We start from the raw sequence: 288,358 nt of genomic DNA, 5'->3' as shown, positions 1-288,358 counted from the left end.
TTCTTTTGGTGCAGCATTTGAACCTACTGAGATTCTGTTAAATTTTGAAAAACTCATCTTGCTAATTTTTCATATTCCATATGATATAATTACTCTATGTGCTCCAAATTCTTCATTGGAACGTGCTTCATGTTGCTTGTGGGCTCCATAAATATATACAGCAACCTGGCCAAATAAACAAAATGTCAGGTATTTGGCCAAATAAACAAAATGTCAGCTTCTGCAGCAGAATATTTTCCCCTTTCTTTGCTTCAAAGCAAACAATTCCTGTTTCTCTTCCCAGCCACACTGAAAATCATCTCATCTTGGCCTTAGAGTTCTGAATAATATCTCCTCAGAAAAACATTGCCAACCTTGACTACCTCGTTTCTGTGATCTTCAATAAATCAATTACTACAAACCATTAAAAGTAAAATAGAACAGGGTTTATTGAGCAATAGCAGACAAAATAATACACCCAGATTTAAATTAATTAACAAGTAATGAAAAAAATCTAAAAGTAAAGTAGTTAGAAAAATTTTGCTTCTTCATGTGACAAGACAATCTTAATTATACCATCCACAGTCACAGGTATCTCTTGGGCAGGACATCTACGCAGGTGATTCCTGCTTTGTTGATTTTCTGGGTACCTCCAGACATTAGATATTGACTGGACATTTGGTTACCCAAGCCATTCTGTGACGTAGATGCGTAAGGGACAACTAAATCAGAATTTTTTAATCACAGCTCTGGACTTGCTGCTTGAAGTATCTTAGATCCATTTCTTTCCCACCTAGTCATACAGCTCTGCTCAGGTAAGGTTCTACCATTTCCTGAAACATTAGCACAAACCTCTTCATACTTGTAACTGGGACAATAGTGTTCTAGACTAAATGTTTCAGTCAATATAAAGAAAAATATTTACATTAGTGAAGGATTCAAAAAAGGATTATCTAGGAAGGCCTAATACAAACACACAAAATACATTTTCTATCACATAGAAGCAGTGCAGTGAAGAGTCTGATATTTGGTCTTCTCTTGAATAGTAGTTTCTTTCTCATGTTACTTCAAAGCTAAAGCCCAGTTAAAGGACATTGATTTCCCATGCTTCAGAGTAGGTCCTACAGTTCAGGAAAAAAGTACCAGACATTGCAATTCCAGATATTTCAGTAGTTATAATTTAGTGATATACTTCATTCCTGAGACAAAATATTAATTCCCCATGGAAATAACATTTCTTTTTATTTATGTTTTTTACTGTTAGCAAACAATGCTGTAAGTTTCAGAGGCATAATATAATACAGAGTTTACAAAAAAGGTCAGATTCCAGCAGATGTCTTCCATATGCATGCAACATTCAAAATAATTAGTATACAAACTCCATCCTTTCTCTAAGTAGCAAATTTAAATTCAGCTTTGATATTATGTAAATTTTTACTCAGTTCTCAGCATTTATGACTGTTTAAAAAACCACTTGTTAAAAACAAGACCAGATATATTTTATGAGTCCAGAAAAAAAACACCCCAAAAATTAATGTAAGAAATTATGTTTTGAGCAGCCCTTCTCCTATTGGAGTTTCTGGTTGAACTTTAAAATGTTACAAAAAAATATGTATTTCAAGCTTTCTCTTTCTATTTGACATTAAAAAAGATTATTACCTTTTCAAATTGATTTGCTATTAATCAGAAAAAGACCTTTCCACACAAAGGTTCTGATAAGACTCGTATTAGTCAAGCATGCACACATTTCATGCCCATTTCTTACTCTGCAAGGATATAAAATGTGCAAAAAAGACAACTGCAAACAACTTTTGACACTCACTCCTTTTATGATTTTTTCCAGACAGCAATAATAATAAAATAGTTTGAACTAGTTATTGAAACGATGGCATGTAAATATAAATAACTGTGTATTTTTAATAAAGATCATCTGCAGGGAGGGTGGTGGATGGGCACAAACCAAGTTCTGTGCAAAATGCTGCTCACTGACAAATTACGGCTACATCTGCTCTCTGCTTTACTGTTAAATGTCTGTCAGTCCAAACAGGTGCATCAAAAGCCCCCCTTCAGTAAGGAATGCAGACTAACAATTGCCAGAAATATGTTAGTGTTAAAGGTTTTTCTTTTTTGAGAATCCTAATTTGGAATGAAAATTTGGAATGCTTTTGTTTGCCGGAGACTTGATCACCTAAAGCTAAATTACTAACAGATCTCAGAGCAGAGTTCATGTTTGGGGCTACCTGCCTTCATTCAAAAGTCATTTACATGTCAAAAAGAAAGAAAGATATTTTCCATTTTATGTGTGGTTTAAGTTCAATACAACCATACCTGATTTGAATTAAATATGTTGTATCCTAACCTGACCATGGTCAGAAGAGCAATTTTACGAAGTACAATAAATAATCTAATTTCTTTATTTCTGCAACTCATTTTATCTGACATAAAAATTTCCATTTTGAAATATTGAGTATATTTTATGTTATACTAGGCCTAATGTCACAATTTGATTTACTTCGTACTCACTTCTGTTGCTAGTAGGAAAATTTCATTGTTTAAACCCAGTGAGAATCTAAGCACCGCCAGTCACTTACTCCCCTTCCAGCTGAATGGGGGAGAGAATCGGAAGAGTAAGATTGAGAAACCTCATGGGTTGGGATAAAGACAATTTAACAGGTAAAACAAAAGCTACCAAGAAAACCAAGGACTTCTTTCACTTTTCATGAGCAGGCAGGTGGCTCCATCAAATGCAATGACACCATCACTCTGACTCTCGTGCCCTTCTTTCTTCTTCCTGCAGCTTTTTTTGTTGGGCATGACTCCACATGGCCTAGGATATCCCTGTGGCCAGCTGAGACCAGCTGTCATGGCTGTGTCTCCTCCCAGTCCCCTGTGCATCCTGTCTCCTTGCTGGTGACGTGATGAGGGAAAAGACTTTGACTCCATGGAAGCACTGCTCAGCAGTAAGAAACATCTCTGTGTTATCAACACTGTTTTCAGCACAAACCCAAAACAGAGCTCCATAATAACAACTGTGAAGAAATTAACTTTATCCCACCTCAAATCAGAACAGAAATTAATTTCTCTGGTGGGTAAATTATTCTTTGCAATCAGTAGGCCTAGAAGTAATTTTGGTTTTATTTGTTAATAGCATAAAAAATGTTTGTGAATCCATGGAAGATTTATGTGTATGTAATAGCACAATCTGTCCAGTATTTTTTAAAGTGTTTAAGGAGTTATTGGGATAAAATTAAGTACACAAGATTTATTTGTTTAGATGCTTAAGAATATGAAGTGGTTTAATACTTCTCCCAGATTCACGAGCTCACTTGATTGGAGAGTGAAAAATTAAATATCCTAAAAAATTCCAATAGTCTCTCTAATTAGCAAATGCTCCTTACAGGGATGGGAGATGACTGCTGTGCTTTAAGTATTGCTATTAATTATAATGTTAGCTGAATATTTGTAATCACTTCAAAATTAACCTTTGTATCCTCAAGAGATTCTTCTTTTTAAGAGTCACTCAGAACCTGAGAGAGAGAAACTAATTAGTCAATGACTGATAAGTGCAGAAGGAACAAAAATTAATTCTTTGTTTACTGCTTTATGGTTGGTACTGCATAACTTGTACTGAAATTAAAATTGGTTTTATATTTTAAAAAGAAAAGTGTATAATCCTTGGATAATAATATTTTAGCGATGCTGATGTTTCATTAGTGCAGTCTATTCCTTGGCAAGTTCAGAGGAAGCCTTCTGGTAGATCTTTGACAAGAAATTATCTGCATCTCTTGACAGAGTCCAGTTTTGAAACACACAAATTAGGAAGCATGGAGAAACACATTTAATATGGAATAGCTGAGTTTCAGCACAGCTTCTGACAATTCCATTTGCCAAAATGTTGTGTCCTTAACATTCACTGACTGCATCTTGATGAACAAAGTATTGACTAATGATGTCATCCTCTTAAAAAGATACCCAAGGCCATTCCATTAATCTAATAGCATGTAACAGATTCAATTAAAATCTATGAGATGGTTATCATGTGGCATAAAATAAATTTATAAAATAGATTTATACTATCTGGACTTAAAGCTCTAGGAAAACTCCCCAAGTTTCCGCTAGCTGCTATGACTCACATGTGTGTCACATGAATTAATCCTGCAACGAGTGTTGCATGGATGGAAATATAAGTGCAGGACCATCTTTGCAGATCTTAAAAGACCTCAGCTGAAATATTTTTTCTCACTTTCAGTCCTTTACCATGCATGCTATCATTCTCATGTGATGCTCTTTTATCACAGCTATTTTGAAATTTCTTAATCTATGATAATTTATTCCAAATTATCATTTTGGTGTGATTCCTGGGGTTTCCTTGCACAGGCACTTGATGATCCTGGTGGGTCCCTTCCAATTGAAGATATTCTATAATTCTAAAAAATAACATTATACTAGATCTGTTAAATCAACTTACAAAAAGATCAGTGTATCCTAGTAACTGTGCTAAATATTTTTATACTGCCTTTATTCTTCCTTCCTACACTAGCTAATGCAAATATTTGTAATCTGATTCTAATTTTCTGATAGAAAAATTACATAAGCAATTAGGTTTATGGTAGGAGGTGTAAGACTGTACATCTGCTGCCTGGACAGATAATGTTTTCACTGTGATCTTTTCTGAACAGATATTAACATATTGAGAAGTCTTTACTGCAATGAAGTTGGTGGCATAGATTTCTGCTAACTGTTCATGGGAAACTCCAGTGTTTGTTGTTGGGTGGTTTCTGATAGTTACACTGCCTTTTGCTCTCCATAGAGGAGCTCACAAGCCTACAGGTGTCCCTCAAGAATGCATATATAGGCCTCAATTGGAACCCTTGGGACCAGCAGCTGATAGTTTATCACAAGGCAAAGCATAACTCAGCTGCTAACTAACAGAATTTAACTTAACTAATAGAATTTCACCTGCCAAAAAGAACTTTCTGCAGCTCTGAAGAAGTTAACCAATTAGTGAGCATTGTGCTCATGTTTTTTCCAAGTGCTGAACCTGCTCTGCTCCTTTCAGTCTCTCAGCTCAGTCTTTGGCAGCTGCACAAGCCTTCACATTTCACGACTCAAATTCCAACACTTATGCTTTGCTTTTGCATGTCTGCTTTCACATATCATGCTTTTTTAAAATTCCACTTTCTGTCCTGGACACCAGGATTTTTCCACAGACCAATTACAAGCAGAAACACTGTGATGGCCAGCTACTCCCTCGGCTCAGGGGAACCTGGAGCTGGGAGCAGCGCTGATGCCCTTGCCAGTTGTTTCCATCCCGTGGGCACTGAGCTTGGTAGGGAGAACCAGGGACTACGAACATCCAACAATATCCCAGGCAGGGAGAGGGGTGAGCCAGGACTGGGGTCCAGCCAGGAGAGCACAGAGCAGAACAGGGTGGAGAGAGCATCCCTCTGAGGGTCCCTCCCAGGCAGGAGACCCCAGCCCATGTGCCATCAGGCAGGGTTGGTGGTCAGGGGGGCCAGCCTGGCCTGTGGCCTTTGCCTTTCCACATTTTTGATACAAAAAGCTCTTAATTACTCCTGTCTTAATTCCCAGATTATATTATCTTCAAACTAATACCTTTTAATAGCACTATGATGTTTCAGTGTGTGGGGATCATTTGCTCTTAAAAGAAACTGCCAATTTTTTTTTGTAGTTGTCCAGGACTGAGTTTCTCAAAAGTAAATGCAGAAACTTTCATTTCTCATGGGGAAAAAAACAATTTAAAATCAAAAAAACCCAGAAAACTATTTCATTTTGTTACAAATATTTTCAAATCTTCCTGACCTTATAAAATATTTAATTTCCAATGAAGTTTTATTTCTCAGTCCTTTTGAGAAAAAATTCATCAAATTAAACATTAACAAGACTTCCAGAACATAAAAATGTAACTTCAAATCAATAATCTCAGAATAGGTCCACTTCCTACTTCTGTAGCCCTGCTTTCCTTGGTCTGTAGTTCCTGACAGTTTTCTATTCATTGACACTTTACTAGCATGAAATCCAGTCTGTAAGTTAATTGTAAAAACTAGAACTTTAAGTAAACCTCCTGGATCCAAAATAGGAACATAATAGCAACAAAATTTTCAATAGTTATAATAGTAATACTTATAAACAACTTGAATCCGGTTCCAAAACATTTTTTCTTTTATCTTATTTCTGTTACTAGCATCTATTACTATTTTACTGTAAGGATCCTAGCCTTGCCATATAAATTCTCAGGTAGGTTTTGCATATGTAGGCTGCTGGGGCCACGAGTCCAGTTGTCCAGAGATGTTGCCTATTTTGAAGTAAACATTTAATGCAGAAGGTTTTGCTGAATCTCCATTCACTGAGTTTCAACTGACTGCATACCTAAAGACATTTTTACAATCACATGAAATAGATTCATAACAAATTTAATTAGCAAAACCTACAATCATTACATCCAAAAGAAAAGTGGAGAGATCAGAAATTTTTAAGTAATCATATCAGGCTTCCTGACACTCAGGGTTAGAAACGCTCCCCTTCCCAAGAGTACATCCAAAATAAATCCACTGGAGTTATTTTAGTCTGCAGCAGCAAACTGAAGAGAGTTTGACCACAAGGCCAGAGTTCAGAAACATTGTTGGAACTTTCTTATGCTTTGAGAAATCAAAGTTTAAAAATCTCTGGTAGCTACAAAACATTGACATCATCTACTCAGCATGGGAATAGGTAACATGCTGATTCATTTCCAAATTTAGTGGACTTTACTGTCATTCTCTGTTATTCTCTTGTAAGTATCTTCCTAAAATAATTTCTTTCTACCAGTCTTTATTGTGGCTCTATCCAGCTGTGGAAACTTGTGATTTTTTTTTTTTTTTTCATTCAAAGCTGCTTTCAGAATATTTTGATTTTTCTTTCTTCCCCCACATATTTGATGTTTCTAATTTGGATTGTTGTACCACGAATAAAACTAATTACTTGGTGGAATCAACTGATATTCAACTTAAAATAATTAATTGTTTTATTTTAAGGATGTCTTCTGATATCTCCTGAACCATAATTGGCCCATTGGAGACGTTATTTAAAACTTTCTGTACTAATTAAGCAAATTCCATCTATTTTTCTCTAATTTAGTAATTCTCAGTTAGATTTATTCTATTAGTTGCACTAATGTGTCTGTAGTGTTCCAAGGACTCTAAACCTTACATTGTTATTAGAAAACCGTTCTTTTACTCTCAAAACTGAAAAGACAAAAAATATAAAACTTTGGCTTAGTTTGTATTTTATGATGGTGATATTGAACTTCATTTTTCCTCTGTGTTTTTTGCAGTTTTTTACTGTTAGAACCAAGGAGTCAGTTAGAATCACAGAATCCCTTATGCTGGAAATGGCCTTTAAGTCCATCAAGTCCACCTGTGATGTAGTATCTTTCTTTCACTGGACAAAGTGTCACTGTTCCCACACATGACTTTATAGTCACCTAGTTCTTAGAACATTCCCTGTGGACCAGGGAAGTTTTGGTTCTAGGAGGATATGTTTAAACCCCTTTCCCATAAGAGCTTTACTTCCCAAATAATTGTCAAGCTTACGATGAGCATCAAAATTACTTTAGTAAGAATGAGGGCATCCTTGCCTCCCCCAAGCAAGTGGGGCAGATAAATTATTCTGACTACAGATTTGAAATGTGTTTTGGGGAATTGTAGAAAATAGCTTCTCTGTTAAGCCCCTGGGTTGAGAGATAAGCATGCACAGAGAGATTTTCACTTAATGGTGAAGCTCCATCTTATAAGTTTTTGAAACACGATAATTGCACCAGCCTTGAATACAATATTATTAGTGCAAAGCATAAATTCATTATTCTTCCTATACTACTTTTTCTACCAGAAATACCATATAATAATAATACTTAAAACTGCATTTTTTTTTTATATCATGTTAGTGGTTCAACACATTTACCAGTCAATAACATCCAGATCTTCTTGCCTGACATTTTCCAAACCTGTCCATATGACAGTTAATCTTCTACAAAGACTAGATTCAAGAAAAGACTGAGGAATCTGAAAACATCCTGCAGTGAGCCACAACTCCTGATTCCTTAGTAAACACCAGGGAGTTGATAAAATTATTAAAATGAGATCCAAAGTCCAAGACGCAAGAAATAACTGCTGAGCAAAGGGTTGTTTTTTAAAATCTGGTGGTCCTCATGCAGGAGTCCTGGGAGGTGTTGTCATCCAGCTGTAAACCACTGACCTGGAATCCCTTCCCAGGAATGATGCTTGTAACATTTTCCAAAGGAGCAACATGACATTCAGTCAGCTGAAGCCCAGCTCTGTGAGTGGTGTATGATGGTGCTCATTATTCTGAGAGCCAAGAGAGGAGGGGCTTGGGTGCATTGTCCTGCTCCTGCTGAGCAAACTCTGGTACCCACTGCTCCCCTCCCAGGAGAGTGCCCTTGCTAGCAAGACTATAATGAGGCCTAACCCAGGATCCAGCAGTTCTGTAGAACTGGGCAGCAAGGTGTTCACAGCTCCCCCAGTCAGAGGGGAAAAGCAGGTACATAAGGAAAGTAAGAACATGACATGATACAAAGCGGGAAATTAATATAGACCCTGCTGCCTGTATGGTTTCTATGCTTTACACTTAAATAAATAAATAAGCCAGTTTACTATCAATGTAAATTGCTTTTATCAGTGGGTCATAACACATATGATGAACAAGTGTTTCAGTAAAGGAATTACTGCATGGTTAATTAATGATGCTCCTTTCACAAAGTGCACAAAGATACTTAGCACAAGTAAAAAGAAGGCACCCTAGGGAATGGTAAGATCCTGCTACAAAATAATGAGGTAGTTAAAGCACTTCTGAAGCTCGAATTGTACCCACTGTGAGGTTAGAGTTATATGTTTGGACATTACCTTTCACTTGACTTCCCTAATACTGGCTTAAACTCGTATCAGGTCCTTGGTAATTTATCTTTTTCCTGTTGCTAGCATAACTCTATTTATTTCTAGTTAAAAATTGATTTCTATGGACAATGAATCAAATGTTTCTAAATCAGTAATAACATTTTAAATATTAATACAATTGTCAAAATATTGATCAAAATTGATCCATAGACAAATCCTTAAAGTCCTGGAAACTTCTCTTAAGCCTCAAATTTCATCTTTTGTCACAGCACGTTCTGCATTTGCTTCTCTTATATATATTTTACTGAGTTCCTATTCCAATTTGACTAACATTTTCCAGTGAAGACACAGATCAAACATTTTGTGGCAAACACATTTACTACCTCCCTTTATTTAAGGAATTATTTATTTTAATCAAAGAAGGATAATCTATTATTCAGACATGAGTTGTCTTTGATGAGCTAGTTGTACTACACTTTCTTTTCATGTCCATGTCATCAGTCTGCTTTCCAGAGAAAGAGTTCTCAAAAACACACACTCTCTTTTGAAAATGAACTGCTGAGTCACTCCAGCTTCCTTCTCCAGCAGATGCAGTGAGATTCACTGTTAACAAAAGTTATTCATAAGCTGATAGATTTGTTAAAAAGTTCTGACTGACCTACAATTTGATTCACTGTGTGAGCCAGAGCCTCAATTTTTCTTGCATCAAGCTTTCAGAGCTTTTCTTTTCATATGTTACTCACTTTTGTCTGTCCTTCATTCTTATTAGCTCTGTTTTCACTCCCATGCTCAAAGTCAGTAGCTGTACTGAAAACAGAAGCAGTAATTTTCTCCTATGCCTCTAACTTCCCTCCATCTTTAACCTCTGGCCTGTCATCTTTGTACTTACCTTTACACTCGTGTTTTACATGTTCAGTAGTATTAGCCTAAGAGGAATTTACTTACTAATTTTATTTCTTTGGAAATAGAACTCAACATTTCCTGATATTTTTTAATTACTATATAATCTCCAGACTCCTAAACAAGAAAAAGAGAGATTGTCATTCAGTTTCATTTTCATCCATATAGATTTCTTCCCCACTTTTAAGATAATGCTTTTGAAGAAAAACTTTTCTTTATGGTAGATAGCTTTCAAATATTATGCTTTTAAATTGTACATGGAAGAGTGTAATTTCTTCATGTATCTGAGTCAATAACTACTAAGCATTTCCCTTAAACTGTTAGACTTTAAATTTCAAGGATTTAATTCATTTTTAGAAATGTTTCTTGAGCCTCAAAACTTTGAGGTTTTTCAAGAAGTCCTGACCTATCACAAGTTGGTATCACAATTGTGCTGGTGCTCCTCTAACAGGTTTAAAAGACAGGAATATCTCAACAAATGCAAAATCTTCTATTCATTAGGTGCACTTCTTTAGGTTTCAGTACTTGATGACATGAAACTTCACTGGCCAGCAATTTTTTTAGATAGGTATTCAGGATTAACTCAGTGTGATTATTTTTTCTCTTAAGGAGAGCTATTATTTTGGTACTAGCTCAGTAACTGAAGCATTCAGTCTTTCATAGGTCAGGACCTCTGGAGCTGTGCAAAAGCATCTTGCTCTGCATAATGTCAGTCAAGGGCAATATGCTAGTTGCCACGTGCTTTTGTTTTCCATTTTGCAGTTTCAGCATGGTATCATCTGACCCTGCATTGAGCCCCAAGTGTACAAACTAAAGATTCCTCTGGACCAATCATAACCAATGGCCCAGGTCCATCTACAAGAACTAAGATGAAGTTCCATTAAGCACAAATTATATCCCAAAGTCTTTATTACGCATAAGCATATTTCAGTGCAGTCTCTAAGAAATAATTTTATTTCATTTCTGAATTCCTGAGTACTACTACTTCAAACAGGCACAAACAATATACCAGCTAAAAAAAGGAAATCTAATTTTCAGACTTATCATATTTTTGTGTTCAGCAGTATAAGGGCATCAAGGAAAAGGTTTCAAGGTCCCTGAGAAAATAATTACATTTGCTTTCTGTTCTGCAGCATTTTCCACTATGTGCCTCTTGATAGCATCATCTTGATTACCCAAAAAAGTACCATGCACACTGCCATATATTGCAAAGGTCCTCCTTCTTCATGCAACACTGCTCTCTTAGACATCTGTTGTGTTACATATGTGCACTCACAACTGTGGTCAAAGTCTTGCTGCTGAGGGCCCTACTGACTGAAAGGCATCACAGCACCACCCAGAGCAGGGGATGAGGGATTCAGAACTCCTGAGGCTCTGTGGTTTGGGATTCTGCACACAAAGGATCAGGTAATGGAGAACACAACAGGAAAAACATGCACAAATAAAGGGTGAAACCCCAAACCCACAGGCTGGGGCTTGTCCACTTCTCATTATACCTCTTTCACAATTAGTTATTAAGACAAACCCAAATTGTCTCAGTGCTACACTTGCTGCATGCTTCTACTGCAATCAGTGCATCTCCTTGGGAAGCTGCTGTCTGCCCTGTAGCTTCCTCATCTACAGCAAAAACCTTACTCACCCTGGGTTTGGTGTGCTGGGAATTTTGCAGGGGTTGTCAATGGGAAGAGACTAGGATCTATGCTCTGGACGCAGGGAAAAAAATCTAGAGTGGTTCCTTTCTTGTTTAATCCACCCCCTGATTTTTTTCTAAGGACCTACGATGCACACTGAAAGTACTGAAGATCTGCCTATTTAATTTCCTACTCTCCCCTTCTCAAACAGCCATTTTTAATATCTCTGGCTTCAAGTAGGATAATAACAAGTAGGTCAGGTGAATTAAACCAAATTTGCATAAAATATAGCACAGTTCTTGTTTTTATCTTGAACTATAAAGTGATTTAATTGATAAAACGTCTTGAAAACTTTAATTTCAGCTCTATTGGTATGCTATATACGGCAATCACATAATAAACTGCAACTTTGAGCATAAAAAGAAATAAGAGCTGTAGTAGTAATTGTGCTCCAAACATGATTTTGAAGCCACCATAAAAAGTGAATGAGCATGTATACCAATAAACTTTTAGAAGACATTCTTCATGATTGCAGGATCCTATTTTAGCTGATTTGTTGGTATTGGTTGCTTGAAACATCTTTGCAGTTCTTTTAATACATGCACAGGCAGAGATATATGCAACCTCAGTATGACCTCTGACACTAAAAATCAGTGTGCTGTAGAGAAAGAGATGAGTGGTTAATTGCCAGAAACTCAACTCAGACTCTCAGAATAAGATTTTTTCAATAGGTATGATTCTGACAGGACTTTTCCTGGTTTTAAAATGCTTCAGTACCTTATTTGACTTTTGATATGTGGAGCACCTCTCTTACAAAGATAGGATGACGAGCTGGACCTGTTCAGCCTCAAAAAGAGATGACTGAGAATGGACCTCATCAATGTCTGGGAGTATCTGAAGGGAGGGTGCCAAGAGGATGGAGCCAGGCTCTTGCAGGTGGTGCCAAGCAACGTGACAAGAGGTAGTGGGCTGAGACTGATGCACAGGAAGTTCCACCTGAGCATGAGAAAGAACTTCTTTACTGTGCTGAGTGGCTGAGCACTGGAACAGATTGCCCAGAGAGGTTGTACAGGAGATATTCTACAACTGTCTGAACACCATCCTGTGCTCAGGGATGGTCTTCCTAGTGGTTGTGCCTGAAAGGATGTGACAGGATAGAAGGAATGGATAAATTTAAAAGCCATTGTTTGCTGATATTTCTTAAGCAAAATAAAAATGTTAGGAATCTTTGAATTTCTTTGATTGGCAATTTTCTGGTCTTTCTGGCACAAAAATGAAAAATGCTACTTCAAACTGAAAAGCTACAATTGCTTAAGGTGAAAGGAGGGACAGCTGATTATATGTTAAAATACCCCTAACAGGATAATGGTTAGATAAAACTTTCAGATAAAGAGTAACAAAGGAAATAACAGTAACTACTATACATGAGATGTTTTATTTCACTGGAATTTAATTTTATTTATTTGGTTGACTCTAAGCTGACTTCTGTGTTCATATCTTTTTTGTTTTCTGCAAAAATAATTATAAAAATATGTTCCTAATCCAGACTTGGAGATGATAATTTATGATGGACTGCTTAATCATCATAAATTAAATGGAACCCTCAGTATTGTAGATAGTTGTGTTTATGCCTAGCTATACTAACACAAGTTATCCCATTATAAAAGTAACAGATAGAATGCAGGCAGCATTCAACACCTCACAATACTATTAGAGTTCTGAGGGATAGAAAAGATCACCTTGCCTTTGTGGGACTGAGTTACAAATCAGCATTATATTCCTCTGTTTACAAGTAAATACATCACATCTGTATGTGCTATCAGGAATTTCTTTAGTGAACTACATACATAATTTGAGAACTGTCAAATAAAAAGTATTTCATACTCTATTATAGAGCTCCAAAACTAAGGCTTTGTGATTTCAACGTTTTCATGTCTTTTTGTCAGCTCCATACAAATTTAATCATTTTTTCTGATGAAAAAAAAATATTTTTCCCTTGTGTGAAAAAATACTAAAAGCAATAGTTCACCAGAAATAGTGCAAACAACTTCTCACATCCTGTTTATACTAATGAAGTCAAACCTGTTCACACTATCTATGACAAACAGCTACAGAAAGAAAATTAAATATTTTTCATGTATAGAATTTTTACTAAAGCAAACCATATTTCTAATTTAAGTATGCTTAATACTGTCCCAAAATGAAATGACAACACTCAGAACCTTGGACCTAAAGGAAGAAAGGTGTCAAAATAATGCAGTTTAAAAAGGAATTTCTTTTAAAAATTGTGCAATATATATAAAGCTTAATAAAAAAAGATTCTTTGGTCAAGAAAAAAACCAAAACCAAACAGTCTGCATATGCACAAGAGTCATGATTTTAAGCTGCTCAAATCTAACTCTAATGTTTGAAAGTTCTGAATACTTGAAAAACCGTAAGAGAAATATACCTTGGGGCACGGCTGATTATAAGTTCCATAATGTAGTTCACAAATATATTATAAATTCCATAATTTCTGTGAACTAGTTCAGCATGTTTAAAGCTTTCAGAATTTCTCTCTCTGAACCTGGTATCAATAATAACATCTATAAAATAAATGTTTAGGTCAGTGATGACCTCACAGTGTAATTATATAATCTATAATAAAACAACAATTCTAGGTTAAGGAAATAATTCCTTAAATTGCATTCATCTCAGTTTTGGATCTTTCTCAATTTTTCTAATCTTTTACAAGGAGAGGACCCCAGATGTCCATCTATATTAAATGTCTTACACTTGATGTACATTGGTCAGCTTATGTTAAGCAAAGACAGTAAAGAAACTCTTTATAACACTCATTTCAGTAATTGCATGAAGCACTAACCACTGGTATAAACATCTTTGGGTTTGTCCAAGGATTGGGTTAGTTCTTACTCAGAGCACCACGCATTTTCTATGGTAGTAAATCAAATTCAGTACTGTTAACTATTATGAAGCATTGTGCAGCTCAATGTCTCTTGTAGAACTTACATACAGGGCATAAAATCTAATTACCTCGAAAGCTCAGATAGCTTTTACTTAATGATTTTTTGGAATAGTAATTATTGACTCAGTTAACAAAACTGGCTTCAGAGATGCTTTGACCAGCTGTGTAGACATGCAGTAAAAGGGTTTCAAGATGCCATAATGGGACTAAAGGAATCATTTTGGTCAATTGTGTAAATGTTTAGCCTATGTAATATTGACTTGAAATATGTCACCTCCCTGGAGACCTAAGTTCCAGGCATGGTATTGAATTTGTCAAGACATTTCAGTGTAGAAAGCAACAAAAAGTCACTGAAGATTAATAACTTTTAAAGAAAAGCATACTTGTAAAACATATAATATGCAGTGGAAACTGGAAACAATAAATTTTAACTACACATAAAAACTTCTAAGCATTCAGCATTGATTGCATACTAGAAAAATGACACTAAATATTTTTTAAAATTGATGGTTGAAAATTGCAAAGGTTATTGCTATGAAATATTTTTCTCAGTTTAGAAAAACAGGAAAAAAACAGTCCTATTTTCTTTTATATAATGAAATTAGTTCAGTGTAAATGCTCTTCCGCCTCCTGATCCTTCCTCTTTTTATTCTTCCCTTTAATTTAGTCCTCATATGTAACGACCGTAGGATCAGAGCTGTACATGAATAGGTCCTTTAGTGCCACAGGCTTTCCAGTCTAAAGAAACTGGCAAGCAGAGCACAGCACATAGCTCACATGAGAACCGAAGTGTTTTTACATTTAAAAATCTTCATAAAACAGCACTGCTTTTTAAGAAGGAAACGTACTTTGTGTTTTTTCCACTTAGTGATCCCTTAACCATATTTTATAAAACATGCACATTCCTTTCAGATCATAAATTTAGCACATTAAATAAAACCTTGCATTATCCAAAGGAGGAAAAGTGTACTTTGTCTTGGTAAACTGTTGATTTCAGGGGACCACACGAAAGGCTCTGTCTCCTTGCATATCTAAGCATGCTCAACATTGAATTCAGGTAGTTGGACTTTATAAACTGAATTTCCCAATTTCTTGAAGTGATCCAGGACTCCACTGCCCAACAGTACTGCAAATCCCAGTTACCATAATATAGATGTTGAGAATACACTTAATGTAAGAATGTCACTGCAAATATTCAGAATGCCAAGTCTTTTGAGGGAAACAGATGTAATAACACAAATCAGTATGATCTACAACAGCCTGGATTAAGTTCCTGATTATTTCTTCACGGAGGCATGATCCCCTATACAACCAGGCTCTTGTCAGACTTAGGTAATGGAGAGTGACTTCCTCACTCAAAGATAGTGGAATATGTATAATTCACTTTTGAACTTTCTCATTTTGAAAAACTTCAGTAGTCTCAGTATCAAGTGTTCACTGATCATTTGCTATGACAGCAGCCCATTGCAAGAAAGAAAAAATCAACTAGAAAATCCAAGATACAATGAAATTCACTGAGCAAGAGATTCAGCTCTCCTCTAGGTGTCTTTATATACAACCCTGAATAGAACAAGCTTAATATTAGATCTTATAACTAGTGCCCTGAATGAGGAATCTGCAATTAAAATTAAAACTAAATAATGGGTATTACAGTCTTTTTAATATTTAGATTTCAATACACTTTCTAAACTGAGAAACATTAGTACCAGCATAAAATGCAAACATGAAGTGAAATCATGAGAGAAGCTTCAATCATCCCAGGTTGCACATTACACAGATCTTGCTTACCTAAGAAGCATTTAGAATTTCCAGTACAAAGAGCTACAGGTGAGAGACAGGTAAACAAGCTGAGAAAAAAAAAAAAAAGGTGAAATATTAAGGATGAAGGCAAAACATGAGACTGAACTTGATGTAAAAGGAAATTGGGAGCCAACAAAGAAATTTAAACAAAGAGAGATGTTCAGTTAAACAGGAGAAGAGGCAATCCTGGCAGCACAGTACTTGGTAAACTAGTAAAGGAAAGTAATATGGGCTTTACAATACATTACAGTAAAGATAGCTGTGAGACAAAATGGCTATTCTGAAATGACTTGTGATAACTTAGCTGTGGACACAGATACAAATCTGGGATTTCCATGCTGCAGAGACAGATGAGAGCAACCAATGTCAACCTGTATTTTTAATGATGAAAAACGTGTCCATGCTTGAGATGATTGTTGAGAAATTTGGATCAAATACATTACCTGAGCCTCAGCACAAACTTTTGTTAAGATGCAACATGAGAAATGTAGGATCAGTTTAGTTTGAATATACTAGGACATTTTAATACTCATGCTCCTAAAATATAAAAGATAAAGTAAAGCTCTATATTTCACCATAATCAGAAGGATTTTGTTGATAATTGTACACTCTTTTAAGATGTTTCTAATAAAGATCTAACCAAGCTGTCATTAAAAATGATGCAATATACCATTTATAAATATTATCCCTGAAAACAAAACCTGCAGAAAATTAAAACTCAAAACTCTTGAATCAGAATTCCAGAACATGACACAGAATAGATAAGATTGTTTTTCTAACTAAATGTAACTAATAATATGAGCAATTAACACAGCCCATAAGAAATTCCTCATGTTTATTTTGAATGTTATATTATTTTCTTTTTATATTAATCAAATCAACAAGTTAAACAAATCAACTGTAATGTATTTAACTGACTTTTATGTGGATCTAAAGCAACAAAGCCAGATGCAGAAAATTTCTTCCTCTCTTTCACCAGCACCTCTACTGGCTTTACAATTGCTGTACCAGGATATAAGAGGGTTGCAAGACAAAAGCAGCACCATACAATGTTGTACATTAAGAGTTCATTACAATAACATGGGCAATAACTTAGGGATGGGGCTCTATGTGGTAGAGATGTGCAGGGTGTCTAGGCTTCAAAGAGAATTATGGATACAAGTCAAGGTGCAGATATAGACAAAATGTTCCCTGAAGCTAGAAGAAAAAAAACACCATGAAGGGTGAAATTTATCAATACAGTCCTCTGAAATGGTGCGCAGCAGCCTTTTCATGGGAAGTTAAAACCCTTTCATGGGAAGCTGGGTGCTCCATGGCCTGTGGCTTACTCTGTTCTGTGGAAGCTTTCATGCAGGTATACAGCACAAAGGCTGCAGTGGACGAGGCACCCTTTTGCTGATCACAAACTATAGTAATAGTTATTTCAAGACAATGACCAGTGGCAAAATCTGGACAGGCTATTGAAGCAGGGAGGACAGCATTTTTGGGACTTTTCAGTGGGTATGAGAGATCATATCCAAAAAATTAATAAAATTTAGAGGAAAAAAAATTTTATATTCACACATGACCAATTTTTAAAATTTTTACACACAATCCAGAGATAGATTGCTTTGTTTCACCGAGTTCTTCTGTATGAATAATTATAGTAGCTAGTTGTCTCTCAAAACCACCTCATGCAATTACACTACATTCTTTTTAAATTTATCATATCTACCTATTTATATACAGTACATAAATCATATAAGGCAAAGTGTTCATGGTATCAGAAATTATATAGTGACCAGTGGCTGGTAAATTTTGTTAAATATCAATCTCAGATAAATTTTTAATGAGTTACAGAAAGTGTTACTACCACATATATTTAATATCATTAACAAAATTTACTTCAATAAGTGAGCTAAAGTAATCTATTTGGTCTAGTTTTCAATTGCATGTTATTTTTTAATAAACCAACTAAACTTGATGTATAGAGACTTTTATCAACTTAGTTGATGGTCATTTTATCTCATGAGAAAGCTTTCACCTCTCTGGAGTTGTCTCATGGACATTCATACAGACTTGAAGTAAAACACTAAACAAAGGGGATCCTGTTAATTTTTGAGACACCAGCCTATATAGAGAAAAAATTGAGGAATGGTCACTTTGACAAGGAAGGAGCTGTGAAGGAGAAGTACAGCTTCCAACCACGGGACAGCTTTCATATCAAATTAAAGGAGCAGTATTTTCAGGTTCAATAGGAAAAAAAAGGAAATACAGAGTTTTCTAATAGAGATTTCATTTGTAACATTTACATCATTTATTGAAAGAAAAATAAACTTCTTATTCTTTCCATAACAGAAGAAAACCAACATAAACTTGAAAAGATGGCTTCTTCATTGGATTTAATTCATATTTTGCAGATTAAATTATTAAAAAACAACGTGGCACACTATTTAGTAAGCACTTTAGGTCTAAAGAACACCAGTTTTAAACTGTTTTTTAAATTGTTTTGTCTGCATTTCATCAGGGACAGTAAATGTGAAGAGCTCCAAGGGCATTATCTGTGCTTCCACTGTGGTCTCCACAAGAGCTGGAAGGAACTCTAGTTGCCACTACTCATGTAAGTCCTCTCCCCATGGTGCCTGTTCCGCAGACAAGGCAAAGATGAAACTAGTTGATAGTCTTTAATTGCGCTATTCAATAATGAGATTGAGCTGTAAGAGACCAAAGAGCTCCGAAACTGCTAGTGGGTGCTGAAGGACAGGAATTGTACAGGTATTTCTGACATTGTCCAAGTCCTTTCTGCATATGAGGCCTCAAGCAACCAAAAGCTGTGGAAACACTCCCAAAACCATATCTTTCAAGCAAAAATTTTTCAGGGCTCCTTGTTTCATGCTTACCTCTTCATTAGAGAAACCATGATGAACATTAAAAAATGCAGGAGCAGGAGGTTCAGCGGCCAGCAGCCTTGCACCTACTGGATGCATTAGCTGAAAGCACACACCACTACATGGGAATAGTTGTGCTTACCAAAAATTACTTCTTGAAGACCATGCCAACCAGTCTGACAGCATATCATCAAAGTAATTTTTTTTTATTGTAAAGAGAAACATCTGAAAGGCCCAGACTCATTAGGCACTAAATTTGCATGGTTATTCTCATGCACTGATAATGTGCATTTTGTCAGTGTCACAGGCTGAACGGAGGCTTCAGGCAAGGTTTATTAGAGGAGTCGTCCTGTTGAACCTTAAGATTTATTAAGGACTCCCTTGCTTTCTAAACTCTGTCTCAGGGATGAGTGTAGGTGCAACTGCATTAAATCCTAGTCCAAGACTTGGTAAACAGTTCCTATCTAAAGCATTGCATAGATGCAATTGAGTCTTTGTGCAACTTTGTCCTGCAGGACAAAGGATTGCAAACCAATATAAGAAAATTATTTATTTGAATTTATCATAATCATGATTAAACTAAAGTACCTTAATCAGAAGCATTTCTGCTCAATATAGGGAGATTACTAGTACATGGCACTATTTTTTAAGCAATATTGAAGCAACTATACTAGAGGTAAAAAAACAATTATTAAGCAAAGATTAATGTTGCTCACTCACAGCAATTACTATGGGCAGAACTCTTTTGCTCAGCTAGAGGAGTAACCTTGAGGGGTGTGCCACTCAAGAGTGGAATCTCCACACATTTGTAGAATGGGTGTGTTAGAAGTTGCTGCTGTTAAAAAGTGAGACTGTGCTTTTATAATGAATGACCATCACTCACATGTTTCCAGGCTGGCCATCCCAGTTTGGCAGCTCTAGACAAGCTGTCAGTTCTATCATTTGTTGGTTCCTTTAGGAGGAACTTTGTCTGACACATCCTCACCCTTGCAACTTTCTGCTCTTCACATCCTCAGAATTTTTGACTTTGGGATTGATGAATCAGGGTGCTCTCAGCATTCTTTAACTCCAAGAGAAGCATTACCCCCCTTTTATATGCACTGCTGATAACTTTTGTGAATTGGGTTCCCACTTTGTCAGAACACCATGCTACACTTATCCACAGTAAAGACTGACAAACTTTCAGATCATATCCACCTCAGGTATGCATTCAGAAATCTATTCTGTATTCTGAGATCTCCAGCCTATAAGTATTAATTCACAATTATAAACAGTCATTATCCATAGCTACTGGAAAGGAAAAGGCTGTTCTGAAAAAAAAAAAAAAAAAAGATAAAATAATTTTACAAAAGTGTATTCACAGTAAATTAGGGGGGCTCAGGCAAAGTTTTGATTAAAGTCAAAATACCCTTTATTTCTTTTTTTTTCAAATGATTGCATTGATATGTTCAGTTTATGCCAGGAATTGGTGCAAATAAAGCAACAGCTTCTTATCTTGTGCAAAAGTAGAACAGAAGACAAAATAAAAATAGATATGATGAATACCAAGGACGATATAGAGACCTTAGTAAATGTAAGAAGCAAAAACAGGTGTACAGAAAAAAGATGTTAAAATATAGGAAGATATAATTTAAACTACAAACAAAGAAACATGGAAATGATTAACAGAAAACATGAAACTAAAAATACAAATCTGACAATTGAGGCAATAAGGTTAAAAAGGAATAATATAGAAAAGCTTAGACAAAAAAGTCATACTAAAATCTTGCAGGAAGAGTTGTGTGCAAACACAATATTGTTCTAGAACAAACAGAATTTAGATCTGGGTTGAATTTTTTACTTCTTTCTTCACATGTTCATACCTATTTATTATATTTTTATCTTGCACTAAAAATTAAAAAGTAAAACAAACATCTGCTGTTCTATACATCATCTTCATTTTATTTTTTACCAAAAAGCATCCTAGTACCAATATCTGAGAAGAGCTGTCAAGGACTTCCTCAAGAAAGATGCTTCTGCTCATAAAATAACTCATAAATTGTTCCCCTGATCATAAAAGTAACCTGCTGTCATTTTGCCTTATCATTTTTCAGTAATGGTGATTTTTTTAATCAGAGAACTTTATTGTTTTAACTCCCAAATCAATATAATAGAGAAAATTGCATATCTGCCATACAGAAGACAGAACAGACAGAGAAGTGTAACTTTGTGAGAGAGTATAGATAGAAGTTTGGATAAAAAAATTAACAATGAAAACAAGAACTTTGGGGAAATGACAGAAAAAAAGAACAAGTCATCCAAAGGCTGTAACTCTGAAAACAGCCTCAGTTATCTCCTTAAATTTTGTGTTTATAACAAGAAAACTTTATTTTTGATTAATTGTTTCTCCTTGCCTTCAATAAAGCCCTTCACAATGGCACGTATCAAGGAATTTCTTCTGATAGTTAACTGTCAGTACAGAAATCAAGAATTTTATGTACCTCGAGGCAGTAGAGGCAATGAAGAGAAGGTAAACTTTATATTACACATTTAAAAGTTTCCCAGCTAAGACAGGATACCAGTAACTCCTTGTGCTGCATGAATGTTTCTCAGACAAACGCATTCTGATAGTGAAATTGGGGAAGAACAACTCTCACAGGACAAGCAACATGGCATCCAAATGATGAAAATAATGATCAGCAAACATATTTTGGGAACTGCAACAAAAATATCCTTAAATAAATAAAGGTCCCAGTTCCTGTTTCCCTAAAAATGCAACAAGTATATATTGCACAAATAAGAATTTGGAGTAATGGAATTTCAACACTTACCTTATAGACATGCTGTATTTTGTATTATATATATTATATTTAAGTGCAAACTAACTCAAAACCAGTTAGGTACCTTATAAAGGCTTTTTAAAGATTTTTATTCTCTTAAGATTTTTTTTAAGATTTAAATGCTTTCTACATAGATATTCATGAGCTGCCCAGACAAGCAATAACAGTACCAATTTCTAAGTCAGAATAGAAAATGCTGTGCAATCAGATACTAACCTGATAATAGGATTTTCAGCTTAGGTCCATTATATTCTGAACAGCAAATGTAAGAAAGATGTTAGGTGATGGAGGGAGTAAAGGATTTTTCCTCAACAGCCTCTATGTCAGAGCGCTGTAATAAATGAATGAAGTTGTGAATTATTATATAACCATTATATCCTATTTTGAATTATTGACAGAGGCAGCCACAGTTAGCTTTATGCACTTTTTATTTCTCTTTTTTCACATTAAATTGAAAGTAAGTAACTGCATGGATAGGGAGAAATAGAGAAGTACATTACGATGGACAGTACAGCTAGAGAGGGTAAGAAGAGTAATAGCAATTCAGGGAAACAATCTTGAAGACATAAAATGGCAATAAAATTCCTATTGTCTAATACATATGGAATTTCATAAATATATTAGAAAATATATTGGCAAGAATCATAAGTAAATATTGTGTGTCCTGAAGAATAAGAGAGAAATTTAAGGAAAAGTTTAAAGAGTTGGCTACTAAGGACAGCCAGGTGTCGACAGACCACTTCAGGGGCTATCTTCTGCCAAATAAACATCTGTCCACCTTTTAACATTTTCTATGAGGTAACCAATCTGTTGTTGGAGCTAAACAGCATCTATCTATCAAGATATTCATGGTGAAAAATCAAAATAGTTTATATTATCACTTCTATTTCCCATACTTGTTCATTTATTCTTTTGTTGGTGTTCAGTTTTGGTTGTTTTGCTTCATTTTGGTTTAGTTTGCTTATTTTTTACATAAATATCTGCATCAATTACAATAATCTAAATCATTGATGTAAATCTATATTGTTTCTAACTGAAAGGTGAAAATTAACCAAAACAAGGATGAGATAAAAACCTCAAAAATTTCTGTAGGTGTCTGTCTATAAAGTGGGATTGCTGATTCAGATTACACAGCCAGAGTACCTGACTGATGTTTATAGTGCTGACATTATAAGGCAAAAAGTATAATCTCAAATCCTCCTACCACCATAAACAGTTCCCTGTAGTATGTGTATTCAGGACATGTATCTGCTACATTTACTCCTGCAATAGTCCCTAAAATGGCTATCAAAACATTCTACTTCTGACACTCTGCAGAAGGTACTTTGGAGTGGTGATGCTTTGCAGTTTACCAAGAAATTCTTTATACCAAAGGAATGTAAATATAATTTGTAACCCAGGTGGGTCACATCTCAATTGTATCATCACCTAAATCAGCATCATGGATACTAAAGGACTGAGGTCCATAATGAGGTATTTCAGGATGTTTTATGTGAGACTATTTTTTTAGTGTGGTCCTGTGCATTGAGCTGCTCCTAGTGGCTTGGGTGCTGAAAAATGAGCTTCAACTTGATTAACCAGAAAGGCATTCAAAATTCTAATAACTTACAGTCTGCAATCTCAGTAAGAGGATTGCCTCAGAACTCCAGAATTCTGTGACATTAAGGTTTTCTTTCACAAAGAGGAGCTCTGCAACTTGGGCATCTTGAGCTTGGAGCTAGCAGCACACACAGCAGTGCTGATGCAGCAGGAGGGACACAACACAAGGCAGCCCTTAGCTTTGTGTGCTGAGGCTTGGGCTTTGAGTGCGTCCTTCTAAAGACCCAGGATCCTACACAGAGCTAGGATTCAGCAATCCTGGACTGGGGGCTTAAAGCTGTGCTCTTCAAGGTGTATAATTCCCAGATTCATGCATGCCTGTGGTAGTCTTTTTTCATGGCTGAAAAGAATAATTTTCCTTAAGAATCAGAATAAAAAATTTTTCAAGGTCTAATTTTCCTGCAATGCAGAAATTAAATTTCACCCTCTCCACAGCATTTAATTGGTAATTGCAAGCCAAAGGCACAGGTGTCTGTCCCATCCTTCACAGTAGCATTAGTACATGCATATATCTGTACCTCACACACAGACCTATCAAAGACTAATGAAGACTGCAGAAATTATCTGCGATCTTTAACACATTTTCCACAGACAGTGCAAGGACAGAGCAAGCCTAGCTTGAAAAGAACATGAAAAAACTGGGAAGCTTCACTTCTTTTTCTACCAAAATTAAAAGCTACAGAGCATGAGTAAAAGGAAGAAACAACTCACAGGGAAAGTAAGTTCATAGAAGAAATAATATAAAAAGCAATAATTTCAAGACCAACAAAGCATGTATGAGAATGTATTAAGTAGGAATGATGTTTTTCAAACTTATTTCCTGTTGACAAAAAAAAAGTTTGTCAGCAGATCAAGGGTTTCCTAGATGAATTTGTTTATTAAAATAATATTTCATACAACTATGTTCTGCCCTGTGGATTGATTACCAACATCACATTTTGAATATCTCATATCTCCACAGAGAAGGCTTAATTGGATATATCAGTCATTTGGTATATTCTTCTTTCCTGTCTAGATTATTTTTGCTTTTCAGCAGACAAGTTATAGTGAATGTGAATAAATTCAGAGAAGAGTTGAAATCAAAGTCAATGTTGAAAATGAATGAGAACAGAAAGTAATATATCTATACTAAGAAAGAGAGAGACACATACATTGATAATAATAACATTCATGCTCACAGTCCCAGATCCCTAATATTTCCTTCCTGTTGGCAGAGTCTGCTTCTTTATATTACTTTGAAACTGTCCTAAAGTACGCATGGAATTTCTATAATCAGGTGCACGGAGTCAGCCTCTCACCCTCGTACTCAGTAGCCACAAGCCATTAGATTCAAAGTAAATCAGTCTCTCAAATGCACTTATTTAAGCAGGATGGCTGGTAAGAAATTTAACAGTGTGTACCTCTGGTCAGACTGCACAGAGGACCACGAGGACTGGACCAGGAATGCAATCGGAGAGAAAGCAGTAATCTCTTATTTCCAACTATGTAGTGACTGAAGTAAACGGTGTGTTGAAAAGGATTATCCACCTATCCATCCATGTAATAAACTTCCATTTGAGAGGAAATCTGAATTCCAGGCTTAATTGTGTATTTAAGTTACACTAAAGCAAAAGCGGGTGTGCTCCACAGCCTTACATGCTTTCTTCATGACAGATCTCACCATTGCACTGGAAGAACAGTAAATCCTTCTGCTCCCCTGGCAGGCGTCTGCCTTCTAATGAAGCTCCTCTCATGGTGTAAGAAGAAATAACACTCATCTCTAGCCTTCTTTGTAAACCCTTTTTTAATCACCAGGGTTATTCTTACAGCACTTCAGTGGTAGTGGAAATCACCAGTTAATTAAGGTTCTGGAGACTCGAGGCATCTACATCCTCCTAAACATTCTTTTGCCGGGCAGTATGTAAAATGTCAGCATCCCAATTAATATTTAGTTTGTAGCTGGAATTTTAAGGTACAGTTATAAGAACGATGTAAGAGAACTATGCCAAATAATCAAGTTGCACAGACCTTAAAAATATGCTTAATGGACCTTGTTACTCTCAGCCTGCTACATCTGAACTTTGACATTCAAGTGTTATGTGCAAGCTTCCTAAGGGACTTGCATCACAGTTTGAAAGAACTTGGGCAATATTTTGTATGAAGCATAAATGAATCACCAGTAATGACAACCATAATGAAATAAACCATAATTATATATGACCATAAGGAGGTCAGCAGTAATTATGAATGCCCGTGGTGAACCCAAAGAGCAGATTGAGTCAAATCTTAACAGGTGAGTGTCATCAAGACTGTCACACAGGTCAGCTCTTGGCTTTGCTGGTGGCAGTGAAAGACAGTTTCAACTACAGTCATTAGATTTTATTAAGATTGGAACTGCAGTTATTTTCTTAGAACACCCTCATGGAAAGTGAGTAACTTCTTTTTTCAGTCTTCCAGCCATAAAATCCTTGTTGATTCATTGATGTTTTCCTGATTTACAAAGTACCGCAGAAGTTTGATCCCCTCAGAATCAATACTTCATTCACACCTCAGACAGCAAAAGTCTATTGGTCTTCCAGGAAGACAGAAGGGCTGCCATGAAAAGCCTTTAAACACCTCAGCCTGACCCTGTCTGAGGTATTTACATGGACAGAGAAAAGCATACATGACCACAGAGAAATACCTAATCCTGTGATTAAAATCTTGTTCTAAACAAAAACAACCAGCTTTGAACAATTTTTACAGTGTGATCTACTACAGGATAAACATTAAGGTGCAGATAAACTTTGCATTAGGGTGTTTATTTTCTAATCAATTAGGAGAAGTGGGAAATATTTATGCTCCCTTTTACTATCTGACAGTTGAACAGACCCAAACTCTGCAAAATGAAAATGAGGACACATTGATCAAGCTCTTTGCTTGAAAACCTGATTTTCATGCCCTAAGGTCTAAGTAGAGCCTTAGCAGATTCATTCCAGCATTGTTGCTATTGACAGTGAAGTGGATTAAGTTTTTCTGGCAACAGTCAAGGATATTTTGCTTTCCCCACTAATCAGCTACTCCTACTTTCACTGAGAAGCTCTCCCAAATCTGCAGGGTGATTTGGCACTCAGCTAACTTCTGCTAAGGGAGTTAAGAACACAGGTCCAATCCCCCACTTAAAAGCTGCTGGAGGGCTTACAGAGGCTCTGGAGTGATCCAAAGCCCAGGACTGAATTTCATTAAAGGCTGTTCACAACCAACAGGTTCCAATTTGTAGCAGATTGGGAGAAAATGCTATTCATTCTGAAAATATGTACTAAACCTTCATCCAAGTAAAATCAAATGCACATTCCCACAATATAGTTACATTTTATTGGAATTTTTCAGATATATTAAGATATTATGCTAAATTTATATATTTATATAATAACATAAAAACACATGGGTTGGTTAGCCTATATAAAATTATGATTATAGCTTCTTCATTTCAAATCTGCCGAATATTTTTAGACCTTTTGGAAATCTTAGCTAAAGACTAAGGATTTGAACTGCTTAGATGCATACTAGAGAACAAGTACCTGCAGCTGGAGTTTGGGATTTATTGTTAAGGGAATGTTGGAAAATTATGTGCACTAAACTCTTATCAAGGGATAAATAGAAGTTCAAAAATGCTAATCTATCTGCTTTAGCTCATAAATGGGATTTGCCTGTGCATGCAAAGCAGACAGACAGAATCCAGAATCACAGGTTAACCAGTATGTCAACAATTCAACCTCTTGGTTACTCCACATATACAAGATGCAAGATATTCCACTACAAAAATAAACACAATATTAGATGGAATACAGACATAGACATAGGCTTAAAAAACTTCTTTAGCAGAAAACCCTTACAGACCAAACCAGAGTCCCCCAAAGATATAAATAGGGTTGCTATGAATGTTATTTGAATATATCTCAGACAAATATAAATAAATTTAAATCCTCACAAAACTGAATTAGGATCAGTGTGTAATGTTTATCACACTGAACACATAGAGTCAATGAAAAAGAATTTTGCATCAAAATGCCTAATTTTAAAAAAGGCACCATAATCACTCTTTTTAGCATTCTGAATGATATTGTGTGCAATGACATACCCTGATGCAGAGTAATTAAAAACTTACAGACTGGTGACCTGAGGACACCATGCTGTTAGGGTCATCCTCCAAGTACCAATGATCTGTATTAGATAAGGGAGATAGAAGCCTGAAGCTCAGCAGCGATACAACCTATGAGAGTCGAAGTGTAGTATTGTTTTGGAATCACACTTTCAGTTTTTGCTCCCTCAATAGGTGATTATTGTGTCTACAACTGAGTACACCTGGAATTTCATACTCAAGCATCTCAAACATTCAGTATGGTTTAATTGGGTTCACTAGTTCTTTCTCTACCCCACTCCTCTTCTTCCTTCCCCTCTTTTTTCCCTGTCACTTCTCTCTCACACTGCAGTTAAAAAGAATAAAAAAAGAAGTTCATTTTTCAGTTTGGCTTATTACATCCTCAACCTTTAAGCGAGCTCATTGAGGCTCACATCATTATGAAGTCAATTTCTGCCACAGTGCTTGATACACACACCTACATTACCTTTCCAACATCTTGTTTAAAATTGCATCCTGCTAAAGGGTACCTTTTAAACTAGATAGTCTCTTCATTATGCCCTTTCCCATATTTCACTGATTCTTGTTCTCATAAGTGACTGTTTAAAATAATTTTGATTAACAATTCCTGATTCACTACTGTGCACATCTAATCACACTGGAAGAATGTTATATTTATGGAAAAACTAAGCATAGAATAAAGGTAAAATGTCAAATATGACAATATACAGCTTTTGTCTAGAGTTATTATTCCATAGTTAGACAGGGGGCTCTAGGGAAAATGGTGTTTATTTGCATTCTAATAGAAGAAGAATCATTTTCTGAAACCTGTCAGTATTTCATTTTAAAGTAAGACATGCCTGAATAGACTCACCTCAGACATCTTTAAATTACCATATCCATTTAATTTTCTTAACTGAAACTCCAGTAGGATAGCAACATGTAGCATGGGGTTAACACACTGGGATGTTCAGCAAAGAGGATAAGAGCAGTGTGGCATTATGGTTCCATTGCAGCACTCAGAGAGGTTTTAGCAGGCAAGATATTGCCTTATTCTTCTAGATGGTCAGACCCCAGTGAGCTGGGATAGGGCCCACTACAGCACGTTGCCCCTCTTTGGAAGAGGATAGGAAGAATGAGACAAGGCATGCTGATTACATCTGCATTCTTCTGACTGGCATATCTGAACTAAAATGAATTGACTCTGCTAAATATTTCATTTTCTGAAAAGGCTGAGTAAAGAATATTCAAATGCAAAAGTATGCAAACTGTGTAGGCAAGGTACTGTCTATATAGCAACAGTACCAGAGAGTTTAAAATTATATTCATTCCTGTGAGAAAGAAATCAGAGTATTGAAATATAGTATTGCTCCTGGGAATATCGGATCAGTAAGAATCCAAAAATGCTTACTCCAGATATTTTTTAGCGCTATTTTGTCTTCTGTGGAAAAAACCCCAAACAAACAAAAAACAAACAAAACCACCCAAAAACCCACTCACAATCCCACCCCGCACACATACAAGAGAGAGAGCTTTCCTGTTCCTCCGATTTTCAGGTGTAATTGCAATGTGCTATTAGCAGTTATTGATCTATTTCCATGTCACATGCTGCTTTTCCTCATGCCAGTAGGTAAAGCAATATTATGATAAGAAGCTACATCTCAATAGGATAGGTCCTAGGAATTATTTCATATCTAATATGTTTTTCCCAGTGCAAATCTTGCAGCATAGCAGAGTGCAATTCCAAGGAAGATTCAGAGAATTATTCAGAGAAAAAGATTTGTTGTCTGTCGCTTGCCCACAGAGCAGCAGTATGAGTTCTCACCAGGTTTTCACTCATAGGACGTCACTAACCTGAAGGGACAGCCCAGTCATGTGTGCAGGAATAAAATATTCTGAGGACATTGACAATTTAATAACCCTCTGGAGTATGACTATCAGAAGTAATTTGTAACCTGCACCATGATGTTACCAATACATAGTAAAGTTCAGCTGTTGGCTGAAACTAACACAATTTTCTCCTTAATTTTTTTAATTTAATCCCCCACCTTTCACAGATTTCCCAAAGGTTGCATTATAAAACAAACAGGGACTATTTCACACCTGAAAATTCTTAACTCTTATCAATTACAATTTATTCTGGGAACTTTTCTTGAACCAGAATCATACTCTGTTACACACTGCAAAAAAGAAACTAAAAGACAGCCACTGTCCATGCATCAACTAAATGTAAGAGAAAAATATCAACATAAACCAGCAGGGATATCACAGGAAACAATGAGGTATTATTGGTCAGGACATTAGAGGATGGTCTCAGTCTAACATCTTATAATGTCATACTTTTAAAAGTATCTTTAGGCCTTATAGGCAAAGCATTTTTTAGGGTTAGGGGTCAACCTGAAAAAGCTCAAGTGCGGAAACTGCAGAAACCAATAAATACACAGGTTTACAGAACTTAGTAGACAATGACTGAATATAGTGCTCAGTAGAAATCAGCAGGGCAATTTAGTGCTCAAACTCTATGACTGCTCACCAAAATCTCATTATATGGCTCCTTTTTTTAATTAAGGCTTTCTAATCAGAAGATATGATGAACTCTCCAGGACTTTTGACTTTTAAAATAAGTGTAAGTAGGTAGAATAGCAGGTCTAGTGAAGGCAATTAGACTGTCAAAGATTCCTTTTATTTTTTAAATCAGGATGGTATTTTGGCTAGATATATAGACACCAGTTTTTTCAAGCATCAACAAAATAAAAAGTTTACACTCACTACAAACAAGTTCTATTGACTCTGTAGCACACAGTGTTCTACTTTCTCCTGCCACATTCCTGAAAAGTAATTGCACTTTCATATACACGCAAAATTCTTTTCACCACGTTTGAGTTCCATTTATTCTGCCTCCACATCATACCTTTCTGAGCAATATTACACTCACTCTTTATCAAGTAAGAGTATAGGTCCCTTACTGAAAAAGCCTGCCCACACAGGATTGTACAATTCAGCCAATGTTATCTCATCTTCACTGATTCAGCTCTTTCATCCATTTTATCCTTTACCTAAAATTATCATCACAGAAGAAAAACAGAATTTACACATAGCACTATGTCAAAGAAAAGACTGCAGATTTGGGGAGAACTGTTCATCATGATCTTCTAGGAACTTTAACTGATGTAAGCACTAATGGAATCAGGAGTCTAAATAACAGCTTTTGAATTGACCTAGGAAGACTTAATGAACAATCTGTTTCCTGCAATAAATAACACAGAGACAAAAAGGCTTCAGAAACATCAGAAGGAGCACACATACAGCAAGGAGAGGAAACATTCACTTAGATCAAGAAAGAGAAAGACTGATTTTTTTTCATGTGACTTTATATACCTAATGTGCACTCAGAAACATTAAAAATTAGGCATTAATATGTAAAGAACACATTGAAATAAATGGGGATACACAAACACTGAAAATTTCAAATCTTTCAAAAGATTTTAAATCTTTTCTTACCTAGAATCAGAGAATGGTTTGGGTTGGAAGGGACCTTAATCATCATCTAGTTCCTATCCTCCCTGCCATGGGTAGGGACATAGGCCAGATTTGTCAAACCCCCATTCAACTCGCCCAATTGAAAAAAATTAACAAACAGGTCTTGATATGAAAGGAACCTGACTCATCACAAAACTCGTCAAGCCACAGTCCATCTTTTCCTCACAGGTCTCTGTATCTGGGCACATCTTCCCCACCCAGAGCCACACAGTGCTCCCAGCAGGGAGACGAGGAGTGCAGTGAGCACTGTGCAGAGCTAATGGGCATACAGACACCATTGCAATTCAATTCATGCCTAATTAAGTGTGAAGGACTGTGTGGAGAACAAGGCTGTGTCACTTTATAGAAGCTGATGGATACTTTTATTGACTTCTTAGGCTCTGACTCAGCACACAATCAGGTCCTGGATTTTTAACTCAAATGATGTACTCAAGAATATGTACTACTGCAGCAAGGCCTTTTCCATTAAGCCTGCACATCAGCATAACAGTGAAGCTCTCCAAAAATCTGTGATTTTTTGATGTGCATGAAAAAGCTGATATTATGAATGACCAATTTTGATGAATGGAAATATTAGCTTAATGATAGATCTCCATTACATGGTTTCAATATGTAGCAGGACTTCATTTTTAAAGGGTATATGTTTCCACTGATTTCAGATGGAAATACAGTTAAGCTTTAGTGCATCTGAGATTTGACAAGATTTGAGCAAATTAATTATAATCTTCTTCTATATTCTCTTATTTTAAGAACAATTACAAGTACAGCAAGCTACTTTCCACCTCTCCTTGTATCTGTAATACCAGGTGTATTTTGAAAGTAGGCAATTTGCATTAATATTAGGTTTTGAGAAACCAAGTATATTTATGAGTGTAATATAGCAAATATCAAGGAGGGACATACACAAAAAGTGCAGAGTGCTTGAAAATTTGTTCCTTTTATATGAATGCACAGTATCAGGGCTCAGGTCTTGTAGCTGAATACATTATCATGTATTACACTGCTCACTTGCACACTCCTAGTTTATGGCAAATGCAAAATAATTCAGCTCAGCCTTCTTTCATTGAAGACTCCTGTATTCATTGTGTTTTAAGACATGTGTACTCAGTCCTACTAGGGTCACTCAACTAGTTCTTTTGCCTCTAATGGTGAGTAAGAAACCCTGGCACAGGAATTTTTGCAGTAGCCCCTGCCTATGAAGAATGTCTATTTTCCTCTCCTCCCTCCCCTACTCTGACCACAATACAGCAAATGTCATCCCTATTCTCCTTTAGGGCCTCAGGAATCCCTGAGGAGTGTATTTAGAATTAGTCCATATTTGAAATTGCTTACAGAATGTTATACAAATCAATGAAAGGTGGTAACATGACTCATGAACAAGAATATAGATGAGTTCTCTGCAATACTATAGGTTAGATTTAAACTTCAGTTTGAAAACATCAGATTATTACTAAAATCACTGAGTAGAATTCTTCAAGAATTATTTGTATCATTCTCAATATTAACCATTACAAAAATGATCATAGAATACGGGAATAGAAAAGACAAAAAGTGAAAGGAGAACAGGGGGAAAAACAAAAGACAATGGAAGGGGAAAACTGGAATCACTTCATACAGAAAATTAGTCACTTATCTGAAAAACGAGAAAAAATAATCAATGGAAATCTCCAGTCATCTTCTTTGGTACTTAAATAGGAAAACAAATTTTTTCAGAGTCTATTGCCATGCAGATTTTAAAAGCCTGGATAGCAACTTCAGATGGATTTACAAAGGATTTTGAAATGTCATTAAAAATTTTCTCAGACTGAAAAAACAAGACTACAAAACTCCCTAAACATCACTTGCAAATTCAAACATTTATTTTGTTTTTAAAACACCAAAGACACTAAGAGAGACAGAATAACCTGGCAGCATTTTTCATGCAGCTGCTTTATGCTTAAGCATATTAAGGAGGCCGCAAAAAAAGAAAGCGTTATCAGCACTTTAGGGATTAAGTGTTAAATGTCATTCACTAGGGAAACTGGCTCGATTTTTTCCCTCCCCATCAGCCTCCAATTCAAGATTTATTTAACATGATCAGACTGAGACTGATCAAGGCAGAAGATAGAACTGCTTGCATGCACATCTGGTCCCAAATTCCAGTGACTCACAAGAGTCTCACTCAAAGTAAAATGAAATTCATTAAATGCATTTAACATATCTTTTGCCTTTCTGACCAATCTTTATCCTACAGTATTCATGCCTTTTAATATTAAGCAAAAATTATGCAAGGAGGACACCAAAAAAATCCATTTCTGCAGCTGTCCAGTCACTTTCTATAGCCAGTCGCTGAAGAGCTGTCATGGAAACTGATTATGAACAGCAACTTATTATTTATGAGCAGTAGTTCATTTCCCATGAGCCTTTCACAGGAGGGCATAGCTTTTGGTAGAACATAATAATGCAGTTCATATAGATCTCTTCCATTTGCTTTGGGTACAATCCCCAGGTGTGGGCAATGGTCTCATATTATCTCTTCCATCAAAACTCCATTAAAACATAAGTTAAGGTCTTGTTTGTGTTGAGTTCTCTGGCCGTTTCAGGTTTTTCAGTATGGCATATTTATTAATCCAAGAGTGAGTACGCTTTGATGACTGCATTGGCTCAATCACACTGTAAATTCACAAGCTGCCACTCACCTAGTTATAGTCTGAATTCAAACTCAAATTTTTAATTTAAGGCAAAAATCAAGAATTGCATCATCACTGTCTTGCAAGCTGAGACAAAACCCATTTTTAACAGCTGAATCAGCAGGGTCATTACAAAATCCAAAACTATGGCAAAGTTAAAGTGGAGTAATTAACTTAATTTCTACCCCTTGAGCTAACATTGCCATCTTCATTTTCTCATACCTGCATCCATGCCATGTATTCACAGCAGGCTCAATCTGTCACCGATGCAAAGAGAAGTGCTAATGTTACTAGAAAGAATGTCCACACCTTAGTCACAATCTATTGCACATTTTATATGCAAGAAAATCCCCAGCACCATCTATTTCTACCCTCTTCCTTAAGTCAGAAATGCTTTTTCCTTTAATTACTTTTTGAAACTTCATATGCTATTTTATGGTAGGACAGAATACACATAGTCACCTCAAGTATTAATTCAGATGAATACTCTAGTGAAAATTCACTGCTAAAGAATTTTTATTGTTGTTACAAACTTAAATTATGGGTGGGTGGGGGAGGGAGAGGGCATGGAGGAGGGAGAAGGAATTGTTTCTAAGTTGCTTTTGAGAGTAAGAACTCATGGGCAACTTCCACTTTGCAATCTCTATACACTAGAACAGACTGCTTGGAAAGTTTTCTCCCTTGAAAAAGGAATCCAGGCATACAAAGTAAATAATTTTTGTAGAACTAAAGAAAATTATGTTCTGTTTTTTACTCACCATAAATTTTCCCTTGTGAGATTTTCTCCTAGATTACTTAAACATTACAAAAATATACTTAAGTTCTTAGAGAGATTAATCACAATTGACTTAAGTTTTATTTCAAAAAATTATTAGAATTTTTACAATTTTTAATGATAATAACAAAAATGAATGTTGGATATGACTATGTTTTAATATTTAGATATGTCTACGTCTAAAGTTAGTTAATGACACTAATGGGTCTTCAAAAGTATCTTAGCAGACATGTTGTTTAACTCAACATTTTTCTAAACCCATGTCTAAGCATAATAAATTGAAAGTTAATTTTAATATCATTCCAGATTCTCAAGCTTTTAGCCAAATATTAAGTTTGAGGTAATATTCTACATGCCCCAATTGCAATTGCATATAAACAGACATTAGCAGGGGTTTTTACAAAAGAAAATTAGTTACAGATGGTTGGAGAGTTAAAAATGGCTATAAAATATTAAAATGCTAATGTGGAAAACAACCCCAAACATAGCATCAAATATCAAGATCTTCAAAACTGACCAAAGAGACTACCATCATCCTACCATCAAGTAACCCTAGCTCAAAAATGAGGGGAAAATGCTTTTAACCTTTCTGTTGAAAAAGATAAATTTATAATAATTTTCTGGAAGACCCTTTACAATATGTTAAAAAATTAGATGAACACATCATTCAGACAGTATTCTGTCTTATTAGGTACAAATAAATCTTTGCACCAAGGAAGTGATACATATTCTCTCTATTCAATGAAGTTACCTACCCCAACAAAAATGAATGGTACTACTGACAGCTTAGTATTATTGCTACTAAGAAACATCCCACTATCCTGAGACTGGTTTAACAATTCATTTGAAGTTTCTTTATTGGAAAATCTTGCCCAAAGAAGAAAAGTTCAAAGTGTTTTTTTTCTAAAAAAAGGTTTTCACCCAGAGGGTGGTTGGGCACTGGAACAGGCTCCCCAGGGAAACAGTCGCAGCCTGAGAGTTCAGGAAGCATTTTGACAATGCTCTCAGACACATAATGTGATTCTTGGTGTGCTCTGCACAGGGCCAGGAGCTGTTCTCTATGATCCTTGTGAGTCCCTTCCAGCTCAGCATATCCTGATTCTCTGATTCACTTCCTAACCAAGTCTTGTATCTCTGTTCCTACTGGTGGCTTTAACTCATTTGAGTTTAGGGACATCAATTTTATGGCTGACAAACCATTTCTATGTAAAAGATACTTCTCTGGAAAAGAAGAAACCTAGATTATGCTTCTAATCAAATATTTTTTTTTTTTTTTTTATTCCCCAGATATATGCATTAGCTCTGCGACACAAGTTTCATCTTTCCAGAGCGGTGTTACAAACACTTTCTCAAATTGCTACCACCATAATACTCTTGGTGCTTGAACTCCAGTGAAAGTTCCATCTTCTAAACAATATTACTGACTCTTAAAATTAAATAAACAAAAAGATGGTTCTTCAAAACACCATGGTCCATCAAGCAAATTTAGCAATGTTTTGAAAGTTCTGGTTAATGTGCTCTGGGAAGAGCTTGTACCATAGCTGCAGTAGAATGGGGTCCTCCGTGGGCTGCAGGGGAAGCTCTGCTCTGACACCTGCAGCACCCCATCCTTTTTCTCTGACCTTAGTGCCTACAGGGCTGTTTCTCTCACATTTTCCCTATAACAGCTGCTGCACAACTGTAATTTTTACCCTTTCCTTTCCTAAATACTATCACAGATACACAACCAGCATCACTGGTGGACTCAGCCTGTGACAACGATGAGTCCATTTTGGAACCAACCATAACTGGCTTTGTCCTACTTGGGGGCAGCTCCTAGCATCTTCCAACAGAAGGCAAAAACCCATAAAACCATCCTACTACCCAAAGTTCACCCCATAAACAAAACACACTCATTTTAATAGTGATGAAATTTGTCTTTTTTTTAAAGCAAATGGTGACCTGTTCCCTATAACTCCAAGGAGGACAGACATACCTTTTTACAGGGACATGTAGTGATAGGACAAGAGGGAATGTCTTTAAACTGAAGAAGGGTAGGTTTATATTAGCCATTTGGAAGAAATTCTTCATTGTAAGGATGGTGAGACACTGAAACAGGCTACCCAGAGTACCTGGGGACTCTCCACCCCTGGAAGTGTTCAAGGCCAAGTTGGATGAGAGTCTTAACAATTCTAGTGGAAGATGTCCCTGACCAATGCAGCAGGATTGAAAACAGATAGTCCTTAAGGTCCTTCCAACCCAAACTGTTCTGTGATTCTGTGCTTGAAAGTAGAAGCAGATCACACATGGACTTCTGTTTTAACACCTAGACTGAATGACAGAAGTAAGCATAATGCATTGTCTTTCTGCAGTCAATATTATATATGCTTCAGTGACTGGCAAAAAGTTATTTTAATTTCCCATCTCTATACAGTGAGACAGCCTTAATAGTGTTTTCTCTACAAAATTACAGAAACTTTAATTTTGCATTAACTCTTCCAAATAGTACTGTACTCTATAGGCTGGGTCATCCTCTTCCTCTCAGAGGAACCTACTGAAGTTGTGTTTCAAGTACTGCACATTTAGGTGATGAAAGTACCACAAGATACTAACCATTATTTGCTCAATACCAAGCAGATCTCTTAATGTTTTCTTGTGCATAAGGATAGCACAATTATCTCCTTAATCTTTATGTAAATATGCATCATTCTTGAATTTCCAATGCCACGCCTTCATTTAAAACTCATAAAAGACACATGATATATTTTTCTGCAATCTTCCTGAAATTACTCTTTCCATGTTTGAGAACTAGGAATAAAAATAAAATCCATTCATATAGAACTAGATTTTTTTGTATTTGATTATTTTATTATAGTTGTCACTCATAGAATCATATTTGAGAAAACCTTCCATACTTGCAAGTCCTCACAGCCCTGAGAACCATCTTTACAGCATACTGGCAAAAAAAGTGCAGAAACTACACTCTCTGCCTCCAAACAGTTTATAACCTAAAATACTGTCAACAGCAACAAAAAGTATTCAAGAACCCTGCAGAAGAAAAGAGGGGATAGCAAGCTTCTAACAAGAGAAATAAATGATGTAGGGTGGATTTTAACAAGAACAGGGTCTTAATTAGGGAGGGATTTGGAGAGAGGGAGGAAAAAAATTCTTGTACTAAGATAATTAGTGGTGGTAGTTTACATCAGCACAAATTAGGACGGGCAGTTGGCAATTAGAAAATACTGCTTCCTTGGTGGTGTCAGTCAAGTGGCACATAGCAGCTAACATTTCTAAACCCAATAAACTGCCAGATATCAGCTGGAAGCACAATCTTCTCTCTTTTTGTCACCATAGTTTTGAAACCCTGTAATAGTCCTTTATTTAAGTACTTTGAAAATTAAATTGAATATTTTGAAAACAATATACTAGATACTGCCTAAAACAGACAAGTATGAATAGGCAGAGAGGATGGTAAAAGGAACCTCTCATATTTTAATTTTGGACATCAAATGCAAACACAGCAGATGTGTTCAGATAAGAACAACTTTATACCCAGGAAGGAGTTAAGTCAGAAACAACACAGTTGAAAAACAGATTAGATTTTGCATAAAAGGCTTAATATCTTTGATCTTAGAAGAATTTAGGTAGCTCCTGCATTTTTGTCTGAGACATTTACTAACATATCTGCCAAAGAAATGAAAATATAATTTCCAACCAGCTAAGCACACCCTGCCTGTCCTCTGGCTCCCTTCTCAAATGGCTTTAGAGACTTGGAAGTTACAGCAAAGAACCTCTTTTGTAACCTGTCAGAGGCAGCAGAAATACTCACTATGGACTGAACTGTTTACTCTCTATTCTTAGCACTTGTTAAATACTTTTTTTTTCTTTTTTTTTTTTTTTTTTTTTTACAGCCTGTGCCTGTGTTTTTCTTTAATTTCTCTGACACTTGCATCACAGTGACTCTGCTTTGGATGAGTGATCTGGGTGCTCTGAGGTGTGTGCTGACTGACATACAGTGTTTTGGCAGACCTTTTTAGAAGCCAGTGCCCCGAGCATCTTGTGGTGCATCCCACACCAGCCCTACAAATGTTGTTACCAGCATTGTGTTTAGCTGCAAAAGAAGCATTTACAATTTCTTGCTCCTGATGAAAATCATACATTAGTTCTACACTGGTGGAGGAAATCTCCAAATATTAAACCAACAACTTGAATTGCTTCAGCCCTCCATTACCTGACTGCATTTCTCTGATATCTCTTGCACCACCATATCCTTCTCCCCTTTCCTCACTCTGCTGAGATTTCCCCACAGAAATTCCAGAGTGACTTTTCTCACTACCACTCATTCATCCCTCCCACCTGCAACCATGAATTCCCACAGACCATGAGTCTGGTCTGAGCAGGAAGAACTCGAGCAAGGGTCTTGCAGAACTCTTGGGCAGTGAGGACCTTCGTCTGCATGGTACCAGTTACAGCTCTTGGGTCTAAGGAAGAACTGGCATAAACACTCTCAATTATCAATGTCGTACTCCTAGTCAGGCATCTGCACAGAGTGTGAGTTGCTGATTGGCACTACATATTTTGGGGCTTTTCAAATGCTGGGATATTACAGCTGTTGGCAATGAATGAGGGCAAAAGGGGCATAGAAATCATTCCTACACTTACAGTAATGGGCTAATATGGGAAAGAAACAATCAGCAGCATAGTTTGTGTCTCTAAGTGATTAAATGGGATGGTTCAAGGGCAAAAGGACAGCCAAGGATTATAAACATCAGAGAACTTCTTGAACATTGTGTTAATTGAGTCCATCAGAGATTTTATGTGCTCGGTTGTCTGGTTTTGTGGTATAATGATCCTGAGGTAGAAAACATACTCTAAAAAAGGGCAACTAAAACTCTTGCTCCCAGAAGAGTTCTGTTTAAAAGGAATTCCATGTTAGTGAAAGCCTGTATCACACACTGAAAGGAAAGAAGGTATTCTGTTCTGGGTAGCAGTAGTTGGTCCTCCTGAAAGTAAATCATCAATTTCCTAATCACTTCTGAAATTTAGGCCACTGCCTTTAAATTACTCTTCAAAGGTAGTCAAAGATTCTGGGAGCAGCAGAAAGAATAACAAAAGAAATTTGTTTTAATCTGAAAATAGCACAAGGGTTTTATCTTAAAACCTTTTTTGTTTGCAGTTTCTATTCACAAGGGGATCTGCGGTAGTGTTTAGCATATTTGATACCAGTGGCACTGATTCCAGGAGCTGAGTCAAAGGACGTGGTGAACTGCCACCACAGCACTTTTCTGGATTGAAGAAAGCTTCTGAGACTCAAATATCTGATGGGCCTTACTTATGACAACAGTAAGTCTTTACTGTACATTAATGTTTCAAATACTCAGTCGACTAAGCTTTTGAAAACTAAGAGCACACAGAAAATCATTTATTGTGGCCTAGCAAGAAAATCTTTGAGACGCATAAATCCTCACACTCTCTTCCATTCTTATCTCCTCTCTTGAACCATGCCAAGCTTACACAAGAGGAGGGAAAAAAGGGACAAATTTCTTTAGAACTATTTTTTCTAGCAGGTAGGAAGAAGCAGCACTCACCTGCAAAGCCTGTATAGGCACATAAAAATAGTGTAAAACAAATGTGATGTTACATATCTGTTAAAATTTCCTTTCACTGTAATGACTGTTTTCAACTGTAATTACCAAAAGTTAGATTTTTTTTTTCTTAAAATTACAGTCAATTGAGTATTAGAATAGAGAAAATTTGTCTTGTTGTGGAAATAGAGGTGTCTGGGAACTTGAAAAGAGTATAATTTTATAAAAATATTGTGTTCATCAAGCCCAAAATTTCTTTTCATAAATACCTCAGTGACAAGAAATTTTCAATGCAGCAAAGGCAAGGTTTCAAGGCAACATTGTCTCTCTTCAACATCCATGTGCTACAAGGCCGAGTAATGTGGAAGTGGTGGCTTTCTGACCTTGTAATAAAAAAAAAAAGTAATAGTATAGAAAGAGCCTCAAAATTTTAGCTTAGTGAATACACGCTCTGTTCCAAGCCAGAAGGCTCTAATACCTCCTATATTACTTTGTAAAAAAAAATCAAAAAAATGCAAAATATGCAGAATACACCAGGGGCTCCTCAGACCACCAAACCTTCCTGGGAAGACAGCATGGCACTGGCCTTGATACTGAATAATCCCTCCAGTTTCCCAGAAGATAAGAGAACTTCAAAGATTTGGAGGAGTTTGAAAATTTTTTCTTATTTGCTCTAATTCAAAGTGAATACAAAACAAACAGAACAAAAGAGAATCCCATTGAAAACTAAGTATCAATCACTGCCTAACTGTGTAGGGAAAGAGATTTACAGTGCAGTGTAGCAGGCAGTGGGCATGGGGACAATGACAGAGCTCGGCAGATGCCTTGGTTACCTCGGGCCATCTCTAATGACACAGACTCTATATGTAGGCAACATATCTGTATGCTGAAATAACTCCAAATTAAAAGGTGCACATGTTAATCTCTACAGTTTTAATGTCTAAACTCCCACTTTAACAGATACAACAAGTGGAGCACTTCAGTTCATCATAAAGCTCTTACTTAGCATATGGTGACCTAATTATCTCTCCAGACTCCACTGGTGGGCTTGACTGGGTAATTGTTTGCCATGGCAGAAGTTTGGACCTCACTGACCTGTATACCCATAATTTTAAGTGTCTTAATATCTAATTTTAATCTCACACCAGTGATTAACACCTTGTCCCTTCAGAGAAGCAATTCTAATTCTTCCAGTTGAAAGCACCAGTTCACACAGATGCAGGTCTCTCCTACAACTTTTAAAGTTAGGGACCAACAGGACCCATACCAAAGGTTGACCAGAACCTGATTTATTTCTCAGTCCTCTTAAGAACATGTGGATTGGACATCCTCAGTTAATTATGATGGAAAAATTTACAGGAAATGAAAATAATCAGGGTCAGTTAGAAACAGTTTGCATAAAGCAGAAAAAAGCAGATTATGGTTCAGGTGGCATGTCAGAAACCACAGGGCAGTTTGCAGAATTAACTTGGGAGCAAAGGCAGTGTGCACATTTCAAGGTGAGCTTGTACATAACAATTTGGTGTTCAGAGAAAGATATGTCTACATGGGGGTGACAAAGATTCATGTTGAAGGGCACACTAGTCCTCTGTTACAGCTAGAGTATGTTTCATATTAAAGGTCAGCACTTCCAAATGTTCCACTTACTTTGTTACACAAACCTCATTCTGAGAAAGCAGAGAAATACTATTTTTAGCACTTTTCATATATAGAGTATACCTGTTAGTCTATTAAAAAAAAAAGGGGGGGAGGCACACAATCTAATAAATCAATCTAGTTAATCTAGTAAATAAAATCGCTCTTGCAACATAGAGGGAACTACCATGAAAACTCAGCTCACAATAAAGTCCTGTACCTGAAGCAGGCCAGCAAACATCAAATAGAGTGCCAAGCACTGTTCAACGTGAGCAAAAAAAATATTAGAATTTGAGCTACAGGAGTTGGAAAGAGCAGAAAGAGACAGAGGGAAAGAAAGAAACAGAAATCACATGTTTGAAAGCCCTTGACCTGCACCGGTATCCAAGTCTAATGTACTCAAAACCACTGAAATAAATCCTCTCACAAGAATCACCTAAGAATAATAAATTCACATTTTAATGGGGCATGTGAGTGACTCTGCTAATGAAAACTACTACTAAATTAAAAATTAAAATTTACTTTCTGGTATGCACCACTCACAATGAAAAATCCATCTTTGGAAGTCTATATGCAAATCCCTAAAAGTGCAAAGCAAACAAGCAAAGCCCTCATGTAGCAGGTCTATAAATTACTCTTCAGACCAATATTTGGACAGGGTAACATCATAGTTGTGCATGTGCTTTATAATTTGATTTCTTTAAAAAGTTTCCCGCCTGAATAATGTATATCTGGTTTACCTTTTCCTCCTCCACACTCCCTTTAACACCAGGTTGCTCCTGTGGTAGTTTGACCCTGGCTGGATGCCAGGTACCCATCAAAGCCACTCTATCATTCCCCTCCTCAACTGAGCAGGGGAGGGAAAATATCACAAAATTTTCATGAATTAGGGGCAGGGAGAGAACACTCACCAATTACCATCAGGGGCAAAACAATCTCCACTTAGGGAAACTGGTTCAAATTATTACCAATTAAGATCAGAGCAGGACAGTGAGAAGCAAAACAAATCCTAAAAACACCTTTGCCATACCCCTCCCTCCTTCCCAGGTTAACTCCCTACCTTTTTTCACCCTGCTGTGAGGGGAGATATGGAATGGGCACTGCAGTTTGTTCATCACACATTGTTTCTACTCCTGCTTTCTCTTCAGAGAGAGGAGTCCTTCCTCTGTTCCAGGGGCCTCTCCCACCGGAGCCAGTTCTCCCCAAACTTCTCCCATAAGTCACTCCCACAGGCTGCAGCTCTTTCAGAGTGGGTCCCTTCCCATTCCTTCAGGAACAGGCTGCTTCAGTGTGGATCCCTCACAGGGTCACAAATTCTATCAACCAATTTGCTGCACTGTGGGCTCCTCTCTCCACGGGTCCCTCACGGGAGCCTGCTTCACTGTGGGCTTCCCACAGTGCCACAGATGCCTGTCAGGCAACACCTGCTCCAGAATGGGTCTCCTCCACAGCCAGCAGGTGAATATCTGCTCCCCCACAGCCCTCAAGGGGCTGCACAGGCACAGCTGCCCCACCATGGGCTACAGAATCTCAGCTCCAGTAAATAGAGCACCTCCTTCCTCTCCTTTACTTGGTGTTTGCGGAGCTGTTGCTCTCACAAAATCTCACTCCTTTCTTGTCTGGCCACAAATGTGTATGCAAGATAACCCCAACTAACCCAAATTTTCTTCCCTTTTCTTAAATATTTTTTCACAGATGCATTTGGGTGATCCGGCTACCCAGTTTCTGCTCAGTTTTCATCAGCAGCCACCTGTGGGACTCATTAAAGTGATCTGCCCCAGTCTGACCTTGCTGACTTCAGGGTTTACTGTTTATTTTTTGTGTCTTAGAGCTGTTGGTCTGTTAAGTTTGCAAAGACATCAGAGAGCTATCTAAGGTTAGCAGCAAAATAATTGTAGGTTATCTCTATATTTGAAGTGCTACTGTAGTTTTATATAGTCACAGAAATAGTATTTCCTATTTGAGGACAATGAAAACTGCCCAGAAACAAGTTTAAAACAATTTAAATAGTGAAATTGGAAAATACACCAGACACATACACTGCAATTATCCAATTGCCAAGAGGAGATAGTAATAGTTGACTTATACAATGGCCAACAAATAATCTCAAAGCCTAAACTCTCTTTCCAAAACCATAAGTGATCCTGGAGGAACAGTGTTTGCCCATGATGCTGGCTTCATCTGAGGGGCTCCCAGCATAGATACATCAAATCAGTCAGCTAAGGTCTATGCCAGACAAATTTTGAACCACAAGGAAACCTGAAACATAGCCACAACTATATAAGTCATTAGTGGTCATGATCTCATGCTGCTCCCAAGATTGATCCAGCCCTAGCACAAGCTGCTGTCACTCAGCTTAGATCCTGTAGCCTGAGTGTCCCACTGCATCTTGTGGCAGATGCAGGCAGATGTGCCAGTGTTGTCCTCTGCAGCCTGCACAGCAGCTGCTGCAGCTCTTCTCACGGCTGATGCCCGCTGGATGCACCTAGGACTCCATTCCAGAAGACAAACAGGAGCAGCCCATCACAGATCTCAAGACTGATGCTGTCTTGAGAGCAGCATATGATTAGCTTTCTGCCTCAAGGTCAAATTGTGGATGTTCTAAACAGGGCTGTAAATGTCGGCAATCAATCCAAAAAGACCTGACCAAATGTCAAAGTATTTTGCTGGTTTTGGAGACTGAATAAATACATTCTTACACTACACAGCTTCCCCCAAGGAGTTACTCTAGCAGAGAAGACTAGCATGGGCTGGAATAAAAGGGGCTTTTTAAGAAGCCACAGAAGACTCTTGGTGTTATAGAACAGTATATACTGGTTACTTACTGTTTTGGTAGAGATCAAATTACTTGTAAAACACAGAAAGTGCTACTATAAAAGAAAGCTGAGAATTTATTTTTTTCTTTTGTGCTTATTACATTCTCTTGTTTTGACCTTGATGGAGCAACAAAGACAACTTGTGCCTTTTTTGCTCAACTGAGTTTATAAAGGTATCTATTACATGCTCTAAGAATAAAATCAGTTATATCTTTGAGTTCATACATGACTTTGGACTTAGGAGCAATGATAAGGGGGTCACATTTCAAATGGCCTATCTAAATATCTTTATCAGACCAGTCTCAATTCTCTCTGTGTTACCACCTGTCCCCTCCATGTCTGTTCTTTTAAAAACAAAGCAAAAAACCCACCCACAATGCAGAGGCACCAGCCTATGCTTCAAGAAAATGTTTTTTTAGACCATGTAAAGTAACATGCCCTTCAGTCCTGAACCTGCCCTGATGTTTGATCTCTGAGGTGAAAATGTGTCACACTTGGTCAATGCAGACTAGTGACACCAGGAAAGTAAAGGCCAAATTTTCCCGTGCTGAGAACAATAGGGGCCATTCGCAAGCCTGATTTTCTGTTATCACCAACAGCAAAGGAACTGCATGAAAAGATCTAAATTCCAGATCAGTATTTTTACACAGATTGATTTTAACAGAGATCAGACAAATGAAAGGAATCAATTGCAGTTTTCAGAACTAGATCTCTGCTGAAAAAACAGTAGAGACAAGGTGCATGATGAGAAGATGGAATAGTTTGAGACCTGTTGGTGAGGCAGGAGGAACCCTAGCATGTTTCTTTAGCCATTTCCTATACAAGCTTTATTAGGACCTAAGTCAGACCGACATTTTCACTATTATTGCAGCTTTCTGTCTGTTGTGGTCTGACCCCAGGCAGCAGGTAAGCATGCACTCAGCTATTCATGCCCCCAGCAAGACTAGGAGAAAATAGTCAGGACAAGAGCAACAAAACTTATTAGCTGAGACAAAGATAGTTTAATAAGTGAAGAAAGGAGGAAAAAAAAACAAGTGAAACAAAGGTAACTCTCGACAACCCACAAGCAGATCAATGTCCAGGCAGTTTCTGAGCAACAATTGTAAAATAAATCCCATAGTTTTTCTTCCTACCCATTTTACTGCTGAGCCTGAAATCCTACAGCAAGGAGTATCTATTCAGTAGTTGGGACCATCTGTTCCAGCTGTGTCTCCTCCCAATTTCTTGCCCACCCCCAGCTACTCATTGGGATAGGAGGGAACGAAGAGGAAAAAAGGAAAAGCCTCCAGTGCTCTGCAGGCACTGTTCAGCAGCAGCCAAACACCAGGTGGTTTAATCACAAATCCAAACCAGCACTGTATGAAGAAATTTGTCTCCATCACAGACAAGCACAGTGCATTATCTGTGTGGATTAGAGATGAAGGACTGAAATGTATTCTCCCCCTCCCCTGTGTGGAGAGAGGACTTCCACACTGGAAAAGGAGAGATTTGCTCTTCACTCTCTCATTTCTTTCACTGTTCACCAGCTACACTGTTTTTAGACTACTCTACACCAGGGTGTTATTAACCATCAAACTGCCACCCCCTTTCCAAGGTTTCAGCCCAGCAGAGGATAACTAGTCTTTACTTACTCTAATGTTGGATTGTTAAAGTACACAACTTCTGGTCCCACATTCAGTTGCCATTCATCTAGTTCACTTTAGAGTATCTCTGATCAATTGGAAAGCTTTTAGAAATATAAAATAAATTACCTTACCGTTCTTAACATCGTTACCCCATTTGCAAATAAAGTGACTATGGGGAAACCTTAAAATGACTTCTGACTATGTTGCACTGTGTGGACCCTCTTACTACATCACACCTTTAGGATTCTGTGAACTACACTGGACTTCGAATGAATTTGTAGTGAGTGAATCTTTGCCAATTTACAGCAACTGGGAACTGGACCACTGCTTTTTGTTGCTGAATACCAGAGTAACTGCTTCTGTAGGAAGAAGTTAAGCAGCAGAAATGAATGTGAAATCACCCCACCTCATATTATTTATTGTATTTCTTTATCTCTTGAAATAGAGAATAAGCTACCACACTATGTGATCCTTTTTGGAAAAGCTTTGTGATGGATCCTCCCAAGCATGCCACTAAATCTTAGGAAAGCCATTTCAATGAATTGAATTGGGAATATTTTAAAACTGCTGACAAACACTTTTAAGCTGAAATATTCATTAGCATATCCAAGTCTGTTCAAAAGGCATATCCTGTGAGATGTCTGAAGGGGAAGCTTTAGCAGAAGAGTCATGCATGTAGTTGCAGTGGCACTTGATGGTGCCTCAAAATGACCTAATTTCTTTTAATTGACTATCAGATTGTGTTTTCAATCCCACTTTAGCATTTGCAAAAATCTGTTCTTAATCCTTACCCACTAGTCCAAACAGAAATGTAATTGACATTTCTCTAATATACAAGTAATCCCTGCTTTTCATATTCTATTAAATGCTTCTATGCTTGCAAAAGCTGATGTTGAGGATGCTTTTGGAAAATAGATGGTGCTTCTGCTAAATCATCTAAAGAGAAACATACATTTTGAAAATTAAAGCTGCCATAACTTTACTCCCTAATCTCTGCAACATTGCAGCAACAAGCAACTAGACTTGAAAATGATCCAGCATCCTCCTACTATTGAATGCTGTTTTTCCACTTAAGTGCAGAAACATCTGTAGGACTGTTATCCTTATATGTGTCTTGGGTGTTAATGGACCAAGCTTCACTTCAAAAACCTAATGAGTCATAAACCTCAGACAGCAGATACTGTTCTCACTGAGTGGCACTGTTTAACTTCCCATAATCCATCTAAAATTTCACCAGTGCGAGTGTACTAATAAGAGTAGAGATGCCCAAGAACAACCTGCAGCAGACACAATTCCCCCTTTTAACATTTGATTCCACTGATGTTCTATGACTTTTATCCTCATAAATGAAGCTCTGTAAGGCATTTCAATAACAATCTTTATTGCCAACATCAATGTGACATTTGATTAAACCAATCCTTCTGGGCTTCATCTTTGAAGTTACTGGATTTTTCAGTGTTAAGAACTTAATCACTTTGTTTCTGATGTGAATCCATTTGTAGATTCAACTATCATTTTCTGTTCTCTGGATTACTTTAACTGAAAGCCTTCCCACAGCTAGTTAATGCTCATACTTTTTCATAAGCTGAACCTGCTTATGACACTGAATCTGAGAGCTAATCTTATTGCATTTTTTAAATCTCATTAATTTACTGTGAGTCTAGGTAAACTGTAGAATCCAGTGTTTGCTAGAGGTATAGTGCAATTTATACAGCATTTACTATAGCTGCTAGACTTTATGCCCATTATATAAAAAAATGGGCATTTTAAAGATAGCATCTTAGATACAGTCCAGTTTTGAATAGCACTGTGAAAAACCTTCTTGATTTTCTGTGCTAAGACTAAAAGTGCCTTGGGTAAACACAGAAACTTAGACAATATATGTGATGACCTGCATCCCTTCACAATAACAAAAACAACAACAGGCATTCAGCTCAGGAACCTTGACTGTTATCTGCAGGAGATGGCCATGATCTCAAATCTCAGCATGGGCCAGATGAATTTGGAAAAGTATTCAAAGCATTTTTTTATCAGTTTCTGTTATCTCTGATTGTCAGAAAGGCAGCAAACTCTTTACATTTATTCTTCCCCTCTAGGTTCACTGTGTGCAGCTGGCTGCTTAGGAACAGAGTCTTCTAATTTCTTATATTCTATGTCCAACAGAGAGCTTAGGCTAGCAGTTTCTCATCTTTTTTGGCACATATAATTAGTACACTAGTTTTTTTGTGAAAGAAGCGCCCAAGGGGGAAGCTTCACAGGAGAGAGTGTAAAGATGTAAAGGAAACACCCAAGAGCAGTGGTTTGTTACTGCAAGAGAACTCACAGTGCCATGGACTGCCATCACCAAGATACTCCAAAGGCACATCATACTGAGGCAACCAAAAACTGAGCTTTGTAACTGAGAAGCTGAACTACCTTCTAAGCATCCCCCTTGACTTACTTATCAAGAGAAAACTGACAATGGCAAAGTAAGTATATTGACAAATAAGGAACAGGAATACAAGATAATAGGAAGGTGGTCAATTAGCAAATCCATGAGTTACACAGTTAGCAAATGAATACCCTTTCCTATGAGCAGGTGTTGGCAGACGTGTAGAAAACTGCAGGTGCTGTGTAATCTGAGATACAGCTAATAGAAAACCAATGTTCAAAAAATACACATGAACCCAACAGTTACTGCCTAACAAACTTCACTGCAGGTTGAGAAAATGAAGTAGGTAACCTAAAAATGCCTGTGTTCCAGATATTAATTTAACTTAATCAATTCTTGCTTTATCAAAAGTCTATCATATTGGATGAAATTAGTATGTTATGGGAATACAAACGCATGGAGGCAATTTTCAACTTTGCAAAAGTTTTGCAGGTATTTTTGGGCTATCTGTTGATGTTCAACCAATCTATCCAGGGAATCAACACGTCATCATTAGAAAACCAAATGAAAAAACACAAGCAATAAAGTAACAATATAATAATAAATAGCAGTAAAATGAACTAGAGGGTTTTTTGCGAGATCTGTAAGTGTTGCATTTGTACTCTTTTAACACACCATTTTTCATCAGCATTGAAAATGAAAAAAATGTCATACATTCATCTTCATTAGCAACCAGGAAGAGGTTAAACAGCACAATAATTAAATTAGCAGATGATAATAAATTGGGAAGTGTAGTAAATGACCTTTCTACAGCAAAGGCACAGAAATGCAGTATAGAATTTCCTCAGGTTCTACTCAATATGTAGAAGATGGAGAAACTAGATGAAGTTGTTTTTCAAAACATGAGAAAAGAAATGGGACCACCAATGCTACTTCAGTACAGTAAAGTGGGAATTTCACAATAGCATATTGCTTATGAAGGACAATGTGACTTTGAGCAGCCCATACAGAACTACCTTTAATTATAGGAAAGAAAAAATATTCCATTCTACAAAGTTAGTAGAATTTAGACTAATGTATTCAATTCTAAGCACAGCCAAATAGACATTGAAAAGCTGAGGGAACCAAAAGCATGAAGGCAATAAGAGTGTGTGGAGAGAACAATTTAACAGAAAATACTTAGAGCATGAAATATCTATAGATTGATTAAGAGAAAATGCTTAAATAAGTTAAATGAGTTGAGAACTTATTGAGGTCAAACTAAGCAAAATAAGCAGGTTGCGTTGCAAGTGTTTAAAGGAATTTTTGGAAGAAATGAGACCTTTCAAGGTGGGTTTTGTTGGAAACCCTCTCTGAAGTTCAGAAAATAAATTGTTGGAGACCATCTTACTTTTGCCAAGATGTTAATTGCTTTTTACCTCATATCTAAATCCACCTACATTGAACATTTTCTCCATAGCCTTCAAAAAAAAAAAAAAAAAAAAAGCCCAAGGAAAGGCAGCCAAGCAAAAAACCCTGAGGAAAAGAAGTGGAAGTAACTGAATGTCTAGCTAAAGTACTAGATTTGCAAAGATCTAGTAATGCCCATTGAGTTCAAGGGCCTTCAGCTTACTTGCTATAAAAAGTAATTTTAGTAGCCTCTTTGGCTCCTTATATGTGTCTTGAAAATTATTACCCTAAAAAGCTGCACTGGTTTGGTTTTCTTTAAATATGAAGCTTCACCTGTTTTATCACATTTTTGTAACACTATTTCACATCAAAGTGCAGACACCCATACTGCAGACTTACAGACTGACTTGAGAAAAAGACCCCAAACTCATCGTGCTGAACCAAGATTGATCATTCAGCAGCAAAACCTTTTTTCTTTTTTTTTAATTATCCATGAGTTAACCTATTATCCAGTTCCAGAAATTCTCTTTCAATTTTTCATAATATCTTGCAATTTTAAAAGTTACAGAACATGTTTTTGTTACATTGTTTGTTTCTCATACTATGTCAGAAATGGTACTTTGAACAATAAACCTATTACATGTCTACTGCAATAAGCAAGAGCTTCAGATAAGATACTATTTAGGTACATTAAAATTATAAAAAATGCATTTTTATTATTCTTTCTAAGAGAATTATTAATTTTGTGCAATTATTGCATTTGAAGCTCAATGTAAATTTAGGTGTTTTATGTTTAGAAACCAGCAAAACCACATTTTTCTGAAAACATTCAAGGTAAAGTTGAGATATTTGCATGCATTACACTTCATGGTTGAGCCCCTTAAAATTTTAATTGCAGTTTAGGATGCAAGTTAGCAGGAATTCATTATATTATAACAAGTGAACATTCGTACTCTAAATATGGAAACATTCAAGGAAAATAAATGCAGTAAAATGCCGAAGTCAAACAAATTTCTAAGAAGTTGAGCATGTTTCAATCCTTTCTTTCTCTTCTGGCCCTCAAGTCCACCAGAAAGATGACAACTTAGCTGGTTTGTTTACAAACCCAGCAGGTGCCTGTAACAAGAGGCTCTCCATCAGCTCCATAGGCTCAGCTGACTCATTAAGCCACACTACTTCAATCAATCACCTTCAATCGTGGTCAGCTACGTTCAAATGGAGACAAGGGCTCCAAAACCAGCACAATGATTTCATATCTGTACAAAGAGGCACAAGAGAGCACAATTTGAGGAGGAACATCGCATAGTAATTTTAGGCTAATGTAAAGTCTCCATAATTTTGAAAAGATATTTAGTTTTGTTGATTTAAACTGAAGTATATGAGGGGGTTTTCCAATGGAGATTCAATAGAAGTTCATATTCCCTTTTAAAATATAATTCTATTAAAGCTTCATCTGCTTTGTATTGCTTAAGAGCCACATTTGAGAACAGCCTCACCCAGCCTACCCTGCTGGCCTGGCTGAGGCACTCTGGCTTCTGTTGCCCTCCATACACAAAGGACTGATGTGCTGGAGTGCTCCTGTCTATTTCCATCTACCAAGCCCCCATTAAATATCTTCACAATGAGGTTGGCTGGAATTATTTGATCTCCAGCTGGGGTCTTTATTTCTTTCCAATGATCCGTCAAAGGTAAAGGAGTTACCGCTGCCCAGGACTACACACTTTCTGGGGAGGAGCCCCATAGTTACACAGGTCCTCTACCAATTGGGAGCCACATTCAACAGTTTATAGCATTCCAGGATGGAGTTAGCTTACTATAAAACCCTAATAGACCAGAGTCACTACAGGCTTAATTGATTTTTGTACAGCTGACAAGCAATGGTCTTATAAAAGTCTTCCCACCCAAAAAAAGGGGATGAATTCTTACATCATATCAGACTTAATACTAGGGTAAGAATTCCTCCCCCCTCCTAGAAAAAGGACCTTTTACTGTACAATGAAAGATTTTATATTTGAGAAGAAAAGTTTCTGACCTTCATGCTTGCTAAGAAAACAGCAAACACATGGATGAACTGCCCCATTTTTTCCAGCTCTGAAATCTGAAGATGACAATTTAAAATGTCAGCATTGTTAGCTACTCTAGTGCACAAAGTTCTATAGATTCAAGGGTATTAAAGCCAACAGGCATTAATGGGCTAACATAATCTGACCTGCATAATATATGTCACTGAATTCCACCCATCCTTTCCTGCATCAAATCAGAAGCCCCAGGCAAGCTGGTTCCTGTGCCTTTACAGCTGGTACCTTTACCTTTAGAAAGATGTTGAATTTTGATCCAAAAATTTCCCATGATAAAAAAGCCATCGTATTCCAGAAAAAGTTATCCTTACAACTAAATAAAAATGAGCCCACTTGTGTTTCTATTATTTTCCTGCCCCCATACCTTAATTAGTACTTTATTTTCTGAACAGATTTAAAGTACTTCCCCTATAAAGACTTTTTCACCACCCAGCAAGCTATAGGATGTGTGTGCTCCACACAGCAGAGCTCAGTGCAAATATTCCCAAGTTAATGGATGGTCAGCAAATCCATCTGGTTCAGCTTCTTAGTAGGGCTTTTAAAATGCGGATGAAGAACCATATGAACACAGCATAAAGGCCTGAAACATTCTCTTGCCTCACAAATATTTCATGAGTCTTTGGATCTGTCAAGTCACCCTGCAGCTACAGAATTCCAGTAAAACAAGCAATTGTCTCAGTTATTACATCAATTTCCTCTATTCTTTATGAAGTTGCTGCAATAGGGGGAGAATAAAATTAAAGTGAGTTTATGTCCCATAATCCTGACAATACTATTCCTCTTTGTTCCTTCCATTAAAAACTGCAGTAATAACATCATCACAGTCTTTCTCTGCTCTGAATCCAAGTTTTCTTTCAAGAGATCCAGGGATCTCCACTTCTTGCTATCATTGCCCTAATCCTTTCACCGAGCAGTTCGAAAACCTCCTTGGAGTAAGTTCCCCAGGTTTAGCTGAATACCTGTATGTAGTTTTCCACAACTGAGCCTCCTGCTAATTAGGGGATTACAGAGTAGGAGGTTTCAGAGCAGTTAGATATGCCAGAATGCTTAGTTCTCCAATGTATTCATTCATTATTCTGCTCCCCGGTTTCAGATTAAAATAAATTAAAATCAAAGTAACCTCCCTTTCTCTCCAGTCTCATTCCAATACACACACTCTGCTATCAGCCTTTCCCACAGCAGCAGCACTGTCCCTGCCACAATAACTTGCTTTTTTCCTCTCCTTCATTTCCAATGGTCAGTTCTGAAAATTGATGGGTTTTGCTTCCATTGTTTTAATAATTTATATGGGACTTTCTGTCCAGAAATCTGTCTCTTCCAAAGTATTATTCCTCCATTGATGCAGGCTTGTTCTGTTTGTAGCTGCTGTTTCTCTCACACCTCTCTCTCCTCTGCTGTGAGTCTCCTTTGACTGATTGTTGCTATGTTTCATACACATGCAGGCTAATCAAGGAAAAGGTCTCCTAACCTAAGCTGACTCCCTAGTATGAGAATGATTTGCTGTAATTGCAGACAGAATTCAACCTATGCATGAACATATTAGCTTTATCTTCCTTTTCCAGAATCTACCTTCTAGGGATATTTTCCCTACTTTGAGTCACCATTAAGTACAAGAGATCTATTTCTAATCTCACTCTTGCTAGAAATTAAGACTAAAAAGGCAAAAACAAGGTGGGTTTTGTCTCCAAAGAAATGTTATGTTAGAATTTACCTACCAAGCTGAGATAAATAATATTATGCCACCACCAAGAGCCTGTCATTCATAGTTTAAGAGTAATGCATCTTGAACAGTGATTTACTATAAAAAGATAGTGCTGTGAATGAAGCTCAAGCCAGTGGAAAGGAAAATTAGATCAGACAACAGCAGTTCTAATAAATCTCATATTCACTGTGGTCTAAGTCTGCTTCTTTCAGCAAATCTTTTTTATAATATCCAAAAGACATTGGACCATGTGACAGGACTCCAATGGAGCCAAAGCTTAAAGATTAATTTCCTACATCATAGTAAACACACTTAGGTCTCACAAATCTCAGTCTTAAAAGATGCATTTTACTTAAACTCATATTAGAAAAATTTGACACCTAAAGTAGAACACCTGATCTGTTAAGTGACGAAAAAAAAACTAAATCCCTTTAGTCTGTTGTACTTCCTAGATCATGTTTGTTCTCAGTTCCGCTTGCAACAGCTTTCAACAACACATTGCTCCATCTCCAGTAACATGCTAGGCTGGAGAGGGCTCTGAGCAACCTGTTTTAGCTGAAGATGTCTCTGTTCACTGCAGAGGTTTGGACTAGGTGACCCTTAGAGGTCCATTCCAACCCAAAATACTATCATTCTAGGATCTTTCTCTGGTTCACGTGAAAAAAAGCAACTTTCCATCACAGCTTTGGCTACGCTTCAGTCTACTTTGCTTTTCAGTAACCTTCCAGTCTGGCTGTCACGGGAGCATCCTGCAGATTATGCCTTTCTCTCTGCCAGCTCCCTCTGCTCTCCTTCATACCCATCTGCCCAGATAAAGGCTCACATCATCTGCCTTGAAAGGACTCCACCTGACAAAGCAAAAAGGCAGCCTTCCTCTCTTCTCCTTAATCACTGCCTTAAAAGCAATGTATTCAACATTACATACAGCACATGGTGAAGGCAGATGTTTAAACACAGGATGTCACAAGGCAGGTAGACATTATCCCCTCACAACAGACCTGGAACACATCTGTTTTCAGTGCTGAAGGACTGTATGTGAAGATTTTATAGCAGTACCTCAGGGCAAATCAAGATTAATGCTCAGGCCTTGGTAACATAAGGGCATAGAAATTGCCAAACTAGGTCAGTCCTGCTTCCAATAGTAGTTTGCTTATAGATGCTTTGGGAAAGATTATATCAGGAAGAGCAGGAATAGTATCCAAGCATAACCTCCCAGCTTCCAGCAATGTGTGTTTAGGGATTTCATGAGCTGGACATTGCATCTGTCCATCACATTTAATAGCTACCAGGGGAATTGCCTTCCATGAGCTCATCTTGCCTGTTTTTGAATCCTTTTTTACTCCTGGTCTTCACAGTTTCTTGTGACAACAAATACAATAATTTCATCATGAATTATATGAAAGAAGTCAAGACAGAAACCTGTCTTCCCCAAGCTCCTTGCTTCTGTGATGAAGTTATCAGCTCCCATTCACTTTCTCTAAACCATGCATGGTTTTATAATCCTCCACAATATACCTTTTCCAAGCTGGAATGCTCCTATATTTTTCTCTTATTTAGAAGCTTTTTTGGTGGTTCTTATTAATGAATATTAGGAGTAACTACTCTGTCCAGCAACTGTGGACCAGGACTCTTCCTGCCTGACCACAGGACCCCAGCCTGGTATGCCTGTGGACCCAGGGGTTCCACCCAGGTTTTCAGGTTCAACAGGCAGTGAAGGTGAGCACATACCCCACGCACACATAGGGCACTCTCTGGAGTTACACACACACACATTTTCAGGTCTCCTGAATACCTGCAGAGATCCCCCAGCAGCCTGGTCCCCTGCCCAAACCCAGGTCCCCATGACTGCTGCCTGCTCCAGCCTGAGGTTTGCTGGCAAGTGACACAGTCACACCATGCCCATCCCAGTCTGGGGATGATGCTGACACAGGCCCCCCTAAAGCTGGCATGAGGCACATGGACTGTCCCACTCCAGCTGCCAGCACTGAGCCCCTCAGTGCCCTCATTCACAGTGGTGACCCACAGCAGGTGGGTTTTTTGGAACACATAATGGAGAGAGGCAGAGACTCTCCACCCTCTGAGGCAGCTGACACTGAGATCCCACTTGCTCCAGTAGCTGACACCACAGACCGTGGGGTATCCAGCCACAGTCTGGCTCTGGCTGGCACCAAATCTGGTCACAGTGACTGTCCCAATAATTGGCACCTACTCTGCAGAACACAAGGGGTAGAGCAAGAGATGACAAAGAGAGATTGCTAAGAAAGGATTAATAATGGTCAATTATGCGTCTGAAGAGGTGTGTGCTGCTCCTTGCCTCCCTTATTTTCATCTCTTAGGTTTGTGTCTTTTTTTATGGCTTATTCCTTTTCTTATTACTTCTTTTGTACTGAAAAAATTCCTTGACCAGATACCCTTAAGGGAGTATCCACTCTCTCATAAAAAAAGAGAAAATGAAATTTATGTATTATTTTAAGGTTTTAAATGGCATTGTTTGAGAGACCATGTATGACTGCCTAAATCAGGCAACATGATTGCATTTCCAGTGACACCATTTTCTACCAATTTGTGCTTGTTCTAATTTGATGCTTGTGGGTAGAAGTCTTAGCTATACATTTTGTGACTTAAGAAGGGCCATATGTTGATGAATGAGATACTGAGGAACTCCAGTCACATGGGCTTTTCTTACAGCTAAAACTTTTGGAGTCTGGCAAGGGAGAGACTGCTGTAGTACTAAAATTTAGTTACTTTTCCATATTTTCCATGCTAGAATTTCAAGATAACTATTTAAGCAGCATGATGGCAAACAACTAGACTAAGAAAGAGGTCAGTAGCTAATGGTGGTTTTGGTCATGCATGACAGAATTAGGAAGCAAAGCCATTATGAGATAAATTTAGGGATAGTCAGAAACATTTGTGTTATTTCTACATTAATATTAACATTATTAATTTTTATCATTAGAGAACAATGATAGTAGGTCAAAGATTTTCACAAAGAAAGATCAAGTGAAGTCCTCCCTAAAAGATCTTTTATTTCATGCAAAACCAGATGCTTCAGAGATTGGAAGGTGTGGGAAACCATATAAGCACAGAAGCCAATATGTGGATTTGCAAACACCACAAACATTTTCTGCACTGGTTTCTGGAGTGTGTTACAGACATATCAAGTCTCACACTTCCTGTGATAAGTGCAGTTGTTCACACTTACATTCTCCTATTACACACTGATATTCCATGTTTGGTACTAAGGCACAACAATATTCCACACAGCATCTGTATCTTATAGAGCAGTAGAGAAGATTTGGTGCTGCATAGCATTTGGGAAGATTTCCTAGCAGGGCTACCAGTCAAAGAAAAGCTCTGCTAAAAGATGCATTACCCATCAGCAGCTTTTTTTTCTGTCCAGAGAATTGATGAGCATATGCTGGTGCCTGTGCAGTCTGACAAGTAGTATTCCCTATACTGGGGAACAGAAGTCTTGATGCTAAAAAAAGAGATAAAGGGGGAAGGAAACGTCCCAAAGGGGAATGTTTTGTGAATGGAAAGAGAGGGAAATACCCCTGCTCTTTCTTAAGCAGGAGCGGGACAAATTACAACCAGTAGAGAAGGCTGTCCAAGGAAATTCTAGTTTAATGCAATCTGGAAAAGTACTTCACCAGCCTCATCATTTATCATCGATATAACCATATTCACAGTTTTGCAAGCTATATAAAACACTATCTATTTTTAAAAATCAGAATTTGCAAGCATAAATAATTTGGCCAATTTGCACAAAATGTTTTTTATAGAGCTGCTTTAGCAAAAAATAAAGTGAAAATAGTAAATTATTCTAAAAGTGTTGTCATTCTATTACAAGAGTTCTAGTGTCATTATATTGTAAAGGTTCCATATTGCTAGAGTTTCACGCCTCCTTGATGTTTCTTGTAAGCAGCTCCTCCAAGCACTGACTCTTTCTTCTACTCACAGTAGACAACAGACTCCAGTTCCCCTCAACCAACCAATCCACTCTTTTATAACACTCTTCTTATGGGCTATAGCTGTGGCCTGTTAACATCAGGCCTGCTCCTAATCTTTAATAATTAGCCCAGCTGCAACTCTTTAGGGTTAAGATTACTTCCTATACTATCTTTATTTAGTTATATTCTATCCCTCTACATAAAAACAAAATGGCTAAAAGCCACAACAAACTTACACGCATAATAGCAGAGTACATTCTAATTAAAGTTGTCACATTTTCATTAAACATTACGTGAAGATTATCATTCATAGAATCCCAGGTTGGAAGGGACCTCAGACATTTTCTGGTCCAATTTTTCCTGGTAAAATCCTATTCTAGATAACATTAAATTGTACCTATTACTCTTCCTCTTTTCCATATGACTCCACTTGAGTATCTATTTTCTTTATAGTCATCCTTTAAACACTGTAATATGGTGGTAAGGTCTCCCTTAAGCCTTCTTTTCTCAAGCCGAACAAACCCTGTTTTCTCAGCCTTCTCAACCTCATATGGCAGGATTTCTAGTCCATTGATCATGTTTGTGGCCCATGCCTGGACCCTCTCCAGCCAGTCCACATGTTTTTAGCATAGCAAAAACCAAAACTAAACACTGTGTGGCCTGATAGTTGCTGAGTGGAATAACACCTTTATCTCTTGGTGACATCCTCATTAATGCAGTCTGGCATCCTGTTGGGTTCTCTGCTGCAGAGCGCACTGTGCATTCATACCTTGAAGCTTGTGGTCCACAAAGGTTCCTAGGCCCCTTCTTATAGAGCTGCTGCTCAGTCAGGTAGAGCCCAATCTGTGCTTCACTCCTGGATTATGGTTCCTATATAGAAAGCCCTGGGGAAATACAGGTGGATAATGTCCATCCTCACTCAACATCAGCTGAGCAGGTTATTTGTCCTAGAAGATGATGTTTATCAAGAATGATTTGCCCTTGATGAATCCATGCTGGCTTTTCCCAGTCGTGCTCTTCATCTGAACTGTGATAGCCCTTAGGAAGATTCATCACACAACTTAATTCAATGTTAGGTAACATAAAACTAACAGGCCAGTAATGAATGTAACTGTATTAAGATTGGCTGTAAAAGTTTTGTTTCCTTCTAGAAGAGCATCTTATTTATACTTTCCTGATATTGATACTTACATAGGTGCACCTATAAAGTTGTAATATTTGTTTTCATTTTAGTAAACTCAAAGAGAAGAGCAAGACTGAAAAAACTGTCTGGTAATATATTAAAGGAGAAAATTGCTCACTCTTAATAATTATTGTTTTCCATTTCAGATAGAAATGTATTTTATTCTTTTAGAACAAATAGTTACAGAATTTCATTCTTGCTTGTAATTTAGTTAAGTTATTCTATTTACATTTTTAGAACAGTGCAGGAGAATGACAGCATCATATCTTCCCATGACATTTTTGAGCATAGCAGCATGTAATATGGTCTGTTCACTTACACAAATTGACAAAGTTTGAGTTTCATTCAAACAAGAATGCTTTTTCCACATAAAGGCAGCAAAAAACATTAAAGTGTCTGATGTCAATTGAAGTAACAAAATTCTTCTACTTGAGTTTGTAACTATTTAAGCAATATAACGTGTTGACACTCACAGAGAAATATACTCAAACAAATGATAGGTATACACCAAACAATCATTTTATTACTGTCCTGTGGGGAACAACTTTAAATAGTTTATTAATATGCCAGTCACTGGAAAACAGCAGAGTGCTGTAGACAGGCAGCAGAGGGAGTTCAGGTTTATGCCGATCTCAAAAGAACAGTAGTTGGAGTTTCACAAGGGAGGGGGAACATTAAAAGGCAGTTTCTAAATGAATTGCACTTTTCAAGAATGTTACAGCAGATTTTCAGGATTTACATTTAAAATCTTCCAGATTCTTAGCCCCTTGTGCAGGAAGATTTCCTACATGATGGTAACGCCGAAGCCGTAGTGCCGCCTGTTTTGCTCTCCTGAGGGAGCATGTGGTGGACATGTGGCTAACCACTTTCCATAGCAGAAGCCCTCCTGTCCTGGCCCACCTCATCTTCCTTTTGTTAGTCCCCTCCCCATGGTGGTAACTGTTTCACTGCCCCAGTTCAATATCTTCCAGGCTGGATCACAAATTTTTATAAATTGCCACACCTTTCACAGTGCAACTTTGGGACAAAAAAAAAAAAAAAAAACACTTCACAGTCTCTAATATGTTTCTATCTTTGATCCTGGTTTACTACAAAACATGCTAAGTCACTTTAAAAAGCACAGTATCAATAGTAAGGTCAGAGCAAACTTACCTTCATCCTGTTAAACATGGAATTTTTTGCCAACTATATCCATATTATATCCATTTGTTGAACACAGAGGCTTTTTCACAGCCTTTTTGAGTTTGATGACTTTTCAGGAGACACTGCTGCGTGGTAATTTGAAAAGCCCTCTGCTGATTTGTTACCATTTCACCTTTTTGACAAGCTATGTGTCTTTATTTCCACCAAAGGACAGAAAAGTTAATTTCAGTTCCACATCACCCCATTCATTATCTCCTTGGGTAAGCTTGGTTTCAGTTTTGACCAGCTGAGGGTAGGCACTTTGAGCCATAATCTAGGACACACTTCAATTAACTCAATTAATTTGTCTGAAGCTGTGTTGATCCTTATCTCTATATCATGTGGTTACACCTGCAGTGAAAAAAACAGGGAGAGCAATAAGCATAATTCCTCCAGCATTTCTGAACAGTGCAAGGTCTCCCCTTTCCTCTTCTTGTAGGAAACAACATCTGCATAATCTAAATATCCCTTCTCCATTTTTATTCTTCAGTTTTAGAAAATTGAGAGGAAAACCAGAGTGATACACAATTTCTTTCAAACTCAAAAGAGGGAATGTGGACCTTCTAGTCTATTTGGACAGCTTTGCCCTGTTCCTGCAACCAGTCTTCTAAAAGCAGGAAAAGGAAAGAAAATGTGGGGGGAAAGGCTCTTTCTGGAAAATTAATTCATGGGAAGAAACCAGCAGAAATTATTTTACCTGACTGTGATTAGGGTACAAAGGCCAGTGACAGCAATGAAACATGAAAGAAAGCAGTTAATATGCACACAGTTGATCAAGAAACTTAATGAGATGTCTTATTTCACCAGTTATTATCCAGTGATTACCAGTTTTTAAAAACATGAATCTGAATTCTTCAAGGACTGAGGCTCTTTCTTGGAGCTCTGAAGGAGAAGGAAGAAATTTTCTTACCTATTTTCTCACTGAAATAAGGCCTCTGCACTGGGAAGTGACAAGACATGAGCATTGCTGAATGATGAAATATGAAGTACTCAGTCATTCAGCACAGGGAGGAACAACACAGGCTGGTGGGTCACATTCCTTTCCAAAGATGTATGCACTATTATTCTGAGGCCAGTGGAGGTATATTTTTCAGAGAAGACACTGTCAGTGACTGACTCAGATTAACTTTGTCAATATCATCAGTTCAAGTGCTGCATTTGTTGTCTCCCAGTGCCCTTGCATGCCATCAGGCACTTACTGAGAACCCGACTCAGTTCAACAGAGATCACACACTGCAAGACACACCTCCATATCCAATGAAGTTTTGGTTTATGAATTAATAAAATTCCAGCAAAACCCACATGCAAGGGTGGACATCCAACCCAGCAAAGCCCAAATACAAGGTGGGCACAAGGGAGAATACCATCAGCTTCGAGTTTGAAAATTCTGAGGCTATGTAAAAGGAGAAAAGGAAAATTACTTTCCCCCCACTTCTTTTCCTTCCTGTCTTTCTTCAACTCCATTTATTCCAGTCAGTTTGTCTAAAACAATGAAAATTATGCTTCACTAGCTCACCCTTAATAACAACTTCTGCTATTCTCCTTTTCGCAGAGAACTTCTTGCTATTTCAAAACACATTCTTCTGCTTTTTCTCATTCTTTCCTACAATATCAATCTTGGTGATTTTGAAATAATGTAGCAAAGGTACCTTTTATTTTTTTTATTGATTTGTCAATTCTTCAAAGCATACACTGCGCTACTTCTACATCTAAGGAGGCAACTTTTAGAGAAAATTGTTTTAAAAGGATCAAAAATCACTGAACACAGATCTTGATATTTCATTACAAAGAAAAATATCTCCCAGGATGGTTTTCTCACTTTGGGAGATACTATAATGGTCAACAAGTTTCTCAGTGTACCACTTATTTTCCAAGAATTTTTCAAGTGGTTTTTTGCTCCTATTTTTCAGAAAAAACCTTCTTTACAGATATTTGATTTCTAATAATGGAGGATAGTAATTTATTTACTTGGTTTAAATGACTCATAGTTGTCATAATCACTGCAGTTGTATGTTCTGCAAATCCACCTGCTCAGAGGGAGGATAGTATTGGACTAATTGCATATGAAGAAGAGGCATAGGTCTTCCCTCTTTACCGTTTCCCCATAAACAAATAAAGCAATCTTGGCTGCTTCTTATCCTATGGGACTTATTTCACTAAAAAGTCCCCATCTAGATTTTGTCATAACTCTTTCCCAATTAGTCAGGACTAAGAATCTCCTCTATTTTAATCTAGGTACAAAGGCAGAATTCACAGAATACATGAGGAAAGTGTATAAAGTGTAGGAACAAAGGATAATGCTATATTTTATGTTACAAAACCAGACCAAACATGTTGTCTAATAGCTAGTAGCATAAATTCCAAGTGAGGAAACACAGAAAAGTAAATTAGCATAACATACAACATCATAAATAATAATAAAATAATAAAATATGAACTTTTTGCCTTATTATATATGTATTTGTGTTTCTATATCATATATATTATGGAAAGAAGGAGACATCTGACTCTGCTATTAAGTGTTCTCAAGTTCAACGTTCATAAGAGCAAGCACTTTCCTGGGCCAAACTCCATCATATCTATAACACAGTTGTCCAGCTCCCTTTTTCCTCATTTAAACAGTCATTGTCCATCCCAGTCAAGGTTTTGAGTATAAATTTCTTTATAACAAGAGTTACATCTTCATCTCACCACTCAGCTATGTCACCATGGTGCAATAAAATTTCAACAATTACCGAGAGACACCATCCTAGTTTAGGTCAGAAAAGGTCAAACGTTTTTATTTCGCAGTGTGAGTGGGATGTGATAAAAAGCACAGTTTTGATTTAAGCCATTAAGCCATAAGTTAACACCATTCCAAAACACGTGGTTCCTCTTTTTTTATTTTCTATTTCCAAGTTTCAAGCTATATAATGTTATTAAAAAAGAAAGGTTTCTCTTTTTTTATCCAGAAGACAATATGTATAAAAATATATACAAAAATCTTTATTAATGAGGTAGATATATCAGTTATAGAAATATTTAAACAAACACAGAAACTTAGAGTATCTGGATATCAGGAACTAAGGGCCATTGAGTACTTAAGTTGACACCATTTTGAGACATCACAGAGCAAATTCTTGGAGCTTCCTGAAGAAAATATCTTTAAGATCTGTTTCTCAGGCTGCATTATCTAAATTTTGGGGGACTCCAAATTATTACCTTGTGGAAGATCAGATCTATTGAGCCAGTTAAACTTTAATTAAGGAAAGCAAATTAAAATAGAAATCTGCATTGTCAGTATAATTGTAATCAGTCATGCTTAAGAAAAATTCACTCAAACTAGAACTGTTGCAGAGCATGATACTGTGATGATGAGAGGAAAGGAGACTTGTTTAGCCCAACAGAGTTTATAATGATATGCATTAGCAGAAATCAGGGACAACAAATTAGTACAAAGTGACTGTGATGAAATTTAGGGTGGAAAGAAAAAATAGAAAAAGTCTGTCAAAAACTACAGGGCTATAGCAGAAAATTCTAGAGTTAATTAAATCTATTACATGATGGATCACACTAGCAGTAACTTCTGAATTAATTTGCCTGCATCCAGATACAGTTCCTCCTTTTCTTTTTCCTAAAGGAAAATTCACCTGGCGCTAGAAAGCAACTCTTAAACTTTCAAATCTTCCCCAACTGGATTGCATGCATGGAAAGGGCTTTTTTGGTCATGCATATTCAAATTTTTTCTGTACTCACAGGATCAGTATCATTCCTGAACTTCCTTTGGATGATTTTGATTATGTAGGTGAATTCATATAATCCTGAGATTGAGATGCATTTCTTGGTCAAAAGAGGCAGTTGTGGGGAGTCATGGAAAAATCATGGGAGGAAATAATTTAATAAAGCCTAATTTAGTATCTGCTTCAAAACTCTTAATACTGAGCTTCCTTTATGACTCCTCTGCTACTTAAATATATTGCTTGTTACTATAAAAATGACAACATTTCAAAAAGTATTCATTTATGGCTGACTGCTTTAGTGGCTTAGTGAAAGTCAAGTGGATTATTTTTGCAATGTGTTCCCCACAATTAAACCTTCTGTCCCAATCTGACAAAAACCAAGAATGTCCCAGAAGAACTCTAAACTGTAGTTTGAGGAAACCAGTAATGCTGCTCTGCTTGTTTTTATTAACCATCTTCACTAGATAGCTACATTAGCAAAGAACTAGTTTTTGTTCTTGACTGCAATTGTGACAATTGTTTCCAGTCTGGGACAATAATTTTTGACCTGTTAAACCAGAAGGATTCCCCTGGTAGCAAAAGGGCAAGTTCAGCCTGCCATTTGTGAAGCTTCATTTAGTTCTGCCCTAAATGTTGTCCAGAAAGGAGGTGGAAAGGTCAAGAGAAACCCAGAAAACAGAGAACTGTGTTCTTCCCTCAGTTAAAACAGGTATGGTGAGTTTAAAAAGCAGCAGTAACCCTTCCTCTGCACTCTGTTTTTAATCAAGGTTTGTCGGTGATCCTGGTTTCAGTGTAGTCCAGGGTGTAACTGGCAGCTGTTAAGGAGTGAAAGTATCACCTGTGACCATCTGCTTCAGCCTCCAGGCTACCATGGATAAAGATGGTGGTAACTCTGCTAGAATTCATCCTGGCACCTACAGATAGCGCAGAGCTTGCTAAGGTATTGCAGCCTCATGAGTTAACTCACTGTACACCAATTAATGCTTCTTATTAACTCTGTGCTGATTGATAAAAGCTTTGCATGACCTGGCATGGGATACAATTCATTTATAAAAGAATTATAGTAGAAATATATAGAATTGGAAACGACAAAGTAGCTATCTTATTCTTGGATGATTTTCATGGCCAAAGGCAAAATGAGAAGTCATGAGAAACTCCTCAGTAAATTAGGATTCAGGGTTTCTCATCATATTCTCTTTAGTGAATATTTCAGAAATGTATTTTGCTGCCACCAAAAACTGCAGCATGAGCTAAAATTTTCAGCTCTATTGCTGCAGCAAGTACAGAATAAAATAGAAAATATGCTTTAAAATTGCCCATGACATGACACAATATTTACCTCTCACCCTGAGTCAGCATGTGTAGGTCTATGGCAAGCAGTCAGACTTTTTGGGGGGGTTGCCATATCCATGCATATAGCTGCTAATAACATTCTAACCTCTGACTTCTTAATTATTACCTTCTACTTACATCATTCAGCAACTCAGTGTTAAGATCCTGTTAACATATTAGCACATTAATAGATTTTTTTTATTACTAATTATATTTCAGGATTGCTTTTCACAATGCCCTCCTGCTAAGTGCATGTCATCTCCTTGATTCTGCTCTGATGTACTGACGCTGTAGTTAAAAATGGCAAATAACTCACTCGTGACATTACAGGTACATTTGGTACCTTTCTCTCCTCTGATTATAGACATATCAGCTCATTAAACACTGCTACAAGAACACTAACTGAGCCCTTCCTTTTAACAAACTTCCACTGCGAAACTAAAAGCTAAGCCCTTCTCTTTTAATGAACAAGTAGCACTGCCTCCATAACTGGGGGGGCTAGGAAGTGGTGCAAGACCACACCATATTTCAGCCAGCATTTATTGCTACAGAGGTGGTATTTTTTTCACGTCTGATTTCAAGCATATTTTTAAAGGTCTTCGTGTGCCCTTTTCAGATTGCTTCTTTTATTAAAAATGTTGATGTTCGCTGTCAGAAAGGTTACTGTATTTGTGTATGTGCCACACTGGAGAGGATTACTCCGTGCAACCATTCAGAAGCTGTATAGTACTACAGACACAATGAAAAAACTAGTATAGCTCATAAACATATGTATACTAAATAATATAAGTATGTACAACAACATATATTGTAACACTAGGTCAGACTCTAATTTGGAACCTTTAGAAGTCCCCAACAAAACCTCTTTTTTTTTTTTCTACAGAGAATAGGGAAGTATTTTGTGTGATTGCTTTAATAAATAAAGTCAGTCATTTTTTGCTCCCAGTCAAATTGCATACTAACTGTAAATTGTATCATGGCACTCACTGGTTTCCTCTCCTGAAGATTTAAAAGTATAAAAAGGCTTTACCATCATCCAGAAATGAGTCTGTAGCCTTGGGAAAGTCCTCTACCCTCACCATTGGAAACAGCCTTCTAGCTATAGACATGGAAGTCCTTCCTTTCTGGATTTATCAGTGAAGGAAAAACAGATGCAGAAATAAACACAAAGTGGAACGCTCTTTCCTTAGAAATTCTTGTCCCTTAGCTATTACAAGGACATGCAGTGATAGGACAAGGAGGAATAGCTTAAAATGAAAGGAGGGCAGGTTAGATTAGATATTAGGAAGAAGGTGAGGGTGGTGAGGCATTGGAATGGGTTGACCAGAGAAGTTCTGGACACGCCATCCCTGGAAGTGTTCAAGGCCAGGCTGGATGGGGCTTTGAGCAAACTGGTCCAGTGGAAGTTATCCCTGCCCATGGCAGAGGGATTACAACCAGATGATATTTAAGGTCCCTCCAAACCCAAATTATTCTATAATTCTGTGATACTCTCTGGTGAAATGTTCCACCCAAGACATGGATCAGGTCACAGGGCCCCTCCTCTATCTGCAGGAGCTCACAAGAAAGGAGACACCACAGACACAGTTGTACACAGTCCTCCCTAGGCACAGCAAACTCTCCCAACAGCCTATGCCCTCCCATTTTACACTTGCTAATGATTTCTGAGTTCCTTTTCCTTCCTTTCAGTCTGATTTTCATACTGGTATGTTGAGGTAGAACTCCATGATCTCATCACAGTTTGTCAATCCCTATTTTGGCAGTAGCATGCCTGCATAACTGTTCACATGGTACCTTTGAAAGGTATAAAGCACATTTCATCAGAAATATATGCTGCAGCAATATAACAGTGCCCATTGAACTCTTGACTCATTTTCATGGCCAAAGGCAAGATGAGAAGTAGTAACTAATTCTACAGAAGATGAAGATTTAAGGTTTCTCATCTTTTCTTTGCTGAATATTTAGATAAAATGCATTTTATAGCTGCCAAAAAATTAGAGCACAAAACACAATTTGCAGTTCCATTACCCAAGATAAATTAATACAGTATGACAAAGTGATTCAACAGACTTGCTCTGTTATTATTACCTGTTTCAGAACTCCCAAATAAAATCAGTCAGTTGCAATGTATGGTGTTCTTCCCAGATCTCCATTAGTTGTTTTGTACCTTAAACATGAGTAGCTGCTGGAAAGGGAAAGGTTATATTAATGACTCTAAATACTGTACCAAATAATTAAGTTGTCAAAGCAGAAATAACAAGCTTCTTTTAGGATTTTCCCAATACTAACAATTTGGTAATATTAGTAGTTAATGAGACACACATCCTAAAGGGCTACTAAATTACTTTACAAATGACAGTCCAGGAAATAACATTATTTGCATTTTAAACTGAGGAAATGGAGGAATAGAAATGCTACTAGACAAAACATAAATGGTAAATCACATTGAAGCCATAAAAAACAGAAATGGTGACAAAAATTCATTTAGCTGCATTTATCTATGTCAAACTAGGAGTACAGTCACACCACCCTCCCTTAGTTGAGATAGAGAGTAGCCCAGCAAATACATTTTTGCTGTTATTAACAAAAGGCTTTATATTGCCCTTACAGTGCAAGGGCCTGAGTACTTACCAGGGATTGTCTTGGCATGGCTTAGCCATGATATCGATTGTCTAGAAGTGAGGCAACTATTGCCAAAAGTTTGTTTTGCCATAAGTTTTATTTTATAACAACTAGTGGGTTATATAATCTAGAACTCTAGAGCAAAAATTGAAAAGTTTATCTGAGGTACCAGACTGCAAATGCCAATGACAATCAACCAGAATCCAACAGGTGGTCACTATACAAGTGCAGCCTCATGAGTAGTGTGGCACTAGTTGTAAAGAAAAAAGCAAATAGAAAAGCTGAATAATCTGAAAACCATTAAAATAACCAGCATATAAGAAGTCTGTGTGAAGAAAATATATAAAAGTAAATCCAAGCAGATGCAAGACTGAAAAAATCCATGTCACGAACATCATGCTCCATCTGACAAAGACCTCAGGAGTCTGATGACTTTTTATAGTTCCCTTTTCCATTCTATTGAAGTATTGAAGGGTCAGTCTTGGACTCAGAGGGATATTGAAAAGGTGAGGACAACAACATTGAACAAAGGGAAAAATATTAGGAAGGTTTAGTATAAATATGTTAATACTATTGATGAAGATGCTCTGTGTTGGTTTGAATTATTAGCCTGTTAAAACATTGACTGGGTGGGCAACAAATTCTTATCTCCATATATATGACATCATTTGCTCATAACAAAATTTTGAGCATAGTGAGACACAAAGCCTGGTCAGATCCCAAGGCACACAGACTAACATAAGGTACATGGGCCTTTCATTCCCAGAGTGAAGCTCTGTAAGTTCTTCAGGAGCTCATACATTCCCATCCAGCAATAATGCCCTATTTATAGACTCAGCGATGAATTCTTCCTCTATATTTAGAGGAAGTGACACTGCTTTCAACATATAATAATTATGGAAGATCCGAATGCAAAACTAGTTTTCTAATGTGAATTATAAATAAACAATATCCCTTTTCAGAAGGAGCAACTGAACTCATGGTCAGTTTCAAAGATAGTAATCAGAGGGAGAATTTCAAATAACACTTTTTCACAAAAAATATTTCATCCTTCCTGATAATGGCTCTACTCCTTTCAGTCTTATGTTACATAGTATTGTTGTATTCTGCCTGCACTGGAATGGTTGCATTTCAATAGGAGTTGAAATAACATTCTTTCTAATTCATATGCCCAAAACACACTAACATCTAAATAAAATACCATTTTTATTATTAGCTCCTTTCCAGTCCATTCTTTATAATGCAAAATTAGTACTTTTCAGCAGACTATCACATTTTGAAATATCCTCTTTCTCTCTTATATTTGGTATCACAAAATACCATGGCAGATTATTCCTGTTCAGCAACATGATGCCCCAGCAGGAACATAGGAAAAAATACCCCAGCCTTTTCAAAACCATAGTTCCTGCAACAGGAATTTTATCTTTCATTTCTTTAGAATTCATGATTTCTGAGTGGACAAAAATAAGAGTAGGAAATTATTGTTGATGAGCCTAAAACAAAACCAAACTAATAAAATCAGTATTTGGTAAAATCCTGGGCAAAGGAATAATGAGCGAAAATATTTTGGTACTGCAACCAGTGCAAAAACAAACAATATTGAAGTTAAACAATTCTGCATATGAAATGTGGTAAGACTAATTTGGGATTGCAGGGAGCTTTCTGATATGTTTCAGAATCAAGATTGTCCAAAAGTATAAATGGGAGGAAATTACTCAGGATGATTGAGAAAGCAGTACAGACGTACACACAAACAAAACAAGGAGTGATAAGTGTAAATGTGTAAAATCCAGTAATGGGTAATAAACTTGCAAATGATAGCCCAAAAAAAAACAATAGGGACAATAGATAAAAGCTGTAGAGGGCATGGCAAAATGAATTAAAATATCTTGAGCCTTGTGGAAGAAATGAGATATTAACAGATAACATATCACAGGCAGAAATGTCCCAGGATTTTTCACTTCCTTTTTCTCAAAAAGGTTAATAGTGATCAGCTGATTCATAAGATGCTGTTAACAACAAAGGGATGTGAGCATAGGCCAGAATAGAATAAAAATAAATCAAAGAATATTTAGGTATTCAGAAAATTATATATATTCAAGTCACAAGGCTTGAGAAAATTTATTGTAGAGCAAATCCATCTTTGAATTGTTAGTGATTATCTTCTAGACTTCATGGCAAATAGATGAAATCTGAAAGGGATGGAGAAGGATAAATATTGATCTTAACTTTAGGAAAAAGAAAAATAAACGCCTGGGGAATTAGAGATCAGTAAACATAACTTTATCTTTGCAGAATAATGCTGAAGTAAATGATTAAATAATCAATTTATAAGCTCCTAAAAGCAACGAAGTAGCTTTAAGCATCCACTATCCATTTCTTGAAACGGAACCTTTTCAATGACCAACCTGTTTGTCTTTACCTGGCTGTCTCTCCCTCAGAAAACAGAGTAGAAGCCCAGGCCAAACTGTGATGAAACTGGGAAATATCTTTGGCCCAGTCACTCTCAGGAGAAAATGGTGTGTCTGGTATTTTGGTTCTGGCTGAACACAGCCGCCTTGCAGGTAAAAGAGCCAGTTTTAACATAATTATCACGAGGTTGCATCACACTGTAGGATCACATTTGGTGGGAAGAAGGTAAGGCTGCACTACACATAATTCTAGTCAGTGTTTTCATGAACAATATCAATAACAGAAAAGCTCCTCATATTTGTAGATAATAGAGCTGAGGGGAGCTGCAAGCACTTTGGAGTGTAGGCTTAGAATTCAAAATAATTTTGAAAACTTGTTGAAATGGGCTCAGATCAGTACAACAAAATTCAATAGCAGCACCTGTGAAGTACTCCAGGAAACTCATGGGCAGACATAGAAGAAGGCAAACAAGTTTCTAGATGGCTACACTGCAAAAAAGGGTCTGAGATATATAAAGGCTGTCAAACTGGAAACAAGTCAACAGTGTGCTGTCCTTGCTAAGAAGGGTTATATTATTAAGAGTTTAGCATATAAGAAATAGAAAGCAACCATCCTGCTGTCCAAGGCACTAGAGTGGCAGGCACTGGAGTCCAGTTTTCAGTAGCAAACTTTCAGGAAGATATAAGTAAATAAAAGAACAGGGTATTTTTAGGTTGAAAAAATCAAAAGGAAACTCAAGATCCAATCTGTCATTGCTGCTCCATGGTCTGTCACAATCTTCATGCCTCAGCTGACTCGTCCTGTGTAGGTCTTTTCCTTGACAGTTGGTAAAAAAAAAATCAAGACTAAATTCTTTCATATTACCAGCAAAATAATAGCTGGGGAAATTAAAACTGAAACAGCCTACTTCTCCACCTAAATCCTGATTTCTTACAGCGATTCTTAATAATTCTGTGACTGTAGTATGTAAATTAATCTGCCTTTGAAAAAGCACAACTAGACATTACTGACTAGATTTAGTTCAGTGCATGACTTGTTCACTGATACATTTATGAGTATAAATCAATCTGCCACTTTTAGGACCAGATACTTGATAATATGCATAATCCTTAAAATATGCAAGACAGAGATAAAAAATATGCAAGATGCAGATAAAAAATATGCAAGATACAGATAAAAATTTCCTGTCTGTTATCAGGAAGCTATTCTAAATCATCTCTAAAGTCATATCAGTTTAAATCATACTTCTCAGCTGATTTCTGCTTTTATAGTGCTACCTCGCTCCCAGAGTACCATAAACAAGGGATGCATTCTCACAGAAGAAACTTAGCTCATCTGTGGCACTTGAGTAGAGTGAAGTTTCTTACAAGACTTCAGGTAGATGGCAATAACAGTTAGATTTTATCAGCTGGCTCAGTAAGTAGAGAATTTCAGCTGGAAGATTATACATCCTTGTTTACATTGTCAGATGAAGCTGGAGGAATAGTATCCATCACATTTGGATATGTATCCATCATATATGGATACATATATACATATATATATACATCCTGTATGTCACACACTACATGAAGTACTGAACCTTTATTTGAGTGCAGAGAATGGCAAAAGAATGTCAATTTCTTTTTCAGGTAAGAGTCAAATAAACGTTGGAAATTTTTCAGCCCACACCCCATCAGACAGAGACAACCTGCAAAGCTGACTGTTCAGTCACATAAAAGGGTGCATTTTCAGAGACTTTAGGGTAAGCTTGCATTTCCTCCTCCATTTCAGTTTTCCATTGCTGGAGACAGCATTTCCACATTTCATAGCATATTTCCATTGCAGACAAGTGTTATTTCTACTTTTTAAATTTTTTTATTATATTCTCTCCTAACATCTCACTAGGACAGAGCATGACCCACTAAAACTCATGAATAAGTATTAGAATGTTTCTTAGGAGTTTTAGCAGTGAATTTCTCTTTTCTACTATTTTTTTTTACTTTGGGCTGCAATCTGACATGACAGCACAAGGTCTAATTACTTGCTAAGGATTCACAGATAGATGGATAGATAAATATAGAGAGAAAAGCAGTAAGGTAATTGCTTCTAATGGAGGGGGCGGGAGTGGTGGCAGAGATTACAAATGCTCCTAAATCAGACTGTTTCTTTCCTTATATCAGGGCTTGATCTATTTACAGAAATAGCCCTGATATTTCTATAAGAAATATTTCTATAAGAATATCTATAATGTTTCTATAAGAAATATCAGATCTCAGAGAAAGATCTTTGAGAAATGCACAATTATCAGCTCCCAAAGTAAGCCCAGAGTAAAAGGCAATATGTCAGGAGAAATCAGGCCAGATTCAGCAGATCAAGGGCTGCGAGGATGCTGCATGAGCAAGTCCAGGTTCAGCCAGTAGCAAGACTGAGTGTGGGTCCTTAGCAGGCATTAACAGAGCACAGGTCTGAGTCGTACATTTTGTGAGACGTATGCAACATCCACAGCACTCACACAAACACATGCAGCACAACAGCCTCGTCCTGCTCCCACCTCTGACTGAGCAGAATGGAATACCAATAGTCAAAGAGTTCATATACCTCTCTATCTCAGACAGAACGGGGGAGAGAGAGAGACAGGGAGAGATATTCATGGCTCCCATGGTCCCCTGCAGGCAACCCTGTTGTGCTTTGACCCTCTGTGTTCCTTTCAGCTGCGCAGAGCATCTTTAACTGCACAGCTTAGCGAGAGCAAGGCAGTCAGCGACTGTATATTGCATTCAGAGATGGGAAGGAGGTAGTTAATTGGGAGGAGAGAAGCCCATTCAGGATTGTAAGAAGGGAAATCTACAGAAAACAGGCAAATCCTGAAATTGTGGGAGAGGGTTCTTCAATAACACTATAAGACAACAAATTAATATGTAGGGACTTGTTTGGATTCTGAAAAGTGTATCACACTGAGGGAATGAATCATAGAAAAGAAAGTTTAGGGTTGAAAAGGACCTAAAAAGTCACCTAATTCCAACTCGACTGTCATAAGCAGAGATATGTTCCAGCAGTAGACCAGATTATTCTAAGCCCATTCTAACAAGGCCTTGAACACTTCCAGGGATGGAACATCCACAGACTCTCTGGAGAATCTGTTCCTGTGTCTCACCACCCTCATAGTAAAAATGTTCATCCTCATATCTAAAAAACATCTAATAAAACATTGACAAAACACACAGTGGGCAGAAGCTCAAACTGGTGCTTGTAAGTGTCACTTATTTATCACATATTTGATTTGGATTGGCAAAACATCTTTAAGTAAAATAAAATTTTTTAACCTTGCAAAGAACCCAAAAGGCTGTGATATTGGTGCAACAGGGAAGATGTCCTACACTTCATAGCAAAGAAAGCCTGCCAGATGTTTGCCAATATATGCATGCTTCATGCCATGGCCCTTCACAGAATTCTGTATATAATAGAAGAGAAAGAATGCACAAGAGGAAGCCATACAAAAGGAAGGAGTAATAGAAATGGACATTTTCAGCAACAGAATAGGGAAAATATGTCAAGTCCATTTTGTCAGACACTTTCCCAATACTAATCTTCCCTGCACTGATACCCCTGTTTTTTTTTAATTAGATTCCTTATGAAAACACCACTGAAAGATTTATTTAAACAATTGTGCCATCTCCATCCTTGGAGATTTTTTAAATTAATCTGGATGAAGCCCTGAATAACCTGGTCTGATCTGAGACACAGCCTTGCTTTGCGTCAGAGGTTGCACTAGAAACCTCCGGAAGTTTCTTTCAGCCTGAATTTTCCTGTGATTCTGGGATCCTAAGAAACTTTGTACATCAAAAAGTTCATTTGCATATCTGAAAGCAGTCAAGGCAGTGGGCATGTTCTGATGAGTTTGTAAACATGTCATATCTGCAGATGTCTCTTTCTGCAGGCTATCAGTTTCAACTGCATATAAACACATGGCATAGAAGTTTGGTGTGGTTTTACCTCAAAAACTTTTGAGTTGAAACCAAGCATTCCATTGAGCTTGAACCCAAATCATCTTAGAATGTCATTTTGTGACATCTGTCAGTATAAATATCATCAAACTATGACACAAGAAGAGGGTGATTTTCAGGGAGGAGTCATCCACTCAGAGGAGCTGTCAGCCTCTTTAGCCTGCAGGGATGCGACAACAGATCTTGGAATTGTACCAGTAGCTCCTTTCTTGACAATTGTCTCTAAGCAGGCTCTTGATGTGCTTGGTTTTTATAGGTTGCCATAACAGAGTTGCTGCAGGATGATGTTCACATTATTCTTTTTTAAATTCATTGTGACTTTCCGAGATGGATTTTTCTGTCAGCAAAACCCACTTTCCCCTTTGCTAGCTGCATGAAGGATATAATTGATAACTGATGAGAATTATGCCTCTGCCAAGGAGTTTACATTGGAAGAAAGATGTGAAGGTGGAACTATCACCCCTCTTGGTGCCCTGTTTCATTTAATGGATAGAAAGGAAATTTCACAATTATGGTTCTGAAACAGTGCATAGTGTCAGCTGATAAATATCAACTGGAGATGTGCTTGGAAGCACAGAACCAACTCAGCAATAGAACACAAAAATTAAGTTTTAAACATCTCATTTCATCTGAATAAAGCTCAAATGTAGTTTAAGCTCTCTTCCTCCTGTCCCTGTTTATTTTAGTTAACTGCCTGTGAGCAGTTCATATTTTCATTCCAAGTTCCTTCACCTCTACCCTAAAGTTTTCTGTAAATACTGAAGAGAATGCAAAAGATACCAAATAATACAAGAATTGGGAGAAATCAAAACAATTACTGAAAAAAATGTCACTTTCATAAATTGAGTGTTAAAGGTGTTGATGTGAACAACAAGAAAGCTTAACTATGAGCAGCATTTTGATTTCCATTCAGGCGAGTAACTGGTGCCCTTTAGAAGCAGTCATTCATAACACTGGGGGAAATTCTCACTATGCTGAGCATGCAGCAACTGGTGGGATGTTCAAATGTCATGCTTGCTCTGTGAGGGCAGGAAACTATTGAAGAGTAAACATGTTCAAAGGGAAATTGTGCTAAGCAGGGTTTTATGGGTGTGGGAGATTTGTCCTGAGAGCAAGGTTGTTCTTTCCATTTAAGTTATGCCCATGGCAATTAAGAACTATGAAACATTTTTTACTGTATGGCAGACATATGTGAACCAAGAAAAGCTAAAAATACTACCTTACTTAAAAAGTCATATAAAAATTTGCATAAAATCTTCCATGCAATCTTAGTTGCCATCTCAGCAAGATGGTTAAAGTGGTAAAGAATTTTCTTGTTACGGTACAGAATGTTATTATGGTATAAACACTCATGTTTTTCTTCCAATGTTTCTTATTTCTCTTCCTCTAAGCATATTATATATTTATACACATCTTCTATTACTACAGTTTGGTTTTCAAAAACAAATACAGAATAGAGATCTAAAATATTAGAACACACACACACTGAACACTAAATACTGGTGGAAGTTGTTCATGGGTCTATTTTCTGCACTGTTTTCTGGACTTTTTTTTTCTTTTGGCTCAGATGTGCTACTAATTGTTAATACCTTTTACTAGTATTTCCATTTCTAACATATATTAGATTACATTGGCTAATTCCCTCTTGCAGACTGAGGTGATTATTGTAGGGGCAAATGAACCCACTTTGAGCCTCATTTCTTACGGTCCCATGAAGGATGAGATTAACCATCACCATGTGGTGATGTAACCATAAAATGTCCAGTTTTTTTACTGAGCATTTTAAGCAATTTTGACTTCATGTTTTTATTTATACAGCTGATTATTAACAGATCTGGAATCTAAGAAGGTCTCCCAATTCACTAAGGAGCCAAGTGAAATTAAGTGCTTGAAAAATAGTATGCATAGATTATGCTGCATACTCCTGTCCTATAATAAAGGGTCATCTTGAAAGTGAGGATTGAATACCTTGTGATCACTCTACCCTTATCCTTTTTGATAAAGCTGCCTACACAACAGGTTCAATGATGATGACTTTGAAATACAAACATTCATCCAAATAGAAATGAGCAAAAGACTGAACAGATTTGTAAGATCCACTGGGGGAAAAAATCCCCATGAAATGGAAACCACTTCCTGATTCAGCACCAAACTAAAAGGAATTAGTCTAATTTGTATTGGTTACTAGCTCTATGGTAGGATTTTCTCTGGCCCAGGAAAGGCTAATTGAAACTACATCCAGTGCACAGACAGTGAGAAAAATGCTTCTATTGCTTCCTCATAAATTTGTCTAAAAAAGCATAGCACTGAGTACCTACATTCAATTATCACTCCTGATTCTCACCAGAGTCGTGTGCAGGAATGCCTCCAGAGCCATCTCAGATTTGCCAGCAATTCATAGAACTGTACGAAGAATAGCTCCATGATGCACGGTGGGGAAGGACTCCTGTTAGTGTGACGGGGATTTTGTGTTGGCTAGCCACACCCATCAGTTCTGTGTTTCTGTTGTCAAAAGCAGGATCCAAAGCAGGAAGACCTTTCTGGAAGCTCCAGTGTTAATCATATCCAAACACCTTTCAGAGGATCTGCACCTGTTCTTAGGCACCAAAGAAGCACCTGCATCACCAAGGATAGCAATTTTTCTTGTGGAGGGGGCTTCACTTAATTCATTGTACCCCACAGCACATTCACAGCCCCTACAGTGAATCCTAGAAGCGGTACAGACCCAGCATGAATGCAGGCAAGAAAACTCTGGCACTCCTCCCAATGCTGATATCTTTGGCACATATGGTGCAATCATTGATTGCAAATGCATATATTTTAATGGAAATAACTTAAAACCTGTAGTATTGATATCAGGTTTTTTAAGAATTGTGGGTTTAATTTTTTTTTATTGCTGTGGTAAAAGGAATGCTAATTTGCACTTAGTATATTGCATCTGATAAATTTTATGGGTTTGACTCTATAAGGGTTGATTTCTTGGTCAAAGAAAGTATTAATTTAAGTGCAAGCATCTATGCCTTCTACTTCAGACACATAGAGTGCTATTTAATTGGCTTGTGTATATTGCTTGCTGATTTTTGATAGTTTAATAAAACCCTTTGGCATTGCTGTAGTTTCTCATTTCCTTACAATTAAGCAGAAAACAAGTCCTTAATAAAAATGCAGAACTTTATTAAACTTAGATTTATATACAATAAAAAAATTCCAGAGCAGTGCAGTCCAACTTGTGATTGCCAACAAGGTACGAAAATCCTTTTTTTAAATTATCAAACAATTCTTAATCTAAAAATAAATAAGAAAAAATAAAATAAAACGTTAATTAAAACTAAAGCACCAAACCACATTGTGTAAATAACATTGTAAAGCATTCTACAGGCAAATTGAATGGCACTAATCTCTATTTTCTTCCCTACACCTACCTTTTCTGTTATGCATGGTAGAGCAGCAGCACAGCTGAAAAAGTAGGGAGTATTTGTTCTGTTCTTCCCACAATTACTCCAGCTGTGCATCCCCTAATATCTGTGAATGTAGCTAGTAAATCCCACATTTGGGTACTTGCTTCTTCCCTACCTGATGGATCACCAATATCATGTTCTGTGCTCCTCTCAGCTCTTATTTTGAAACTGTGAGGAGCCCAGAGCTGCGGAAAATCCAATGCGTCTGCATTTCATGATGTCATGCAGAGAAATAGACCATAGCAGAATCTCAGTGTGAAGCAGAAATTAACAGCATTTTGTGGCATATTTCAGCTGCAGCAAACAGCATTGGTGCACATGTTTTATTCCTGAGCAGCCAGAGGAGAGAAGGTGATTGTGTGGTCCGTGCTGCTCATGGCCCTGCGCAAGATAGGTGGGCTTAAGGTTCAGATAACAGTGCCAGTCTCTCACCTGTGTTGGTCTGCTTTGCATTGTGTGTACATCTACCTCTTCAAAGTACACGCCCAGCCTTGCTACAGCCTGCACCTGAGACTGAGAACATCAGGGGCCATGTCTGGCAGAGTAGGAGCAGAAACCTTTTGTATTTTAAAGCCCACAGGATCCAGCTTTCCCTGTTCTTACTAGAGGCTCAGCTTCAACATGCAAGTTCTTCCAGAGGCCGGTTTTTTTATGTAGACACAAATGTGACACTGTATTAAGGAGAAACCTGGTACAGCTGGGAATACTTTAGCATGAACTTGCTTAACTATAAGAGGAAGTTCCCAATCCATGGAAAAGCTATTATGTACTGGCTTGTCTGTGTGGTGAGAAATGTTCTTCACTGACAGCAAGGCTGGTCACCTGTCCCTGTAGTGACTGGCTCATAATAAGGAACATGCATTCTGCTGAGATTCAACCCCAGCGCCATGCAGCTGCTCACTTACCTCCCCCGTGAATTGGGATGAGAGTCAAAAAAAAAGGTGGGTTAAGATAAGAACAGTTTAATATCTGAAACAAATAGAGATTATGGTAATGATAATAATTTCAATAATAATTTTTTTTTTTAAAAAGAGAGAGAAAAATGAAACCCAAGAGAAATCAGTGGCCCAAAATACAATTGCTTACCACCCACGCGCCAATGCTCATCCTGGTGATCACCCCTCCCAACCAAATCCCTCCAGTTTGTATACTGGGCTTGATGTTCTGTGGTATGGAATAAACCCTTTGGCTACTTAAGATCAGCTGTCCTGGCCACACTCCCTCCCAGCTCTGCACTGGCAGAGCATGGAGCATTGAAAATTCCTTGACTTATAAACCACTTATACACAAGCAAAATAGCAGTGCATTTTCCACTTTATTCTTATACTAAATACAAAACACAGCACTGTACCAGCTACTAAGAAGAAAATGAACTCTATCCCAGGACAGATGTGAACCGATGTCCTTCAAATTCTGCTGGTCTCCTTCCCTTCCTCACAGAAGAAAAAGGAGCAGAGTTTAGACTTGTTAGAACTGCAAAGCATTCGTGAGTCAGTGAAGGATTTATTGAAACGAAAATATTATTCCTCTGTTTAAAAAAAAATTTAAAACCCAAAGCAAAACACAACAAAAATAATCAAAAGCAGAAGAGAACTCAGCATAGAGGCAGATCTCAGGGTGGATTTCAAAAAAAGTGGGCTTGTACATTACGGTATTGTTGACAGAAGTACATCATCGCATGGCACTGCAACTCCCCCATCCTGTAGTCTGGACCACAAACCCCATTACACCTACTGCACTTCAAATCTCTGAAAAGTGAGGCAGCTCATGCTTCTGGGCAGATTATTGCTCCTGCTCACACCAGCTCATTGCAAGCTGGCTCAGACATCTCTTCAGTCTGCCATGGGGACGCCCCACAGTGCCGCAGATCAGCACACTCTGCACCATTACACTCCTCAGAGCAGACACTTAGGCATTCACACAGCATTTTTTTGTTGTAACTGTGAATGAAGCATGTTGAAATTCTAAGCAAGCACCATTCTACAAGCACCGATATTTCAGCCAAACCCATTTGTGCACTTACTGGTTGATCCACAGCCCACTAGAGACAATGGGAAGACTGCCATTAACGTCACATCAGGCTCATAAAAGATGAGGCAGATAACTTCCATTAATGTTAATGAGAGTCATGTGTATAAATCACCTAACCACTGACGGAAAAAGAAACCATCTTCTGTTCTGCTTTTTACACAGCTCCCACAGTCTGTGATGCTCACCCTCCACCCTTAGCTTTGTAAAGACAAAAGGTTCCTCAACAGCCACATCTTTCTGATGATTTTGCTTTCTGTCAACAGGAGTCAAGCTTCATGTAGACAGAATACATCTAATCATAAAGTCATGAAACAATTACATTTTAACATTGTAATGGACAGATTTTTATTATTACTACTATTTTTTCTAGTTACTTCTATTCGTATAAATATGTATGTAAAAATTTTTAAACAAAAATTAATTTTGTCCTTTTAAAATAGGAGGTAATAATATGAAATGGTATTTATCTCATTAATATTTAAATTAAAGAGTTTTAATAGCAATCCAGAAACTGCATTTTTCATATGCATTTCAACAGTGGATGGTTGAGATACCAGCATCAGCTATTAGGATTCTACAAAGAATTGCAATTGAATTTTTAGTTTCCAAGACTAGACTGTAGCTGCTTTGCTCCACCAGGTTTAGTTTTTCTTTGGTTGCTTATTCTTAACTCCTTAATGTGGCACATTAATTATAGCCTCTCAATGGTTCCATTCCTTCAGGTCCTCATGTCTAGAAATGCTGCCACTCAAATAGCAAAGTGCAAGCTTTCCATCATTCTAATAGTTAAATAATGGCGAGGCTATGCAATTGAAGCAGCATGAAAGGTCACCTTGACAACATTCTGACTGGTTAAAAGTAGCTTAAGGCATCACATTTCTTTATTGTGAATGAGTTGACTGAGTTTATTACTGTTCGTGATATTTGAACCATTTACAATTTTGAAATAAAGCAAGAAATACCATTTTGTAATTGCTGCAAATTATCAGATACATCAAATTCAAAGACTATTTATAAAGCATTTATTACTATATTGATCAACAAAAAAGTGAGGAGATGCAGGAGTATGAACCAACGACACAATTTTTAGAACAGCTCACATAGATAGTCAGTAAGAAATGCAAACCTCAGCAGAAGTCCATAAGAAGATTTAGTCATCAGCAAAGTTCCCAGAAAGCTCTACTTTCAGGATGCAAGATGCACAGGCATGGAACAGAGACCTCACACTGGGGTTTTGAGAAAAAAATTTTGTGCCAAATGACATTCATAAACAGCATTTGGTATGTATTTAATGGAAGGAATAAGACCAGGACTGAATTTCACATATTTCTCTGTTGGAGGTGGGACCAGAACCATAATTCCCACCATTATATAAAAATGTGATATCTGGTGAAACAGTAAAAGAAACCTAAATTTTCTGTTATCTTTATTTTATTCTTACCCAAGCCCTTGGAGTTTCACATGCCCTTAAATGTAGATCTTCAAATTAACTGCAGCTTAGTTTTTGGAACAATTTATCTAGAAAGTTAAGATTAGATTTAACTGGAGAAAAACTTCACTAAAGACAGTGGAGTTAACCCAGGCATAAACAGCCTTGAACTTGTTTTTGTGCTTCCTTTCAGAACTGCTAATTGCAGAAATCGATTGGTTTAAGGTCCTTATGTTACATGCTTTAACAAAAGGTGAGGTAAGATCCAAGCTATATGGACTTGAGCAATAAAAACATCATTAACTGAAGTACAGTGAGCACTTCTGCTGCCAGTCTTCTGCTATGTCTGTATTTCCTTCCAAGGACATAAAAATGTGGAACATACTTGCTATTTACCTTAGCCATTAGGAGCATTAGGTAAAGCCCAGGATTTAAAATGTGCTGGATACTTGATCACATACATCAATGCTTAAGGATTCATCTTTCAAGTTGCTATTAATCTTTTATATTGATATTACTACTGCCCCAATTTCTTATAATCAAATTTGAATCAAAGCAGAGGGCTGGATATTCTGAATGATGGAACACAATCTTACACAGAGGAGCTATAACTTTCTTCACTAATCAAGGTCTATTTGCCTGAAATTAATTAAATCAGTACGTCTTCAAGGCTCTTTCACTACTTCATCATCCAGTTTCTCATGCACATACTGAGAGAATGGAAAAACCACAAAATGCTGATGAAAGACTTTACCACCACCCAATGACCATTTTTCTGCAGTGATTAAAAAAGTCAGTAATAGATGACACTATTTTAAAAGGTGCCACCAGCAGCTGACAGAGAGACTAATACATATATAGCACAAATTAATTTATCATAATATGATAAATATATACGAAATTGCAAAATATATCTTTTAAGTGTGATGTTCAGACTGGTGCAAACTAAAAATTTTACATTTTCACCTAATAACAAACATTTTTCCTGCAGCTGTCAGGAAATAATCCACACATAGAGAACAATCAAGGTTGTCAGTATTAAGACAAAGCATTTGTGGTAATGCACATTTTGCTTCCTGCTGAGGCTTGTCAGAGTAACTATTTTGCTCTGAAGGGTTCAGAGCACTTGCCAATAGTGTACTGTGTGACTCTGGTTTAGAAGAACAGTATAATAACACAGTCCATTTCCAGCAGCAAAGGAGGAGGTGTGGATCTGAACTTCTGTCTCTCATAACATGACAAATCTTGGCTTCAGGAAGGCATATTGGCCAGCAAATACACACACAACTCTACTGCAGATACTATTTAAAGAGCTATGTTCCATCTTCTTTTAAAAAGGCAGTGACCTAAATGGACATCCTGTGGTCATATCAAACATTTTTAAGGTCTACAGAGCCACACTATAGAGCCAGAGATGCCCTACAGTTTCCCTGTGTCCTTCTCTATTGATTTGGGTATAACATTTGATTCAGCTCCATGTACTGAGAGACACCCTGTCAGAACTGTTCCTTTATGAGCTGGGCAGATGTGTTTCTCTGGAAGCACTTTCTACACCTTCTCCTGGTGATAGGCCGTATTTTACCAGCCATGGCAGCAAGGTCACAGACATCAGTCTGTTCCCCCACACCTGGCTGACAGGGAGCTCCTGCTAGTGCCCACCTCGACTACAGGGAGGGACACTTTATGGCACCCCAAGTGCTCCCTATTGAAATCTGTTTCATGGTCAGTCTTGAGTAAAAAATAACAGAAAATAAATTACCTTAAACCAATAAAGAGTCCTAAGTGTAATGAAAAAAAGGCATCACAAACATCTGTGTATAATACTTTGAATAAATGTATGATTAACTTATTTTTGGGGTATTTAACTGCTGTAGAGGATAAATAATTATCTAATAGTAGTCATTAAAACATCTCTGCACTGGATACAATCCTCATCCATTAGTCAGCTGAGATGGATGAAAGAAATATTAAAACTCTTTTGAGAACTAGAAACACGTTATTCATCAAAGATATTATGTTGACACTGAAATCACAACCCATAGCCAAAGGCCTGATCCTGCCAACAGATTTGTATGGGTGGAACTTCTGGTCATTCCAATTAGTAAAAAGATCTTAATTGTAGTTTAAGTAAATATTTGCTAAAATGTAGGAAATACAGAGTTGGCTTCAAATTAGCAGCAAAATTACCACTGTTAGCTGTAAAGCCAGGTTTTAATCCACCATCTAGAAGTGGATTTGAATGTACTAACAGCTCCATAAATGTCAATTTCCTTATGAAGTGGAAAGAAAGAGTTTGAACTTTCTCTGCTAAGTTTGCCTGTGCACAGAGGTCTTTTATAATATAAATTTAAATACACAATCTGTTTTATAATGTTTTCCATCAACTCTCTTCTCCATATGTTCTCCCACTAGGAATCTAATGAGTTCTACATATGAGGGATGACAAGGGAATATGCCTGAGAAATAATTCCAGCAATTATGGCATATGGAGGCATTGTTTTTGAGTCACTTTTGCCATGAATATTCCGCAGAGCATCTGGGACCAAATTATGTCTACCTGCCCATGGACATTAGCAAAATCATCATCTTCCATTTGTAAATTCTGCTGAGGTAATCTGACATACAGAGAGGACCATTTCATCAGCTTTATGATCAGGGAGCATATTGAAACACAGTCCATTTATAGTTAGAAAAAAGTGCTTCTCTTTAGAAAGAGTAGTTCAAACTGGAAGCTAAGATAAAATTATAGAAACACATCACCTTTCTCTCTTCTCTCCTGTCTTCAGTTCCAGGCCACTATTTATTAAAAAAACTTTTCTAATCCTTACCAGAGTTTTGAAAGAACTGACTGGATTGCAGGACATGAGAAAATTACCAACGAAAAATAAAAGTAACACAAAGATGCACAAACCCTCAATCAGTAATAGTAGGGATTGTATTCTCTGTGCCCAAATATGACAAGGCATCAAAATTAATCACAAGGAGGAAAAAGACTATAAAAAAACTACTGTATATGGAGAAATAGTAACTAAAGCAGTGTGCATTTTACAAGTTCTGATTTAAATACTAAGACATAAGGCTGCAGTACAGTTTTCAAGCACAGTTTCTGTAATGTTTGTTATGGCAGTGAGAAGAAAAGGGTTAAAGAGATTCAACCACTATGCTTATATGGAGTAAACTTGCAACTTTACATATTCCTCACACTCAAGAAAAATGTTTTGGCAATGTGAATAACAAAAGTATTTCTACGTGGTTTTTTCCCAGCTGCACAGTTGAAGCAGTGAAAGGCATAACTCCCAAACTGCAGTGTCCTTGGGTTACCCCAGTGTTTTAGCAGAAAAAAAGAATTTCCCTGATGTTATAAAGGATGTAAACCAAACTTTACATTTCACAGTTACGAACATAAATATAATTTGAAGAGCTGATATAGAAGTTTTACTGTTAGGGTTTACATATATGCAATAATATTTCTATTACACAAACTATTTCATTTAGTTGGGCAATAAACTGGTTTTCAGAACTGAAATCCAGATATATTTCAAGTCTTTCAGTCATAGCTAATATTGATGTGATTAGGGACATTTAATCAAGAGAATCTATTATCGAGGAATAACTGGATTTCACTTCCAGTTGCTACCTGTATACTTGCAAGGAAAGAGTGAAAATAGAGGGTAGTTCCTTTAACCCTTGACCTGAATGGAGAGAGAGATGTGGAATTTAATGAATATGTGAACTTTAATGAATTTGCTTGATCAGAATTTTCTAAACAAAATGCTAAACAATCATCTGCATCTGACGGCCTTATACAAACCACACTGAAATTACCCAGGTGCCCTGTCATTTCTGTCATCTGACTGTGCAGAAAATCCCGGAGGCAGGAGTCAAACCTTTCCTACAACCCAGAGAACAGGTCTAAGGTCCTACTGTCACCCCCACAGCCACAGGTTCAGGATGCTGACTGTACCCCTGTGCTCACAGGCTGGATCCACTTCCCCAGACCCTACATCTCTGGTGATGAAACCATGCTTCAGTTGTTTGACTCTCCCAGCATCCTACTCACAGCAGTCTGATAAAGAACTGTCACTCCCTTACACAAGAGTTTCCAGTCTCACCATCAGTGGCCCTCCTGCCAGATGGTCTTAAATTAGTTTTGGATAACAAGACATTGACAACACTTGTAATCTCAACTGTTAGCAAAGCTGTGGGAAATTCAACCTTTTCATGTACTACCTCTTCTGTAGTACAGAATGAATACAGAATGTACAAAAAACCCAGCCATACTTTTGCTAAAATATTTGCAATGACTGTCTGTGAAGTAGTGTCCAAAAGTTAAATAAGCTCTTACAGAAACAAGACCAAAGATGTAATCTGGAAACATTCACTCATTCTGTGAAAAAATAAACAAAAATGTTTTTCAGGATACAAACTTTGTTATAAAGACAAAGTGATTAGGAAATTCTTATTTTACAATTTAAGACCACTGAATTCACAAGAAATCATTTAATGGCATCAGATTATTCAGGTGTGACAGGTTTGATTCAGAGTTATACAACTTTTGGCAAAAAAAACCTAGAAATTAGGGCAACAGTTCTTTGTAAATCAAAACTGTGCTCCTTTTCTTTGCCAATAGATTGGTTAACAGATGTGTAAAATTTGAGGCATGAAGGAGGAGGCAGTAAATCAACAGAAAAGGATGCCAATCACATATTTCTGTTGTGTTGTTACAGATTTTCATGCATTACCTAGAAATTATAAAAGCCAGCTGTACAATTATAATGAGCAAAAAAATCCTTGCATATATTTTTATAAAAACTAACAAATTAAAATACTTCATATCAGATTATTTATTTTCAAAATAAATGCATCTGATGCACTCCTAAAGCATATAGACTCTTAACAAAATAGAACTGCATTTTTTTGGTGAAGTACTGAAATGCTAGACCAGAAACATTTTTAGGCAGAGCTGAAGTAGTCAAGATCTTAAAGATACAGGATGAATACAGGAATTGAAAATATATAGCACAATAGGTGTATTTATAGGTAGTAACAGTGTTACCTGCAGCAGTGCTGTTTCAAAAGGTTAACATTTTTTATGACCAATAAGCCACATACAACCAAGATCTAGACTTGAATGCTTTTCAAGCTTTATTTTAGATTTGAATCTTTTTTCATTAAGATTCATATCAGGACTTCCTTTTGTGCTTTGCTGAACTGATCCAATACATCTAACTGTGAGAGGTATCACAAAGCTGTGATTTTTCTTCCTCTCTCAATGCACTGCCACTTGGAACCGCAGAACTTCATATTCTGCAGTTCAGGATTCTTGATGATTACTTAATTCAAAGAGTAACATGGATCTGATCCTAATGCCTGATCATTTTTGCAATCAGATGAAACAATCTAGAAAATATTATATAAATGAATAAATTATTAATTGAAGCAATTAATATTCTTACATGAATGGACATAGCTGATCCTGTCACTCCATTTTTGAAGGAGCTTAAACCTGCACTATGGACACCTGAACTGGGGCTCCCAGCTTGCTTCAAGGTGCACAAGCAGATCTGAGAATCTGGCTTTCTTTTTCCTTTCCTTTTAAACAGTTCTACATATTAACCTGAAATATTACTTTTTCAGGATTGTCTACCATGTCTTGTTGCTACTTAAAACATCTAAATGACAATTTTTCAGGATTCATATTTTGTGAAGAGAAAAAATTTATTCAATCTGAACTGAAAACAACAGTACACCCACCAGAATTTCCCATAGGTATCAGTTCCTTTCAAAAAAAGACATTTCAAAGTGGTAGGAAATATAAAGTTAATAAAACCTTTGAGATTCTTATTCACCAAAAAATTATTTTGTTCCATGAGTAAACAGACCTCCAATGCACACATCCATACAGGGAACTCTATTTTATATTACAATTTTATTCACTTGCTATGAATAGTCACAACATTAATCTACTGCAGAGAATCTATTCAGTATATTTGAAAATCCATTTATTTTCATTTATTGGTATGCATGTGTTACACTTGTATATAATACAGTATTTTCAGCGCTGTTTAAGAAAAAGGAAACAAAGAAAACAAGTATTGAGAAGCATGATGTAGATTTTCGACCAAACAGAGGTCATATTTAGATTTTACAAAACAGCACATTTACACTTTGCACTGTCCCAGAAAACCTCTTTAAGATGTTCCTTCCATCCTGAACCTCTTAGCACAAATCCATATAATACTAATCCATCCTAAAATACCAAGAGACTTAGTTTCTGCTACAACCGGTTTATTCTAATTAAATTTTAATCAGAAAATAAGATCTTTTTCTGTCAACATATTTCTTATTATTTCTGAGCAAAATGATAGAATATACTTCTCAGTTTTATTCCCAACAGTCATTTATTTTATTTAAGCTCTCCTGTGCAATAATACAGCAGAGGTAATGAAATGGTTTTGGAACAGCAGGGGCTACAGCGACAGGCAGAGCTCACCAGGGTGTTCATCCATCACAGAACTTAATATATAACTAAACTACCCATGTCAATGGCTTGTAATGATTAAGCCATTTCTTTCTATTCCTTTTCTTCTTTTTTTTTTCTTTTTATTTGGTTTTTTTTCTATTTTTGGGGGTTTTGCTGTGTTTGATAACCACAGACTTAAACAAGCTTACTTCTATGTATTTTTGACTACCATTAGGTGTGTGTGGCTTTCATTTCAATTCACCAAAGCATACAGTCAGAACTCCCTCTAGTCATTGTATTTATGCAGTGTCACTAAAAGGAATTGCCAAACTTCTTTTGTATCAACATTACAGATGGTCCAATATACATTAAATGGAGTATAAAATTATACATTCTGTAATAACTTAGAAAAAAGCTCAAAGATGCTTAAGGCCTTCAAATATTGAGGATTTTTTTTCATGTAACAACACATTTCAAAGTTCAATATTTTCTAACAAAACAGATCTGAATTGGATGACTGTATGCAAGCAAAATACCCATGAAGTGTAAAACTGGGAGAGCACTAGGACTTTTTTCCTTTATGGCAAACAGACTGAGCAGACATCTACATAAGCATCCATCAGTATTTAGGTTCAAGCAAGAGATTTTATTTTTTAATAAAAAGACAAAAATTCTGAATACTTCCCATCCAATATCATAACTGCAAAACTCATTTACATCCCTGCCTATCTTTGTAAAAAATGGATGAAATAGTGTAATTGACTTCGTACCATCAATTTAAATGAATTAAAGGTTAGGAAAGTAAAGTACATATTGGGAACACCCATTTCCTTCAAACTAAATCGAAATGCATATATTAAATATATAAAATGCCTTATGATGGAAGTGGTAATTGAGTTTTGACCACTACTTTCTTTAACTGTTAAGCTGCAGTAGTTGGTTAGCCTTAGGGAAACATGTCAACCTGACTATACATTCTAATATGACTGATGTATTCAGATAACTATTACTTGTCAACAATAATTATTAACAATGGATATATAATTCCATTCCTATAACAAAGCAACTTCAAGATGTTGAAATATGTACCTTTGAGAGCTGCAAGATTAGAACACAAATAAAATGTCTAAAACTGCGCCATGCTTGAGGACAATTTCTGCAACAGAAATTTAATTAAAGCCGTGTGCAGTCCCACCAGCAATCTGAACAGTGGACCAAGGATCATTTCAGAGTGAAGGATCCAATACATTTCAGAGTTTGACTTCAAGATGAAAAGCCACTGTTCTGCAACGGAGAACCCAAAAGTTTGTTGCTTTTCTGCACCTTTAGTATATTAGCTCATGATTACAGCTGCAAATTCCTCAGCAAGTGTAATTCTACAAGTGTACACAGTTCAATCAGTTGAAATATTTGTGACACAGAAGTTCAAAATAACTTTCCAGTAGTTTTGATCTCAAGGCTCTTGCTGATTGCAAGCCAGGTTCTCATTGAAACAATTGATTCTGAAGGATACACCCCAGCAGTATAAAATTTCACTTCAAGGATTGCCTGGATGAATGAAATTCCTATGTGTTGTATTTAAAGTTATCAGCCTTGAGACTGGCTTGATTTGTCTTTAGCTATCGGGTTACCTGTAAAGAAAAAGAAAATGAGAAAATCAGAAATTGGGCATAGTGAATCTGTTTCTGAAGTACTGGAAAATGAGACTGCAGTGTAAGATCTCTGTCCAGCAAACATCTTTCTATTGTTTTTAAATAAGGGCATAAACCCCCATGATATTAAATGGCATTGCTCCCCAACTTAAATGGTGTTTTTAAGTGTTTAGTGAGGATAGGATTTGACAAGGAAAAATTGAACAGTGACCATGCTTTAAAATATAATAAAATCATGATTTGCCAACCCGCATGTTGGCATTTAATGTTTTCTGTTATTCTTTTTTTGTTGTTGTTAAAAATTATGTATGTAACTATGATTTTTAAATGTTAGCTATTGAGTATACCGTGACTGATACTGGAGCTGTATTCTTCCATTCTTTGCATGCATTTTTACAAAGTAATCATAACATCATAAAATCATTTAAGTTGGAAAAGGCAATGTCCTTTTAAAGGCTTAATGTATCTTAGCAAGCAATAATCACCTAGTGGAGAAACAGGACGAAATCATGCAGAAACTAAGTAGAGATAGAGATCCTGTTATTCACAAAGTAAAAAATTACAGAGGATTTAATTTAGAGTGGTTTCACCCAGCCTAACATGAAACAAGAAGGAAACAGAAGGACCACAAAGAAAGAGTGGGGGACAAAGCATTTCACAATAATTGGACTTTCCCTCTAACTGATTTGGATTTTAAACTTTAAAAGAAAAAATTTGTCATATCAAAGAAACATAACTTTGAGGAATATTTCTGCTGTGTCAGTAGATACAATTAATCATCACGTAATCTTTTAATATCAAACTGTGTCGGGGGAAACATTCCAAGGTTTGAAGAACAACTCATTGGAATGGTCACAACACTTTATGACATCAAGGGACATATGCTTTTCATTTTGATCACAGAGAGAAGGGTCATGCTCCTTAATGATGAAACATTCTTTTGCCCTCAGCAAAACTGTTTGCATACAGCTCTTGTCAGCTCTGCAGAGCATAACTGTACAACAAACAGAATATTAAACAGACTGTTCAAGGAGTTCATTACTTCAGTTTGCCTTTTCCGCAGAGTTGTTTCTAGGAACTGCACTTGAGGCGATAATAAAATTGTGCTTCGTGATTTTTATGATACACAGGCTTATTTATTACACTGCTTTTATTTTGCTTTGGTCTTGCTGTTGGAAACAGCCTCATGTGGTCCCTTCTAAAGTGGAAGATTGCCTGAAAAAATAATAAAGAATTAATTTAACAGTCAGGCAACATATTTCTGTGCCCTGCACCAAAGCTCAAAAGGCTGATGTACCACCTTATTATATTTATTTTTTTGCTTTATTCTAGCAAGCTGGAATTCTGCTCATAGAACCGGGTGCCACTGAGCTACACAATGTAAAATACACATCTTCTGATATTATCCGCAGGTGGAATTTTACTGGCTTCATTTGTGATACATTTCTCTATATCTATATCTATCTCTACCTATCTGTCTATCCAGTAAAGAGCCACTAAAGCAAATAAGACAGAGGAGTATCTCATATGAGGAAAGATTGAGAGTGCTGGAACTGTTCAACTTGAAAAAGAGAAAGCTTGGGGGAAACACATCAATGTATACAAATATGTGAAGAAAGGGGGGCAAGAAAAGTGACCCAGAAAGTGGTGCCCAGCAGCAGGACAAGAAACTGAGAACAAGCCAACACAGACAGTTTCCTCTCAAAAAAAAGTTTTTTACTGTGAGGGTGGCAGAGTACTAGCACATTTTGCCCAGGGAGACTGTGGGCTCCATTACTGAAGATATTTAAAAGCTGTCTTGCCCTTACAGGCTTTAGATGTCTCTAGTTGAGCCAGGGGGTGGCACTTTCAGAGTTGCATTCCAATCTCAACTATCGTGTGATGTATTATTTCTATTGCACACAGATCTATGCATGGGCTAAGGTGATAAACTTCAGATAACAAAAATGGTATTTTTGCACACACATGACTGCTCAGTTACATGGCTGTTTTGAAGTGCAAATGTGCTTTCAATCACAGAAAAGTCAGTAAAATCATAATCTGCATGCCTATCTACCCCTCCCACCTAGTACTACAACCCTGTGGTGAAAATATCCCCATGGAAGTAACATACACTGTCACATAAATTAGATAGGTGATTAAAATAAGAAAAAAAAAAAGAGCAGATAGCCATTCAGATTTCTGCTCTATATCAGGTCACTCACCTACATACACACACACATACACACACAAAAACAAACATATATATGTATATATTAGTGGTCCACATTTGCCTCTATGTCTGATTTCAATACTTCTTGTGTTCAAGCATAGATTGCACATCAACATTAATGGAAGTTATATATCCATACACCATACACGTCAGGGAGTGAATAAACCTCTTGGATATTAAAGGCAGTTTCATAAAGAAGCAATGAATTTTTAGCTAATACCTAGAGGTGGTAATCCCAGAAATGCTTAATTTTGGATATAGTGAATGCTATTTGATTCAAGTGTCTGGGAAGTAAGGTATTAAGGTATTGTGCCAAAGACCTTCATAGGAAAAGAGGGACCGATAACAATACATGTCTGATCTTTAAAATCCGTAGAGAACAGTAAAACCCTGAAGTGTGCAAATCAAGTTTTCCGTTAATAATTAATATGTATGGAAAATTAACAATACAAATTTTAAAAGTACACGAAACCTTAGCATCCTATGTGTTGATTTGAATTAATTTGTTCCTTCTTGGAATGCAATTACTCTCTTTATAATAATAAATTTTCTCACATTGTGGTTATATCATAAATACACCACATTAGATTCTCTTCATTTTCTTGTCCTAAATATGCAATTAAAGCATAATTACTCTGCAGTTGCAGACTTTTTAATTTAAATTAGTGAGTGGCTGCTGTAAATTGGCTGTAATTGTATGTGGACTCACTTGTTTTATTTTAACACAACATATAATTAAATTCACCTGAAGATTTCCACATTATTCTGCTTACTAAATGTTCAGAACAAACTGAGTCTTTGGGTAAAATCTTTTTGCCAGGATAATGCAGAATGGATCAGAGATTGAAAGATCTCATGACATCACATTAGAAAAGCTACCAGCCTCAAGAGATATTTCTGGACAACAATGGGTGAAAAATATCCTCATTTTTGAAATCCACACAGTGGATGAATACAGCAGATAATAGTGTTTATTTTGTTAGAATAGATTTTCAATAAAAACTGTGATACTTTTACTCAGGACTTTCTTCTGCCTCAGAAGAGAAAGGAAGAAACATCAAGACTGTAGGATGTAAAGAATGGTGAGAGAATATTCCCTGAATAGTAAAGCACTTCTCCCTAAAGTCAAGCACCTAAGCATCAAAGTTACAGAACCTCAATTAGGTATAGTAAAATTCTTCTGTTTCTTCACAGAAACAAATATATTACAAATCATTAGCTAGCTACAAAATAGCTTCTGCATCCAAAATTAGGCACATAATTAATTATTATATAATAGTGTTGGAATAAAAGAGATAACAATAGATGCTTTATTGAAATTAAGTGCGTGCTGGAAAATTTCATAACACAACTTGTACATTACTATTTTTTTACTGGCAGCTTTTTGAATTTTTTTCTGTGTTTATCATAAGCCATACACAGAATCCATATTGAAAACTGACTCTAAAGTTTGCAAAGTCAAGCACTTGGAATGTGGCAACTTGCCTTTCTATATCTCCCCTTGCAATTTAATTCTCTCTCTTTTCCATCATGCACAGTAAAGAAGTTAATTTAGTGTGTGAGGAGAGTTGGAGGGAAGACAGGGCTATGTATCAATGCAAATGCAGAAAAGGTAAAATATTTAGGCCAATGTTTCTTGCCTTGACAGATGATTCCACATGGAATGGATGGACCCTCTGTTCTGGGTTTTCTCCAAAGAAGCAGAAAGTACTTAATAGAGGATTTTTTCTTTTTAATTAGAACTGTTCCATCAACTATATAAGATTGTGTGTGATCATAAGTCATGTCATCTAAGCATACTCAGGCTTTTTCTTTTTTCTCTTGAGATACATAAGACACAGAAAGGAATTTTTTTTTTGTGATAGCAATTAATAGTTCACCCTGAGCTAAGCAGAATTTCATGAGATGAAGTTGACTTGGCACCCCTTCCATTTTCTTTCTATACTATTAAAAGCCTCTGGAAAACAAAAATGGTATGGGGATTTCAAGCAAAAATAAAAGGGGTCTCACAAATTTATTTAATAACCAACATGAGATATGCTAAATACCGGGAATGACAAAAGCCTAAGTAATGGCTTGAAGAAATGCCTACAATGGATTGTCTTCCAAGTGCTGGAGAAGAGACAGAGATCCCATACCAAAACAGCCCTTGTTTGTATGCAGTATATTCCTGTCCGTTTTGTGTCATTATTGTGGTATCCTTTCTTAAACTGTATGCAAAACACCACAAAAAATTTAATAAAATTATGAACTAAGTGATTCTTTAGCAAAGCGTTTCTAAAAAGGAACGAACTCAGGAGGGCTATATCAGTCTTGTTCTTTTCTAAAACATAAATAATTTGGTTGTGGTAGCAAGAACTTAATATAAATACTACAGTGTAGAAAGAGGGCCCATATAACCAGAAACAAACCTCTGCCAGTGCATTTTCTCTACTCAGGCCCTCTGAGAATGAGGTTGAGGTTGGAAATGGATCTTTTGAACAGATGGAAGCACACTATTTCCTGGAACTTTAAAATCCATGCAGTGTGTTTGCCATGCACTATCATTCATACATCGCCTGTGAAAGCAAATGACAGCTTGCATTGCCACTTGTGCTTGTTCATTCACTGAAACAGTTGAACTTTTAAGCTTGGAAAATGCTTCTGTTCTAGTACTACTATCTTGTACCAGTGATAATCCTAAGTACTTTGCAAATGTTAACAAAGGACAGGTTCACAATTTCCTCACAGATGGATAATCATGTCATTTATGTTCCAATGAATTGGGGAAAGTGGACAAAAAGATGTTAAGGACCTTTCTGGAATAGGGCTCATATATGTATAGACCCTTTACAGCAGGTAGATGTGGATTTGGGTCTTTATTGCTAGATAACTGGGTTTCTGGAGGGAGGAGGAACCATTTCAAAAGCCTGAGAAATGAAGGTGACTCAAGCATATTTCAAGGGAACTGCAAGAGAAAACCATTAATGAGGACACAGGCCCTTATTTTAGTATTACAGACAGCCCTTTGACTGGGCTAATGACAAAACGCAAAATTTGACTTACTTTTTGAGCAGTCTGGAAAAAAGATATTTAATAACTACACAGATTCACTTACCTTCAGAGAAGGTTATGTATTGGAAGACACTTTTTCAAGTCATCAAATATTTCATTCCTGTATATAAAATTTTGATCCTACCTAACTTTTTATTTAAGGACTCAGCTTCAAATTTTTCCCTTAGTTTTATTTTAGGCACTGCAGTATGAAAAGTATTAATCTAAACATGTTGCCAAGCCTGTTAAGCGATTTAGAATTCCAGATCCTCACACTTGTCCTTCAGGAGATATGAGTAGCTCATTTTATTAATTAAAAAGTGCATTTCCCAGGACATGACTCAAAAGGCTCCCAGTTCTTTGATAACCATGAGACTCTAAAACCTTATAATTCTTTCATATTTTTATTGCATAGTGACTAATCCAAACTGCACTTTTGATAGTTCTTGTGCTTATGACTTCGATTATAGAGAGACAAACATTCTGAAAACTCATTTCATGCAATGCCATTTGAAATATAGCTGTACTCCTTTATTTCCCACTGCTCTTAAGGATTTCAGCTGGAAATTTTTGGTTGTAAAGTGAAGATCTAGACAGCCAGTGTTAAAAATTTTTAAAAGTCTTTAGAAACCTTTCCCTTGTCAAGTGATCTTTCCACTTACTTCTAATAGTCTGAAAGGTAGGACTAGTAAAATAGGTAATGGAAAAATATCTCAGAGCATGGCGTATGTTCCTGTAAATGATAAAGGTCTTCAGCCTTAACACAGTTTTAAGATAGGTAAACAGCTTCTAGCCTGTCTTAGGAATGAAATGGAAATACCCAATTCTTGGGGTTTTTTATGAAATTTAAGTAATTCAGCATGTAATACTGAGCTTTCAACTACAGATGCCACACCAGACTGGATGTACTAAGATGGATTTCTCTTCCAAGTGCTGTTCTCCAGAGCATCTGCTGTTACCCATGAGAGTAACTTAAGTTTACCAACTGGGTCTATCTCTGAAAGTCAAGAGTGTGAAGATATTTTAGGGGTCCCAGAAGCATCTAAGTAATGCTCTGATGCTGCTTAGTAGCATAGTCAGAATCTCTCCAACCACCCTCCAGAAACTCTGCCCAAATGAGCCACAAGTCTTCAATGTCCACAGCAAACTAAGCAACTGCAATGAGGAGTAAGGTACAACAATTCCTTTTAATACTGTGTAAACCTGTATTTGTACACACCTGCTGCTCTGTGAGCAATAAACCGGGGCTGGAACACATTTTCTGGAGTGGTTTGACTCTTTATTCCTCAACGAACGTTCTGGCCCTTCCTTAGAATCCGACCAAGACTAGGACTCATCACAACTAGTGCTCCATCGTGGAGCCAGAATATTTTTTGAGTGTGGAAAAAACAAAAATTGTCATCAGGCACAGCAGAAACCTCCTTTCTCTACTTCTCCATTCGGACTTGAGGAGTTTTACACGTTTGCCTAAGAAACAAACACATGTCAAGTACTACACTGTTATGAAATTAGTTACAGAAAACACAACTGGGATAGTTGGAATATTTTTTTAACTTACAAGGATAAATAAAAAATGACAGGTTAAAACATTTCAGAATCAGAGAAAATTCTCTTAGGAGAAGTGCATGGTCTTTAAAATACCCAAACATACTCAAATTCAAACCAAAAAGCAATAGAAACTGATAGATTACACTCATTTCTGAAAGTAATCAGCAAAATTTAAGTATGACAAAACAGTATTTGGAAAGTTTTTTGAGAATAAGTTCATACATAGACCTGTGGTACAGAAAGGAGTCATGAAGTCAGAAGACAATTCCTTCAAAATGAAAGATTTGAGTGTGTTCTCCTCATATATGTTTAAAGCAAAAAAAAAAAGAAGGTTACAGGAAACACTATAAAACAACAGAGGACACATTTCAAAAGACAATATTCAATTCAGACAGATACTTCTTTATCTAGATATTTGAGATAGATTTTGAACCTGCCAATAATAATCGCTTCTGATGTGATACACAGCATCTTATCAGATCACCAAAATTTCTTGAAGTTTTCTTCTTTTATTTTCTTAAATATCATGCTGCAGATCATTGAAAATATACAAGATTAAACTCAAAATTTCAAAAATTTCTTGCTTAAATAAAATCTCTACATATTTGAGTACTATGAAATCAATTAATATGGTCCTGTGTTCATACTTCCTTGAACTGGATAGTTTACAAAATAAAATTAATTGGTACATCTCACTGAGATAATGATGATAGTGAATCGTTGATGAAGATATATGAGTTACATCAAGGCTAAATCCAATTCATTAGTCCTTCCTATATACTCATTATTACTGTCTTCCAACAGGTTATGCCACTGTTTTGAACATACCCTAATTTTCTCAATGTTTTCTGTAACTCGGTAGAGAATAGAGTTTATGGTAGAATTATTTTAATGTAACACAATGTTTCATTTACAGACAAGAATTTTAAATTAAAAGAAGACTTAAACAAAAACCTTATTTTACTTTCTGTAACAGATAATAACTGCAGCAATTCAGACAAGGATATATCCTCTTGAGGTTTTTATGGTGCTCACAACTCCATAGTGGGACTGCAGCATGGCGGCATAAAAGACTGCAAGACAATTAATTATAAAAAAGTAATTTTTTTCTCTTCTACACCACTTATCCTGCTTAATCATCCCAACTGGGAGATAAAAATAACCTCTTTCCTTTCAACCTATGAGGAAACTGAAGCATAAGAAAGAGTCGTGTTACCCTGTCAGGAAGTGTTAATGGAGAGATGGGAAGAGAGTCCTTCTGTCTTTGGCTTTATCTGACATCATGTACCTATGAAAAAGGCCACACTTGTTTTTTATTGGAAAGGAAAACCTATAACAAGCATTTTCCCGTGTTCACATTCTAAATACAAAAAAGCAAAATATTTTAAAAACTCAAATCCAGTCTTGTTTTAAAACTAGACTGAGGTTCTAAACTGTCTAATAGGCATAAGGAATTTTCATCTTTTAATATATTTGTCTAGAAAGGAGGTCAGAACTTCCAGTTATCCTCACTAAAAAATCAGGTTCTCCAAATTATTCAAATTTGAGATCTTTTTCTTCTTCAAATTTTATGCTCTAGGGTTTTTCCTGGTATTTTGAATGGAGAGTAACAAGCCATTTGGACAAGTTCAAAATAGAAATGTAAATTATTTCCTTACCTGTAATTTTATCTTCTCTATAAGAGTACCTGCTGTTCTGATAGTGCAGTACTGATGTGTTTTCTGCCTTTGTCCCAAGCTTCAGAGATTTCTCTGGTGATTTTTCCCCACTTCCTTACCAGCTTCCACTGCTGGCATTTTGAGGAAGTGCATTCACATTTGTCTCCAGGAATACTGCCATAGCTGAGGGAATATAAGATAACTAAAACACAAGTTAGAAAACAACAGAACCAATATCCAGGAGGAAAAAATTATTTAAAAACAATGAATCAGTCATGAACTTGAATCCCTTTGATCATTCTCCTTTCTCTTTTCATCCATTTAGAATTTCCACATGAAGAAAAGACTTTTCTGTGCTTGGAGAAATTTTGGCTTAAAAAATAGGTACTGACGGAGTAGTGGGTACCATTTCAGAGAATATAAAATTAATTTCAGGAATCCTAATTTTAACCTTCTCCTGTATGAGTACCCATCATGCCATTAGTCCAATACAGATAAGAAAGACAAGAAAAAGAAGAAAGGTGGCAGATCTGGAAGATTTCAGAAAAATCTTTGATATCTTTTCTCAAGTCCTAGTAGAACTGTGAAAAAGGAAGACATGGGTTTTCACCCAGAGGCTGAACAATAAGAAGGATTTCTCATTGCCCAGGAAAACAACACATAAAGCCTCTTTCACTAAGACATAGTCAAGATTATGGTTTCTGATTCCCAATAATTGTAGTCATCTTGGTCAAAGATGAACAGAACAAGTGCTGTCACTTTAATAAGTAAATGTTTTTTTGCTTGAGCATTATGGAGATATACAGGTGAAAGTTACAACACCTTATAACATCTCTGCACTCAGGATCATCTGGATATTATTTTTGAACTTCACAGTGAACAGAAAATAAGTATTCTGTCAAAGCTAAAAATGAATTTAATTTAAAGTGTCTTGCTTATAGAACATGTCCAGTTGTCTTCATATATGCATTTTCTCATTATCTTATCTAAATAGATTGTGACCTAAGACAAAGTATGAATGAATCAAAGTAGCTAATTGCAATTAGACTCTGGAATTCTAAAATCTCATGTAATGAAGGAAAGACCAAAAGTCTCAGAAGGGGTTGTTGCCTTCAAATTTCAGGAATGTAAGTACCAATAATGTGCTTTAAGGTTGTGAGAAAGAAAAAGGATTCTGGCAATTTCCCCATTGACCTTTGAAAAAGTGATTTGCTTTCCAAGAAATAGGCTTCAAATTTGTCAAGTTGAATTCTAGAATAAAGTCTCCTGCTCCCTTTTTATTCTTCATGAATGAGGAATAAAAATTATTAGCAAGTGGAATTGGAGTGATGCCTTGAAGACGAGAAATTTACATTTTCCAGGGTGACTCTGAAAAGGTGACAAGGAATCAGGACAGAGAGATGTCAAATTTCTAGAACAACTAATCTGATTATGGAGTGCATTTTCCTGAATTAGAAACAGCATGAGCAGAGACACAGTCCTTTGGTCTTCCTTTGGCAGGAACATGGTTCTAAGCCACAAAGTTTGAACTCAGGATGAAGAAACAAGTTCTTCTGGCTGGCATCAGTAATTTATCTTACGACATTCTTCAATCTGAAGTGACAAAACTGCAGCTCTATTAAAATTCTCAGATCTATTACTACTGAATTTGTAGATGCACGTTGATTTGACACAATGCTTTGTTTCCTTGAGAACCCATTCTTCTTCATAAACTGGAGACAAACTTTGGTTGGTCTTGCCAACATAATTTTACAGGTTTCATCATACAAATAAGCCCTGGAGGATGGGATCTTTTTTAGCTTCAGAATCTGCACTTCAGAGTTCTATGGCATTTATCATTGCAGATATGGAAGGTGATGGATGATAATCAGGACTGTAAGATCTAAGAAGGGATCATCTGTATATTTTAATAATGCAGCAGAAGAAAGCTGAGAGTCCATTTTATAGAACATGAAAAGTCCTTTGGAGTATTTTCTCTATACACAGCAGTAATGTCTTTCCTGAAATTGACTTGGTGTTCACCAGGGTGATAGAAAAGTAAACTACAAGTCATAAAAAAATGTGCAATTTTGAAATTCTCATGGAAATTAACTCTATGTTGGTTGCTTTCTTTATTAATTTAGCCATAGGCAGCAATTTTCCACTTATTCTTGTCTGAGTTTTTTCTTTGTTTAGAAGAGTTTTCACAAAGGATAAGACTATCTTCATTATTCTTAGGAAGAAATATTTAAGATTTACAACCATGCTCACTTTGCTATGCGATGGAATAATGGCTGAGTAATCTGATTTCAATTGGTTTGAGAGCTGTTCACTCCTCCAACTCTGTGACTCTGTAGGCTCAGAATGCTCTGTATGTCTGATTCCCCACTTCATAACGACTATAGTTCATTTCCTTCCCTATAAGAAGGCAGAAAAGCAGAGCTGCACCAAGGGGGTGTTTCTGATGTTTTCTATAATTAGTCCTAATGAGTAAGGAAATATCTCAAGAAAACTATGTTGTTTTGAAGAAATGAAAACATTACCTTTTGAACAATGGAGGGCCAGCCTCATACATTTCCGCAGCTTAGAAGTGATGTAGAGTTTGTGAAGCCTGAGCCAAATACCCAGGGAAAGAGGAACAAATTCTGTCTGAAGCTATTTAGGCAGCAGATCATGTGAGGTTTCAGAATATCCTGGTCTCTCTGACCAGGAATATATCATTTCTGACTTTCAGAAATTATCCAAAGAAGCCCCTACAGGCTAAAAAGGAGGGCGAGACAAGAAAGAAGCACTAGTCTTAAAGCATGCCAGCATGACTCACATGATACTGGCATTTGAATATCATCTCGTACAGTAATTTCTGAGATATTAGAACCTGACAAAAATTTTCCAAGAAAATTTAAAAGGACTACTAGATATTCAAAGAGCCCTTTTTGCACAGCTGTGAATGGCAAAGAGACTGGCAGAATGAAGCTGCAAATGGAAGTAGAAACATCTTTGATTTTGGTGTCAGGACATTGGAAAAGTGGAAATTCATGGGGTGAATGAAATGAAGAAAACCAGTCATTCACAAACGGCCTTAAGTACTTGCTCTTATTTTCCATCACAGAGGCAGAAAATTTTTTTTCAGACATGAGGTCAATATCTCAAACATGCCAGCAAAGGACAAAGCAGAAGAATAAAAAAGTAAATCACAAGTTGAATCTTCTGGGACAAAGGCAGAAAACATCTTGGCTGGACAGATTAATTGGAGAATTTGCACATGGAAAGAAGTAATGGTTGCAAAAATCACTGGTTAGTAATTAATGACATTCAGTTGAAATCTAATTGCATTTTTCTTTAAATAGTGAATAGTTTGCTTTGATTGCAGAGAAATTCTGTCAATGTTCAGGTTCTGGAGAAGCTAAAATGGTGCCTTACAATGCATTCTAGCTGCAATCTTACCTTCAGGAAAACTACTCCCTGACAAAAATGCATAAACTACAGCATATACTACTATGCAGTGGGTGTGATGAAGGGATTGCAAAACATTTCATTTTTCGTTATTTCTACAATGTGTCTACACACAAAAAAAAAATTATATTGCCTCCTATGAGTAGCTTGAGACCATACTCAGTGCATTCACAGGGAGATATAGCAAGGCAATTTATAATCAGGCTCCATCTTTTCAAAAGATCTGTACCTGTGAATATTGCCTTTAATCCATTCTCTCTTTTGATGTTACTCACTTTCATTCTTCATTTCAGTATCCATAGGACTCAAACTCAGAACAGAACTAAACAAAATTTGAAACTGAAAATGTCTTGGGATTTGAATGCTTGGGTTATCCTCACTTGCCCGACAAGCTTTACTGACCTTTCAGTCTATTACTTTGCTCATTGCATTTCACACCACAACACTTCTTCCTTTAATCCTTTATTCCATAATTGCTCTTTTGCAGATATTTCAGAGTACATTTGCTTCTGGAGAAAGGACCATGACATGTCTAGATTTCTGTGACCACAAAGGAACACGAGCAAGGCCTAGACTCCTGCCAAATGGAGACTCACAATTCTACTTAGGGTAGAACTAGGCACACCAACTTCACACTAAAGAGGCAAATTTGGTACATAAAAGCTATTTTTAGGAAAATCAGTAAATTGCATAGCCCTGAATACTGATGACTCCTTTTAACATGTGTTGGCTGGCATGATAACTATTTCCATCAAAATGTCCACGTGTCCCAAAAGATTAGTGTTTAGGTGCCCTACAAAAAATACAAAGCTTCAAAAGCAAAGAACTGCCATGCTAGATCAAAACAATAATTACTGATTAATACAAAAGTCCAGTTTGACCCTAGAAAATGTCATCCTATTTACATTACCAGCTTATTCATCCCCTAAAACTTGTATTTATTCTTAGAAAATATGTGCATACCACTTATTGCTATTTTAATGACAGATTAGATACAGTGGTCTCTGAGTTAGCAAAGAGAAACATGCTGAGACAGCTGCAAATTTCTCCTAGTGACAGATTAGCCAAAGGCATGGAAAGAGATACCATAGCAACAAAGAGGCTGTCACAAGTGCAATCACTCTTTTCCATGGGTAATATTTTGCTACAGTTTGTGCACTCACTTATATTGTAATCACATCATTTTTATGAACCTCCAGGTATTGCTGGTCACTGTATATATGTACATTATTCCAATAAATCTTCATTATAAATTAAAGTAGGCACCGAGGAGTCTATACAGAGGCTCTGAAGTGAGGCAGAGGAGCAAAGTAGTTTTACAGTGAGGTGGTTTCTTCAATGATAAAACCCCTTACATAATAGTAGAAAAAGTGCTTCCTGTACCTGACACATGGCAGATCATTCATCTATCCTACAATTATTTCACATTTCTCAGTGGTCAAATATTTTTATGTCTTGTAAGTTAGCAGCATTTTTACTCTGTAAAACATGTCATGTGAGAAATACACTGCTCTCTTAGCAGTCACTGAGCACAACTACCATACATTCTGCCTACCAGAAACATCCTGGAATAGCCTATACATTGTATTTAGATTATGAATTTCTGCTTTTTCTAACTCCATATCATTATTACTGCTGTTTCTGAAAAACCTGGAGGAGGAAGAGGAACAAAAACATGAAGGAAGAAGCTACCACATTTTTAACTTTGGCAGAAAAAACAGTAACACTTAAAGAACCTATGGATCTGTTGCTTTTCTGAACTACAGACCAACATCTAACATTGCTGCATTGCTAACTCCAGGTAAGGCTCAGTTACAAGAAAAATGCCATTCTCCTTTCATATCCAGGGACACATTTTAGCTCTCTTGTAATTATTATTATTATTATTATTATTATTATTATTATTATTATTATTATTATTATTATTATTATTATTATTATTATTATGTCTTACTCAAGCAGCACTTATGACAGCACTGATAGCAGTTGAGTCACCACTTTATGCTGCCTCTTGATACTGGGAATCTGAGTAGCCCACCAAAATGTAAAGGTACCAAACAAGCGTCCTTCCATTCCTCATGCTGAAAGGGTTATGAACAGCATACTTCATAAATTGAAACATAAATAAAATTACTGTCTCCCCTTTCATCAGCTGTAATTAGTTTAGAAACAACTCAGCATCTGCAAGTGAGAAAGAGGTGATAGAGTAAAAATGTAAGCAGTATTTATAAATAGCAACAAAACTGCATTGATTGAGAGCAGTGGGATGCATATACTGATCACAATTTGGCTTCAAATGAAGCCAGTTGGTGTGTTCAGACAGTAAATTTTCTATTTCTATTTTTCCAAGAATCTTATTCAATTTTGAGTTTCCTTTAAATTCTGGAAGCCATAATGTAAAATTAGATAAATTGGAATATTTCAAATAACTGAGTTCGGGCTCTCTCCTATAATGTTTTTGAAGGTATAGATGCTCTCAGTATGAGTATGGATTTCTCAGCATTCTGGCAATATTTCTGTTCTTTTCACACTAGTCATCTGTCTCTGCTATTGATTTGGAATGCAGATTTGGATTTGGAATGTAGATAAATATACTCACTATGGATTTATTTTTGGATCTGTAATATTTCTCTTTTATTTCTCTCTGCCCTTGTAATATTTATTTTATTTTATTGCAGTACTCTATTTCTGCTATTGGTTTGGCATATAGTTACATAGTAATATACTAGCTATTGATTTCTTTCTGTTCTGCAGTTTGCTTTCCTTCACATTCCAGTTCCTTCAGCCCTTCTTAAAAGTGTAGGTGCTCAGCTATTCCAGAAGCTGAATGCTCATTTCCAAACCACAGCCCTTTATAACCTGGCTGAAAATACTTCTTACCCTGTGTTTATAGGAAAACATTACTCACTTTCAATTTCTAGAAATTTTCAGGGGTTAATAATCAATATAGACTATGTATCTGATTTTTCCATTGTTGTTAATTTATATTAGTATTAACATTACACCAACAATTCTAAAACAGGCACTGTTGCCAATTTTTAGTGTATAGTAGATACTGGACATGTTGCTCATCATAGTATGAGTCACAAATTTAGCTCACAGCTGTGTACCTTCAGAATATGAGCATTTTTAAAACTTATATTATATTATATTATATTATATTATATTATATTATATTATATTATATTATATTATATTATATTATATTATATTATATTATATTATATTGCATTTGACAGGGGTCAAAGTCCAAATCTTCCCAAACTGACAAAGAATGAATGGGCCTTTATGGTCATTTTCCTGCTGAAGACCACATCAAAGTGACTAAATTATCTAAGCTAGCTGCTTCTTATTCAACATTAAATTTCTAAACATTAGCAGCTAAGTTAGTCATGTTAGTTTTCCTCTAGATTATTTGAGAAACATAAGCACCTCCAGAAGACAATTTATCAGACTTATAACAAAATCAACCGTCCTCTGGAACTGAACAATTCTATCTAAAAGTAAAAAGACAGTCTAGAGCTTGGGCTAGTTATCTCACTCTAGAGAGTCCTAACCCAAGCAAAGTCCAGTAAATTCTACCCCACATAATTTAACCACAGTTTAATGCTAAACTATGCCTCATTCCACAGGCAGTTCTACCAAATAAAACTAAAAGACTGAGGACAAGGTACCATTTAATTACCATGTAATGGTTTGACACTGCACCAGGAAGGGCTTGGACTGAACGCCAGGAAGTTTTTCTTGACCAAGATGATTGTCAAACATTGGAAGAGGATTCCTAGAGAGGTGTCCAAGCCTATCAGTGTTTCAGAGACATTTAGATAATGTTATGATTTACATGTTTTAATTTGGTCAGCCCTGAATTGTTAAGGTAGCCAGATGTGATGACCGGTGTATGCCCCTTTCAACTGAAATAGCTTATTTTTTCATATATTTTTTCTCATGAAATATACCATTGCATACTTTTCTATATGTTCATAAAATATCAGCCCAGGAACACTCTCCCACTGCCTGGAGCAAGTACACACTTCTTCAGTCACGTCCCACTTCCAGAATCTCAAGATGAGACCCAGGATACACCACTTTACCTTGCCCTTTTTCTCTAAATTCTGCAGGAAAGGCACACAGGTTAATGAGCTGCCCAGGAGCCATGACATCTTCCAAGCTAGTCCCAGGGTGGTTGCCTGGAGAACTGGCGACTACTGGGGCACTTTATGCAAACCCTGCCTGTATCACAAAGGTAGCAGGCAATGTACTCTTTTTAAAAGTACAAATAAAGCCTGGCATCTAGATCTGCCCAGGGAAAAGCCCTATCCAGAGAGAGACCTCTGATGTGGAATATACCCTATAACGAAGAGAAATATTTAATTGTTTCGCTTCAGCTTTTATCCGACTGCAAAATGTTAGTTCTCACTCTTTGTAAAGAGCTTGTCTGTTTGATATAAAATCAGAGAATTTTTAGAATGTCATTCTCAGTTTTATACGTAATAACAGTATATTTTTCAGCTGATGGGAAAATTACTTTTTTTAATACAGACCCTTTCCTGTATTGCAAGAAGAGAAAGGAAACACAACAAAAAGAAAGAAACAAGAAGGAGAACTTCTGGAATTAGAATAATTCTATTAGAAAGAGTATATAGAAGAAAGAGTACTGCAAATGTAAAAAAAAAAAAAGGATTTTTCACTTTTTTGAAACTCTTTTCTCATCATTTAGAGAGGGCAATGTGACAAAATTTTTTGTGTTTATGTATCAAAAATTGAGACTTGCCATGTGGGGGAAAAATGCAATAGTTTCCTTTCACAACAGTTTCTTAGCCTGGAGGAGAATGCCCAAGCGTCCCTGGTAAAATTGCAGCTATGCTCATAATCCTCTCATAATTCTCCTAATGTATTCATGAACATACTCTTTTGTTGTGGTATTATGACTGGGAACACAAGCCCATATTTCTTTATATGATGTCGAAAAATTTACTGATTTACCTAAGTTGTCAGTGTCTTTTTCTCCCTCCCTTCCTCTCCTGCAGGCTACATAGACCCAAAATAGTCAGTACTCATCTTATTCATACACATTTTTCCCCATATTCAGTTCTTTTCTATGGTTAATTTTTAATATCAACCTTTTCCCTCTAATATGTAAACAGATTAGGAAAATAATACCCAAGTTTGTATTCTAAAGGTAAATAATTTCCAAATTTGATTTCTTAACATTTGAATTCTGAGTACTTCTAATTCATTATTCTTGTATGACCTTATTAGATCTATATAACTGAACAAAATGCAAAACCTCAAGTAGACCACATTTTTAAAAATCAATTAGTTTTCTGCCATTTTTTATCTGGCCTTTTTAGCTTAGTGACTAATACCATAACTATTAGGAAGTCAGTATCATAATTTTTTACAATAGTGAGATTATATAAGCAGAGGTGGACATTCAAAATACCTCCTTCCTCCACTGTTTTTATTTCTAACATAGAGGTTAACTATAAATAACTCGTGATGTGGAAATGTAGGTGCTAGTTTTCAATTTGGTATCCTGTAGAAGACAGTACTTCAGCAGGTAATTAGGTCAGGATTTTTGCACATGAAGAAGGCAAACTTACAGAAAATGTTTGGAGGTGAAGATAAACTCTTTTTTTTTTTTGCCTTTCAGGAAAGGCTTGAGACGATTTTTCTGTAATTTACTTAAATCACCCAAGCTATTTAGTTCCCTTTGTTTCTTTACGCTTTTACATTACACATGATAATCACATATAGGTTATTTCATTTGACAATCAGAAACTTATTATTCATTACTTCTTAATATTGGCTCTCTGTACAGTTATTTTTTATTTTTCTCAAAAGAAAAGAGGGAGAATTTTGGAAAAAAAAAAGCAATTTAGAATTTTTTCCTTTTATTTATATAGACCTTGGGGAGCAGAAAGAGGAGCTACAAAAATATGGTAGTGACTACGTGTAAGGGAAAAGTACTTGCCATTTGATAATAGGCTACTCTGTTAACACAAAGAACCACACATATTTCCAATAGCAATATGTATTTTACTGGCCATCGGAATGATGTCTCTTAAAATCACAGGTCACTGATTCTGAAAGAGAGACCTCCATTCACCTGTCACTGACCTGGTTTCAATGACTTAGGTCAACTTGCAGTCAGAATTTGAATTAAAGTTTGCTATTGTCTCAGAATAGCCTTGCAGCTCTGTGGGAAATGAAAGGAAAAGGAGGAAAACATAGAGCATGTGGACAAGCAGAACAAACAGGGGGGATTTAATGTGACTAGTATTTCCCTTTCACTGGTGCTAGGTCTGTAAGCAGGCTATGGTGGCCATCGAACTGAATCACTTTATGATAGCACATATAGAAAAGGACTGGCTTTTCCAAAGCATCATTATGGAAGAGGTATGAAATGAGTCCTGAGGATTGCCCCCACCATGGACGACAAGAAAATTCCAGCTGCTGCAAAGACACAGACCTAAAAGTCTAATAACAACAAAGGCATAAGCTCCTGGGGACAGGAGCCTTGGGCTTCTTTCAATCCCTAACAGCAGAAGAACTTCATCACCTCAATCAATGCAGAGAAACCTATCTGACAAACTTTGAAGAAGAAATCTCATCAAAGAAATCATAATTGATTTTCCCCTTTTTGTGACCTCTTTTTTTCCAGCAGAAATATAATTCAGGTCCACATTTTTACTTAGAATTCGTTAAACTCTCTCAGTACATATAAAATGGCAAGTATTCTGTAACACTAATACTGTGATGTAGTAGTAACCAGGAAAAATTTCAAAACACACACATTTCTATTTCTATTTCTATTTCTATTTCTATTTCTATTTCTATTTCTATTTCTATTTCTATTTCTATTTCTATTTCTATTTCTATTTCTATTTCTATTTCTATTTCTATTTCTATTTCTATTTCTTTCTATTTCTATTTCTGCTTATGCTTATGCTTATGCTTATGTATTTCTATATTTATATCTTTGTATTTTTATATATTTATATATTTCTATATTTATATATTTATATATAAATATATTTATATATTTATATATTTATATATTTATATATTTATATTTCTTTAACATCAATCTGGTTCCTTTTTTATTATATTCTATATGCAAATATATTTTACGTGCATATAATCAGATTTGCATTGGCATTTATACAGTTAAGTGTGGGCAGCATTCCAGCAAGGTTGTTTTCAGAAGAAAAACATGTAAAAGTGTAATCAGGAAGGGAACTTTAAAGCAAACATTTGGGAAGCATCCTTCCTTCAAAGAATGTCAAAATGTTTTGGAGACTTATAAATACAGAAACTGAGACATATAGAGTTCTCTGTGGAACAGAAGAAATATAATTCAGTCAGTACCTGCTGTATTTCACCACATCCAATGTGTACCAGAAATTTAGTGCCTATGTAAGGAATATTTCAGTAAAATTACATAGATACTCAAACACCTGTTTAGAGTAAACACCAATCTAGCATATTATGGCCTGACACTACAAACTACTAAATACACAAAAGAAAAATCAGTCATGAGTACATGTCCTGGGGTGCAGGGAGGAAGGTGTTTATACTTAAACACATGCATATGTCTTCAGAGTACATTTTCATTTTTGTATGTTGATGAAGAATTGTGTTGTCCCTGACAAGATACAATGCCCTAGTTTTAGGAAGTTTGTGCGTTTAATGCTTATCTGAAAAATTTGTTTTTCTTCTGTTTCTGTTATCCACTAAAATGCAACGTTGACAGCATGTATACTTTTTTGTCAGACATTGTATATGACCTTTAAATACATTTCTGTTAATATAAATTTTAACCAATAATATGAAAAAGTGTCAAGTGGAGGAAAGGAACGCCCTGAAACTCTGTCAAAATTTTTTAGCAAATCACAGTTATACAAGATGGAAAGAACCAGATCATCCTGTAATGACACCTCAAATGCTTACCATGCTCAGTGGTTTCTATGTAGAAATGTTGTAATTCCATGCAACTGAAAAAAATGCTGGTTTGAAGCATTTATCCTTTGAATGAAGAGGTTAGAAAAGTGTACAGACACAGTGCAACTGATTTCAGAGAGAAATACGTATTAGATTATAATGCATTTCATCTTTACTGTTAGTTGAAGGGATCAACTCTACTATCTCCAGTGCTTACCTGAGAAGGTCTGGCACACAGCTTACTATGTTCAAACAATTGAAAAGTATGCTGAGAAAAGTGAGGGACCAGGAAGTCCAATCCCAGTATAACTCTCTTCCCATGCTTCTTTAGTCTTCTCAACTTAGGTCTTCTTTGTGCACCCAATTTCCTGTGCACCTTTCTTTTTTTTACTTGTTGGTAACATGTCAGGTTGGTATCATACCTACCCTAGTTGTTTTCACTTTATTCCCAGAGGAACAGCTCCATCCCTTACGATCTGGAAGAACTTTACATTCCTCCCCTTCAAGACATGGTTGCATGTGGCACCACCATTTCTGCTCCACTATCGAAGCTACAAAAAAAAACAAATGTATTTGCATTTTGTGGAAATGGACACTTTAAGATGTCATTACGCTGCAACATTTCATTTATTTTCCAGGAAAATATGAGAAACAGGCTGACTGACAGCCAGTCTGTGATTTTCAGCCACCTCAGAACCTTCAGAAGAAATTAGGTTTCCAATTTGCAAAAGGTGCTACGTGCTTCAAAGTCAATCTCTTCACAGCATTTCTTCCCAACTTCATTTTTATCTTGCTCAGCCAGATTTCAAAGTTTTAAGTAGAATCTCATCTTTTGCTTGGTCTAGAATATAGCCTAGCATAGCTTGATTAAATTTATTCCCCAATGATGCCATATTTACAGCCAACAACATATCAACATTAAAGAGATCATGTAAAGGGTGAATCCTGTCACTCTTTCAGAGAAAGAGACGTGAAAAATCATCTAGTATTTTCCCAAATAAAACATATGAGCCTATACCAGAATTGCTAAGACACTAATATTGCACTGTGAATAGGAATAACGGTGTAGGTCTAAAAAGATTAAAAACCAGACAGAACAGTGTTCTGTTTGTTTGCTTGTTTCTTTCCTGTGAGATAAATATATATAAAGATGTAATACTGTAGTACATGAAAATTATATGCTTATGTCGGTTTTGCATAAATACTTTTAATTAAGTGAATTTCATACAATTCCAAAAGTCCTCTTTTTAGTTAGATCAAATTTAGCCTCTCAAGAGGCCTCTTTCTCTGGCATAATAATTTTGTTTAGCATTTCCACAGAGCAATAGCAAATAATTAATTTTTCCATCTTTCTCCCATTCACCTTGGACACTCCCTTCAAAATGCAGAAGATTTCCTACTTAAATAGTTAACTGTAATGGAGTGGGTCTCATTAATGACCTTAAGCCAGCAAAACTCCCAGGAACACAAAGAAAGGAAGCAATAGAAGGAGTCGCACCATCAACACAAGAAGGAGCTGCCCGGGTGGTACCTGCTACCTGCCCAGGGAAGCAGGAACACTTCACTGTCTGTGATCTTTCTTCTATCTTATTCTTATTGCAGCATCTGTGAAGCGCCACCACTTCACAGGTCCCAGTTTTAACATGGTGAGCTGTGAAAATAAGAAGATGAACAATTTGATATCTTCGAGAAGTAATATCATATTGTTTCATTTGGACTTTTTTAATTAGAAATGCATTAAACTTGGCTCTGTAAGGCAATCTGCCACACATGAAATGAGAGTTGTGATGTAATTACCACTGGAATGGAGAGTTGATCTCTTTTCCAAAAACAGTGTAACTATTTCAGGCAGAAAATACTGGCTAAAGAAGAATAGTTGGACAAGGCTCCATATGGGCCTGTACCAATGAAGCGGGAAGCAGAAACATAAAACTAATCTAGAAACTACATTAATTCCTGCACTCACATAAACAGCTGTGTACATCTACCAATATTATTTTTTCTTTTTCCCTATGGCAGAAACTTTAAAATGAAAGTATATCAATGCTAAAATACCCATACATGCATATATTTTCTCAATCCATGTCTCCAGACTTTATGCCCAGAAGAGACTTGACATGGTACTCCAAAACCTTCCTACAGGCAGACAGAGAACAGGATACAGGGAAAACACTCAAACAAAACCCAGAAATAAAATCTACTAAGGAATCACACTTTAAATTTTTCTGCCTGGCACTGCAAAGTCAGTTTGGGAACATGGGGACCCAAATCTTTCAAACAAAGAAGGCAACAGGACAATCCTCATTATTCCATATCTGTACCTATCACTTCCATTCATGCTGCTCTAACTGAGTCCAATAAGAGGAGCAATCTGGTAAGAGGAGAGCTACCAAAACACCCTTTCTGGTTCAGCAGCCAGTTACCAAAGGATCTGGAGTTTGGAAAATGTTTTAACTGAACTTTCAGCAGTTGCTTATACAAGGCCAGATATTCCTGAGGGTAGCTCATTACCATCAGAAGAAAGAGAGAAAAAAATCTGAACTTTAGCTGATATTGACCTACAACCTTGGTATGGGCGGAATACTAATTATGTGAAGCAATATGTGTCCCTTAGTTCTGCAGCTATTTAAATTTTTGTGTGCTTTATGCAAAGCTTGTATACTGAATACTTCAGCAATCTTTAATATCACTAATGTCAAACAATAAACAAGAGCCTCTACAAGGAAAAAGCCCTAAGAACAGGAGACCAACACTGATGTCTACATTCACCCCATTGTTATTTCACAGTGTCAGCTCCTAAAAGGCCTGAGGAAGGAACAAAACTTGATGTAGGCTACGGACCCGTGAATTTCCTAGAGGCAAAACCCACAGATAACAATTACACTCTGGGTCTTCATCAAAAAACATAAACTGCTAAACATTTCATTGGGGAATTATGCATTTTTCAGTATAACAAATTCCAGTGAACATTCTGTGGTCTTTGTCATCACTCAGTGTATTGTACCATGTCAGGTTTGATTATACTCAACCACATCACGCTGTGCTACAGCTGAAATTATATAACACAATGCAAGCAATTGACCCATGATCCTTCATATTTTTATATGCTGAAATGTTACATTTAAATCAAAAATCTAGGAGGAAAAAAATCTCTTTATACACAAACACTGATTTTCTTCACTTTATAACTGTAATTTTTAATTCAATAGAGGATAAGGAAAGTAATTCCTACTATCTGTCTGAACTTTGCAATCTCTGTGATTTTATACCTTTAATGACATTGAGCAAATATTTTTACAGCTACTAGCACCAGCTGCCCTAAAAATTACTTTTAATTCTTTTCCAAACAATTCCACTGGTATATATGACAATAAAGCAATTTAAATAAATACATTCATTTTTTTCTTAATAAAATGCTTTTAAACTTCTTTATTTGTGAATAAGAAAAAAAAATTATCCTAGGATATACTGGGCATGTATAATATATAGTAGAACAAACATATCCCACTTTTTCAGATTCACATTAGCTTTAATTTTGATAGCAATTACATATCTTATATCCACTTATCCGAACACTAAATTCACTAAATTTCATTTTATGAAAGGTACATAAAAAACCCTAGACACTGAATCTACAAAAGAAAGTCAATTTAGTGGTAGGATAAGAACTTCAAACCGCTTACTTTTTTCACTAAATTAGTTTTAATTTGTATTCTGTATATCACTCATCCTGAAATTTTGTGTCCTCACTCTCTTTTCATATAACTTTATACTGCTTTACTGTGTCTACACATTCACTGTAATACAACCACTAAGGGAAAAAAAAGTACCATGTACAAAATTAGCTATCAGGAATGGAAACCAGTCAAAAGAGATATTGTAAAATTTTGTGAGGGAAATTTTCACACAGGGACAAAAATTTTGAATGCCTCCTTTGTAGTAATAAGCATTGTAAGACTTCTGGACAAGGAGTGCAATGAAATGAAGCATTCATATTCATGTACAATAAAGAAAAGCATTTCAAAGGGTCAAAATACATATGAAAAATGGAAGAGAACAAAAAATAACCACATACTATCAATATTATTTGGAAGATCTTTAATAAAGATGCTTTGAAATTTTCTGGATATAAAGCAAAAGCATCTTAGAAAAATATACAAAGATATTTCAAACATTGAGAAATCTTAGCTAACCATCCTCTAGTTTCTATTTGCCATCTAGAAAATGCCATGAAAATTCCTTGAGAGGAAAAGTAGGGATTTCAGGTCCTTATGCTATCAAATAACTAAGTTCCAGTGCAGCAAGTACAGGTTCTGTCACATCCATGTGAAATTAAAGCTTCTATACAGTAGATAAAGAATTCCCCACAATCTAAAACAAATTAACCTCATTAAGCCACTGGATCATTCCACAAAAGGAGGATAATACTTTGGGTGATTCACATTTTGGTTTTGTTTCTTTTCATCCTAGCACAGATTTCAGAGTAGGCTGCTTGCTTTGCAGAAATTGTTTGAAGAACCGAATGTCATTTCTGTAATCCCACAGAAATTAGTTATTCAAAACCGCTGCAAAAGTATTCCACTTGATGCTAATGCAAGCAGTGTGGAGAGGGACTGAAGAAAAAGACTCTGAGATCTTTATGTGTACAGGTTGCAAAGTTTTCCTAATGATTGTACATAACATAACATACATATAAATTATGTTCCAGAAGATCTAACAGTGTATCATGAGATTGGGGCTTGGAAAACAGGAATAACCCTATCTGACCATTAATGGCATATGCTGTAATTAACCTGCCACTTTTACAGACTTTTTTCTTGTAGAGAAATCATCAATACCTATCTCATAAATCAGAACTAGAAACTTCAGTGATCAGTATCATGTTCCGGGAAAAAATATAACTAAACAACTACTAGTCTTCATTTTAGATAAAACTTTTCTTTTTCCTTCATGGTAGGAAGAAACCTTTATATTTCTTTCCTTCAGGTGAATAAAATTTCAGTTACAATGGCAAAGTGCATCTCACTCTAAGTTATGACCCTTACTCCTCTACTTCTGTGGGAAGATTACCCCAGGGAATCTCTCTACATTGCTATTCTGTAATTCAACTCAAAAATATGAATGTAAGGTATTTAGTGTAGGAATGCGAACCTAGCATTAAATCAAGAAAATCTTCTGAATAGCAGAATTCATCATGATCACCTTTCCTAGTCTCAACACTTAAACATTGATGTTCATTTCTGTCACCCATCTGCTCAGCCATTTGCATCTTTTCTTTCCTGCAAGTTGCACAGATCATGTATCAACACATACACTGGCCATTAACAAAGAAGAAGAAATCATGTTGCCAAGAACTAAAAAAAATGAAGTCACAGCTTTATTATGTTTCTATCTTCAAGATCCCCATCATTGCAGTAGGCACATATAAATAGCAGGGGAAAAATCAAAAAGGCCCTATTGTATGCTCTCTGCAAAGACAGCAGCACAGCTGGGTGATACAGTTAAATCCATCTAAGAGCTACTGGAAGCAAAAGATCCCTTGTGTCTTGTCCAGCATTCTTTCATCTGCTGCTTGCATGAACACTGTCATTCGATAGTGAAGATGGTAAGCCAGCGATTTGGACTGGAAGAAAAATTTCCCTTCTTTTAGGGTTAGTTCTCAACCAGTTTAGCTCCTACAATGAGGTGCAGAGACCACTGAGAAGCATTTCCAGCCAAAGGGAAGAGGAAGGAGATGGCAACCACAGATACCTGATTAACTCCTGCAGAAACCAGTTCCTATATCAGCTTGCAGGAACTGCAGCTCTGCAATCTTACATGAAATAAATGTATCTTATTTCATTCTATTCCAGGTAATTTTTCGGAGGTCACAGGAGTATTTAAAATCTGCAAACTTTATTTGTTTCAGTCTATGCTATAGGTGAGAAAAGAAGCATTAACAATAAATAGAAAAATGGAAATTGCATTTAGCCATGATTCTCAATCCACATTGCATCTAATGTTTTATACACTTTAGACTTTTTGTCATCTTGGATATGATCAGGAAGATTTTCCATATGAAGTACTACAGTAACCCAGTCTTTCAAAGTAGGTACATATGCACCTTTTATTCATGTAAAGCATATCCACATTAATGATTATCATGGAATGACTCTTTTAAATTATCATCTGTAAGGAAAAATAGACAGTATTTCAGGATATTGTCAACTTACTTCATCCATTTTCCTAAGTGATTAGTCACTATTCTGTACCACAATATTCAAACAAATGAGTGATTGCATGTTATTGGTAAAATAAATAAAATTAGTGGTGATAATATACCACTTTTCCAGAATGGGCTCTAGATCACTGCCCTACTATTAAATGAACAGAGATAAGAAAGAGGGTTTTCTTGTTCACATAGTTTGTTTGCTTTGTTCATACTGATTGACAAGGAAAACAAATGTAGGTTATTTTTCTGCTACACTTCAGCAATTTCAGTATGTCATATCAGTCTAAATGTGTCACTGTAGAGAGGAAGGATACAAACAAACTTGCAAAATCTCCTGCGCACACACAAAACACACACTCTCACACAATATTGTTGCATTTTTTCAATATTTTAATAAGTGTTGGTAGCTGCCATTTCTAAGCAATCAAAATTTTGTATAACCATTGCCAAGTCAGGATTTCCATCTAACTTGCTCTTTAAATGTCAGAATAAGATGTATGAAAACAAATACACTATCTAATTTCTTCATTCAATTAATTTTAACATTCTGCAATATTTTCTATAATATCCATGTAACAGCTGTTAGGGAAAACCTTGAACATAGTTTATTTCTACCCTACCAGCCACGGTTCTGACATTACCGCAGTTCTGTGATATGAGGACACAAGAAATGTGACACTTTTTGTTAGGGATGAAATCTTTGATTTGACCAGCCATTAGTGCAGCTGGGAAAAAAAGCAGCCAAGATTTTGGGAACACAAGCTTCAGCTTTCTTTTGTGAACACAAAACAAAGCACAACTCCATTTCAGCTCCATTTCATGGGCTGAAGAGAGAACTGGCAGCACAGACATTGGGAAAAGACGCCTAACTCCCAAAGCAGCACTGGTAGATGTACATCAGCAGCAATCTTAGTGAACATTACCTCTAAAGATCAAATTCAAAACCCTTTGAACTCAATGTTTTTGGTTTGATAGGTGGTTTTTGGACCAGAATATCAATGACAGAGTAATTTATTTTTTTCCATTAAAGGTGACATCTGGATTTGCAACTGAAATATTTATTCTGATGATTGAATTTGCAGCACCTCTTGCAATGATTGAACAAATGATGATATATAGTCTAGACATGCAAACTGTGGTGAATTAAGATTATTAAATGAAACAAAATCAAAGAAAATTGTATCCACAAGGGTTTTCTTTTAAATTTTATTTTGCACATATTTAATTGGTCTGAAAATCTTATGATATTTTTTAAATTGGGAAAATTATCAAAAACAAAGCTTTTTTTTATTTTTTAAAAACTTCCTTGGTGTTCTTCTTTTTCTTTGCTTTTTTTTTTTTTCCTTGTTTGGCCAGGGAACAGAAAAATCAATTACAGACACAGCAGCAATTCCTGTGTCCTCAGTGGTGACAATGAGGCATGACACAGTTGTGGTGCATCTCAGGAAAGGCATTCACGTTGCTTTATTTTCAGATGACATGCGGGGTTGTACTATAGTAACAGCAGGACAAAAATGCTAATTTTTTGCTATCCTATTCTACACTATCACAGAATCATAGAATGGGTAAGGTTGGAAGGGACCACAGTGGGGCTCTGTCCTTTTGGCAGCCTCCCTCCGGATACTTATGTACATCGTGTCTATACAAGCTGTCAGGAGCCAGCTGTGTTTCCTTGAGGCCAACAAGGCCAATGGCATCCTGGGGTGCATTGCCAGGCCAAGGGAGGTGATCCTGATCCTCTGCTCCACCCCAGTGAGGCACATCTGGAGTGCTGTGCCCAGCTCTGGGCTCCTCAGTGCAAGAGAGACATGGAGTGGATCATACAAAGATGAATAAGGAACTGGAGCATCTCTCTTGCAAGAAAAAGCTGGAGGAGCTGAACCTGTTCAGCTTTGAGAAGAGGCACTGAGAGGCAATTCTCATCAGTGTATATATTATATATTCCCATACAATTATTTCTGAAAACCCTACAAACACACCTTATGACAGGTCCTATTTACTGTATTCACGTTCCCATGCTTTGTACCTCAGCTACAGTTCTTAAAATCCCTTGTTCACTTTGGGCACTGAAAATTCCAGGCAGAGTGTGCTCTACTTAGACCAGTGGAGAATCAATTTTAGGTTAAAAGTACAGCATTGTTTTTCATTTCTCTTTTACTCTGATGTCTCTAGCACCTTGGGAGAGGTTTTCAGGTGAATTGCTAAAAACACCAGAGATGATTGCTTGGAATATTTTGCAGTGCCACTTGTAGGCAACACACACAGAGAAAATACTGCTAACTGCAGCTCCTCCCAGGCTTCTTGGATTCGACATGATTTTTTCTCTCCTGAGAGAATCATTTTAAAATAACAAGAGTCATTCTTGGTAAGTGTTTATTCTGCAGATGCTGGCCCAGCTCCTCTACCCCTCAATTAACCCAATTAGTCCACTTGGGTGAAGGAGGATGAGCAGAGTTCATATGACAATGCTATGCACACAGCATCTCCAGTAGCCTTTAAAACCTGAACTAATGAATGGTTTGCCACAGTCACACTGCCAAGCATAATCTTCTGCACGGTGCCAAAGAAAAATCTCATCCATCACTTTGTCTGCCAGCCGTCATTTACAGCCATCTGTATGGGAAGACATCTTCCCTTTTGGAAAAACATCAAGGAAAAACTACAATATAAGCATTCCCTTGAGAAGAGCTCACTAATGAATCTGTGAGATTTAGCCTCAGATATTCCCATAGCAAAATCTATGCACTGGAATGGACTGCTGAGATAGCTCCACTACAAGAAGAAAAGACTTACTGGAATAAAGTAGCAAGCTGGCATAGTCCCAGCTGTTCTCATAAACAAAAACTACAGATGGAGCACTTCATGTAGCATCTCTTGGACCTGGAGAGCCCACAGCCATCTCCCAGCCTTTCTGAGGCTAATTGTATTCAGTCAGTTCTCTGGCAGGAGTGAGCCAGTCTTAAACAATCTTACCTCCTCTCTTTCAGAAAAGTCAGTACCTTTTTATGGCAATGGCTACAAATTATTACTTCATACCAAGGTTTTAGCCAAAGAAATAGGAATTCAAAACACAACCGATTTTCAGGTACCCTGAAGAATAATTTCCTCTTTTCCATATAACCCCCACTCAGCCTAGAGTGCTGCCCTCCCTAGGACCAACTTTTTAATTTTGAAATTGGGTAATCTCTAGGTTCACAAAACCACAAAGCATTCAGAGACAAGATCACAAGTAGCAATCATTTGGGGGGTTTCCAGCTCTGTACATGTCCACCCACTGGAAGAGGAGCAGAAGAAGCTTCTGCACGTTATCCCAGTCCTCACCTCAGGATGGGCTCCCTGACTGCAGCCTGCCTGCTGTGTCCTACCCCACCTCCCACTGCAGGTGCAGGCAGGAGCTGCTCCACCACAGCCACCCCATTTGCCAGGCTGTGGATGAGAGGATGATGACAGCAGCAAAGGCTGCATGTTTCTTTATGGGACAGAAATGCAGCCACTTTGCTTTTTGCAGAGGAGATGCTTCCCACATTTCTTCTCCAGCAGCTGGGAGCTGACACAATCTGTGAGAAAGTTTGTGTAGTACTGGTAGAAAAACACTCAGGGCGAGGTGCAGTTTATAAATACTACAAGTCAAAAGCCCAAGTATCTCTGAGGTTGTTATCAAACATGTTAAGCAAACGATATATTAAAGTGTGCAGACATTTTGCAAATTACCAGGCTGATGCTTGAGATTACTAATTATATGATTTCACAGAGAAAAAAGACTAATCCAGCTTTCAGGCACTCAAAAGAACATTTGGCACAAAGACTTTTTATTCTCTCATACTCTCTCTTTGGGCCTTCTGCCAAATATCTCGACTCAGCAAGAAGCAGTAGCACATGTCTCAGTGCAGCCTTCAGCCTTTGGCAGAAACCAAAAACCCCCACATTTTCTCCTCAGCCTCAGAGAGTCAGAAGCTGGTCATTTACACAGTTATGGGGAATATATTTCCTGTTCCCCTAGATGACTCTCATCATTGATTTTCTTTTCTTTCTAGCTGACCCAAATGGTCACATTGTATAGATGACAAATTAACATGTTCTCAGGGATACATCAGGAAGAAAAAAAAAATTGTGTTTCTACTCCCTGTATTTGCATAACCCTCCGGCACAATATCTTCACTCTAAGTAGTGCCTTAAGAAAAATATTGTGTGTGGAAGTTTCTATGGAACAGGATTAGTGCAAAAAGGTGGAGAGGTGTATTCAGCAGTGCTTTTGAACTGCCTGCTTGCAGCCTTTTCATCCTTATTAAAAAGTATCTCAAGCACTTAGAGGTGCCTCTACGGAGACAGCAGACAAAGCCCAGGGAAGGGGAAATATGATTTCCCCAAAGAAAGGCGCAGCTGTGTCTTTGCATTATAGTTCCATTGCAACACACATCTAACTGCTCATGTGTGATCCTTCTTCTGCAATTAAGATCTTCATTTATTAAGGTCCAGAAGCTACTTTCACAGAATCTTAAAATTGCCTGGGTTGAAAGGGACCTTAAAGATCATTTAGTTCCAACCTCTCTGCTGTGGACAGAGACACCTTCTCCTAGAGTAGGTTGCTCAGAGTTCCATCCAATCCTTAAACATTTCCACAGATGGGGCACCCACAGCTTCTCAGCGCATCACCCTCATGGTAAAGAATATTTTCTCAATATCTAACCTAAATCTATTCTATTTCAGTTTGAAGCTCTCTCTCACTTGAAAAAAGACCTTCTCCACTTTTCTTGTAGTTAAAAGACCTCAGTTTTAAGATGGTCAATTCATATTTAAACATGTCAACAAGAGTTTCATTATCAAAGTATTCATGTTCTATTTCACTTTTCTTTTCAAAAAATTATGCTTAGCACCCTTTATTCAGCCTATGCTAAGACTTTTCAAGCTTTGAAAAGCAAGTCCCCCAAATTTATGTTGAAAATCTAATAAATCCTATCAAATAAAGAAGAGTAAAGAGAAAGCCATGATTTCCAAGTTAGGCAGGCCAGTTTTTTTTTTTTTCTTGATGGCAAGCATGAACATCACTTGTTTAATATCTGTACTGAGGATCTATCAATCTGATAAAACTTGCTATAACAGAAGCACTCCAGGATTTTAATGATGACCTGATAGAAACCAGATAGTGAAGTCAAGGTAAAGTTCTGAAAATTCTACAAATGTAAAGATTCCCATTGTGCAAAATCTTTCCAAAGATGATAATCAGAATACTGAGTCACTCACAATCCCTCTTCTATTCAGAAAGGTATTTATATACAGCTCTGCACTCACTATTTGCATGAAAACATACCACAAGGCACTGAAAATACCTTTTAACACTTGAATGTTGTATACATTCATCACACAAATATGTGATGAAATTTAACATAGTATCTATAAAAAGCATTTATTTTTTTAATTCCACCTTTTAAAAGCTCTGGAAGATTTTTGCTCGCTTGTTTGCCTTGATCATTATCTCTTTGGCTCATTTTATTTTACACATAGTTTTAGATGTTGTGTTAAAATTTTTTGGTTTGTTGTTTGGCTTGATTTTGTTTTTCTTCACCTTATCTATTTTCATGACTGGATAGAATGCATTAATTTAAATTTTCTTTAATTCTCTAATGTATTTTTATAATACATTGCATTCCAGCTTGCAGCTCTGTAATGCACTTTTGCTTAATCAGTCAGCTAAAGAAAATTATCAAATACAGTTTGGAATATTCCTCCCACAAACCATAGGCACATATATGCACATTCACCTTCCTGACAACTATATAACTGCTTCTTTATTTTTTCCTTTTTCCTTTTTTACACCCCCGCCTGCCAGGACTTCACAACCGTCCTTCAGACTCCTCCATATGCGTTAAGAGAAACTCCATGGGATGTCCCAGTGCACAGTTCACTGTCTGAAAGAGAGATCTTAATTTTAAGTTTCAGCTTGCTTCTTTAGAGCCCCAGGCAAGCTCTTTGAAGTGTAGAGTCAGGAGGGAAACTTAACTCAGGCCTTTAGAAAAAAACTGCTAACGAGGCACATGTCTAGTACTGTGAAATGCCTGCCTTTGGAGTGATCTCCCCTGCTACAACCTTCCCTCTACATTGTTGATTCCATATAAATAGCAAGTCTCTGAGCCATGGGTATGATTAATCAATAAGGATCTAGACAGAGTCTATGAATTGAAACTGGATGGTCTGGGAAGACACTGGCTATTCTTCAAGACAGAGGAAAAAAAAAACCACATTCCAACAAGCCAAGTAAAAGAGGAGAAACTGCCAGGAGGGCCATTCAGAGTAGTTCTATGAAGAATATTTTTGCCCAAGGATTCCCAGTAGACAGTACTTTCAGACATGTCTTCTTGTTGAAAACATACCTTTTAAGATGCTCCTCGCAGACTCCCTGGCATTTGTTTCTGAAGGAACTCTTGTTAACAGAGGCTGTTGATAGGAAACATACACACCACCCTCATAGCTACCCAAAGTCAGAAGCTGCAAAAATATCACAGAACCCAGAACTCCAGAAGTGTGTTTTTTAACAACTATATGTAACAAAAGCAGCTGAAATAATTCACACCTTCAAAAAAACCTATTCAAAACAACAATATGAACCAAAAAAATCATAATTATTCAGGGATATTTTCAGACAATGAATATTTGGCTTCATGTTTGGCATCTTAATCCTGTATCTTTATGGAAGCTCATACATTGCACACAGGGATGTAAGAGGCCATACCAGGCCACCTCAGGATCCTTTTCCCTGCCTATCCACAAAATAATGTGGAGCTAGACCACTGCTGGGACACAAGTACAGAGCACAGCAGTTTGCTGGGCAGCTCTTGGACATGAGTTTTTTGGGACTGCACACCTGGAGCAAAATAAAAGCAAATTATTAGTAAACTAACTTTCTATTACCCCAGAGAAGTCAAGTCTTGTGCATTGAATATGAGACTCACAGACCAGCCAAGCAGCTCTGTCTCCTGCCATGGAGCAGAGAGAAGCCCATAGTGCTGGGCTGCTCCTGCTGAAAGGGCTGGTGAAGGGGCTGCTGCTCAAGGCAAGAATCCAAACAGGTCCAGCTCCCACAGCTCTGCCTTGGCCATGCTACCCAACACCCAGATCCATCATTCTCCCACAAGAGCCAGAGCATTGCTTCTGCAGGTGCCAGGAATGAGGCCCTGTTCAAGATGTTATGTCAGTGCCAGAGACTGGTCATGCCAAAGGGAGAGTCCAAAGAAGCATTCACAGCATTCACATCTTTCCCACCATTGTGAAAGTGCAAAGGCGGGAAAGGAGAGTGGTTGTCTCTCAGGGAGATATGAAATCTAAAACAAAAATAATTAATCCTTGAGTTTTAATGCAATTCTTGCAAATAAGAACTTGCAAGGAAGACAAACAGACAAATTACCTACTGCACATTATGGCATCCGCTACTGGCTTCATACATTTTTTATGAGTGCATATTCTTTGATCTTTTTGCTACTTTAATGTAGGAATTTCCTCACAGTGGTCAACATTAGAACCTCAAAACCTCAGACCTCATGTTGCACTGAAGTGTTTATTTTAGTGGAACAACTGAGAGATTGGGTCGCAGTTGTTATCTGTGGGCTGGTTTGCGTCTTTCAAAGTCCCAAGTGCAAAGCTGAATGCCACACACAATGCATTGTAGTGCAGTGTATTTGTCTGCCAGGGTCTAAAAATGTGTCAGAAATGACAGCAGACTGTTTATAAATATCCATAGGGCTGTGCCTCTTTCCAAGCTTAGATGAAACTGTAATGGGGAAATAACTGACTACCCACAATTCCTTACAAATATCTACACTGCCTCAAAACAAAATATTTTTACTGCTTTAGTTCTAAAATGCACACTAGAAAACATACATGACTGTTAAATAACTGTCCAGGTCCACAGCACTGATATGCTGTGAAGGGAGCCAAGTGTAATCTTCTTTAGCCTGTGGAAGACTGTCACAAAACTCGGAAAAAAATTGCCTTCCCCTTCAATTCACCACCTTAAAAGCTGAACAGCAAGGGGATACACCAGAGGATTTGACAAAATGCCATTCATGAGACACCTTGTCTGATCACACACACAAATCTAGCAGGAGTTTTATCTTTACAGGGCTCACAAGTCAGGGAAATCTTCAGAATAATCCTAGCACATATCCTTCAGGTACAACTGTAGTTAGCAGATCATTGTAAAACAAAATAAAAATATGAAGAAATCAGAAACTGAAGATGCAGCAGAATGAGCCAGCATTTCCCAACTCCAGTGGGAAATGTCTTGTTTTAACACCTAATTCTTTATGTGGAAGTGGTCTCTTGTCTAGGAATTCTATGTTGACTGGGCACCTATAATTTCTAAGGAAAAACAAAAAAGTAAACATGGGAACTGTGAATCTTTTATTTCACACACAACCACTCTGATATTTGTTTTGCTCTTCACTTGGATTCTTACTTTAATGAACATGGTGCATAACACAGATGTAATCTGGTAATTTCTGATCCTCTGCCTCATCTCTCCAAGGGAGCCACATGTTCATCCACCTTTCCTTTCTCATACAGTTGTTTCTAGAGTCCAGCAAGCAGCACACCAACTTCTATTACATTAATATACATCGTCATCTGATAGAACAGAAACCAAATTTCTGCAGTTCATGCATGGTTCAGAGTCCCAAAAGCAGTGCACAGCAGTGTCCATACCTGCAAACTGGAAACATTTGCTGGAATTTTGTCCCTGATTATTTTTTCTCAAGTACTGCACATAAGCATACTGAGATAAACACACATATAAAGGACATACCAAGGTCTCCAGGTAGAAGCATGTTTTAACTCCAATGTTTTAACATAGCAATGCATCTTGACATTTTCATTCACTTTCTGAATCTTTATAGCATCATTTACTGTATTATTATTACAATAATGAGAGTGGGGTTTCAACTGTTTTGTACAAAACCAAAGACACATCAGCACACACTGGATGTCCACAGTGCCCAATCTAAGCTGGACATCCCTATATGATCAATACAGCTAAAGAAGCACCTCCAGAAGGTATCACCCAAATCTTAAGGGTGCAAGAACAGATCCCTCCTTAAGGGAAACAGCTACATCAGGAAAGATATTACTTGGTCCCTGGTTAGTCATTTCATCTGTGAGACTGCCCTCATTGGAATCTGACATTGCCACAATACTGGAACAGGCCTAGCAGAGATCAGGGCTCTGTAATGACCATGTCTTCTCTAACATTCACAATATATATGTATAACTAAACCAAGCTAAAATATATCCACTGATTTATTGTCCTGGGTAAAGCTGAGTTTTAAGATCTATGACATTTGCCAAAACACAGGAGAGGAGTCATGTGCAGGTCAAAACTCGAGACAGAGGAAGAAACATGCTCCCCTAGTTTTTATTTTAGGAGCTTTTAAAACTTTACTAGTTATGGTAGCAGAAAATCAAGACTGATTTTCAAAGTTCTGTTTAAAGAGCAAAGAAAAAAGAAAAAAAGAGAGAGAAACTTAGAGGACTCAGACATCCTGGAGTTAAAACACATCACATATTTATTTCTTCATTGTATTAATAAAGGGACACAAAAATACACAAAATCTGAACCTTCTAAATCCCAGCTCTAAAGTATAATTTCTGCATTTTTCTCCAGGTTGTCTGTAAGAAAGAAATCTCATTTTCCCATCTATCTTTCCTTTGATTATTCATAATTGCCATGCATAAACCTAGGAGATTTTTCAATAAAATAAAGTAAAAAATAAATGCCAAAAAAGCATAAAAACTCCATTAAAAATACTGAAATTGTTACCCCCTAATGATCATTGTTATGAAAATTTGAGTGATATTTTATAGTTTAACACCCCTCTCTTACAATGACTATTAGGATAAGCCATAATTTGGCATTTTCCTACATTTTTAGTGTGGGTCATTATGCTGCTTAAGTGTAGACTGTTGTAGTCCTAGCGCCCAGCAGAAAAGCAAATTAGTTTATAATCACTCCTACAGATCTGTTCTAAAGATAGATTTTAGGAGAGCTTTTCTGGCAGGCAAAAATAATCTGATTAGTGGGACCTTTTACTTTTTTTTTTCCCCCAGACACCATTATTTAGTATGACAGTTTTAAATGGGAGCTCTTCACAGGATTTATTGCATATCTAGGTTAAAAATGTTCATTAGGCTAATTCGTATTTGAAAATAGAAACAAGAATTACAGTTGAGAAATATATTTCCTCCAGCAAAATCATTATTTTTAAAAATACTTTCAGTAATTACTGTCAATAGTGTCCTATTGTCTAAAGAGACTAGCACCGTTTATTTCAGAAAGATGAAGAAATAATGAGGCTAAAATATTGCCTGTGATTAAATAAATCACATGTACTGCAAAAATAAGAGTATGATTTTCATAGGCCATTCAGAGTATTTTAATGTAGTTTTGCTCTCACTTTCAGAAAAAAATATGAAGCATCTCAGTTCTAAAGACCTTTAACACAAACCAAACTTGTTTATATCCTATCATGGTAAGTCTTAGTCCAAACTAATCAAAATATTTTTGTGCTTTGCTGTTTCCAATAATAGCTGACTGATTCCGAACATTTTTTGATACTTCTACAACTCTTCAACAAACAGGTGTTCTAGAGTATGGCATTTTTATAGTCAACAATACACAGTGATCCTTTTAGTTTGCTTTTCTGAGTTTTTTTGAAAGAAAATTTAAAATTACATCAGTTTAAAAATTCTTTCCTTTTTTCTAGCACTTGGAGAAAAGTACTGAACAATTTACTTTATTGCACACTTGTGAAGGAAAATATATAAGACCCCCAAGCTTGTGGCTATGCTCTTTTCTTCAGTCATGTTCCTCTTTGCGAGATGTCTTTCAGAGCAAACCCAGGAAAATCTAATGACTGTTGTTGTGACAGAAGGGTGGAAATGTGCATTCTGTCCTCAAATCTCTTTGCAGAAAATATATCTTGCAATTTGCAGGGCAAAAACAGAAAAGTCATGAAAGTCATGAGCTAAGACCACTGAGCCCTGTGCAATGGGGCTCCTCCTATTTCCCCACTTTTAGCTGTTTGTGTCCAACCCCATCTTCTTCCCTAACATTAGGCAGAGGTCTGAGTGCACTTCATTCCTGCAATTCCCCAGGAGACATTTCCAGGACTGGTGATCATCTAAACAATAGATGAACAGGAGTAGCCTAAGGAGGATAAAAGGTGAATTCTTTTCTCAGACGTTTCCAGGGCACAACCTCTGCAGGATGTCCTCTGTCTTCTGTAACACACCTATCTAGCTTGCAATGTTTTGTTACAATAAGGGAGAAAATATGGACCATTTACTTTTCATTACTGAGGTTTTCTGGATTTTCACAGGTTTTTAAAACATAAACACAGACAGAGGAAACAGTATTTTAACTCTCCTAAGATAATTTTTAACCAAAACTACCAGGAAAAAAAAGATATTTAAACAACTTTCATATGCACGGTGCTCAGCAGCGTAACAAGATGGCACAAAATTACTCTTCCTCCTTCCTTATTTAAACTTTTATCTTCTCTCACATGTAGTCATTTTTGCTCTTAATATCTCTGGCAGATGTTCTGGGGTGAATGAGGCAATTAAGAATCCAAAATTCCCATTTCTTCCAGATGCTTCTTTTCTCAATATTCACTCGCTGGATATATATTTACTTTCCACTCTGCGGTGTGTAGCAGTTAGCACACCTTCTGGGCTCCATTTCACAGAATTTCCACAGTTATCTGACACATGCCAATGCATCTTAGATGAAAGTTTAGCACTAGTAATATCTTTTTTCTATCAGTAGCATATTACATAATAGAACAAAACTGAACAAAGTTTTAAATAAGTTGTTTACATAATAAATATCTTCATTGTGTTTTTCAGAGGCACAACACTTTCTGCTATCTGTCTGATTTTTAAAACTTTGGTTTTTCCTCAGTCTTTCAGTACACTGAAGGAATCTAATGATGGTTTTGGTCTTTTCTATGCTCAGTTCTATTCATTGAGATACAACTACAGGCTGAAGTGGTTCATGCTTGTTCCTCATTCATCAGACACATAGATAGATTTGGGTTCAAAACCTGGATCCAGAACAATTCCCAGTAATTCAGGCAGCTCTCCTCTCATACACAGCTCTGGAGCATAAACTCAGCTGAAGCAATTCTAATAACTGGCACCTAAAAATACAATGGCACAATGCACCCAAGATTTGTGTTGGTCTTAACAGAATACTTTTATTGTGTATATCCTTTCTGCAGCTCTGCATTCACTCAAAATAACACACACATTCAGGTTTATACTTTAGTCATTCAAGGGCACTTGATATTGAAGCCAGAAGTATTTTGCAAAAAGGAATTCTAAGTCTGCATTTACTTGAGAAAAAAATTGAGTACAAGAGTTGTACAAATCTATGGGGGAAAAAGAACAAGACAGATTTGGCAGCTCCTGCCTCAGCCTCGTCATCATTACAGACAGAATTCTTGCTCAGCCTGGTAAAAGGGAGCTGCACAAGGCAGACTGCTCTTTTATGATTTTCCTGCTTTCTGTCATCTGAACCCCCAAGCAAGTGCCCATCCCTCAGTTAGCATGCCACGGTTTTGCTCCCATCTAAGTACAGGAGTGGGTTTTTCTTGGCCACAGTTACATGGTACTTCCACACTCCCAAAGGATGGTCAGAATTCCACTACTATTTCTTTACAAATGTAACAGTTTTTCCAGACTCTCTGCATGCACACAAATATCTTAAGGGCTGCTGCCAGGAGAATGAGGCCGGACTCTTCAGTGGTGCCCAGTGCCAGGACAAGGGGCAACAAACAGAAACTGAAACAGGAAATTCAGTCTGAATCTGATGAAACACTGCTTTCCTGTGAGAGTGTGTGAGAGACTGAAACACTACGGTTAATGGCTGAAACATTGTTATGAAGGATTTTTTTGCACCAGGGGACTACACATGACCAAAGTGGCACAACAGATCCAGAGTCTGTTGCAAGAGACAGTGGCAAACCTGTCTCCCCCAGGAGAGTCACCTGGGGGTTCCCACCTTGCCTGAACAGGTATTAATCCGCTGAACTCTGTTTTAGGGGACCCTCACCACCAAGAAAATCAAAGAGGCTCAATGACACCATCAGGTACCATGGAATGGTGACATTTTCTACTTAATCTGTCCCTCCGTCACTATTTTTCTCTCCCACCCTTCCCTTCCCCCCCTTCCACCTTTTATTATTTCTTTCTATCTCTCTGTCTCTACCTCATATTTACTGTTAAATAAAATCCATACTATTGACTTCAAGGTATGATCTCATTTGCACCTTAATTCAGGCAGAAGCATCTCTCTAAAAGTTTTAATTAAATCAGACCATTGGAAGAGGCTGCGCAGAGAGGTTGTAGAGCCTCCTTCTCTGGAGGCTGCCTGGACACTATCCTGTGTAGCCTGCTCCAGGTGAACCTGGATTATCTCCAGAGGTCCCTTCCCACATCAACAATTCTCTGATTCTGTGTATTTTTGCTCAACGCGGAAAAATTGAACAAATATAAAATCCAGGTTTAACAGCTAAACCTTTTTTTTGAACAACAGAATGACATTTGCAGAATAATACACAGATATAAATAAATCTGTCTCAAACCAGATTTCACTGGCTTCTGAACTGCAAAATGAGACTCTTTTTGAAAATTAGAAATAAAATAAGACCTTTAGAATTTTATTCAGACATTATGACCCTGATAGAGGAGAAGGGCTTTTAGGCAGATGAAGGAACAACATCCAAACCAAGTCCTCCTGCTAAGAGGCTTTCCAAAAGTTCCAGAAGCTGCCCAACAGTTTGTAAATTATTTGATATAGGAATTCAGGGAAAAACTCACACTTATACTTAAAGCTTGGGTTCTCACTTTTTGATAGGAATGAGCTCTGAAGGCTGTTCCAGAGAATCTAGAAGAGATGCCTAAAACTAGATGTTGTGGAAAATTCCCTGAGTTTTCAGTTTGTTTTGAAAATCACCACTATTTTGTGAAACTCCCATAAATAAATTATAAGCACTTAAAAAACTAAAATGGTCCACGTAAGCTATTTCAGTACTGATGACCTTGCATTTTCCTCTTTCACCCAAGTCTCTCATACCTCTTACACACATATGCATATATACATACATTGTCTTCTAAAATGATTACAAATTTTACAAATTTGCACTGAGTCCTTTATGCTGGACTCACAACCTCAAAGGCCTTTTCCCACCTAAAAATTTCTATCATTCTATAATTCTAACTCACTATTGCAGAGGAAGACTGCCCCAGTGAGCCTTAAAAGAGTAAATTCCCTCAACCCCACAGTGAACACAACTCAATTTTTTCCTCAGAAAGAAAGTTTATAAACCGCAAACCAAAACAAGGAAAATATTTTTTATGGATACTTCCCAGAACAGCTGACTGCTTCTGAATGTTTCCTTGGCACCTGCATGACTAAAGAACAGCTGTTCTAAAATATGACATTGTACAAGCAATTACTAACACTGTTGTTGAGTAAATTCAGTGAAGAGTGTCAAGAGAGAAGGGTACAGTCTTTATACATCAGCAGCAGAAAATTAATACAAATCAAAATCAGATTAACATATGCCCTGAATGTTATAGAAATAATCTCTACATAGGATGTGCTTTTTCAGGCGCAAACCAAGCAATCTGAGTATGTGAAATCCTTTGAGCTGGATTATGGGGTATGCAGCAGGCACCAGCACACATATGGGACAGTCATTGTTGATTGTATGGAATGTGTGTTGCAAAGCCCAAGGGACAATGCAAAAACTTTAATACTGGCAATACAATATGTATGTCCTCCATACAGGAAAGCAGATGTTGACTTTGAAGATAGAATTGGTTCTAATCCTGCTGTTACAGTCATTCTACACATGGTGTAAGGGACCTTAAAGATCATCTAGTTCCACACACATACTGTTAAGGATCAGACTGTGATTGTAACATGATATTGACTCATTATATTTGATTTATAAGAATTATATGATCTTAAAATGTTAAAATTTGAGCAAATATAATGTAAAGAAAACTGTACACTAATCAGATTTTCTTTTCAATTACATTCTTGTTGGATATTCCCAGATATATTTCTTCAAGGAAAAAAGACAGGAAAAAATTAAATTGTCACACTAGTGGAGACAAATCGGCTTGATTTCTCTACCACAGAAAGCTGATTTCAGGGTCTTGGATATAAACTTGTCATGCCCATCCAGCATATCGCAAGATAATCCAACCATTGGCTCCAAAGCCATCAGAAGATCCAAACACAGCCTTTTCTACATCTCAAGTCCAATTCCAAGGCTGGAAACTTCAGCCATAAGTACATGCAGAGCTTTCCTGCACATAAGGATTCGCATTCTCAGAGTAACTCAGTAGACTTTTGTTACCAGAATTAAGTATTTATATAGAGACAGAAAATTTCCTCAAAAGGTTTACTTGTGTAAACTCATCTGATATTTACCTTTAAAATTTTGTAACAATTGTCCTGTTTACACCTCCTATATTACATATCTGTACTGGAAGGATCCTCTTAAAAGACAGCACAGACAGTACACTCAATGAGTAAAACTGTTTCCAGAAAGAGGGAAGGGTCTGGAGAGGGGGCACAGGCAAGTGCAGCAATGCCATGGCCTGCTGTGGCACAGCATCCTGCTCCATGATGTGTGACAGGTCACTAAACAGTCCTTCTCTTCCTTCCTGATCACAGCTGCATCTGACATCTTTATTTAAGAGATTCTTTATAACATGATATACATTTAGGCAAATGAAAAATTCAGAATATAAGTGCAAGCCCAGAAAATAATATTTTAAATATGGAAAGGCTAACAAAATATACATTACTATGTGCCACATTAATTGAGCACTTTAAAAGTTAAGAAAAAAAATCTGATCCACAGATTCAAGAGAGAATACTGTGTAACAATTTATGTCATACTATTTTTATGATTTTAGTAAAAACTGTGGCATGCAAATGCAATCACTCTGTTTTCCTAGGCATAAGGATAAAGAAGTCTAGAAGAATGTATTACTCAGTACACATAAAAACTCTTCTGGAGGAATTTGAGAGCAAGAATATAAAACTGGAAAAGTGGGTCTGATTGCAGTATTAGGGAAATGTCAACATTTACTCATGATAGGAACAAATAACAGAAGAATAAGCATATTATCAGTGTTTTTTTCAGTCCTAAGATCTTACAATATTTTCCTAACAAAGAAGTATAGGAAAGTTTAATCTTCTGAAACAGAAATTGGCTAAAGAAACATTTGATTGGTAGGATAGTTCTCTAAAGGAAGATAGCATTACTATAAATGAAAATATTAAAAAGTTTGGAATTTGAAACTGTAAAATCAACTCTAAAACTTTTACGAGAATATAATATTCTTTTCAATCATCTTCTTTACTCTACAATTTCAAAATCTGAATGTATTTAAGAAAGTTACCCTGTGTACTTACTTGTGGCAAGTTAGTAAAAATTTGCAGAGGGATTACAAGACCAGGCCCAAAAAAAACCCCTGCCCTTTTCCTTTTCTCAGAAAAACCTCAAGAAACCATACTACTTGCCAAATATGAATAGAAATATTTTTAAGTGATCAGTCTAAGGCAAAATGCATGATGCATCATTGCAATGCAGGAACCTCCATGGCTGCTTCAAGGACAGACAAATTGCAGAGCCAAGGTGAGGGTGGGATTGAGTAAAAAGGAAGGCAGACACTTGCTGTGATGGAGCTGGCAGCACAGGGAAGAAATAGGCACAACTCTGATATTGCAATGATTTCTGCACCCGTGTCCTAGTGAACCACCAGAACTACTGGCACCTCAGCAATAAGAGATTCTTCTTCCCTTTTGATCCTGGCAGAAGGCCAAGGAATGTTATCTCCTGAATTCTAACAGATATGGCATTAACATTTTAGATTGCAGTGACAGATACTGATACAAAAGTTTTTGACTGACTGTTCTATTTTATCTTCAAGGAAATGGCAATTTTTGGATTAGGTTCTGATCCTGATGACTGAAACTTTCAAATCAGGCTCAAGTTAGATAAGAACATGTAATATCTGTCTTCCCTATGCCTGCTAAAATAACTATTATCTTCCTTTGTTTCTATATTTAAACATTAATTACAGTTAGGATTAGGTTAGTAAAAGCTGCACACAAAGCACTCTCATTTAAAAGAATTTGTCTCTGGACCAAACTTCTACAAGAGATAAGATGGTCCATGTTTGAGACAGCAAATATGACAAAAGAGTTTTTGCATGAAGCAGGACTGACAGAAAAATAACACATGAGTGGATGTGTCCATCTAATATTTTGACAGACCCTACCCACCAGTTTCCAGTCTCACATGGCAGCTTCCAAGGCATCCACACACATTCCTCTTCATGCCTGCAACTTCCCTCATTTAAATATTGGACATTTTATTTTCTAATTCCAGTAAAGAACCTGGGAATATGCATAACAACTCTTCTGTCCTTTGACAGGTCCACACAACCAGAAGGTGAATTTATCAGCAGGGTCAGATCCCTCAATAAACATTTCAGTGCAGGTACTTCAAAAAAAGTGCAAACTGAGGAAAAAACAGTACTGCATCTGCTTACCCCTTATATTAGAACCCCCAGAGTGGAACTGGGAGACCTGAATTTGGTGCCCTCTGTAGCTCAAACCGCGTATCTTATGTCCCCAAAAACTGGCATCACCTCCAATGGGGCTCACTCAGCTCAACCGAAGGAAAATGAGGGAGCATGCAGCTCTCAAGTGGTTGCTTAGGTGGAAGAAGAAATGTCTACATCTGGTTTCTGTACTCTGCACTGAGGCTACTTTCTGTTTTTAATTCTAATACAAATGGCCTCTGCATTATGAATGCTGTCTTCTACACAGTGTAAAATACTCAACAGAAAGGACAAATGTAACCCATACTAAACCACTATAACCTCATGATGAAGGTATTTCTACTGAGAGTTTGAATACTTCACAGACCTCCTCTGTAACCATTTGGTATATTCTCTAGTCTTACCTAGACAGTGTCTCAAAACATTAGGAATGTAGTTTCTTGGTTCCCATAGCCATACCCATTCCCAAACTCCAGGCACGTGTGGCACGGGCTGCATCACAGCACTGGTGCCAGCAGTGTTCCTGCCCCAGCAAGGTGGCTGAGCAAGGCAGACCCATCCAAGAAGGGCGACCTAACCACCAGCTTTAGGGGCTCCTTCATTCAGCTGCATTTTGGAACAGCTCCTCCTCTGCAAGGAGAAACCAGAATTCATTTTCTCCTTGTGAGTAGAAAGACATTCCCTCAGACTTCTAATTTAGTGCAAATTCACAGACAAGTAGGAGCAGCAATTCTGCATCTCATACGGTAGTTTGGTTTATCTATATAATAGGCATCAGATTAATGAGTTCAGCTTCTGAGTGACTTTTTTAAAATAAAAATAAATTATCATGACTTTTCATGATAAGTCAAAAAATATTCAATAACTTATCTACTTAGAGTGTCTTCTGGTTCTGCAACAAATTCCTTCTGGCATGTAAGCATTCATCATTAGCCATATTTTTAAGTTACTTCTTATTTTTTCCAGGATTTAAAACTAATGTTAAACTTATATTTTTGCATTTTGAGAAATATTAAACTATACTTAGATTCAAAAGCACTCTTCATTTAACTAGGATATTTTATTACATTATCAATTTTAAAAAACCTTATTGATAAAAAAGTTCATGGATTTATGTATTTTGAAAGAGTTTTTAATTTTAGAGTATAAATTTTGTGCCACAGTAGTCTCTTCTCTAGAAAGAAGTGCTTGTGAGGTGGTATCAGCACATTTTTTTCTCAAAAGGACCATTTCAACACTTGACACCTTAAACATGGCTGTGATACAATGGTCATCAAATCAATTCATGCTCCCTATGACAGAAATAGCAAAAAGGCAGTGATGCTGAACTGATGCCCGCCTGCCATATCTGCCAGCAAACACTGTATGTTTGTACAGGTTAGTTTGTTCTCCAAGGGCTAGCAATGTGTAGGAGGATCAGGATTAGTCTTTATCAGTTTTTTGACTCATACACTTGACAACATCCTTTTGGAGACTTTCTCCTCATATGTAGCTACTGCAGCACAAACGCTTCTGGGGCTGCAAGCTGATTCTCAGGTGCACGTGCTTGGGTAAGGCACACGTCACCATGGTATCAGGTTCCAGCAAAACTAAAAGAAAAGCAAAGTTACTGGGTTTTTTTTTACAGAAGACAGGATAAATAGAATATAAGCATTTGCACAGCCAGGAATCACACTGAAGGACTCGTAATCCTGTGTGCAGTAAAAAAAAAAAGAGCAAGGTTTGTGTTGTTTTAAACACTGTTTAACATTCTTAGCTCTTGGACTTACTGTCCAGAATGATGCAACTCCAGTCATCAGTCAAGATAATGGGAGCAGAAGTCTCTTCAAACCAGACTTCTCAAGAGAAAGAGGGGTGGATTTGGCACCCACACACATCACACTGAAAAGATGTAATCTGAAATCCCAGCTTGTAACCCTGTTGCTCAAGTGGTCCTCAGAGCCTTGTTTCCCATGCCCTGCCTTGGCCTCTATTTTTCTTGCTGCTGACTTGGGAGTTTTCATTTGTGCCATATCCCAGAAATAAGCACAACCAATCTACTCATAGCCTGTCAGAGTCATCTGTTAATATTCCTCCTGAAGTCTGCCTGGAGAGCAGAATGCTCATTAAACAATTTTTCACACACTGATGATCCTTTTCTTCTTGTACCTTTTCTTTAACAATAGCTTTCTGAAAAAGAGATGGGTTTGAAGGTTAGTGCAACTAGTGAATAATATGAGTAAGTCAATAGGAAAGTAAAGATTTTTTTTAAATGCAGATTATTGATTTTTGGAATTGTAGGGGCTCCTTCAAAGTCATTAAGGGTTTGTCATGTCAATATGTTAGTAAGGACTTCTATAAATGAAGATTAATGATGCTAGGGATAATCAGGGCAGAAAAAAATTCACGTTTCTCAGTATTTGGAAACTCCATGCAAAGGGGAACAGCATGAAGTTCTCCTTCAATGTACCTTAGCTCCATTTTTGCCATGAGAGCAGGAGGAAGATTTTCTATGACACAATGGGAATTCAAACTCCTAGTACCTTTAGAAATCAATGGTAATTGAGCTGCATAACTCTTGAGTTTTGCTTTTTTAAAAAATCCCCAGTATAGTGAGTGGAGCTGATTTACTAAATTCACAAGCCAAAATATTTCTGAATATATTTTCTTTCCAAAAGAAATTGAACAGGTAAAGTAGCTGCTTTTCCAAATTAAATAATCAAGTCATGCTTCTCGTTATTATTTTTTCCTGCAAAACTTCATATATTTTTTTAAAGGCATGAAAAGATACAAATTAAAGAAAAAGGAAATTTTTGTTAGCTTGCAAGAATATAAAGACCCTACAGCTAATAATCTCATTTTTAAAGGAGGGCATGCACTTTTTTATCTAAAAAAAATTAAATTAAATATTCCTTAAGTTATCTCTGCTCTAAGGCTGAGGTTTAAACAACAAACACTGTCCAGCTAATCAATGTATAGTTCTTCTGGAGTTCCTCTCACACAGCTAAGCTACAATTGTTGGTGGATTTTTTTTTTCTCAATTATGAAGCACTAAATCCCAAAATAGTCCTTATGTTTATAATTTGTTTCTATATAATCCATGGTGATAGGTTTTTTATTCATCAGTTTTCCAAAAAGTACAGTAAGCATACTTTGGCAAAGTTTGAATTCCACAGAAGCAAACACAGCTTGACCAGCCCGTGCACATGGAATCAAAATGGTCTGGATATTGGTTATTTGTATGTTTAAAGAGAAATAATCAAAGCAAAAGAATTCTGAATGCAGGCTAGGATATCTTGGCTCTTTTCCAATAGACAGCTAAACTGGGAAGCCACAGCAGAAATCTGTATTTTGGTTTGGAGGGGGAACAAGGCTGAGGAAAGGGTATCAGCACAGTTCTTCTCTGGCATGATGCCCACCCGGTGGCCTGCTGGACCACATCAGATTCTGTTTTGTCTGCAGTCAAATTGCAACTTCTATAACACTTTGCATAAATGTCTCTGCATCCTGAAGTCCTTAATCAGAGGGTCATTTTGAAGAAAGGTATCTTCAACAACAGAAAAATATCTAGCAGCTTGGTATATAAAAATACTTGCTCATGAAATCCTGTCACCAGAGTGAACATCATAAAATATACATGGAACCAGAGAAATTAACTAACTGGGGTTTTTTTTAATCCTTCCTCTGGGTTTAATTCCTTAGCTTGTGGTAATGTTTGTGTCCCACCCTTGTTTTATCCAGGTTGTTAGAGCTTATTCTGAATTCTTGTATAAGCAGATAAACAGCCGACACTATATGATGATGAGAAATGGAGTTCAAAATCCTGTTATCCTGCACCTCACATTTCAAGTCCTATTAGCCTATAACAAGACATTTGTTTATGAATCTGAAGAGCGTGTTTCTTGTGTTAGGGTTAACAGAAACACACATGCAAAAGAAAGACCTTTTTACAAAATTAAATAATCTATCACAGCTTGTGCTGGTATGAATACATACATATTAAGGGCTGGAATGACCAAGAGGAAACAAATCTCACATTGTCACAAAAAGTTCCTGCTCAGGTGTTAGGAGCAAAGCATAGAAACCAGACAATACTGCAAAGTGGCAGTATTTTTTCTATGATGAAACAATCTTATTCAATACACATTATCCATTAAGTTAATCTTGGTAGATAACTGCACGCAGAAGCATCATATAAGCTACTAAAATTGTTTCTTTCCAGGAATTCATTTGCGTCATATATATCTGCTGATAACTATTTTTATGAGACAAAATGTACTCACTATTTTTTTCTTATTTTATTACTCTTTTTTAGCATTTAATAAAATGCTAATTCACTGATTAGTGAACCAGTATCAGGAGACATAAATATGCATAAGGAGGAAAGGTGGCATAGCCCAGACCCTTCTGAATTTGTTGGTGGAGGCCACAGACACAACATGATAGAACAGAACAGAATTTCTTACCTTTATGATGATTTGCCCCAGATGCTAATTTCCCCCACAGTGTTACAACAAATATTATTATTAGCAGTTTTCCTTTTGTTGCTTTCTGTAAGTATCTCTTATTCATCCTGAAAATAAAAATACACAAAATTAAATATTTATCTTAAGATTTCTTAAAAATGCATATTTTTCTTAATTTAAGGAGAATTGACTAATGTTTTATAAGTGTCCAGCTCACAGTCTTAAAGTCTTAAATTCTGCTGAGCTCTAAATGAGGTACATAAAGTAGCAACATAACCTCCCACCCTGGTCTGACAGCACTCCTCCATCCTAGTCAGTACCAGGATAATTCAGCATCATCATAATTTCTCTCAGGGCACAAACAGTGCTCATAACCAGACTCCAAAGCTGGCAAGAAGGATGAACCCATGCATCTCTGAGCAGGTTTTGACAAACTGAGCTGTTCCACTGCTGTGTCTGCAGCCAGTCATGGCCCTGCAGTTGTCTCTGGTCAAACAGTGGTGTCTCTGACTTTTGGGATTGCAGCTCTTTTTAGATTGTGCAACGAGTCCTAAGGCAGTAACAGATCTGAATAGACCTTCAGTTCATGTCTCAATCCTCCTGCAGAGAAATCCTGTTAGGAAGACCTGAGGGGTTTGTAAACATGAAGTAGAGCAGGGCAGATTCACTACCTTCTCCCTCACTACCTCTGGGTAATGAAAAGATCTGATTTACTGCACCAAGGGAAATTGCACAGAGCTCCCCTCACCTTCTCAGTGATGTTTTCACTGTGACAGCAAGCCAACAGAGTGGTTCAAGCACAAGATAGCACATGACTTATTTCTCAGTAACCTCCTCCAAAGACAAAATACCCCTCCACCTGCCAAAAAGACAAGTTCAGGCATGTAGGCTCTAGTGCTTAAGGATTACAGCTGTGTAGAGAGTGGCAAGAGGTACAGTAATGAGTCCTTCTCTCACTTCTTCCCTGTGGAAGAACCCTATGGAGCTAGCTGTGGAACAGCTCTACACCATGGTCATGTGTCTGCTGATAGGTCAGTAGAACAATGATAACTATTTCAAACCATTTATACTAGAAAAGTTGAAAACTTGATCACTTGAACAAAATTGTTGCTGTATTGTAATGCCTACAAATAGATTGTTTTTATGAGCAGAAAAAAATGCATTAATTCATTATGGTTGCACATTTGTCTCCTATTGTATTCCTAAGAAACCCAAAGGAATTCAAGGGCATCTCTTCTCCTCTGCCTGTGTACAGTGCTGTCTTGGGCAACCACAACTCTGAAATGCCGACTGCTCTAATACAGATTTAACCAGTAATATGTTGGAAGTCCTAAATCATTTTCCACTTCTTCAAAACAATTCCTCTCCTTTCAGTAAATTTCTTTCCAGTATAACACCACACACTGATGAGGCAACACACATCCCACAACTGCACTTATATCTTCCAGACTTGAAAGCAGACCACTTCCCCCAGAACTGCCAATCTTGCTCTCCAGGAGATTGATGAGCAGGCTGTGTGTAAGAAAACAAGACTGAAACTAACAACCCACTGAAGGGTGCACCAAACCCTTTTAAACATTAATTCAGAGCAAACAGCATTCAGGATTCTTTACAGAAGTCACACATTTTTTATGAGTTTCCCAGAGGTTTAGATATCACATTTATCAAGCAAAAGGAGAGAGGAGTAAGCAAGAGCTGTAGCCAGGATGGTGCATGTGCCCCTGAAAGCCTGACTGATTAATAGTCACAGCAGAGATCACAGTGTGCTGTGAACCACTCTAAGGTCTTCTTGCACTGATTCCAGTGCCTTTGGAGTGTAAACTGCATATTCATCATCAGCTCCAGGTTTATGAAGCACTCAAAGCTAAAGGGAAATACATTATGTGTCACTGTAAATAAGAACAAAAATATGAGACTAGAATGCACATTCAGCATATGCTCTTTCACAGTTATGTCTGTGAAAAGAATATGAATTAACTCTTTCACTCTAGATTCTCATCCTGCACCTGTTATGCTGCTGGTGCAAGTCATCTCTCATTAAAATCAAATCTTTCTTCCTCACCTACATAACATTTCTCAAAACCTAGTGGGACTTGCACCATTAAAGCAAGGTTGAATCTAATACAGTTTCTTCCTGTATTCTGCTGATGCCAGATTCCCTCACTGCGCTGTGAGACTGGCAGCAAATGCACATCAGAAAATGCAAATGCTCAGGAAAAAGAGTAGTGGCAGGGGAAAGAGAGAAAACCAACCTCTCTGCCTGAGAACAGCAGCCCTCGGGATGCATGGCAGAGTGAAGATGCAAATCCCTGCACACAGCTGAGCACAACAAAAAGGAGCAAGCTAGCACTGAGTGAGACTGTTTTCTGCAAAGCCAGGGAAGGGTTTCAGCTTTGACACAGAAAATCTGGGCTCATTGCCATTGCTAGGTTTCCCAATCATGAGAAAAATTATTCATCACTTTCTGCACCACAACCCTATTACATTTTTCTGCACTAGTTATTAGTGGTATTCACCTTTAGGAAGACAAAAATCTGAACTGTGTCTAATAATAGTTTCATAATAAACATAATTAACAGAAAAAATCAGTGCAAGGAGCAGTTTGGGACTAATAGTTCAGAGGCACCAGAAGAACTACAGAAAAAACTCTAATCAGTTAAAGTATTTATAACATAGAGCTGTTCAAATAGAAAAAGCTGGAAGATGATGTTAACCTTCAAAGTAATTATATTATGCAACCCTAGACCCAGACCTGGGATTGTGGCATTGTCACTCCCAGTGGTCACTCCAAGGACAGGCAAGAGGCTGCATGAGCACTAACAAGATGTGAAGCTCTCTGCTAGGAGAAGTCCTGCTACACACAAGGACCACCACATTGTAGCAACACAGCCCTAGAAACAAAAAATGAAGGGTTTATAGTCCAAGAAGCTGAGATTGCATGGAGGCACATTATTGACAGGGTCAGGAGCTGGAAAAGAAGGAGAGGACAGAGAGGCCATGAGATATGCTCAGTATCTCACTGCATGCATTATCACCTGGGCTCTGAAACCCTGATGCTGGCTATCTTGTTATGGATTTGCAAAACAGCCCGTGATAGGGCACTGAGAAGACGCTGGGACTAGGTAGCATTTGACCTCAGCTCTGAAATAACCATTAGCCTCTTGCAACCCTGATCTGTGTCGGGTAAGCGCATCCAGGAAATAAAACTGAGTCCATTTCAGTACTGTCATTACTCTAACATAACTGGCTGTGATAAGTAGGACAAATAAGCTCTGAAATTATGTCTGCTTTTACTAGAGGTGATGCAGAGCTCCACAGACAAACTATAGATAATAACTAGAATAGTTTTCTTTTTGCAAGATTTGTTCTTATATTTACTTTCTTTTCTTCAGAACCTCTCCCTCACTGTGATCCATCCAGCCTTCAATAATGTCACATAAGCCAAAGCCGATCAAAACAGAGAATAGCCATGCTATAGGAAACACCTACATGTGAAAATCAATTTTACACATGAGCTTTATGTGTAACAAAGAATTTCCTTCAGTTTCTAACCTAACATATTGGAAATAAACCCAAGGAATTCTCTGCACTTTCACACAAAAGAGGACATGAAAGTCTGCCGTGTTTGAGTTCATTTTTCAATGTGCTTTGAAGCAAGAAAAAAGAAAGATAGCTCCTTTTGTGGTTCAGGAACACATTCAAAATATAACAAAAAGATGCCACCCACATAATACAAACAGGCAGTGGCTGAGTGTGAGATGGCTCTGTTGTGCCCAGCTCTTCACTGACACCACAACACAATGATTCCTTCATAGGATTTGTTACTTTTGCTCCCTAAGATTTCTTTTGCCTGAAGCACACTCCATGAGACCAAAACCAATCTGGTATCACGAACTCAAGAATAGATTGTTTTAGTGATTAGTGACAAAAAACTGCAGGGCTTTTTCTCAAGGAGAAACCATATCTGATGCTGCATAGGAGTTTCACAAGCTGTCACATCGGCAGAAATCCCTCCCCCTGCCCTCTGTGGCTCAACAACAGTAAATTGTGAATACACTCATGTTGCACAGGCTCTCCTTGTCTCTGCTCCACCTCAGTATCAGCCCATTTTCAACAGCAGATGGGCTCCAACCATTCAGCTGTACTGAAAATGCCATGCACAGATGTGTATTTTAGCTGTAGCATCCATAAGCTTTTGTGTTTCTACTTTCTTCCTTCTTTGTTTCTGGACTTGATTTCAGCCACCTTGCCAACAATTCAGAATTAAAGGAGAATCACATGGGAATTACCTTATATTGTATGACCAGTGCTAAACTGCCTTGCTTTCTGATTTTAGGTGAAGTAAAAACTCATGTTATCTCAATTATTGTGGAGTAAAAATTAAAAGGAAAAATTAGCTTTTATTCTTCCTTTAAAAGCTTATACACAAATAAAATTTTCATGTTTCCTACGAGTAACAGCATTCTTCTCTGTTGCTCCTTGTTTTTCTTTTCTTTACATAAAACAGATTCTCAAAACAACTCTCACAGTTTTTTTGAAGTTGTTCAAAATTCATTCATTCCTGCTTTACATATGTGGGAAGTTCCACTGTCAGTAAGATCCATTTGCCTTTTGCAAATACACAGACCCTGTGAATGCAAGGGTTCACAAAAAGATACATAAGCCTATTTTTCTACTGAATCCTGACAAAATTCTTAAGAGACAAAAAACCTGGTAGAAAATTAGTCCCACATCCTCTTAGTTTAGTTTTTATGACAAATATTTTATTTGCTACTTCATAAAAAGCCTAAATGAGTAGTAGAAATCACTTGAGACCCCAAGTCTCTACAGAAATAATGCAGCCATTTAAATTATCTTCTCTACTGTGTTGAATTGTACATTATTTATTAGTTCTGTTAGTTGCTACATCCCCCACAATGCAGGTATTTGCAGTTTTATTCAGCCTTTCCAGTGTAGACTGATGCAGATTTAAAAATGCCCCCCTGGTGAATAAGGTCGCTCTGTAAAAATAACGCCAGTGTGACCCCTGTGCATTTGCATATATATAAATTCCCTCTATGACATTCCTGTCATGTTTGCTCAGGGAACAAGTAATTTGCCACTTTCATTACTTCAGGTACATGGTAACTTGTGAAAATCAATCTTCCTTTTGCTTCATGCAACATAGCTTGTAACAGACACAAAGGGCACTCTGATTCCAAAAGGAAGCTGGGGATAGACATGGACACGTTCTCACTTTCTTTGATGCAGGTGGGCAATGAGAGAAAGGGAAGAGGCATTTAGCCTAGCAAGGCACACTAGTGTCTCAAAGGAGATGTGGGAAATCCATGTACACAAAGCAGAAGGGGTGGGTTTGTTGGGTTTTTTCCTTTAAAAAGTTGTTTAACAGCATGGATATTTCAATAGCCAGAATAAGCAGTGATGGCGAGCTTAGCCCCACTACGAAGAAACATTCAGAAATAGTTAAAGCCCTCTAGGCAGATGGATACACCAGTCTTGTCACTGTCACTTTGTTAAGTGTAGCAGTGGAAGTAGACTGAAGATTTTGGGTCTTTGATGCCATAAAGAGGGCTTTTGAAAGGCTACTGTGCTAAAACTTAGGACTCTAAGGCAAATTAAATCTGACAGAAGTCCTTTAGCATATGATTGATGGGTATGCTCATTTATTTCTTTTATTTAAATCAGTGTAACTTAAGCACATACTTAAATTTAAGCACATGCACAAATGTATGTACACAACATGAGTTCTTGGAAACAGATTAGCAAGTGAGCTTTTATAAGAGACAGTTTCAAGAAAAGAAAATATCTCAAATATCTGAAAAATAAAAAGTTATGGTATATATGAAAACATGCAATAAACAAAAAAATATTCTTCTTTGCATACTTCAATTAGTTTCCCAGCAGAGGGAAACTGTAGACAGATGCACGTACAGGTAATTACATTTGCAGACAGTCTCATAGCACTTGGATGAGAAATTTACATATATATTATTGTTTCCAAAATCTGATAAGCACGAATGCTCAAATTGCCAGAGGTATAAAATGCTTTAGGCACCTAGCTGCATTCCATCTCCCAGCTAGAAACACAGAGATGAGGGAAAGAACTTATTTCTTCCAAAAGCTCATGTATGGTTGTGATAATGGTCTTCCCTCTAAACTGCTATCAATGTTAATGTCCCCTGATTCCAGATTAACCCCAGTTCTCTGTACACACAGTTGATAGTAATTTTCATCTTCATTAATTTTTCACTACAACACCTGATTGAAAACAATGAAGAAAGCAAAGAAATTTTAAACAAGAAATGCACAGTCTTTCTAGCCAGCTTCAACTCAAACAATACAGACGTATTTAACTGACTAAATTTTTTCTTGGTCATTTCATGAGGACCAGCAAAACAATGTTCACCTGACAAATGTTAATTCTGACACATTACTCAGTATGGAGAAAGAAAATCCCATTAATTTTTGCGAGGTTAGGTTCTATACTTCTACGTATTTATGAAAACACAAAACTTAAAGTAATAATCTAGCCTTAAACCTACACGTTCCATTCACTGACTTTTTAAGTACTAGCATAAAACATTATGGAATATTTAAACATCCAAAGTATTAAAATATCTTTAAGCTGCCCAATGATGTCCAACAGCTTTGTGAAATAATCTCTGACCATGAAGTGCTCAGTATTAGAGGGTACTTAGGCTCCAGTTCTCATCATTTTCTCTGATATTATCATGCCACTTTCAACTATTCTTCTCCCAGTTTCTATGATTAAGGGAGCTTTAAGTTGCAGGAGGTATGAGCTATTCACTTAATCATCAAGACAGCAGTATTTGCTTATATCTTACATGTGATCCTCCTGCAGATGGTTATTTAAATTTTCTTTATTCATATCTCACTAACCAATCAAAAGCTTAACTGTGAAAAAAAAAAAAAGATAATCATGCAATGAGCTTTGAACAAAATGTCTCACTAAGATTTGAATCACTGGGTGTACTGTGATTTCATAAAGGCCGTGCAGCGGCAGAGATAAGCCTCCAAATCTAAGGCAAAGAAAGCATCAAATATTAGTGAGAATGGGAACTGAAGTGCCCATATATAAAAGCAATGACAAAAATGATCTGTGCAAGTGTAAGCCTATTAGTCTGACCTCTTCAGTTTGCAAGGGCTTTGAAAGCTTTGAAGAAAAAGACAAATTAAAGACAGGGAAGTAAATAGAACATAGGATAAAATGAAGCAGTGTTACCAAAGGTAGCTCATGCCAGACTAACTTGACAGTTCTTTTGGATAACTCATTTTCCAGACAAAGAAATGAGGTAGATATAATTTGTCTGGTTTTAGATACAGCAGTTTCTACAGCGTCACTACAGGACTTCTACATTAAGCAGAAGATGCTGTGGATTACAAGAATTAAAAGGTGGATTGAATCCACGTGCAGTACCAGCATGTAGTACTGAAAGGAAATATCAGGGATTAATAGCATTTGTACTACAAGTTGGGAACTTATCATCTGAAACAACATGTGTAAAACCAATTTGTTTCTTTAAGCTGATCATCAAGAGCACATCATTATTAATGTGACACAAGATGGCTGTAAAAAGGCAAATCCTATAAATTATTAAATTGTCTATTTCTAATAGATCTATTTCTAAAGACACAGAAGGAAAAGTATGAAGTTTCTTAAACTATCATTCAGAATTATCTACACAATTCTGGCCAGTCATCTTTACGAAAGTGAAACTGAACTCACAAAAAAAAAGGGGACAGTCTTCCAGTCAGAGGAATAAAGCCTCTACCACAGGAGGAGTTTTGAAGAGCTTAGCTTGTGAAGCAAAGGAAAGGCTGAAGGGAAACAGAGAAATCAAAAGGAAATAAACACATTGCAGCAGAAAACCATATCCATAAGAAGGGCACCAGATGGTATCTTGCCAGCAGGCAGGATCAGGACACAGCTCAGTGATTCTGGGGTCTTGTCTCTATATCAATACCTTGATTCCTTTCTTGTACTCTAGTACAGGAACACAAGAACTAAGTTTTTTCATGTAGAAAACTATAAGCAAGTTTTTTGCAAGTTCATTAGTGAAGTGATTTCTTCCATGCCATTTCATCCTCCTCAGAAAAACTCCTAAAGTAACAGCATTTCACAGTAAAAAAAACTGTGAGTGTTCTCGCTACTTTGCTAAACCCACATTGTGCTCCACTCGAAAACTAACCACAGTGATGAAGATTTGATTAAGACAAATATTCCTTCTTATTATTTTAACATCTTTGAGGCATAATTGCCGTCTCAGTGTCATAACATTTAAGGTGACCCAAAAAGTCACAGTACTATACAGGTGAATTATTCAGTACCAAAACCGCTTTTTTACTAACTTCATTGAGTTAAAGTCAAACTGTTGAGCATGAGTGAGTATTCCATAATTAAGGCTCCCTCACTTTATTTAAAACTCACTCTCTTTTGTATCACTTATGTTTTAAATTTAAAATCTTTGTTGTATTGTCATCCTGTTTTTTTAACAATGACAACATGGAAATGTAAAACTGGCAAGCATAACAATTTTCGAGATATGAAGAAGTCTTGTTTCCCACAAGAGCAGAAACAAAGAAAATGTAGAAAATATGTAGAAAATGTAGAGATGTAGAACCTAAAAATTATGTACTTTCAAGTCCAAATATTTTTAGATAACAGAAAAAACTATACTATATATATTAGACGTATTTTGAGAGTTTGGATGCAGAAATTTAAAAATCTCTGTTGTTATTAGCTCTATTTAAAGTGACTACTGTCTTAAACATAATATCTTTCAATCAATAGTGGAGGACTAATTCTGGGATTCTTACATGCATATGAGTATGGATGAAGGCCATCATTATATTACACAATCTTGTCAGATCTGAAATTTTTATGTTCAGATTCTATTGCATGAATATCCAACTGAAAGTTTTTTGATTTTTTTTTTCCCCAAAGAACTCTTCTGGCAGATAACACTCTGAGAGACCTCTGCAGATGAACAGGGAAGCAGGACTCTGACTGAGCTCTACCCTGCTATTTTCATGGCAATATTTTACATCTGTCAATAGGCATAGTAGCATTTCTGACAAATAATTGTAGGTCTGAGCCTAATCCATGTTTTATACCTGACTCCTACACATTTTGGGCCACACTTGAAAGTAAGGGTTCAAGTGTAAATAAAAATGACAGGTTGCTCAAATCACAGAAAAATATGAAGCTTTCTTGTGCAATGACCAAAAATAGTTCTAACACTTGACATAACACACTAAGAAGAGAGGAGAGTTGTCAACTGGGAGTAAACCTAGTTGAAACACAGCTGGGATGTGTTCCTCCACTCTTTTAATGTCAAGTCATAACCCATGCTCATTTGTCACAGCCAGCACAGGCACAACCTTCAGAGCAAAAATAGTGAGATCAAAGTTAGACCAGACTTTTCCAAAATATGGATCTGGTACACAATGCAAATCTCTATTCCTGAGGATATGCATAGAAAAATACTTTTTTCACTCTGAGAGATGCCAAAGGAAGGCATCCAGGCAGCACAAACAACCTTCAGCCACCAGCTGGGAAGTAGAACATGAAGTCCAGCAGGTAATCCAGATACAGCGTCTTGTACTCAGCAGAGGTATGCCCACATAGAAGAAAATACGAATTTCCTACTCATACAAATGAAAAAATGGGGGTTTTTTCTCTCTGCACAGGGCTTTATCAAATATTAATGGGGTTTTGCCCTGGCACTTTAGCTAATCAGTTGCATAGACTATGATAATTAATGCAGTCTTTAGAATCACCCAGTATGCTAGAGAATTTTGACTCTCAGTCTCTACTTGCTTGTCAATATTGTAAAACTATAAGATATTATTAATACCAGCTCATACTGAAAACAGAAAATTCAGGGTATTCTTGTGATGGTTTGCTAGGAATTAATTCAAGCTAGGTCATTGCTTAATGATAGCTAAGTATCTAAATGGCACCCAGTTTTCCTTGAAAAATAAAATCTATTTCCCACCCCTTTTTCAAATATCCTCTTTTGGAAGGTAACAGCAGCTGTGTAAGAGTTATAGAGACCTTCAACCCTGATTTTCATCCAAGTGAGTCTACCTCAAGAAATAATGCACTTTCTTCGGCATGTACTATGCCAGCCTTGAAATGGCATTTTAATATGGCCAGGAGCTCACTAAGTAGCCAGTCATAACCAGCCCCTCTTAAATTTCTATAGCCAGCTTCCTGCTGCATGATATGTAGTTTGAGACTTGCAGGTAGTGCACAACAGGAGAATTAATGACAAAACAAATCAATAAATAGTATTTTGTTCCTCTAGTTCCTTGGACTCTTACAAGGGGCACTTATATCCGCATTTCAGTTTGGAGCTGGACTTTGATTTTCAAACAGTTTTTCAAATTTTCTCCATTTGCTGTGGTCTGTATCATATCATGGAATGATTCTGGAATGTTTCACAGCAAATTAATCCCTTATAGATGAAAATTAAGCAAAAAATGAGCCCAAGAGTGAATCTAATGCATTCCTGCAGTTTAGGGGTGTTCCCTTCAGGACACGAGGGCTTGTCAAAAAAACTTTCTCCACTAAATTAATATAATGTGGACATCATGCCCTCAGCAACAACAGTTTGGGTCTACAAAATCACTTCTGCAGGGATAAACTGTTTGCTAATGTAGATGCAACCCTATAATCTCATGAGGAAGGAGATAATTATTATAATTATTTTATACTTGTACAAGATGCCCTTTAGGTTGTGATTAATCTGAAAAGCCTTTTCAGATCCTCAGAAAATCTCAATGGCATGTTGAAAGGAACCTGTCACTCAGGAGGCCCTCAGACAAGTTCTGATCTGCATTTTAGGGCCATTATTCCTACTGTGACACCATAGCCTAGGGAAAAGACAGCTTGTGTACCAAAGTCAGGGAACAGTTACCTGCCGTACATCCCCCTAATTTAGAGCATAGAATGCAGAATAAATTACTTCAAATTACCCAGTGAATTGTTCCCTTTTGTGAAAGAGCAAAACCCTTATCTTTTAATGCAATTAACAACAAGAGCTTTTCTGTCTTTTTTTTTTTTTTCCCACAGGAAGTATTACCTAATCTACAAGCAGTTCTACTGTTAAGAAAAGCACAAATGATTGTAAAACTGCCAAACTGGATGCTTTACTGGCTCCATACCTGCCATTTTCAGCCACCAGAATATTGAGAGTTTCTCCCTGAGTCTGGTAGCCAGGCTACCAATGGTGACACTGCTGAGCAGGCTGACCCTTTTAGGTGAATAACGTAGGGAAAATGACATGCTAAAATGGAAAGCCTAAGAAATTACTGAGTGGCAGTGGGACAGACACTGGCCAGCAATGACCTGCCCTGCTCACCACACACATCTTCCAGCCCAGGGGGAAGGCACTGGCTTCATATTGCCCTGGCAGACAGGACTTGAGTAAAGAACCGAGATTAACACTCCAGTTGACTTTATCAATGAAATATAAAAGCCATTATTCATAATTAGATCAAGATCCTTTTATCCCAGCCTAGCAATGTGAAATGTCCTTGAATTAGAAGTTTATAAGAGTGAACTAAATTTCAATAAAGATGATTTTTCTTCCTAATGCAGACTTGGCTCAGAAAATACTCAGATATTACCATATTTACAGGCGGTTTAAATGTTCCTAACAAGTTCTGCATTTGCATTCTTATGCATGCTTAGTGGAACAACAAAAAAATTATTTACTTTTATTTGCATATTATTAATTAAGAGAGCTCTGTCATTATACTTTCATAAGAATTACATTAGCAGCACCACTGTTAGAGACAAGGATATGCAGAATTTCATGCAACTTGTTCCTAAACAAGAGGTTACAGTCAGTGTTTGTAGTATTCATGATTAAAGAGTGAGTTGGTTTTTTTCTTTTCATTCTTCATTTTATAATAGTTAATTGGAACTGTATAGGAACTCAACCAAGTAATGTCTAATTTGCTGCCAGTAATAATCCAAATTTTGTCACATAGAAGAGCAGTACAGTCAACTAGGATCCTTTTAGTGCTGTCTTAGAAAGGCATTTTATATGAGTCCATTAATAAGAGAACATTACTCTCTAAATGTGCAAGACCAGAAAAGGGTCTTTAGGTAAGAAATAGAATTAGCTAGTATGACATAGGAATGGCCATAAATGAAAGATATCAGAAAATTACCAAAACTTCTAAAGATAAATGGTGAGATAGAAAGGTTTAGAATGCTGTTTCAATGAACTTATGACTAAATTTTAATAAGGGAATGTTATATTTTGCAAGAGCTCAGTTATAATACTGCTCATATATTACTTATTAAGAAAAAATGGTATAATAATATTTCCATATAATTTCAGTCACAAATATAGCTATTGCAGCGCCATCACCATTAAAGGAAATTATTATGAGTTTGCCAGACTTGTAGGAGACTATATGTACAATACTGAGATCAGCAGTTCATAATATATTCTTTTAATTTTTGAAAAATCACCACAGCTTTCAAAATTTAAAGAGAAACAAAATACAATCTAAGCCAAAGTGTATTTCCTCCTGCATCAGTTAATTTTATTTCATTTTAATGGCTATCTGCTTCGCTCTTCCCAAAATCCTTGCTAGTTAAAGGTGAAAGCTCTTCTTACAGCACTGGCTCAAGAGAGGAAATTCTCTGCTTTTGTGTTGCTCCTTGCATAATTTGCAGTTGCAGCTGCTCACAATGGGCCTCCGTTTCAGCTGCACAGTGAAGGAAGCACAGTTTCCCCAGTGCTTCTCTGGAGTCTTTGATATTCAGTGTTTCTCTGAAAGATCCCAAAGTCCAATAATTAGACAAGAACTTCAATTGTAATTGTCCTTTGCAGTTTCACAGAAAATGGGGTTTCTAAAGGCAATGAAACAAAAGCATCCATTTTCATGTATTAAAATCTTAAGAACTTGAAAAAGATTAACCTAAATTTCCAGACAATCAGATTTGGCAAGTACTGCCAAATTTTTGATCTGGAAATAATCAGTGGAGTCACATATTTATTTTATGCTTCTTTTTCCAAATTATCTCCAGATGCTGTATGGAAATTTATTCTGGATAGCTATATTAAGTATAATCATTTCACTTATATTGCTATTGTTCAAGTTTCATTAATATAAATGTTGAACAAGGAATATAAAAAATTTGCATAAAGTAAGTCACAAATTTTGGAAAGGGGAATTTTCCCATAATTTCCTTATGTGAACTTTGAAATTTCAGAGAAAAATGAAATTGAAATTTCAAGGTCAAGGTGTGTTGGCAGTTTAAAAAATGCTGCCTAAATGATGAAAATTACTTACCACAGAAATGCATATACTTAACAAAAAGCTACTAAGGTAGATGGAAGTGAAATTCTGATTAAGACTTCTGTTTTGGATTTTTTTCTGTTTCTTGTAATAGTGAATAGTATGTGCACCTTTCTCTTTTACTGGTATCACAGCAATGTATGTTTGGTTTTCAATGGCTAATCCAAATGCTGCTAAATCTCCTGTGAATGGCAGGAATGAGGATGAATTCACATCTCAGGAATAAATCTGGAAACAAGAAGTGCCATGAGTGTGTAAAGATATTGTCTGCAGGTATTTCCAGTGGCTTTCTCCTGTATGTCCAGTCCAATATATTTTATTTGATGGTGGCAATTTATGTTTCTTCAACGGAAAAAGGAAGACTAAAATCCACTTGGAAGAAAGTATCTAGAGGACGCTTCTCTGCACGCTGAGAGCAGTGTCCTTTTCCAATCCCATATTCCCATTGTATTTCACCCAAGTTAGCATAGGGCTGATGAACCTTAACTGTATGCTTTGACCTCAAAGTTTAGCAGTCCTCTCAAACTATTTGTCTCATTAACTGCAAGATGTGCAAAGTATTTACATGAACAAACAATGGAATGAAGTGGGAAAGCAATTCTCCAATATGTATTGTTCCCATAAATATAAACCGCTATATATTTCCAGTGCACTGTCAGCCAGATTAAGCTCATCAAATACCAATTCTTTGCTCAGCTATAATGAAAATCTTTTACGTGAGGTAAAAGATAAATGGGACATTTGTCATCATGGCTGTAATTCAGAAATACTCATCTACAGGTAGCTTAAGGAAAAAAAGTTAAGTCTTTGAGCCTCACCATAATTTTTTTCTATTGTGGCCTGTTCCTCAAAGTATTATATTTGTCAAATACTAATTAAAAATGAAAATCTATGTATCTATGTTATTATTGCTTGAGTGAGATAGAGTGCCAGTAGATATATGTGAATTAATAATTTGAAAAGCAGGGATGGATGACATGAAACAAACTCAATGGAGTCTTTTACTTATCCAGCAAGAGTACATTAAACAGCTGCAATTTCCTCTTTTCACACAGTTATGATAACTATCTCCTCCTGGTAGGAGCAGCACCAATTGCACACTTATGCCAGGTACTGAAGTGAGTTTCTGTGAGAGCATTTTGTTCACTCTAATCTTCTGTCACGCAGAGTTCTCCACTTAAATTATTGTTCATAGAATACTCCACGGCACTGGTTCTGGAAATTGAACACCCAAATGAGATTTAGAAACAAGTTTATTCTTTGACATAATTTTCCAGAATACCAGAAGTCCTGACAAACCCTTAAAAGGTATTCTGTGTTTGTTTGCTTGCTTTATTACTGGAAGAGCAGAAATTATATTTCACCCAGAAAAAGCTGTGATTTCATTATTTCAAAAACAGGAAAAGTGGTCTACTATGTTCTTGTGCTGGCCTTAATCTCTCTAGCATTAGAGAACTGCTAAAATTTCTGCATTTTTTGCTGTCCTCCAAAAATAATTTTAAAAATCTAAAAACCATACCCAGAAAAATAATCTGAATATAAGACCCCATAATATACACACTTATATGCTTTACAGCTTTTTAAACCCTTGAAATAAGAACTTTGCTTTTCTAATCAGAATTTAACTCCTGTTGTTTTAAAATTAATAACTAAAAATGTATACCAGGTCAGAGAGTATGACGAGTATCAAGAGTTTTGATTAACCTGGTAGCCAGATGGCGACTCTTGATCTGAGGTTTGCTGTTACTTAGCTGGATTTTAGCTTTTGTTCTTAATAGGTATGGCAAATATTGTATTCTGCCACTACTATATTTTAGCATATTTAATTGCCAAGTTCACGAGAAACCAGCCCACTGCTTCTCCCAAACAGATGGTGGAAGTTGATTTTAACACTGTAGTGAGACTTGTTTTCCAAAATGCTTGCATAGCTTTATGAAGTGTAATTGCTGTTTGGTATGCACATGCAATATCAGCTCATGGGCGTGTACGCAGTTAGAGGCCAACTATGCAAGGTGTTGAGCTCTCTAGCCTGGAACTCTGCACTGGGAAAAGCTTCTGCATTTACAACTCAGCACATGTTCCATTTTCTGTGGAGCTGGGGCTACACCTTCAGTTCCTGGGAGACATATGATCTTAATTAACACTGCTGTCCATTCTGGACATTATTTACCCTTTCATTATATATCTACTCTTTTATTAGTTTTAAATGTGGTCAATTTACAGCTGTACAAGTCAACTAGGCATATAGTAAAACTAATTTTTAAATTAATTTCTACTTTAACTTCCAAGCTAAATCTGCAGGTGCCGCAAAGTCAAATGTGATCTAGAGAAATGGTCTAAAAATGAAGAGCTTACATGAACACTTCTTGGCAAATAAAAAGTACAAAAAACAACAATAGGTAAGGTAAGTCAGAAATGTAGGTCCTAATATCTCCCAGCAGCCTCTGAAGTTCAAATCTGGATCTGAACCCAAAGCCCATGGCTCACCAATCATTAAGAATTGTAAAATTTGAGAATAATTTGTATGCAAAAAAAGGACAAAATAAGAAACTAAAAAGCAGTAAAACCACCTCTTGCCGTGCCCCACAAAGCACAGGAATACAGCTAGGGACGTGGGTTGGAGCAGCCTGTGTGCCCCGACGTGACCTCAGAGCTCTGTCCCACAGCACGGGGTGCTCGTGTCCCCAGCCAGTCACAGCAGCCCTCAGCCACGGCTACAGCAGCAGCCACAGCCCAGGAGCTGCACTCTGCTGGAAAACAATCGCCAGGAGCAAGGAGCACTGCAACAGCCTCCTAAACCCCCCCTTACCTCAAAGGACCTTGACCATATATTTTGTAAGAGAAATTGTTTCACCTAAGTACAGTCCTATTCCTGCTGAAGTCTCATATGAATGGCCGCAGCTTTCACACCGCGCTCAGCACAGGACTAACTCCAGCAGCAAATGTCCAGAGAAATAAACAAGAGCTACAACAAGTAGTGTCCAACTAACATGCAATCCTACCAACAAGTGAACCATCAAATGAGCAGGTCACTGATATTAATTGCGATCTTTGAATGCTGCAAAATATTATTCATTTGTACAGTGAAAGTCTGAGTCCTTACATTGTTACACAAAGACTGGGATAGAATAAATATAATGGATTAACGAATAATATGAGAGAATGAATAGTATGCATTATGCTGTGGGAAGATAATGATGTGGCATTAAATAGATCAGCTATTATGCTTCCTAGATTTCAATAATGTAGTTAAGGAAGAGCAAATAAGGCAAAAAGAAGGAGTGAAAGAAATGTAATGTTGTTATTAAAAATGTGTGTCTAAGAATCTTTTGTGTATATTCCCTCACAATTTAATCTGATTAACAAAATGCAATAATTTTCAGCTCAGGACTACTTATGGGGAAAAAAAACAAGTTTTCATCTTACATAAGATTTTGTATAAAATACTTGTCAGCTCAAGATAGCTAACAAGTTAGTTATTAGAGATCCTGCATAATTTTATGACACAAAATAGGTCTTATCACACATTTCACATCTAGACTGTAATGTAAAAAATTGTGTAAAAAATTGGATCCAGTCATTGCGGGGTTTGACTGACTGGAACTAAACATGGTGGGAATAAAACACACATTCTTTTCCAAATGCAAGAAGAAAGGATGTTCTCATTAAAATGATTTGCTGATATGACTTAAAACAATTTATTTAATCTTCACCTTTTTTATGTAAATATCCTTCAACTGAGAATTTAAAAAGTATAATTTAAAATAGATTTTGTAAGTATAATGAGATGCTCTGTCAGATGGGAAGACAAATTAAAAGTGCAATTCACACTGTTATAGCAGCACTGCCACTACAGAGCTACTAATCTTTTGCACAATGCTCACAGTAGAATGTACTCCAGTCTCTGTGGGGCACGTGATTATAGACTCGCAGGGAGACTGGGATTTAAATTATTCATCAATGCGGATTTCCTTTTGCAGAAAAATTTGTGTGCCACATAAATAGCAAAACTGTTAATTCTTGGCCTTTTGCAAATTAACTGCCTGGTAACAGCATCTGCTATTACGGGCTAGCTTCCCTTGCAGTTACAATAGCAATATTCTTTCAAACTGAAAGCTGTATACAAAATAATGTAGAATCTCCTCACAGCCAATTACATGTCCAGAATGCATTAGGTCCTTTAAGTGCAGACAGCCATGCATAAGCCTGCCAAAGACCTGATGGCTGCCAGAATATGGCCACGACCTCTATGTCCAGAGAACAATTCTATCATAGCTATGGCATGCGTTTACATATGAACATCCAGAGGGAATAGGATATCAAAATAATTTTCCTGAAAAAGACTTGCAGTTTTCAAGACGGACACGTATGGATTTCCAGTGGAGTGATATGTGCTTCCATCCATCTATTAACCACAAGAACAGTATAAGCTCACTATCTACAAAGTCAAACTTCATCAACGTCTAGTAGTTATTAAACTTCCACAAAGTGGTACCGGCTCCATTTGGGCAGTAGAGGTTGGCAACATTTGTGACTCGTCAAATCCATCAGCATTTCAGTGGAGCAATACCAGAAGTTGGTTTCTTCTGCATTTGAAGGAACTGTCATAAAACTTTCAACCTATGAGATAGATTGAAATAACTTATTCCTAGCAGCTTCACTGAAAGTATACTTTGGGCACAAAGATAAGCAGATGCCTAAAGTTTAGCCATTATAAAAAAAAAAAAGGCAGAACAAATTAGTGAAAGGAATGTCTTAGCTCCTTTCTTTGTGCCTAGAATGGTACTTTGGACTTGCGGCTCAAAAATTGTAACCAACTAGAAGATATAAAAAATGAAAGGTTTCACAGAAAAACACTTTTGACAGTTACTTCAAAAAAGCAAATATCCTTGATTTTAATACCTAATTTAATTCACTGCTCCTGCCTTAGGAATGAAACAGTCAAAAGTAAGGACTAGTATCAAGAAGGAAAGTACCAAACTCAGTGAAATCTGGGCCAAATGGCAACATTAAAATTACAGGAAAGAAATAATCAGAGACACTGCCTAACTAATTAAGTGCAAAGAAATGCATACAGTTTGATACTGGCCCAAAACACACCATCTCTAGTTCAAAATGTGAAATGCTTACCTTTGAAGCCTGAAAAGTAAATAAAAGTGTAACTTCTGCCTAGACTTCAGTTACACAGAAATCAAAGCTGCCCATAATGAGACACAACATGGAAATTTGTCCATTATGTTCTGACATTTCAGTTTACAGTTCTGAGAACTCATATGACAATATTTTGGTCTTACAGACAAGTTGCATTCTCATTTTAGCATAGTTCTTCAGGTACCACAGTAACCCCGCAATGGAACTTTAATGGATGCGGACCAGTCCTAGGTCTGGCCAGCAAATCCAAACACTTCAGTTAGTCTGGACCATTCTCTCCTGGAAGGTCAAAACCTCTACATACAAAAAACTTTGGAAACACAATCCAGTGCCCCCAGAAATGCAGTTATATCAGTTATACAGTCAGTCTCCTCTCCTGCCATCTGAAGGACACTCAGAGAATATGCAAACCAGCCAGGACTCTTGTCTTTTACTTATGGCTATCAATGGAGGCAACCTGGCACATAACACTGTATTTCCCACAATAATGATCCCAATACAAATGCTCACAGTTCAAGGAGATCTGTCTACAGTAATTGAAAACATAATTTGGGACACGAACCAGACACTTCTAGAGGAAGATTTTGCTGACTTACACATTCCCTTTCTTAAATGCTGACTTTTTCACTTTTGCAAATATATTCAGGATAATGAAGACGGATGTATTTTTCTCTATAAGAGTATAGTCAATCTTAATCCCTAAACTAGTAAATATTACTGATTCTTCTGTGACAAAATCCATGAGGAGTAAATTGCCGCCACCAGTAAGTTCTAGAGACTCAGACACTCCACCCAGGAATATACACCTGAACCTAATCCAATAGGAAAAGTGCACTGTAATACTCTTCCCAGTTTTTGGTTCAGGTAACACTATAATTTAAAAATACATCAGGTTTCATTATCTAGAAGAGGCTTATTTTTTACTATGAACAATTCTGGTTTTCTCAAGAATAATATTCAATTAATTCACTTTCCCTCTCACTCCATGACAGAAGCAAAGCAAAATAGTAGTCCTGGTTCCTAGTTATTTTATGACCATTTGTAGCCCTGAGAGATGCAGATGCAGTTTTTATTTCAGTTAGGTTTCAGATGTTTTCACCAATGTGTATGAATTGAAAAAATTATTCAGAAATTATTATCAGGAAAAAACAATCCACAGAATCATAGAATGGTTTGGGTTGGAAGGAAGCTTCAAGATCATCTAGTTCCAACCCCCTGCCCTGGGCATAGACACCTTCATACATCAGTTTTCTCCAAGCCCCATCCAACCTGACCTTGAACACTTATAGGAGCAGTAAAAGCATTTCTCTGGACAACCTAATCCATAGTCTCATCACCCTCAGAGTAAAGAATTTCTTCCTAATATCCAATCTAAACCTATTCTCTGCCAGTTTAAAGGTATTCCTTCTTGTTCAATCACTATATGCCCTCATAAAAAAAGTGCACGCAGTGACAGGACAAAAAGGGTAATTCTAAATAATATTCAGGGAAGTCCTTTTCACATAATCTTCCTTACAAAATTTCTATTCAAATTATTCTAACTATCTGCCCATAGTTACAGACAGCATATTTGACTTCTAATGGACAGAACAACACATAGTGGTGATGACCTGAAGCATTTCTCCTGCAAATTTAGATATCCTCCCAGGAGAGCTCCAGAATACCAATGCTTTGGACACATGTAAGGATAAAAGAAGTAAATCCTTTCATTTAAATACAATTGGTTTTAAACACAATCTTTCCCTTTTAATGCCATTTATCTCCAAATATATATTTCAGTCTTCATTCTTCTAATTTGAAAGTAACATAGTGAAAGCCCAGCACTGCTGAAGGAGCACTCTAGAAAAGATAATTACCTTTCCTACTGTCTTACTGATATAACTGAAACTAAAAATCCCAGTACTTGTGATAGACCTGTACGTTGTAGGTAATGGAGCAGCCAGCCTAAATACAGCTCCATGCCACTGCAGCTGGAATGTTTCTGTTACTCCAGTTAGTTCATTTAACAGGAGATTAAGTACTTCAGCATGGCACAAAGAAGACTGAAGGCCAAGTCCCTTGGTAACTTTAAAGAATGTCCAAGCACAGAGGAAATCCCTTGTAGATGAAGTACAGCCTATAAACTTTTTAATTTTTCTATTCCATTCCTTTCCTCAAAGGGAGAAGAGGGCTGAGCCTGGATAATAACATTGTCCTTTCAGCATAATTACCCAGCTTTGTCACTGCTTCACACATAATTAAGTATTAATATTACCCTATAAGTAAACAATATGTACATGATATCTCTGCAATGGGCAAGAAAGCACTGCCTTGTACACACACTGTTCACTGAAGTAAAATTGCAAATTGCATGCTGAATCAGGAGCTGTACTATACTGTCAGATATTTTTTATTAAAATGAATTTGTTCACTCTTCAGTACAATGAACCATTAAAAAATAATTTGCACAATGCTAGAAGTACTCATTATTGCCGGGATTTCTATACAGTGAACAGTGTGTTTAAATTACATGAATTGTCACATAAAAGAAACTGGACACAAGACTGCTGTTAGGAAACATCATCACGTGTGAGTCCACACTGTAAAACTGCCTGTGATGGCTTTACCCTAGCCAGCAGCTCAGCACCACCCAGGTCACTCTCCCTCCAGAAAGATGGATAAGAGAATCAGGTGGCTAAAAGGGAGAAAACTCATGGGCTGAGATAAAAGAAGTTTAATAGGTAAAGGAAAAGCCATGCATGCAAGCAAATCGAAGCAAGGAACAAATTCTCTTGGTCAGGCAGGTGCTCAGCCATCTTCAGGCAAGCAGAGCTCCATCACATCATGGTGACTTAGGAAGACAAATGCCTCCACTTTGAATGTCCCCCCCGTTCTTTCTTTCCCCCAGCTCTTATTGTTGAACACAATACTGGTCTGCATTGTCCCTTTGGTCAGTTGGGGTCAGCTCTCTGTGTCCCCTCCCAGCTCCCTGTGCATCCCAGCCAGCTCACTGACAGAGCAGCAGGAGAGGCCCAAAGCCCTGGTGCTGTGACAGTGCTGCTCAGCAGTACCTAAAACATCCCTGTTCCCAGCACAAAGAAAAAAACATTTCCAAGGAATAGGGGCACTATATCAGATGTTCTTTGCCTAAGTGCTGATGACTGCATGGGGAAGGATGCAAAAGGCTGTTTAGAATGAGGTCTTCCATGTTCATTTGCAAACTCTGAGACAAGTCAACTTTAGAACTGCTCAGTCTGACCTCTGTCCTATATTTAAAAATCACCAACCCAGGACAGAGTTCAAACAGCATGACTCCTCATACAGCAGTCAGCAATGTAAGGACTCATGGGTGTTATGCTGTACAAAGACCATGGAAACAATAACTATGAATGCCTTATTTTCAATAACTTGGTTTCATCACTTTCAGAAACTCTGTGTTTGCCTTTCAAAATATCCTATAGTGACAAATTTTAGAATTTACTATTCAGTTGTAGAAAAAAGCACTTCCATTTATTTGTCTTAGACTGTTTTAGATGCTGCTCCTTAATTATAAAGTAACCAGAAGGAATGAGCATTATGATTTTGTACCTTTTTTCACATTTCATCACACCTGTTTTTCAAAGGAAAGAGTCCTAGATTACATTGTCTTTTCTAAGAGCACAGGTGCTCCATGCCTCTGGTTCATATCTGGTTAAATTCATTGTACCCTTCCTAGTTCTTCTACACCTATCTGTGATAGAATGAGTTAATCTTGCATGTAGTATTCAAAAAAACTCTGCAGCATGGAATTGTATCAGTTTAATGAAATTCCAGTGTTTGTTCTCAAAGCTTTACATTTACATTTTCAACACCCCCTTCTCCTTTTCAGTCTTTACCATTGAAGTGACATTCTGTATTAAATATATGCTGTGATTCTAATATTGCTAAATTATAATAACAATGGAAATTTTGAGGTCACTATTCTGTATGTGCAGTTAAGACCATTTCCTCTGCATGCATCACTTGGTGTTTGTTGACATTGAGTTTCATTTGCCATTTTATTACCCAGTAACCCAGTATTGTACCATCAGAATCTCATCCCAGACTGTTTTAAATACCAAGCATTACTTTGTTTTGTCTGCAAACTTTGTTGCTATAATGCTCATCTCATTTTCTGAATAATTTATGAGTCTGTGATATTCAAATTTATGGACATGTTGAGCAGCCTAGGCTCAGCACAGACTTCTGCAGGATTTTTTTGTAACTACACTCCATTATAAAAACAAACCATTGATTCCTATCTTTTAATAAGGTGGCAATATAGGTCTTTTTTACAGGAATTTGATAGGATCTCTTTCACAGCTCCGACTAGATTATATCATCTACATCATCTTTAGCCAATGTTTACTGACACATTCAAAGAACTCTAGGTTTTTGATTCATGACATATCCTTCTAGTTTCCAAGCCATATTAGTGCTTACTGAATCCACTTATGAATCCACCAATTTTATTCTTTATAATAATGTCTATCAAATTGTTTAATGCAAACTTCAAATTTACTGGTATGTAATTCTCATCCTGAGATTCCCCATTTCAAACACTAGTATCATATTTTCCAGGTCCTACTCATTCAAAATTGTAGGTTGCTTATTACTGTTAGCAGATCACCAGCTTTATATTTAAATTACATAGAACATTTGGATGAAAACCACCAGATAACAGTGAACTGTTACTATTAATTATATTGACCTGTTAGAAAATGTCTTTAATTGACACATTAATTTGACAAAGTCCCTCCAATATATCATCCATAAACAATGACTTTGAAGAAAGTATTTTCCTAGTCTTCTCTGCATAATACATAAATGCACACAACTAATCAGGGTTCCTGCAGAATGGCCTTATTATAGTCAATAGCTTTGATTATCTCCCTATTTTTAGCATTTTCTTGAAAATTTCCCATTTCTGTTGGGGGAGAGGGGAGGTGTCTTTTAATTTTAGGTTTCCCTTACCAAGTTGCCCCTCAAAACAGTTTTGTCTCATTTCATTGCAATTTTACTTTTGAGCTGCCAAGTTTACATTTATTTCCTCCTTTGAATGCTAGTCTATGAGTTCTAACAGCTTCTCTCTGATCCTTATCTAACATTATTTTGAAAGTATCGTACAATTAGCCCTTAAGTTTATAGTTTCTTTAAATATATCAAATTTACCTGCAAGCATTTTTATCCATGTTGCTGCTTTCTTCAATTAGTTTCTTTAGGCTTCATCTTTCTCACAATCCACTTTTTTTAGTGTTAAAAGGTACAATGGAGCTTTTTAGATTTCTTTTCTAAAATATATTTGCAGGCATTGGAAATATCTAAACATTATGTGTTTTCTGCTTTTGTCTCTGATTATCCATCTGGGGAATCTTCATTTACTATCTCTTTCAGTAAAGGAATAACTGACATCTATGTGAAATTTAAAATAGAAAATTGACAACACTCAATGGAAAGGACACTTTTCATCCAGTATTTTTTCAGACTATGGAATTAATTGTCAGATTTAGGCTAGGTGTTCAACAAAAGAGTATAATAAATATTTCCCTACTTAGGCATGCCATGACAACCTCCATAAAAATCTGTGATTTATTTTAACAGATACTATGTAAGAATTAATACTCCTACCAATCTCCATTGTGCCTTACCATGTCATTTCTATTTACTTTCCACTCTACCAATGCATGTCTCCCTTATTATCTTCTCTCCATATTATTCCAGAGATGTCTTTTATACCAATAAAATTTAAAGCTCGCAATTTTCATTTCTAAATTTGGGGTTTAGACTTAAAATGCTGAGATGGAGCTGGACATGGAAGACATACACAAGGAGTTTTATGGAACACCACTGATCAAGTTAAATGCAGGACTGCTTAACAGTTACTCCAACAGCTAGAAACAAACATTAACTAGGAAAATATGTTCATTTACAAGATACTAACTATGTCATATTAGCTCCATGTGTGGATCTCCTCACCGTAAAACAAGAAAAACTTATTACAAAACAGTTTATTTCCAAAAGTGTGTGTACATAAAAATAACATTAATCAGAAGACTCTACTGCAAACAACTTTTCAGAAATCTCTCATCAACTAAATTGTTCATTTTCCTAAGTTGTATTCAGTGACAGGTGGTCTTACTTTTCTCTAAAAATTTATACAAAACAAACACAATGTTGTTCATGTCATATGACTCTCTACCGACACTAAGATAGACTGCTGGGTGCTTTCAAAAAATTATATGACTTCTCTTCCCAAGTCAAATTCTACAATAACATTTTATTTTTAATCTTCCAATTGAATGGAAATCTCAAATGCAAATTGCAATGATAGCGTGAAGTGGCCAAACTAAAACTAATAATATAGAACAGTGAAATGGAGGCAAATAAAATGGAAGGGGCAGATGTGGCACTTAGGGATGTGGTTGAGTGGAGCACTTGGTAGTGCTGGGTTAATGTTAGACTTCTAGATCTTAGAAATCTTTTCCAACTTAAACATTTCAAAGTTTAAGGAGTTGAGTAAAATATAAAATTATCTACGCACTTCATTGGCTTTCAGTTCCTAGTATGTGATATTACCATGTCATACTTGTGCAGACATGACAGACAGACAGAAAGGCTTTCTTCAGTCCCAAAATTCTAGTCTACTATTAGTTAAAAAGTGAATATGAATATTCAAATATTTCTTCTTCCTTCTCTCCATAGGAAAAAGGCAGAACAAAAGGATAAGTAGGATGTCAGACCAAACACTTGTATAACTCAACATCCTGTCCTTGGCAATAGTAAACAATGACACCGAAGGAACAATATAAAATAAAGCACATCATGGCAATGCCATTATAAACTCTGCTTTACCCACAGAATACTCCAAGACAGGGCTGGTCAAATTCTCTTTTTCAGGTTGAAGTACACTGGCACAGAAAGTCACTCTTTATTTAAGGAAGCCATTACACACCTTTCAAGAGTCACATACTCTTTATCTTGTCTAATTCTACTATGCTATATGTATTTTAGGGCTAGAACCCTAGAAGCGTGCCAATTCTCAAGGATGAAGACAGGCCAGAAATTTGTACAATGCCCTAATGATGTTGTCTACTTTGTTCGCCATACCTTCCCAGCACTTCTTTCCATTTTTTGCCATTTTTTTGCACTGTTGAATCAGTGCAAAAAAAATATATATATTATAATATATATAATAGATATAAATATATAAAATAATATATATAATTATATATATTATAATATATTATAATAGATTGTTCTATGATAAAGTCAGCTCAGTGCTTAGAAATTTCTAAGCACTGAGCTGACTTTATCATAGGACAATCTATTATAATTCCAAGATTTCTACCCTGAGTGGAAATAATCATTCAGAGCCCATCATTAGGAATGCAAAGTTAGCTTTTCTTCCCAATGTGCATCACTATCAACACTGAATTTCATCTGGCACTTTCTCATACTAACTCCTTGTATTTCGAAATCTTTTGCAAATCTCATCAGTTACTTCTGTTACTTGGCATTTTTACTTCACTGAAAAGATAGCATCAGCACACTTTGTCATCTCCCCATTCACCTCTTTTTCTAGATCATTTATGAACATCTTGAACAGATAGGTGTAGCAGTTTCTTCTGGACTCCACCAATCTTTTCTACTGAAAAGAAAGAATTATGATATTTTTTCCTAACATGTAACTATTTATTAATCTAAGAGAAGAACTTCTCTCATGTCTCATTTCAGCTTTATTTGTTACTAGTTTTGATGAACAATCTTCTTAGAAACCTCTCTTCAGAGTACAAGTGAAAAATAATTTGCAAATATTTACTGTTATTTTGATGAAAACAGATTTATTCATTTATAATTTTCTGATTTTTGACCAAACTAATTTTCCATAAAAATACGTATGTTGTTGATTAAATATGTTTTTAATAATTTTCATTTCTGCTTTCTTTTTGTTTGCCACCTCAGAATGATTTTCTGTTACAGTTCTGTGCATTGTGGAACAGCAGTCTTCATTTGGCAAGGACCTTAACTTTATGGAAGTGGCTCTATTCAATTAAGAGCTTCAAAAAGTACTTCACAATAATGACTTTTTTATAAATCAGGACAAGCTGTGATTGTGTTAATTAAAACCAAAATATGAGGTTTGCTTATATGGCAGTGGGTAGAAGTTCTGTCTGCTTTCAGTTTCTACACACTGAAATAATCACAGTCTACACAGTATTATTTTTTATAAGTTATTTACTGGTGAGGTGTTAGATCATAGTTCAGAAGGCCTTTTAAACTTTACCCAAAGAAAAATACATAATATATGCCATGGTCAAATCCCAGGATGTCTAGAAGTACCAATTTAGGACCAAAGAATGCAAAGCAGCTTACAAGCTTTACCTTTAGCAAGTTAGCTAAGTTCTAAAACCAGCAATGGTCATGGCACTGGCCTCTACAACAGGAAGCACATCAGGATTTTTTCCCCAGGATACTGCTGCAGGCTACAGTTTACTGGAGAAAGTGCCAAGCCAGCAGAGGGTCACAGGATGCCAATACCATCTGGAATCAAAAAAATCAAAAGATATCACTAAGAAAGCGAGGCACCTTCACTGCATGAGAATCCAAGAAAATGCTGGACATGTAAAAGGATGACATATGCATAGACCACAGCAGCTCTGAAAAAGAGACACAGACAGCAGTTATTCCCCTCTGGACTCCTAACATGACAACTCTAGTTTATGCATGGTGGATGTTGCTAGAAGTCAAGCCTGGTAAAATTTAAATGTACCTATTATCTTCTAAAAATGGCAATTTTGCTACATAGGATATCTGTCATATTGGCTTATGGGTCACTTAGCTGTTGAAAACACACAATTTATAGATCTCTCTTCTCTGTCCCAAAATGTCATATGTACTTCTTGTGTTAGATATTTTGGATGTTATGAAGGTGCTAGCAGTCAGTTTCCAAATTAACTCTCCATAATGAGATTATCATGTTCTTCAATACCCACCCAAAAGAATATTTACTACCTATCTTATTATTTGAGATTCTCAAAGCAGCGGTACTCAATTTTTTTCTTCTTGTTTGAAATGAGCTGAAGTAAACCTTAGCAATAGATAAAATGTTTCTGAAATGCAAGAAATCTGCTTAATGAAATCTGCTTAAATAAATCAATTTAGAAATCTGCTAAAACAATCCGAAGCACAGGTTAATATTAGTTTCTGTGACTTATCTTCAGGGTGTTCTATGCTGATTTGACTTTATTCAGTGTAATTGTTATATGAATGTGCTGGCACAATATGAACATGGATGCCACAACACTAAAGAATTTATATCAAGAGATTTAGCTGAACTTTCTATGACCATTATTCTTCTAGAGTTTTTCAAAATTATTTCATTTTTCCATTTTGAACTACTCAGATGATTTCTATATCTTGTGCTTTTATATTAGCCACTTCAAAATTGCCAAGCAGATACCAAACATGGATGATCTGTGAATGTTATACTCTGTGGTTTTACTTTTCAGATAAGCTGCTAAAGAAGACTGGAAATTGTGGTGCTACATTTTATTAACAAGGTATCAATATTATTTGTAAAAGGAGGTGCAGAGATTTCTCTGTTTCAGTCACGGAAGCACCAGAAAAGAAAGATAAACTGGAAGTACAACTTTATATCTCTGCCTTTATAATCCTAAGCAATAAACAAATTGAGCTCAGTCAGCTTGCTCTCTTGCCCTCTTCATGAGGCAAATATCCCACTTCAGCACTTCCTACACAACTGTTCCTTCATAGTAAATTCAGGAGTTTTAGCAATACAAATTATTCTGTAGTGCTCCAACAACTACAGGCAAACCAACCTTGTCACTCAGTCCAGGACAAATAGTCTTCCCAACTAAAAAGGGAATCTGCAAGAACTCTTCTGTTTAACAGCATCAATGTCCAAGCTTCCTTTTGCTTTCCTGAAGTTGCGCCTTCTTTGCTGCTTTCAGACCACAGGAGCTACACATTGTCCAAAATACAAACCAAACCCTTCAAACCAGCAATTACGTTGACTGTTCCATTTTCTCAATATAAAAATGAAACATGCACCTCAGGGTACTTTGGTTCAGAAAGAAATAGTAGTAACTCCCATGAGCTACATCCAAAATTGTGTGGACAGCGGAGACTGAGGGCATACACTCAAAAATAAAAAAATGGGGGAAAAAAAAGGGAAATATTTTTTATGACATAGAACAGAACAGGGAGGAGACTTGTTTCCTTTCTGTTTCTCTTTTTTTCCACAAGTACTGCAGCAAAGTTAGCCAGAACTCCCAGTATCTGGCCAATTTTAGGAAAGAAAGAGAAAAATAAGGAATGAAAATAGGAGAACTCCTCAAACACCCAGATAAACAAGGCTAGACTACACTGAAGCACAGAGAGGCAAGTGTGGGGAGACAGGGTCTCAGGGACGAGGAAGCAAAAGCAGGTAATGCAGCAAGGAAAATTCAGAAAGTTTTGTCATGGATTGAAGGAAACTGTATGACTATATTTGAATGTTCTGCTTTCAGATCCTGCACTGCTCAATGCAGGGAACTTTCCAAAACATATTCAGTAACCTGTGCAGACCCCTCCAAGCAGCATGCCCCACCATAAGCAACACCTCAAATGTATTTTGGATATTGCGTTTCTCCAGGGGCAGTCAAGCCTGGAGCATATGACAGCACCTTGCTGAGAGCTGAAAGTCTTCAGCCCTGTGCATTCAATTCTGCCTCTGAGTGTCCGACTGCTAATCTCAAATTTTTTAGTAGATATTTGTTCTTTAAGTTGTAATTCTTGTCACATTTTTTTTTCTTGCTATTTTAAGGCAGCACATTTTCTTAGGTTTCTAAGGCAATAAAGTATTTTAGTTTTTTGCTTTTGGTTTAAAACTGAATTTGAAGAATAAAAACCTAGTAAAGTTTTCATAAATCTGTTAAAAGTGCCATTAAAAATCCCCAGGAAAGAAAATAAAATCCTACATAAAATAATTTTCACTTAAAATTATTTAAAGGTATGTGAAATCTTCCTTGATTATTTTCCTTTAATATTCATTATTAAAGTAAGAAAATTATACAAAACATTCTAAAAATAAGCAGAGTTTCAAGTAGGAAGATGATCTCTTATCTCAAACTGTGAAACATGGCATGATCATCTTTGGCTCTTTGTCAACTCCTGTAAAGGGTAAAGAGAATTGTATGAATACAGCAAAGGGTCAATTATGCCATCTCCCATTCTATCATTGCGCTGTAACTTAAATATTTCACTGAAAATTGAAGATTTTCAAATAATCATAGCATCCTTTATGTTGGAAAAGACATTTAGCATCACAGAGTCCAGCCACAGAATGGACAAATTCCAATATACATGATGAGGAGGGAATTATTGTATAACATTTTAAAAGTGGTAAGATTCAATGAGACTAGATGTATATTGGGTTTAAAAACTAAGTAGATATAATTAGTTTTTTTTTAAAAAGAAAGGTAAGGTGATGATTCTCATCTACTTGCAGATCAGTATGGTGGAATGGCGAAAAGGATTAACGAGACACTCGCTTTCCTGAAAAAGTATTTAAAAGTTCAAATGAAAAACAAGATGAAAAATTTTATATTTAAATATGTTTCCATCATACAAATTTGAATAGGTGATTTAGGGAGAAAATCCTTTAGGCTTTAAATCATCACATTGTGCATAACAGCAGAAGAAGCTTTGAATTCCCCTTTACGAAGGAAAAAAAGTTATTTTGAGCTTTCCTTAAGAATTTTGTGGGTTTATTTTGCCCTAAAGCACACACAAATATTTAACACAGCTTTATATCTATCAAATTACAAAATATTTTCTTCAGTTGATTTCAAGATGTACTTTTAAAAATAGTAATGATTTTCACTGTTAATGTTGTTGCAACCCTTCCCTGCAGACTCTATTTTATTTATGACCAAGTCTTCACTGTATTAATATTGCAACTAAAAGTGATAGTCAATAAAAGAAAAGAAAAATTCAGCTTTGTAGCACACTGCAATCATATTTGGTTGGCATCAAGAAATGGCATCTAGTGATTGCATAAGACAACTGCATCTATTTATGTGTATCAGAAGCCGATGACATAGTCCAGGAAGCCCTCATGAACTCATTCATTAATTTCTGAAGAATCTGAAATATAAATGAAATAAATTTTACTTAATTTTTTTAAGTACCTTATTTTTTTCCAAAATAGGAACACATAATATGTCTGATGAGATATCCCTGGATATCTCATTTTGGATCAGCATCTCATTGGCCGTTGTAAATCTTGGAAAGTCTCCAAATACAATTATTCAAAGTGTAGTAAGGCTTTCTCTGCAAACTGTTTGCTTTCAGCAGACATCAGACAGCCATAGTTCCCAGAAATATTGTTCAGTAAATCCCTTCTTTGTCAAGAGACAGCACCATTTCCCTTGCAGTCTCCAAAGTGTACAGCTGCCCCCAACGCAGGTAACAGCTACACGACTCTGCCTCAACCAACTGCGTAACAATAAAGCCACTCATTAAGATAGTGAAGGATCAACTGAGTTTCCCAGGACAGTACCAATATCAACAATAACTTCAATATCCACAAAGCAAAGCACTGAATTCCTTAAAAAATGAAACAAGAAAAAAAATATAAAAAAATAAAAATTAAAAAAAAAAAACCCACAAAGGAAAAAAACCAGACCATTCAGTCTTCTGCTGTGATCAGCTAGACTTTGTTGTCCAATGGAAAATTATTTCTTTGTGTTCAAAGACTCAAATGTCTAGGGAAGAATTAAAAATAAGTATTAATTTTATCAGCACCTTAATTCTGCACTCCCACATTATCAGATCTCCAAATTCCTGAGCCAGAGGCTGATTATTAGGTTCTCTCTCAGTATACATATATCCATTCCAGGAACTTAAAGTCTATCTACTTGTGCTTTAGCTGCTTCCTCGAGATGGTAGCAATTCTGGACAGTGCTAGCACATACTGCTAAGTAGTTTAAGGACACTCCTAGTGGAATCTCACTTCATGATGAGATCCATAAACCTTTGTAGACTGCTAATCATTCCAGATCCAGACCATTATTGTCAATCAAGTCAGTCTGGGCTTGCCTCCATATATTTTTGTCTTGAATAAAAGTCATGTAACAGACAGTATTTCAGATATTGTTCTGTGTGCTCCTCTTCCTCATGCTGTCCATGCTCTCCAACACTCCCCTGTTGCTTCACTCACTACAAACAGCTGCCAAAACTACTGGAAAATCTGTTCAATACTGGCAGTAGACATTGTTACTTGAAGCATCTGCAGATGAGCAGCAAATGCATCACACAGATAGTTTCAGAGTTGAGATAGCCATTTTTCCATGCTGAACAGATATAAGCAATGTTTGCTAGCAAAAGTACATACCTGGAATAGCAAGAAGTCAATTAAAAATGTGTCATTTAGCCTCAAATTGCAGAACTCTTACAGATCCTTGCAGATTTCCAGTTTTGCTAAGCCTCTACCATAGCAGGGCATCTGTGTCAGGGTAAAGAGACTGAGACTTGTTATCTTGTTTTCAATATACAAACTTATGTAATTATGGAAATTGCATAACCAATTATGAATAATCTATAGAATGAAAGCTGTTCACCTAAAAAGCCTGTGCAACATCAAATGGATTCATTCAGTGAAATAAATTATTCTAAGTCATAAGTCATTTGCCAAATAAGTTATTCACTGTGAATTGTTCATCCCCCAGTAATCAAGGGCTAATCTGCTGTTCTTCCAAAGACCAAGTCAGTGGAAGCATACAAATAAATCTGGAAATTGTAATAACCATCGATCCATCTCTCTGGCATATATAACAATGAAACTTGATACTTCCTATTTCTTTATAAAGCCTATAATAATTCATTTGACAAAGAACAAAACTAGAAAGCCAAAAAACTCAAAAGGAAATAAAAAGCAGAAAGAAGAAAAAGTTTTTCTCTTGCAACAGACAGTAATATTCTGCCTGAGCAGAAACCATTCTAAACAGTTTAGGCACTAACACTCCCGTTGTGGTGTTATAATCCTCTTTGCTCTCTCAGTTATTCACTCAGATCACTTACACAGCTCAAATTTTCCAGGTACTATATTGAACAAGTATTTTTTTCTCAAGATTTTCGGTAAAGGAATTTGATATATCTTTGATTTAATTTCACTTTCACTTGGAGAGATAAATTAGGAGGCTGCTGCAAGACAAGCAAAAGCCAGTGTCTGAAGGTAGTTTTTTGTGCTTCCCTAAGGATAATATCCCTGAGGCAATAGCATACTTGTTAAAATAATGCTAAATGAAAACCTACCAGAAATAGAGTAAATTATTCAAGTATGCATGGTTGAGTAGTGACCCTACACTGGAGCTGGGGTTTGGATTAGGAGGCTTCTTTTGGTTCTTATTTTCAGTTATTCTATACTTAAGTAAGTAGAGGCCTCTGCCCTACCTGCAATACCTGTATTTCTCATCTCTCTTCACAACTACAGGGTCCTCACCTTCCCTATGTTCCTTACTTTTATATGCAACACATTTGTCTCCTGGCATATCCTCTAGCTTACTTCACTTGGTGATTCCTAACTTTCTGCATTTCTGTCCCTTCCTATCTCCTTAAATACATTGATTTATCACAGGTTCATATCTTGTTTTCCTCTCTACTGTCAGAGTACTTGTTATTCCCTAGAAAGGCTAGCCTGTGGTCAAACCACAGCACGCCAGGTCATCATCTGGCAAATCTTCTGAAGGCAGTGGGCACAGACATGTTATTTGTGAAGCAGTTCTTCGATCCCTGATTCATGTGCCTTCACTAGTGAAAGGAACATGTGTGCCCCAAGAGCTCCAGGTCACCATTCCCTTTTCAGGTCCTCCAGGTTCTCTTGCTGATACTCTGGATACAAAGTTCTCCTCACCTCTTCTATATGTTTTCTCTCAGAAGCCCTACAATCTCATTACACCACTTTGTCCTCCTGGCCCTGGCTTCCTGGGCATCAACACCAGCAGAAGGAAGAAAATAATGGTAAGGATCCTTAATTGGCACACCTCTCTGAGCAAATCACCAGCAGGTGTTTCTGAAAGCAGTGGCCTCTCTCAGACATGCTCTGCTCCATGCCTTTTTCCTGAACTCACTCACCATTTTTGAGCCCTTGACCCTCTGAACTTTTCTTTTTATTTTTGTTTTTCTTTCCCTTGGTTGTTACCCATCATCAGTTGATTATACATTCTATGCTGGCTCAAGAGATAAACTAGGAAGGCTTAAGCAGGGTGGGAAGAGAGATAAACTAGGAACATTAACACAGGAAGGCTTAAGCAGGGTGGGAAGGCCATCTCCCTTGATGGATATTCTTCTAGCTCTACTCTTGTGTCCTCAGCAGATTCCTTAGGGTAGGTACATCCTATCCCTTTCCATGTGCTGGAACAGATCTCAGAAGTTACAGGACAGTAACTTCCCAGCACACAAAAATATTCAACCACTTCTCCTTCCCATTGAGAGGAAAACAAAGGTCAAATTTGCCAAACTTTTGCAACTTGAGAATGCTATCTACAGAAGATATTTAGTTTAAAATTCCTATTCCATTGCTGATGTTACTATAAAACCAATACATGTTTCAAAACAATTGTTTCAATTGAGAAAAACAAAAATCTTCATTTGGAAAATGGCAAAGGGTATTGTTTCCACAACTTTAAAACCTTTTCAAAACTAATTTAAGCCAGGAAACTAATCAAAAAGAATCTCTCAGAAGCAGTTCAAGTTCAGTTCTGGCAATGTTTTCCAACTAAAAATAGTTTAATCAAAAGTTACTTTGATCTACTCTAGCTTGTACATTATTGATGTTGTATTTATAATTAATTTTTCCTAAGTATTTTTCTTTAGTTTGGTTGTTCTAAAAATTGTTGTTGTTATTGTTGTTGTTGTTATTATTGTTATTATTATTATTTATTAAAACTTCATATTAAATGAATTACTAAACAATATGGATCTCATATTAGGTTTCTGATTGCATAATTCCACCAAGATCAGGTGATGTTCAAATAGCTCCAACATTTTCAAACCCTACCTCTTACATAAAAACTGTGAGCTCTATACTTTAAAATTCTTAGAAAGAGCAGATTCATTCTTTATTACAGTTCACATCCCAAGTTTGGTGAAAGCTTGACAGGTTAACACTGGTACTTTGGAGAACAGAGACATAAATTAAAATGTAGCTTTTTAACCTCTGTTATTCTGAAAATCCAATCCTACAAAGGGATCAACTGCAAATACAGACAATTCAGAAAGACAGGACCATTCCATATCACATCTTCAGATTGTAAAATCTTTCAAAGAGAGTCTGACAGAATATATAAACTGTGTATGTGTGAACATGTGAAAATCTTTCTGACTAAGCAAGCAGCAATTCCAACAAAACCTTTCATTGCTGAAATTTCATTTAATTAAAAATAGCATTTTTGCTGAGATAAGGGAATATGGCTGTTGATTTAGATAATGAATCCTAGGTTTTCTCACATTAAGAACGGGCTAGTTTATCTTTAATTGAAGGGAGAGATTAAAAATTTGCCCATCATAGATATTTACAAAATTATGCAACCTTTAATATAAATAAAATTTACTTAAATTCAGTAAAAAATGGTAAATATGCAGAACCACTTACACTTAACTTGATGTCTATTGACAAAACATTTTTCAAATTAAGTTAATTTCAAACAGTATGAAAGCAACGTGAAGGAGATACAGATAGATACAGCTACAGTACATAGCTAGGTATTGCTGGTTGCTTATGAGTTAATCCAGTCAATTGATCAGTAAAAAATTGCATCAGTCTCTACACTAGGTTCAGTGAACACTGAGATGCATGCTTACCATTTTAACTGGTTTAGTCCTCTGCTATGTATGTTGAGTGTTAAAATCAGAGAAAGCTATCTACAGGCTAGACATCTGGAACACGAGCAAATAATCTCAGTATCCTCTAGTGCAAATCCATGTGACAGCATAACCTGTTTTCTAAGATGTTGAAAAACATTACTACATTAAAAGCCCCCCCAAATAAATTTAACCTATTACTTTGTTTTCTGAATTTCAGAACTACAATCTACATGTGATGAGATTTCCTTTTATTAAAACCAAAAGACTCCTGAACAGACAAATTCTATATAATAAAAAATAAAGCCACCTCCTTTCCCAGCCTCTTGGTTTTCATGCTGGCCTTTAGCAACAGCAGCTGAAGTTTCATAAGGACACAGGTGCCAAAGCCTTGTACTTACATTTCCCTGCAGAAAGAGCTGCAGTTGTTCACATAGTTGTCCACAACACCTGTGACACAGCTGCAAGGATCTCCTCAAGTGCCCTACTGATGTCTCTAAGCAGCAAACACCAGTGCCCACCGTGCTACATTGTTTTCCTTCTTTTATGACAGTGATAAGTGAGGCCTTGCAGCAGGAGGACCATTCATTCTGCACTATTAGATACAGCCCTTATTTGGTGCCTAATGTTCCATGATACATAAGCATTAAAGGAACTGCTAAGAAGTATTTGATCAGGTAAAAGAAGGCATGCAAAAGAACATACTGGAGAACTAAAATGTTTCTTATTATTAATAAAATACAACAGATTCAGGTTCTCCCTTCAATGACAAAACAAAAGCTTAGTCTGAGTAGGAGGTGAATTCTTGCACAGAAAAGCCACCACATTCATTGGTGGTTTCAAAGCTGCAGAGACTGACAGTCTCAGGCATGAAAACAACCAGCCTCTGCCAGACATGCTCTTTGACCTGAGTGTTGCAACACACACTGATAAAGGTACAAGAAAAAAAAAAAAACACATCATGTTTTATATTAGTCCATTAGTGCCTGGTTTCCTCTGGATTGTCAGTAATCCTCTGAGAAATGGACTTTCACAAAACCAGCCACAGGGTTAATCCCTCAGGAATGCATTGGTCTGGCAGACTACAGAATAGGACAAGCCAGAAGCAATAGCAATACCATGTCAAAGCCATATTTGGTGGTCTGCACAAAAAATGTGGGATATACAAGGAAAGTTTCTCTCTTTGTCTCCTTTGTTCACTTCTTTTCTACCAGCAAAGGAAAGGTTATTTTAGTCAGGCAAGGCTGGAAGCAACATCAGGAAGCAGGAGGTTTCTACTGCAGACACCTGCTCAAGCAGGGTCACCTTTGAGCTCCGACCAGACTGCGCAGAGCTTTATCCTGTTGAGTCTTATAAACCCCCAAGAACAGAGAGTACAACTGTCCTGGACAGTCTTAGGGTTAAAAAAAAAAAATTTTAAAAAGTTTTCCTTCTGTTCAGTCTGCACCTCTCCTCTTCCAGCTGACACTTATTTTTGCTCAGTCTCCCAAAGAATATGTCTCCATCTCCTCATTAACCACAACATAAGCATCAATAAACTGCAGTTAGGACCTCAGGAGGCAGTAAGTCCTTCAGACTCCCCCTATAGGGCAAATGCTCAAATCTTGAGCCCTCTGCTGCACATGCTCCCGTTTGTGTCTTTCTTTTGGGGGACCAAAACGGAGCTCAGTGAGACAAGGTGTAATGACTGCTGAGTGAGGGAGAATGATCCCTTCTTTCAATCTACCACTATTTGTGCCTCTGTGCAGCCCAGAAGCCCACTGGCCATCCCTGGGGCCAGGGCACAGGGCTGCCCATGCTCAGCTGCCCACCAGAGCCCCAGAGAGCTGCTCCCCAGCCAGCAACAATCCCACAGCCTGGGCTGCTGCAGGCGACTTCCCTCCTAGGGCCACTGATGGCATTTCTCCTCCTTGAATTAATACATGACCAAACACTTTACTGAAATGGATAACTGAGACTACCAGCAAGAGAAGGAACTGAAGCTTTACAGTAATTGTCTGCTCAACAAAACCACTCATTTCCAGCCTGAGCAGGGCCAGAGCAGCCACTGTGCCTGTCAGAGCATCACTGGCTCTGCTGCAGGCTTAGCAGCAGTGCCACAGAATCAGGTCCAGTTGCCACCCCTACGCCTGCTGGCCCAGGAAACCAGAGATGACCTCAAACAGCAACTGAAAGGCTTGCTTAAGGATATCAAATGAAGCGCCAGTCACAGTCTCAATGAGCAAAGTCCAATGAGCTGCTCAGGGAAAAAGCAATCTTCTTGTTAGCCCTTAATCTGACAAAAGCAGCACAGAGCCCATCCTGAGAGCTGAACATGATTAACAGTTATTCTGAGGTACCCCTGTGTAATCAGGAAATGCTCTGACAACAACTCCAGAAGGAGATTAAGGTCTTTTCTCTGCCTGAAAAATAGGTAAGTCTCCCTTCAAAAAGCTCAGTAAACACCTGTTTTGCAAAGAGGCAAGAGCTGTCCCTGCTCATGCTCTACATGGGCTCTGCAGCCAGAAGCTGTGGCTGTAGTTGTTCTAGCGATAAATCTCCTAACTTGCCCTGTGAAGAAATGAACATGCTGGTTCAGATCTAGTGTTACACCCTTCACATACCCACACAGAGCAGCTCAAGCCTGCCCAGCAAGCAGCAGATAGGCAGCAGACAGGCAGCTTTTATTCAGCCATAGGTGTGCAGCCCTGAACCTTGCCTTTCCCCACTGCTCCCTCCCAGCACACTCCAGAGCAGCCCAGACCGTGGGTGGAAGAAGGACACAGCCCCATAAGGAGGCACCTGCACAGGAGTGGCAGCAGCACTGAGCCCGAGGAGCTGCCTCCCACCTCTGCAAACCAGGGCCCTGGGGAGCTCACCCAGCCCAGCTGCTTCTGAAACACAATTCACAGCAGCTCCAGATGCCTGGACAAATTTATTTTGTTGCTGCAGCAACCATTCTTTCTGGCCCCACTTGGCCTTGAAACCTCCTCCATTGGCTCTAAAAAGAGATTTCTTGGTAGGGGAGAATGGGAAGAGAAAAGCTCCTATAGAAAAGGAAATCTGTGGGGGGAAAATCCATTTGGATCTATACAAACTGTACAGCCAAAAAGATCATAAAGACATTTTTCAATGAACAGCCACTTGAACATTCCACATTGAAGCTGGAAGAAACCAGAAAGGAAAAGAAAACCAAGAGCAACACAAACCACAGGACATTCCCCTTTGAGCTTTTTTTTCCCCAGAAGATAATGCCATGTACTTTATCCCTGCACTATTCCAAAAGAATTAGTTTATTTTCTTTCTATATATTGCTGTGCCAGCTGACAAAGCTAGTAACAGATTTCAGTAGAAAAATTTTGCATATGTGTAAGTTTTATTCACTAAAGGTTTAAACTACACTACACGACTCCCTACAACTGCAGTAATCATTTAATGTCTTTTATTTAATGATACCAACAAAACAGTCTATGCTAAAAGCTGGCTTTCATAAAAATGAGGCAATTGGTTGACTTGGCAAATTAAAAACATGAAGAAAAAGTACACAAACAAGGTAATAAACAATTGCTTTCAAAGAACCCATCATGAATTTAGTAGCTCACATAATAAAAAGAGATTTGATGCAAATATTGTGTAGCTGCCTCTAGAAATTTGATTTAATTGGTAGAATGAGTCAACTAGAGAAATGACTGTAAAAAATCCAAGATTTTGTAAGTTTATGGAGAAGTTCTCCTTACTGGTTTAATGCAAAATATTGTTGTTCTTCTGTTCCCATTCTAGTGACAAAATGTCAGCAATGTGTACTGAAAGCCTGTCAAGTCCCAAATATGCAATCAATTCACCTTGCAGAGTGCTAAGTTTTTTGACCCAGACATGTACTCAGTAAATGCTCACTATTCATAGTGTAAGAATTCCTCTCCACATACAACAGGCTCATATAAAATTTCAAGTTAGTCCTATCAAAACTCTACATTTTCCAATCATTTCCTCTATTTAACCTTCTTGCCTGACAAAATTGATGTGCCCTGGACTGAAATAATATATTGAAGATCCCTTCTAACTCAAAACATTCTGTGATTCTGTGAACTAAATCATAGTTTGGAATAAAGCCATTTTCTTCTTCCATGGGATCTCACACTGAGTCTTACCAATTTTCCACTAACAGAGAAGGGGACTGTGAAGTTACATGGCTGCAGGCTGGCATCTAATTTACTAGAGCATGGCTGCTCTAGTCCTTAAGAAAAAAATAACATAAAATAACATAAAATAAATTTATCAGCTTTTAATTATCTAAAGTATTCTGGATTTCTTAGATGATGCTTTAGAAATCCAAAGTCAAGGAGTCTCCTCTCTGATTTAATGTATTTCAAAGGATCTTCTTGTTCCTGGAAGATATGTTAGTCATTCCCAAGCCCTCAGACACAAGATCTGAGCTATTTTTTCCCATGGAGATATTCCCTTTTGGGTATCTTCAAGCTGCACATCCTGGGGACCTGGGTGCTTCCTACTCTTGTAGCAGCTGGGCTTTAAGGATCATTATCCTTTTGTTTGGGGGTGCCCTGACATTTGAAATCACCCGTTGCTCAACTACCTGTTTGACCATACTTCTGGGGCAAAAAATACAACAAAATAAAATCTCCTATCTAAGTCAAATTTCTCCCCAACCTTGTTCATCCACAGCAAATCCAGAATAAAGTTTTAATATTACTTTCACTAAGTTATGACCTAGGTAGCATAGGACTCACACACTTTCTTCAGCAGGCAGGTTCTATTCTTGTGTTTAATATCATGCTTGGTCAATTAGGATTAGAACTTTCCCCATATTTCAGCATGAATTGCTTCTATTCAGTGAACACACTATTCCGCATCTGTAGTGCAGTAGATATAAAAATAGAAATGTGATTCATGCATGCAGCTTTTCCCTGTTTCTTCACTGAAATTAGACACATGATAATCAACCATTTGAGATGACAGAGTTTGAGATTGCTAGACTCCAAGTCTTAGAGGAATAACAGTTTTCTAAACAGTAGAAATTCTCATCCTGAACATTTTCTATGGCTTTTTTAAGGTAGTGTTGGAGATTTTCTGTTCTTGAAGGTTTTTTCATTACTGATTAAATGGGTATTTGGCATGGTGACAGCAGCACCTGACTGTCAAGGATAACCTGACAAAGTGCCTTAACAAAGATTACTCACCAGGGATGTGAGGGAAGTTTTAATGTCTATTTAATCCTTGTCTCTTTATTGAAACGTGAAAGGCCATAATTAGCACAAAACAAGAGGGTAATTTCGTGATTTGGATCTGTCCACTATGAATTTAAGCTTTTCATTTCACATAGGCCAAACAAAAGCTCTCAGGTGACAACTACACTCAGTGCCAACCTAGCCTGGGACATAAATCAATGTCCTAGAGGTGAAACACTTCAAATCCTGTTAGTGTGTTACTAAACAATCTATTCTCCCACCTTAAGGACCCTGGGGAGTTGTATAAACCAAGGCAATAACACAACCCAGACTGAAGAACACATTTTCACACATCCTTTAGTATCCTGTACTGGTCAGCTTATTAAGATTGTCTGCACGTGTCGAGACAGAAATAAATATTTGGCCATTCAACTGCAAAAAGAGTTCACAAAAATTAATGGCAGCTATAAAACCTCATCACTTTATTTAGACTGGGTCTATCCTTACTATGAGCTTTGGAATGTGACAGCTATATGTGCTGTACACAGGATAAAAAATGTGTTGTAGCAGAGCTGCAGCTCCATGAAACTTTACAGGAACATTGTTCAGGGGTTTTTGCAGAGAAATCAATAAGCAAAACCACAACCAATTAATGAATTCAACTTGAATAAATCAAAATATTTTAAATAAATATCTGCTTCAAAACCTAATTTTTAAGACTATTTTGATTCAAAAATCATCTTAAGTTTAAGACATTCAAAAGTATTTACTTTTGATTCAAAATACAATAGTTTCTAATTTTTAGTTAAAACCCATACTTCAACACATTTTATGTTTTCAGTAGCCCTGGACAATCAAGAACACACCTCGTGCAAGCAATTTCCCATTCCCTGCATAGTACAAATTAGGTACCACCTCTTTACATATTTGGTAAAAGCTTTCTGCTTTGGTAAGCTCAAGGAACCACAGCCATCCAACCAAAGGCAGGGAACATTGAATAATGTGTATGCCTTGTAAAAAAAATTTCAAGTTATTCTTTCTCTTTACAGTCTATGTATAATATTTTAAACTATTATTACTAGTTAATTTTTTAAAAAATAAATGTTAAAATATTGCAAAATAATTCCAGAACTAGAATGTCATACCAAACTGAATGTGTCACAGCTATGCAGTAAGGCCCTTTTACTTATCAATATAAATAATAATGCAGCAGCTGCACTTGGCAACTTTGCTCCACAGCTTTTGACACTGCTTGGAGAGACACCAGCATCCTCGAACCAGTTAATCAAAATTTACATATAAATAAATGGCTTTTATATATAAACAACTGCCTTGAATATTTGGGAGATATTTATTAGGATAATGTCCTGGAAGACATTAAGATAGATAGGATAGGATACATATTAGCATAAATTGATACCATTTTAAAAAGGAGGATGAAGAAGCCCCAGGGAAAACAAGTGAATTTCAGTGGCATCTATGTATGCTTGTGAATGTGATACTACTGTTATCACATTACCTTTATATTGTGAATAGAGAAATTTTTTTAGCAACAAATGGCTTTCCCTTGATCAGTTTGAAATGTGATATAGGTATTTTTAACAACAGAATGTAGACACAACAAAAGAAAAATAAAAAATCCCTGGTTTTAGATATGAAGCTCAGATGTGAAAAACTCTTACTTCACTTAGAATTTTATCACAAAACAGGCCATTTCCACACTTTTTTTCCCCTAGATTAATACCACCCAAATATTTTCAAACAACAGGGAAAAAAAATAGTTGTACTACCTTGGATATTTTTTTTTCCAAATACTTCATTTTGACATCCATTGAAAACCCTTATTAAGCAGCACAGATGACAGGGATTTGGGAAAATTACATGAAAATAATATTACTAGGTAACTATGCTTCTGCAGTAATCTCATCCCTGATGTTATCTTTTCTGAGTCATACAAGCTCATTATGTTTCCAGCATAATGCTTTTCCAAGTATTTTAACTAGATATGTATAAAAATTCTAATTGTGTTTCTCATAGTCCTCACAATTTGTTACTATGGCTCTGTATACTGCTGTCAGTTGACTTGTCCCAGCTGGGGAGCTTTTTCTTGTCACTGGTTTTGTCAAACAAAAACACTTGAGGACCCAAAGATCAGGAGATTTTGGAGGGTATCTTTTCAACCCATCTGTGGCACTATGTTCCTCTTCATCAGAGCACTTGCATGTTCCATCGGCATGACAGTCCCAGGGATGGGTCAAGCAGCAATCTCTAGTGCATTCTTGGGCATGGCATTGTGAACTAATAGAAGTCATCTTCTCTTTTTTAAGTGTGGAAAAACTAAGTCAGCATTAGCATTTCTTCTTTTACATAGGAGAAAAGAGAAAAAGCAGCAAAAGGGCAGCTAAATCTAGCCCTCATTATTTTGGGATCATGTTTTGGGACCAATCTCCTCTGGCACTGAGTAGCTGAACTCTGCTGAATGAATTAATTTAACAGTACTTTTTGTTAGATAGGTATGAAAAACTTAAATAAAAGCTGCAATAAAATAGAATCATAGAAAAAGGAGTGGTTTACCTAAAAAAAACCTGAGATGCTAACATTAGTCTATAATCACAGATATTCAAACAGCTCTATAAATATATAACAATGTATATATGCCTGTATATATATATCTATACATATATATTCTCTCTAATTTATGCCTTCGGGAATTTAATAATCAGTTAAAGTTAGAGCAGTTCATATGTTGTTTCCAGCTTTATAAATACGGGGAAAAACCCTAAATGTAAAGGAATATCCTTTAATTTATTCTTTACCCTTTAAACTGCTTTCCTGTGTAGACCCATCAAGATGATTCATTTGGATAGCTCTCAAGCCAGTGACTACTGCTTTCTCTAAACCAAAATCAATGACAGCCTTGTTTTTATTTTTCCTTTCCAAAACACTGCTGAAATATTCTTGTCTAAACACCAAAGAAGTCAAAACCTCAAGCATTACAAACACAAATCTTGACCCAGAACCCACTGGGAAATGTTCAATTTTTCACAGAAAAGACCAGAATAGAAAGTTACTATATTTTTTCCCTTCCCAAAGAGAGAACCAGCTGAATTTATGTCATTCTTCAATGGCTCTACATCAGCCCCTTCTTTTTCAGCCTCCCTTTGATAAAATGTCTTACCAAAGACCACGAGAGATCCCCCAAACCGTGAAAAATAAACACCCTGAGTTCTGGTTTGGAAAGATATTTTAAAAACTTCTCTTTATCACCTCCTGGAGAGTCTGAAAAAAATCTTTCAAATCCTTCAGATCTGTACTCTAAGGAGAGGACTGCACCTTCACTGCAGAATGCATCTGCAAGTATACTGCTGCAGACAGACACTGCAGTAAAAATTTCCCAGTTAACAAAAGAGCTGCATAGCCTTGACACACACATACACACACACACACATAGAGACAGAGGAGGGTTTTTGCTCCAGTGTTGCAAATTAATCCTTTGCCCAAAAGCCTTTCACAGCCCTACCATTAAAATTCTGCATATTGTGAAAGGAAATGTATAGATTATCTGAAGATGCTGTCAAATAAATTAAGGCTATTGTTGTATTTTTACATGTCCATGTCAGACACCAATCTGCTTTACTTGGACTATCTGCTACAAATAGCAACAAAAATGCAGGACAGTAAATTATCCAAAATTAAAATTTATAAGAAAATACTGAATTAAATTAAATATTTAAAACTTGAGAAAGACACATTGATCTCTGAATGCACTGAAAGAAATCAAGATCCATACTCCCATGCATCTTTTATTATATCCTTGCAATTCAGCTTAATAGTGGAATAAGAAATTTTCAGGAAAACCATTTCTTAAGATATAACTTAAATAAATGTAAAGACTTAAGATTTAAAAAAAAAAAAAATAAAGACATACCACACCACTCTAATGCACATGAATAGTAAAGTTAATGAAGAAAAAGTCAAGCCTCTTAATTTTCCAGGCAAGGAACTACAGTTTGACATTTATTTGAGAGAGGTCTCATCCCAAGTAGATCACAGTCTATTACACCTTATGGTTTTAAAAAAAGTTATGACCCTCAATTTTATCTCAGTTCAGATAAGACCATCTCCTTTCACATCATCAGTTTTAAAATAGAACTGGGCAAAGGAATCAGTAAGGAGTCTACTTAATAATTAATACGACCAACCAAAATTTAAGCACTAGCCATTGTAGAGCAGTTCTATGCAATAAATGGTGACTATTATCAATCAAATTAATTCGATTTCTGCAGCAAAACCATATATTGAGTTGTATAAAAAAACCTGTTTGGTGTGCATTGTGACTTGAGATAATTTTCATGACAAATCCATAGCAAGCACAACAGAAGACATAAGTTCCTCTATTTGTTTTCATTAGTACTACAAGATAACATGCAATTTATTTCAGTCTCCAGTGCAAAATAACTACATGTGCTACTAAAATATGATGATTATTGATATTTCATCTTCCTTAAATAGCTAAAAGTTGGTATCTCTGCTAATTCAACATGAAATAGATTTTCAAGAACAAAACTGGGAGTTTTATTCATATGTTCACTTTGTTCATGAGAAGATAGGTGACACAGAGGGTTAAGTGCAAAAGCTCTTTGGCACTGAGTTTAAGTCAGGACTGGAAATGAGATTTACTGTTCTCATACACCTAATCCAAAGGAAGTCGGTGAGCTCCAGAAGAAAACATCAATTTGTCACAACTGATAGCCCGTTCTACAGATATATCTTAGTGAAATAAAAGAAGGTTATTCCAGGGAAAAACTGTCAGTTACATGGTGAAACTCCTACACAAAAAAAACACCTCTCAAATACCACAGGGTCTGTCTAATGAGTTACAAAAGGAAGTAAAAAATGTTGTAAGGCACCTAGGATCAAATGAACAGGTCTAACACTTTTTACATATTCCTTTTAAAATGTGGCAAGAATGAATATGGCTCTGTCCCTTCTATATTTAGATCCTGTCATTACAAAAAAGCAAAGCTTATTAACATGGATATTGATTTTTTTTAGTTCAAGATAGAAGTCTTGATTATTCTTCAAAAGCAAATTGTCTGATAAGAAAACACAAGCATTTCAATTTTTACATTGGACTACATTTTTAAATTAGCACAACTGGTTCCTAACCAAATTAAAAGAATAATTTGATCAAATAATAGGAAAATGTAGTTTAACAATGCTAGTGTATACTACAGGGAGAGAGGGAGCAGCACATATATTTTTCTGCCACTTATTATCATACCACAAAACTGTGAGATTAAACAGAAAACTACTAAAAAGTTTTGAATAATTTGGATATTTATTGAAGCTAGTTTAATTTCAGGTAAGTAACTGGGATTTTTAAATCTAATAATGCCAGCTTCACCAAGTGGAATATAAGGTTTACTGTCTGCCAGTGCCAACTGGCAGGGTGTTATCCAGAAATTTTTTTGTCCTGTGCTAAACCAGTAACTGATATCTCATTTTGGATTTTTTTAGGCTTTTGATATTTCTTTTCATAAGCTACAACATAGTGTTTACATAAAGAAAGGAGTGATCTGTTGTGCAACTGTCTTGCTTCACAATAACTGCATTGAGCTGGCTGATATTTTACACATACCTTCATGCATAAACACAAACATCAAGCTGAAATAAAATCTCAAGATAATAAACATTCATCAAAGCAATAAGAAAGTGAAAATAGGGCCCTATGACAGGACTTATTAGGGATTCTGACAATAATCAAGGTAGTAATCCCTTTAATAAAATATACACATACACATTGTATGACACATTCATTGTTTATGATGACGAAAACTAGTTCATGGCAGCAGAGAATCAAGCTTTGGAACTTTAAGAGCCCTTTCTGTATTCTTTCTTTAGCCTTCATAGAAATATACAACTCTGCATGAGATATGATGTGAAATTGCACAGGTAATGGCTTGTTTTGGGGATAAGCAGTTGATGGGAGTTGTAGATCAGGCTTGTAATGGAAGTAAACTTCAACCTTAACTGTACAATAGCTATAACTGTTCCATAATAAGAAAAAAGATTAAGCCTAGGTATATTGTTTTGTCACGCTGGCTCCCTGGATTTGGTAAGAACCATTTGCCCAATGCAGTCAGGACAAGGCATGCTAAGAAAATTGAACAAATCGAGGTTTCTAAACTTTCTAAGGGAAAGATTTGTCAGATGCCTCCTTTCCCAGTTTTGTTCTGAAAAAGGTGATGCCAACAACTGGGGTACAAAAGCATATACAGTGCTGCAAAAGTGTCTAGCAACCTCCAGAGACAAAAGACAGCCATTTATTGACACAGAGGTCACGGTGCAGAGTTAAGTAGAAGAAATACTGAATATCGAATTACACTGCATATTCTTCAAATGGATTAGGATACACCTGTACCTTAGTCATACTTCAGCAATGATTAAAAACTATTTTGTTAGATAGTTGATATTTTGAAGGAATTCTAACTTGAATTTGCTTCTGTGTAACAAAAATAAAGTCAACAGAAATAAACAACTCAAGACATGCAGTGTTTAATGTATAATTATACACTGTATAATTATGCACTCTGCATAATTACTGCTTCTGAGCAATTATTTTTCAGCAGACCAAAGCATTAATCCCACTCTACTACCAAGCACATTTTTTTTTAAGTTTGCTCAGTGGGATGACAAGATACCGAGTTGCCAGCTATGGCTGCTACACCTCCAGAACAATGAGAGAAACAATTAGCTGCTCTGAGAGCTGCTCTCAAATCACAGAATATGCTGAGCTGGAAAGGACCCACAAGCATCATCAAGTCCACATCCCTGGCCCTGCACAGCACTTGTTCCCATGCTCCTTGAACTCTGTCAGGCTTGGTGCTGGTCCAGTGCCCAACCATCCTCTGGGTGAAGAATTGCTTCCCAATATCCAATCTAAATTGCCCCTGACACAGCTTCAAAATGTGTAGGAAGGCATTATTAACATGCAAGAATTACCATTTTACTGATAAAAAACTACCCTTACTAAGGGTCTTCAAAGTATTCCGGTCATATAAATTTTACATGCGCACAGCACAAGTCATCGTGTTTTAGATCTCTTAAGTCATGCCTAATGTCCTGTCAAAGTAATTTCAAGCTGCTGAAAAAAGTCCTACATAGTCTTACAACAACAGTAAAAATATTTTTTAGGAACAGCTTCTGCTATAACTATTTTTACATGGCATAAAATGAATAAGTAGCTCAGAAATGTGGGAGATGGTTTATATTCATCAGTAAAAGCTAGTCTGCTATCAGCTCACAGAGTTTACAAAAAATTTGGAATTTGTAGTATTTCAAACCTAGTGTGAGAAACATGGCCATTTTTTTTTGGTTGCAGAAAGAAATCTGAATATAAACTGGACTTCTCATGCCTCCAACTGTTAAGTTACGTCCTTTTCATTTCTGACTAGTTTTCTTGTGCCGTAAGATTAGGAGACCAGATAGTTCATTATCTCCTTTAGCATATTTTGCACGTCATAAAAACACTTAAAAAGAAATCAGAGGTAAAACTGCTCTTAGATTTGGAAAAACTGTTTCTGACTAAATAAATGAGTCTACACAAAAATTATTTTCTTCATTTTTACAAAATACTAATGTTCTCAGAAATTCTTTTGACATGTTTTACTCAGTTGTGATTTTAAAAAAATTAATCTTATTTACAGTACTTTATAAACAACAACCCCAGAAAAGTTCATAAGCAGCTTATTTTGTAATTCAAATGAGTTAAATAAAAATGAACAGTTAAAAGATGGAGTAACAGAATTCAATTTTGAGTGAAGATAAATATGTTTTTCTCTGGTGTTAGGAGTTACAATACTGACCTCAACAAGTATAAAGGTACCCTGGGTACTTTGAAAGACAACCAGAACATTTTTGTAAGCATCATATAATTTATTTCCAGAAATGCAGGCCGGCTGACCTTGAGATGCCATGTCTGGACACACAGTTCTCCTGTTGTAAGTCCAAGTCAATGATTAGAGGATGGAGTTGCAACTTTTATTGTACCAGTCAGAAAGTACTTGTAGAAAAATAGGTACATGTAGCTTAATCTTGTTTTAGAAAATATCTTCTGAATATACATCCACAACTGGATCAGCAAAAGCTGTATCACGTACTAAATTCCTTATGAATTGTTACATAAGATTTTGAGAAGATTAATCACCTACAAATGCAGACAGCTTGCAGAAAATACCTGTTTGAATCTCCCAGCAAGGCTGGTAGCCATGTCAACAACAGGACTTAGGCACCATTTAATCAACTTAGAAAAAATGGACTACTTACAAGATCCCTACATCCAAACTCCTGCCCAGCCCTTAGGGAACAAATAATCAGCCAGTAAAAATTCCGTGTTCCAGTCTCAGCTTCCAGTGCATATTATTCAGCAGTAGTTGTGTGTGTAAACTTTATTGGTGGACTGGATCTGACAGTGCCTTGCCTGTAATCAGGTGGGCTTCATTATTGGGCTACTCGCTGAATCCTTGTCCCTGGAAAAGAAGACTTAGATCATATAAAATACCTAAAAGACTAGAGAGAGAAAAAGGTAATGGATAGCAGATCTAAAAAGAGAAAAGGTAATGGACAGCAGATGTAATCAAAATACCACCAACTAATCCACTTAATGGAGAAAAATAGCCAAGTCAGGAGAAAAAATACTTTCAGAAAATGACTAATAATTCTCTGGAGATGCCTGTTGTCAGTTTCACCACTGACTAAAGGTAGGATGGGATTACTAGCTTAGACTAGCTTTAAAAACCAAAAGCTGGACTCTCCCAAGCCCAGGGCTGCACAACAGGGAGATGCTTGCTCAGCAAGGCAGCAGCCACCCCACTACAGAGGAGGATGGGGCAGAACTTTTGCATATCCCTTAGTGGAGGATTCACTTTATCCTTTGGAAGCTCACAAAGTAATATTAGTTAATTTCCTTTTTCCCTCTAGGAAATAGAGGGAAAAGGAAAACACTAGGAAAATACTAGTTGTACAAGCCTGTTTAATTTGGTATCTAGGGAAGCATTTGGCACCTAACAGAGTTTTCCTGGGTCTCAGCATAGATACAGTGCATTGCACTGAGAGGAAGGCAGTGCAAAGCTTTAACAACCCCTTGATTCTGGTCTTTGCTATGGCTTATCAGAACCTAGCAGAGCCATCATATAAATAAATGTCATAACAGTGTTAAGTTTATCAATTATGCTGTACATTTCATTTTGCATAGTTTCATTTCAGTTTGTATAGTTCTGGGATTATCAAAGAACAGCAAACCATAACAGAATAGTGGCATCAATTGGTCAAACACTACTTAGCCCATATTTTTCTTCAGGGAAGCTGGATGGTGCAATACTTCTAGCTATGACATGTCTACCATATCATTAGTGAGGTATGTTTTGAAGGGACCAAAACTTTCTGCCATAAATAGTAAAAAGCTGAGCTCTCCCCCATTAGTCTCCAAATTATCTCTTGTATTATAGAAAGAAGGAACTTATTAAGGATTTACCACTGTTTCATCAAAGTCCCTGCAGACAAGAGAACTGAAATTACATGATGTCAATAAGCACTATAATTATTTGAGGTTCAGAAACATCATAAAGGTCAACAAAATAAGAAAGTATATCTTAAAACCTTTGTAGCTTTGGTGGCAAAAATATTTACACATTAATTTGTTTTAAAGAAAGAAAGCAGAATGCACTAGAGTCATCTACCTATTGCTCCTTGGAAAATCAAACAAAACTAAAATTATTTCTAAAATTCTTTATGCAATCTGTTGAACAGAATATTATAGAAACTTGAAGCATTTCAATAAGAAAACAGCACTACCCTAGGGACACCATAAATTCAGGCAGGAGAAAGAATTTCCATTGCTAAAAGTTAAGTGTTGATTTGAGTTTAGACCTAAAATAACAAGTAACCTGCCTTTTAACACATTTTACCTTTTTTATGTATAATTATCTAGGGCGATCTTATTAAAATATTTTATTCTTTGCAATGATTTTCACATTTTATCATTTTATCTCCAATATATTTTTAAAATCTTATTTCCAGAGAGATCCAGCACATAGATATCCTTGTATACCAGCATATAGATATCCTTGTATAACCTCTTTCAAATTCACCATCTACTGTTTGCACTCTACTAACACTACCCTCATAAAATCCCTAATGATTTACTCAAAGCCTATGCTTAAAACCCATTGAATTCCCATCCTCCTTGATTTATCCAACAACTTCAAAGCATATTCTTCTTTTTAAAACACTTAATTAAAAAATTTGACTGAGGAAAAGGTTGGCACTTGCATCAGAGAGATGAAGACCAAAAGTTGGCCCTTTTATTTTTAATCTTTTTCTCTGTGACTTGACAGAAGCTTGACACTGCATGGCTCAAGTGGATCCACTTACTTGGTATGCACTTACTTCTTTGTAAGAAAGATAAATCAAAGAATGATTAAAATAGTGAAAGTTCTGAACTATTCAGACTAAATCATAAAAAACAGTTTTGACCAAAGATACACAGTATTTCCTTGATATCCTTTTGGAGAACATAGATGGAGAGGGCAAAAATCTAACAACCTAGAGACAAGTCCTCTCCCAAAAGACTTGTTGCTCAGGGGGAACATGACCAAAGCCAAAACCACTGCAGTGACAGCATTTCAATGCTGTTTGCAAAGGGCTCAAAACCAGGAGTCCAGCTGTGTCCTCCACTGAAGGCCTCTCCCCTTCACAGCCCCAGGCCGGAACAGAATGGAGTTAGGAGCTGCTTCTTAAGCTGACAGGACAAGGACAAGCCAACATCCAGGCTTCTCACATGCCCTGCTTACTGTTAGCTCATTCAAGCTGAGCCTTTTCTTTGGATGCTTAAAGAAATTAATACAAATTATGCCTTCTTAAATTGAGTTTCTCTACACTAATAGAACTTGAGGGCACATAAAACCTGTCTTGAAAGCACCAATTACTTTCTGTTTGTGGATTGAGAGAGCAAGGAAAAAGCTAGAATTCAAAAATTAAAGTAGGATATATAGTACCATTGAGGGGACATGGTCAAAGAATGTATCTCTGTATTTCATGCATATCCGTTTTTCTTTTGTCAGTCTTCCATTATTACTAAAGACTGTGAAAACTATAAGAGGATATTTAAAATCTGAAGTGAAAAATCCAGAAATAGGATAGAAACTGCTCGGTATTATTTTCCTCTTCATAACAAAGAGATAAAATTCATAAATAACCACAGAAGTCAGGGAGGCTGTGTGGTTTGCAGAAAGAAACACTGACCATAGCTGGTTGACCAATATTCCTACAGAGCAAAGCACTACTGTGTTCATAGCAGGGAGGACAGGAACAGCTGTGTCCATCCATGCCATCCTGCATGAGGCTCCTGTACTCCTTAACAGAGTTTTGTAACCAAAATCAGTGGTTGGCTCTTTGTAGTCCATGGCACCAAGGGATGAAGCCTGATGGCTTCCAGCATCGATGCTTTCCACTCACCTCATAAACTGCTCAACTCTGCTCACCCTCTGCACATGGAGCCTGACATAGCAAAAACACAGCAACATAAGTGCATTACTTTTTAACCTCATTCAACTCAATCTCCTTTGTACAGTCAGGTACAAAGGCTATTTCTGCAGGACACAGCAGAGGGTTATGCAGACTGGTTACTCTATTTATAAAGCTGCTGTTCCAGTCAAAGTGTGAAAAGTCAGTCACCGTCTCACTGCTAGAAATTTCTTTGTATTTCCTTATGAGCCAATGACAAAAGTGATAAATGGTAATTTATGATACTACCTATTGACACTAACAAGAACATGTCAGTCAGTTTCTGCTAAGGAATGTTATTTGTGAGTCTGTTCTCTAAAAGCCAGGCTGATGTAATTTCCTTCTGTGGTATCTCCATACATACTCTGCAAGGAATGATGTTTTACACAAAATCACTTCTTTCCTTGAGCCATCAGAATCCCCATAATACAATCTAGCATCTTTTTTCTTTTGAGGTGCAACCAAAACCACTGAAAATCCAGTGAGTCCAGCCTGGACCATTGCTGGAAGGAAATTTTCCACAGACACACTTAGAGGGAGTAGGAGGCAGAGGGGTTTAATGCTGTGCAGGTTTTAGCTGCAGACAGTTCTAATGTCTCTCTGCATCCAAGGAAGCTGTCTTCACTAACCAAACACCTCTGTGCAGATGTGAGCAGTTTCATGTAGAGATGCTCAGATCAGAGTGGACAAAACTAGCCTAGTTAGTTGAAGGGACATAACTCCCTTGGCACGGTACTCCATTATTAGCTACACTCAATTTCTCAGTAAAGTCGGCTGGATGGGCAGTGAATGCACTCACTGTGTGTCTGCTGGCACCTCTTGGGCAGGGATCACCTTTACAGACATGCCTATACAACTTGCTAGCTTGGAGAATTAGTATTTTTTCTCTGAACAGCACTAACACTTTTTTCCCATTTTCAGTCCGTCTGAGTTTCAAAAGACTCTTTGTAATTGTGGTTGAAAACACCACAATTTATCTTATGTCCAGAAAATGAATCAACAGATCCTCAATATAAATGCTGGGATCTTCCCCTATTAAATCCTTCAAGATGACCTTGCAAGGTCCCCTCCAGTTGTTTTCAATCATAAACTCTTTGCTGGAAGATACAAACCCATGCTGTGATTCCTTCAAAAAGAAACCTCTCTGTTTCTGTCAGCATCAATGCTTCCTTCAAAAACAAGCCAAACCTTCACTTTCTTTATCTTCTGAGAGAACGTAGAAGCTCCATGAAAAAAAATTTCTATAGACCAGAAAAAGAAAGAAAGGCCCATTTTCAGAAGTGTTAAAAATTGATATTTAATTTCTTTTTAATCAAATATCAATCAGGACACTGATGTTACCACCAAAAATGGTATGACTTCAATATTGAAAAAAAACAACCAACACCATTTATAAAGTTCAAGAAACAGAAGAATGACAGACTAGAAGAGTAAATCTCAATGGGCTTCTGGAAGAAACAGGCCAGTTCATGGAAAGAAAGAAAGAAAAAATAAATGGATTTTTTTTCTTTAATCCAATAAACACAACAAAAACCATTAATAACTTCCTTGTTATTTCTTCTTATGATGAAAGACTCTCAGCTCCTACAGCAGAACTCTACAGAAAATCTGTCATGAGGGTGGTTTATTTTAAATAGAGCATTACCACACTATGATGTAGAATTACTTATTTGGGGCTTTTACAATTCTTTACAATATCTCTTTTTACAAAATTAGTTATACACAGCAAATAACCTTGCAAGTTCTCGGGGTAAGGTTGTTTTTTTTTCAATAAGCTAGAATTTAAATATTTGGAAACATACAACTTTGAGAAAAAAAACAGTCAGTTCTAAAACAATTTGAATTTAAATGCTCAGCCATTCTGGCTTCACTTATGAGACAATCTCTAACAGCAGGAGATAAATCAGAGCACAGCAGTAAATTATAGTCTTAATTCATCTGATTATATAATTTTATTCTTCTCTTTCTCCCTCTTTTTAAATCAGTGCTTGAAGGAATGAATTTATTGCTGAGGCTTCTCCTGTTCTGAATGATGGATTCTGCATTATTCTTGGAATTACATATATACGTAATTTAGTACTTCAAAAATAATTCTCTTTGTTTTATAACTTGGCTAAAAATATCTGCCTCATACTTATTACTGAAATATTAGAAAATTGGAGAACTGAGAGAATAATATAAAATATGTAAATGTTCTGCAAAAATGAGTTTTCATCATATTTTTTCATTTTTTCTTATCAGATCTTATTTATTGAATGAAACTTTTCCAAAAATCTCTGATGTGAAAATCTGAAAGTATAGAGTAGCCCAGTTACTTAATTATGATGAAAGACTCAATTGAGCTAAAACGGAAAAGTTTCGAGTAAACAGATCCCCAGATAATAAAATCACTCAAGAGCTGAAGTCTATAACACACTGGCATTAGGTTAAATCAGTGCAGACACAACTTAATTGTGGCATTGGTGGGAAGCAGGTAAATGCAAAGGGTGTGACAAGTGGACACAGCTGAGGGAAAGAAGCAGCTGGGTGAAACCTCGCTGGGAGTATTCTTCCCTTTACTCTTTCCAGAAGAGTAGTGAGGTTTTCTTTGTGCCCGCCCTTTCTGAAGATGATGCACAATGAAAATGCTGTTGAAGGACTTGGAACCAGGTCCTGCCAAGAGGCAGGCACTCAGCACTAGCAGGACCTGCAGACTGGTGAGCCTGGCAGGTTGCCCTTCTTACCAAAGTGGCTTTTTAATCTCTCTCTTTGGATTAACAAACCCTGGGGTTAAAACCTCCAGCCACTTTGCCCTACTCATTTTCTCTAGCTTTGTCTTGCTGTTTAGACAGATCATTGCATCTTTCCTTCACTAGCTCTGCATACAACATCATTCAATGAAAAAATTCCCTTCTATTTTGACTAGGTTTGAGAGGTACTTCTTGTATAAGAGAATAATGGGGAAGCAGCCAATTCCTGTAAAATATTTGCTGTTTGTCCTCACAGTTTATACATTAGGAGATGCTGAAAGAATTTGTGCAATAACCAGCTGGATCGCAATATTTTTCTCTCAAGCTGTTGATTCATTCAGTTCTCTTCCTCTTTTCAATACAGCAGTTTCCCCACTGAACTTGCTGTTCCTTAAATTCCATCTGCACTTTCAAACTATTACCCATCTGTGCAGCACGAACTGCAAATAAACCTCCAACCATGTGCTGAGCGAGCTTATTCTGGTTTTGTTATACTCTGTAGCCTCTGTCATGAGCTAGTGAATGATCATTAAACAAGAGCAACATTAGCTCAAATCACACAACATGACTGTGTTGTAGGAAATGAGAAAATTAATTGTTTTCCTATTTAAAAATGTTGGTATTTTTTTAATGTAAAAATAGGATTTCATGGTAGGCACACTAAAGCCCTTGTTACTGTGCCCTCTGTGTAGCTGGCTGTCATTTTCAGGAGCAGATAGTTATCACCGTTGTGCTGGGTTTGCACGCAGCAGAGCTGCTTTTCTTCATAGCAGCCATAGTATGGGGCTATGAGCTGCACCAGTGCCCAGCAGCAGCAGCCAAGGGGACTCTCAGAACTTTCTTTCCTCGGCACCAAGCTCAGCTCTGCAGTGCCTCTCACCCCACCTCTCCAGCCCCATGGCACACCGCAGAGCTGCAGTAAACGTCTGCCCACAGGACGTGGGACTTGGCACATCACAGCTTTGGTTTGTCATTAGAGACCAAGAGCTGCACTGCTCAGCAACGCAGTGCAAGGGTTTAAGGAAGCTTTTAAACTGTAAGCAATGCAGCCGTATCTCCACTCTACAGATGTTTCCTTTCTGATAAAACCATTTCTCTTTTTGGTAGAAATGGGAAAAAAAAAAAAAAGCCAGCAGAGATTACATATTTGACCTAAATGTATCAAGAACTTATGCATTTAACATAGATAGCTAAAATCACAGTGAATGACAGCACCACCCTTAAAGATACAATCTTGCAGTCAGGTCCCATGTCAGCCCAGGTTCTCACAGAAGGGTATTAAAGAAAGCTACAACAAAGAACAGTCACTTGGATCACAGAACACGACAAACATGTTTTGCAGGATTATACAGGATTTGATTTCTACTGCTTCCTTAACAGGCCTACTCTACTACACTGACGATTCCCCAGCAAAAAGGGGATATGATATTTGCAAATGCAAAGCTATTAACAAAGCAAATGGGTTATAATACTAATTAAGAAACCACTAAGCAACCATGCATGACCTATTCTTGATTTGTGCCATGAGACGCTACACAGTGAAAGCTAATGATAAAATCCAGCAAAGAGGATGACCATGCTGAGTTAAATGAATTCGTCATTCTTTATTAAATTAGCATTTATATTCTAAAGTGTTGTTCATAACGTTTGGTTCAATTAATACTGACTCTGAATTACAGCTAATTATGTCAATAAAGTAGAGCTCTGCAAATCCATAGTATGAATTCTGTAAAATTCTACATTAAAAATTGCACTTTTATATTTCCCTAGTCTCTATAACTACAGCATTCAGAATTCTATTTAAAAACTGTTTATCAATATTTGAATTAAAAATACATCTTTACACAAATATAGACTGATTCCTTTTAAATTTTTGATTTGAAAAAGCATGATTATGTCTAAAATCACATGCTATGTCATTTTTCTTTTCTTGTATTTATCCATCCTCTGAATTTGTAAAGCAAAGATCCTGTAGTATTTCTAATATTTCAAAATAGCGCAAAATTTTGCTAAGATTTAGGAATGAGTCCTTTGGGAGCAGACTGGAGACTTTTGTCCAGTTATGTTGTAAGACATAAAATTTTTTATGTACTACTAAAAAATACTATTCTGGTATTCTCTGAATGCACAAGTGTCACATCCACTGTGACTAGACTTGAGACAAGACTAGACTAGACTAGACACAAGACTAGATCCTGTGTCCCTTCACAGAAGTCCCTTCCTCCCTAACAGTAACAGCTGTAACACCAGAAATACAAGTTGGTATCTGGAAGGGCCAAACATTTGTGAGAAGTATTTTTGATCCACCCCTCCCATACATACCCGAAAATTAAAATATCCACATTTCATTCTTTCCAGAGGTTTGAAAGAGATGAAAGATACTTCTTTTCAACTAATTTTCACACATGTGGTATATCCATATAGGAAGGTATATTAACCAGGGTCCAAGATAGGTTTTCCCTTAAAATTCTCAGGATTTTAGAATTTACACTGAAATTCAATCTTTAATTTCTATGATTTACATATACAAGTCCTTAATTACACTCTAAAGCTTCTGAGATGAACCACCATTCAAAGAGCAAATGTTCTATACAAATACGTAACATAACTTCACTGGGAACTTGCAATCTAAATTAAATCCATCTGGGAAATATTTTACCATTCAGTACTCATGCAAGTTGTGTTTAGCCAGTGGCTATTCGAATTCATATAATTCTACATACAATTCTAATTCAGTTCATACACATACATAGGGAATCTATCCACTTGTTTTCCCCACAGAATTTTTATGTCAATAATAGTTATGGAAAGTGTGGAACAGGTGAGAGGTTGACAAGTTCTCAAACAACTGGGAGCAGTTAAGGTAAAGGCAGCAGTAGTACACATGTGGCCTGCTAACAGTACCTTTATTACCAGGCATAAAAAACAGCTGGCTACACTGTAAAATTTCTGCTATCAAGTAGTGCAAAGCCAATTCTACATTACAACTCTTTTTCAAGAACCCAAAGAAATACACTGAGATATTGTCTAAGGATAAGTCTTTTAGGATATGTGAAAAATTATTTCTTTAAACAACAATGAAAACTTTAGTTTAAAAAGTCAATGTTTGAAAAATAAATGTGCATCTTCCATTGAAGGCAAAAAAGGCTCTTTGGGAATTCTCATGATGCTTGGCTATGAGGGAGGTTGATTAACAACAAAACAGTTTGCATGTCACTGGAACTTTAGGAGACAGCTCTACTGAGAATTGTAAAAGTTCCTTTGAAAGCTATAAATAAATAGAGGAAAGAAAAGACTACTGACATTACAGCAGGACTTACATTAACTGAAACCATATCAATGTAAATGCATGTAATCTTTCCACTGACAAAAAACCTAATTCAGAACATAGAGCATATATGTTCTATGAACTTGATACAGTTTCCTGGCACCACCAAGAATTTTACTATGGGCCAGTGGAATTCACATTTATTGTACATTGAATTCATTTGCAGTTAGGAAGAAAGAACCTGATAGTGATAATTCACACTGAGGGTGAAAGAGAGTAGTAGCCATTCTGGATTTTTATACAGTGTCTACCTCTAACATATCTCTAAAAAATCTAAATGCATGAGGTCAAATAAAAGTATTAGACAGGGAATAATCAACATGTTCCAATAATGCACTGGAACTGCTACAATTTCTCTGGGAAATGCATACAAACAGACAAGTTTTCTTCCTAACCAAAAATAACTGACCTTATTTGACAAGTTCCCTGTCTGGTTTTGCCTGTGATCCGAGTCCTATGCACTTTGAATCACTGTAGACACACACTAGACAAACTTTCCATCCTGGAAGCCTTCTCTGCTAGCAATGATGGCTGCCAATCAAGTCACAAGTTTTCATAACATTTTTTAATACACCTGTAGTGAAATATTTTTCTAATAATTTTAACTATTTATATCAAATCAATAGCTTTTATGTCCAGCTTTTGGTTTTAACCACTGCATTTAAGCTCTCTGTTGTCACTGTTAAATATGCTAAACATTTTAAAAGTCATAGTGAAAGTACATAGCTTTTATCACAAATAAAAAACTGTTTAGGAATGCTTAAATAAGGTAGTATAAATACAAATAAGAAGCTAACAGGGAACTGGTAGGTAGTATTAACATGGCCATCCAGGATTTATTACTAATCCTGATGAAAATAATATTAATATTCTAAAAACGTTGTTATAAATTACTTTGGAAAATAGTAAGAAAAAAGAGAAACATAGAAGTTGATCCCTTTTGTTGGAACAATGCTACTACAATAATGTTGCTAATCCACCATCCTAGCAGTATAAAATCTAATGAGTAGTATGTTACTAATATGCAAAGTATTATGCAAATTATATTCAAATCACAATGACTGATAGTAGGTCAAAGCAGCATGCATTAATATTCTCCTAGTTATACTACAATTACTGTAAAGTACTGCCTGCACACCACCAAGACAATTTTCTACACATATATTAAACTACATTAAATTTTTTCTTCATGTTCTTTATTTCAGTCACAATGAAAAGAAATCTACTCACTACTTCAGCATTTTTCCTTTCAGCAATACAGACATACAGAATATTTCCAGTTAATAAGCACTAACCCTTCCAGCACACCAGTTTCCAAATGCCACTATCACACTACCCAGAGGATATACATTTTAATTCCACTCTTAACATGTCTCCATCCCAGAAAGCTAGAATTTCACAGCAGGCTAACTAAGCAGGAGTACAACTTTTTGTTTCATTTTCCCTTTCAAACCACATTACCTGTGATAAAATTAAGATATCATTACATGTAACAATGCACAGTCACCTGTGAAGAGTAACACAGGAACCAAGTATTTAGCCAAGTGTGGCAAAGACCACATTCTCCAAGCAAAGCCACTGCTCTTTAACAACCACCTCACACCACTTTGGGAGAGCACTTATACATAAAAACTGACATTTTGAATGGAAAACTCATCTTAAGCCAGGAAATCAACATCATGTGACAAAAACAGCACAGAGAAAAATAAAAATTATGCCTAATAATGGAGGACTGCACACAACTTTGAGGAAATCTCAAATATTTTCCCAATGTAGCATGAAGTGATGTATACTGACACTAAGGCAGCACTGCTGTTCATTAAGCAGAGATCTCCAAGTTCCAATGCTATAAACCAAACCCCTTTCACCAAGTCACTTTTCTCTTCTTATCCTGTTCCAATTCTTGTAAGTATCATCCATTTTCATTCTCAAATAGAAGGGTAAAAAGAGAAATTCACTCTTCACTTCTTTCAGCACAACCTAGGTCATCACATGAATCATCAGCCACAATCCCTTCCTTCAGATTATTCCCTTTCATGTTATCTTTAAGAGTCTGCATAGGTTAAATATCATAGAATTTGGAGTCATATTACTGTATTTTGAATAGATCCTGTTTTGGAAGGATTTAATATTTGGGGAAGTGTTCAATGGTTCACTTTTTCTGGTAAGAAAATTCTTGGTACAGAACGAAAGCTGTCTTTGAAATCCCAATAGACTGTGGCATAGACAATGCTACACAATGACTACTTTTTATTTGAAATAAATCCATGTTCTATTTAAAATTTCTGTATGTTATTTTATAGAAGTGCAATAGTCCAGGAAAAATATTATTGTACTTGGTTTTAATAGAACAACTTTTTTAAAAGTTGGGGTTACTCTTGCAGGTTATCTCCTCAAGCATATGCCAAGAGAATTGATTTGGTATCAGTTGCTACTAAAAAAATCACACCATCTATAGACAAGCTACTGAATTCCTCAGCTGCAGGTTATGTCTGCTCTATGATGATCCCTGTAGTCTTGTAGCAAATCAGTGTCCTAGGTGTGTGTTCTCTCTATTCTACCACAACTTCAGCACTTTTACAATCCGATTCACAGCTCTAAAAGGTTGCAATGCTACTCCCGGGTCTTCTGCACATACATGCACTGAACAGATTCTTTGGCCATTCCTAACATTAATGTTGGATTCAACGGGGTAACAAGACACATTAGAATGAGTTAATATTTGCACAACCCTTAAGCTTATATTTTTAACATCTGCACAACGGTTAAGTACATATGGAAGTGCTGTGTGCTGTTACCCACAGGTGGTTTCTCCAACTGAACTGAAGCAGACAGAGAACAGAACTCACTGAACTGTTGGCAAAAGGAGCTGCCCTTCACTGTGTTCTCTCTCCTTCTGGCCTCTCTCTGCCCAGATGTGCATAATAACTCCATCATAGCTTTGTTTCCCAATTAAAATTCCATTAAGAATGAAGAAAATATAACTAAAGAAAAATATTCGCTGGTAGACCAGTGAATGTCATTCACCGCAACTTTAGGAAGGCCTTCAACGTTGTTTACCACAGTGTTCCTTTATAAATATTAGGACTTTACACTCTGTAGGGATGGATATCCAGGGGTGTAAAGGATTGCTGGGATGATAGGCCTCTGACAGTAATGGCCAATGGGTCACACTTTGTCTGCAGGCCAGTGAGGAGTGATGTTGGACCTGTCCTGCTGACCCCCTTTATTAGGCACTTGGAGGATGTACTGGCATGCACTCTCTTCAGGTCTGCAGGTGCCACCAAGGGGCAGGGCCAGCTGATATGCTGAAGGTAGGCCTGCCATCCAGTGAGACCCAGGTGGGCTGGAGAAATTGGCTGACAGGTGAGTCAAGGATCTTCTTCACATCCAAAGAGGAGAGATGTAAAGCACTTTTCCTGGGAAAGAAGAACCCTTGCAGCCACCCGGGCTAAGGACTACCTAAGGACTCTTCCAACCTGAATTACCTGTGACTCTATGATCCTAAGAGCCATAAACTTTCTTCAAAATAGGTATTATATAATTTTGTCATATCTGACAGAACAGCTGTGATGTTTTTTTAAGTGTACTCTGCACCTAAAAATTTGTCTCTCTCTGTCACACATTACTGCACACACACTTTTCTCAGCCTCTCCATCTTTGCTGGGAAAGCATTACCTGAAGGGTACTACCCCCTTCTAAACACCAGTCTTCACAGAAATACAGATCTTTCAAAGAATTTCCATTTCCTCTATCCAAGGATTGCTCAGTACCCCTTCAGCAAGAGATTTCTGAAATCCATTTCCAGTTACCTGGATTGTCAGCTTATGAGATGTCCTTTTCCTGCAGATAATTCACTACTGAAATTTTCAGAAGTACTGGATACCTGATGCTAGTTTGCATGCTTGAAAAGAAGCAGTTCTGTATTTGTGTCTCTGAATTTTTTTATCAAAAGCAAAACTATTTGCGTCCTTATGAACAAGAGATACAGAAATCTTTAAGCTTATATTTTTAACATCTGCACAATGTTAAAAATATTATGAATCATATTATGAATCCTTCCCTGTAAGTTAATTTCAGTACAGCAAAGTAGTCTGGAACAGCTATGTTTCCTTTGTCTTGAGCATCAAAGATGTCAGACAGCAAGAAATGGGAGTCTAGTGAATGGACTAGAAGAGTCTGCCTCCATTCTCTAAACTTCTACAGGTTTCCTACAGGATCTTAGGGGACCCAGTCAGTCTTCCTATACAGAGACACCATCCATAAAACTGGAAGGCACAGTAAGACAGTAAGACAAGTAATCACCTTACAGTATAAAGATGTTTAAACACTCAAATATAATGTTAACAAAGGTAGATCATATATCTACCATCAATACCTAATCTTCCAATTGCGTTATGATACAAATGCTTGACACTGTGCAAAAATTTCTAAGCATTTCCTTCATATCCTAGAGATGTTAAGTAACATTTACGGGCAAAAACCAAGCAGGTGCCAACAAAATAATGATTATGTAATGGACATGGCATCTTAGTTAAATTATAGAGATTTTAACAAAACTTTAGGTGAACAAGTCCTTGTATTTAAAAGAGACTACTACTCAAATATCACACTTGAGATTGTAGTACCATTCTTACACACTCCTGGTGGGTACCTCCTGTAGGCAAAACAAAACCTGTGCTATTTTCCAAAGAGCACTTTCTTTGAGCACTCATGATTATTTCTCAGGCAGTTATTTCCTATTTGGAGTTGGAAGGGCATGAATTTGTTGGCTGCTAAGCTGTGAAATCTTGTGTGTGACCATATTTCAAGGATGCTTCTCACAAGTTCCATACAGAATATCAGATCCTTTAAAAAGATCTGTCCATCCCCACATCTTACTTTTGTTTCCACGGAGCTGTTCCCAGAGGATTAGGAAGTCATTCAGCATAGTTCTTCATCTAGAGAATAAATATAAATATAACCTCAAATCAAAGACCGCAATCATCTCCCAGATATTTTATTAACAAGTGTTTCTTTTTCATAAAAGAGCTTTCAAGTGTCTGACCTATTTATTTTAGTAAAGAAGAGCTCATCATTTGAGCACTTCACTGTCTGTGAAAGGAAAAACAATGTCCATCAACTGTTAAGTGTCAGAAACAATCTGATTGGGATGGGGACTGTTAAGTGTCAGAAACAATCTGATTGGGATGGGGACTGTTAAGTGTCAGAAACAATCTGATTGGGATGGGGATTGATTCCGTCTTTACCGTGACCGCCAGCCAAATGACGAGAGGATTTTTAAGATTATTTATAGAAAACAGCTTTATTGCTCTTCACAATAAAGGATTTCTTCTCAGCATGAGTAGCTGGGAAGACAGGAAGCACTTGAGTGTCCCTTCAGAGCCTACTGGGAAGGTTCTGTGCAGGCCACGATCTCCGCAGCAAGGCAGACCTCATCCAGGGCCTCAGTGAGCAGCAGATTTCAGTGCCTCTGTTCCTCTCTCATGAATTGCAGAGTACTTAGCCTCAAATTTTTCAAGGCAGGCTATTTTCTCATGTTCTTACAGCACACAGAATGATTAAACCTGAGCAGAGCTGTGTCTATAAGATGGAATCCAGTTTAACACTTTCACTCCTTCTTTGTGCCTCAGGTGTGTGTAACAAATAAGAAGTCCATTGCTTGCACTCTACAGATAAACATTCTATAGTGGGGCACAGAAAAAGGTTGTAGTACTCTTCTCTTCTTAGACAAACATTACACAACCACATCATGTAAGTACAAATTTTGACAGTTCTGTTTCCTGAATTCTACTCCCTTCTTCTAAAAAAAAAAACCCTCCCATTAATCTATTTTAATTTCCTACAAAGAGTGAATAAATGAATATAAAAACACAGTACTGATTACCAGCATCTGTTAGATAGCCTCCGTTATGGTGCTTTGCTCTACAAGATGTTCTTTAAAAATCATCAATCATACTTTCAGCTGAGGAGAAATGCTAAAACCAGAAGGACTTTCTTATTTTCTCACGAGGGCTTATAACTGGAGTTTTTAGCAGCCATCCTTGCAGCCCCAAAAAGTCATTTTATTTTATAAAGGAATCCACATCAAAGATTTCATGCACTGTCAACACATTCTCATCATTGTTTGACTACACTCTTTGAACTACCTCCTTTCAGCTACTGAAATATTAAAATTGCATTTTCCTCTGTTCTGTCAAAAAGTTGTGCAGCTTAACAGGACAGTATTCTATAGTTCCTGAACATTCTGTTCTCTCCAGAGAAATTGAAAGTGGGAATTAAATGCATTATTTTGTGAAAAATAACCACGAGAATATAAAAATGATGGGCTTGCAGTAGCATGGAAAAGTGAAAAGGAAATAATTATTCATTGTTTTTTCATAATAAATAATGAATACTACTTATACTAAGTATAAGGTGAAAACAGACAAAGTTAGAAAGAAATACAAATAGAAATGTTTGGACAGATAATATAGCAATCACTGTCACAGGATACACTGGTATCTAAAGTTTATATGGGTTAAGTTAGATGAGCTCATGCAAGAAAATTATCACTGTCTATCCAACACAAAGATGCAACCTCTGATTCAAAAGGTTCCCTGATGCAGAGAAGCTGGAGGGGTGTTACCAAGTAGGCAGGACCTTCTGTCCTGTTTCTGCAGTTCCACAGGTTTCCATTCTCCAAGGAAGCCCAGGCTGAGCTGACCCAGGGCAGCTGATTTGCATGAAGCAGTGCTCATGGATGAATTTTAACTGACTGCCCAAATCCAGTAGCTCAGTACAAGGCACAGAGAGCAGAGCTGTGACAGTCACACATGGGATTATGCATTTGAAATGTTGGAACTCAGCTTTAATGAACAGGTCTTACTAATTTGCTGATTAGTATGATTACATCACTTTTTTGTTAAGCATTATGCTGTAACTAATAATGATGTGCTCTCACATCCCTTCTTCTAATAAGGAAGGAAAATGTTCCTGTTTTACAGCTGAGTGGTCAAAAAACAGGGAAAGCAGCCATTCCCTTTAAGATGGCCCAATTTCAAGGATATATTTGGCCAAAGATTTAAGTGTTCCAAGACAAGAGTTAAGAACTCTAAATTACTAAAAATCAGTCAGAACTGTATTTGGAACACAATTATTCTATACAAGAAAGCTAACCACCTAGTAAATACCAGAAACACACTGTGACCATCCCTATACCCTCTGCTCAGATGACAACTTTCTTCAGTTCAGATGAGAACTTCTTCCACATGAGCCTCATACTTGCACAGAAAGATAAGGCAAATGAAGGATTTCAGGGGTTACAAAGATAAGACTCCAAACATAGGATTCAGATTTCCAAATGTGTAGTACATGAGTTCCTTAGAAAGTAAAATCACAAATAAATAATACAATCCTGAAATTTTCTCATACCATGCATATTTCATGCATGTTTTAGTATATGCTTGGAAAATTTATTTTATCCATTGGATTACAGGTATTTGCTTCACAAAGTGCAGTAAGTACTTAGAAGAAAAAAATTTTCATAGACTCTGCCAAACAAATATTTTGAACAGGTGTTTCTTGTTTTGATAGCAGAATTTTTCTAATCATTAGATCTCTAGACTTTTATGAGGCATCAGATATTTCATGATGTAAGATTTAAGAATTATACAAAAGTTATAGCCGCAGTCCCAAAAATATTTCAAACAAAATCAAATCCCTGGATGCTGCTGGTCCCAGGAGAGTAAATGAAAAGCTGGGAGTGATTTAACACTCACAATATGATTTAGAGTGATTTCTACAATAACGACTTCAGAGCTCTCATTGGGGTGGGTTTGATCCAAAGTCTTATTAAGTTTGTGGTAAGGCTTATCTGTCTTCCTTGTCTTGGATTTTTCCTCTGTTCAAACAGCAGTATGCTATATTGCTCTGTTTAAAAACTGTTTCTTTGGATTCTCTTCATTCATTTTTAAGGTATTTATAGAAACGTCATCCCAAATTGTTGTACAACTGCTAATAATGGACAAATAACTCAGAAACTCTGCCTTCCTAATATTTCCCACATTGCAGTTTTGATAGATCTCATATGACTAATCAATGAATTACTGAGCAGTTAGAAGAGTCGATGTACAACTCATTTTTTAGAAGTACTTATTTTAAAAAACAGAGTACTAGTGAATCCAAGAAAACTGATAGAATTAACCCTCCTGTGTTCCTGAATGCTTTCTTGTAGATAAACAAAGACACGAGTATTCATCAAAGTCTTTTCTAAAAAGAAAACCTGGCAGGAGGTTCTGACATTATGTCTGATCTACACCCCAAAATATTCACTTATAATTATTATCTTATAATTAGCTTACTAGCTTATTAGCTTGTAATTAGCTTATAATTTTCTCCAGGAACACTCTCAGAGATACTCCTGTCTACATCTTCTAAAATAAACCTTAAAATAGACAAATACAGATCCGATAGCACTGGGATCATCTTAGAAAAGGTATGTGAGAAATTTTGAAGCTCTGGTCCTAGAAAAAGAGTCATGATACAGCCATGACCCTGTAGCACCAGAACTTTAGCCATAGGAATATTTTATGTTAATTTTCATTTTTAGCTCTTCATCACAATCCTATTCTTACATATCAACGTGGGGGGTTTTGTACTGCAAAAAAAAAAAAATTCAATCCCATTAAAGTTCCAGATTTCCTACCCCCACTGCCTCATGTATAGTGTCCAACAACATTCATAGCCCTTGGGCTGCCATGGCTCAGCTGCAGATCCTAGTTTATAACAAATGGATGCAAAAATGCATTGCTTCAAGGACACTGATGTACAAATGACAGTTTTGTCTAGTAGAAAACACTACAAAGTTTTTCAACACTTTAGTAGCTTTTATTTCATACTTCAATAGCAATGAAATGTTATGTTTAACTTTGAAGATCTCTCAAAGCTGTATACTCTTGATACAGGAATATTTGAAGAGCATCAGAGGAACAATAACTTTATTTACTATAAAAAGGTGCTTTATATCAATTAAAATATAATATTACAATAAACAGAATTGTACAGCACTATTATCCCAAATCCAAGGCAAAATAAATAAAATTAACCAGGCTGTCTTATAAACATGGACTGCTCCTGTCATGTTCTAGCCTTAATATAGCTGCAAAAGCAGCTATACTACCTGCATACCCCAAAATGCAACAGCTTCAAGTGAAATGGAAAACATCAGACCCCTTCCTTGAACAGCGGTGTTCCAACACTGGAACAATGAGAGATCCAGCTTGTCTGCTTTTGCCAGTCCCTGAGAAGTGACCTACTTTTTCACAAAGATTAAAAACCAATTATTTTAGAACAAAATGCTGTCTGACACTGAGAAGTAACAGCTGAATATTATCAGTCTCATATAACATATTCTGGAAGTGCCTCTGTTTAAGAAGCCCACTGCTGCATGCTACACCTTTCTAGATGTCTGAATATGTTCTAAATTAATTTAAACACAATAGTGTGAGTGAAACACAACAGACTCCTATCAGATCTACAACAGCACCAATGACTACACAATAAAAAATAAAATAATTATTCTGTATTAAGAGGATGAAAGAACAATCTCTTAGTGAGACAGAGGACTGTGGAAAAGAAAACAGGCCACACTAGCTCCCTCAGCTTAGAGAACCAGCCCTCATCAACTGGGTTCTCCACAACAAGGGGCAGTTACCCATTATCTACTATTCTAACCCTTTTTCGCACTGAGAAACATCTTTATCAGTACAAAAGTGAATTCTCAGCATCACTGATGCTGTGGAAACTGAAGAGGGATTTTGTTGCAATTATGCGGCTGCAAGCATACCTCTTTTGTCACTGTAATTCCCCATGCATTTTTTCCAATATTTAGAGCAGTGAGATTCAGCATATCAAAGCAAAGTCCCACCTCCTCCATTCCACACAATAAGCTGCAGCACAGGAGCTCTACCAGGACTGAAGAGCACGAGGTTAGATCTGCTCCAGAATGGTGAATGGCCACAGTCCCCTGTGGCTGCCTCACGTCCTGATCCGCCACCGCCGTCAGCAGGAGTCACACCGCAGCTTTTGGCACTGCAAACACACAGCGCTGCCTAATGAACTCAAGTGCTGCTTGGGAAGCTTAGCAAGTCAGCCAGTAGAGAGAAATACCACTTGAAAGAAGAGTTTATTTAAACAGACCTTCAAATTGTCAGTTTAAGGAGACAAGTTTCAACTAGTTCTACAATTATTGTCTTGTATATATCCATAAAGCAATTTATTATCCTAAACTGCCTAAACTTTTCTTGTGGGGGAAATTCCCCAAATCTTCTCACCAAGAATCACCACAGCACTCCAGCTAAAAAGTTACCTTTCTTGCATCACATTTAAAAAATAAAGGAAGAAAATTAAGAAATATTTAGTAATAAATAAAATATATCAGATATTTGGAATAATATCAATTTTTCCTAATTTTTCACAGAACATTAACCAATTTCAGCAATATAAATTATTTAAAATCTGATAGGTTTACTGAAGACTTGAGGCTGTTGCTTCCCAAGCTTATAAGCAAAATATTGTGTAGAAACTCCTTTAATTTCAATTCTGCCCTTTTTAACTGTTGCTTAAATGGAAAAAAAAAAGGGAGGGGGGGTGGTGTTCCAAGATGCTGGCAGGTAGGAATTTCTTTATTTCAACTCTCATGATTTCTAATGCTGTTAAATTAGAAAATATAAAACAAGCACATTAAAAGGCACTAACCTCCCAAAGGAGCTAATGACAAAGGTGGATTTGAAATCAATAATGCATATCATAAATCCATGATAATGAATCTTGACATTCACCAAAACAGGACGTCCTCATTTCAAATCCCACCATTCTTATATAGGCCAAACTCCACATTAACTTGGCTGAAAGATAGGTTGTTTCCCTAGTGAAGAGATGATTTCTTACAAATATGATTAAACTCCAGGAAAAGCACACAGCACTCAACTAAATGTAAATAATTTGATGTCCACCCTAAAGAATTTACAGCCCAGAAATATAAATGCAGGCTATCATTGTAGTATCAAACACCTAGGCAAAGGGCCCTCCAAGGAGCCTTTTTGCTTTCTGCAGTAAGTTTTATATAAATCATACAGAAAAAGAAGAAAATCCTTCTATTGTGTTGGGAGGATTATCTGGTTTGAAGTAAGTTACTCTGACTTTCTCACTGCAGTGTTTCGGGGTTTGTCTCTGCTGCCAGCTTCTCACAGGACAAACAGCAACAGAGCTCTGCCCTGCAGCCAGGCTCAGCTACCCCAGCTCACTCAGCAAGGGGATGCTTCCCAGCCCCAAGCTCCCTGCAGCATATATCCACATGAAACAGCCTATATATTCTGCTCACTTATAGCAATTACTCCTGGAGAGGGAATATATCCCATCTCACCAGCCTAACAAAGACTCTTACTGCAAAATAGAACATGTTTATTTTAACAAGGCAATTCACTACAAGGTTAGAAATCGGACTGCAAAAAGGAAATATTCTAGAGTCCTTCTTGGCTACTTTGGCATCTCATGCAGAAAATCCTTTAGCTGGTCTAAGAGCTTTAACCCAGAGAGAAACCTGTACAGCACATTCACCTGAGCGTGGATCTGAGCCTGGGCCCTTTCTCTGGGTCTCATTTTATGACACACCAGCTTCTACATTATTCCTTCTCTCTTCAGCAGAAAACAGACTTGAAAAACAGCTAACATTTTCTGTTAGTTCCTCATTTTATGTAGTCTGGGGCTGGTGAATAAAAGGCTAGATAACAGTTATTCAACACAAACCAAGTCTCAGCTCCCATGTTCTGGAGACCATCTGCCTGTGCATTCTTTTCTTTGTTCAAGAACATCACATGTTTCAAATAGCAAAAGAATGCATTGGAAAGATGCTTTCTGGAGGCATAGTAGACTGAAATGGAATACTATATCCCAGGCTAAAATCAGAACTCTCAGAAATATGTTTGATCCCATGGATTCACTGGAGTGAATTTCCTGAGCCTTTCCAAAGCCTGTATGTTGCTGTAGACCAAAAAATAGGTACCCAAGAGTCTATCAGAATGGAAAGCTTTCATTTAGGCTTTGTAATATAAGGTGTAAGCTGCTTTTCCTTTGAAACCAACCTTTCAAAATTACTTTTTAGATGTTCAGGCTTCCTCTTAGAGGGAAAAAAGACTTTACTAACATAAGGTTGCTAATGAGACAGAACTGACTGGCATGCAAAACACATTAGCACTATTACCCATATTGATAAAATCACTCTGATTATTCTGCTTAGGAAAGTTAAAAACCTTTTTTTTTTCACCTATATAATACTGAAAAAAAGATCTGCTAAATAGAAAGAGAATTATTTCTTTTTTTCTGTCATCATTTAAAATAGCTATGAAAAATAGTAAAAACAACATTTTTACATCTTCTATGTGCTAATATCAAATCTATCATAAAATCTGGACTGTCATTTGGTCAGTTTCAATATCTGTGATTAATTAGCTTTCAAGAATACTCATCCAAGCCTGTGTTATACACTTGTCAATTAAAAATAGGAGTAGAAAACCTGCAATTCAGATGTTCAAGTAAACACAATGCATTTCCACAGTGACTGAACAACAACAAATGTTCAGCTTGGGGAATATCCATGGATAATTTACTGTCTTGATGATGCACAAATATTAATAGACTTCCTCAAGACAGCTCAGTAAATTGGATGATATATAGAAACTATAAAATGATTACTCACATGACAGGCTTATAATAATAACAGCTTAATATCTCCCTAATACATAGAACCATCGACTCATTTAAATTGGAAAAGACCTTTAAGATCATTATATCCAACCATTAACCCAATACTGCCAACTCCACCACTAAACTACATCCCTAAGTGCCCCATCTACATCTTTTAAATGCCTCCAGGAATGGTGACTCACACACTTCCCTGGGCAGCCTGGTGCACTGTAATATAATAATTAATATTAATTTTTCTACAAACAGTATTTTTTAAATTTAATAATAAATTCATATAATCTCATTTTGAAGAGAATCCTCATGGCAGCATAATGAGTCAGCTGCAATTTCCTAACAGTGTGGGCTGAAAGTCCCTAAAAGAGTGAATTACAATAATCAGCCCTTGAGATGACAAAAGCATTAATTGGCATTCCTGTAGCTTTATGCTGATCAAGGTCTCAGCTTGGCAGTAATATAGAGACTGCAAAAAGGAGCCTTTGAACCAGATGCAAACACTTACCAAATGGTAAAACTAACAGCAAGGTGACACTTTATGACCAGATGTATCAAATGACACTAAAAGCATTACAGAGTGTAATAGCAAAAAGGAAATACTAGATGAAAAAATTGTTTTAAATATTCTGCAACATAATTTGTGCTCTGTGAAGCATTAGCACTGGTATTTTTCTAAATAGATTACACTTCTATAAATGAAAACATAATTAAGAATAAATGGAATAACATCTAAATTACTTAAACACTTGGTCACCAAAAATGGATTATTGTTGTTGGCAGACTTCTCCGTTCTCCTAATTAAAGTCAACCATTTAAAACACTTTCTTCCTATTAATGTGACACATGTGATGAAGGAACTATAAAATTTAACACCCTCTAATGAAACCATTTCCACCTTGCACTTCTTCTCGTTAAATGGTGACATTCAGTTCCCCAAGGAAAAGAAACAGCCCTATGAATTTCTCAGGGAGTGAAGCCACTGGCAGTGTTTGACAGGTGAAAAAACAAACCACAGACTGCTTTTCAGTGACTTTGTTGGGAGCAAAGAAGGATGGATACCACAGAGGCTGTCCAAGCAACCTGCTTCACAGCCTGATGGTTCTCACAGCAACAGCCTTTCCTTAAATCCAATCTGAACACTTCATGTTGTAACTTTTCCTTTTCCTCCCACACTGTGAAATGCCTGTCTCAAGCTGACATACCCCTAGGTGTTGGGTGGGGGGACTTCTGTGAAGTCCCCTTGAAGTCATCTTTTTTCTAGGCTGAACATCCTTCCCCAGCTCCCCCATCTTCTCACAGGTGAGCTCACTGAAGTTCATTGAAGTCTTCTCCCACCAGGGGCCCAAAACCAAATGCAGTATCTAGATGCTGAAAAGAGGCAGATAACCCCTTCCCTTAATGTGCTGGCTGTAACCCTGCTTGCACAGCTCACAGGGCACATGGCTGCTCCATGCCTACCTGCCCACCATGGCCCCAGGATGCACAAACTCATCACACAAACAGAAACCAGGAGCACTTCTCTCTCATGCTGACAGATGAAACAGTAGCACCTGGGGCCATCTTTCCTGCAACAGCCTTGTCAGTATGACTAATGGGTTAGTTGTAGAATCATGCTTTAAGAAGGAAAGACAAGGAAATTCTCCCCCTTCTAAAAATCTGTGAGGAAACATTTTCCTAAGTAATTTTTTAGTACGCTAGGCAACACTATTTCTTTGGGGACCATAAAATCACTGAGGGGTATGACTCCTTCTGAAACTGGACAAGAGTAAGTAAGTAATAAGTAAGTAATGGACAATAGTAAGTAAGTAATGCTCTGTAAATTCAGCATTAACTGTCCTTAAAGCTTCTGTGCACTCCCATGCACCCTTGGTGAGACTTCTAGATACATCAGAATAATTCTTCATGGACACTTTAAATACAGCATCAACTGAGATGAGAGTAAAAATATACTACATAAAGATTCACAACTGGGAAATCCCATAAACAGCTCTAGATAAAATCCTCTGCTAAAAATTGATTAACCACCCAAGCCTCTGCTTCTCCTACTTTAAATTATGCACTAATTAATGTTTGCTTCCGACTAAAGAGTGGCATTAATATGACAAGAAACAAGATCACAAACACTAAAAAACACACACAAAACACCTGATTAGCTCCCATTACTGAAAAAGGAACCGAACAGATAATTAATTAGTCTTACTAATTACAGCTATTCCTAAATCCTATAAGAGACCTTACATCAGTGTAACTCCTATTCCTACACCAGAATATCATCTGAGGACCTGAACAAACATTTGCCTTTAATTTTTAACCACCTCAGCTGTCATTTCTAGGTACAGCACAGGAAGAAGTTGCCACCTCACTGCAGCACGATCCCCCCTCATTGGCACGGGTGAGGCCACGCCGCAAGTGCTGCATCCAGTTCTGGACTCCTCACTTCACAAAAGACACTGAGGTGCTGGAGCATGTTCAAAGAAGGCAGCAAGGCTGGTAAAGAGTCTAGAGAGCCAGTCCTATGAGAAGTGACTGGGATTGGTTATCTTGGGAAAAGGGAGGCTCAGGGGAGACCTTATTGCTCTTGACAAGTACCTGAAAGGAAGTGGTAGTGAGGTGGGGCTGAGCCGCTTCTCCCAGGCAGCTAGCAATGGGACAGGAGGAAATGCCCTTAGGGGAGGTTCAGATTGGACATTGGGAAGAATTTCTTCATGGAATGGGTTGTCAAGCATTGGAATGGACTGCTCCAGGAGGTCCTGGACTCACTGTCCCTGGTAGTGCTGAAGAAATGACTGGACATGGCACTTAGTGCTATGATCTATTTGGCAGGGTGGTGATGGTGCAAAGCTGGACTCAATCCTGGGACTTTTTTCCAACCTTAATGATTTTATCCTATGGTTCTATGATTTGCTGTCATCATTGAAACTTTCTTTTGCTAATTTGACAAACAGAAATAAATCCTAGATTCTGAATACAGGTTTAGGACTTACTAGTTTTTATTCAGATAACAGAATGGTACAGAGGCCTGCATCTGGTCGTGGAACCGTCTATTTTAATTTTAAATATGCTCCCTAGTATATGCTTTACAAGAAACCATTCTCAAAGTATAATCTTAATGGATAAATTAGGACTGTCTTTTAATATATTATTTTCCCTCCAAGTATCCTGGTTCTGGCCAGGAATGAGTTAACTTTTGCAGTAGCCAGAAGGGGGTATGGGTAGGACCCAGAAGTTATTCTAGACCACTCTGCCATTGCCAGTGGTAGGGGGAAGGGATTCTCTTCCATGGAGAAGGGCTCTTCTGGGTCTACATAGCGTGGCAGAGGGCACAGTCAGCTATTGTCTGTTCCTGGGGGCGTTTCTGTGTGAATTGTTCAGCTCTTTCTTGTACCTTCCTGTCATTATGACTGTTGCTGTTGCTGTTTGGTTTTTTATCTCATTGCTGTTTCCAGTAAATTGTTCTTACCCCAACACCTGACGTTCATCTTCGGTGCCTCCAACTCTCCTCTCCAGCCCAACAGCAGAAGGGAGAGGGGGAGCAAGCAGGAGGGACGTGTTTTAGAGAGCCTCAGTGAGAGCACCAAACTGGAGAATACCATTGCTAAACTATGACACCATGCAAAAGAAAAACTGGATATTGAACCAAGAATTATGTCAAATTACATGCAATACATGGAATTACATGTTGGCAGTGGTGTCCCATCTCATCAGGCCAAGAAACAAGGGTAGATGGGACTCTTTCTTTCAAAATATTCTTCTAGGTCATTTCTTGAAAATACATTTCTACAAGCAGAATTTAGTGCATATAGCTTCACAAGCTTCAGGAAAAAATGCAAACAATTTATAAGCAAACTGAAGTGCTGACCTTACCAACAAGTTTTCTCATTTCATTAACAAAGATGTAGACTTGGAACAACAGTATGAAGAGTTGATACTAGTAATTTCTCAAATGAAATTGTGCTGCTAGGTAATTCTGACAGCTTTCAACCACAGATAGCTCACACTAATGAAGATGGATGCTATATTAGCAGAGAGATGCTGGTAAGTTAAAACCCTGCACATCACAGGAGCTGGGTCCTTCTCTTGTGATACTTAGGCTTCCAATTCCTTTTAACAGACAGCTTAATTTACATTGGTTTTCTCTGAAGCATTGGAATTTACCCCATTACTGGTAAAGCAAGAAAGACAGGATCCAGTATCATGGATGCTGCTGTCACACTGGAACTTGAAATGACTCTCCAGTTTCACATCAGAATGAACAACTTCTCCTTCAGAAGAATCAAATCCAGTGGGGATCACCGGACTTTTGATTGCCTCTTGAGATTGAGTTGTAGCTGGATAAATCCTCGACATCTCAGAGATATAGGACATGCCCGTGTCTCTCAATCTCTCTTATTTGCTTTACTGTGACATTGTAGTTGTCTCTTTTTGGCCTTTCACTACTTTTGTCTTGTCTTAGCATTTGTCACAGAGCAGTAGGAATCACTTTGTTATGGATGTGTGACTATTTGTGCAGCAGATGTTCTCTAAACATCAGATTCTATGAGGCAGCTCTTGTTTGAACCCCTGAAAAAGACATCTGTTGTAATAATTGTAATAATTCACAGTGATTACAGGGGATTAGACTTAATGACAGTGTTAGTTTATACCTGCCCTATCTCACGTCTGTATAACAAATTCCTTCTTTACAACAGATAAATATTTTTCCTTCACTCTTAAAAACTATTTCTAGTCAATTCTTTAATTAGAACGTATTCTGAAATCCTCAGGACTGAGAAGGAAACAAAGTCAGTTAGCCTAAACTCTAAAAGTGCATACAAAACCTGTGAGTAACAAGTTACTGCTCTAGAATCCCCCCCTTGCTTCTCCTTTGCAGAACACAGCCCCCACCACGTGGTGATGGAGGATCAGATGACTTCTTTAAAGCAAAGAATATCCAGAGGCTCTAAGATTTCTCCCATTTCTCCCAAGCCCAAACACATCTTTTCAGAACAGTGGATCTGCAGCTTGCCTTACAGCAAGGCAGATAACTGAAAGATCACAGAAGAAGCAAACATTGGAATTTCAAAGCCTCACAACTGTTTTCCCAAAGCAGTCAGCACAAGCTATAGCTAAGTACATAGGAAGTACATTACCATTTTCAGTCAGGATGGAGTTTTGCTGCATTAGTGGCTTTTTCAAGGGGGGGTGTCCTTTTCTTTACAAGACATTTTTTCCCGTTACAGAGAAGCAGTATGAGAAACACTTCAGAAAAAAAATCCCTTTCAAAGCAAACAAGACTTTTTGGGATTTGGTCCCATTCTCCATGCTGGCACCATGATGGAAAAAACATCCTTTCCACAAAAGAACACAGAGCAGCAGTAAGTTCCTATCACAGCAGCACAGTCCAAGCTCCTCTTGATTATTCTTCTTGTGCGGATGGCAAAAAAATCCAGACAGAATGTAAGAGGCAGGGATAAGGCAACTGCTCAATAAAATTCATTACCAAAAGAAGTATCTGCTCTAAATCCACCTCCAATGTCACTACAACTACAATGAAAGAGCCAGTGCTAGTAGCTGCCTGTTCTGTCATCAGAAAAGGTTTGGACCTCTCTCAAAGAGCAGCATCAGTTCCCACAATGCTAACATTGCTGTTATATTTAATATATATCTCTTTGCTATTATATTTTGCTCAAACTTCTGAGCAGTCTCAGTTCCAGGAAATTGGCCTCAAGCAAACTAGGACCATCTTTCCTACATTTTGAAAAGAGGGATGAAGAGGTTAAGTTATTGTTACCAATATTATGGTAAATAAAAAATAATGCTATTTAATTTTCAGAAAATCTACAAATTCTATCTACACTATTTCACTATCTACAAATTCTTCAATGACCTAATTCTGTATTTTACTGCTGAATGACTTCAACTGAGAGGACTTAGATAGTGTTACCAATCAGAAAAGACATCAAAGAGAAAGCACAAAGTTCAGAATATCGATATTGATGTTTTAGTACTTAAGAGGCAAAGTGATTGATAGATGGCTCAAGACTCTCAAAGTCAAAATTCTGTAAACAAAAGGGTTTTTGGTTTTTTTTTGTTTAAAAAATTAATTACCATGGCAGTATCAGTCTTGGTAAGAAACAAATGTGAATGCCTCTTGCCCTCCCCACTACTAAGCTAGCCATCTTCACCTCCTTGTTGTGAGGTGAAATAGTTGTCAAAACTATTTTTAGACTGAATGACCAGAGTATTTCTTATCTACTTCCACTGTGCAGTCAGAACAGGGTAAGGGTAGACATGGCAATAGGATGGCTGCATACAGTGGGATTCTAGTCATCAGCAATACTTCTGAGCGATAAAATAATTACAAAAGAGGATAGTTGTTTTCACTATTATACAAGAACTCTTTTTTCAATAATTACTTTGCTGTATTCAGAAGTCTGAAAAATATATGCTGAATGTAGATAGCACCTCAGTTCTTTGGGATTGATCCTGACAAAACCTTTTGAAAGGGATCAGTTCTCTAACAAGAACATCACCCCACTGGACTACTAGACTTATTATCTGACTACAAGATAATACCATTTACTCCTGCTTAGACATTTATAGGCACTATATTCTCCTCCTCTGCTCTTAGGAATTTTATTTAATACTACTCCTGAAGAAACATATTGGCACTTTAAGTCTCACATGTTCAGCATTTGATCGATGATGTGGTATTTCACTTCATGTGCTGCCACCACGAAAGAAACTCGTGCACTTAAGTAGACCAGTAAGAGGATCTCCCTTTCAGCAGCCTGCAGATGCACACAGAGCTCCTCCCCAGATGCTATTTACCAGTTACATTTTCCAAGACATACCATAAAACCAGTAAGTAATGGTACCACGTTGTGTTTTCCGGTAGTTCTGTTTCTTTGTAGAACATCTTGCTCAAAGGAATTTGGCACCATTACTACTGTCCTTTTCAGGACCCAATAGAATACTGTCTCATGTAATGAGGGAGCAAATTTGAAGGTCAGAGCATACAGAAATGAGTAGGATCAGCCCTTATTCATCGAGGTGTTACACAACCTGAAGCAAATAGCAGATATCATCCCATGTAAGAACAAAGCCATATATGATCATGAGACACACAGATAAACACAGAAAATCATCATTGCTTATCTTAGTAGCTTAATAAATCTACAACTTCAGATCTGTAGACCAGCCATGAGAAAATTCACAGGAGTGATTCAGGTTTATTTCATTAACAGTCTGTGTGATCATTAATTCCTTGGACATATGACACTTTTATACAAATGCAGTTAGCAAAATTGCTATTCAAAAGGTACAAAAGAAGCAAGCCAATAAAGACTAGAAAGCACAGTACTTCAGAAAACATGATATTGTTATCAACAAATTGATAAACAGCAGATGATCATAAATTCAGTACATCTTTCTCTGATATGCAATCACTGTCAATAATTTTTGTTTCTGTGTAATCTCTCAGACAAAAAAATCTTACAAATTCCTTATCATAGGACCACAAGGTGTGCCACAGGCAATTGGAGTTTTTTTCCTTCCTTTACTCTTAAACACACTACAACTTTGTGCTTGAGATGGGATAATTGTGTACTGCAAAACTGTTTTCCATCATTGGATGGCATGCAGAAGTCCATGTTTCCTATAAAGCCCATCAAAATTAATAGGTTTTTTGCCTTTAGAGAATGATTAATGCTTAACATTTACCTTAATTCCCTTTTGGCTATATTTCTGTTTTTCAAAGGTGCCATCCTTCTCTTGTGTACTGACAAGCAATGAGAAAAAAAATGCTTCAAAAACAAAAAACCCAAGCTGACTGGAATTAGGAGGAGTAAATAGTGTGCTCACTGGGAAGTAATTAAAAGCCATAAAGCAGGAAGATTGCTGGAGGTGCCTAAAAGGCATTATAATTAAAACCTAATGTTTGTTAACTGTGAGTGAAGCATTGAAGTAATTGACATGAATGACAAAATTCCCACTGAATTCAACTGGGGCAGGATTTTATTCTATAAGAGTTCAAGAAGGCCAGTTTGGCTTCAGAGAGATTGATTGCAGGTTTGTAGATTAAAAAAAACCTTGCCGAAAATGGGAACTAGTGATTTATATGCAATGCTTTGCACAGTTGTGAAACAGCCACAAAAGAAATTGACAGAGAGAATTACAATCAAATTATTTAGTCCTTAAGAAAGGGGATTTTTTTTTAATATGACTAGGGGAGACAAACAAAGACAACTACAAAGGAGACAAAAATCAAGAAAAATCCTGAACATGGAACAACTTTATTCAAACTAATAACCAGGAAGAAAGTGATGAAGCAGTTAAAAAGCAGTGATAACTTTATAGAGCATAACTATTGATAAAAAGCATGTTGGGAATACTTAGACAATCTGAATTCATTCAATAGCACATAGTCTATTTAACCATGAAACAGAAATGAATTAAGAAAGAAAAGAAAGAAGTTGCCATTCAGTATATCTAATCTCCAGAGCCCAGTTAAGTAATGGAACCACTCTTCAGAAACAATCAATCCAGTTTCAGTAGTTTTAGCACCATGCTGTCAAAAAGTGGCAACACAATGTAAGTTTGCCTAGATGTAGTTAATGGATTTACAAAAATACCACCAAAAATTTAAAAACATCTTACCACTAAACTATAACAAATATTCCAGCAAAAGTACTACTTTGTACAGGGAATCTAGCAGGATAACAAACTAGTGTTTAATATGACAAAATGGAAGAAATGTCATACTAGATACAATGCATGTGAATAGCAAAAAAAGTGCAGAAAACTAGGTACAGAAAACTAGCTAGGAACTTGGAGTGCCACTGTGGCAAGAAGGGAATTGTGTTAATTTGGCTAGTCTATACAAAAATCTGACATCAACAGTCCACAAGCAGTGGAAATATTAGCAGCCTCTGAGCCCAAGCAGTAATGATACTCTCTGTGTCTGGAGAACACTTACAAAGTCACTCCTCTCCAGACCAGCAAATCTTCCCTGCAATACAATTTTTACATGGATAAATTCCTAAAAAATTATGAGGTGGAATTGTGAGCATCCACCTCCTGGAAGGGATGTGAGAAGCCCTGAAAAACTGGTGGAAAACAAGTATTTTTAACAATACCAGCAAGTAGACAATCTCCTAAAACAACATGCAACCTTTCATGGTCTGATCCTGCAAGTCAGCAACTAAAAGTATGCATTTAATTTGTCTGTGTGAGATTTTTAAAAAATGACACAGAGCCAACTGAGGGAGCTCGAGAGCTGTGCGCTCTTAAACAATGTCGCTAGAGAGTCCTAGTTGGAGCTTTCAGCTCTGGTGAGATTTCAAAGCCACAAGAGAAAGGGCAGAGGATGGTGCTTCTGGGGCATCATGAGCTCTGTCTCCACATCTTTTACTCAGTCCGGCTGCCTAAGAGGTAGTGGCCCTTCCACAGACTTTTGCAGACCTCATTATACTTCCTATGCAACTGCACCTTCTCTCAAAGGGCCGGCAGATGGCTACTCTAATGGGGCGAGCACAGGCACTTCCAACTGCTCTCATCTGCACGGTATCCTCATGAGACACTCCTGGAATTTCTGTGCTGCACTGAAAAGGCTTAGTAAGAAAATATCCCCCTCAGACATGAGTCACAGTCCCTCTGCAGAATATGCAGTTTGTTTGTACAGCCGTGCAAACACTCCCTGGAGACCTGACGCACATCCTCACGCACATTCTGTAGGAAACTCTATTTTTCTCTCTTCCCAACATCCACGTACAGCATAAAAAGTGCAAATAGGGCAGTCTAAAACTTCCAAAAAGCACACACTACTTGCTTATTCTAGCTTACTGTAGTTTCACAAGAATGTAAGAAAAAGACAACCCAAGCAGCAAGCGTCCCATTTTCTTTGTCCTACATCACGTACTCATGGCTTTATATTTACATTTACAGTCATTTTTAGAATAGTACATTTATTTTTATCTAGCAGGTCAGGTCATTCTGTGCATACAATTGGTAGTCTTATCTGCAAATTTTGGAAGGAAAAGGTTTCTTCAAACACTATGAAGAGCTGAGAAAATGTTGACAAGACTTAGATTATCAACAAGAAAATCACCTTAATAGCTTTTCACACCCCTTACTAGTGAAGAAATAATGAGCTTCTTTTTAAGTAAGAAGTCACTTATTTCTGTTCCTGTACAGAAGTGATATTCAAAGCTAAAACTAGAATAGAAGAATAATTTTGCTTGTGAGTTGCATCATATACACTGTGTAACATTAGGCAATATATTTAGAGCTGTGAAAATCAGACATAAATAATTTCTGCTTCACAAGTCACCTGTAAGGAAGTATTTAATATTTTTTTTTACTCTACTGTGACTACATAATTGAAAAGTATGTACTAAAAATGTTTAAACATAAAATGAGATTCAATGGCTTAAAATGAATACTGACACAGTAAAAATAGATTCCTTGAGAGAATTAACTAATCATTAATAACTTGAATTGACAAAGGTAAGACTAATCAAATTCTGGCTTCATAGTAATTCTTATAAAAATGGATGTAAGGGGAGAGCAAGCTAATGAAGTGAGAATAACTTCTACAAAAAATAGTAATGAATATACAGCACATTAACTCTTTATAGAATTATATTTTCATTTCAGTATTTCTTTTCTAGGTCACGAAAATCACAGGTCACTTAGGGCAGGCTAAGAAGGGAAAAGATAATGCTTTCTATTACCATAAAAGAAAGGTTTGTTTTATGTTGTGAAAGGGGATCAAGTGTCTGAAAGGTGCTGACCAGAAGGAATGATTCAGCTACAGACATAAATGTACAAGCTATGTTGAATACAACTTATTTGAAAACTCCATTGTTCACCAGAGCACCCAGCTAGCAGGACTGCTATGCCCCTCTAAGTTAAAGACAAAACTGAAAAAAATCACAGTTTTATTCCTTGAATATGACCCTCAAACTTGACAACAAAGTCTGAGGTCTCCATGGGAACCAAACCAGCCTCCATGTACAGAATCCACCAGGCTGGAAAGCGTGTGCACTGTAAAGCACATGCTCTCGTGCACAGGGCAATCAGAACCCCTGTACACAAATAAACAGCACGGAGAGTAGGGCCACAGGGGACCTTCAGAAGTGTCACACTTATAATGCATGGCTCTACACACAGCACACACCTTCAGAAGTTTCAAGTAAGATCATTCCTATGTCCAGAGTCCCAGATGAGACTACTATGAAATGCTGATGTGCAGCAGCTGGAGCAGGGCACCTGCACTATGTTTATCAGGTATCCCTAAATGCCAGGCACATTTATAAAGAATTCAAATTGTGCCAAAATTTCTAGAGAATAAAGCTGAGAAAATCCAGTCATACACATGTGGGCTGGATTTGGCTGGGATAGAGTTACATTTCCCCACAGCAGCTAGTACAGGTCTGTGTTTTGGATTTGTGCTGAAAAGAGTGTTGCACCATAGAGATGTTTTAGGTGCTGCTGAGCAGAGCTGACACAGCATCAAATCTTTGGGCCTCTCCTGCTTCCTGTCAGCAAGGTGGCTGAGGGTGCACAAGTCATTGTTAGGGGACACAGCTGGGACAACTGACCCAAAATGCCTCAAGGAATATCCCATACTGAATGGTGCCCTGTTCAGCAATAAAAGCTGGGGCAAGAAGGAGGAAGCTGAAGGACATTTGGAGTGATGGTATTTGTCATTCAAAGTGACTGCAATGCTTGATAAAGCCCTGCTGTCCTGAAGACGGCTGAACACCTGCCTGCCCATGGGAAATGGTGGATGAATTCCTTGTTTTACTTTGTGTGCCTGTGTGGCTTTTTCTTTACCTATTAAAGTCTCTTTACCACAACCCAGTTTTCCTCACTTTTACCCTTCTGATTCTCTCCTCTATCCCACCATGGGATGGAGCAAGCAGCTGGGTAATTCTGTGCTGCCAGCTGGGGTTACACCACAACAGTCCTTCTTTGGCACCTAACATGGGGCTCAGAAGGTTCAAGAATACAACAGACTTGATTGTAATGTGCCAGATTGAATTTATTGCTGTTTATCTATTAATTGGCAGATTCCTGTGCTTGTTTGCTTCACTGGAAATTAGAGTCTAGTGCTTGTTAGTGGCCGCTTTTTTTGTAGGGCTGTACTGCTTCTGACCTTACTGTATGGTGCCTGGGAACATTTCCAGCCTAGCATTGCCCATGCACTGACAGATCACGAAGGCACCACTGCTGTTTCTGTACTGCTGTACTGGACAGGCCGAAACTCCAGTGAGAGCTGCAGCTGAAGGGAGCTCAGCCCACATGGGAGCAGGATGTCTCAAAGAGTGTGGCAGTGGACAAGCCCATATCAGGTACCTCTTGGGGCATCTGCACCCATGGCTGTGTCTGTGCCACAGCAGGTGTCCTCCAAAGGGACCGTGGCCCAAGGGTGAATCCATGCTGGAGAACACACACCTTGAAGCATCTGTGGCTCTGCGTGATGACATGCTGGGGTATATCAGTGTGTGTGGCTATAGACAAGCCCATGACAGAGCAGGCACAGCCCTGGAGGGATTGCAGCTATGGGTCAGTCATGTTGGAGCAGGTTTATTTCTGAAGGGATTGTAGCCCGTGTACAAGGCCACACTTGGAACAAGATGCACCTCAAAGTGGTTGTGGCTGTGGGTAAGTCTGTGTCACAACAGGTATACCCCTGTATCGACCCTGGCTCATAGACAGACTCTGGCTGATAATGGGGAAAATACTTTTACCTGTGTTCTATACATGCACACACTGAGTGTTCAAATTACTTCATGAACCTCCTAGCCAGCTTCAATTTAAAATGTTCACCTAAAAACTTCATTTAGCCTCTGCAACTGCTTCAATCACTGAGAGTCTTTCACTGGCTTGGAGCTGGTCAAGCAAGAAAGCAAAGCAAGCAAGAAGTTTGCAAAAGCTTTTCTTTTTTTTTAAGCCTTTAATTTTGTATGAGTAAAGGCAGTGGCATTTATTTTCCTTGAAATAAATCTTATTTGACACAGTTATTCTGTCTGACTCTGCAAGGCAGACTGGGTTTTGCCAGGGATAACAGCTGTGATCATTATAAAACTGTGAGAAAAATCAATGTTATATAAAAGGAATGGTTATTTTATATATGCACACAAACACTGCACACACACGTATCATGAGACCTTATCCTCTGTTCACACAAACAAGGAAACAAACTGGTTGCATTTGCTGAGGATGCTTTCTAACACCACTACTAGATTATTTTCTGGAAGTGGGGCTGAGAGAAAGTACCAACAGTCTAATCAGAGCTTGCCAATTTTTCTTATTAATATCAGGTCTGATAATTCAGTTTATGGAAGCCTATAGACAATATAAAAGATCACTGTAATGCCAGTTATGCTAATGATTTTCCCTTCCTGATTTCAATAGATCAGGATATTTCCCATCAGTTTTTTGTTCGTAATTCTGCCTTGCACAATACTGATTTTAACATTATTTTCTCTTTTGCATTTTAAAAAACAAATTTTTCTTCAAGGGAAATCATATCTGCCTCTGGTAGTATTGTACTTAGATTTTCTAACTAAAATACCAAGCCCATCTACTTCCAATGTTTTTTAGTTTTCTTACTAAATTCCACTTTAAGTTGACTATGTATTACCTTCTGTCACAGCAGTTCTCTACAGAGAATATGAAATAAACATAAAAAACTGCCATAATTTTCAAGTCTCTTGAGAAACAAAGTATGTCTACTCTTATACAGTTCTACTTTGGACTGAAAATATTTCAAAATCTCAGATTTTTACTTAGTACATTCCAACACATCTCAAAATCTCGGGTTACATTTGACATTGCAGATTGACTTCATTATGTACAAACATCCCTCCTTGTTTGAGGATTTTCCAGTCAGACAGTTCTATCTGCTTTTTGCATTTCTGTATTATTTCAAGTGCTAAGGAATGCTCTCTGTTGCACTGTGCCTTGCTGTAACTTTTAAGCATCTGGTTTTTACTCAGCCCTTGTACACCAGCAGAAGGGCTGCGCACTGCAAGAAGCCACTTCTACAATTCGCAGAAACTCCCTGCACAGCCTCATGTTGTCGGTGAGAAGGACCCACACACTGCTCCTTGGTGGCCAGGGGATGTCACAATGTCACATTAACATTTTGCTCTGCCCGCCTGCCCAGCAGCCCCTGATGCTGCCTCCAGTCCAGGCTGCCGGGTGGAGGGGGAGGGTGCCACCACATGTGCCAAGGAACATGTCGAGCACCCTAGTGGCTCAGGATTGCTGTAATGAAGAACAGCATGTAAGGGGCTGACAATGAAAGAGTAGTATGAAGTGACAAAACATTCATTAAGGATTAAAAAAAGAAGGGTGGCTTTACATACTGCCAAAAGTTTTATTTAAACAGGCTATTCCGTCTTGCCCCCACTATACAGAACCAAACAAGGCTGACACTAGAATAAATCTCAACTCTATAAAAAATTTACTGACAACAGAGACTACAAGAGAAGAGCTTGTTCACCCTCATCCTCCAGCTACTGCCTTCCTGAAATATTCAACAATTTAGTGCAGCATAAATCTGTATAACACTTCCTGGGACTTCCCCATCCAGTTAACAGCTTTGGAGACACAGACACCACTGTCACTTCAAGGAAAGGTGGGCATCCCTCACTTGCTGTGCTATAGGACCCCACTGCCCCACACAACACACCTAGAGAAGCAGAGCAGACAGAGGGGCAAGAGGAAGGTGGTATAACACAGCTATATCTTTTAAATTGTCTAAAACTGGGGCTGGTGGGAAAGAAGGGCAGGTCCACAGAGAAAGAGCAAGCTCTACACCACCACCTGAACAGGATGGAGTGGCAGCAGTGCCATGTTATGTCAGGGACCACACTGAGGTGCTTCCTTCCCAATGTGCCTCGCAGGGCCATGGCATGCAGGAACCAGGGGAATGCCTCTGCTTTTCCGACTGCCACAACCCAGACACTCTCATGCTGATTTAATCACAGCCACAACCAGGGCTCCTCTGGGCTTCTATTCATAATAGAAGGATCATTTTTCAATCAAGCCAGTAACTCAGTACTAATCTCATAACTGAAAGTTTCAGATTCCTGTCTAATTACCCAATGCCACCCCACTGTTTGCCTTCCCCTTTTTGTTGGCATGAGGAACACTTTCTATAGTAAAGGCTAGTGAAACCCTAAGAAAGATTCCCAGCCCAAATAGTGTAAGTTTCTGTGAACAAAGAGGCTGTACAAACATGGTCCAGGACTCTTTAGGCTCAATTAATCATATCCCAGGCCAGGATAGGTAACATGACTCAAGAGACCTTGAGAAAAACCTCTACTTGGATTCTCTTGTTTGCTAAAATGTTTATCAACTGCCTTCTCCCCTTGCCTTTCCACCATAATAACACAGTATCTTCAATGTAGTTTAAAAATAAAGTTTATGCTCTGCACGTGCAAGAGAGAGTTGAAGCAGGCATCTTTTTATGACAAAGGAAAGTCATCCAGCGCAAAACATGCTAATGCTGAACTAATGTTGACATGAGCCAAAAAAAACAGACTTCATCATAGATTTGCTGGCATGTCTACCTCCACAATCCCCGGAGTCCTGTCCATGTGGTCCTATGACACCAGAGAGTGACACACAGGAGATTAAAATGGGCAGTGGAACAATAAACAGAATGGACAGTGCCTGATGCCCAGCACAAACTGGAAACATTGAATTACAGTAATGTGGCACTGGGCACTGCCCACGCTCTGCTCAACACTCCCACTGAGGATTGATGAAAGCGGCTCTCCCCAAGGGGTGATCTGGCAGATGATCTAAAGTGAACAATGAAGTCCATGGTGGGAGAATATAAACATGGCAAAGGGGCCCAGCCTGTGGCTGGCCTTCCATGCTGGAAACATGAGATCCAATTTGCAGGCAGCTCCCTTCAATGTCCTTGCCATCCCCCTGGGAAGGGATGTGCAGGATTCTCTACCTTTGTAGGTTGCCATGGTCAGGTTTTGCTAGTGGGGAGCTACAGGGGTGGATTCTGTGAGAAGCTGCCAGAAGTTTCTTCCATGTCCAGCAGAGGTGATCTTGGGCAGCTCCAAGACGGATGTGCCACCAGCCAAGGCTGGGCCATTTAGAAATAGAGCTAATGCCTCGGTGACTACAGATTTAAGAATTTTGAAAAAAGGTAATTGCACACACACTTGCAGCCAGAGAAGAATGGGGTGAGAATACATGAGATGAACAGCTCTGAAGACACCAAGGTCAGTGGAGAAGGAGGGGCAGGAGGTGCTCCAGGTGCTGGAGCTGAGACTGCCCTGCAGGCCGTGGTTCAGCCCACCATGATGGAGCTGTGCCCCTGCAGCCCACGGAAGTCCATGGGGAGGCAGAGATCACCTGCATCCTGTGGAGGAGCACCACACCAGAGCAAGCAGATGCCTGAGAGGAGGCTGTGAACCCATGGGCTGGAGCAGGCTCCTGGCAGGGACCTGCAGACCCATGGAGAGAAGAGCCCACTCTGGAGCAGTTTTCTGGTAGGACTTTTGACCCCATGGGGGACCCATGCTGGAGCAGGCTGTGCTTGAAGGACTGCACCCCATGAAAAAGTGACCCTTACTGGAGCAGTTTGTGGAGGACTGTAGCCCACTGCATGGGCTCACATGGAAGCAGTCCATGGAGACCTGTCTCCCGTGGGAGAAGCCCACAGTGGAGCAGAGGAACAACTGTAATGGACTGAACATAAACCCCATTCCCTCTCTCCCTATGCTGCTGGAGCTGAGAACAAGAGAAGGGCAGGGAGAAGGTGTTTTTAAGGTCTTATTTTACTTCTCACTATCCTGCTCCAATATTGTTAGTAATAAATTCAATTAATATCTCCAATTCAAGCCCATTTTGCCTCTGACTGTATTTGGTGAGTGGTCTCTCTGTGTCCTTATTTTGACTCTCAAGCCCTTTATTATATTTTCTCTCCCCAGTCCAGCTGCAGAGGGGAGTGATAGAGAGGCTTTAGTCTTTGGTCTGGCATCCAGCCAGGGTCAACTCACTACACCCTTCCACGTGTCTGCCTAGAAAAGGATGTTCTAGGCCACGCCAAAAATACCAGCATGGCGTGTTTCCACACCACTGGCTGAATGGCTTGATCACTGCTCTGACTGTTCTGACAGGGTGAAAAAAGAGGCTGAGAAAAAAAATGTCAGTTACATTTTATCTGGAGAATCATTTGACAAAAGTTTGATGGAACAGTGTGAAGCTTTCTCTGGTACTGGACTAGGAGATGCACTGAACTGGAAGGAGGCCAAAGGGCAGAAATCAGAAGGGCTGTAAAAGATTCAAGTGGAAATATCTTTTAGCGAGAGACCTTTCATAGTTTCTACCCATTCTTGTTCTTGAGTGTTTAAAGTACCTTCCCAGAAACTAGGGTTAATTATTTTCTCACTCTTAATGTTGGACATGTCATTCCATAAACTTTTTTAAGCTTATGTTAAGAAAGACAACACTTCCAAACAGTGAGAAATTAACCTTCATTTTTTGCATTTCTGATTAGCCTGGCTCTGACAGTAAGAACAGCATCCACAAAACAAGCTTTAGAGCACCCTAGCAAGCACTGATGTCTCCTCAGACAATCAGAGATGTTCAGCTCCCTAATCTATTGGCTTCTGCCTCCCACTCTGCTATAGTACCCCCAAAACATCATTGTTTGGCAGAAGAGGAGTGATGCCAGGCTGATGGAGTCAAAGACCTCTGCCTAAGTGTGGGCCAGGTGTCCCCACAAGTGGGAGAGATCCAGGGCACAGCACAGGGACATGAGTGTTATCCTTGAGAGGATTTTGCAAGGACCAGAGACTCCAGAGTCTCACAGCTGGAGCAGTCACAGCATCTCTCTGCCAGGAAACTAAACATGCTTCAAACGATGCATCAACCCCCCCCACCCCCTGCCCCAGCAAATGTTTGGTTTTTTTACCAAGTCCATTCACTCCTCAGAATTGAAGAAATGTTAAACATTTTTCAGGATTTTAATCCTTTAGGAAGGGGCTCACACCTTATGTTGAATTAGGACCAAAGACTTACACCTGAGATGTGCTTTTCTCAAGACAAGACTTTGATAATCTACTGGACAAAGTGCCCATTTACATCCAGAAGGTTCTATTAGTTTTAAGGGTTTTGGTCAAATTTTCGACATAAAAAGGTTAACGACAATATAGTAAAAAGATGCTGCAAAATCAGAGATGTGTCCTTGAACGCCTTATTCTCTCCTGCCTTTAATTTTTTTTTTCCTTTTTCTCCTGCTAAAAGACCTAAACCAGAGTGTTAAAGGGGAAGATTTCAAAGTCTGTAAGTGTTATTAGACGAGGAGCCACAACATATCATATGGAAACTGCAATTGAAGAGGAAAAGATTTCTATCATTAAAGACCCTGGTCTTGCCAAAAGCAAATGTAGATGAATGCAGACTGACAAGCCCTGAAACAAAGAACCAAACTGGCAGACTATCAGCTAAAAGATTCTGCACCATAAAAAGAGATTGAAGTTATTACAGAAAAATCCTTTAAAGCCTTTAGCCAACTATTGTAGTAAAGAAAGTAAACAAGAAGTTAGTTAGTATTGCTAAAGGAATAAAAATCAAGGCTGTTGATACCACTATAATGACACAGCAGCTAAACTTACAGATTATATACATAGCACACTTTCAGTGTACATGCACTAGAGGAAAATACAACCTCCTTTTTGACAGGTTGAGCAAAAGAGCTATGAAATACTAGCAGCGAATGTAAGGTTTGAATTGAGCTAGTAGTCAGAGGAGGTATCTGTGGTCCTTCCATCAGTCAATCTGATTTTTTAAAATGAAAGATTATTTCAATCATTATTAATACTTTTAATTTAAATCCAGGAGATGCACACCTTACCACCACCATCAGAGAGTGATTGTGCAGAAATCTGATATTGAGAATACCCAAGAACTCTGTGTGAGTTCTGCTTCTGTCGGACAGACTGGCTACAAGTGAGTTTTCCCTTCCACAAAATGGTATCTTTTGTAACAATTGCTGTCCTTCTTGATATTTTTCTCCATCATTTGCCAACAAGTATTGAAAAATAAGGAAGAGATGCTTTCTTTCTCTTCAGTTACAATGTGCTTTCTACCCTTATCTAATAAGGGCAACCAGAAAGTCACTGAAATTGCTGGATTTTCACTTCTTGCCTTTGTTAGACTCCCTATAGGTCACTGAAGGTCTAATTAATTATTACCAGAACTACAAATGACTGGGATATATCTCTTAAAAATAATATTGCTGATATGCAAGTTACCCTGTTGCCTAATTTACTGGAAACAGCAATGGAACCTCCTTCTCATAAGTCAGAGTCCCTTTCCCCCTACTCTGGCAATGACCTGAGTGAGACAGTATTGAATAACAACGGGGTCTTGGCCATGCCCACATGGCTTCAGGCTCCCTCGTAGCTACTTCAAAAAATTAACCCTGTCCTTGGCCAAAATCAGGACACTAACTTAACTTAGAAAGGGAAAAGAAAGATTTGTCCAAAAGGGGTTTTTTAAATTGTGTTTTGTTTGTGGTCTTTTGGCAATACAATGAAAATAACTGTATTCCTGAAAGTCTTTCCACAGAACTGAATAGTAACATGTTATGACAAGTGAGACCACTTACTATATTAGCTGCTATTTTTATTAAAATTTAATTGTTTATATTTCTTATCAGAGATGAAGTTAATTTTTTTTAAAAGTCAATCCAAAAGTCTTTCATTTATAGAAATTTAAACAAATACATATTCATAAAGAGCTACAGGCTTTGATCAAGCACTCCTCCCCAAATACAATCTACCTCTGATACCATCAGTAGAAGAAAATCTCTGATAGCGGATTCCCTCACAGAAAAAGAAAGTTCTTCACTAGTTTCCAAATGTTCATACAAGAAAACTGTAACAGAACACACACAGCAGCTAATTTCAGAAGTTGGCAAAACACAGAAAAAAAAAAACTAGTTTGCATTTTTTCTCTCAAATATTTTTAAACAGCATCATGAAGATAATTGAAACAAAAAGGAAAATGAAATCCAGGGAAAAAGAAGAAGCAACATCCATTCAATGGAAGACTGTACAAGAAAGAAAATGCAAGAAGAAATTAATATAGGAAATTATAATGATGACAGTTTAAAAGCCCAGTAGCTTTCATGTTCTTTTCAAATATTTATGACTTTTAATATGAAATACATTTCTCTGCTAAAGGTTGGTCGGCAACATTGCATGATGAAACATTTCTGTTTCGGACTTTGCTGTCTGCAGGCCATCCTAGCCTAGTAATCACTCTGAGTTTGATATAAAATTTCTTCTGCCAGGCCTTCCAGTGGGATAAGAGCTGGAGTGGTGTATACCTGCTGGGAACCCAGTCATTTAAATCACTGTTTACTCTGCTCGTTAACACATGAGGTGATTCTGCATCCCTGGGCACCCTGGAGGCCCTTGCACAGAGCAGCCCTGGCTGTCGAGCAGGGCAAGGCTGCAGCGTGCCGTCAGCAGAGCTGGCGCGACACGGACAGCGCCAGGGGCTGGTGCTGCCCTGGTGGCAGCTGCTCGCTGCACAGGGCGCCTTCGAGGCGGCACCATATGCCAGCAAGGCAGACAGACCAACTGCCTGCTGCCCATGGCTGCTCCCCAGCCCGCTGCCAGGCACCACAACAGCCAGGCTCTGGCTCGGCATACGCCGTAAACACGCTACACCTTCGAGTCTAATAAGAACAGAGAGTCGGGGAGAAGCAAGCACCAGGAGCTGCACCTTATCCATGCACCACTGAATTCTGTGCTTGTGTCTCCCTGAAGATTAGTGTGAACTGCTGGGGACTGGGCAGGACTCTGGGAAAGCTCAGCATGACTGAAAAATATGCACTTCACTGCCATTTTTCTGTACAGAAAGCTACTTCTAAATACATGAACTAATATGAACTCTGGGGAAGGTACCTTATTTTGTCGTGGATTCATACAATTCCAAAGAAAATAGGGTTGATCTAAGACTGCAGCAGCGTAGCACTGCCACAGCAACAACATGAGCACAGTGTAAATGTCAGTCACAGCACTGAGATCCTGCAATACATCTGCCTGTGATTCAAACAGGAAATCAGCAGATTCTCAAACAAAGCCTGCCGTGAAAAAGCAATTTAGACTCCAAATCAGCTGAAGTATAAAATACTTTCTCTCAAAAATTTTAAGACAACAAAGCTGTAAGGAAGTGTAAAAGCCATCCTAAAAAAATACAAAATGTTTCTCTGTTTTTATGTTGAGTTTTCAAATGAAAGCAGCAGCCTGCTTTGTGGTGTTCAGAGCTGCTTCCCTATCCAGAGTTAAATGAATAATACCTTTCACACAACAGCAAGATAAAAGAGCTCATGCAGACTTTCGTGGTACTTCACAGAACAAAGCATCCTAAGAACACAAACAATTAGCAGCTGCTAATTCTTGTTATCTTTTTATTTAAGAAATAAGATGCATAATAACTTGGCGAAGTGATTGAATACATCTCACATTACTTCCTCCCTGGATTTTTAAGAAGTAGATGTGTAAGCACATGAGTATCACTGCCTCACTCAGGCTACAAATTGTGACTCCTCATGTTCCTGATCATACAGGTATTTCCTCCTTCCTTTTCAGTATTTCCTGAAAAAAACACTCTTTGTCAAGCAGATATATGCATAATGAAAATCAAATCCTTTGTGGAGACAAGATGTAAAATATCACGGAAAACTATGAAAGCAACTGAAGACCTTCTCCAATTTCCAGTGTTCTGTCAGTATACTCATTGAGTTTACTCACAAGGACTTTCATTATTCAAAGAAGCCTACAAGCTATAGAGTGGAAAAGGAATCCTAAATTCTAGTTTAATTAACTGCTAAGCCATATTCCTGGGGCCATCTGCCCTTCACTCAGAAGCCGCCACTGGTACCCTCCCACATGACTAACAGCCATTAAAAGTCCTCTCGCCTTCAGCCTCCCCTGGCACAAAGCAAATACTTAATCTCATATAACAATACCATCTAGTGGTAAAATACATTCATTACACTGGGAATCTCGTATTCTCCTACAGCACCCCGGGACAGACACAAGAGCAGAAAACGTCTCTGTACACAAATAACTCTGTCCAGCACCTAAACAAATTAATAATTATTCATTTCATCGAAACACATTGTTAGCTTTAAGCACATTGCTCTATGTAGAGCAGATGAGCTTGTACTCCTCCAAAGGAGGAGTGGAACAACATATCTGTGTCCACAGCCCCTCTGTGACATGAACAATACAAGAAATAGAAATTTCTCCTGCTCTGAGCAGAGTAAATAGAGGGGAAAAAAGTGCTTGCTCCTTTCTACATAAAGACAGAAATTGTATTCAGCTGTCATCCTGAACCAGCTTCCCCTGTATGACTCCACTTATTCATGATAGCAAAAAGAGAGTGAAAACTGAACATAAAGGCAAATTGTTACATTCACTTGCAAAATCTTTAGTAGAATGTCAATGGTTTGAGAGAGCAGAAAAAAAGCTGGAGTGAGTCAGCAAGGCAGAAAGATGACTAATGGGAAACAGCAACAACTTGTTTTGCAAAACAATAAATACTAGTTATATTGATGCAGTAGAGCTAAAAAGCTATTTGACTTGAAATAAAATGATTCAAAGACAGAATCCTGTACTAATGCAGTGGGAAAATTTGCTCTACTTCACTGGGCTTTGTGGGAACATTAGCACATTGTAAACAGCATATTAACAAAGGGTGCATATTTGTGAAGGGCAAATCTAGTCAATATTCAACCTGTAGGAATAATTTAGCTCATAAAGCAGTGTCATGCACAAGTCTGGCTTGTTAGCAGCTTGACTTCTTGAATGTTTCTCTCTCAATAAAGAACAAAAGCCCAAAGCCAAAGCACCCTCATATCCAGGAAAAAAAAACAAACATGAAACTTGCACCCTATCAACTTACATAGAGATTAATTCGTGGCAAGCAACAAAGTTCTGCTTATACTGAAACAGAAGATATTACAAAAACCACTTTATTGTTTGAAATATGTTCTTATAAAATTAAGTCAATTGCTTTCATGAAATGTGATGGTCTAGAAATCTTCTACAGCCTTTAACTGCAGCTGTTTTCCTGCAATATATTCACCCAAGAATCTTGAAAACTATTTAAATGCTTGTCCCCTTAATTATCTAATTCAGCAAGACTAATAATGTAACTATCACCCCATGAAAAACTGATGCTCTTCAGAACCTCCTTTAAGCAGCCTTTCACTAAATGAAAAGATCAGCAGAAAAAGCAAATTTCCAAACACGAAACATTTATTAGCCAGCAATAACAACTTCCTATTAAAACTAGCATGAGCAGTGAATCCAACAGTTATTCAGAATGTTATTAAGATGTTAACAAGAGAGTATAGTGACAACCTCAAATAACAAATGATGGCTAATACTGTGTTTTAAGAGACTGAACAGAAATGTCATTGGGATCATACCATTTCTCTCCAATGTATATTACTGCCACCCTCAAATATACAATAACATTATCACAAGCTTCAATTAATTACTTTAAATGTTAGTTATCAGCTGTAATACATTTTGGATTTTTAAATCTTTTCATAAAGCTCTTCTTATGGACAACTAAAATTAATTTGAAATTAATTCTTTACAGAATCAATATTTGGTTAGTATCTGTAATTTATCAAGACTGTTTACACAGGATAAACATTAGTTTCACTGCTAAATTCGAGGCAGGAATTGATGCATTCTATTCTCCAAGGTCTCAAAAATGGAGTGAATTAGGATCTCAAGCTAAGATACTCGCTGGAGCAAGATTCCTGAAGCAGCACACCTGCTCTGCTCAGTCCACCTGCACTCTGCTTGTCATACCAAAAATCCACACCCAGGTCTCTACAGAATTTCAACCTGTCTGTAATGACTATGGACTAACATAATTTCATTCAATCAAATTAAAATCTAAAAGCAGTGCTTCAGAACTAAACTATACCACTGAATGAAATTCCTTTCCATTTTTCAATTTCATAGAAAAGTTATATTTATAAATTATTTGCTATTCCTTGCTGTTACTTGCATTTAAATTAGTCACTTTCTTTACATAGAACATCAGACTGTCATAATTGTTATAATCATATTATTAAAAAAAACTTCTTGCATATTGTAGAAGCACTAATAGTAGCATTCATGGAAAGCAATTTTCCATCATTTCCATTTTCATGATTCTTAAGACAAAAATTTCAAGGGGTTGATCATCAAACAGCATACAAAATCAAATATTGAACAGGAAAATATTAATCTCTTCAGAGATCGATTACAGAATTATAAATAAAATTTCATTTAATTCCTTAATATCTTCATGTCTTAAAAACTGACTTTCTTAAAAAATGAACTTTCTAGAATGTTTTAGTAGTTCAAGAGATATGATTGAAATTACACAGTTGCCAAGGTTCCCTGATGCGTGCTGCAAGGGCACCATGGCAGGACACAAGCAGTTAAGTTCACTGAAGGTGTCAGGAAGAACTCTGTGCTAGAGGTGGCCCTGTGTGTGAGCCAGGCAGGGCAATGCCTGCCAGCATCTGCTGGTCACTGACAGGGCAGAGCTACCTGGGGTGGGAGAGTGGGTGGCAGCCGTGGCTGTACTGACTGTGCCATAGTGGGGTGCAAGATTCTGGCAAGTAAGAAATAGAAGACTGTCACTGTGATATTTTATGAAAAATCCCTTCGCTAGGATTTCTTCTCCTGGCAAGACGAGAAGCCTCAGATTCTCCATGTTGTGCTGCTCTGGAATGTCATTTGGAGAATTGTTTACCCAGCATGTGAATTGTTTTTAATTAATGGCCAATCATAGCCAGCTGTGTCAGACTCTGAGTCTGTCACAGGTTTTTATTATTCATTCTTGTCTAGCCTTCTGATGTCTCCTTTCTCTTTCTTTAGTATAGTTTTAGTATATCATTTTCTTTTAATAAAATATATCATAAAATAATAAATCAGCCTTCTGAGAACTTGGAGTCATCTCTCGCCTTGTCCTGGGGACCCTCAACAACACTGCAACAACTGGTGACCACAGAGAATTGCAGAGTTCTAGTCTGGGACCTGTCCTGCTCAATGTTTTTGTCACCAGCTCAGAGGAGACAGTGAAGTCCACACTCATCTAGTTTGCAGATTAACACCTAAGAGAGAGGGGCCAGTTGATATGCTAGAAGGCAGAGCTGTCTTCCAGAGAGGTGAAGGCGGACTAGAGAAATGTGCTAAAAAGAATTGTGAGCAATTCAGAGAGGAGAAAAGCCAAGTGCTGCCCTGCAAAAGGAAGGCCCCCTGCTGCAGCCTGGGATGGGGAGGGATAAACTGGGCAGAAGTTCTGCAGAAACTGCCTTGGTGGGCAGCTGAGCATGGGCCAGATCTGTGCCCTAGCCAGAGGCTAGGAGCCTCCTGTATTAGTAGCAGATCAAGAGATGAACTCATCCTCCCTTAATCCCCCACTCAGCACTCACTAGACTTCATCTAACTGGGCTCAATAGTAGAAAGTCATGAACAAACTGGAGGGAGTTCAGCAGAGAGAGCCCCCACGATGCCTGAGGCTAAAGCACTTTCCCCACAATGAGACTCAGAGCCAGAGCTTGGTTAAACTAAAAAAACTTTGGGGATATTTAACAGCAGCCTGCCAATGCCTACAGGGTGGCTAACAAGAAGATGGAGCCAAGATCTTCATGGGATGAAGACCAATGACAATGGATGTAACCTGAAACAAAAGGTTCAGAAAGGATTTAAGGATAAAAAATTTCACCCTTAAGGGCAGTCAGGCAGGGGAGCAGGTTGCTCAGAGAGACTGTGCAGCACTTCCTCTTGGATGTTTTCAAGACAATACTAGATAAAGCTCTGTACAATTCAGTCTGACTTGAGATCTGACCACGTTTTGAGCAGAAGTGGACTTCAAGGTCCCTTCTCCTGAATTATCCTGTAATCTTATGGCCCTAAGATTAAGTGATAACCTATCTCTTTCTTGTCTTTCTATAGGATGCAGCATACATGCTGGTAAATTAACTAGAAGCAAATAGCTTCCATTAGTTTGAAAGCAGAGTGCTGTCTCTCCATGTTAAAATTAGCATTAATAAATACAAATAAGGTTTTACTGCCAATGTTCAAATACTTCCATTTTAGCAATTTATGCATTGCTAAATATTCCTTATGAAATTTTGCTGCTGTTTTGAAAACAATCTTGCAGGTAATGGATTATTCTCTTTTCAGCTCTACAGTAATAATAACCCTCAAAACCATCTGGATATTTCAGAGCTTGAGGATTCATTGACCACAAAGAAACTGATGCCCTTTTCTGCTGACATTAGTTATTTTCTCAGCTAAGATAAGAGGAAGAACATGCATGGAAATTTGCACTGCCAAGGTGCACATCTGTTTCGCTCCAAGAAAAGATCAAAACTACACTTTAATTATTTACATAAAGATTAGTCACCACAGATTTTACTTCATTAATCATCTTGAGCTTTTCCTTATTATGACATTTATTGGCAACCAAAAATTTCAAGAATTCTTGCAACACATGTTAGCATTATATGCCCCACTACACATCTTATATACGAGCAATTAAGAAACTGCTTCTACATAAACTGCAGTAAGCTTTATGGCAATCTTCACTAATTCCTGGAGAAAAAAAATTCACTCATCCTGGAAACCTCCAATCTTATTCTCACTCTCTTGAGCACCCTGACATTTTAACACAGGCCACAATCACCATCACAATCACAACCTGGAAATAAATTTAACCAAGTAAAGGTTATAATGTTCAACTCAATATTACAGCATACTTGCTCTGTTACCTTTGAAATCTTGTGTCTAAGTCTATAGACTAAAGGTACTTTTCTGTGTGTAACATTTATCCCCATAACAAATGCAAATAATAAAATTATGTTTGGACATAAAATACGTAAGTACAAACATAATCCAACTTGAAGTACTTTTAGGTTAATCAGGATTACAGTTCAAACCTCATCTTTTTCCATTTCCCTCATCATGGTACGCTGTTTAAATCTGAGGTCCTCTCGCATTCCTGAACAGGTTATATGTACAAGAGAGCTGTTGATGCTTCAAATCAAGTACATAGGACTGCTCTGATGCTGCCATGTAGAGGTCCCATATGAGAAAGTGATTATTTATAATATTTCTCTTAGTCTTTCTTAAGTTGCTAGCAAGGGCCATTAACCAAATCATAGGATCTGAGAGATCTTATACTTCAATTCTCTTTTTGCTGAAATTCTCACCTAATCCTTGTCCTTAGTGAAAGAGTATCCAATCTCTCTCCCTTTTCTACCCTGTGCCCTTGAAGCATCCCTGTAACAGTCATTTCAGCAGTTCAGAGCACAAGATAGACACTGCTGTGAAGATGAACAGAGAACGAGGTCAACTTCTTTTTATGGGTTGCAGAAGTCAAATGAAAATACCAGTGGCTCTGTTAAGGTCACTAAATATGAAGTTCCATGTCCCATTAGAAGAAGATGGCCTGTTGTATTCCATCCTGTACAAAATATCCACAGAATACTTGAAATAAAGCTTACAAATTGCTACATGTGACAAACCGTTTCTTTTTACAGACTTAAAATAAATACTTGCTAAGTAGCAAGTGTAAAAAAAACACAAACAAAAGCAAAACCAAAGTAAAACAAAAGAAACTAAAGCAAAAACAAGCCCCAGACACCTGGTGTAATACCGAGTTCTAACAAGAAAAATCTGAAATACAAAGCTGTCGTCATAGCTTCTATTCTCTGCTTGCAACTTGTACATTTTACAATGATACAGAGATGTTTCAATTGGATGTATTTTTAAAACTTCAACCACAAAGGTCAAAAAATAGAGTTTATTTTAGTATTTAATAAAAAGGCTGATTCTAAAATAGAATTACAGAAAAACACTGAATCCACAGTTATAGTGTTTGGAGTTGTTCTGCAGAAGTTTGACTATTTGCTTCAGATTTCCTCTTACTTGCGCAAAAGAAAAATGAAACACAGAGCATGTGTTGTTCTCCTAGAGAGAGAAATGATCTTTATGGTAGTGTCACAAACCTGACACAAAAAAATCCTCTTCAAATCTTAAGACATTCTCAGCAGAACCCTTTAATGGAAAGATTTGTTTTTGAAGACTAACAAGGAAAAGGTACAGATCATCTGCAGGATGTCTCAAAGGACCTAAGGTGGATGCTCTGAACTGCACATCCTCTGGATGTGTCTCATAGTCCTTACTGACATAGGAAAAGCCATAGGAGGACTGTGACAGCTGCCCAGAGCAAAAGAATATTAAAATTTTTTAAGACATTTGGATTTCTGAAGTAGTCAGTAACAATTCATTGCCTGCTGCACTGACATACTCTCTCATTGTGGTTCTGAGTAACTTCAATGCACCACTGAAGTTTTGTTTTGTTGTCATCTTATTTCAAAAGTCCCATACCTTCTCGGTGATTTCTCATGGGCAACTCTTCACAGCACTCCTTCACTGACTCCTCCTTCTTCTTCTCAGCACAGACAACAAACTCCAACTTTCTTCACAGCACAACCAACAAACTCCAGCTCTCTCCTCACCCACCTAACCCACTCTTTTATAGCACTTGTCTTGTTGGACACAGCTGTGGCCTGTTAAGGGCAGGCCTGTTCCTAATCTTTGGTGATTAGTGCAGCTGCAACTCCTCAGGGGTGAGACACCTTCTGCACTATTTTCTTACATTCCATCCCTCCACATTGTTCCTCTCAAGGAGCACTTTAGAAGCACAACATATTTAGAGGTGCTTCAGCACACAGGAGCTTAGATCTGCCATAGCTTCCTTTGTGGAAAGCTCACTCAGACCCGGCTTTATCATCACACAGTGCCTAAGAAAAATGAGCAACTTTTTTGGGAACCAGGCACGGAACCAAATCACAAAATCACTAAAATTACTAAATGTTATTAAGATTATATTTCAGAATAAAGATTTGCTTTCCTCATCTGCTTAGCTACCCTCTATCTCTCCTTTTCCTAGTTTAGCTGAAATTAAAATGGGGCTTCTTGTCCAAGATGAAATCTGCTCATGGAGGGGGAAAAGAACCAAGACTCTCCTCTACAGCCTTGCAGGCCTCAGCACTGCTTAATTCTTTTGCACTTGGACATGATAACACGTGTGAGGATTATTTGGGAGAATTTAGCATCAGGAGAAATATTAAATGCACAAACTGCTTATTTCATTCATAGCTATTCTTTGGCTATGGATACCACACAAAGATTGCTCACAGTATTATTAGAAACCTTAAAATCTGGAGTGAGAGAGTTCAACATAGCAGTGCATATTTTCTGCCTGCTTTTGGTGCTTCAGGGTGCTCTGAGGGACACTGTCACCCAGGTTCCTGTTCCTCTGAGCCTACAATAAACAAACACTTGCAGAAGCATGTACATCACATCAGCTTGGGCTTCCTGAGTCTGCACACACGCTGTAACCATGACTCAGTGACAGGAACAATCTCACTGCTCCCTCTGAAGTGTCACACAGGCACAGCCTGTAATACTTCCACAAGCTAATCCAGAAAAAGGGTGTAGAAACAACACCAAAGGTGTGCAAAATGGGAGTCTTAGCACAGAGGAAAGCAAGCAAAAGGCAGGAAGACTCACAAGATGCAGAGTCCAAGTGGCAATACATACAAATGAGTTTAGGGACAAATTCTTTATTCTCCCCACGACCTTCACAAGTCCCCCCTGGCACTACAGAAAACTGTGGAGGCTGGCCTCAGCCTGTACTCCATCTGACAGATTATCAAATAAATGCAGGATCTCGCCTTTTCCTCTCCATGAATTTGCCGTGCCAGATCAAAGAAGTGGGAATTTGGGACCAGTGCAGTAGTGATGCAGCTGGCAGAATTGTTTATTTGAGAGGCTAAATTCAACCTTCGCTTGGTCGAATAACTTAATTGTGCTTACTGGGAGTCTGCTTTTTAAAAGGTTCAATTCTTTCTGCTGCCAAGAATCAGAGTTTGCTTTCAGCATGAAATTATCTCAGGGGAAGGCTTTTCTGAGCCAAACCAGTCCAAAAGTATTCTTAATTGCTTTCCACGCTCTTGTGAAACATGAGATTATGCAGCAAATCCACATTCTAAACCAGAAAAATTTAGAAGAGAGAAAGGTGAAAAAACAACCTGACAGAGAAAAATAAATATCTTAACAACACACCCTAAATAATAAAATGTCACTTCAGATGTTAAGATTTTTAACAATCACTGCCCCCCATGGAAAGCTACAGTCAGTTACATTAACAATGGAACAGACTATGCAGAGCTATATTAAATAAGAATACTCTTTGAAAACTCTTTTACTGGTCTATACAGATGTGTACTGTATTTCATTTGTAAACTGTCTCATAAATTTAACTGACCTTATAAGAAAGAGAGAGCCTTTTGGAAGGTAAATAAGTTTTCCTTTGTCTTGATTTGCTTTTACTATTATGTGAGAAGTTTCAGGAAAGATGAGGTTATCTTTCATGCTAGAATAGCAATGCTGACACAACAATATCATAACTATCACTGAAAAACATTAGTCTACAGATAGTTTTCATCTATTGTACTGAACACAAACATATTTCTTCAGGGTTTGGCAGCAATGCCTCAATATAAATGTAGACAAAAGGAGCAGTGGAATCCAGCTTCTGTAATCAACAGCTTGATACTCTTCAAAATGTCTAGGATTATGTCAGGCAAATTCAGAGAATTTCTCAAGTTGAGATAACAAGGAACTAGAAAGCTTTGAAGACAGATTAGTTAGAAACAGAATGCCTATAAGTATTATGAACTATTTAATACAGATATGGGTGCAGATGGGTCAAATAGATATCAGCCTAAATCATATAGGATGTGACAAGTTTTGTCTCTTCAGTGATCCTTCTGTCAGCTTGAATAATTTGCAGAGGAATATATCTGGTTTCCCCTCTCATCTACAAAGCCATCTCATTCTGTCATTCAGCAAATATAAGTTTCCAAGAGGAAGCCTTTTCTAAATCTATTCACAAATACACTCATGAGTATGTCTGAAAATAATTGTACAGGAAGCTCTATGCAGTGAGGTAACTTAAATACTTACTTTTAAAAAGGTATGATTTAGAAGTGTTCCCTGACCATCTTCTCTGTAAACACATTACAAGAGCAACCCATAATTAGTGGCAGCTCAGCTTAAAGCCAGGGGATGTCAATATACCAAGAAAATTAGGAGTCTGACATAAAATTTTCCAGGCTCAAAGCAATCTTAGGTGAGACACTTGCTAAAACAGGCAGATGACAGGAACATGCAACACAGGTTGGCCAATGCAACCATATGAAATACTCCCGCCTACAGTCGTGTTTAAAATTAGCACGCCACTCACCAAAAATAATAAGTTTTTCAGTACATTATGCCATTTCATATTAAGTTGGAATGAGTTGGGCTGAAGGAATGCACATAGAAAAATAAAAGATCTGTAGTCTCTCCAGTAGTCTGCATAAAATATACAATATCTACAGGACTCATTAGCTTCCATGGTAAGATGTCTCCTTGGAAGCGATTTAGAGATATTTGACCAAGTCTTCAATCTCAGTAAATAACCTAATACTAAATTTCATCTAGATTAGATTTATTTTCTCAGAAGGTGAATATTTTCAAACTCAGATGATGTAACACCCTATAAGTAAGTTACATATCCAACATCTATCAGCACTGGGCCTGTCTGACTTCCAGAAGTGTTTCCACAATATTCTCAGGCTGGGATCATGGGATTCTTGGGATGTCCTTGACAAAGCCAGGAGTTGGACTTGATCATCCTGATGGATTCCTTACAACTCAACATGATCTGTGAGGCCTTAGATGCAGCACTGTCTGAAATACTAATGAAAATACATTATACAAAATAATTTTAGCACATCTGAAATTATTTTAAAAATAATTCCTCTCAATGGTGCTGTTTCTAATGGAATCACAGATACTACTGATCCCAGATAAAAATATCACCATAAAAAATTATTTTTCATGAGATTTTCAGAACACTTCTTAATCCAAAACAATGTTAAGAAAAATCTAGATTCTACAAAGTGATTTGATTTGGTAAGTCTGACTTATTTGAATTAGGGGTACTTTTAATAGAACTTCAAGTATCAGGGTTGAACTACTCACATTACTCTTACATTATAAGTAACTTTAAAGAATTTAAAAGGTAAGATGATTGATTGAGCATAGGTGTGCAGCATGGGACAGTGTCATGACATATATTCACTTTTGAATAACTGTTGAATGGGACATTGATGGAAATGCTGTAGTGTGCACTGTAAGGTCCTACATATTACAAACCCATCTGCAAAGAGAGTGAAAAAGAACAAGGAGGAAAGCTCCTCAAACCTCTTTTTTCACCCCTCAGTTCTTTGGGAAGAGAGCTCATAGAGAAAGTAACACTAGGGTATACAAGCCAGATCCCAAGCAACTGCATCACTACCAACAAGTAAAAAAAAATAATTTTTTCATGATTTTCACATATGTGGGAAAAGAACCTCATTGCATCCACTTAAATTAGTATAAAAAGTCAAGCCCCCTCATAATTTACCTTCAGTAGATCTGTACAAACATTGGTGTTCTTAGGTGAGGCAATAAAGAGAGGGGAAAATAGAATAAAACAGAAAAATGGGTTTCTCTTCAGCAAACAAGAATTACAAAAACTGTAGTTAAAATTTTAAGTTTTGTCAGACTCAAAAGGGCATTTTTTTATGGTTTTGGTGTCACACTTTTCAATCATTTTATAATGCAGGTTACTTCAAAATAAAAATATCATTTTAAAGTAAATTTCAAGTAATTTCACTTCTATAACATTGTGTAGGCTTGAATATATGAATGTTTCCCTTAAAACCTAAGAACATTTTTATGTTTTCAAAAATCCCTTTTTATCCCCAGCCAAATCTGTTTCCCAGATTTCAACCCATTTCATATTTCAATCTCTCCTTACCTCATCACCAAACCTGTAAATCAAGTAAGAATGTATCTCAGAATATTTAAAACAAAAAGGTGACCCTGTGTAAATTACAATCTCCAAATGTTGATGCTGCATTATTTCATACTGTTGTTCAGTGATCTTTTCTATCATTCCCTTTCCAAAGGACTGTATGAAAAGGCTGTGGAAGAAGTGATGCAAATATTACACAATAGTATTGCTCTCTTTTGCAATAATTATACAGAGAGGAAGTCAAAACAAGTTTAATGATTAATAAAAGATTAGCAAAATGCTCACATGTAAGTAGAACTCTTGCGATGACATCTATAGAGGAACCTCACTGGTAAACTGAAGTTTGAAATTCCAAAACCATGAGAGAAGACTGGAAAAACTCTCAGCCTAATGCAGCTCTGAAGGGAACTCACAGTTGGCAGATTGAGATGGGAACAAGCTGTTCCACCCCAGTGAGACTGTCATAGTATGTAGAAATAAAAAAGGCATATAAGGCACACCTTGATGCTCTGGTCATTCCTGAGGTATTGATTTCCAAAGTCCCTTGGAAAATTTCCATAAGAGCTATATGGCTAATCCCAGAGACAACAATAAAAATCTCATGCATCCATTCACAGTATTTAAAGACTGCTTACTTTTGAGTCTCATTAGGCAAAATGAAATCTTAGATCTGTACTTAGACAAACTATATGCAATGCAAAGGTAAGAGCTTTTGACATAATGAAAAAAAAAAAAGAGGAAAACTAATTCCAAAGTTTAAAACCCTACTCACTAAGAGTAAGCACTTTGAAAAGTTGGTGCCATCCATGTTTGAGCAAAACAGAAGCTTAAGTGTAAGCTTGTAAGGCCTTTTTTGACACTGATAACATTTTATTATCCAAACTCTGTTAAAAATTGGTTTCTTCCTTGTATTTTTAAGTGGGACTGCTGTCAAGAATTGAGATTTTCCCACCATTGTCACTGATGCTTTCTATTTTCAGTTGGCTTTCGCCTCAGTTACCATGAAAAATAGATCAATGCAAAGTCTTGAAAAATACTGTAAATAACATTAATCACATTTAGAGCTAAGAAGCAGCAAGGTTTTGTCAGTGTAAATGAGCATCTTAAATTGTGATTAAAATCCAGCATTTTATAGAAACATTTGTTATGATTCTCTTAAAATAATTCAAAATTTACTTCTAGTAGAAGAGAAAATCATCAATTGAAAGAACAGTACAGTGGTATAACGCTTTTTATCCTAGTATTTTCCCAAACAGCAAGCTTACAACTCCTTTAATAAGAGTTCCTGAAGAATTCAAATATTTTCTGAGGAATTTTACTTTACTTCATGATTCACAGAAAGCAGACACAAGCGAGTCCTTTCCCCTACCAGAGGGCAGTCTACTCTTCACAGGTGTCTCACTCTCAAAATCCATCTGCCTGCTCATGAGAACAGTTGTACAGGATGAGACTGAAAGTACATCTCCCCCCAGAAATAGTTTTTAACAGTCATCAAAAGCAGAAGCCTTGTAAGAAGTTTATACAGAGCTTGTAAGAGGGTAAATATGCAGTGATCATTTCCCCATGCTCACAAAATCTAGCAATTTGCATCTCAGTTAATTCTTGAGGCAGAGATGGCATTTTTTATTTTTTGTAAGAACTTGTGGAAATTTCTTCATGGAAGTGACCATTCCTGGAGTCAAGTACACTTTTAGAGCCCACAACAATCTGCAGCAAGCAGTTCTGCACCTCCACCACAAACCATGCCAAGAGCACCCTCTGCCTCTCTACAAGACCCATCATTGTTCTCCTCCATCCATACGTACTTCAGTGTTTCCTTCATATTCTTCCATCACTCTGTCCAACCTAGGGCACTTCAAAACTTCCCCATCCCTAACTGATCACTCCTGCACTGAAAACAGCTGATCTACTACAAAGCTTGAACCCTCCAAACATTATGAACTGCATATGCCCCTTGCTTGTCATACTTATCTTGAGACCAAAAAATTGCAGGGCTCTTCCCAAGAGAGACCACCATCTTTTTATTTCATATTCTTGTTCTCTAGTTTTGTTATGTGAGGAAACATGTCACCTTTTTTGGATTGAATATTTACAGTCTGGTGCACCTCTTGTCTTACTGGTTTCCTAGATAATTAAGATGCAAGCTCAGATAAACAGTGATCAATAGCACCACCTTGAATCAAAATCAGTTCTCAATTACACTCACAAAAATCTACAGAATCCTGGAAGCATGTTGTAATATATTCCTTTCAACCCGCATTGCTAAAAGCACATGAGACAAACACCTAGGAGTCGTGACATTATTTTCAATTATCAGAGTTTGAGTGAGGTCCCCAGCTAAGAGAACATGCTCTGCCAAGTGCCTGAAGAAAACCATAACCTCCACAGAGCATCACCTTGGAAGGTACAGGATCTGTTGAGAGCCTGAAGGAATAATTAACTAGAGATGGTCACAACACTGCAGACAGATGGCAAGGAACCAGCCAGGGAACATAGAAGCTCTCCTACAATGCCTTTTTGACAACATTATGCAGCCTCCCATTCCAGAGTAACTGCTTACACTTGAACCCAAAACTAAGTACTTGCCACAACCAGAAGTCCACCTTAGTCACCACACCTGTTCTCTCAAAAGCATCAGGTTGAAATCCAAATCAGATTTCTGACTTTGGGGAAAAACTCAAATGAAAATGTTTCTATTCAGTTCCCTATCAGAATAATGATATTTTCCAAAAGCATGAAAATGAAGTAGAGTTGATACTCTGTGGTAGCAGTTAATTTCTTTTTTCCTCTTTCAACTTTCATTGGGAATCTCAGTCAATTTATATCACAGAGGAATCTGTCTCCTACCTACAATGGACAATTTGTCTTTTTCTATTTGAAAAATATTCTCAAGAATGTGTCCCTACACAGGGGAAACAAGATTGCCTTAGAAGTCCTGAGTACAGATAATTCCTTCACACAGATTTCTTCTGGTATGCACTGAATGAGATACTCAAAATGCCCATCAAAATCATACGCTCATCCAAGAAAAACTGTTTTGTTTACTGTTCATTTACAAAGATTGTTTTTCCTCAGATTACTGCAAGTAAGCAGAGAAAGATGTTTATATGAGGTTTTGTCAAGATCCTTGCTAACTCTAAAAATATTAAGGAAAAATCTTACTTAAAAATAAAAACAGGTATAAACAACATTGACCCAGCTTTGTATTTGTACAAAGATCTCCATGTTTTGTCATTTCTGCAAGCAGCACATTTAGAAATACTTTTATTGATGTTTTGAACCCTGAGTATTCAAACATAGGTCTGAGGTCTTTTAGACTATCCCAAGTTTCCAGAAAGCAGTTTTAAAATCTGAGCTGTAAAAAGTATAAATCTTCTGCTAAAGTAGCAAGAGGTCTCATGCAATAACAAGTGTAGCAAGTATATATTCTCAAACGTTTTTACCAAAGCCGGTAGAGATAGAGACACTGTTCGCTGCACTCTTTTGACAACACTATTATTTGACTTCTCAATGTGTCTTGTGGGTGATACCATCTCAAACCTGACTTCAGTCTCCCTTATACATTAAACAAACATTATCCTTCTCACAGTTATCATCTTGTTATAAAGTGTGTGAAAACTTCTATAAAGTTATGCTGCTGGAAAGCAGCCTAACTTATCTGCAGTTTCCAGGAGAAAACCTTCTTTTATAATGCACCAGGACAGATCCTGGTTCAAAAATAAAAGGCTACAATGTCTTACGTAAATCTGGGTGTTGAGTGAAGAAAGGCCAGCGATCTGGAGGTCATAAGTATTCTGGCTATACTCACTCCATATGCTCTGAAGTTCAACTATAAATAGCCTTCAAATTGCTACACACTTCAAGAAAGTTGAGTAACCCAGCTTTCGCTTTGTAATGTGAGGGTAAAAGTCTAATAAAGCCACAGAAGGGCAGAGGAGAAGAGCTGCAGAAGCCATGTAGACATCTGCTGAAAGGGTCCTGGCTGTGAATTTCCATAGAGAGAACCAGCTGGCTTTAACACAGACAAAGAAACGAGAAAGTACAAGGCCAGCCAGAACAAGGTCATCTCTGTGTGGGGAGCAAGCAAAGCAGGTAACACTGACGTGAGTGGTCCATGGGAGGGAGAAAGGAACAGCCACACACACCTCTGTCTCCACACATCTAATTTCCAACAAATTCTACAGCCAGTTATGACTTTTGGCTATTTTCTTTTTACATATCAGTAAAAGTTTTGCTTATTTATATGTTTAGGATCAAAAGTACTGAAAACAGAAGCTGGGTCATTTGCCACCTCTTTCCAGCCAATTTATTAGTAAGTTTTATAGTCCTCAGAACACATTTCCAAGCAAAATCTACTGATTTGCTGGACTCTACCTGTAGCCTTCTGGTTCTCTCTTTTGAAAATTTTTGTGTTCCTTCCAGCTGCTGGCACTGCCTACACAAACCATTAGTCCTGGGCATCCCAGGTAGCAGCAGCTGAACTTGGACGCCACCAGCAGTCCTCACTGTGCCAGAGCTGCTTCTGTCATGCTGCCCTTGCAACAGCTCTCGCTGAGTTCTCAATGTGGCAATGAAAAGGACTTGAAATCTGTTTGGCTTCATGCACAAATGACATCCATCACTTTGGAAATTACTTTTCCCACACCCTAAAATTACAATTTTGGATAGAGACTGAATTGTAAATAAATATTCTAAGAACACTCAAAAGAGAAGCTGACTTTTTCCCCTTCCACAACATCAGAGAGGTGAGTCACAGTAATAAGCAAGAAAAAAAAATAATCAACATTAGCTTCTTATTGATCATATCAGCAAGCTACTTTTCTTTTGACAGTTACATTTAGAAGTCCTCAAAATAGCCAAACCCAAAAAAAGGCACAAAAAAACACAAAAAACCCCACCCCACTCTATCTTTCTTCTTCTTCAAGAACATTACCAAAAAAAATCTCAATTTCAATAATCTCCCTCGTAATCACAGTCCATATAGTTAGAAAACAAAAATTTTTTTTAATGATCATTCTTCAGTGACAATTAAAGAAAACCAGATTCTGAAATCTAGTATTTGCACAGGCATGGTTCAGAAAACATCTATGCTTAGACCACAGATCCATACACACACCACTTCCTCTCAGAAGTCTAGATGAGGTAAATTCATTGATCTAAGAATTTGTGGATTTAAAGTTTTTGAAGGGCATCCAAAACTTCATTTGGGCAGCCAACATTTTTCTGGTCTTTCCAGAAGTTGAGGTCTTGCTTCTTTTTCCTAAAATACTTAAATGTATTTACATTGTAAACAACATTATGCTGAGAAGTGGGAAAGGTTAAAAGAAGAAAGGCATCCTTAACATTTTCACAAAATCACAAGGTTGGAAGAGACCTTTAAGATCGAGTCCAACCCAGCCCTAACACCTCAACTAAACCATGGCACCAAGTGCCATATCCAGTCTTTTTTTAAACATATCCAAGGATGGTGACTCCACCACCTCCCCAGACAGTCCATTTCAGTACTTTATCATTCCTTCCATAAAAAAACTCTTTCCTAGTATCCAACCTATATTTCTCTTGACACAGCTTGAGACTGTGTCCTCTGGTTCTGTCAGTGGCTGTCTGGTGAAAGAGACCAACCCCAGCTGACCACAGCCACCTTTCAGGGAGTTGCAGAGAGTGATAAGGTCACCCCTGAGTCTCCTTTTCTCCAGGCCAAACACCCCCAGCTCCCTCAGTCGCTCCTCACAGGGTTTGTGTTCCCAGCCCCTCTCCAGCCTCGCTGCCTCCTCTGGACGCGCTCAAGCTCTCAAGGTCCTTCCCAAACTGAGGGGCCAGAGCTGGACACAGCACTCACGGTGTGGCCTCACCAGAGCCAGTACAGGGGCAGAATGACCTCCCTGGTCCTGCTGGCCACACTGTTCCTGATCCAGGCCAGGATGCCACTGGCCTGTATGGCCACCAGGGCACTCTGCTGGCTCGTGTCCAGCCGGCTGTCACCAGCACCCCCAGGTCCCTTTCTGCCTGGCACTGTCCAGCCACACCATCCCCAGCCCAGAGCACTGCAGAGGGTTACTGTGGCCAAAATGCAGGACTGGGCACTTGGCCTTATCAAATTGCATCTTACTGGACTGTGCCCATCCATCCAACCATTCCAGGTCTCTCTGCAGAGCCATCCTACTTTCCAACAGATCAACACATGCTCCCAGCTTAATGTCGTCTTAAAATTTACTAATGAAATACTCAATCCCCTCATCCATGTCATCAATAAAGATATTGAACAGAACTGGCCCCAGCACAGACCTCTGAGGGACACCCCTGGTGACAGGCCACCAGCTGGATGCAGCACCATTCACCACTCCTGTCTGGGCCCAGCCATCCAGCCAGTTCCTAACCCAGCACAGAAAGCTCCTGTCAAAGCCCTGGGCTCCAGCTTTTCCAGGAGTGTGCTGTGGGAGACAGTGTCAAAGGCCTTGCTGAAGTCCAGGCACACAACATCCACAGCCTTTCTTGCATCCACCAGGCAGGTCACCTGGTCATAAAAGGAGACCAGGTTGGTCAAACATGACCTACCCTCCTGCTGGCTGGGTCTGATACCCTGGCCATCCTGCAAGTGCTGTGTGATGATACTCAATATAAACTGTTCCATTACCTTACCTCATACTGAGGTCAGGCTAACTGGCCTATAATTACCAGGATTTTATTTTGTATTTCAAGTTAACCACAGAGAGCAGATTTTTTTCTAAAAATAAATCTTGAGCTCTGTACTGAAAAACAATGTGGGTTGATTACGTTTGTTTGTTGAGGTTTTTAAATGTTGTCACCTTCCTCTATTTGGCACTCTTTGAAGATGCACAAGTTCAATTGCTTGGCCTCTATGGTTACTATACAAAACACTTTCTGATAATATGAGGATGACCTTTCACCACAGAACTGCCCTCCCATGAACACCATCCCTCCAAGTCCTTTGAAGGACATATCATAACTGAAGTGGGTAATCTTATTGACTACATAAAGATTCTGAAAGCAGTTACTCTGCTTCAGGCAGAGCACAAGAGTTGCACACTGTGCTGGACTACCCATCAGTCTTAGGTGTTTACTAAGACTTCAAAGTCTTTTCCCAAGAGTTGGCTACCTCCAAACAGATTCCAAATGAGGGATGTTGTCACCCATGGAGTATGTTTTTCTTCAACCTTAATTAGTACCATGTCGAAGAACACATTTCATACCCAGTTCCTCAGTTTCTGGAGAAATTTCAGTCCTCCAAACTGAAGGGTTGAAAATCAGTACCTTCAGTCCAGACTTATAAAAAATACAAAGCCTGATTTGTAAATCATCTGCCTACCAGATGAGGGGTTCCAATTTGCATAAGTCATCACTGGCACTCAATAATGCTCTACTACACCTGCTTTGAGAAACACAGTATATATCCCCAAAAGAGAACAGTAAATTTCCAATATACAGAGGCATCAACAATACAGCTAGGTGATAAGATCAAACAGAATGTGTAACAGTGTACAGATTCAGCTAAAGAAAAGATTTCTAAAGGAGATACTTTTTCCCTTAAAATAAAAGCAGGTCAATACAAATTGTCCAGGTCACCACAGAAAACTGTGTGGCTATGCAAGTTCTCATTTTCCATAACTTTGAAAATTGCTCTCCAAACTATAATGTCAAAATACAGCATTTTCAATAATTACAAGCAAGGTCACAAAAGCATTCCTCTGTTGAATTTTTTTAAAAATCAACACATATGAAGGATAGATCAAAATCTGTCAGTCCTGAACCACAGAAAAATCCCAAAGTTTGATAATCTAGTTCCAAGACTGGGCAAATTTTTGCTATAGCCAGGAAAGAGCATGGCTAGGACCCCAATATTACTTCATACCACCTCACATACTTTTTGGGAGGGAGTGGGAGAAGGGGCAGGGAAGTGCTACCTTCAGGGTTGGCACAAAGGAAGCAGACAGGTATTGCTTTTTGTCCCGCGGTTTCTGTGTAAATCATATATTTCTTGTACCACCCAACCCACCCACCCCTGCTTCCATTAGCATTGTTACTGTTGCTGCTTGTTTTCTTATTTCACTGCTGTTTCCAGTAAATATTCTTATCTCAATGCATAACCTTCACATTTTTTTGCCCCCAGTTCTCCTCTCCACCCACTACTGGAGCAGGGGAGAGAAGCAAATGACCAGCACATGGTTTGGAGAATCTCAGTGGGAGCACTAAAGTGGGGAGTACCATTCCTAAACTAAGACATTTGATCAGCTGATTTTTTTTCTGTTTGCAGGCCAAGTTCAGATACATTCATGAACTAATAAAAAACACCTGCAGAAAACTCAGATTTGGTCCTCAGGGTAACATGCAGCTATCCTGATAGCCTTGTCTCCCATGAGCAGGAAAAGTGATTCAGACTCTGCTTGGATTAGCAAAGGTGAATATTGCTCCAAGGTTGTTTCACTAGGGATTGAAACAGTGAATGTCACAACTCAAAATGCATTGAATTGCAGTCCTTGCACTTAGGAGTCACATCTCTTCATCTCAAGGCTGTAACAGCTCTCTCAAGCATCAGAAGTCCACAGCAATTCTAACCTTGTAGCTGACACAACAGCATCCCCCAGCTAAGCTTTCTAACTAATGCACAAAGGCAAAGGACCTTCTTGTCACCTGTGCTGCATAACAGCTACAGTCACTGAACTAAATAAACTGAACTAGAAATGCCAACCCATCTTCTGTGCAATGAGGATGCAGTTCTTAAAACAATTTGTTTAGTGGTCGAGACCTAAAAATATTTTAAATCACATTTGGCTAGAAGCCAAAAAATTCAATTGAATGAAATGGGAAAAAAACAAATTATACACACTACTAGCAATCTGCAATTTTCTCTCTCTTGGAAATGTTTTGCACAAGTCTTAGGGAAAAAAACCCACTGCAGCTATCAGTACAGTACATCCAGTGGAACCAAGAGAGCTTCCCCCTGGGAGTTCTCTGCTTTTAACCCCCTGCATTCCCAGAGGCATATCCATGTCCTCAGTGGCCACACGAGGTGCCAATATTCAAATTTCAGCACTGATTGGTTTGACCACAAACTCCCAAAAAATTCACTTCCCTTTAAACCAGGACACTGTGCAAAAATATTACTTAGGCAAAGATTGTTTGAAGATAGCGATTAGCTTCTCTGAGCAGACTACTTGATTACAAACCTTACTAATGTTCATCTCTTTTTTCCAGGATTTCATGACAGTCTTTAAAGCAAGCTGTATGTCCAGAAAACTTTCAAATTTTGACCTGCTCAATGTAGAAAAGAATTTCATACTCATCTGAGACAGGACTCTTCTGGGCAGATAGTTAAATCAAATTTAAACTACTTGCTAATCTAAGAGATGTGATTAAAATACAGTGTTGTTTTTTCAGCATATGGCCTGAATTGTATGCACATAATCATTTTACATGTGCAAATGACAGTAAGTTATGCAGGCTGTCTCACAGTTTGCACATGCGATCTTAATTTGTGCTCACAGAAAGCTCCCACATGGAGTTGCAGAACTGCAAATTATAACTGAGGTCAATGGAAGCTCTAAGAACTTCATATCCCTATCATAAAGTACCATGGACAGGCACCAGCTGAAAATGCTGGACCTGCTGTCCCAAAAGTGTTTTGACTGGGGATTATTTGGTTTATTGCTTCTGAGAAAGACACCTGCATCACCCCAAGTAAAACCTGAGTAAAGTCTCCCCATGCTGAAGCGTTACTACCATGAACTCTAAGCAGTGCTGCTGAGGTAGCCCAGCAGGTCAGATGGACACTACCAAAAAACAAGTGAGCTCCCCAGAGAGCAGACTTCCTGGTCTACATTTAGAGTAAAAGTAGGATGGAAGTAAAGATTTTATGTGAGTTTTTCTGATGGTCTCTTCTGTGCTGCTGTGAAAAGGAAATAAAATTCTATGTAGAATTAAGTAATGGTAGAAAAAATTCTTCTGGGAAATGATGTTGAGATACTCGTTTGGGGAGACTTGTGAGGAAATGAAAGGTGAAAGTATTCATAAGAACTTGCAAAGTTTTGTTATCTCCCACCTATTTTATTATGGGAATGGAGACTGATTTTAAGTACATCTATATAGCAACCAAAATAAAACCTGCCCAAAGCTAACCATGGTAAAGATTACAATTTAGTAATAAATAGTGAACCAAACTTAATAATGTAATCTGCTTATTATGGAGAAAGAACTTACTGACTCTTGACAGATATTCACTACAAACACAACATATACACACCCTCATTAATGTGGGTCCTACAAAAGCCACCATGCAGATAGCCTAAAAATAGGCTAACCATCAGATATCTTGTTTTAAAGCTGTTCTCACACAGCTCATGGGAATTATAGCCATATGCAGGCTCGTGACTCAGTCAAAACCTGGTCTAAAAGTTCATCCCTCATTTATTTTTACCCAAGTAGCACCCACCATCAGTTCAGGTGCACAAAATGCTGATGCTAATTCTTTCCATTATAGACAGGTCCTAGGGTTTTAAACTGCATCCATCAATGCATGTGCATCTATCCACTCTAACATTTTAAGACAGATTAGGTCCTTGGTTTTGAAGCTTGCAATTACAGTCGTCATACAATACCACAAATAATATATCAATTTTTTCATTTGTATAAGCATTCTAAAGGAAAATTGTAGAAAACTTTCTTTTGAATGGGACATTTATAAAGAATGGCCACTGAGTACATAAGAAAGATAATGTTTATTCACCTAGAATTCTAATCCTCAAATTCCTTAAAATTTTACCTACCATAAAAGATTTTATGACTGTATTACAAGTAGCATGAGAAACCTATTTTTTTTCAAATGTAATATACTTGGTTATTTGCATAATTTCTTGCAATTAAATTGTAAAAAATGGCAAAATGGTATTTAGGATCTTTCCAACCATAATTAACATTTTCTCCTGTTTTGCAATTAATTAAAAAGTCAGAAAACTGCATTACTAAATACTGCTTGGATATTCCATCTCTAATTAGTCAGATATTGATGTTCTGTTAATAGAAGTGTCCTGCAGAAAAATACTTGACAACCCTCAGCAAATAAAAATACAGTCAAAAGTTACTTTGCATTTACTGAGAAAAGAGTAATTCTGGGGAAGACAAAAAAAGGGCAATATGGGGAGAGAGGGTACATGGGCTAATCATGTCAGAATTGGGGCCCAAGCATTTTATTTACTAAGTGAATTCAACTATTGCTGTCTACACTAAGACTCACTTTACCACACAAACGATAAGCAAAAGCACTTCTGTTTAAAATTCTCTGTAATTCTGTAGTATAGAATTCAAGAATCTAAGAAGTAGCAAAGCAGGTGTGTTTCTTAAATTACTCACTCCCATTAGACAAAGGAAGGAGAGCTGCTTTGTTTCATGATGGTCATTTTTTCCAGTTCCATAGATGAATGCTGTCCTGTGCCAATGAGCAGAGTGGGAATTTAGGGACTGATGCCAGTAGACCTATATTCTACACAGAGCCAAAACTAGAGGAGCTTAATTAATCACAGTCAAGTTGCTCATTAGAGAATCAAAACCCCAGAAGAAATTCTCATAACATCCTCAGTATTTTGATAAAACACTAGTAGATGTCAGCAATTATATACTTTCCGCTCCTCAAAGGCCAGGACACAGGGACCGCTGCCACAGCTACGACAATGTTATGACTTAGAGCTGTAGGCTTAATGACAGGCAGATGCAGTGAGGACTAAGGATTGAAAGATTCTCTTGTAGGCATCAGTCTTCCAAAGGACAGAAAAATGGGGTTTTTTATCATTGTTCAGCACCACAGTCCTGAAAGGTCATGCTAAGTGTCACTGTCACAAAAACACTTCACAAAAAGTATGCCTCTTTCCGGACTTTGCATTGGTTTGCTGCTCTGAAACTCTCTAAGTACATTTCTACAGTCGCTCAATATATGGTCATTCATTCTTCTGGAAACTTCTTCTCGCATTTCCCTGTTACATCACAGTCCAATAAGTGCCTGTTCTGAAATTAACTATCCTTCCAGATCAGGGTCTCAGCAACAAAACCTGATCTGAGAAATAAAATTTAGTTAAAGTCATGCTCCTTATAAACTAGAAGTAAAGCTGGAAGCACCCTTTCCAGACCTACATTTAAAAGATGATTATTTCTTTCTTATTAACATATATATGGAACATATTATATATCAATTTTTATTATTAAAAATCTCTGATTATTTATTTCTTTTCAAATTATCAGAAACATTAAATCTAGCTTAAAGAGCTTGATTAACAGGCTCATAACTTGGGATGTATTTCAGACTTCAGCTTAATATTTCATGGGGCAGCAGAGGATTTTTTCACACATCAGGATTTTGTATTAGACTACATCATTAAACAACAGACCAAAAAAAAGAAAACACAGTTTTAGCAGAAATAGCCTTCAATGTTAATTAGTTTTGTTATTCTTGTATATGATGCTACTATTCTTTCTGTTATCTATCAATAACATAGGTACTGAACATAGATATGTTCAGGATTATGGGACCTACATTTAGGCATTGTCAGTACTCAGTTCAGTTAACTAAATCACACCTTTGAAAAGACCTCCCAGATCAAGTCCAACCTTGGCCTGATCACCACCTTGTCCACTAAACCACAGCACTTAGTGCCAGGTCCAGTCATTCCTTGAACACCTCCAGAGGTGGTGATGTCACCACCTTACTGGGCAGCCTGTTCAAATGCTTAACCACCCTTTCCAGGAACAAGTTTTTCCTGATGTCTAACCTGAACCTCCCCTGGCACAGCTTGAGGCTCTGTCCTCTTGTCCTGTCACAAGTTACCTGTGAAAAGAAGCTGGGCCCCACCAAGGTACAGGCTCCTGTCAGGCAGTTGTAAAGAGTGATAAGGTCTCCCCTGAACTTCCTCATCTCCAAGGTAAACACCTCCAGCTCCCTCAGCTATTCCTCATACAACATGTGCTCCAGACCTTTCCCAGTTTCATCGCCCATCACACCAACATACTTCTTGATGGAAGGGGCCCAGAACTGAACACAGTCCTCAAGGTGCAGCTCTACCAGTGATGAGTGCAGGGGGAAACATAATTGACATGGTATTGATCTGGTACATCACTACAGAGTCCATCCAAATATCTTAAATATTTTGCCATGTTTAAAATGTTCACTACAAATTGCTAAAATGCTACCTTTAAGGCAAGCTATTCAACTCAATCAACTTGCTGTGATTTGAAGTACAATTTAGTTGATCCAAAGTAGGTAGTAGATTTTAAAGCAAGCCAAATCACTTTCTGTTGCCATCTTATTGCAAAGTTCCATACCTTCTTGGTGATCTCTCATGGACAGCACTCACAACACTGACTCCTCCTTCCTCACAGCTCAGACAACAAACTCCAACTCTCTTCCTAACCAGCTACCCCACTCTTTTGTAGCACTTGTCTTCTTATTGGACACAGCTGTGGCCTGTTAAGGGAAGGCCTGTTCCTAACCTTTGGTGATTGGTGCAGCTGCAACTCCTCAGGGGTGAGACACCTTCTGCACTGTCTTTATTTTCTTACATTCTATCCCTCCACAACTTTCTAGGTCTATTGATAAGCAACAGGAATCGAGTGCCCAAACATAACCATCTAGAGCCATCTGAAATGCCAAAGAGAAGGGATCAGCAGATGTGATGCAAGCCATTTTGCATCTGATCCAGACAGAGTTCTGCAACCCTCTGAAGCAGCACTTGGAGGCCAGACAAGAAGTTTTAGAGAGTTTTAAATTATGTTATACACCTGAATCCTACCCTGGATCTCATCTCCCTTGACTAGGAGGGAAGCTAAAGCACCCACATCCCATTGCAATTGGATGCCTACTTTAGGTGTCAGTCTCAAGCTGAATCCTGCCTTTAATACCCTTTTTTGGTAGGTTATGACCAAATTTCCAACACCTAAAGCCAAGCAGCACTTCTTTAAACTTCACAAAGCAGTAACAAGATGACATACATAGTATTCCAATTTTGCAGAACACTGAGGTCTCTAAAGGAGTTTATTTTACCATTAAAATCAGATACTGTCATTTCAAATGTAGCTTTGCAAAGGTTCATTATCTGACAACAAAATAAATCACAATTAAAGGTGTATTTACTTTTAATTTTGCGTAGCTTGTGGTTTTTGAGGGTCTTTGAAAAAGAGAGGGAGATGTCTAAAAAGGTGTTCTTTTCAGGTCCTGTATGCTGGCTCAGGAATTTTATTTGATGATGCACCATTATTACTCTTCTCCAAATACCAGGAGGTTTCATACATTTTTGAGCAGACGCTTCAAGATTAAAAAGAATAACTTCAAAAAATAAAATTACTACCATATGTTTGAACAGGCAAGGAAACATAATACTATGAGACCTGTGAGACTGCTGCATCTATCTGTACCATTCCAAGTCACAAAATTTAATTGCTGGAAAAAGATATTCAGGCCAATCAAGTAAAACAAGGGGGTGGTAAAACACAATTGTAGCTGTTATCCAGCTTTTGGATATGATAATATTAGTGAAAAGGTAAATTCCAACCACAACTTTTATTAGTGCTGAAAATGCTGAGAGGTGGCTTCACCTTCACCCTTTCAGTCAAAATCAGCCACCCAAAGAGCTTTTGTTATATGAGATTCTCAGAGTGAATTTCAGAGTATCTGCAGTGGTTATGTGAAGGGCTCGACTCTCTTTTCTCTGACAGATCTAGGCCATCTGAGCAGGTTTTAAACCTCCTTCGTCACCTCTGAGACTGAAATTAAAAAGGAGGTATGCAGTACTCAGTCTGAAAGCTTTATGGTATTGTAGGCTAGCAGAGAAACTGAACACATGAAGCTAACCATGAAGGGATATGATGCTATTTTAAAAACCAGTTTTAATGATGGCAGCGTCTGTTGCTGAAGTCCTTTAGCTTTTTCTGAAAAAGCTACTGTGCTACACAGGTCTCTGAGCAACTGCAGAAGTCAAACCAATTCAGGGTACCAAATGGAAAAGGTAAGCTGAAGCATAAGATAAAAAGAACAGACTGTATTTTAAAATCCACTTTATATTTGATTTTTAATATTAAAAATAACTTTGGATTTAAAATTTTTCTGTCTGTTTTATTGAACCCTGACCACAAATCAGTTTGACTCACCAAGGTAGCCTGGTGTTGAAAGTCAGTGGAATGGCAAAATGTTAGCTATGCTCAAAGACAGATAAAGGACTAGAGGCTTGAAAGCATTCAAAGGTATGAGGAAGTGCCCTCACATGGCAAAGAAACTGAAAAAATTAGACCTAGTTCAGGAACCATTACAAGTTCACTGCATATTATACCGGAAAATTAAAATTCCCACAGAAAATTACTACTACAACTTATTATGCTGATAAAAACAAAACCAAGTAGTTGTGCTCCTTTACTATACCACTACTTAATGTAATTGGCACTCATTCATTGGAGTGAGGGGTATTTAACTTAGAGATCAAATTTTTGTAGAAGAATGTATTTACAGGTAAATAAGTTTCTAATTATTAGTATGTTGCTAATAAGCAAAGACATTATTTCATTCAATAACAATTCTTTAAAAAAAAAAAAAAAAAAAAAACACCAAAAAATGTAGTAGAACAATAAATTAGGGTTCATTTTTCAAAGGAAGTATTTCTTGGGCATAAGCCTAAGTTCTAAGTTTAAAAGTCTTTAAATTAAAAAAAGAAAAGACATGGACATCGTCCTGTTCCCCAATTATGGTTTTGTTTTCTTCAATGCTAGAAAGCATTTACAATAGTTGAAATGAAAGGCCTTACAAACCAAGCTTCCATAGAAAATCATAGGCAGACATTCTTTTCTACAATGCATGGCTAGACATTTCTGGGAAACTCTAACGAAATGTCCTCCAAAAATATGAAAAGAGCATAAAACAAAAATAGAACAGAAGGCAGAGTCCAGGTACAGCTTCTTTCCTCCAAAGTGGAAACAGCTACTCAGTGCCCGGACATATTAGCATTTGTCCTGTAACAGTGCTATGTGAAACATTCTCTGCCACAGACCAGCAGAAAGAATTTGACAAAGTATTCATCTAAATACAAAGAAGTACTTTTCTTACTTTCTCAGTTCCTTCTTTTGTTAGATTGTAGTCCCACTTGTTCTCTGACTCTGGCCATTACTGAAGTATCTTAACAGAGAATTTTCTTCTCCTTCACAAAAGAGATCTAATGGATAAAAACTGAAAATCTTTACTAAGATCAGACTCACTGGAGAACCTCAGCAACAGCTGATAAAAACAAAGCAGAGAAATTGTTTGTCCACTATTCTATTTCCTTTTCCAGGGAACTCCAGTCACTTATTTCATGACAATGAATTAAGTTCAAGAATTCTCCTGAGGTGAAAGGAGAAACTAAAGCAAATTATGATTTTCAAACAATAACTTCTACCAGAAACAGTCATATTGTGGGAACCCACTTATCATTATATAGACAGCTCCATCATCCATTTCCCTCTGCCTCCAAAACTAACTGTAGCCCAATATCTAAAACATTACAGTAGGTCTGATTCACTCTTTGGCAAAGCCCAATTTAAAAAAGGTTAATTAGCCAACAAAACACAACCCCAAAAGTGGAAGAACAGAGAAAGATGTACCTTTAAATCTTTCCAATATCACATAGACATTATGATCATCACTGGAGGTCTGAACTCCACAGCCCACTCCTGATCTAGGAACATATTGCATATACAGCAAAACGACGTATGTTTGTCTTATGGCTTCAGTTGATAATGCAGACTGTCACACAGCTATTCATACATGGTCAGTGCATAATGTTTTAAGGACTGTTATGCTTACAGGGTTGTAAATGTATTTTACATGCAAAGGCAACTGCATGCTGCAAATAAAAAGAAAAAGAATTATATCTATGGAGGGGCAATAATTTAAAGTCATAATGGCCAGGTCAGTAAATGGAAAAATGTTATTTTCAGGTGTTAGATAAAAATTATACAGATCTTCTGGTCAAGACCAGAATACACACAGAAATTACAAGAATCAGACAGTTATAAATTGTCTCTCCAGGGAGGAGGCCATGAATTATCAACAATTGCTTAGGACACTGAAAAGACACAGAGACTGAAATCTGCAGCTCATAGAGTAGCTGCGGACAAGGCACGAAATCAGAGATTCTTACCTTTTCCTGTAAAACAGTAAAGCTTAGGAAGGATTTGGTATGTGCAGACTATTTTATCTCTTTGTTTAATGGGTAGGAAGTTTGGGAGACTAAAAAACATTTTGCTTTAAAAATCTGGCTTTGAATCACCTGAATCATTCACTAGTGAGAAATATTTTATTATTTCAGCTGACAGAACTAGGCCTGTCATGATAAGAAACCAGAAAAGATTGCAACTGAACTGAAGCAGTGCTAAACCAAAATGTTTCAGAGAAATGAGGGGAGACATAAAGCTATCTGCTTGACTAATTACTCACTTTTACACTTAACAATTTTCTCAAACAGGGGTGCAAAGGTGCATAAGGCACAGGTAAATTGTGATCCTACAATATCCAAGACAGAAGGGAATAAACAACATACCCTTCAGCTACAAAGGTTACAAGGATTCTACATAATACTAAACTTTCAACGGATTTTTCAATTATATGTATCTTGTATTCATTTTGAATCTGCATTTAACATGTACAGATTCAGAGAAAGGAAATTTTCTTGCAGGAACATTTTCAATATTGTTCCCACAAAGTAACTGTGGGAATGAGGTATGAGCTCCAATATGCAACCAGTGAAGGGAGTCTATCAGAGACTGTTTTACAGTAGCTGGGACATTTCTACCAACTTCCATGGCAGAGTGATGGATAAGTTTTCCTTCCATTAATCATTTCCATGTTTTGCTTAGCTGGAACTCAAAGTAGCCAAAAACAAAAATATTAGCATTTGTGGAAAGATTATTAGGATTTACCACAAGGTGATCCTTTGGCAGGTTGCATATACATTTAGTTTGTATCCATTAATTAGGTATAATTAACTACAATGACAAAACCAGGATTATATAGCCTGCATTAGTACATATTATTAGATTTAATAAATACACGGATGTAAAGGAACCTTACATATGAGCCACAAATGTTGAACTCACTCCTTCATAGTAACTGAATCAGCTTCAATTTTTGCCAGCTGGTTATTAGACAACCACTTAATTTGAAGAATTATCCTAACAAACAGAATATTATCCTTACCAAAAGAATATATGAGAACAACATACCAATTCAAAAATGTCCAAATCTTTGCAATACACATGGACTATTATTTGTGTTTGCGCTCAGGTTTACTCAAAGCATTCTCATGGGTGAAGAAAGTATATAAACTAATTTTTTTCATTTAGACAAAGCAAAAACCAACTACCCAGCCAGCCATGTATCCACCTTCATTTTATGTTTTATGAAAATAGCATATGCAGTAGCCTTGTCTATGTTATTGATGACACCATGGTGGCTATTGGACTGATACAGTGGTCTCCAGGAGTTTCCAAATATAAATGAATCCTAATGAGATAATCCCTAGTGCATATAGATGGAGGAATGCTATCTAAATAATGCCACTTCTGTTGCGGAATTGGTTTCAAATTAATTGTTTCTTTCGAAAGCTATAATTATCAGGAGGAAAGCAGTTAGAAAAAATGAAGTTTAAAAGTGCATAATGTCTAATAGCTCATTAAATAGAAAATACATTGTAAATTTGGGAATCAGAATGACTTGCAGCTAACTGTGAGATGATGGGTCATGCACATGAAAAGAGACTTTTCTGGCAGGAAAGCAATTTGGTAATGCTGACTGCAGTCTGCATTTACTTGACACTCGGAAAAATCATATGACACCAATGCAGATGAGGTGAACAGTGAAGAGAAAAGGAAGGGCAAGGAGAACCAGAGGAGAAAAAGTTAGGTTATGAGCAGCTGAGACATGATGAGGAAAGAGAGAATATGAGTGTCATTACTGGGTGTTCAATTTTTCAAGCTGAAAATGTTGGAAATGGGAACAAGGTGTCATATTAAAGAGATTTGGATTATTCAAGCAGCTATAGCAATAGCTGAGTCAACATCTTTGTTACAGATGTGTTTTATGAAAAGTTTATTTGATGAATAATTAGCAATTTTTAATTTTTCTTCCAATGTAAAAACATATCAAGTGTGTATTTACTCAGCATCATGATAATGCAACAAAACAAAGCAAGTCAAAGACTACTTCAAATACTCAAGAATAATTAAGCTGCCAAAAAATCCTTAAACCTAAAGAATTATACCACAGCCTCAAAGGGAGAGAAGCTCAGAACAGCTGATTTAGGCTTAAACTTTCTCCTAGTACATTTTCCATAAGCAGTGACCCCAACAATTACACAAGCGGACGCAGACATGAGCAGAATGGGAGAAGGCAGCTATGCACTTGTGTGTACACCAACAGGTGCATGCTGTGCCATGCCAGCCTGCACAAACAGGAGGGCTAAAGCTCCCTAAAACCTCTCAGAGTCATCTAAAGGCCCAAGGCAATGTACAAAGAGCTGCAAGCTCAGGGGTCAGAATCACATGTGATACAAAAGCAGCGCACAAGGAAGAAAGTTACCCAGAGTTACATTCTTTTATGTTGTTAGGCTTTGGTCACAAACTGAACTATGTGGTAAAACAAAATCTGGAATAGGATCACCAAGAATACTTCTAACAATGTACTGGGTTTAGCTGGAATAGAGTTACCTTTCTTAACAGTAGTTCACTGTGTTTAAGATTGGTGACCCAGCCATGGGTAGGGCCACAATAGAGCAAGTACCCCCTGAAGGGGCTGTGGTCTGAGGACAAGGCCACACCAGAGCAGTGGAGCACACCCAAGAGTGACCACAGCTGTGGATTATTTCACACTGCAGCAGATACACCCCTGAACAGGCTGTGGTCTATGGACAGACCCGTGCTGCAGCAGTGGCTATCAGAGAAGTTCACTGCAATGTAAAACCATATGGCCTGGTCCAAAGGGACCAGGGATGGAGACTGCAATAGATTTACATTTAAATTGCCACAAGCCCTTATTTGAGTTGCATGTTACAGTAAGTTCTACATCAAGAACCACCCAAGCCAGTTGAGGATAAGCCTTACAGCAACCAGTGCAAGTGCAGCAGTGACCCAGCCTGAGCTGGCTTTTGTGTCCAGTAACTCCACAAAACAACCACCTCTCCTCTCCTGAGTGACCACCATAACAAACAGAATCCAAGTTAAGGACTAGATGAACTCAATTGGCATTTTATGGACTATACACTGGTGGGTCACAGACTAAAGGAATAATAGCTGCATATTTTAGGCAGTGAGAAGGGAAAAGGGGTGGTTAATGGGAGGATATTGGACAAAACAGGACTGAATTATGATGAAAATTGTAAGAATAAGTGGTAGAGATTGTACTGGGTTTGGCTGGAAAATAGTTAATATTCTTATATTAGCTTTTAGGTTGCTGTTTCAGATTTGTGACCAAAACAATGCTGATAAAAGAGATGTTTAGTTACTGCTACACAATGCTTAAACAGCATCAAGGCCTTTTGTCTCTTCTTCACATTGCTCCACCAGTGAAAAGATTGGAGGTGCAGGACTGCTGACCCCAAATAGCCAAAGTGATATTTCCTATCATATGAGGTCATGCTCAAAGCCAAGGAAGGGAAGAAGCAGGAATTGCAAACATTTCACAAGTCACGGGTATGTGTGAGGGAGCCCTGCTTCTCTGGAGATGGCTGCACCCCTGCCTGCCAGTGCAAAGTGCTGAATTAATTCCTTGTTTTGCTTTGCTTGTGTGTGCAGGTTTTGCTTTACCTATTAAACTGTCTTAACCCACAAGTTTTCTCACTGTTGCTGTTCCAATTCTCTTCCCCATCTCACTGTGAGGGAGTGAGCAAGTGGCTGAGTGGGCTGAGCTGCCTACTGGGGCTAAACCAGAACAATCACAATGACAATGTTTATAACCAGAATAATAAAATCTCATTGCCATAAAGGAAAAATGAATCTGCATTAGGGGAAAAAACCCCAACATTTCCTAAATCAGAAGCTCAACCAGGATTCACAGCCACTTCTTTATTTGAACATCCTCTGCACAAATACCAGCGTAAGGCCTTCCTTATGAAGGTTTGGACACTTTGGCAGTAATGCATTTTAAATATTACCTTAATTCCAATGCAAGGTTTATCCCTTGTGAATCTAGACTGAACAGAAAAAAGCAGGATCATAATAATGAGAAATGTCAGTGTACTGGCTGATAATACCATATCTAAATTTATGGCATGTTATGTTTGCATATAAACACAGTATTTCTTGTGTCTTGATTCCAGTAAGCCCATAGAACTGATCTCTCTGTATTTGCTGCTGTTACCAGATCTTAAGATAAAACTTCCCATCTTGTTTAATAATAGCTTATTTGTTGCAATGCATAGATTGACATTTTTTCCCAAAATTCACACAGGTAACAGAGTCTGAAGAGAGGATATATCCCTGTAAGGGTATTCTTCTCTTTTAATGGTGCTGAAATAGATCTTTTTTTCTGCAATTAGGCTCTAAACATGACCTAATTTCCTGCACAAATACCAGAGCCTGATATGCTTAGTCAGAAAGTGATATTTTACTTTGTTACCACACCAGCAATACCATATTTGAAAACGCACATTATTGTAATAGTAGCCTCTAACTTTATAATGCAGAGTACCCATACACCTGTAGAATCTTTCTGAATTTTGCTTGCTGTTATATAGTCTCTCTTCTGAATATAATGGAATTGAAGCTTCATAAAAGGAGTTTATTTCAGTGGTAAACCACTGAAATAAAGCTCAAGTCTTAAATTTATACCCATGATACAGACACAAACATAGTTATCAAAAGACCACCCCACCTACATGCCTTCAGCACAGATGAGTCTAAGCAGTTAGAAATATTTATTCAGGCTCACTTCAGAAAATACTTAAATCACATAATTAATTTGATTGGTCCCACTGAAGCCACACCAGCTGAAATGTCTCACATGATCAGACCTCAAGTTTGCCTCTCTGCACATCCTAATTTTTCCCAGATGACTTTTGGGACTTGAACACTTCTACAGTTCAAACTGAACTAAGACTACTAATCATCTTAGATAAACCATGAGACAAGCTTCAGATGGTACCCACTTTCATCCCTTACTGGAAAAGAGCCACATTTCAAACAGTTTACAACATACAAATAGCACAGAAAGACATCAGCTTTCCTCAGAGCCATCAAGCCATTCTATGTGACTTTGCAGCATCATTAAATGCAGTAATACAATACCCAGTGAGAAAATATCATTGAGCCTAGAATCTGAAAGGCCAAACAGGCATCTTAAATGGGAACAAACACTGGAAGTCTAGCAGCTGACAGGGGATCTAGAGTACATGGTTTGGATGCAGTGCTCACAGCTCTCCCAAACACACGGTCACGAGGCCGAAGGCAGCACCCATCCTACGAGTGCATGACTGCATGGTACAGGTTCTCTCACACACAGTTCCACATGCTGAGGGGTGAGGCAGGGACAGCCTGTAACCAGGAAGGCTGTTCTGTATGAAGACGCTCAGATGAGCATGAAAATCCACTGGGTAACCCAGGGGCTGAGCCACACCCTCTACCCTGCCCATGACAGGACCTGTCAGACCGAGATGAGGGAGAACACCTGCTACATACTGATGGCTTTGTGGCAGGATGGATCGGATTGATAAGGCAGCTCGGCCTTATCAATATGTGATGCAGAAAATGCAGTGAGGGAGTAGAAGAAATCCAATATGAGAGTATCACTGCAAATGTGAGAGACTAGTCAGGTCTGTGCTCCTGTCTCTAAAAGAGCTGGTGTGAGACTGCATGTCACTGACAGATTTATTTTAGAAATGTTTTATATCCTGCTTTTAAAAGTGAAAAAAAAGTAAAAGCAGTACACTAAGCAATTGCAGTTTGGTTTTTGCACTTCGGTTCTTGTAAGTAAAATAAATATGCAGTACTGCAATACTGCCTCCTTGCATTCCAAGAAAGAAATTGCTTTATTGAATCAAGACGGTGGTCCGTCTAGTCCAGTACCTCATCTTCAAATACTGGACCTTAATATAGCAACAGAGGAGGCAAGAAATATTCCACAGAGAGAGAGGCCAGCATACAACCAAGACCAAAAATTTATCTATTTTAAAAGTGCTTGATATTTACTGACTCACTTATTAATATTTTGCTATTTATACAACCCACTAGGTTTGTTGAACTGTGATTGTTTATTATTTACCTGTGAAGTTTGCCAGTGTAAAGCACCTTCTGCCACATTAGCTTTGATTTGTGATACAGGCATAGAAGATTACCAAACACCCAGGAGTCAAAAAAAGCTAGGTGTGCTTTCAGCTGAGTGCCAGCCTGTACCGAGGCTGTCCCCTTGGCATTGTTAAAGGGATGCTCACAGCTGAGACGGCTGCATACAACACTGTCCTGGTGCCAAGAGACCTGTGTTCAAGTTTCCTATTACAAGATCAGCAAGATGTGAAGTGAGGCAACTAGAAAATGCAAGCTATGAACATAGCACAGATTAGGAGGTTTGAGAAACTTCAAAGATGAGGGGGAAAAGCATTTTCTAACCTTTTACACATGCAATTATATAAATGATTCTTCCAGCCCACAAAACATATAGGAGCTTCTCCTGTAAGTGTTTAGTTAAGGACTAAGGATCAAATCCATACAAAGCATTTTCCAGTGCTACTTCAAGCAACAGCTTGAAGAGCATTCTACAGATCACTGTACCAATGTATTGAGACAGAAGAAAAAGCTAAGAAAGCTTTTTTCAGTGACTTCATCCCATTTTATCTAACTACGTAGTGCCATACCTGGTAGTTATGCTAACTACTTTAACTAGTAAAGCACAAGGTCTTTGCTTTCTCTCTTCTATCTCCACTGTTTTTCAAAACACATGACATGAAAGAAGCTATATGAAGATGCCTTAAATTGTTTATCTTAAAAATGTGACTGTTCTGCACCACTAATATGAAAAGGTACGTTAGTTGGCCATTATTGTTGTTATCTCTTTTGATAAATAGCTCACTACATATGGCAAACAAGAGCGGCTGCCTCGGCTATATAAAGAAACAAAGCATAAACCCCACTATCTTCCCAAGTTCCACAAGAGCAAAAGGAGATAGCTCTGTAGCTGTCATCAGGAAAAATGAACAACATTACTGTTGATGCTTCCACATTCATTCCTATGTCTGGTGAATGTTATATATCTGAACTTAGTCATGAGGAGAAGTGTTTCAAAGTAAATATTAACAGTTTATAAAACAAAATCAATGAGCCAAATTTCTTGTTGAAATAGCCCTAAGAGTGAACTTCTGTTTTTAAAAAATATTTCAAATGTCAAAGTGTGTGCTTACAATGGACTCTCTGAAGCTGAGTATACTATGTAATTGTTTTACCATGCTAAAAAAAATAATAGTAAAACAAAGCACAAGCAAAATCCTTCTAAGTAATACACTTAAATTCAGTGATCTAAGGATAATGGAGCAAATACTCCAGCTGGTTTAAAATGTCAGAGTTGCAACTACTCCAAGGGAGCAGTGAAAGTCTACATCAGTTGGGAATAACCCTCAACACAAAAATGGTCATGAACAGGGACAGGTCAGTATTCAGTTCTGCTGGCATAGGACCCTTCTGTTACACTTGTCTTTACACAAATTTTGGCTCAATATCTTCAAAATTCAGCATTTCAAAAGGTAAATGAAAAATATATTTTCTAATAAAAAGCTATTGCTACCTGAATTACTTGGACATGCAATAGAAAAATTATGAAAGACATTTAAAGGAGATGTTTAAATACAGACTGGAAATAGGAAACTGAACATTAATTAATTAGATTGTAGGGTCTTCTGTTGCTTTAGCCTCTGTATTACCATGCAGTCTTTGTTTACTGCCATTTATCTTCTTTGTTTGATGACATTTGACTAATAAATACATTGATGAATTGCATCTGTAAATGCCATCCATACATCACAAAAATAGGATGTACTCACTGCTTCTGGCACACTGAAGCTAAAAGATTTTGTTTTATTTAAAGTTTCAGTACTTAACAAAGGAAATATTACTGCTCTGCTGGATAAATTTCCTTATTTTTATTTTAATTTTCAGTGAGCAAACAGCTGCAGAATAATGTGACTTAATGAAGCATTTCTAATAAAATCCTGCAGAAGATAAAACAGAGGCATAGAACCACTTGCTCACTGATAGTTGTATCATTCAGAATAATTTTTCAAGATGGTGATCACATTTCTGTGTAGATAAGTATTAGGTATTGTAATTTTCAGTCTTCCAAGTCAGTGATTTCCTTTGGTGAGATAACTAGTTAGCATTGTAGCATTACTTATTTATAGTAAGCAAAACATACAACATAATAAATGTAACATCTTTCTAGTACATTATTTAGGCTTTACACTGGTTGGTAAGTAGCAATACAGACAGCAAGAGATTTTGGTGTGAAAATGCTCAGATCTGAAAAACTTCATGGTTATATTTTGCTTACCAAAAACATACTGCCTGTATTTGTAAAGATGTCCTTTATCAAGTCTGTCATCACTTCTGATGAAATCATGAAACTTCTTGGCTGCTACATTTTTCTCTGCCATAACAATTCAGTATAAAGTATTATTTGCTTTATGTAAATCTGATAGGGCTCAATGAATCATCACTTTGCAACCTGCCAGTAAAACAATCTCCAATATCCATCTGTACACACATCTATTTACTTTCATTCAGAACAAGTTTTTCATGTATTCCCCACCAGAATAATCAAGCGCACTACAGGCATCTACACATAAAGCTGAGATCCCTCAGATCATGAGGCAGGTAAAAAAGTTACCCCGTGTCCAGTGTGATTAAAGGTCCTGGCAGCTTAGTCATCATTCTCTGATTAAAACAGCAAGACTGAATCAAGATTTTATCTCAGTCACCCACTACCATCAGTGTATCTAAAGCTAATATCACATTTTTGAGGGATCTTCTATATACCAAAAAATATACAGAACCATTGAGTAGTAAATCTGATTTGCTGTATCAACAGAGCAAAGCTTTCCACTGAAATTACAGTACTGAGGTGGTTTACATTTATAAGAATAACTGCTGGAAATTGGGACTATGTGAAACAAAACCCACAGGGTTTTCAATACTGCCTCAGCAGCATCAGCTGTCTGAAATAAAATATTATCAGTGAAATTTATAAGAATTACTTTACTGTTAATTATACACTCACAAAACAATTTAGGCATCAGTATGAGATGACAGCCCAATTAATGTGAAAAAGTATAATGAAACTTGCACCTTTGCCACCTCTGTTAAAAATATCTGAGTATGTTCTTTTCCAACTTCAGCTAAGCTATCCTCTTAGCATCACTGAACTATGTTTCAAGTGTGTACCCAGCACTACAGGAAAGAATCTAATTTCTCAATTTGACTTAAATTAGCCCATAAAGTAGCTTTAAAGTGTTAAACATATAGTAGGCTGAACACTAAAGTCTGAAACTAGTTGGTAAGACAGAGAAACCAGATAACAATTATCATTTAGTCAATAGTAATTTAAATGTATCCACTGTGGTGCAAAGACCCTATGACCTGGAGTCCTTTATGGGGTTTTAGAGAAAGGAGTTGAGTATGTTTATTATTTAAATTGACAGTTCTGCAGGAGTCAAAGCACGCTTCTTCAAATACTGAGCCAGTGTCTGCTGGGGGGAGGGTGGTAGAACTGAGGTACTTAAAAAAAAAAAAAAAAAAAAAAACTGATAAGCTCCAAGCAAAAGCTAGAAAGAGAGAACTGTAGCTACACATATAATTTAAAATGCTTTAAGCATTTTAACTTCCGTAGGAATGAAACATACAGAAGAGCCACGCGTGGCAACCCCTAACAAGGCAGTGCAAGCTCTTGCTCTTTATTCTTTGCATTGATAACCTGGTGTCCGATCCTACAGCTCCACAGGAATAAAGCAGGTTATTTTAAAACTTTCTCTGCAAAAGCAACGTGGATAGACAAGGTATGTCTCATACTATATATGCACAACTTGAAGAGCACTACACAAAGAAAGAAACAGAGCCACGAATCTTCCCTTTAACGCGTTTTTTGCTTGTTTGTTTTGTTTTTAGAGGACGCATAAAGCGACTACCGCTCTTCCAGCCGTTCTCTTGCAGGCGGCTGATAAAGCGTCCGGGCACAGTAACCCCCAAGTGCCCGAAGGTCCTGCGAGTTAGCGACCACCCCGTTCCATAAAAGTTGAAAACCAGGTGGATTCCCCTGCTCCCCTCTCGGCTCTGTTGAACTAATATTTTAAGTAAAATCAAAGAAAAATAAAAGGGAAAACAAAAGCCTTGAGAATCTCCCGGCGAAAGGCTGTAGCCAGCTGCTCCAGGTGCCCAGCAGAAGGACGGCAAAGCAGCTCTTCTCCGCATGCGGCTTCGTCCGACTTTAGGGCAGCGGGAGGGCGCAGCCCGCGGCAGCCGCCCCGCACACCCCGCACCTGGCCCCGCCGGCCGCGCAGGTATCGCCCCACCAGCGCCCAGACAGACACACGGACAGACACACGACCCTGGAGCGTTCCGCTCACCTACCTGCAGTCCCGATTCTTGCTAGAAATGCCTAGCGATCGGCCGCCTCCCGTCCGGGGGGAGCTCCAGCCTTACCGCCCGGGCATCGCCGGCACACGCCCCGCGCCCCGCCAGCGCTCGGGGCATGGAGCGGCGCCGTGCCCCGCTCCGCTCGGCTCCCCTCGGCTCGGCCCGGCTGGGGCAGCAGCCGTCCGCGGGGCCCGGCTCGCTCACCCCGGCTCTCTGCGAATACACCAGGAATCCGGCTAAGAGACGCTAGAGGAACGGTGAAGTAACTGGGAATGGAGAAAAGACTTGGAGTGCTTCTTGCGCACGATTTCAGAGTATTAAAAAAGGAAAAAATAGAGAGCACGAAGTATGGTTGAGCTAATGGAAAAGCGGAGATGGGTAAGTCCTGCAGCCCAGTACGGCTCCGGCCCCTACGCCAGCTGCGCGTGGTCCCGATTCAGCCCCGCCGGCAGAGGAAGGAGGAGAAGCCGGCGCGTCCTGCAGCAGTCCCTCCGTTAGAGCATCTCTGATTGGTGTGCCTTCCACACACAGCACGACTTCCCCCTCCTGCTGCCTCCTTCTCTCTCTTGGGAAAAGTAATTGGAGAGCGAGAGCTTCACCTTCAGCAGCAGCAGCAGCCTCCCGCGCCCAGCCCGCACCGCACGGCACGGCACGGCACGGCACGGCACGGCGGAAGGGCGCGGAGCCGCCCCGGGCGCCCGGACACACAGAGGCAGCTCCAAGCGCGCCCTCCGCGGCGGGGGGGAGGGAGGAGGTGGAGGGAGGTGGGGAGAGGGAGAGACGCCCTTCTCCTCCCCCGTATTTATCCGGCCACGCGGGGCTCTCCTCCCCAGCCCTTGCGAGGGAGCCGGTCCCAGCGGCCGTCGCTCTGTCTGACCGAGCAGCGCTCGCCGCCCCCGCACGCTGGGGCTTGGGCCGCCTCCCTCCGCCGCCCGCTCCGCTCCGCAGCACTCCCTTCCCTTCCCCTCCCTTCTCTCCTCTCCGCTCCGAGCGGCGGGGCGGGGGTGCGAAGTTGACGCCCAGGCGCGTGTGGCCGGGGAGATCCCCGCGGAGCCGGGGCGGCCCCGCCGCGCTCCCCGGGACCCCTCTGGCCCTGCGGTGCGAGGCTGGGGCAGCGGCCGGGAGGGAGCGGCCGGGCCGGGCGGGCAGGGCAGGGCAGGGCAGCTGCCCCGGGGAAGGGGGGCGCCGCCGCCGGAGCAGGGGCAGGAGGGACGCGGCGGCGCCGGCGGCAGCCAAAAACTGGACTGTGTCTCCCTCCAGAGGGAGAAGGGAGACACGCACGGCAGCTCCGGCGGCGGGAAAGCCGAGGACTCTCGGCCGGGCCCCGCTTCCCTGGGCGCTGGGGGGGCGAGCTTGGTCCGTGTACCTGCGCTCCAGAAGCAGTGAGTAAAGGTAGCACGGGCCGGGTGCTAAAGACTTCTTGTTTCTCTTAAGACAGCTTTAAAGACGGGTGGCGGGTCGTGGTGGTCTGCCACGACTATTGAATAATAAAGGGAAATTTGCTGAGCAAGGATAGTTAAAAGCAGAGTATTGTAGTTTATTTTGCTGTGTTCTCTGCCGTTCAAAAGGTGGTGCAGAGAAGTGGAGGGGAGAGAGCTAAAAGAGGTGAGAAAGAAACCTTGTTTGTTACAGTGACATCAGTCCAGTCCTCAGTTTTGTCCTGTAATTCTGGTCTACTCCTAGATTAAATGGGGATGAATACATGCAGCATTGAGAAGTACTGATATATCTGATCATCTGTTGGTATTTTTTTCAATTCTACAAGCTAGTGTAATGGCCAGTTTTCAGAAAAGAACCTTTAGCTCTGTTACCACATCTTACCTGATGTTCACAATCAACTGTCAGAAACAGACGAGGGAAGGGTTCTCTTCTTGTTATTGTCCATGCTAGAGTTCTTCCATGCAAGCAAGCATCTGTAGAATATTTGAAATTTTTTTTCGAAAGCAGACCTAAAGATCCATACAGTCAAAAAAACAAAAAAAGGCGGGGGGGGGGGGAATGAAGACTTAATGTGGACTACTCTGCATGCAGTGATGCAGCTTTAGGATGAAATACAAAGAGGCTGGTATTGAAAACGCAAGTTAAAAGTAGCCTGGTATGTGACTGTCACAAGCGCAGTTGCAGAAAGCACTGCAGTACACACACATGCCGGATGCTGACTGCAGCTGAATTAAAAGGCTGCTGGTTGTAAAGACAAATATGGTCTTGTCTCATTCATTGGAAGCTGATACAATAACTTCAGAATTGCCCTATTTGGTAACCATGTTTCTAGATTTGCAGACAGCTAAAAAATAATTTAGAGGGAACTGGAAAAAGCCAAGATTGTGCTGCTATCGGCACCACAATTTCAGGATAAGAGATAGATCCAAACTCAAGTCGATCCACAGGGGCTGGATGCTCATGCCCCACCAATTCCAAATGACCAGGGGTCCTGAATACATAGTGGAAAGGGTAATCTTTCTAACTCCCTGCCTCAGTGAAGGACCATAGGTATTGCTACTCCATGAAATGCAGTGAAAGTACACCAAAAATACAACTAGAGCAGCAAAAATGCAACTACAGCAGCTGTGCAGTGGAGATGTGGCAAACACCCTGTTGCTATAGGAGCACCTATGTCTATTTTACCTGCATGTACCATTACACTCAAGCTGACTGCATGTTGTAAGACCAGAGCAACTTGGTGGTTTCATGTTGGTGTCCTGCTGTTGCAGAAAACTGGTAAATACATCTGTAGACACAGAACTTTTATCACCATGTTGAAACAAACAAGTCCTATGCAAACAACCAAAGAAGAAGTAGCAGACAAAGCAGTAAGTAAGCTGACCTGTTTGAAACCTAAGAATTTTGTCAGTGAAAATATTGAAAAATGTGGTCTTTGTTTATGTCATGATGCTGCTGCACATGAGCAGTTCCAAATCTCCTCGTAGAACATCTGAAAATCTGAACAAATCTGTAGTACTCACACACAGCTTGTGTGACACCATGCAGATGAAAGCATGTCCTGAAAGACATGCTTTCAGAAAGCTTCTCTGCTTGCTTTCACCGTATGGTCAATGCTCCTGGGAAGAACTGAAATGATATGTTGCACCTACAGAGTGCAGCTGGTTTTACAGATGCTTACTTGGTAAGCCTGAGTCATCTCCAAAGGTGCCTTTGTACATGCTGCACATGCACAATATGATAAATTCACCATGTTATGGAAACACCAGATTGGCGCTCTTTGTCTTACACAGCCTGTATTTATATCTTTCTGATTGAAAAATCCCCAGCTGAATACTGTAGCACAATGTAGTTATGGACCACAATTATTACATGAATGTTCTCTCTTTATTTCTTCAGCTAGTTCCATTTTTGTCACTGTTTCTTACTTTTCATCCATGTGTAGGTGTCTTCCACATGCTAAAAGGCAAGCATAATATATGAAAATGGGCATTGGCATTTGCAACAGGTGTAGTATTTGGAACAACTTCAGCATTTCCATTTCAAGGTGAATAGCACAGCATAAAAATCAGGAAAGTAAAAAACTTGTTTCTGACTAGCTATGTGTGGATCTGGTGTGTATATCTTTTAAGCACGAATTTTACTCAGAAGCATGCATGTTCTGAGCTGCTAAATAGAAAAAATGGAAAATCAATATTTTGATAGCCACATGTAGATTAGTCTCTAAGAATTTACACCAATGTCAGTACTGTCAGTACTGTTAATTATATAGTTTTGCTCCTTTATCTTTCTGAAGACACTCCTCCCCTCCCACCACTCACCATGCTACTAATCTAAACCAGCTAAAAGTGCCAGTTTTGGCACTGCTTTTCATTTTAGCAGTTAGGTTCTTGGTTTCTCATTTTATACATAAAGATTAGGATTTTGGTTAGGTTTTCCAACTATATTAATATTGAGCTTCACACGCTAAAATCAATAAGCAGTAGTTCAGACCACAGTGCTCACCAGGAATGCCTCAGTGTAAGGAGATATATAGTGATGTAGAGCCTGATGTACAGCAGCATCCTACAGTATTCCTTTATTGCCATCCCATAAAGCTGGGGAAGAGGAAGCAAGGATCTCCAATGTCAGCTGCTGTAAACTCTTTGTGGTTATCATCCTGACACTGTGTGAGCTGAGGCAGTCCAACAGTGCCTACAAGTCCCCTTTACAATGTGTGTACAGATACCCAAACACACAATCATGTTTTTATCATAGGTGAGAATCTGGTCCACCAGATTTCAGTTCTTTACAAGCTCTGCAACATTCCAGATGTTCACATACAAAAATAAAAGTAATTGACTCCTAAAAAGATGATGGAGCAAAGCTGTTCTGGGGTTCCCTAATAAGTCTCCCACAGGTATTTACTAAAATCATGCTGGGTATTGCATTTTGAAGAAAAAAAGGGTTTTAACTAGCATGCTGGAATGATCATTGGTCTTTCAAAGCTTCCACATAAAATGGAAAAACTGACTGCAAAACAATGACAGAAAGTAACCGGTCTTTTTTTTCTACAACATTTAAGCTGTACGGATAAACACTATGTTTTGGGGGTTTTTTACCATTTAAAACAATTCTTCTAAGATATAAATCACATGTATGCTTGTGCATGCTAACATAAATGTTGCTTGTGCATGCCAACATAAATGCTGCAGAGTAATGACAACTTCCAGGATGGGGAAAAATAAAAACAATAACAATAACAAAGAAAAAGGAAAGAAAAATGACCCACAGATACATGTATATTCAAGGTAATCTGGGGAGTGAGACTTCAATGCTTTCATTCAAGAGGAGAGAAGGCTGGGAATCAGGGAGAAAATGGGTTGAAAGGGATTTCTGGAAGTCTTTCCAGCTCAGTCATGCATGGGCTGACTTCAAAGTTAAATCAGGTTGCTTAGGGCTGTGTCCAGTGGTATCAGATACCTTCAAGGAGGAATTGTGGCTGCTACTCTCTTTGTCCCTTTTCCAACCTTTGACCTCCCTTAATGGAAAGGTTTTCCTTCCTTACATCCAAACAAATTTCTCTGAAATTCTCTTTCTGCCTTTTGTGTCAGTTGCCTCAGCCCTTTGCTATGCACTTCCAAGAAGCCTCTAGCTCCGTCTTCCCTGTCACCATCCACATGCTGTTGAGTACAGCAGCTATTTCTCCCCTTTTCCTTCTTTAAAGGGCCTGAGCAAACACAGCTACGAGTTTTCTCATATGTCACGCCTTCACCACTGCTAGGACACATGATCATCTTGTTCACCAGCATCTCCAGGCATTTTTCTGCAAGAATGTTTGCTAGATAGTGCTAGAAGCTTGTACTGTTGCCTGGGGTTATTCTGTCCCAGGTGCTGGACTTGCATTTGTCGTTGAACATGATAAGGTTTCTTTGAGCTCAATTCTCCAGCCTGTTTTCAGCTTTCTGAGCAGCAGCCTTGCCCTCCAGTGTATTGACAGCTCCCAGCATCTCAGCATCACCTGTTGGGAGAGTTTGCCACTGTTACCCAGGTTGCTGTGAGGACTGTCAGCAGTTCAGCTCCAGTCCTGCACTTGGGGAAATGCCACTAGTGACCAGCCACTGCTCTTCAAGCCTTGCAGTTCCATCAGTCTGCACCCATTTTTTAAACTACCCACCCAGCCTAGGTCTGCCCAGTTTGGCTGTAAGGATGTTGTGGTATGCAATGCCAAAAGCCTAACTGGTCAGGGTAAACACCCATTGCTCTTCCCCAGACAGACAGCCATTTCATTGTAGAAGGCAATTGTGTTGGTCAGGCAGAATTTGCCTCTACTAAATCTACACTGACTATTCCAAATCACCTCCTTGCCCTTCATGCATGTGGAAATTACTTCCAGGAGATTTTTCTCTATTAACTACCTGCAAAATAACCTGTAGTTCCCACATCCTCCTTCTTGACTTATTGAAATTGGACATATTTACTATTTTTCCAATTGTTTGGGATCTTCTCTTGTCACCATGATCATTTGCAGATGTTAAAGAGTGGTCTCATAATGACATCAGCCCACTCCCTTGGGGCATTTGGACACCCCTGGTGCCACAGACAGTCCCACAGTCTGTCTGCTTTGCTTAGATGGTGCCTACTCATCATCTCCCATCAGGAGCGATGCTTCACTCCCCCAAACTAACAAAGAAACCCTCAGATGAATGCTGTTCATCTGAATTACCCCATGGAATATCACATGATCAGGTCTGATGCTATTTCATCAAAAAGAGTAAAATCCCCCAGACTCTGAGAACTGTAACTATTTTGAAATATAAAGATGCTTCTTCCTTATACTTTGTATGTTGGAGAATTTTGCTCAGACATGGCTTATAGAGTTTTGTTCAGACATGCCATAATCATATACAGCTGATTGAAAAGTAAAAGGCAGCTGTAAGCAGCAAATTCTCAAGCACGTTCCTGTAAACAGCAGAGTTCTCAGGCTTGTTTTTTAATAACAAGTAAATACCTTGTCCTTGGATAGTTATGGGAAAGCAGAGTGACAAACATGGAGGCCTTGAGAACCGTTCATAACAGGATGAGAAAAACAAGTCTTGGTCTCAATAACAAACCACAGGTATTGAAAACAAAAGGAGGGGTTGGTGTGTAATCTGTAGCCAGTGATGATCTCGGGTTTTGCAATATGTATGAGCTTAATTAACACGGTTATAAAATGTGCATGTTGGATCAATAAATTGGAGTTCGATGCTGATCAAAGGATGGGTCGTCTCCCTTCGCTTCCTCATTTGTAAAGCACCTAAGCTCCCTAAAGGGGAAAGATTTAAAAACCTGCTCTCCTCATTTCTCTATCTGCTACCTCCTAACAAGTCACTACTGAGCTTTTTAGATCTTTTATCATCATGCAGCACCTTACTTTCTCTATGCATTTGAGACCCTGTGCTGCCAGGCATGGCTTCTGAATCTTGCTCTGGGTGAAGCACATACAAAAATGTTAGGTGTTGCAGTATTTTATGCCATGGCTTCTACATTTCTTTTGGAATCTAGACAGTAATCCCTGTGAAAAGCAGAAAAAAAAAACACCAGAAGAGTTCAGATCAAAAGTAGAACAATATTTGGCCTCTTCACCTTCTGCATTTAGTCTTAAATTTTCTTTTTGACCAATTATTAACTTAGCTATATTATATATTCCATAAGTAACAGGTCTGAGCTTTTTTACATCTAAAGGACTCCTCCATGGGCCAAATACTTGGGGGTGCCTATGGGGCTTTCTTGCACAGCAAAGTTGTAAATGACAAGAATATTAAGTGTAGTACCATCTTCTTATTCAAGATAGAGTAAGTATTATTCACATGTTTAGGAAAAGCCTCAAACTATTCCAGAGGGCAATATCAGCCATTTTCCTTTCTTTTTTCTTTAAAGAATACCCACAAGTTTTCTTCTAAAACATCCCTCCACCTGCATCTGTGGGACTGGAAACAGGAAATAGAAACAATCACTAAATCAGGCATCCAGAGAAAGAAAAAGAAACAAGTAAAAGAATAAAATCAGTACCAAAAGTGTTCTAAATTTAGGTTACTGTATTACAGAGGTCATTAGTGCATACATTTTTCTTAATTTGATACTATATGAGAGTTCCTATTTTCCTGTGTATCAAAAAGCACCAACTCTTGCAGTTATGCTACAAAGAACTCCAAAATTAACCAATGTTTTATCCTTGGTTATAAGTAGATTTTGTTACAATTTTACATTAGAGATTACATTATAGACAAAATAGGAAACAAAGCAGACCTTCTTACCTAATGATTTTCAAAATTCAATTTTAAAATAAATATAACTATTTCCAAAACATATATTGCATATATTTTCATCAAGGTTACCTTGTGAAAACAGGAGGTTAGACAGACCAATAGTAGTAAGTAGGTAAGTAAGATCAATGTGATTTAACAAAACAAATCATACTTATTTTTGTCTGAAACGTCTTTACCAAGGGCAACATGATGGCAGACTTGTGAACTCATCTACAAAAAGGATTAGGCTTCACTGTAAATATTCATGGTGCCATTTATTTATCTCATAATGCAGCATTCTCAAATCTGCACAGTGTTGTTTTTAAAAAGAATTGCACTTTCTGGTAAAAGAGGTATCAAAACTTACCAGCGCAGTAACTCAGTTCCTTCCAGGCTAGAGATAAATTAAGGCATGGTCAGATTGTTTGCTGAAAAACAAGAGGTCACCCAGATTATTTTTCCCCTGTTTAATAGTTACAGTATCATCCATATTTCAGGAAGTAAGTTTAGTGTAAGGTAAAGTATGTTGAATAATTAAATAGGAATAAGTTGTAGTGTTCCCCAGTATTTCTTTCTGACTTAAAATCTTTTTTTCTCTAAGTTTTAACCATCTATAAATGAAGGTCCTTTTAATAAAGGATGAGGGGGAAAATGCACTCAGGCTTGTGTATGTGCATTAAAAAAACCTTACAAGATGGCCTAAAGATTGTTGAAGACTTTGCATTTTATGATGTTTTAATAGTAAGGCAAGAAGATGTATTTTTATATCATCTTTCTGCATACTGAGTACAGGAAATGTGGAGCTTTTCAAAAGTCAAGAGCAGAAGAAGTAGTATTATTTGGAATATTATCATATTTATTCCAAAACAGCCTTGATCTGAGAGGGGGAAGTGGGCAGTGGAGAACAGGATGGGACCAAAACATGAATAGAAAATGATCATTTTTAAATGCTCTGAATTGCAGATTTCAAGATATTTTCAAATGCATGACCAAAAGGAAGCACTTCTTTTTTTGAGAGAGAGAAGAGAACTAAAGAGCATTTCAGCTTGGCTGAAGATAATCAACTATCAATTCAGCATGAAAAAAAATGCCTCTGATTAATACAGAATCAAATACACCCAGTCCACATAAATAAAAGATTACATTATCTATTTAGAATTACTATACCTTTCAATCAGATTTCAAATGTGGAGCTAATGGATTATATAGTTAATAGTCTGAATATAAGTAATTTATCTTGTGTAAATATGGCAGAAAATTATATATACCTAAAGAGAATTATGGCTCCTTAGATCTTAGGATGTGCAGGACTAGGAGGTCAGGCTGACTGAGCTTTGCCTTCTCTCTCAAGCCTTTCCTCCTTCATCACACACATGGCAGGAAAAGCTAAAGGATGTGTGCCTTTGAATTTTTCTGCTTTTATGGCTCTCATTGACAGATTCCTTTGAAAAAGTAGTAGGCAGCCTTTTCAGAACTTAGACTACATGAGGGCAGAGCACTGTGATGCTGTGGTGGTGCTCAGAAGTCTTCATGTGGGCCTCTCTTCAGTGCTAGAATTAATTCCACCCCCACCTGACCAAAGTGAAATTAGTTTCTTGTTACCCATGCTAAACAGTCACTTGTGGATGGACATAAATGACACCACCTGACTCATGCATGCCCTGCCTGGCATTCATCATCCTGCCAAAACATTTACCCTGGAGACTGAGTGCCTCGCTTCTGGCCAAGTTGCAGAACTCCACCACCTGCCAGATTGTCTCACATAGCAAGTCAGTTCAAATTTCCATTTCTTTCTCAGCCACAGGGCATGGTAAACATAGCATAAGCATCTTGTATTGATCTTGGATGTGTGTAATTCTCATTTTCCAAAACACAGCCCAAATATAATGTAAGGATGATAAGCAGTCAGGGAGTTCTAGATCCTTGGGCATATATCTTGTATGGTCATGAGAATAATTTTGACATTTTTGTTTTGACCAATGATTAATCATGTATAGTTTTCTTCTAAAAACTTGTTTTCAGACCAGTCATTTCTGTATGCACTGTGGTCCTGGAATTCAGGATTCACAACAAGCATAATTAGCATTTTTACTTGTGGTTGGGGGACAGAGAGATCCATAGTAGCTGCAGTGTCAGGCAGGTGTGCTGGCACTTGGCAGCCAGAAGCAGTGCTTAGAGCTTGGAGTGGAAACATTTGCTTGTCCAAGCAGTTCAGAGGGACTCAAATGTCTGCTCTACACAGAAGGGATAGCCCAAGATGCAGAGTTGCGGCTGCTAGTGTGATAAACCCACCATATAAATCTTCTTTGTTTTCCTCCCGCTTTAAGCTTCATGGCATATCTGCTGCTCCTGACAGCCACCAGAGTTACCTCCTTATCCATAAGTGCCCTGGTTTTCACTGCCATCAAACACCCACAAATGTCAGAGAAGCCCCTAGAGCTCTGGGGGAGGGATTTCCGAAAAATTCAGAGCAAGCATTGCAATGGAGAGGTTTTGCCAGCAGATGTCAGAAGGCAGAACGCAGATAACGCACTGCTTCACCAAATCCTCAAAATGACATTTCGGTCTTTTTATGCTTCCCTTGCCTGCCTTCTCCACTCCTTCTCTCCTGGCACACACATGCATAACCATACAGAAAGAAAATCATTAAGGGAACACTGGCTTGGGGTTTTTTTATTGGTTTTTTTTTTTCATTGGAGCCCTACACAGATACAGAAGATTCAATATCCTGTTAAGCTTCATGTCACATACGCAAGGAAAAAAGTTGTCTAAAATTTGAAGTTGCTAAACAAGCTGAATGATAACAAGTTCTGTGAGCTCTGGAACTAATGAAGTCTTGTTTTTTTATGGATTTTATCTCATGGTTTATTGAAGTTTTTCCTATGCTGTGAAACTTCAAATCTTTGCTTTTTTGTGTAATGGTGATCCCAAGAGACAGATTTTCAGAGAGATGCTGAAGCATCTTTCTGTGGCTTTTTTAGTTTCCTCCCAGGCATCCTTTCCTAATGGAATTGAATAAATTTAAGACTACTACCCATCTCTCAAATTTTGTTGAAATCACATGGGGCTCCAAAATGCACAAGGCTTTTGTCTATAGGAAACCCAGCAAAAGAAAATGCAAAGACAACTTCATCTATTACAGACTCAGATTAATGAGGCCATTTATTTCATAATATAACTCTGCTAGAATTACTTAAACACCTAAAATTTCACTGACAATTTAAACGTTCCATTAAGTATTCTGATGATTCCTCATTTTCCTACCAGATTATGAATTTATGGAATATACATAAATGTGTCTGATTGACCATCAATCTTTGCTTTAAAACCCTGTTCCTGTGACTGCTCATTAGTAGCTTACCTCTTCTCCCTTGTTTCTCCCTTCTTTCCAGAACAGAGTAGGTAGCATGAAATGCCATCCTCTGCATCATTCCCATCCAAGCACATTCCCACTCCAGCACATCCAAGCAGGCATCATTGATAACAGTGAGAGAGCAGATTTGCCTTCTACTCGTGTCCTGTGACTTCCAGCTGAAATTAGTCTGAGTTTCCATAATGATCTCAGCAAGAATAAATGCTTGGCACTTTTAACATAAACCTGTGCTTATTCCAACTCTTTTGATTATATGTGTTTTTACAATGCCAAATCAATGAGCTTTGTTTTGAATTATATTTTTAAGCTTTGATTAGTCTACCTCTTTTACTTAATTTATGTACATAAAATTAGTTTGATTTTATTAGCTATTGTTCAAATTAACACCCTTAAATTCACAAAACACCCTTGTTTTATGAAGTTGGTTTTTGTTGCATTATAATGGTTACTTATCCTTCCTGACTTGAGATTATATACATCATAAACATACAGCATCAGATTTTAAAAATTAAATAAAATTTTTATGAAGCACGAATAATAGTCATGTGGACTCATCTATGTTTATCTATAATAATGATCCCTTTTGAGCTATTTTTACAGAAATGGGTGAGTTCTGTGAAAATTTAAGATGTAGCTAAACACACTTGGACAAGACTGAAAAGTTTTATCATTCTCACATTTAAAATATCATCCTCAGCAGATAGATTAAGAGCCATTTCAGTGTCTGGTAACACAACTGTACAATTATTGTACAATTACTAATGCAGTTGTGGTGGTCATAGCAAGCAAAATTCCTTAATGGTACACCTGGAAATTGCACATATAGGAAAGTGCAAGCCAATCTACCCTTAGTGTAAACAAGTTTGAGAATGATGATGACAATTGCTCAAGACCAAAGTCCTTACACCTTATTGATTTTCCAGAGTTAGTTTTGTGTGTGTTGGTTGTGCATTTTGGTGACTTTCTAAAAATCATTCAATATCAACACAGTACAAGCCTTCTCTTCACCCCTTTCCACAGCTTATGCTTACTCCACTCACCTCCACTCTGACATCGCTGTCCCAGTTCAAGTTCTGTCTCTTTTGGTAAGCTTGCTCTTCATTTTTACTCCTCTCCTGTGTTATCAAGGGCAACACATACTCTCATCACACCTTTTTAAGCCAATGAGTCCATTTATTTAGACATCTGAATCAACAGAACCACTGACAGAATATATGAAATTTTAATGTCATAGTTTTACCACGAGACAATATTTTTAAAGTACTTACACTAGTCTTCAAATGCACATCCTGCTTATTCTAAAGTAAACTCAAACCAGCTTACTTGAATTGTCTCTAGAGTGTACAAGCAGCTTTCCCAGTTGCCCTCAAAGAGGCCCTCAAAGAGACAAAGAGGTGGACAAGAAATGATGAAAAGAGGCTTTCCAGAACAAACTGAAGCTGAAGACCCTTGGGCTGTCACAGATCAGGAGGGAAGAGCAAATGGTCAATAAAAATGGTTTTGCTCCTAGGAGTGTAATAAGTTAAGCTATCTCATCCAGTCCAAACTGAAGTACAGTGGTTTTCTAGTGTATGGAAATCCAGACCTTCAGATGTTTTCTTGAATAAAAGCAACACTGAGTTATGCCAAACAAATTACTGTAATAGGCTGTTGGATCCAGGTGAATCTAATTGAAGTTTGTTGTATCCTGGGCAGATCATGCAGGATCATACTCCAGTAATCCTGCTTGAATCAATACAATGTGCAAATGGCTGGGGAGATGGAAATTCACCATTTTCTCAGAAAAAAAAAATGTCATACAGGATCCTACCAAAAGGACCCAGATGCAGAAGTGTGGATGACAAAGGGTTGAACACATTTATTTTAAAGAAACCACAGCCTCATCCTCAGTTTAATTGCTTCTAGCCTCAAGCACCTTTTCACACCAGATATATTTTTTATATTTATGAATATATTTTCCTATATATTCACCCCAAATAGAAAGGATGAGGAGAGTTTCTGTGAGGCCTACAAGGATAATGCACTGAAAATGACATCTCAAAAGGGAAAAATGTATGCAGGAAAACTTTGCCATAGTGGTCTCTCTCCTTTTCACACTGGTGTGTCCTGTGGTCTGCGAGAACAGCACACCTTCCTTGTGCACAGCCAACCCCTTCAGACAAAGAACTCCCTGCACTGCAATACAATCAAGGGAAGTTCTCTAAAAAGCAAAAAACTGTGTCCCTTCACATGCAAATATTAACTGCAAAATAAAAAACATGAGTATGAGCACAAAAGCTGCAGGACCGTGATCACAGTGTGTTGTGACTCTGACTTTGGTCCACTTCAAAGACCAGGTCGCACTGCTGGTGCAAAGGCCAGGCCTCTCCAGCAGCCATGCTCCAGGACAGGGAGGTGTGGGACAACACCAGGGCCTGGGGCACGTGGCAGCTCTGACCCAGAGTTCTTTGAAACCACTTCTGCTTCGTCATCACCTCAGGAAAAAAGAGAAAAAGAACAAAACATACAAGATGCTTTATGTATTTGTTTGGAGATTCTTGCAAATTCAAAAGGAAATAATTTCATTTTACAGGGTTGACTGTCAATCACTGATTTTTTTTTTATTACATTATAGGTTGAAGATTATTCCAAATGTCAACAGTAAAATAATTTTGTCAATATCTGAACAAGGCATGAGTCTGACCTATAATGACTGATCATCCCCTGAAGTACTTCAGTGGAAATCACTTTCCCATGTACTATCACAAGAGGCACTTTGATTCCGTTGCAGAAGGTGAAAGAGGCTCTTTGTGCAACAGGTTCAAGTATGACTGGATTGTATGTAGGTACCACAATTTGCCATTGTTTCCTCTCACTATAATCCTGCATGCACACAGCAAGGGACAACATTGACATTCATAACAACAAATGTACTTTTTTTTATTCTGTGAAAAATTCTCTAATCACCAAAAGCTCCCACAGCTTCTGATGGAATGCCAGAGCAGCAACTCAGGAATTTTTCAATTTCTAAAACTTCTCTGTGTCTGAGATATTTTGATCAAAATATTTATTTCTCAGTCAAAATGTTTTATTTTTCATTTTACAAATGCACTGACACTCTACTTGGAAATTTCTTTGCTTTACAAGATTGTGTGAATATATTTTCAGGTTACAATAAGTCTAACCAGATTCCATAGTAACAGAAATGTTTTATTCTAAAGGAGATTTAGAAAAGGAAAGCAGAAACCACATATCTAAAATGTACAGTATTAAAATATACCTGTATGTAATTCTGTGTGCCATGTTTTTACAAAATACACCTTCAATGAGATATTCTCTTAATGGTTGTCCTTCCAACATGTACATGTTTGTGCATGTAAAATGTGAAGTTATTCTAATGCATTTGGCATATTGCTGCATTTTCTTCTGGATTTCAGTGATACTTAGTTAATGAATTGAATGTGAATTTATTCATAGTTTAGATAGCCAAACAGTAAAAATATGCTGAAACAATTTTACTTGTGCCAACAACACTTAGTTCTGCAACTTGTCTGTTGGCTGTACTAGGTCCTGCTATAAATCTCACCATTATCTCCTTCCACTTAAGCACCAATTATTTTCCTTGAATAGCAGTCTATTTTTAGCACACAATGTGCAAATCTCACAAAACCTAACTTCTACATTGTGTTTAGATTTCATGTATCTCCAACACCGAGTGCTAAAAGCTTATATTGTGAATCATCCTTTTAAAACCATGGCTCTTGAATTCCATTGTTGATATGCTTTGGGCACAATTAATGCACTTAATTTTATCTCTTGCCTTCAAAACCAACCAGCTCATTTTGCAACCACACAGGAGAAAATTTGGATTCATTCTGATGTGTAAAGCAAATACAGGAATTGGGAACAGTTTTGACATATCAGACAACCATGGCTAAAACCATCATACCTTTGAAATTAGTTTCTGTGTTTAAAACTCCTAAAGGAAGAACATCTTTGAACACACATACAAATGCTAACTAATTCACAGCAATCTAAAATAGGATGGGGTTTTGTGTAGAAAAAAGCATTGAATTAAGGAAAAGGAAAGTAATTTTATCTTGTGAAAAATGGGTAATTATTGGTTACATTAGTATCTGATCAGATCATTAAAAAGCTTATTTTTCAGACAGTCTTATTTCAAGTCCTAGGCCATTAGAATTTAACATATATTTAAGCATATGTTAAACACATGATTAATCAATAGGAATACAATTTTTAACTATATTTGTTAATGTAAAACATAATTTTAATATTCCTATATAAATATTTGAATATTTTTATATAAATACTCTAAATATATTCTATTTAGAATATATTTCTTTCAATTCTTTCATATGTTATTCAAAGTCATTCCTCAGAAAATTAAAAACAAAAAGGAATGCTCTCCAATATTTAAAAAATTCAAAATTGGAGAAAACGGAAGACAGTGGCTTTTCTTCCATTGTCATTAAATTAGGAATACTCCTGGGACACCCTTTGTTAATTTCACTGAACTTTTTTTATCATCATTTCCTTCTATTTACATCTATCATCTTTCTGATTTAATCTCTCCAGGATGGCTGATCCTGGACGTAGTCCATGAATGAGAAAAGGTAAAAGAACTGTGCATGTAGCTTTATACACATTGAAAAACTATCCATTCCTTTTTAAAGAGTCTTTTTCTCTCATATGAAAGATAATTTTGGTAACACTAATTACTAAAATTGTAGAAAAAATGTAACAATCGGATTGAATTGACTGAATAGAAAACAAACACATTTTTAAGTGTTGGCTTTTTTCTTATCCCAACAAAATTGTGTTATTGCGATAGTAGCTAGCAATGTCAGTTCCATCTAGCTGAAACAAGAGCTTAACATGGCTATGTTCAGCCTCTGTGAATGAGGTAGGTTGGGCACAGACTGGATTCAGAACAGGATTCAAATCTACAGTGCAGTCATAGTTTTATGTCTGGGACAGAAATGAGTATCTTAATTACTAACTATTTCTCTGTCTCTCAGTCTGTAAAATTTATCCTGCATTTTCTTTCTCTCTTTAAAAGAATTCATATTCTTATCTGCTTCTGTCCATCATTCAACTCATGCTTTTTTTACTGAAGATTTGTTCCTGTATCTTTCCCTCATGTTTACCTTACAGAAGCCCTGCTTTGCCTTGTTTAACCTTAGCCTACAGTTATTTCTGCTTTCTTGCGTGTCCTTGTGAACTGTTTAAAAGAGGCTTGAAATTCCATCACTATTTAAAAATTACCAACTTCCATACAGTAAAAAAAAAGGATAGGGAACAAAACCAGCAGTGGTGGCACTAGTAATTGACTTTTTGCTCCATTTTGAATTCACAGAAAACATATTCAGCTAATTAAATTAGGGTTAGCTAATATTAGCTAATTCAATTAATTAAATGAGGGTTTCCATCAGATTTCTCAACCAAAAGTGAAATTATCTATGTTTTCTTAACAGTATGTGTGAACACTACATAGAAAATGCACTCATCATATCCATTTTAGTATGTCAAACTCTGTGTCTGACGCAGCTTCATATTGAAAAGGAAACTCACACAGCCACCAGTGGCTGTGAGCTCACCACCGACCACTGGGGAGGGGAATCTGACGCCCTCTTTCCCCCCTCCACAAATTCCCAAATGCGGTAGGTAGGTTCCGACCAGGATGGGTCTCATCGTACGGTAGCTGGGAGGGGGCATGGGCAGGACATGTCCTGTGCCACCTCATGTCCTTGCCAGTGCTGGGGGAAGGGGAGCCTCCTCCTGGGACAAGGAGTGCCTTCTGGCCAGCTTTGGGAGGCAGAGGGAGCAGTGGTGTGGCCCTGGTGCTGAGCTGGAGGGAGTGGAGCTGAGCAGTGGTGTGGCTGTGGCCAGCAGGAGCTCATGGGTGAGCAGTTTTGCTGTGAATCACTCTCTCTGTTTGAACCCTTGTTATTAACACTGTTGCTGTCACTGTCCATTTCCCTCGCTCGTTGTTGTTTCCAGTAAATTGTTCTTATCTTAACCATGATCTTCACCTTTTGGTCTTCCAATTCTTCTCACCAGCCCTGCTGCAGGAGAGATGGGGTTGTGGAAGAGAGAGCAAGTGAGCAGCATGTGGTTTGGAGTCTCAGTGGGAGCACTAAATTTGAAAGTACCACTCTTCAGCTGTGGCAGTGGTCTTGAAAGAAAATAAAAAGTGGTGAATTATTCTGTATTACCCGTGAGTGAGACTTGCAACTGTTATTTTTACAGAGTTTATTGTATAGAGAAGTTTCTACTACTGAGATGTAGAGCTTCTCACATCCCAAAAAAACAAGTTGTATTTTAAGATTTGTTAGCCAAGTCCACTAATTGACTTGAAAACAAGAACTGAGAGCTTAAACTTTATGTTGTATTGGGAATCAATAGAATCATCAGTTTACACAGTTTATCTGCAGCCCATTTGCTGAATCTGTACTGCTATACACTCTATTAATTGCATCCTTCTTTAAGATCAACCAAAAACACGTTTACAAAAATTCATCCATTAGCAATAAAATCAGGCAAGGTTGAAGGCCCACTGATAGCTGAAAGGTGTGCCACCTCAGCTAGCTTTACAGTATCTTGCATTCACTCATATCACATTTGTATTACAAATGCCTGGGGTTCATTAGAGAAGGTAGGTCATTCATCACTACCTCCAGTGCTGCTTCTGTTTACTAGGGGATTTAAAATGTAAAGATTCTCAGGCACTCTCTAGAACTTGGAAATAATTCCTTGTGCACTGATAACGCTTGGGGAAAAAACCCCAGATTTAACACTATGCATTTTCCAAAAATGTGATTTAAGTTTCAGATACTGTTCCATTATGAAAAACTGTTTCATGTGAAGCACTGGTAGTTCTAGAGTCTTACTCTTGTCTCTCCCTGGAAACTCTTGGAAAGCTTTAAAGCTTTATTCAAATGGCACATTGTATGCTTTGCTGTCTCTATTTGTACCACCTAATACCTGTCTAATATCCGTTTCTGTACCACATATAGACTGAACCCAGGAATAGGAGATCGTTCAGTGAGTGACTGCAGTTATGCAACTCAAAGCACAGAGGCATGGGTGGCTCCAGGTGAACCTTCTGGCAAAGTTAGATGTTGATGGTCCTGCTACAGCCTGATGAACAATGAATGCAGTTTTCCAGCACTGTGGATTAAGAAATATTTTCCCCAAAATTTCCATGAAAATATAACTTCTGTATAAATTCAATTTTGGAACAGAGATAACTTTCAGAGTGGAAAACACTATTCTTATCTCTTAAGCCCTGGTGTGTGTGGAGTGGGAACTTGTCAAAGTTCTTTCTAAACTTGGAGATTCTAACAAAGAAATTTATTCCTGAAGTGGCTGGAAACCTTCTTCTTGTTAAGTTTTCTCTCATTAAATGTAGCCATTAGATCCATGTAGCTCTCTCTAACATTTATGTTTTACTTCCTGAAATTTCACATGGCTCCTAGAGAAGCCATGAATGTCATCACCAGTCGCTCTGAGCTCTTGGTTCTTACATACTATATATTATTTTTGTATTATAATTTTGCCTTTATTTCAATGTCATCATCCTCACTGACAAATCCTGACAGCGCCTGACAAAATACTTTGTACTACCATGTCTGCATAACAGCCTTCCTTCTCTTCTTTTTCTTTTTTTTTGCAGTTCACATATCTAAATAGCACTTTTTAGTGCGGTTTGTAACAGCTACATGCTAGTAGACTCTAAGTGTTAATTAGTTAATTATGCCTAATAGCTTATAATACTTAACTGGCAGCCAGAGATACACTGCGGGTGTCAGTCACACCATGGGGCCGGGTGGAATGACTTGGGCACAGGAAGGGGCTGAGGAAACAATTGCAGGCATTACACTGTGAAATACAAAGTTGTGTTTCATGTCAGGTACAAACAGGCGATGTGTGTAGTTGTGAATGTGAAATGTGTGGACCCTGACAATGGGAGAGCTGTGAATTCTAATAATAACTGAGGAGAATAAAGTATGGAAAAAGGCCTTTGAACCTATCTGTTGTTTGCAAATTAACCCGAGTTGATTTAGGAGCATTGGAATTAAGGGGTTAAAGATGTTGCTTTTTGCCTGCACTTAATCCATAAAGAGTTCTGCAATAATAACCTTTTGAAGTATAATTTTAGAATATTACTTGTATCCTTGAAACTATAGCTTTGGAATATATATAAAGGAAATATGCTTATCTCACACCTTATTGAAGCAGAGAAAAACAGCTTGAGAAAGGAAGATGAACATCACCTCAAGGGTTTATGGTTTTGACCAAAGGGAAGCTGGACATCACTGTTACGAGATTTATAGTCTCTGCAATTAAAAGGTGGACACACATCTGGGGAGCTGGACCCCACGAGATGGGATTCGTCTTTCTTCTTTCAGAAACTGGACCGTCACTATCTGGGGATACTCCTTTGAGATACATCCTGAGAAACTAAGATCACAATAGTGTATAGAATCATGATGTAATAATTTGGAATAAAAATTGCTGAAGAGTAA

At 37.6% G+C, this 288,358-nt stretch overlaps 1 protein-coding gene across 4 annotated transcripts; it reads right to left on the bottom strand.

Annotated features, from left to right (window-relative positions):
* Positions 1 to 80,615: 80,615 nt before the first annotated feature.
* On the bottom strand, positions 80,616 to 269,667 carry TAFA2 (TAFA chemokine like family member 2). Of its 4 annotated transcripts, XR_010027604.1 has the most exons (7): positions 268,743 to 269,665; positions 200,295 to 200,353; positions 137,275 to 137,381; positions 110,480 to 110,632; positions 109,408 to 109,532; positions 95,619 to 95,866; positions 80,616 to 89,133 (listed from the first exon to the last, which is right to left on the bottom strand). XR_010027604.1 is itself a non-coding variant. In XM_063155158.1 (5 exons), the coding sequence occupies exons 2-5, from the start codon at positions 137,378 to 137,380 to the stop codon at positions 89,122 to 89,124; spliced, it is 396 nt and encodes a 131-aa protein (XP_063011228.1). In that variant the 5' UTR covers position 137,381; positions 268,743 to 269,667; the 3' UTR covers positions 80,616 to 89,121. The 4 variants fall into 4 exon arrangements, 1 of the variants encoding a protein (XP_063011228.1); XR_010027603.1 differs by lacking the exon at positions 200,295 to 200,353 and having other exon boundaries at positions 268,743 to 269,663; XR_010027605.1 differs by lacking the exons at positions 200,295 to 200,353; positions 268,743 to 269,665 and adding an exon at positions 164,149 to 164,266.
* Between the last annotated feature and the right edge of the window lie 18,691 nt (positions 269,668 to 288,358).

Source organism: Melospiza melodia, chromosome 4, assembly GCF_035770615.1.
Source record: "Melospiza melodia melodia isolate bMelMel2 chromosome 4, bMelMel2.pri, whole genome shotgun sequence".
Classification (NCBI taxonomy): domain Eukaryota; kingdom Metazoa; phylum Chordata; class Aves; order Passeriformes; family Passerellidae; genus Melospiza; species Melospiza melodia.
Note: the sequence above shows the minus strand (reverse complement) of the source record. Positions and strands in the feature narration are given on the sequence as shown.

Excerpts from the sequence above, each read along its gene's own strand:
- TAFA2 (XM_063155158.1), bottom strand. The coding sequence starts at position 137,380 with ATGAATAAGAGATACTTACAGAAAGCAACAAAAGGAAAACTGCTAATA. Across the intron at positions 110,633-137,274 it reads TGGGGCAAATCATCATAAAG|CTCACCATGTTAAAACTGGG; the intron begins GTAAGAAATTCT and ends TTATTTTCACAG. Across the intron at positions 109,533-110,479 it reads AGCTCCTTCTTGTGTTGATG|CTTCGATAGTGGAGCAGAAA; the intron begins GTGCGACTCCTT and ends TTTTTTTTGTAG.